Source organism: Lygodium microphyllum, chromosome 24, assembly GCF_053477565.2.
Source record: "Lygodium microphyllum isolate KBCC chromosome 24, Lygodium_microphyllum_v1.1.10, whole genome shotgun sequence".
In the NCBI taxonomy this organism is placed as follows: Eukaryota; Viridiplantae; Streptophyta; class Polypodiopsida; order Schizaeales; family Lygodiaceae; genus Lygodium; species Lygodium microphyllum.
In genome coordinates this window covers 80753984-81042341 of record NC_141158.1, presented here as the reverse complement: position 1 = coordinate 81042341, position 288358 = coordinate 80753984, and the positions used below count along the sequence as shown (strand labels likewise).

General features: G+C 41.7%; 3 protein-coding genes, 1 non-coding gene and 1 pseudogene across 9 annotated transcripts; 2 read left to right on the top strand and 3 right to left on the bottom strand.

Annotated features, from left to right (window-relative positions):
• Positions 1-86143: 86143 nt before the first annotated feature.
• On the top strand, positions 86144-178629 carry LOC148015290 (uncharacterized). 2 transcript variants are annotated; one of them, XM_087665480.1, is made up of 7 exons: positions 86144-86292; positions 102255-102361; positions 102561-102643; positions 102724-102845; positions 144390-144554; positions 144634-144727; positions 178114-178629. In XM_087665480.1, exons 1-7 carry the CDS (start codon positions 86277-86279, stop codon positions 178325-178327), a joined length of 801 nt encoding a protein of 266 aa, XP_087521606.1. In that variant the 5' UTR covers positions 86144-86276; the 3' UTR covers positions 178328-178629. The 2 variants fall into 2 exon arrangements, with proteins under 2 accessions (XP_087521606.1, XP_087521605.1); XM_087665479.1 differs by lacking the exon at positions 86144-86292 and having other exon boundaries at positions 102236-102361.
• Positions 178630-196362: 17733 nt separating this feature from the next.
• On the top strand, positions 196363-210735 carry LOC148015289 (uncharacterized). 5 transcript variants are annotated; one of them, XM_087665085.1, is made up of 13 exons: positions 196366-196610; positions 196701-196833; positions 196912-196974; positions 207994-208038; positions 208117-208179; positions 208411-208925; positions 209023-209073; positions 209162-209207; positions 209314-209427; positions 209609-209722; positions 209817-209908; positions 209990-210143; positions 210289-210735. In XM_087665085.1, exons 1-13 carry the CDS (start codon positions 196519-196521, stop codon positions 210595-210597), a joined length of 1791 nt encoding a protein of 596 aa, XP_087521211.1. In that variant the 5' UTR covers positions 196366-196518; the 3' UTR covers positions 210598-210735. The 5 variants fall into 5 exon arrangements, with proteins under 5 accessions (XP_087521214.1, XP_087521212.1, XP_087521211.1 ...); XM_087665083.1 differs by having other exon boundaries at positions 208411-209075; XM_087665088.1 differs by lacking the exon at positions 210289-210735 and having other exon boundaries at positions 196363-196610; positions 208411-209075; positions 209976-210132.
• A 34698-nt stretch (positions 210736-245433) lies between these two features.
• LOC148015288 (5.8S ribosomal RNA) lies at positions 245434-245586 on the bottom strand. Its single transcript, XR_015688547.1, has one exon. It is a non-coding gene; the product is annotated as a 5.8S ribosomal RNA (ribosomal RNA).
• A 334-nt stretch (positions 245587-245920) lies between these two features.
• Positions 245921-247634, bottom strand: LOC148015287 (18S ribosomal RNA; annotated as a pseudogene).
• A 764-nt stretch (positions 247635-248398) lies between these two features.
• LOC148015286 (heat shock cognate protein 80-like) lies at positions 248399-251334 on the bottom strand. The gene is made up of 4 exons (XM_087664905.1): positions 251024-251334; positions 250755-250896; positions 250380-250657; positions 248399-250172 (listed from the first exon to the last, which is right to left on the bottom strand). Exons 1-4 carry the CDS (start codon positions 251147-251149, stop codon positions 248613-248615), a joined length of 2106 nt encoding a protein of 701 aa, XP_087521031.1. The 5' UTR covers positions 251150-251334; the 3' UTR covers positions 248399-248612.
• Positions 251335-288358: the final 37024 nt, after the last annotated feature.

Here is a 288358-nt window from a genome sequence, read left to right as displayed (position 1 = left end):
CACCAACCAACTACAAGGGAGTTCAGTGCTTTCTCGACTGCATGAGGTACTATTGACGGTTTGTGTTGAATTACATACTCATTGCACAACCACTTACAAGTTGTTGATTGTATTTGAGTGGACTGAAGAGTGGCAATGCACTCATGAAGACTTGGAAAAGGCTCTCACAACAATTGCACCTATTATACAAGCTATAGATTGGTCCATTACCTTCCATGTGTATATTGGTGCATCAAAGTTCAAACAACTAAGAGGGAAGGGGTGGCTATGGTGTTGTTGTAAGAAATTTTGGCATTACCTTCTAGCTACACCTTTTACTTTCTTTGTTGATCATTAAGCATTGCTTTATCTTGTGAACAAACCCTGTGCAATGGGATGCATTGCTCAATGGCTACTTTTGCTACTAGAATTTGATTTCTCTGTGGTATTATGCAAGGGCAAATAACATTACATGGCAAACCATATGTCTTACATAATCACAAGAGAAGCAGACGGACAAGGCATTGTAGATTGCCTACCTGATGCACACCTATTTAGAATGTGCAATGAAAGAGATTTGTTTAAGAGTAGACCTTACACCTTATTGGATAGACGACATAGTCCACATCCTAGAACATGGTTTACCTGAACGTCCAATCCGAGAAGGCTAGGATAAAACGTTTCATTCTAAGGATTCAACCCTATCAACTGATTGTTGCTAGCCAGCTCTACTGATTATTAGGACGACAGGATGGGCTATTAAGGAGATGTGTTTGTGAGCATGAGATGCATGACATGCTTATAGAAGCTCATGGTGGAATTGCTAGAGGACACTTCAACAGGGACACTATAGCACATAAGGTGCTCTACTCTCAATTGTGGTGGTCTACACTATTTTGGGATACAACTAAGTTTGTGAAGCACCATGATGAGTGCCAACGAATCAAAGTCCCTATTCGTAATGCCAACCATTTGAAAGTAGGGGATTGATTTCATTGGTCCAATTAGCCCTGTAGCACAATACTCACAAGTGAGGTAAATAATTGTAGCCATAGGCTATCTCACCAAGTGGACTGAAGCTCAAGCAGCTTGAAAAAAATGATGCTAGGACCACTGCCAAATTTCTTTGGGGGCAAGTGATCTCACGGTTTGGATGTCCCATAGAATTACTCATTGATCAAGGCACACACTTCATCAATGAAGTGATTGCCCACTTGTTATCCACCTTCTTGATAATCCATAAAAAATCCTCACCATATTATAATCAAGAAATTGATCAAGCTAAAGCCACAGATAAAATGCTAGTGACTATCGTAACCAAGGTGGTCTCCGCCTCATGCACAAGACTAAGATAATAAGCTAATGGTGGCATTATGGGCTTATAAGACAGAACCCTAGGATAGACACCATTCAAGCTGACCTATAGAACTGTAGCAATCTTACTAGTAGAGTTCTTCATTCCAAGCTTGAGAATAGGAATCCAAGAGAGATGGGATGGCAAGGAAACATGGACAAATCGCCTAGGAGAACTAGAATGCCTATCTGAAACCCGGCTCATTGCAACCCATGCTCTAATATGTGAGAAGGCACAATGCAAGAGTTAGTTTGACTAGCACATCAAACAATGTGACTTTGGACAAGGAGACTTAGTGTTGTTGCTCTATAAAGGGTCACAAAAAAAAATGAAATTCAAGGAGTTGGGACCTTTCAAAGTCAGTAACATTAGTAGAACTGGAAATGTAAAGCTTGAAACCCTAGAAGGAGAGGGTGTAGGCTTTTTCAATGGCAATCGCATCAAGAAGTACCACCCTCCATCACACCCATTGCATGAGCCTCCAATGATAACACCACCCATGAACATTAGAGTGGCAACTATCACAAGCATAGAGGATGAGGACGAAGAAACAATAGCATCAACCTACTTGCACACAATGATAAACACCCAAAAGGCACATATCTTTGATGCATTAATCAATGAGGGAGCTAACAAAAACATCCTCACATATGATCATTGGACCCTCATTGGTCATGCCCCAAGTGCAACTGCCTGACTAATGCCAACTAAGCCCCTTTGGGGATAGTCCTATTCACTACTAGGGAAGTGCAAGGTAATGGTTTCTATCGAGATTGAAAGCCTCCCGATTATCTTTTGTGTACTACCTAACAAAAAAGGTGTTGGCTAGGAATCACTTTTGGATCGCACTTTTCCAGAAACAGACTCACTGCAACATTGACTACAACTATCAATGCATCCACCTTGCCATAGGCAATGTTAGGATAGTCATGGCTTTTAGCAAGGGTACCATGGCTTTGCCAAGGCCCACAGTGCCACTGATAGTTAAACTCAGTGCCAACCCTAAGAAGGGGATAGTGAATCCACACAAACATCTAGTGTGAAGAAATACTTGCAACACTTAGAAGTCTTGACCAAATCCATAGTCCAAATAACCAAGTGGGTTTCCAAACATAAATCGCAGCCTATCATGGGCATATCGGCAAGATTTCATGGCTCTCATATCCCATACACCAAACCTAAAAGAAAAATCTAGTGTTACTTGAATAGGAAAATGACCAAATCGTGCTAGGTTCCAAAGGCCCTATTGCGCACCCCAAGGCTTCTATGATAGCAACACCCTTGTGTGGTCGTCTAAATCCATGCAGGGCACACTTGCCTATCCAGCACAACCTTCCAATTAACATACACATACCAGCCCGTGAGCTAGAAGGAAGTATAAACCAAAGAAAGCAAAAAGATGCTCAACCCATGAACACTCAATGGGTCTATCACCCAAAATTCAAACCCAATATTGATAGGCCTTGACCTAATACCTCCAGTGCACCACCCACTACACAAACAAAGAACCACACATCCCCTAGACCACAAGCTCGTCAATCACAGTTGATAGATAACAATCACTCCAATGACCACCTCATAGCAGAGACAACCATAGCTAAGCAATCTAGTTGAGTCAACCCCAACCACCCATAGGCCTTAAACTATATTATCAATGCCAATCCATTCTCAAATTGGCACCCAGTATGGCCATAAATATGGGAGATGACTTAGCAACCTATATCAGATGATTGGACTCAACTTTCACACTATTTATTAGAAGTTATGAATGCTTGGATCTAGGCATGCACCACCCACTACACAAACATAGAACCACACATCCCTTGAACCATAAGCTCAATCACAGGTGATAGATAACAAACACTCCAATGACCTCCTAATAGCAAAGGCAACCATAGCTAAGTAGTCCAGTGGAGTCAACCGCAACCACCTGTAGGCCTTAAACTATCTTATCAATGCCAATCCATCTTGAATTGGCACCTCGGGTAAGTTACTCATGAATATATGTGTGCATCATGTGGGTTCAAAATAAAGTATTTTTAAAATACCATTTTTATACATTTTTTGCACACAAAAGGGTGTAATATAAGGGGGTTATTTACATATTGAATAGAAAAGGGTTATGTTTTCTTCATGAAAAATTCACAAATAAGGATATTTATAAATAGACCATGAATGCACGTGATGTAGAGAATATAAATATAGTACCTTCCCCAAGATTGGCACCCAATATGGACATGAACATGGGAGATTACTTAGTGACCTATATCAAACAATTGGACTCAACTTTCACACTATTTACTAGAAGCTATGAATGCTTAGACCTGGGCATACTTGACGAACAAATAGCAAATGATGTATGCTCTTTGCCTTGTTCTTGGGAGGACTTTGAATTTGTACTCACAAAAACTCCCATGATTGCTACATGATGAACTTGATGAGCTGAAAAAGCTAGTTGAATCTGAATCCAATTTCCTATGGAAATGGTACTCTCTTTGCATCCAATAGGAGCAAGAGGGTTGTCAAATCATGACCAATGCAAAGCAAAGATGCACCATCAAGCCTTCCAAATACAATCCCACTTATGTGGCCCCAACTTCATTTAGAGTATTGGCCATGACACAAAATGGACCATTAGATGACAATGTCATGTTGAATCCATACTTAAATATGATCCTAACAAAAGAAGAACTTCATGTTGCTAGTAGAATAAACTCAAGTGATCTCTCAATTGATGTCTTGATCTATATCACACATATGGGCATTTTCCCACAAGACATGGATTGCCATGCTACATTGGAGTATAACCCAAACTTATATGTTTGGCTCTTGAAACACTAGAGTACACCAAGAGTATACCAAATGCCCTTACCCTCCATTCTTCAATCCTAGGAAGGATTCTTACCACTTCAAGAGGGGAGGGAGTAAGGTGAAAGGTGAATATGAATTGAAATATGATTGAACTCCAAAAAGAAGGATGAATTGAATTTTCATTTAGTGAAAAACTCTTCATTAAGTTCTTGCATGGAATGTATGGATTGATTAATATGAAAAAATTTCATTCCTTGGCTTATACATTTCACTATTTGATAATGTTCCTTCTAAAACTACTTCATTTTTAAAGCAAAAATTGTCTCTCAAAGAGAACTCATAATGACCTGTTGTGTTATGATAGGAATCCAAATGGTAGGGCTACTGCTTTTGGAGGAAGAACATAACAAATATCACCTAACCACTAAGATTCAGGTGTTCAACCAGCTATGATACCGAAGCATACACAGCCTAGAAAAAATCATGTGGCAACTAAGGATGTGGCTAGGCAGATTGTCAAGCAATGCAATCTAGCCAAGTACCTCGAGAAGGTTGGACAACAAATAGATCATAATAGGTGCATATAATTTCTCAAATTATTCGATGCCAAGAAGAATAGTGGTACAATGACAATCAAACAAGGGGATACAACGATGAGTGTGGAAGTTGTGCTCAGCCCAAAGTTGGTTGAGAAAGCTCTAAGGTTAGTGGGTAAGCCAAAAAAGAGGCCAAAGATAGATGTGTATGGCATGTTGGGGATGAATAAGCAACAAGTGTACATGAATGATGAAATCAACCTAGCACGCATCCTTGAGTCCACTATCAAATTGCAAGTAGAGATGGTGCATGCTCTATTCTTGAGCCAGAGGTACAATGCACTCACCAATAGAATAGGGGTACCACTACTTGAGAGCATTGCAACCAACACACTAGACAAAGTAAACCTAAACTAGCATTAGCTCTAAGAGCCACGAGCAGAGAATCCCTAGCACAATGAAGGTTGAGTCAGAAAAGGAAAAACCCATATCCAAGGCATCAAACATAGGTTTTAGAAGAGTGAGAATGGCCCTAATCCAAGAGGCCATGGGATAGATAGATAGAAAAGAGGACAAGGAGGAAACACTAGAACAATTGCCAATCTAGGAGCATCGCTCACCCATTCCAGTGAGCCCTTCCATCTCTTTCTCCATAGGAACCTTGGGGAAGAAGAAGCTAGCAGAGTTCAACAAGAAGAAGCAGAACAAGTGGCTAAGAAGAGGGAAGTTGACTGCCAAACTCAACAACAAGGGACCTCAAGTGAGAGAACGATCAGTGAGCAGGGGGAGCAAGGCTTAGCACCATCCAACCAAGGAGAAAGGCAAAGAATTATGCTAAGGATTCGCATTAGGAAGACCAAATCCACTAATGAAGAAAGTAAAGATTTACAAAGGGCTAAAGAAGAGTCAAGGAAGCTCCAAGAGGAACATAAAAAGAGACAAGAGGAGAAGGAAGAAAGGTTAAGATGAGAGGAGGAGGATCATGTGGCCTGAGAGCTAATTTTTGTGCCCAAGATGTGCTTAAAATTACCCAAAAAATACAAATTTCAAGGGTTCCAAATTTTCTTTAAAGACCCACCGAGTGACAGTTGAGGAATTTTTCATAATTTCCCATGATGTCGGATGAGACTTTGGGAAGTGCCAGGCAGTGCAGGACCTCGAGATGGGCGTGCAAGATTTTTGGACCTCGAACTGCAAGTTGGATGCACGAATGGGAGTGCCTAGAGGCCAATGCCCAAAAAAGATCAAGTGTAAAAGGACTTGAGAGCCAAGGGGGGTGACCCTTGGGCTCTCCCAACCCCCAAAATTTCACGAGAGGGGGGGGGGGCATTTTTTCATAAACACGAAAAAAAAAAACATGGCAACGTCTTGCTACCTGACGATTTTGGAGGGGGGGCTATGGCACCTCCATATACCCATACCAACTAATCCTATCTGCCTAATGCTTGATGCCTATGCTCTCCATCACCATTCTCCGCTCGTCCAATGGCTGCTTGGTTGCTAAGATTAGAAAGTAATCTTTCTCTCTCCTCCCCCTCTCTCCCCTTTATGGGTTGTTCATGCGCACTATCTTGAAGAAGGAATTGGGAAGGAGATTGAAGAAAATCATGATGGAGATTAATGGCAGTGCTGAAGATTGATGTGCAGTATGGAATTGAGAGCAATGGAAGCTCTGTCTATTGGTCATGCAGTCATTCAATGAGTCTTAGGTTTCGTAGAAACACGATATGACTATTTTTTATGAAGCAAATGAAGGTTTTTTAACATTTTATGATGAAAATGATGTTCTTATGTGATGAAAAATTGTTTAAGTACTGGTTGCATCATGTTTAATTGTTGTCTATGAGAAAATTCTGATTTCATTATGATTGACATGTGCTATTTAAATCCTGCAAAACCCGAAATGCGGTTTTTAAGGAAAAAATGATGATTTTGTTGTTGCGACTGGGTGAAATGTGTTCTTATGGGGGGAAAATGGCAAATAAAATTGATTTTAAGTATGCTAAAATGATTGGCATGGAAAAAATCAAAAAATAATAGTGATTATTAACAAATAAATGCATAAAAATAAGGAAAATATAGAAATATGTTTCGTAAAAATAAAAATAAATATAATGAGTTTTTGTGAATGAATGGTAGTGGCAGACCATGAGGTTTAGCCTTAGTTTACCCTATCTCTTTGTCAAAGTCTGTGATTTATCGTTTTTCATATATCAAAACATGACAAAATGAACCCCTACACTTATGCTACGGAAGCACTACCTAAAAGTAGGGGGTGGAGTGTTTGAATGATGCGATTCGGGTGTTGTTTATTGCTAATTTTGCTGATTTATATATCATGATATAGGGTTCATTGTATTTTAATTAAGAGGATAGTAGCATGAGCATTGTCTCAGTGTTATCTTTACATCGCCGCAACAAGTTAATAAATGAGCATTGGAAAGCCTGGTTGTGCACGACACGTTTCTAATTGGAAATTATATTTGAGCACTTTAGGATAATCCACTTTTGCATGTGCATATCAACCATGGTATCAGAATACAAAGAACTAGATGCATAGCACGTGTTTTTCGTTATGATGACCTACACTTGAGTGTGGGAGATGACCTAAGTTGTAGGTTAGTCAATTGCTATCTTGGAGAATTGTTTGGTAAGGAAACATGGTATCTCCTAGAATACGTTCAAAATGAAAGAATGGAGCTTGTATTGTGTGTACTTTATGTTGGAGCAACGCATCTTGGGGGCCAATCCCCGAGGTGTAGGAGGAGAGTCGCAGTGGAGCCATGACAGTCAGCCGGAGAGGTGCTTCCCTATGTTTGTGCGATGAGGTATTATGCCTATATGTTATGGGATCTCCCTCTAAGGAGAAGGGATGGTAAAAGTTGGACTATGACCTAATACAAACGTAGAATCAACATTAGCATTTAGTGTAGAGTGAGTCTTAGACGCTCCTTGCCACGAGGCCGTGTGGTGGCATTGTCTATTATGTGCATAAGGTCTGACTAGTACCATAGCCAGTGCCGGCCCATTTTAGGTCCCATCATGGCCGTTGCCATTAGAAGATCAATAGAACAGATCTCTCAAGCCCAAGAACTAGCCATAATGAGCCTGACACGTGAATATGTGCATGCCACAAGTGCTGCCGTGCACAAGAGGCTGAACAAAGACCACTGGAGGGAAAGGCCCCCATGCATGCAATACTATTAGTCATGGCTACCACGACCATCCCAACACAAAGAGCCATAGAAGTAGTGGTCAATGAGAGTAACATGATCGCATGGATGTAGTACCTACTAGGAAAAGTGCATGAGATGGCACCAATAGCATAAGAAGGGGCCCCAATGGTAGGAGCCAATAGACCAGAGCAAGTAATGTAGAATCTCCCCAAGGTCGTAAGGTTCCATGCCTTGAGGTATCAACCACTTTGGTACCCTCGGCAATGTGCAACACCATAGAAGAGTATGATGAGCTAGTGAAAGAGCTCCAAAGCCAGTGTGAGAGAATGAATGAGAAGAGAAAAGCTACACTTGCCGAGCTTGAAGCAGAAAAGGATGCTTTTGCAGCCTTTCAACTAGAAAAGACAAGGAAATTGATGATATACACTAGGGAAGTGATGGTGTTGAAATAGGCCTTGAAGGCAAGATAGGGTGAAGAAAATTTAGAGGACCTATACGAGGAAGAAAAGGAAAGATCTATGGCTTTAGAGCAACTATGTGCCTTAAACTCCAAAGAAAACAAATGCCTAGAGTTAGAAAACAAGGAGTTGAAATGGAAAAGGGATAAATTGAGACAAGATCTACAGGAGATAAATACACAAAGAGATGAAGAGGCCATGAAAAAGATGACGAAGCTGCATAATCAACTCCAAGCAGCACTCCATGATCAAGGAATCCTAAAGGAGGAGGTGGAATATGAGGGCCAAGACAAAGAAAATATACTTGTGATATGGAAAGAGCAAGAGCAGTTGGTAGCCATCCTCTCAAGAGAGCAAAATCAAAGTCCTGAACAGATGAGAGAGAAAGCTAAGGATGGATAGAAAGAAACGAGACTAGAATCAAAGATTTAACAGAGTGTCTAATTCTATCAAAAATTGAGCACATAAATTTAAAAAATAGAAATATAATTTACAAGGTATGATATTAAGTTTCATCCCATTCTCTTACAGGGGCAAAGTTGGATGGGGGTTTAAGTGACCTACGTAGAAATGACCGACTTAGCATGTAGCCTTTTAAGTTAACCCTCATGTTTAGAGGTGTAGTGGACAAAAGTGGATGGTTACACCTCTTGAACCCCCTTGAGGAAGTGTGCAATAGATGGGCAAAGATATTTTTCAGTGAAGATCATGCACTCCTTAGGGGCCGCAACATTAACATTGTAAATTTGAGGAAAATCATACATTTCATACAACTCCGGATCAAAATCTACTCCGTATCTCCTTGGGTAGGGCATGTAGGTTGGATTATCCCTTTCATATGGCAATGTGTTACAATAGGCCATCCATGAATCCATAGTGCCATCCCATATGTTTCTTCTCCATTTCAATTGGGATTCATAGCCCTTGACTACTCTAGGCTCATCCATCACTTTATCCTCCCAATATCTAGTGAGTTTCCTTTACCACAACATTGGGTGCCTTGCCCTTTCCTCTAGCCACCTTTTTGCCCACCAGCCACATTGAAAGCTTGATCATCTTTTCCACCATCCTTGGTGACAGCACTCGAATAAGTGGTCGAGGGTAGGAGAAGGTGAATTCGAATGGGTTGCAACATCTTTTATACTACTCCCATAGGGACAATTCTTGTGCCCAGTTGACTAGTAAGCATTCTTCATGTTGAGGGATAGGGGCTTCAAGCACTAGAGCTAAGGCTTGGCACTAAGCTTTTTCTGTGATAATTCCACTAACTCCCTTCTTTTATGCCTCATTTCCATAGTTCTCTCTAGGGTAGTTTCATCATGTACTTTTGCTTACGATTATATTTGTGAGGATGGGCTTGGCATATTAGACTATTCTTTCGCATCATTCTCCCACTCAAAATCAATTTCTTCTTCAAGATTTGTCTCTAGTGGCTCCTGAGTGGGGGCTGTGCTTGTTTCTCTTGTTCCCTAATTCCCAGTAGGTCAAGCTCTTGCCTAGACAACCCTGCCTTGATCAAATATTCCCTTTGCTCTTCTATGCTTAGGGTAGTGCTAGGTCTGGATGTCTTTCCATGGAGGTTGTATATTAAATATTTCCTTGTGAGTTCTAACTTTCTTTTTATCCCTTTGATTGTCTCTTTTCCTTTTTCTTGAGTGATATGCAGCATTGTGTTCAAGAAAGCCTCCTATTGTGCCAACATCTCCGCCTTTATTGCGTTCGCTTTTCCTTCAGCCATACATTCTCATTTGTATGGATGAATGCCACGAACACTGCATCTAGGGACCATTAAATCCCTAGCTCCTCCCCACTTCATGTGCTAAGAGGAGGACATTATGATAGACCTCTCGTCTCCCTAAGTCATGCACAACACCTCTCCCCTTCCATGAACTAGGTTCTCAAGTGTGAGACAACACCTCAAGCTTGCATGTGATTCCTTGTCCGTGGTTCTCGACCCATCTCCTAGTTCCACTACCACTTGCACAATGTAGTACATGCTAAGGTAGACACTCCCCCTAGGTAGTGCACCTATTATTCCTTTACAGGTACATCAGCAATCTCTGATCATATGTCACAGGCTTATCCTACATGACTTGTTTCCCAAAAGCCGTAAGTACTATTTCTTAGACGACCCTCAACTCTCCAATCCATACCATACAATACCATGGGACTAGCACCTGCTAGGAGGGGGGTAATGTTAACCCTCAAAATGACACAAGATGCAAAGAAGGCTTAAGAAGGAGCATAAGAAGACAGCTTGATGGACAAAAAAAACCAAGAAGCACATGAAAATTTTTAAAATCAAGAATAGAGCACATAAGAGACAAAGTGCATTTTAGCCTTTGTAAAAGAGCGCCAGGATCCCTCGTGTGCAAGTTATAAATGAAAAGGTGCATGTAAAGGAGCCATGAGAATAGGAAAGAATAGGAAAATGATAGAAAAAAGAGTGAAAAATAGGACCAAGGCTGTGGATGGTGGCCAGTGATGGAAATGGGTTGGGTACCTAAGGGGAGAAATGCATGTATAAAAGCCAAAAAGTGAATGAATAAACTCATACTTGATGTGCTATAAACTAGCTCTCTTTTTGTTCTTGCTCTTGCTTCCTTCTTGTGCATGAGAGAGGGAGTTGTTGAGATGGCAAGCTCAACATGTGCAGACATTGATGATGGACCGCCTGGCTAGATGAGTCCTCACATCTACACTTAGCACGTTGGTGGTCATTATGATACTCACATGGTCACTGGCTTATCACTTATTATATTTAGTTTGTTACACCTACCTATAGCTGACAAAGATGACATTTTCTGCTAATTACAACAATCTGCAATTTTGTATTTTTGCTTTGATTTGGGATAGTTTGGCTGGTCATCTGAAAGACACATCTCTTTTTAACATTGCCAAGTTGGATGGTACCAAGTATGGGTATTGGAAGTCCCAGATATGGCAGGTTTTGGTGTAGAAGTTGCAGATTAAACCATTGCATCTCAAGGGTGTTAAACCCGAGAATATGGATGATGATGTTTGGATGGAAGTTGATGAGCTATGCAAGTCTACCATTATCTTGTCACTCTCAGAAGAGGTCCATCATAATGTTGTTGAAGATGAAAATTAGAGTGCATGGGACTTATGGGAGAATATTCAAGAGCTTTATGCATAGCGAAGTCCTGCTTTGCGTCAAGATGTATTGGCTAAAGCAGTTAATGGACCTTTGCATGAAGGAGGGGACATCCCTATCATCTCATTTTAGTCAATTTCATGCTATCATGAAGAATCTGTTGTGGCAGGGTATTGAGTTCAAAGACAACTTGCACTCGTTGTTTCTGCTTGGCACCTTGCTTGAATCATGGGATGTCTTTCGTACTGCCATATGCATAAACAAGCTTGATGGGCTGAAAATCAAAGATGTTGAGAGTGCTTTATTGACTGAGGAAATCAATAGGAGAAACAATGATGCTTCCCGCTCTTCACATGCATTGACAATTAGAGGTGGCAGACATGGTGGGTATGATAATGATCATAAGGGCAAGGACTCTCAGAAGTCCAGGTCAAAGTCACGTGGCCGCAGTAAGTCCTGTGGACGGAAGTCTAATCTCACTTGTCATTATTGTAAGAAAGCATGACATATTAGGCCGCAGTGCCATAAGATGCGCGATGATAAGTGCAAGGAAAAGGGAAAAGAGAAAGTGCAGGAAAAGTCTTCTGAGCGCAGTATTATACCTGCAAAGTCCAATGTGAAGATAGAAGAGGTTAATGTCATGCAGGCCACTGATTCAGATGAGGATTACATACTTGCAGCTTCTTCATGCAATGCCTTATAGGCTTCTGAGACATATTCTATGTATGTATAGTATTGGCTTTTGGATTCAGGTGCGTCATTTCATGTGACACCCTGTAGAGATTGGTTTCACACCCATCATACCATCTCTGGTTCTGTGCGTCTTGGTGATGACACATCTCTTGACATTATGGGCATTGGAGATGTTAGGCTACGGTTTCCTTCTAGTAGTTCTTTTATTTTTCATGATATTGTAAGAAGCTGGGAATAAGGATTTAGTGTAAATAACATTGATATTATGCCATGTCACACTGACATTGGTATAAAAGGAGAGGACATGTAGTTTTTCACATCTTTTTTTGACACATTAATACAATTACAGTCTTTCTCTCCCATCTTGCTCACAGCTTCTATAGCTTCTCCCTCTTTCCTGTCTTTCTCTCTCTAAATCTAGTCTTTCTCTCTCCTCATCACTCTTCTTCTCTCTCTTCCTGCAATCTTTCTCTCTCTTCTGTAGTCTTCTCTCTCCTCTTTCTCTCTTCCTAGTTCTCTCTTTGACAAGTGGTATCAAAGCATTGGTCTTTGATCCATTCTTTTCTTCTAGTTTTAGTCCTATTTTCCTCTATCAAAATCAATTTCAGACAAAAAAATTGTACAAGACAGTGACTAGTGGAGTGCTACAGATCATCTATAGTTAGTAAGAGACTACATCTGGAGATATCCAAGGTCAGACATGGCGGAGGATGGCTTAAATGGTAGGTCGTCATCAAACTTCATGCAAAAATGGAGGTAACTAGGGTAAAGGATGGTTAATCGGGCTTAGTTAGAGGTCAAACTCCAGTTAAAAGGGAGCTTCTCTTCTCTCTCTTTCAAGCTTTTGGCTGAAGCTTCCATGGTGGCTGCCAAGAAATCTTCAAAGAACTTTCTCTACGGATCATCTTTCACTGCCAAAGCATGGGGCAAAGATTCCTTGTCATCTAGCTTCAAGAGGAGTACCCTGGTCAAGAAGTGATGCAGGAAATGGAGCAAAAGACAACCCGAAAAATGCACCGAAAAATGTGTTGAATTCCCTGCTCTTCATCCCTGCTTGATCTGCTCTCCAGATCTTCCATTGATTGATCAATTGTTTTAAAGCACTTCATCAACACCTACTACAGCAACTCTCAGCTGGAGGAGAACTCTGATCATCAATTTCTTTGCTCAAAACCCTAAAACACAGCAGGGCAGCCATAGCCACAGATCTGGAAGCTCAAATTTCTTCAAATTTTGGACTTCCCCGACCTCCAAGGCTTCTCTACTGCTATGTACAAGTCGGATAGACTCCAAGATTGAAGACATTGAGGAGATTTCAGCCCGTGGAGGACATTGGAGCTCAAATGGAAGGATTATTTTGGGGCTTTTCTTCAAGAGGCTTGAATCATAAAGAGAGGTGACCCTCCCTCACTCTATCAAAGATCCGGAAGGGGTGCAACCAACCGACCCGGGGGGAACTTTGCCCACCTCCCAGTGATTCGGAGCCCGTATATGTAGCCTGTCATGCCATTTTATCCCTCACACAATTACAGTGAGTGGAGAATTGAAGATTGAAGATTTCCAAAAGGCTCAAGTACCTACAGGTCCAAAACAAGGTAAAACAGGGAATTTACAAGGTACTTACAGGTGGTTACAGGTACACCCTTCATTACTGAAGTACAGGTGCAAGTACTACAGGTACCCACAGGTCTTATACAGCCTTTTACAGGGTTTGGTAACCATTTGGGGTTACTATCTTGCATTACAGGGTCAAAACAGGGCACTTACAGGCTTAGACAGGGTGTAGGCCTGGACAGTTCAAACTCAGAAATCTAGCTTCAGAATTTTCTGTCCTAAATTTGTTATAGCATGCTATAGCTTACCTCAAAGAGGGCATTCTTAGCTTCGATTTGAACTAAAAAATTTTGAAATCGGAGTTCCCTAGAAAAAGTTATAGCCATTTTTTTGACAGGGGGTACTGCAAGACTATACTATTATGGCAGGGCATAAGGGTAAAAATAAGGTCCAAGAAGATTATGCTCAGCAAATCAGGGATTCCATGTTGGATAATACACCTCAAGAGAGCCCTAAAGAGCTTCAACAACAAGGAGAAGTCAGTATACTTAATAATACTTTGTGCGTCCATGAACAAAGACATAGGGAACGACATGAGGCCATCTTATCAAGAATGGAGCAAATGGTCTTGTCTACTGATCAAACAACGTCTTCCATTGAGAAGTTGGTGGATTCAACGACTCAAACAAAGGCTTCTATTGATAACTTAGTGGAATCTAATGCTCAAATTATGGCACAATTATCTCAATGGATGCAAATGTAAATGGGACCAAAAGAAACTAAGGAGAAAGCTTGTTCAAATAGTGACCCTTCAGTCCCACTTCAGCCATCTAACCAAAATGGTCATGGACAGGGGATTATTGGAAGAAGAGGCATCCCAAATAGCCAGTATGAAGTAGGAGAGGCTTCACAGCGGCATGATGACTATTTGGGCAGTTTGAATGGAGCTAATTCTCAAGCTTTTGGGCTGAATACTCAAATTTCTAGGGGTTCTCTGTCAACAGGAAGATTACATAGTAATTCTCAGCCACCTGTTGGAAGATCTCCGTCTCAATTTGGAGGTTCCATATATGGTAATCATGATCAGCCTATTTTGGGACACCAACCATTTCATGAAAGAGAGCTAAAGGACAAAATTGTTCTAGCCAAATTTAATGGTCAATCATCTTCACCATCTGATTTAGAGGAGTGGACCTCTAAGATGGAGTCCTACTTTGACATATTCCCTAAAACTGATGACATGAAGATTCATTTTGCTTCCTTGCATTTGGAGGGATATACCCATACCTGGTGGAGGTATATTAAAAAAGAAAACATACTTGTAGAGAATTGGGAAGCTTTCAAGGCACTTATGGCTGAAGTATTTGTTTCTCCCCTTGAGAAAGAGAAATTAGCACGGAGATGGTATGGTTTGGAACAAAGGGGCCTAAGTGTAAGAGAGTACACTAACCAATTCCTCAATCTGACCATATATGTGGAAAGCATCAGTGATGAGGCTAAGCTTCATAAGTTTATGTATGGTTTAGAGCCATCTTTATCAGCTGATGTTATGGCACAAAATCCTACTTCCCTCTTTAAGGCTATTGAGCTTGCGGAGCGCTATGGAAGAAAGTATAGAAGAGAATCTTCATTTCAGCCTAGTTTTGGACAGCCAAGGACAGTTTTTAAGCAGGGGCAAGTTGGTAACACGTATGGCAACAATCATGTGCCAAATGGGAGCTTACGGGTACCAGCTTATCCTCAATTTAATGCTTCTAGACCTCAAAGTAATTTCAGGACAGCAAATAGTCCAAGAGTTGATTTCAAACAAGGGGACAGCAAGCCTAAATCCATTTCAACCAATACAAATCCTAAATCTATTCCTATGGATCTTTATAAAGAAAGAAAGGAGAAAGGCTTATGTTTCAAGTGTGGGGAAAAGTATACACATGATCATGCCTCAAAGTGTGTATACAAAAATGTCAAACCCAAGCTTCAGAGTATGTTGGTTTTTGAGGATTTTGAGGATGACATGGATGAAGCTAATGTAATGGCACTTAATGCTGAAAATGAAGATCTTGAGGAGGAAGTTGGGCAAGAGTATTTTTATGATCCAGCCGACTCTTTTCCTTTTGATCTAGGGGTGTTCCGTTTGATCCAGGTGGGACTTGTGATGAGCCACTTGCTGCCACTAATTTTTCTATTTCTATGGATGCTTGGACAGGATCTAAGAGCCCTAATACACTCCGTATGCAGGGAAGCATATGTGGAAAGCCAGTGTTCATTCTGATAGACAGTGGCAGTACTCATAGTTTTGTGAATAATTCCATCATGGACAAGCTAAATTGTGTTCCCACAGATTTACAGCAGCCCATTAGAGTTCAAGTGGTTAATGGTGAAGAGGAAATTAGTACACAGATATGCCCACAAGTTTCTTTACAGTTGGCTGAAATTTTTGAAGCCAAGGTAAACCTGATCACTCTGAAAATGGGGCCTATAGATATTGTACTCAGTTGTGATTGGTTGATGACACTAGGCAGGATCACTATGGATTTCTCACAGTTGTAAATGGAGTTTATCTCCAATGGACAACTTATCCATTTACAGGGAATTCCTAGTATATCAAATTTTCAGCTTATTTCCATTCAACAACTTAAAAGAGAGTACAAGAGGCGCTCCTAAATATTTGTTTTGCATCTGAATAAAGAAACACAGGATCAGCCCAATAATTCAGTAAACCATCCAGCCTTGACAGCTCTTCTTGAGGAGTATAGAGATCTGTTTGAGGTACCTACTTCATTGCCTCCTAAGAGAGCAATAGATCACCCCTTGACTTGGAGCCCAACTCAAAGACAATCAATAAGTCACCTTACAGTTAAACAAAGCGTGAACGAGAGGAAGTAGCCAAGCAAATCAGGGAACTTCTTGAGATGGGATTCATTGAACCAAGTTCTTCACCTTATGCATCCCTAGTGTCTTGTTAGTCAAAAAGAAAGATGGATCTTTCAGAATGTGCATTGACTATAGGGATCTTAATAAGATCACAGTGAAGAACAGGTATCCTATACCCAGGATTGATGATTTACTTGATGAGCTTAAGGGGGCTCGATTTTTAACAAAGATTGACTTGAGGTCAGGGCATCATCAGATTCGCATACGAGAGAGTGATGAAGTCAAGACTGCTTTCAGGATTGATCGTGGGCTCTATCATTTCTTAGTGGTGCCATTTGGGCTTACAAATGCTCCAGCTACCTTCCAAAGCCTAATGAATAAGATTTTACAACCTTTCCTCTTTCAGTTTGTCTTGGTATTCTTTGATGACATTCTGATTTACAGCAAGACTTTACAGGATCACTTGGCACATATGAGGAGGGTTTTTGATATATTGAGACATCATAGGCTTTTTGCTAAGGAGAAGAAGTGTTCTTTCATGCAAACTGAAGTGGAATACTTGTGACATATTGTCTGTGAAAAAGGAATATAGGCTGATCCCAAGAAGGTGCAATGTATAAAAGATTGGCCACGCCTACTACTACTACCTCTATAAAAGGTTCTATTGGAAATAACTATGGAAATATGTCAAGGACTTTGTTATGAAGTGTATGCCTTGTCAGCAAAATAAGGACAGCACCCATAAGCCAAGAGGTTTGTTACAGCCATTACCGATTCCTACTGGTGAATGGACTCATATTACTATGGATTTCATTACTGGCTTACCTACTACCAAGAAGGGATGGAATAGTATTTATGTGGTGGTAGACAGACTCACCAAGGCAGCCCATTTTATTCCAACCAAGATTCAATTTACTGCTTCTCAAGTGGCCAGTCAGTTTATGGAGCAGATTTTTAGACAACATGGATTTCCGTAGGTGATTGTCCATGAAGGAGACTCAAAGTTTATGAGTAACTTTTGGCAGGCGGTATTTACATCTATGGGCACTAAATTGGCTCCATCTATGGCCTATCATCCTCAAGCTGATGGACAGACAGAAAGAGTTAATAAATGGTTGGAGACTTATCTTCACCATTTTTGCTATGATGTCCAAACCTCATGGGATTCTTGGTTAACTCGGCTGAGTTTGCTTATAACAATTCTACTCATGCTAGTATAGGAGTTTCACCCTTTGAGGCTTTGTATGGTTACAAGGTGCCCTTACCCACAGTCATCTTTAATGAAAAGATCAATCCTCATGGGAAGGAAGAGTTGGAAAGAATGCAGACCCTTCTTCAGCAATGTAAGGTGAATCTAAGGAAGGCTCAAGATCAAATGAAGATGTATGCTGATGAGAAGAGGAGGCCTTTAGAGTTCCAAGAAGAAGAGTTGGTTTTATTGAAGGTGCCCAAGTCCAAGTACTCTATATTAAAAGATGGATCTAGTAATAAGCTTGCCCACAGGTTTTATGGCCCTTATCGGATCCTTAAGCGAATTGGAGATTTGGCATATAGACTAGAGCTTCTCTCTTCCATAAAGATTCATAATGTCTTCCATGTTAGTCAGCTCAAGCCCTTTTATAGTGATCCAGTGGATATAGTTGATGAGCTGCCACCTATTGATAAAGACGGTCTTATTCAGTACATCCCAGAGGCTGTTATAGGTCAGCGTGAGAAGAAGCTTCGATCTCGTTCTATTGTGGAATATTTGATCAAATGGAGAGGTTTACCACCTGAAGAAGCTTCTTGGAGACCTGATTCTATATTGGATGAGTTTCCTTTCTTGAAGGATACATTGGTGGCTGAAGCCTATTGCTTATGGAGCTAGTGATGATGCAGACAGGTTCAGGACAGCATGCTGTTTTAGAACAGTTTTTATCGTGCCTAATTTTCAGAATTAAGCTATCTACATGGCCTTAAAGTACTCTTCAAGAGCTTCATTTTGATATATGGTACGTCTCATTTGGACACTTCTACTAGAAGTTATGGCAGATTTGGTCCAGCAGGGTCTGTTTACACAGCAAGCTATCGACTTTGTTTTGAGATTATTTGTTGAAGACTTTATGGCTCCATATGCTTTTGAAGTACTCCAAATCATGTATATAGCTGAGGCTTACTTCCGTTCTTCAATTTCAGTTCATGTAGTTGGTCATATTTCATTCATTTCCCATTTGTAAAACTGTAAAAACAGAGTAGTACTCTGTTCTATCCATCTTTTTCTAGCTTTTTCCAGGTTTGTCTTTTAGGGCAAAAACTTTTAGGAAGGGATGGATTGTAAGAAGCTGGGAATAAGGATTTAGTGTAAATAACATTGATATTATGCCATGTCACACTGACATTGGTATAAAAGGAGAGGACATGTAATTTTTCACATCTTTTTTTGACACATTAATACAATTACAGTCTCTCTCTCATATCTTGCTCACAGCTTCTATGGCTTCTCCCTCTTTCCTGTCTTTCTCTCTCTAAATCTAGTCTTTCTCTCTCCTCATCACTCTTCTTCTCTCTCTTCCTGTAGTCTTTCTCTCTCTTCTGCAGTCTTCTCTCTCCTCTTTCTCTCTTCCTAGTTCTCTCTCTGACAGATATACATCATGTACCTGCATTGACTTACAGCCTTATGCCATCTAGATAGCTTGATGATGCAAGGTATTTTGTGTCTTTTGGAGACTCTGCATGGAAGATTACTCGTGGTAGGCTTGTGCTTGCAAAAGGTGCCAAGTCTGGCAACCTTTATCCCTTACTTTGATTTGGAGCTACATTGAATCATGTTTTGTCTGTGGGTTCTATCCCCCATGTATCCCTATGGCATGCTCGTTTGGGGTATATGTCCCTTAAAGAAATGAAAATACTCCGTGCTTTGCAATATCTTCTGCCTTTTGACTCTTCGCATTTTGATTCTTATGATCATTGTTTGTATGGCAGGCATACTAGAAATATGCATAAAAAGTCTGGTAAGAAATGCATGGGTAAGCCCTTGGCTCTTGTGCACTCAGATATATGTGGGCCCATGCCCTATCAGTCACTCGATAGGGCAAATTATTTTGTTTATTTCATAGATGATTACTCACATAAGGTTAGGGCTTATCCATAAAGAGAAGATCCGATGTCTTATACACATTTCAGCGTTGGCTTGCATTAGCAGAGAACCAGTTTGGGAATAGGCTGAAATGCCTAAGGTCAGATAATGGGGATGAGTATGTGTCACATGCTTTTCAGCAGTTTTGTGATGGGGGGGGTATTAAGCTTCAGTTGACCACCCCTTACACCCCTCCCTAGAATGGTATGGCTGAATGCATGAATAGTACCATTCAGGAAAGTGTCTGTAGCATGCTTAGCCAGGCTGGCTTACCGCAGCACTTTTGGGATGAGGCAGTTACTACTGCAGTGCATCTCATTAACAGGTCGCCTAGCAGTGGCATTGACTTTCAGGTTGCAGAGGAGGTATGGGAAGGCAAGCCCCCCTCTTATATTCATTTGTGTGTCTTTAGATGTGAGGCATTCTGCCATGTGCCCAAAGACAAACGCAATAAGATGGATCCTAAAAGTGTCAAATGCATTTTCATTGGCTATGGAGATGTAGGAGAGATGGGTTACCGTCTATGGGATCCGTAGGTGTGGAAAGTGATCCACAGCCATGATGTCATCTTTCATGAGGAAAAAATGCATATGCAACCTAAGAAAGTGGTTGAGATATGCAGAGTTATCTTTCAGGAGGAGCCACCTACTCTCATTCATCCCACTCCACGGCCAGCTAGACAGCGTGCACATCACCTGATGCTCATGGCCCAGATATTAGACATGTTGATGTTAGACAGGATGTTGGTCAGGCAACAGAGCTTGGGTTGAGGCATTCTGCTAGAGAAAGATAACCTCCTGACCGTTTTGTGCCCTCTATGGATTATGTATTGGTTAAAGATGCAGGACAGCCTCTCACTTATGATGAGGTTATGCACAAGGGGTGATTTTCACTCTTGGGAGAGGGCTATGTAGTCTGAGCTTGACTTATTGCATAAAAATCAAACTTGGGATTTGGTTTCCTTGCCTCAGGGTAAGAAGGTTTTGCCATGCAAGTGGGTGTACAAGGTGAAAAGTACCCTTGGACACCCCAAGCCGGTATACGAGGCTCAATTGGTTGCTAAGGGCTTTAAGTAGAAGCATGGTGTTGACTTTGATGAATTATTTTCTTCTGTGGTCAAGATGACCACCCTACGCTTAGTCTTGGTCTTGGTTGCATAGCTTGACCTAGACTTGTACTAGATGGATGTCAAGACGACTTTTTTACATGGGGACTTGCATGATGAGATTTACATGGAGCAGCCTAAGGGCTTTGCAAACCCTGGCAGGGAACACCTAGTGCGCAAGCTAAAGAAGAGTCTATATGGCTTGAAGTAGGCACCTAGGGAATGGTACCATAAGTTCAATGCATTCATGCAGTCATAGGGCTACAGCCGCAGTGCTATGGATCTGTGCTTGTACATGAAGAACTCCTGTAACGATTCTTTACTGATTTTGGTACTCTATGTGGATGACATGCTTTTAGCAGGGACAACTCATGAGGAGCTAGATGCTCTTAAGGCTCAGCTCAAGAAGAGCTTTGAGATGAAAGATCTGGGACATGCCTCTCATATACTTGGTATGCCCATTATGTGCGACAGATCTCAGGTACTACTCTATCTGGTCATAGAGGTAGTACATTCATAAAGTCCTTGAGCGCTTCCGTATGCAAGATGTTAAGCCTATTGGCTATCCATTACCAACTCATGTGAAGATTTCACAGGCTGATTGTCCGTAGACAGATGAGGAGAGGGTCGAGATGGCCAAGATTCCCTATGCATTAGCCATGGGCAGTCTTATGTATGCCATGATAGCCATCCGTCCAGATATTACTTTTATAGTTGGGGTTGTGGCACCTTATATGGCTACACTTGGCAAGAAACAGTGGGATGCCGTGAAGGGTATCATGAGGTTCTTGAAGGGCACATCAAATATGTGTAATGTTTTTCATATGTCGGAGTCTTGCATGGTGGAGTCATGTGCAGTGAGTTATATAGAGATTGTGAGAATTGTATTTTAAAGTATTGTATTTCATTTGTTTTTGAAAATTTGTGTAGTTTTCCCTTTTTATAAATTTGCAACCTATTCCAATCCATCAAAACATCAAGTTTAACTATTACAATACCAGTGAGATAACTAATCCAAAAATTCGATCACTTCTTGCTATGGGATCCCTCAACTAGCCATGCAACATTTCTAAGTGTATTTGTCATCAATATTGAGTCTCCTATTTTGCTGCATGGTAAGAGACTATATGCATCAATGATCTATTCTATCTTGACACCAATAAAGGAATCAAAATGTTAAGCATTTTGCTCAACAAAGGGACTCAACAAAATTCTTATTGATTCAAGAGCTTCAATCATGTTGGTTACACTATCTCTCACCTAGCCATAAACATTCTTTTTCTATCCAACCAAGCACTCATCAATCGAAAACAAAGACAAAGGCATGATTAGATTCAAGTTGTAGAGAACTTTCCCACTTACATATCTCATTGAAGTCCTCATCACTCAATGTGCTTGCAAGTGGCTCCATAATCTGAGTATTGCTCCTTGATCTAATTGTGCTACTCCATTGTGACCAATCTACTCCACAAGCACTCCAATAAAAAGAGGAAACATAGAAAAGAAAGAGAGCTATCCCAACCTCAGGGAAGAATGCAAGGCAAGAGGGAAACTTCACCCTCAAAGTCCCTCATTTGCACTTTCACTCTCATACTCTCACTCTCCTCACTCTCAATGTGATGCACAAGAAGATAGGATGGAAGCAAGAAGGAGAGAGGCATAAAGTTTGGATACAAAAGAATAAGCACCTCTATTCATTTTTTAGTTTTTATATATAGGGTTTTGTAACGGTCCCGCCTGTTGGCTGTCCAGGCACGTTTTAGCGGTCCATCAAGAGAAAAATCTAAGCGGTGCTGCCCGACACTCCCATGGAATGTTACGAGGTTTTCCACCTAGGGTTTCTCGAATCTGCCTCACAATGGAATGTTCGTGGCCAAACCCACTGGGATCGACCTGAAATTTGAGTCCCTAGTGGTCAAGGTCTCCTGATAGCATTCTAGCGTCGGGTCTGGATATCCTACTTTACGCAGAGATGCCCAAGCCGAAGCAGATCCAAGCCGCACTTGGTTCAAAGAGAATGGGAAACGAGAGGGATGGACTGCTCAACCTCTCTACCCATAGGGCTATTAGACTTCAAGCTCATCCTTTTGTCTTTGGTATGACTGTACCTAACACTTGAGTTGTCTAGCTGTACTACATGATACAGACATTAAATAAGTCGGTGCTTTGGACTTAGTTGTTTGATGTGAATGGTCCTTGTGATCTTAGATTGTAAACAGTCTTTTGAGTTATAAAAGATATATACAATGGAATATACATGAGAGAGCAACAGGCTTCTCAACATGTGTTAGCTCCAACCTCTCTCTCTGACTTTTATCATGGTATCAGAGCCATGAATGGGCTCTTTGGAGGATGGCATTGGTGGAGCGAACCCTAAATCTTGAAGACAAAGTATGTTCCTTAGGCTGCCATTGTTTCTTGAAGATATGCATTGTAAGGTCTTGGTCTTCATTGGATGAAATACTAGCAATGGCTTGTTGGGGAGTTTTGTAAGACTTCATTAAGCTTATTAGAGTGCCTGGGCATCATCAGTATCTTCATCAAGTGCTACTAGAATAAGCGTGCAGATCTACGTGATTGTGCCTGATGCAAGCTGAAGCATCCCTGCTCTTGAATCAACACATTGGTTGAATTCTAAGTGATAGAATGCTTGGTTATGCTCTTGGGGAGGTGCTCAAAGATTGTAAGAGGCAAATGCACTGATGGGAGCTCATGTGTGAGCTATAACAGTGATACACAGATCTGAATACAGTGAAGACCTGCTGGTCACAGTGACAGGGCAACATATACTTGACCTTGGTTGGTGCATTGAAGTCTTTGACATGTACTCTGGCTACAACTGAAGCTTGGCCATACACTAGAAGTCATATGTATTAGTTTGAATGTCTTGGAGCTGAAGATTACTAATTAAAAGCACTTAGATCTAAAGCATTTTACTTGGCTGAAAACTGTCAAATTTGTGGGCTGCATGTATCTCTTGACTCTTGAAGAGAACTGGATGACTCTAGTTAGCTCCTGGAACCTAATGACTTGAGTTTTGTCTGTCAAATGCATTGAGCAATGAGAAGGGAGTTGATGCAAATGTCTGGAGCTGAAGCAAATGGTTTGACATGGTCTTAAATGTCAATGAATAGTGAATGAACAGTAAATGCTTTATATGTCATTGCATTTCGGAACACAGGACAATCTTGGATACTGTCAGGTTCATGTCTTGACTCCCATGTATGGTGGCATATGCATGTGACACTATCAGGGGTTTTGTGGAGTGAAATACATTGTGATTGGCTGGTCTTAGCTCATTGAAATTTGCAAGTAGAATATTCTGCACTTGTACTTGCAGTACATGATGTACTCATTGTCAGATTGACATGTCTGGGATCCCATATGCAAAAATAGATCTATGAACTGCTGTAAGTGTTCTTGGGGCATGTACCCTCAGTGTTGATCTCAAAGAGGAGTTGTTGTTTACTATTATTTTTCAGCCTACAGACTACTTGTTTGTACATGAACAGGTTGCCCAAATACATGTTGGTTTTGCATTGAATGCAGTCCTTACATGCAAGCTGCAATACCTAGGTGATTGCCAAGTGTCAAGAGGTGTATATATCATTGTTTTTTAGGTTGAAATACTGACTGTCTGAGCACATAGAGTGCTGAAAATTGTCATAAATAGTTGTAGGGGCAAAAACTGAATTGTCAAGAAGATTTTTGGCTTGTAGGTAGTTAGGCAGAACATACGACATGGCAAATGCTGACAGGACAGACAATATTACCCAGATTGTGGGGGAGAAATTGGACAGCCATAATTATGCCATATGGAAGTTCCGCATGGAGAACTTCTTAATCAAGAAAGGATATTGGGAGTTGGTGACTGGAGTAGAAGTCGAACCTGAGCTCCCAGAGAGACCTACAGCTGATCAAATACGATTATACCGAGCTTGGACAGAAAGAGCTCACAGGGTGTTGCATTGGCTGTCTCTATGTATATCAGATACCATGGTAATGCAGATAATGAATTGCAGCTCTCCTAAGGATGCGTGGGACATTTTGATCAGGTACTATGGCACCACTACAAGTGCCAGGAAAATACAGTTAAAGCAGAAATTTAACAAGTTGGAGAGAAAGAGTAGGTCTATACAAGACTATGTGACAGAGATCAAGACCATTGCGGATCAGCTGGAATCTGTTGGTACCCAGGTTGAAGATAAATATATGATTGATGTGACTCTGAATGGCTTGGATCTAGAGTACAAGTTTTTTTATACTTCTGTGTCTGTGCAGGCTGAAATGCTTGATTTCAATGAACGGGTTGCATTGCTTATCCATGAGGAAGTTAACTTGGCTTGGCTACATGGTCAAGCAGTTCCAAAAGCAAGGATGCAAAATTTTATTACAATCAATGTAGCCGTGGCAACCGTGGTAGAGGCTATGGTTCTGGTAGAGGAGGCCATCAAAATGCATCCTATGGCAATAACAACCAGCACGTATTCAATGCAAGAGGTGGTGGAACCTTTAGAGGTAGGGAGAGATCTAGCCCTAGAGGCAAAGGCTCCTGGTAGCAGCAGCATCCATCTGACAATCTGAATAAGGATAAGGATTGTCATTACTGTGGGAAGTATGGTCATATTGCAAAGGACTACTGGAAGAAGCAAGGCAATCAGAAGGGCAAATAGCATGGACATTTTGCGACATCCAGTCAGGCATATGATGCTTTAGGAGATAGATTGTTTGCCATGCACTATGTGAAAGATAGGGCTGCTGAAAAATCCACTGATGATGTAGTATGGTACATTGATTCAAGGGCATTGAATCACATGACCCCTCACGGTGATTGGTTCACTAACATGGTAGCTGAAAGGAATGGCTATGTATGCACAGGTGATGACACGCAGAATAGCATTGAGCATAAAGGAAAAGTGCCTCTTGTGGTTCATGATGGCAAACAAAAAAAATTTCATGATGTACTGCATGTCCCATCGATAACGAAGAACTTACTGTCTATAAGACAGATGACAGAGCAGAACTTGCAGGTTAGGTTCAATAGGCATGGATGCTTTATTGAAGAGTTTGGAAATGGTTGCAAGTTGATTGCTCGCGGTCACAGGAATGGCAGAATGTTTACTCTTGATGCCACTTTTCCAAAGCTGAATTTAGCTATGTTTGTCCATGGTTCTAGCACTGTCGGAGATTTGGAAATTTGGCATAAGAGAGTGGGACATGTGAATTTGCAGCGGTTGCAAATTATGCAAAAAAAATAGCTTGTTACATGTCTACCCAAGTTCCAATACATAGACATTGGTCATGTATGTGATGCTTGCCAGTTTGGTAAGCAATCGAGGTTGCCATTTGTCAAGCATGTAAGGCAGAGTGCACGTCCATTGCAGTTAGTGCACTCTGATGTCTGGGGACCAACCCATAATGCATCTATGGGAGGCTTGAAGTACTATGTGACATTTATTGATGATTATAGTCGTTATACTTGGGTGTATGTTCTACAGACAAAGGATGAGATGTTTGCTATTTTTCAATAGTTTAAAAAGCAAGTTGAAAAGGAATTTGACTACTATATCTCTTTCTTGAGATCAGATAGCAGTGGGGAGTATATGTCAAATGAGTTTGACAATTTTCTGGCTAAAAATGGCATACGTAGGCAACTAACCTGCAGCTATACTCCACATCAGAATTGAGTGGCTGAGCATAAAAACAGGATATTGATGGAAGCTGCACGTGCCATGATGAACGAGAAAAGGATGCCACTCTATTATTGGGCTGAAGCTGTTATGACAACCATGTATATCTTGAATCGGACTCTTGGTATGTATCACCAGCTGCAATGCCATCGAATACACCTTCTACTCATGTATCTACATCTGATTTGCAGCAAAGTACTGCTATGACAGGTCCCACTGGTCAAACGATATCTCCATGGACATGGAGGTTGCGGAGCTCTGGCTCACTGTCCACTGACACCACTATGTCAATGAGGGGGAGACATGATGTAGTGGACAGCAAAGGAAAAGGAAAAGTCATTGATGATATATCTAATGTGATGACACCTGGCAAGATGACTTCAGGCTATGACTCAATTGACAGACTAGACAGTGAACTTGGTATTCCGACTATGTATACGCCTGGTATTAGGCAGAACAAGTACATTCCGCCTCATGAGAGAGGGGAATCGAGCAGTGCACCACAGCCGAGACACTCGCAGAGGGTCAGATATCCTATTGACAGGTTGACGTACAATGGCTACTCTTTAAAGCATTATGTTTAGATGACAAAAGTGATGGAGATCAAAGAACCAGGTACATATGCTGAAGCAGTAAAAGATGAGAACTGGTGTGCAACTATGGATGAAGAAATGAATGCCTTGGCCAAAAATAAAACATGGGATCTTGTGCCACTGCCTGAAGGGAAAAATATCATTGGCTGCAAATGGGTTTACAAAATCGAATGCAAGTCAGATGGCAGTGTGGAAAGGTACAAAGCCAGGCTAGTTGCTAAGGGGTATGCTCAATAGTATGGACTTGATTATGAGGAAACATTCAGCCCTGTTGCCAAGATAGCAACCATACGCACTGTGATTTCTTTGGCTGCTGCTAGAGGCTGGAAATTGCAGCAGATGGACGTGAAGAATGCATTCCTCAATGGTGTCTTGGCAGAGGATGTCTATATGGGTCAGTTGAAAGGGTGTGTACACCCTGATTTTCAACACTATGTACGCAAGCTAAAAAAAGCATTGTACGGGCTAAAGCAAGCTCCGAGATCTTGGCATGCAAGGATCAGTAACTACATGCAGAGCTTGGGATTTGCTGTTAGTAGGGCTGATCACAGCCTATTTATGAAAAATACTAACAGTGGCTTGGTAGTGCTGGTCATATATGTTGGTGATTTGATCATCACTGGTGATGATGACTTGGGCATATAGCATATAATGCAGATGCTGAAAACTGAATTTGAAAGACTTAGGTGATTTGAAGTATTTCTTGAGCATTAAGGTGGTTACAACTGAAAATGGTTTATGGTTGATGCAAAAGCACTATGCCATGGAAATGCTGAAGAAGTATGGCATGGTTGAATGCAAACCACTGGATACACCTCTTGATCAAAATGTAAAGTTAGACATGAGAACTGGGGCTAAATTTGAGGATGTGACTATGTAGAGGCAGATGGTTGGCAGTCTAATTTACTTGACCATCACTAGGCCTGATTTGAGCTATGTTGTAGGGCTCATAAGCCAATTTATGCAAAAGCCTCAGAAGCCCCACTTGGATGCAGTTAGATGCATTATGAGATATGTTAAATCCACTATAGATTATGGGCTATTCTATATGAGAGATAAGCCCTTGAAACTGGTTGGATACACGGATGTAGATTGGGCTCGTAGATCTACGAGTGGCTATGCTTTTGGGTTTGGAAGCGGAATGATCAGCTGGAGCAGCAAGAAGCAGCCTACGGTTGCTTTATCAAATACTGAGGCAAAGTACAGGGTTGCTGCATTGGCAGCATGTGAGATTACATGGCTGCTCAAGCTTATGGTTGATTTGGATATATAAGTAGATGCTCCAGTGACTCTGCTATGTGACAATCTTAGTAGTGTACTCTTGTCCATGAATCCAATATACCATGCCATGACAAAACACATTGAGGTACACTACCACTTCATCAGAGAGATGGTTCTTGCAAGAAGAGTTGATCTCATGCATGTGAAGACTGATGAACAGGTTGTGGATATCTTTACCAAGTCTCTGGGTAAAGATAAGTTCAGTGTTTTCAGACAGCTGCTTGGTGTATAGATGTTGTCTTGAGCTTGAGGGGGAGTGTTAGATTTCAAGCTCATCCTTTTGTCTTTGGTATGACTGTACCCGATACTTGAGTTGTCCAGATGTACTACATGATGCAGACATTAAATAAGTCGGTGCTTAGGACTTAGTTTTTTTGTGTGAATGGTCCTTGTGACCTTAGGTTGTAAACAGTCTTTTGAGTTATAAAAGATATATACAATGGAATATACGTGAGAGAGCAATAGGCTTCTCACCCTGTGTTATCTCCAACCTCTCTCTCTGACTTTTATCAAGGGCATAATCCCATTCTGGTTTCCTAAAATGACATAAATCAAGGTTCTAACCTAACACTTACTAAGGGTCGGTAAAACCTTGTGAGAAGCCTCCCAGTTCTCTGGGACCACCCTGTCGTCGGGGGTTCCACCCACCCACTTCCCTCAAAAGGAATTCTTTAGTTATGTAATTAGGTCCTACCACAATTATGTATGACATTTAAAATTAGCTTTCTTAATTTGGCCTTTTAGTGAATAGGGTTCGTTCATGTAATTTATAGCACAAACATGAATACAGAGCAAGCACTCCTTTTGACAAACAAGTTCAAAAAATTTCCTTAACTTATCTTCAAGTTAATCTTTGTCTCATGCCCATATAGGAGAAATTATATATCCCTTCTACCCTGCAAAAGTAACTGGTCCAAATCACATGGCATCAAAAATTCCATCATTTATCTAGAATAGGATCTTCAACGCCACCAACATTGGGGCCACAAAGATCTTCAACTCCATTTCGGACTTACCAAGGGGTGTCTAGAGCTCCACCTGACCCACAAGCTATCTAGGAGTGAAACATCATTCTCGTGGATTGGCCTTTTTACCACTCGACCTTCAATCCATGAATCAAGCAGTGCTCTTTTTGGTTTTATTCGTTGTGCTATCCGCGGTGCGATCATGGAGGTGATCCACCCGTGCAACATATCCTTCCTTAATTAATCTAATCAAGAATTAAGCACAATCAAGGCAGTCAGCCCTAACATCATTTTCCAAGAGAACATTCCTTTATTCTCGTGGCAATTTTCCTTCACATACCTCTGCCATGACTTTACCATCAATCACAAGCATTTGGAATAATCATCCAAACCACAATCCAACAATCAGTTGAATGTAAAAGCATTTTGGGTGTTGTTCGATCAACCAACAAAACCAATTGCATTTTTTCAACCAATGCAAGAATAGATGCAATAACATTTTCCATCTGCCACTTAGGTGTAGATGCATTTATCATACATGGATGAGTGCAATTTTCTTTTTCATAGTTTTAACTCTTGCACTTGAATATGCATCCTACAATTATAAATATGGAATTTATCCCTTTCAATGACCTATTCTCAAGTGGCATAGTACGGGACCTAATGTATCTTATGTGAGAATCAAAGCAATCATATAATAATTTGGAAATGTATTACTTGTATCCGCTATTGTAGTTGTATTGACAGTGATACCCTCTCCCAAAGCTTCATTGCTGGTTGTAGGATTGCCATCCGCATGCGACATTCTTCGCTTGGGGGCATCATCTACAAGTAGATTTGAGAGATAAAGAAGGAGGAATGAATTTGAGATGGGAGAGCGCAAGAGAAGATGGCTTACTCGAAGACCAAGATAGGGGGAATTGAGCTAACTCTCTCCCCTATAGCCTCTCGGGGTAACTCCCCTCCCTCCCTCCCTCCCTCCCTCTCTCTCTTTTTTTCGTAAAAGGTAATTATATTAATTACGAAAAAAAGGTACAAGATTACATGATTACATGATTACAAGAGACACGAGGGTCCTAGGCCAACGTGTGGGAAATCCCCATACTAATGCACGAAAAATGTTACACCAATCATGGCAACGACCCAAAGGCAATTGCCATATGCCAGGGAAGCAAATCCTCCCAAGGGAGCAAGTCGGAGTGCCGGATGAGATCTATCTGCCAATGCAAGAGCCCTTTAAGCCTGGCAATATGTCTCGGTACATTAGAGGTCGAATCAAAGAGAAAAGCATTGCGCGTGGTCCAAATGTGCCAGCATCCCCAGTATCTGAAAAAGTGAAATAAGATCTTCATATGTAACTGTGGCGGTGTGGGGTACTTTGGGCGCACAAAAACCCAATCAAAAGGAGTTAGTGAGGACCCCACCACTACGCGCCAGATTTGCGACAAGAGTGACCAGATATTCTTGGCGAGCGGGCAAGAAAGAAATCGATGTCGAGCTGATTCCGCAGTAGTGGTACAGAAGAAACAATTGCCATTTGAGATTCTACGCTTGGAAAGGGCCGAGGCAAGAGGAAGACCACCAATCATTACCCGTCAAAGAAAGACCTTGCATTTGAAAGGTACCCTATTCAGCCAGCCCTCCATCACCATTGCCTGCCACCACCATGACTTCGATTTCCGCACTCCCCAAACAGTATTAGCTTTCACACCCAGCCATTGGTGATCTTGAATGAGAAGATGATACACCTGATTAGTAGAGGCCTTTTCCAGACTCAACCGGCCTGCAAGGTCCCAGTCCTGCCAAGGACGATCCACAGCCAAGGCAGGAAAGGGTTTCCTACCCTGAAGCTCCGACAAAAGCTGTTCCCATAAACCACGGTATCCGTGCGGGATCCTGAAAAGTCTCCTAGTAGTCCGAAACGATGCGAGGACATTGCGAGTGGCAAGGGTAGCATCCGCAATTGAAGTCACACCTAAACTGGCCATGCGGTTAAATCTCAATCTGAGCTGATGTTGTCTTCCCATGAAAGTAATCTCGATACTGCCAACAATTCCAGCTGAAAGGAGTTAGTCTACAAAAGCGGTCCCCCACTAGATGCCAACGGGCCTTTTGGAGCACCACTTTCCAAGAGCCGACCAAGTGCAGTAACAGAGAGGAAGAGGGACTAGAAAATCGAGAGTCATCATTAAGGACATGCCACCAGGAGGCCGGAAGTCGTGTATTACCATGGCGTAGCCCGCTGTCCTCAAGAAAATAACGGGCTATAATGGTCCACGGGTGATGATCCACACACATGGCACGAAAAAGAGACCAACGAAGAGCCAGCATATGAGTTTCTGCATCCAAAATAGCTCCACCACCCATGCGTTTAGGGGTACATGTATGTGACCATGAAATCCACGAAATACCTGCCTGCAGTGAATCCTTCTTCCATAGCATGAAACGAATGGGATGAGTGAGAGCCTTCAAAGTAGTAGGCGTCCACGGCAGCAATGGCAGGAAATACGTTAGCATTGGTAGCATAATTGTCTGAGCCACTTTGAGGCGGACATAGAATGGCCACGCAACTTCCAATACATAAACTTCGCTACCAGTTTTTGTGAAATCCACTCCAGTAGTTCCTTTGGCCGTACATCCACCCCCAATGGGTATCCAAGATGCCTGACAATGGAGCCACGGGAAACCACCTGGCCCTGCCAGCCTAATGACTGTAAATCAGGCTCCGTGCAACTGAGTATGGCTGATTTAAAGGCATTGATGTGAAGATCAGAGACCTGACCAAAGAGCATCCAAACATCTAATGCCTTTCAAATGTTGTCCCTGTCCGCCCATAAAATCATAAAGGTGTCATCAGCCAAAGATTGGCTAATGAAGTGCTGCCCCAAAGGAAGAGACAATCCTGCCAGCTAAGCAGAAGCCGCCATTGAGGATAACATTGAAAGGACCGGGTGAGTCACCAGGGCAAAGAAGAGAGGACTCAAAGGGCAACCCTGTCTGACCGAGCGTGCAAGGAAAAATGGCTCTGTAACCCCACCATTGAGCATAACTCTTGAAGAAGCCACAGCACTAATGGTGTAGATCAATCGGGACATCCGAGTACCAAAACCCATAGCAGACATTAGATATGCAATGAAAGACCAGTCCACATAGTCAAAAGCCTTTTCCAAGTCCAATTGAATCAATACCACTTCCTGACTGGAGTGCTGCGCATAGTCAATAGCCATTTGCACATTTAAGATATTATGCAGAATGTTGCAGCCCTTAATGAAACCATATTGGAGAGGATGCACAATAGCTGAAAGGTGCTTATGAAGTCGATTCGCTAGCACTTTGGAGAAGATTTTATACATCGAGCCCATCAAAGAAATTGGTCTCCAGTGTTGCAGCATTGACGGCCGGCGAAGGGACCTTTGGAATCAGTTTGATAAGGCCTTCTTTCCATGAGGAATGCATGACCCTTGTTTCCCAAACCTGCTGAAACATAACTGCCAATGGCTTCACCAGCTGCGTGGCCAAGTTCTCAAAGAATTCATTAGTGAGACCATCCCAACTAGGAATTTTATCCTTAGGTAGGTGTAACAAAACATCCATAACCTCCTCCTCGCAAATATCCACCTCCAAAGTGGCTTGCATATCAAGTGGAACCTGCTGGCGGACCAGATGTTAGAAGACCGAGCGGGCATGCATAACCTGGCTAGAAGGCGAGGGAGAAGAACCAAGAAGTTCCATAAAATAATTTCTGCACATATCGACAATGGTCTGCGGATTAGTGATGACCATGCGACCTTTCGAATCCTGGAGTCTAGTCATATTTTCGCGAGCAGGAGAAGCATGCAAGGCGCGAAAGAACTTATGAGACTGGCAGGCACTATCTTGCAATGTGTTAGTCAAGTTATACAGCTTGGCCTGCTGATAAGATTTCAACTGAAACACTTGAATAAGATGGGCCAAACGCATCTCCAGTGACAGCAGAAAATCATCATCTGGGGTATCCACGAGCAATAAACGGACCAAAGCCAGTAAGTCCTCTACTGCATGTCGACGTCGCTGACAAAGAGAGGCATGATGGATCCCATATTGCCGAGCAACCCGCTGCACATTAGAGAGCAGCCGTGCAAATGAAGCCAAGCCCTCAGAGGCAAAGTTCAATAAGAACCTCTCAATCAATTGTTGCATATAGCCCTGAAAAATTGGATGCTTCAAATAAGAGGAGTTGAAACGTAAAGGGAGCCTATCCAGCAACTGCATAAAAGGTGCAATAGGTCATGCTGGCATCTCAAGCTAGAGGGGGAAATGGTCCGACAATGCATATTGCTGCAAGATCTTCATTTCCAGCATCTCGGGAAGAAAATCATCCCCCTGCATGATATGCATTCGGTCCAATCGCGACCAAGTAGTTGCATATTGTGCGGAATGAAAAGTAAACCTTGAAAAAGAAGGGTGAAGCCATGACCAAAGATCTTGCTTAAGTACGCGCAAAGCAAAGGAATTCCACACCCGGCTTTCCGGCGCATCCATTACCGAATGCCCTGAAGTGGACTGAGAAGAATCAACACACATATTGAAATCTCCCATCAAAAACCCCCTTCGGCCAAGTGACATCGAGCCCTGCAAAGTCGACCAAAGATCCCGTCGGGATGCGGGATCATTCGGAGCATAGAGGCCCAACAACCATAAAATATCTCCTTCAAATAAGACTTCGATTACCAGAAAGCGGCCCTGCACATCATTTTTAACAAGAACAGGCTGGTATTTCTCATGGACAATCATCAGCATGTCCGAATAGTGCGTAGCATGTGTCCCTGCATAAAACAGATGGAATCCATGACAATCCACAACTTTTCCTGCTTCACCGTGACTTTTGTGCTCAACTGCACACAATACATCCCACTGGTTCTCATGCAAGACAGTCCACATGGCATGTTGCTTATGGCGAGAGAAAATGCCTCCCAGATTCCACGTGGCTATCTTCATATATCTTCAAAAAAAGGAAGTCAGGAACGAGGCGCCTGTTGCCTCGATTTCACCTTTTCCGCGAGAGCATCCAGGACACAATCATCCAGAAAATCTGCCAATACTGCAAACGAATTCTTGCGACCTGCTTTAGAGGTAGAAGGAAAATCCACTGCCTTGAGAGTGAGGCGGGGATAACGCCGATCCCAGGGTGTAATCACATTACCTTTTGTATCAAACGCCAGCTTAGCAGGTGGGCCCTTGGGACCGTCTGTATAGACTTTCCTTGTAGACTGATTACGGGGGGCAGACGGGGCCATAGTACGCGCAGCATACTGTGAAGTGAACATTTCTTTCCTGCGCATATATGTGCGCACGGAATCCTGTGAACCATTAGGCCCAGGATCCGCCAGGCCTGCATCCAACTTTTTACCTTTTTTTGACATACCTCAATCCAATCAATGCTACAAGAATTGCCTTTATCCACGACATTAGGTGGCTGAAGGGCCTCCTGTGCCGGGGCATCAAGCACCATGTCATCCTTAGGCAGCACAACATGTGCATCCTCGGAAGACGGTTGTCTTTCGGGGCATTCAGCCATAAAATGCCCCAATTTACCACATGAAAAGCAGTGTCCTGCAAAGTTGCCCCATTTCAAGCAAAAATGCAAAGGATGCATGCCAGAACAATTGAGGCGAAGCCACGCAGGCCTTTTCCTGGCCATGTTCCATAACATGCATAAACGGTTTCAATTCATAGCCCTGAGGCTTGGGGGAACCAGCATTGTTCCCACAACTGCCATCGCATCCTTCAACAATGGCCAATAGACCGCCGGACAATTTTCCACTTCCACCCACACCGGGCATTCTCGTTGAAGCAGACGCTGGAAGTCTCCCATAGGGCGCCATGGTACAACATGGACCAAGCGGCGATCAAAGAATAATGGCAACTTGGACAGGAGCTCAGCTCGATGTGTTTCCGATTTCAACAGCACCTCATAAAAGCCGCGAGGTCCAAGGAAGATCTCCTCGACACACTCCCCTTGCAATAAATGGTGCATCCACTGGCGAATATGTGAAAGCACTGGGATCCTGCCAATGAAGAAAAGTATAACAGCACGGTCATAAAACACCGAAAAAGACCGCAAGACTGATTTCGGGTCCACCGTGGCTTCCAGCACGTCATCAGTTTCCGCGTCAAAAAAAGTTTCATTATTATGCTGGACATAATCGCCAAGCAGAGTATTGGCAAAGTCCAACAAATGCTCCCAGTCAATCTCCTGCGAATCCACAGGATCAGAGGCAACTTGCGCATAGGAACATTCCTGAGGACCCATTGGCTCGTCAGAAGTATGCTTGGAGCGTTTGCCCGCAGGCGCCAGTTCAGAACCTGAAGGCATCTCCTCCGTGCATGGCACCATATCCTCCGACTCCTCTGTATCAGAATCAGGGCCAAGGGCTGCCACCGTCCGGTCTAGAAAATCCATATCCAGGCCAGCCATACTGCTGTCTTCTCTCTCTGTCAGGGGGCACAGCCAAGAGCAACGCTCTCTCTTTCTCTCTCTCTCTCTCTCTCTCTCTCTCTCTCTCTCTCTCTCTCTCTCTCTCTCTCTCTCTCTCTCTCTCTGTGTGTGCCTGCTGCCTGCGAGTTGCCTGCAAGTCTCACCTGACATGACCTGTCCTTGCAATCAGATTTCTCTATCCTTGCAGATGCCTATATGCAAGCCTTTTGACCGCAGGTCTAAGCCTGTAAGTCTGGGGGCCTGCAGAAGGGCGCACAGGGACTGTGCTTAAGTCTGGGCTGCTCGCACAACAGGTCTGTACCTGACTGGCAGTGAGAAGGCTGTTCATACAGGGGCAGGGCAGAACTGCACTGGCATAAGGTTGTCTGCTGCAATCGATTTGTCTCTCCTCAGCAAAGTCATCCCTGCAGATTCACAGTAGGGTTGCAACAGATCTGGAGGTCTCGTAACAGCAAAAGCCAGATACCCAGAACGGCAGGCAGTTCATGTAGGGATGCAGGGCCCACGAACAGGGAAGAAACGCTGAAATCGTGCCCTAAATCAGGGCAATTAGGCAGCGCTCATCTCCACACATGCTACACGCAGAGCACGACAGCACACGGGTCGCCATCATCGCGTCGTTTTTTCTCTCTACTCTCTCTCTCTCTCTCTCTCTCTCTCTCTCTCTCTCTCTCTCTCTCTCTCTCTCTCTCTCTCTCTCTCTCTCTCTCTCTCTCTCTCTCTCTCTCTCTCTCTCTCTCAACCAACTCTCTCTCTCTCTCTCTGAGCCTCTCGAGGTCTCCTTGTGCCTCCTAAATTGCTCCCCATGCGTCTTATTTTTCTCCAAGACACTTGATTAGAAATCTTTTAGATCATTCATTTTTCTCCATGTTGTTCGAAGTGTTGTTTATTGCTTGTAAACTGTGATCGCGACACGTGCGATTTCACCAATCCTTCTTTTTTTGTATTAACTCTCCAAAACTAGCTTTAAAATCACTTTCTTTTTTTTTTTACATAACATCCAGTTCTAGAAATTTTCATATCTTTTTAGGATATTTACAATAAGTAATATCTAAAATATCTAAAATATGCTAGTTTTGTCCAAAAATCTAATATTTTTCGACTATCCATACTATATACATTAACACTAGTGATTAATATGGCTCATAACTCTCGTTCACATTGTAATTTTTGTGAAGGGTGGCTATGGTCCTTGTCAATCTGAGAAAAATATTAGATTACGAATTTCATTTTTTAATATATTTTTAATTAAATAAAAATTATCATTTATTAACATTAGTTAGTTTTTACTTTAATTAGTCTTTACTTAGTAATCCTACTAACTTATTAATTGATTAACTAACTTTTGAACTAACCAACTAACTTTTAATTACGTGGAAATATTACAGGTTTTGAGTTTAGGGTCACTACCTATCTTTTTGGTGTTTGATCAGTCCTCTTTTGAATTATGCATACATCTTAAGTCAATTGGACCAATCCTATAAAAAGTGAATAGAAGCTTAGTGTAACGTGCCTGTCTATTGGCTATCTAAGCACATTTTAGCCATCCATCGAGAAATAAAGCTAAGTGTCGCTGCCCGACACTCCCATGGAATGTTTCGGGGTTTTTTGCCTAGGGTTTCCCGAGTCTGCCTCGCAATGGAATGTTCACAGCCGAAACCCACTAGGATCGACTTGAAATCTAGGTTTCTAGTTGTCAAGGTCTCCAGACAACATTCTAGCATCGGGTTTTGGACATCCTACTTTACGCAGAGTTACCCAATCCGAAGCAGATCCATTCTGCACTTGGCTCAAAGAGAATGGAAAATGAGAGGGATGCGCCGCTCAACCTCTCTACCCATAGGGCATAATCCCATTCCGGTCCCCTAAAACGGCATGAACCGGGTTCTAACTTAACAATTCCTAAAGTCAACCCGGCGATAAATCCTTATGAGAAGCCTCCCAGTTTTCTAGAACCACCCTGCTGTAGGACGGAGACCCATCGGGGATTCCGTCCACCCACTTCCCTCAATGGGCATTCTTTAGTTACCTAATTAGGTCCTATCACATTTATGTAGGACATTTAAGAACAGCTTCCTTAATTAAGCCTTTTAAGAAATAGGGTTCATTTGCGCAACTTATGGCACTAACACAAAAATAGTTCAGACAAGTTCTTGGAAGTAAACTTTATATTATCATTTTAACTAAAATACAAGTCTTGTCCAAAAGGGATGGATTCTGCGATCCGTGAGGATGTGTCTTATTTCCTCCAAGTATCCGCCCTTGCACTAGTAACAAGGCCTTGAGATTCTATCCCGATTCATGTAGATTGTTTGAGTAGGACCCAGAGGCAAGGAGTTTCGGCTAGAGTCCCCCCCGGCATCCAAGCGTCCTCCTACGTTCATGTAGATTGTTTGAGTAGGACCCGGAGGCAAGGAGTTTATGGCTAGAGCCCCTCCTAGCATCCAAGCATCCTCCTACATTCAAACTAACCTACGGAGAGACCTCTCGTGGTGGCAGGTTCAGTCCACGTTCCCGTTACGGTTATTTGGAAACCCCTTGGCTAGGGTTGGCGGTTGACTGGGGGTAGCTTGGCCCGCCCTCCTTGAATTCAACCTGATTTATTATTCAATTTTCCGTTGTGAGCTTGGGTCATTCATTCCTTTCACAGACATTGAACCTAGATTTACAAGCACAAACAAACAGTGAAGGCGAGTGCTCTCTAGACATCTGCTAAGGTGGAGTCCTCATCTTTGACGCTAACGTCGCCTTTCTTGATCATACCTGCCTTGGCGTCATTTTCCATTATTTCTTAGGGAATGGGGAATACCCTCTACTTGACCTCAATACTGTGTATTCGGGTAGGGCAATTTCACAATAGTTTTAAATGAGGGCTTCCCTAGGTTACTATCCTTTGATTCCCCCTTATCTTAAGATTTTAGTCTAGGGTGTTGTTGGGTTAATTGGTACTCATCTTTCCTACCTTAGAACTCTATCGGGTTCTAGGCTCACCCTAGGGTCTCCTCGTCTTCAAGATAATGGATAGTTATATTTACTCTCTTTTTTTTTGGACAACGTAGACCAAGTCTACTTGCCATTCCGAGATAGCTACGAGCATCGAATGTAGCTTGGCAAGTAGTCAATCTCCTTGTGGGTACTACATTCGAGCTTCCTTGTGTTAGTTTCGAGGTGTTTCATATTCCAGAAATGATATACCTAAGCATGTTTTGGGTTCATCGTGGTTGGCTATTGGGGTAGAGGCCAATGAGCATGTTGGCTTCAAGTCAAAATATGGTTGTAAGGACGAGCCGATTCATCTTGCGACTAGGGTCCTAGTGGGTCGGCTTCGCTTACCGGTCAGGACCTTATTTACCAAAATATTCCTTTCAGATGAGCTCAACCATTCATGTGCACATCCTAATCTACCTTTTTAGATGCATACCTCATTATGTGGTGCAATTGAAGCTATTTATGATGCCATTCAAGTCCCAATGCAAGTCTCCCCTACGTTTTCAATGCGATGTGAGGTCCCTATTCGTAGAAATCCCTTCCAGTACATTTATGCAACTCAAAAGGCATGGCTTAATTACTCAAATATGAGTGTACATGCATCCATTGAAAATGCAAGTTAATTCTCTACGATGGTCTATGGAGTATAATTGACCTAGACGGAATATTCATGTACCTTGACCATCTATAATGCATCTGCGAAAGTTAGATCTTATTTCTTGACTTGTTTTCGCTACACCCGTAGATACCCATTTTATTTTTGCCATTCCATGATTATTAAACCCCTTTTCAACTACCTTTCAAAATATGCAAACTACCCGATGCAAGGCATGACTTTATTTCTAATAATGCTTATGCTTAAATATTCGATTTCAGTTTCTAACATGGTAGCGGTACGTGGTTTTGAAGAGTTGAGTCAGCGTTTCCACCTGATAAACCATTCATGTTGATAGTGGTGTCTTTTCCCGACCCTTCCCTCATAGTCACTGCTTTTCTAGTCTCTTGGGAGAGCTTACACTTTGGGGCCATTGTGGAGTTGGAGGCTGCCTTCCCTTCCTTCGAAGGACTCATTAGTGCTAGAGTTACTATGCCTTGTCTTGCCTTTCGTGGACTCCTTGTCAATTTGAGGCAATCGATGGAGAGGTTACGAGGCTCACGATGGGGGAAAGATGGTACTCGAGCCTTTGCCCAAGGAAGGGTTTGGTTCTTGAGCCTCTTCTCTCTCTCTCTCTCTCTCTCTCTCTCTTACTCTCTCCCTCTCTCTCTCTTACTCTCCTTCACTATCTCTCCCTCTATTCTCTTTTTCACAGGATGGCCGCAAGGGAAGGGGACGATTAGTGTATAGGTGGTAGGGAAGGGGGGGATTTACAAGGAAGGAAGGGCAATAGGTAGGGAGGAAAGGAAGAGAGGAAAATTTTTTCCATCTGCCCTCTCAGGGGGGGGTTTATAAGGGTCAGGTGGGTAAAGATGGGGCGGTTCTTGTTAATATCGTTGGCCTCTTCTGCTGCTGCATCATCGATCGTGATCTCCTCCTTTACCCCTGTCGACTACAATTCACATTTGCTTTCCCCTTCGTTATTTCCGAATTCATCCCCTCCCCTCCATTATCATCAATATGGCCCTCTCAACCTCAGATTGACTCCCCTTTCTCTTGTAGTTTAACTCCCCCTCCCACACCCACTGACGGTGTGACAGGGGGGAGGAAGGATTAGAAAAAAAAACAACTATTTGTTTTTATTTAGTGAATAAATTGGGAAGGGGGGGGATGACGTCGATGACGGCGGAAACCGAAAAGGGGGGTGACATCATTTTTTGCGGCGAGACAGCGGCGTGTTACACTTAATATCTACAACCTCACCTAGTTCTGAGCCTTTCTATCTAAGTTCAAGAGATATTACAATTTGTATAGGAGAGAGCTCAACTCTGGAATGTATACTACAAATTAGTACAAGCACTTTGTTGCAAATCACAAATGATGGTCCTTAAATTGTCATGGCACAATACAAAAAATATAATCCATCCCAGATAATGTATGGACATTGCTCTTTTTATTGACTTGCACTCAATCACCATCTATGGTTAACACAAAGATTCATTGGGTAGTTTGAATCCAATCTACATTTGGTTTAGTTCACTCAAGAAGAAAGAATTGATTTAAGGACTTTAGGGCTAATGACTTGGTATAATTCTTTCTAACATGTGTATCTTGGAAAACCATCTATTGTTGCATCTTGTACTTTGAACTATGTGATGGCTAAGAAGAGTATATGAATACTCACCTAATCATAGCAAGGGGAATTAGAAGTGAGAATGAGGATAAAGCAACAAAAGAAATTTTGAACAAGACAACATTGAGGAAGTAAATGATCCTACTCCTATACTTACTTAAGAACAAATCATTTGAATATTGAAGTGTGGCTTTGCCTATTTTTTCAACTTCTTTCACTTTCTTGAAGGCTTGCTCTATCAAAAGACATTGAAAGAATTGCGAGAAGCATTCAAAGCACATAATTTATGATCATAAAATACACAATAATTAAATAGGAAATCCATGAACTTTTGTATTCATGAAAATAATGTAATGTGCCTGCCTATCGGCCATGTAGGCACGTTTTTAGCGTCCATCGAGAGAGAGTCTAAGCGATGTTGTTCGGCACTCCCATGGAATGTCATGGGGTTTGTCGCCCAGGGTTTCTCGATTCCGCCTCGCAACGGAACGTTCCCATTGGGATCGACCTGAGATCGAGGTTCTTATTGGGCAAGGCCTCCTGACAGCATTCTAGCTTTGGGTCTTGGATATCCTACTTTATGCAGAGATACCCAAGCCAAAGCAGACCCATGCCGCACTTGGTTCAAATAGAATGAGAAACGAGAGGGATATGCCACTCAACCTCTTTGCCCATAGGGCATAGTCCCATTTTGGTCCCCTAAAACGACATGAGTCAGGTTCTAACCTAACAATTCCTAAAGGTCGTACAACTATAGAACCTTGTGAGAAACCTCCCAGTCCTCTGGGACCACCCTTCCATAGGATGGACCCATCAGGGGTTCTGCCCACCCGCTTCCCTCAATAGGCATTCTTTAGTTATCTAATTAAGCCCTATCACATTTATGTGTGATATTTAAAATCAACTTCCTTAATTAAGCCTTCTAAGGAACAGAGTTTATTTGCATAACTTATGGCACTGACACGAAAACAATTTAGATAGATTCCTTGGAAGTAAACTTTATATTATCATTTTAACTAAGATACAAGTCTTGTTCAAAAAGGACGATTTTTGCAATTCATGAGGATGTGCCTTATTTCTTCCAAGTTTCTACCCTTGCACTAGTAACAGGGCCTTGAGAACCCATCTTGAGTCATGTATATTGTTTAAGTAGGACCCAGAGGCAGGGAATTTATAGCCAGAGTCCCCCCTTGGCATCCAACCATCCTCCTCTGTACAAACTAATCCACAGAGAGACCTCTCATGGCGGGTTTGATCCACGTTCCCATCACAGTTATTTGGAAACCCCTTGGCTAGGGTTGGCAGCCAACTAGGGGTAGCTTGGCACACCCTCCATGAATTCAACTTGATTCACTATTCAAATTTCTTTTGTGAGCTTGGGTCATACGTTCCTTTCATAGACAATGATTCTAGATTTATAAGCACAAACAACAATGAACGCGAGTGCTCAGGACATCTGCTAAGGTGGAGTTCCTATTTTTGAATGCTTAGCGATCACCCCTTTTTGGTTTTTTCTTGCCTTGATATCAACTTCCATAACCTTCCGAGGGATAGAGAATACCCTCATTCCGACCTCAATCCTATGTGATAGGAGCGAGAAATTTCGCTATTAGATTTATATCTGATAGTTTTCAATGGTAGTTCCCCTAATTTGCTAGCCTTTAATTTAGGGTTCTTATCTTAAGGTCACAGGTCTTAGATGACTCAAGCTAGGATTTCAGTTGGTTAGTTGGTGACCATTTTCCCACCCTAGAATTTAATCGGGGTTTCTAAGTTTACCCTAGGGTTTCTTCTCCTCATAGGGCTTCGAGAGTATCATACTTTGAAAATGATATCTCCAAGGGTGTTTTGGACTCATTGCGGCTAGTTGTTAGGATAGAGACCAAAGAGCGTGTTTACTTGACTCTAAGTCAACATATGGTCGTAACAATAATTTGACCTATTTACAATTAAATCCTAACTAAGTCGAATTAAACCCTGGCCTTGCTTAGCATATAGGATTTCATTTACCGAACTGCCTTTTGCAATTAAGTTTAGCAATTCACATGCACCTCTTAAATCTATCTTTTAAGATGCATCCCTATTATGTAGTGCAACCGAAACTGTCCATGATGCTTGCGAATCTAGATGCAAGTCTTTCTTGAGTTGATGATATGATGCGGGATTCCCATTCATGAAAATTGCTTCTAGTGAATTTATGCGAATCATAAAGCGTGACCTAATTATTTAAGTGCGAGTGTACATGAGTTTATCATGCCTAACGTAAATGCGAGTTAATTCACTCTAATGGTCTACAGGTTGCAATCGACCTACACGGAACATTTATATACATTGGCAATCTAAGATACACTTGCAAAAATTTAAACCTAATACTTGGCTTAGTATTGCAACAACCCATAGGATGCTTAATCGATTTGTGGCAAATCATGGTCATTAAGCATTTACAACTACCTTTCCAGTCAAGCAACTTACGGAATGCAAAAGTATGATTTCTTTTTACGATGATTATGCTTTACTGTTCTGTTCATTAGACACCATAACAGTACATGGTTTTGGAGTGTCGAATTAGTGTTTAAACCCAAAAATCCATTGGTGTTAGCGATGACATCCTTACCTAATCCTCCTTCCGTGGTTGCGGCCTTTCTGGTTACTTGGGAGAGTTTGCACTTTGGGGCCATTTCAGATCTTGGAATGCCGCTCTCCCTTTCTCCTAGAGCACTCCTTTGTGCTGGAGTTTCCTACGCTTGCTTGACTTCCGCAACCTTCTACCACATAGAGGGATAGCTGTGGAGAGGTTACGAGAATCGCGAGGGAGGGTAGTCGTATCTTCTTCTCAAGAGAGGGAAGGAAGGGGATTTCCTTAAGCCCTCCTCTCTCTCTCTCTCTCTCTCTCTCTCTCTCTCTCTCTCTCTCTCTCTCTCTCTCTCTCATGAGTTTAGCAGTGGGGGGGCAAGAAGAATAGTGTGTCCTTGTTGAAAGGAAGGGGGGGATTTATAAGGGGAAGATGGGTAATAGTTGGGGGGGAAAAGAAGAGAATTATCATCCTTCCTTAAGGAGGGGGGATTTATAGGGAGGGAAAGAAGGGTATTATGGGGGTGTTGACATGAGGTCCCCTCCCTTTGCCTTCACCTAGGTGGCCAGAATGGCCCTCCCACCCTGTAGTCTATGATTCTTGGGGGAGAAAGAGAGATAGTGGGGGGGGTTGGAGGTGGTACACATGTGCCCCTCCCCCCCATCATCGTTATCATCTACAACTAGTTCGTCTTCTTCGTCATTATCTTTAGCTTCGCTATCGTCACCTCCAACTCCCCGTCGACTCATAGTTCATCTCTTCCCTCACCTCCGTCGACTCTAAGTTCCACTCCCCCTCCCTTTGCCAACCGACGACGTTGACAGGGGGAAAATGTAATTAATTTTTTTTGTTTTTAATTTGATTTTTAAGGGGGGGTCTCATAGCAGCTCTTTGGGATATTACAAATAAGTACAATTTTGCAATTGCATTACAAGAAGACATTGTAAGTACATGATTACAAAAACGTTTCTTCTTGCTTTATCTGTTGAATTAGAGAGCACATCCCTATCATTTTGATTAGTTCACTCTCTAAAGGAAATTGGGGGTCCTCGTTTGCTTTTTATCTCTTTATCATTTCACTTGAACTCAACAACTATGCACTATTTGTCTTTCCTTGTCTCTTTTCTTGTACAGACGTAAATAAGTTTCTTTTTTATCTCTTCATTCTTTTCTTCAATTGATACATTTCATTTTTTAAATGCATTGTGTTAGCATCATATCATTGTAATGTGTGTTGTATGTGTGAGTGGTTCTTCCTTTCCACAAAGGCCCTCATAGTACCCTCCCCAAGCATGTCCTTGTATTGGAAGGCTTGTTCTTCTAGTTAACCTTCTTATTGAGGATATCAAGTATATACACTTGTTAAGCGATGTGTATGACAATTGTTTTCTTTTGTTATGTTTACAAGATGTTTCAATAACACCAAATTCTCTCCAACATGTTGGTAGTGGTTGGAGGAACTTTAAGAGAGCCACATTCTTGCAAATTTTGGACTTTTGAAAAGTAATGTCTTTCTCACAAACCTCTTAGGACATAGCTTGTTGATCTCCTTTACAGAGTGCAAGGTGGTAGGTTTTGCAGGAGTTATCTTGGGGACAAGGATCAAGTTGAGGGGCTCCACATACACTAGCATCATGAAGAGGTTCTCTATGATCCTTAGTTGCTACTAATATCTAGAACATGGCCTTACATTTGAATGTATCTTGGTTGGTTGATATGCATTTGTCTTAGTTTTGGGCGCTAATGTTATTTCAGCCCACTATTTGGATTTCTAGGGTGCTCAAATTGCATTTGGTTAGTCTATGACTTTTGATTGATCATATTGGTTACTTTAGTGTGCTAAACATATTATTGTCATTGTGGCTTCCTTATCGAGTTCAGAGAACATGTTTCTTAATATTGAAAATTTTGATGGAAAAAACTTTTCATACTACAAAGAGAAAATCTACAATGTATTGGTCTAGTAGATGAAACCAATCAAATGTAATGGCATAAAGCTTGAGACATGAATCCATATGTATGGGAGGAATTGAATGCTCCGCTATTATGATGACACGAGAAATTTTTGTGTATTTTAATGTGAAAGAAACAGTAAGTGCATACAGTATATGGGAAGATCTTGGACACATAAAAAATGATTTCTTCAAGTGGAAAACCAAGCAAAATGGCAAATGAGGATGATGGAAAAAGGAAGAGAAAACAAGGCAAACATAGAGGAGATTAAAGCATGCAACTCATGATGGTGATGTTTTGTATGTATTCTCTTTGGGTGATGCATTATTGGTTGCCATGGATAATGGAATATCTTAGAATGGGCTTTTGGATTATGAAGTATCATTTTATATTACTTCACATAGAGAATGGTTCTTTACTTATGATGCTAGAAAGAGGGGATGAGTCCATCTTGAAAATAACTATGCTTGTAGCATTGTTGGCATTAGGGATATACACTTATCACTACCAAATGGATATTCTTTTGTCTCATGTAATGTATGCCATGTTCTAGATGACTAAAAGTATTATTATTACAATATGTGTTAATGATTGTGGTTACAAGGTGATCTTTGGTGATCATTTCTAGAAAATTTGCAAGGGATATTTTGTTGTGGCCAATGGACCTAAATCTTGTACTTCGTATCCTTTGCATGTTTCTAGAGTTAAAGACAATGTTGTATTATTGAACAACTATCCATTTCTTTGTTGCATCACCATTTGGGACATGCCAACCAATGGAATGAAAGCTTTGTGCCATTTACATTATCTTCCATCTCTAATTTTTTTTATCTTTTTTTTTTGCATTGAAAGCAAACAAAAATGTCTCACAAGAGAGATAATATAGTAGAAGATTAAAAATGTCTTGATTTTATTCATAGTGATTTTTGTGGGCCAATATCCATAGTTTCATTGGGAGGAGTTTTGTATTTTGTCACTTTCATAGATGATGCCACTAGGAAGGTTTGGGTTTACCCTCTTCATAAAAGAAGAGTGATGCACTAGATGCACAAAAGTTCTTAGCATTTGCACAAAATTAGCATAGTAAAAAGATTAAGTGCGTAAGGATTGGTAATGGTGGTGAGTACACGTATCATGCCTTTATGGATTTTTTGCAAGTCTTGGTATCAAGAGAGAGTTGATACCTCTTGGGAATCTTACAAAAAAGGATGCAGTTGAGAATATCAATATGACCATTTAGGAAAGGGTTAGTAGTATACTCTCTAATGCTAGTCTTACTAATGGCTTTTGGGCTAAATCTATAAAAATATCAATACCATTGATTAGTAGGTATCCTAGCTAGCCATTAGATGGCAAGATATTAGAGGAGTTATGTTCTAGCGAGAGACCTAGTTATGATCAATTGCATGCCTTTGACTATGAGGCATTTATGGATACACTTAGAGACAAGCGAAGGAGGCTTAATCCTAAGTCCAAGAATACAGAGAGTTAAGTGAAATGGGCTATCCTTCGTGGAATCCTCAATCAAAGAAGGTAGTACTAGCTATAATATCATTATCAATGAGGATAAAATGCATAAGAAACCCATTAAATGGCTAAGATCTATAGGGTATGGGTAGTCAGCACATCAGCATAATGTACAACATGTTCATATGGTGTAGGGCTTGGATAACTAACAAATTCTAAGATATGAGTGCTATGGATGGTGGATAGCCTAGAGGCTCCTATTGACCCATCTTTATGCCAGTCTGCAAGGGTTTGTAGACCACCAGATAGACACAATACATCTCTAGATTATATCATGTTATGGATTGAGGTGAGCCTTCTTGTTATGCTGATGCTATGACTAGGGATGAGAGCCGTAAATGGTAAAGGGTTATGTATTTAAAGATGGATTCTTTGGAAAATAATGCTACTTGGGTATTAGTTCCTTTGCCTAAGGACCAACATACATTCTACAAGTTGAAGGTATCTCCATCTGATGCACTATGTAAGTACGAGGCAACATTGGTGGCCAAAGGATTTAAGTATGAGAAGGGGATTGAATTTGATGAGATCTTCTCACAAAGTAGTCAAGATAACCACCCTTTGCACGGTCCTTAATTTGGTTCTAGGAGAAGATATGGAGTGGGTTTAGATGTATATAAATACCACTTTCTTATATGGGTACTTACATGATGACATTTACATAGAATGTACTGAGAGATTTGTTGTGAAAAACAAAGAGAAGTTGTTTTTGTAAGTTGGATAAAATCTTATATGATTTTAACTAGGCTTCGAAGGAATAGTATCATAATTTTGATACCTTCTCAAGGGTACACAAGGAATGAGACTAATTATTTCCAATACACTAGAAATGCTAGGCATGATAGCCATACAATCTTGATTTTGTATGCAATGCATATTGATTGTTAGACAGTCTGTTATGGATGTGGATACTTTAAAGACAAGGTTGCATGAAACCTTTCACATGAAGGACTTAGGGAATGCTGGTCACATTATTGGTATGCGCATTTTGCAAGATTGAGATAAATGATACTATATTTGTCTCAAAAGGAATACATTGGGAAGGTATTGCATCATTTCAATATGAGAGGAAAAAAGCTATCAATTTTCTATTGTTTCCATTTTTAAAACTTAGCAAAGGGGAGTAGAAGGCTGAAATGTCCAAGTTTTTTTATGCACCCATAGTTGGTAGCTTGATGTATGCCATGGTTGCTACATGAGTCAGAAAGAGGACAAGAGAAAGAGAAGAAGAGGAGAGAGAGTGTGTAGAAGAGAGAGAAATAGAGTGACGAGGAGAGAGAAAGACAGAGAGAGTGAAAGAAGCCATGAAGAGAGAGAGGTGAAGATGAAAGGAGACTTGTATTATAATCCGATGGTGCAAAGATCAAGTCCCTAACATGTTATATACCAGCTAAGTGTAGCTAGTATTTCCCCATTATTAAATCCCCCTCTCTTACATTCCATCCCCACCTGAAGGTTTTTGCCCTCAAAAACAATTTGGGCACTTATGATAACTGTGCAAGAGCAGATCAGAGTACTACTCTACTGCATTATTATAGGGGTATACAAATGAATGAAGAGGTATTATTGCGTATGATGGGTCATTGGGGTATGTACGATACATGGCCTAATTGGGGAATTATAAAAATGAATTTTGACCCAAGTATCTTGACTAAATGCGAGCTATAGACAGTGGACAGCAAATTGTCTACTACAAGGCCCTGTTGTAGTAAATCTGTCATAACTTTCTGTAGGAGATTCCAATCGGGGTGTGTCATATATCAAAATGGAGCTCTCAAGGAGTGCTTTCAGCCCATGTATGATGTCCATTGTTGTCCATAGTATAGAATAAAATCTTCTTTGAAACACAGAGCTGTCTACAGTCAATCTGAGAGAAAACAGGGCCATAGTTAGCTAGATTTTAGCCAAATATGCTTCTAATAGGTATGGAAACTCTTCTAAAACTAAAGCTGGCCTCCAAGAAGCTTCCTCAAGTGGTAAACCTTGCCACTTAATCAAGTATTCCATGATGGAGCGAGAGCGAAGCTTCTTTTCCCTTTGTCCTATGACTCGCTCGGGTATGTATTGAATGATGCCTTCTTCATCTATCGGTGGTAGCTCCTCAACATAATCCACTGATGATCCAATGAAGGGCTTCAATTGACTTACATGGAAGACATTATGAATCTTCGTGGATGGGGGAAATGCCAACCGATATGCCAAGTCTTCCACTCTTTTGACAATCTGGTATGGTCCATAGAACCTGTGAGTTAACTTATTGCTCGACCCATCCTTAAGGGTGGCATATCTAGACTTGGGCACCTTCAAAAGCACCAAATCCCCTTCTTGGAACTTAACATCCCTTCTTTTGTCATCAGCATAAAGCTTCATTTGATCCTGAGTTTTCTTCAAGTTGACTTTACACTACTGAAGTAAGGTCTGCATTCTATCCAACTCCTCCTTGCTTTGTGGGTTTATTTTATCATTGAAGATAACCATGGGAAGGGGCACCTTATAGCCATACAATGCCTCAAAAGGTGAAACTCCAATGCTAGAGTGTGTAGAGTTATTGTAGGCAAACTCAGCCAAATGCAACCATGAGTCCCAAGCATTCTACACATCATCATAGAAATGCCTCAAGTAAGTTTCCAGCCACTTGTTAACCCTCTCTGTCTGGCCATCGGTCTATGGATGGTAAGCAGTGGAAGGGGCAAACTGAGTTCCCATAGAGTTGAAAACTGCCTACCAAAAGTTGTTCATGAACTTAGCATCCCGGTCATGCACAATGACCTATGGTAAGCCATGTAATTTGAAAACATGTTCCATGAATTGGCTGGCTACTTGAGAAGCATTATATTGAGTCTTTGTAGGAATGAAATGGGCTACCTTGGTGAGTTTGTCCACAACTACATAGATGATGTTCCATCCCTTCTTGGTCACCGATAGGCCAATTATGAAGTCCATAGTAATGTGTGTCCATTTGCCTTTGGGCATAGGCAATGGCTGTAGTAAACTAGCTGGTTATAAGGTGATGTCCTTGTTTTGCTGGCATGGCACGTAGCTCAAGACAATCTTTTACATCCTTCCATAGGCCCTTCCAATGAAAGCTTTTAGTAATCTTGTCATAGGTTTTAAATATGCCCCAATGACCAACTGTAGGTGAGGAATGCATCTCTTGCATGATCTTTTGCTTGAATGGAGAAGTGTATGGGATGGCAATCCTACCCTGAAACCATAAGAGACTGTTCTTAAGCTAATATGGGGAGTTTTCTTCCATATGCCTTGTTGCAATTTCTGGAAAATGTGACTGAAATCAGCATCTAACAAATAGGCCTCTTGAAGCTCTTCTATCCAATCATTATGAAGTTCCATGATGGCCGAAACTTTACAAGCCCACATTCTAGATAATGAATCAGCAACTACATAATGTCAAAGTCATAGTTCTGTAATGTAGCTACCCATCTACGTTGTTTGGGGGTAAGATTAGACTGAGAGAGGAAATACTTGAGGACCCTATGGTCGCTCTTGACCCTAAATCTGTTGCCATACAAGTAGTGGTGCCATTTCTTAATGGCATGAAGGATGGCCGACATTTCTTGGTCATATACATTCATGGTCATCTCATTTTCAGCAAGTTTGTAGCTCTCAAACGTTATAACCCCATGCTCCTATAACAATACAGCCCCTATGCCTCTGCCACTGGCATCACACTGAATGGTAAATTCTTTCAAAAAATCTGGGCAAACCAAAATGGGAGCTGAGGTAAGCAATTCCTTGAGCTAATTAAAGCTCTTATCAGCTATGGCATCTAAGAAAATAATCTCTTTCTTAAGCCTATCCGTCAAGGGAGCTACAATAGTGGCATAATGCCTAATGAATCTACGATAGAATGATGAGAGACCAAGAAATCCTATAAGTGAAGTGGTATTTGCAGGTGTGGGTTGGTCTTTTATACACTGCACTTTCTTAGGATCAGCCCTAATTCCATCTTCACTAACAATGTGCCCCAAGTATTCCACTTATGTCTGTATGAAAGAACATTTTGTCTCCTTGGCAAAGAGTCTATGTTGCCTCAATACATCAAACACCTGCCTCATATGCCAAAGCTGATCCTTTAGTGATCTACTATAGATGAGGATGTCATCAAAGAAAACCAACACAAATCTGAAAAGATATGGCTGAAGTATTTTGTTCATTAAGCTATGAAAGGTGGCCGGTGCATTAGTTAACCCAAAAGGCATAACCAAGAAATGATAAAGCCCCCGATCAGTCTGAAATGTTGTTTTGACCTCATCCCCTGCCCTCATGCAGATCTAGTGATAGCCTGACCTCAAATCTAGCTTTGTAAAGTACTTAGTCCCCCTTAAGCTCATCTAGCAAGTCATCTATGCGTGGAATAGGGCACCTATTCTTCACAGTGATCTTATTAAGATCCTTGTAGTTTATACACATCCTGAAAGATCCATCCTTCTTTTTGACCAATAACACAGGGGAAGCATATGATGAAGAACTAGGGTCAATAGATCCCATGTCCAATAATTCTTTGACTTGTTTGGCAACTTTTTCTGTTTCACACCTAGACAATCTGTAAGATGGCTTGTTCACAAGCTTTGACTGAGGCTCCAGATCTATGGGATCATCAACTGCCCCATTAGGGGGTAGTGCTATAGGTACCTGGAAGAGGTCCTTGTACTCTTCTAAGAGAGCTCCCAACCCTGAATTCTTTACTGTTTTAGTGGACTGATCTAAATTTTCTTTATTTAACTACAAAACAAAGATTTGGGACCATTTTTTGAACTCTTTCTTGAGTTGTTTGCTGATAATGAGATGAAATTTTGTAATGGGCATCGGATCCCTCCCCTAAAGATTTTTAAGAAAATTAAAATTTTTATTATCCCTAGTTCAAATTTTTTTACTCCCCCCTCTCTCCCCGCCGACAGTAGTCGAGGGAGGGGGGGAGAGAGTGGGAATGGTGGATTGGGAGGGGAGGCATGCAACCTCCAGGTGGAGGGGTAGCAATGCCACCTATCTCCTCCCCTAGGGGAGGGCTTCTCCCCTCCCTTGGAAAAAAAAGATAGGAGGCTAGATACGTCGCCACCCTCCCCCGTCAGTTGCTGCACAAGGCCCTGGGCCCTTGTCCGTAGCCACACTGCCACCAGCTGCTGTACTACCCCAGATGTCCGAATGGTGTTCTCCTCCTCACTATGACCTTCCACATCGTCACCTCCCCCCTGGTCCAATGTGCTAATTGCTCTGCCACCCAGCTTCCCACATGTCACCTCCCCCCCCCCGTTAGCACTTCGCAGGGCCATCTTGGGCCTTTGACCCAAGTTTTCCCCCCAACTTCGAGATGCTGCGGGACCTCCCGGGCCCTCCCAAACACACCACCTCCATTCCTAGTTGCCACCCTAACCGGCCATGAGGAGAAAAGGAGAAGGAGAGGATAAGAAGGAAGGAGGGAGAGAAGAGAAGGGAAGAAGAGGGGAAGAAGGAGAAGGAGGGAAGAGAAAGAAGGAGGGAGAGAGAGAAGAGGAGGAGGGAGAGAGAAGGAGAAGGAGAGGAAAAGGAGTGAGGAGAGGAAAAGAAGGAGTGAGGAGAAAAAAAGAAAAGAAAAGAAGAGGGAGAGAAGGAGAAGGAGAGAGGAAAAGAAGGTGTGGGAGAGGGAAGTAGAGGGAGAATGGTAGAAGAAGAGAAGGAGTAGTTAATTTTTTTATGTTAGCTACCTTCTTGCTAGATGAAGCATCATCCATGGATGTCATGTATTTTTGGAGCTCTCATCATTAATACATGGAAGATGTCTTGGTGCAATAGATCTTTTGTTATTTCATGTCCATTTCAATTTTAGTTAGATTTCTTTTCCTGGTTGAATGCTTTATTACAACTACCTGGTTTAGACCTTGGTAATCAATACGAAGGCGGAGAGTTCCGTCCTTTTTCTTTTGAAACGGTATTAGGGCTCCCCATGGTGAATTATTGGGTGTGATGTATCCTTGATCCAGTAATTGCTTGAGTTGCTCTTTCAACTCAATTGCTTTAGGGGAAGTAGAGGAAGAGGAAGTAGAGGGAGAGAAGTAGGAGAAGAGGAGGAGGAAGAGAGGTAGAGAAAGAGGAAGAAGAGTTAGAGGGAGAGAGGAGTGAGGTAGTAGAAGAAGAGAAGAGGAAGAGAAAGAGAGGGAAGGAGGAGAAAAGAGGTGGGAAAGAAGAGAAGGAGAGAGAGAGAGTAGAGAAATAAGAGAGAAGGAAAAGAAGAGAGGGAGAGAGAGAGAGAAAGGAGGAGAGGAGAAAAAAAGAAGAGAGAGAAAGAGAGTAACCACCACAAGTCACCCAAACCACTCTCTCGGCAATGAACCCCATCCAGCGGTCTTTCCCAACTGAACATCTCAAACTGAAACCGTTAAGGTCCGGACTGCCCAATCTCCACGAGGTGAATGGCTCCTAAGAAGAAAGTCGCGAGAAGCGTAGGTGTCCAAGCCACCAGTAATGCTAGAGGGGCGAGCGGAACGACCAACATAGCACACACGAATCAAGCCCAAGTTCTAAGCATTAAAAAATTAATTTAGAAATTATTTCTCGTGGAAGGGATGAAAGGATTAATATCATGCATAAGGTTTTGTTTATTCTAAGAACCAAGTTGCATGCGCGAAATGGTAGAGGTTGAATTCGCATAAGATTTTATGCACGTAAAATGATAAGGTTAACGCCTTACCTCACATAAAATGATAGCTTTTACTCACGTAAAATGATAAGGTTAATGCGTTACCTCACATAAAATGATAGCTTTTACTCACATAAAATGATAAGGTTATCGCCTTACCTCACATGAAATGATAGCTTCTACACACATAAAATGATAAGGTTATCGCCTTACTTCACATAAAATGATAGCTTTTTAACCAGTTCAATGTATGAATAGTCATTTAGAATTCACGTTTCGCAATCATGGTTAAAAGAAACACATGAAATGTTAATTTCTATTCATAAGATACACTTGCATCATCAAACAAAACCCTAGACTTTCATAGATGCAAGTCACATGTGATCCGGGGCATTAGAATAAGTACTCATTGCCATGAATAAAGAGAGATAAAAGTTATTTAGGGGTACAACTATATTAAATGCACAACGTGCATGATGGTTGGGAAATCTTGTGTAGAACCGCACTAAGAGAATTGGAAGAATCGCATGCATCTAGACTACATCTTGAAAGTTTAAATGAAGAATCATATGTTGTCATGTGTGTTAACTGAGCTTGTTGGAATTAGTGATTAAAAGACTCTTGGTTGGGTTGTGAATAAGGCATGTTTGTTGCCTTGACTGACCAGCTAATGCTTGAGTTTGGGACTAAGATACCCTAAGGTAAAACCCAAGGAAAAGGGGCAAGTGTAAGTCAACTTACCAAGACCATTCGCTCTTGTTGAAATTATCCAAGTCACGAAAAGACCCAAGATCGGGTGTTGGGAGCATCCAGGAAAAAAGAAGTCACACCTTAGCAGTCGGAAGCACAAATGACCTCCGAAATGTTCGTGCTTATACTTAGGTGCATTATTTTATCTCTTTTCTCAAGGAACTAATTCAAGGAAAACACTTAATGCTTTAGGTTGAAAGCCTGGAGGGAGAGGCAGGAACAATTACCTCCGACTGTCTACCTGGCCCTATCCAAGGGGGTTGTTAGCCGCACCGGGTATATGGACCTAACCTACTACGAGAGGTCTCCTCGTGGGTACTGCTTGGAGCGGGAGGACGCTTGGGTGCCAAGGGAGGCTCTGGCTGTAAATCCCTTAACTTCGGATCCCATACAAGAGGCCGACATGACTCGAGATGGGATCTCAAGGCCCGTGTACTAGTCTATGGGTGGAACTTGGAACAGCGATCCTGTAGATTGCTGGGATGGCCTTCGGGACATACTTCCGAATTATGATAAATAAAGAACAGATACTTGAGAAAAAGGAACTTGCTTGACATTGTTTTTGTGTCAGTACCTAAGTTACGTGAAGGAACCCGTGATTAATTTATTTAATTAAGGAAGCTGATTTTGCATGTCAAAACGTAATGTGTTAGGTAATTAGATAACTAAAGCAAACTGAGGAAAGTGCGGTGGATGTGACATAGGTCTCCTACAGAAGGGTGGTCCCGATTAGCTGGAAACTTTTCTCAAATGATGAAATAATAAGACAAAGAAGACCTAGTATCAGTAGATGTAGAATTTCCTGTTTATTCTGTTTTAAGGGAAAGGAATGGGACTATGCTGTTCGGCAGAGAGGTTGAGCTTCGCATCCCATTCTCCATGAACCAAGTGCAGCATGAATCCGCATCATCTATATTGTCCCTACAAAAGGTGATACAACTGGAGCTCGACGCTAGCTCCTTCTTAGAGATTTTGCTGACAGGAAAGGAACCTTGACCTCAAGTCAAACCCAAGTGGGAACGGCTAGACACTTCTGCTCGGGGAAGCCTCGGGAAGACCTAGATATCAAACCATGTACCATTCCCTGTGAGTGCCAGGCGGAGCCTTATAGACCCTCCTCTCGATGGGCTGCTAAGACGTGTCCCGCAAGCAGACAAGCGGGCATGTTACAAATTTACTGTTATTTTGAATTCCCTGCAGGTGAATGAGTTGTCCTGCACTGACAAACTCCATATATAGCGAGGAAAAATCTATAGTTATAGTGCCCAAAGGTTTCAGCCAATCACAACCCAAGACAACATCTATAGGCCCCATTTCCAATGCAATTAAATCCATTTGTTGTCCAAAATATTCAGCACGCTGAATATGAACAGCAGGGCATACTTGTGTGCTAATTTCTTCATCCCCATTGGCAACTTGCATCTTCAATGGCTGCTGTAAATCAGTGGGAAAACACTTCAGCCTGTCCATGACTGCTCTATTAATGAAATTATGAGTGCTATAACTATCTACAAGTATAAACACATCCTTCCCATGAATTTTGCCCTTAATGTGTAATGTATTAGTGCTTTTAGATCCTATCAAGGCATCCATATATATGGTATAAATAGTGGCAGCATGTATTTCAGCATGTGGTTCATTATTTCTACCCATATCCCATGGTACATGACCACGCCGGGGTCAAAAGGAAAAGAGTCAGCATGGTCAAAGAACTCTTCTTGACCAAACTCTTCATCAACATCATACATTTCAGCGGCCATCATAAAAGCATGTGCATCCTTGGGGTCCTCCTTTCTGAGTCCTGAAATACCAACATGCTGTGAACCCATGCCTTAGCATTTCTAAAAGCACATTTTGAGGCATGATTAGCTGTATACTTCTCGCCACACTTGAAACAAAGTCATTTTTCCTTTCTTTCTTTATACAAATCCATGGGAATGGACTTTGGACTGCCAAAGGCTGAAGCATTTTTATTTTTGTTGTCCCCTTGCCTATTATCCATTCTCGGACTGTTTGCTGTACATTTTAATAGGAAGGATATGTATGTTCTTGGATATGTAATTACTAAGTTTATAGAGAGTGTAGACTCTAGGAGATGTACCATAGGTTTGGTCTTTACTTTCACACGTGGTGCAATATATTGGGATATCTCAATTACAGCCATGTATGGTTTTATCTACCACTAAGGCTAAGTATATTGTAGCCACCAAGGTTTTTTCCTTTACTTTCACGTGTGGTGCAATCTCTTGGGTATCTCTATTGTAGCCATGTATAGTTTTATGTGCCACTAAGGCTAAGTATATTGTAGCCACTAAAGCTTTGCAAGCTATACAGATTACTTGTCTAGTAGAAGTATTGGGTATTGCAAAGAGAGGTGCCTACATTGATACTCAATGTAGCATTGATTTGACACAAAACCATGTATTTCATGCAAATAGAAAGCACATTGAGTTGAAGTATCACTTCATCAATGAGGTGCTTGGGGACAAGCATATTGAGCTTGTCGAGATCTATACAAATGATAACCCTATAGATCTTCTCACAAATATTTTATCTTCTGAGCACTTTGTACACTACAAAGTGTTAATGGGAATTGGATAGTATCTTCACTTCCTTCTTACACTCCCACAAAGGCACATTAGCCCTTAAGTGGGAGGTTGTTGGGGTAAAGGCCAATGCCCCATTGCCAGTATAGGTAGATACCCCTTGTATAAGTACACATTGTATGATCATATATAAGTGAAAGTAATAAATAATACCCACAAAATTCTCTTATCTGCTTCTCTCTCTCAACCCTCTTGCATTCCATATCTCCTTACTTGCATCCCACAATTGCTTTCTCTCATATTAAAGGTCTCAACAACCTATTGTTAATGCTATCAAGGTTATGGAGGTTAAAGATGTATCTTTGAATGGTACAACTGCTATCATGGATGTTGATTTACTTTCATTTTTGCCTATAATATCCCCACCCCCACATAGGAACCCCCCCTTTTCATCAAATTAATCGAAATTTTTTTAACATACCCTTGTCGATGCCACCAATTGGTGGAGGGAGGACGAGCTACAGCAATAGTCGTCGAAGGTGAAGGCTAAGATGACGATGGCAGTGCTGGAGATAAAGCACAAAATGAGGAACAAGATGGCAAAGATGACGAAGTTGACGACATGACCAATGATGGGGGGAAGGGGCACATGTGTGCCACCTCTCTCCCCCCCAGCATCAATTGCATGGCGGCAAGCCAAACTTGGCCGCCGAGGTGGAGGGGAGGGCCTCCATCACACCTCCCAATAATACCCACCCCTCCCCTATAAACCCCCCCTCCTTTAGCAAACAAGACCACCTTATTTTTCCCCTGTTGTGGGGAGAGAGAGAGAGAGAGAGAAGGTGAGGGGGCGAGAGAGAGAGGGGGAGAGAGAGGGTGAGAGAGAGAGAATGAATACTCCTAGGTTCTCCTTCTTTTTCCCTCCTTAGAGAGTGGCCACACGCTCCTCCCCTTCCCCGCAAAGTTAATATCTATTCCGCAATTTTCCCCCCTTTCTTGCCATCCACTTGAGCAAGATGCTATTGAAATTCTAGCATGGAATTATGCCTAGAAGCAAGGAAGGTTGACAAGGGCCCCCAGGTGAAGAATGTCGGGTGTGGGTGGAAATCCCACAATCCGCAACGAAGCCTTGAGCGAGGGCATCACTACCAACCCAACTACGGTATCGATCGTAAGTAGTGTATATTCCAAATTGATGGATGCTTGCTTTGACTCCTGCATGAGATACATTAGACCTGTATTATGTTGCATGAGAATGGGTTATTGAAAATGATAAATTTATCCAAATATTCAAAAGATGGAGTTTGCAAAGTGCATGTATCAAGGGAAGTGTGGGAGCTTTCGCTCAACCACCAAGACCCACGGACCGCTTATTGCTTCAAGCGTTCCAAGCCGAGCACTAATGGCTACCTCTCACATAGCCGGCGCGCCATCCATATCTACGGGTGTAGTGAGCTTACCTCCGTGCCGTTCAAGTTACCTCCTCTCCCGCGCACTCCGGTGGCTCCATGATCCAAGTGCAAGCTTCAAGCAAGCTCCATCCTCAAGCTCCACGCCCCAAGCTCCATCGCCGCGAGCAAGACGAGAGAAGAGAAGAGAAGAGAAGAAGAGAGGAGAAGATGGAGAGCTTCTCCTCCTCGGTCCCTCACCCTCACACACTCACTCCCTCACACTCTCACACTCCCTCTCTCAAGCACAAGCTCAAGCAAGCAAGAACAAGAAGAAGAAGAAGAAGAGGAGAGCTACTTTTGGCCACACACAAGAATGAGCTTCTCATTCACTTTTCAACTTTATATACAAAACCCTAAATCCCTTTTGGGCGGTCATCCCCTTTTCCCCTTTTTTACATGACCGGCCATAGGCCCTTTTTCCCATTGTTCTTCTATCTTCCTAGCTTCCTGTCCACCGCCTGTCTACATTTACAAATTGCACGGGTGAGAGCCCGGCGCTCTTTTACAAAATTTCAGGGTGCGCCTTTTTATTTTAAAATGCGCCTTTCCCCTTTTGCCTTTGCCTTGGACTTTTAAGGTTGCCCTTGCGCTTTTTGCCTTTTCTCCTTTTCTTTCTTCAGTCGGGCTATCTTTTTTCCGCCTTTGCCCTGCGTCTTTTCCACTTCCTTTTGCTTTCTTCGTGTTGGGGTTAACATTACCCCCCTCCTAGACGAGTGCCAGTCCCATGGCACTCACCGTCGTAGGTAGCAGGCTGTAGCATGTATCGAAGACGTGTGTGACAAGGACGCCTGTGGTTTCCGTGGAGGAGTGTTGGTGGTGGTGTGGCAGAAGGTCCTGGGGCCTATTGGTGGCCAAGGTGGCTGGTGGAAGGTTGTTGGAGTTGGTGGTAGGGCTATGCTGTGTTGGGAATTGCATTGATGGCCAGCACAAGTGTTGGTTTGTCGGGGATTCTGCACATGACACTTCTTTGCGGGCTTGTCGGATGGTAAGGGACAAGCCTTCAAAGTTGAGTGTTGATGAAGAGCGAACAACACCTTATACCTGCAATTGGAAAACCTCACATGTGGTCTCTCCTTAAGGGGTAGTGCTAGGCTTCTCATCATGCACAAGACATATTTGATTAGTTTGGGAGACAGGTCAAACTCTAAGCAAGCCTAGAGTATTGTCCTGCACTTGAGGACCCAAACTGTGGATATACTTCGGTGCAGATATTATGTGAGTGCTCGTGCATACCTAGATATTACATAGTTAGAAGACCGTGGGCTAGTACAATGCGTGGGTGAAGCAAAGTTGTCCATGCGGAGAAGGAGTACACGTGAAGGTATATGAGACATCCTTTGCATTGTGACTACACGATGTAGCATAATTGAATACAAGGATACCGCACTTTCAATAGCTGGAAACTATTGGACTTGCTTGATGAGTACGGTGTGCTTTTCATGGCCAATCGTGCGGTGCTTATCACCACTGATTGCAATGGTACTAAGGTGGAGTGCAAAAGAAAATTGTGCAAGTGGGTCAGGGTGACAGGTCTAACACTAGGCGAGACAAGCTCCCCAGGTATGTCCTGCCCTTGATGTGCCCTGAACAATTGTGGGTGATTGTAAGGGGCTAGGGGATTAGGGACGAAGCCGGTCGACCAAGGTCACCAGACGTACCTAATTTGAGGACCCCTAGGTGTTGTGCTGTGATCGTGGGTGCTTCTTATCTTTCCATTCATTTCTTTTTCTTTTCTTTTCTTCTTTTCTTTTCTTTTCTCTCTGTTTTTTTTTTTGCCTGAGTACAACCATTACAATATGTTAAGGCTATCATCCTTTCAATGTGTTGGAAAATGTCAAGCTTCGAAGGCTCAGAAAATGGATAGTACAATGATGATCGTGCCCTAGCCTCGTTGTTAGAGAAGCAGTTGGCGAAAGGGGGAGATACACTTGAGATATTGCAACTCTCCTTGCGGCACATGCGATGTGGGTACAATTGAGGTAACGACTACCGTGAGCCAATTATAGAGCTTGACCCAGAAAGGGGGCGTGGCCCAGGAATGTGTTTTGGGCTATGCAATGTGGGCGGTTGGCAAGGGTGCTTTCGGCAACGTGGCTTTGCCGCGGCTCATTGTGGGGTTGTTGGTGTTGCGGTGATTGGGCGTTTGAACATTTTTGCACAAGGACCTGTATTATCCTACATCCACTTGTCGCTTCATGAGAGTACATGCATTGTGTATGCCGCAACTATAATAACCCAGTGCAATGCAAGGAGACATCACTTATCGGAATTCTATGGTGTTGACTTAGATATTTATCACCTGCGCTTGATTAGCTTTTTCTTTTGCTAAAGACGTGAAATATATTAAGCGCAGATATGAAAAGTTTGTACAATTCGGGAACACGTCAACACTTAACAAGTCGGGAATACTTAACCATTTAAAAACAAAAAGTTATGGCCAGTTATCATTTGATAAGCCCTTTATGCATCATGGGCTACTCGATTTGTACGAAGCGGGGCGAGTCTGGGTGGCCGGGTGATTGGGGCTCTGTTGGTGTGGGGCTCCCGTGGGGGTGAGCAGGGAACATGTCGGCCGGGACATGAATGGTGTAATCCCAGCCCGCTACCGTCTCCAGAATGTCTTTAAATAATTCATTAAATTCTTCTCTTTCCCGACTGCCCTTTTTGCCTTTGAGCATCTGGGGCCCGAGCGGGGGCTGGGAGTGCGTACCACTAGTGCTGCCACCTGTTGCACGTTTCAAGTCTCGACTTTCTTGACTCGAGGATTCTTCGGTCTTCGCCCTAGGCAACGTCGCTTAGGGCCTCGCTTCTTGGCATACCTCTTGATGGTGAGCACATAGCGCTCCGGTGGAGAGGCGCGTGCCACATGCTCCTGTCTTTTGCAAAGAGCGTCTTTGCATGCTAGCTCTCCATGATTCTCCATGCGTTCCGCCACAAAGGGAAGCCTGCAAGATGCAATCCAAGGGTCAGACCTAGATATAGGATACAACTGTTTGCATGGAAGGGATTTTAGTGTGGTTCATGAAGCGCATAAGACAAGGAGGGAAGGGGTGAGGCATGCGGTGTTTGTTGTAGAGGAATGGCCCCCATGCTGATGTTCGCGTTGCCTCCAGTCATTAGCGGATATTAGTTTATGCTAAGTTGCATGGATTGGTTGTCGTGGAGTGGGACAGGGTACATCCTCGGAAGGATAGACAAAAAAGGGAAGAAGGTGTATAGGAAGGGACTACACCCTGTCTACGCCATCAGAGTTGTTAGTCAAGGCCTCCTATGGCGGCAATACGGGTTGCATGCCCTTCACTTGGAGGTGGGGCTGGTCATACGGTTTTTGAATGTGTGATGAGATGAGGACTTGAGGAGCTTAGTTTATCTGACCCCACTCTTCTGCCTGCACTTGACTATCATTGCTTGTGTGTGTTGATATTGTTTATACAAGGTGACACAAGAATCAGTGTTTATTTATATACATATTTATGAATCCATGTCACTTCACGAGGATAAGAACCAAGTGTAGAACTCAGGGTTGTACCGGAGCATGGCACATGCATCCAGTATTCGCGGCAGCTTACTTAATACTGATAGAAATTTTTCCACGTCGAGTAGCATGGAACCTTGACCGAGTCTACTGGCAATATGTAACTCCTCCTCAGTGAGAACCTTATCAATTAAAGGGCCCTGTAGCCTAGTTCCAACTAAGTCCGTACCCCGAATGTCAGTCAGCACTCGAAGGGAAGTCGGTGCCACATAGATTGGGTCTCTTTGAGACCACCATTTGGCCAATCGCTCTTCTAAGACCGTCATGATCTGAGCCCCTAGTTCGGCTTAGAACGCGGCTTTCGCACCAACGCTGCTCAAATTGACTCTGGCCTGCTGACAGTCGTTTTAGTAGCTCTATGTCTACAAGATTCGGTCGGCAGAGCACTTCATTGAACGTGACGGTTAAGCGTAGTTCGTCAGCCTCCTCGTCAGGGATGAGTCGCATCTGTTCATGCAGGAGCTTGTCGTAGTGCCCGTTAAGATGTTCTTGTTCTTCCCATGATAGAGGAAAGGTCAAGTAATCTCCAAGCTGCTCCTTGGGGATCGTGCCCATGTCCGCAAGGACATAGACATGCACGACCACTTTGAGCTTAGCCTCCAACTCAGTTGAGCATTCTGTGACACTTCTATGTTCAACGAGGGCTTGCTCGGTTGCTATCTCATGCAAAGTTCTAAGAGTTTCCTTAGGCTTTAGCATGGCTGGGGGCTCAGGCCTAGATGAGCAAGATTGGTCAATGCTAGGATTTCTTATGCTCTTGGGGTTCTCATGTTTCTCTTGAGGTTTTGCTGCTATTTTGTCATGGTTCTTCTCGGATGTGACTAATATAGATTTGTCACCCTGTTGTGACGACGTTGTATCCACCCTTGATTGGTCAATGCGAGTTCTATTCTCAGTGGATAGAGTGCTGCAAGCAACTATTGATGGTAACAGCTGCTTTGATTTTTCAGAACACATGGATGTGTCTGAGGTTTCACCGCTATTAGGAGAGGCATTAATGGGTTCATTGGTGGATGGACTCGATGCGTTATTCATCGGCTCTCCGACGCTCTTCGTCTCATTGTTCTTGGGGTCCACAACCACCTGTGATTGTTGTTGTCTTTGTTGCTTTATCCTCTTTTTCTTGGTCAGCGCAGGTGCATCTAATGGCTCAGGACCTTGGGCTAGGTCGACCGTTGATGTGCTTGGTTGGGCCTCAGTATTTCCCTTCTCTAGTGTGTCCTCATGGGACACAGTCATGGCCTGCTAAATTGCTTTACCAAGCTGTGAGGGCACAACTGCCTCCCTTTTCAGGGAGTCTAGCTCTTCAGCCAACTCCCTTGCGTGTAACTCCTCCAGCCTAGGCTTTACGCACTTTGAAAGTGCTGGAGTTGTCGAGGAAGTTGGTTGTGACACCTCCTCTACAGGTAAATTTCTAAGGACACATTCCACAAGGGGCATTGTCACAGCCAAGGGTTGTGACTGCTGTGATCCCTGATTGGAAGTAGTAGCAACTAGTTCAATGGGCTGGCTACCCTTGGTGGATTGCGGTGTCAAGTCCCTAGGGCGATCAGAAGTGGTTGTGTCTTTTGTTGGCCTTTGAGCACTCATTTGTGTAGATCGAACATGAGCTGATCTAGTCGCATTAGGTGGCTCAGGCATATCCTTGGGTCGAGAGCTACAAATGGCATCATGTCCCACCTTTTTGACGATTGGAAGCTTAGATGGAGATAGAGATTGGAATTGAGTAGTCGCCCTTGACAACTGCTGTAGTGCTTCCTGTGTCTGTTTGGGAGAAGAGGGCGTAGGAGATCTAGGACTCCTAGGTGGATGTGGCACTAGCTGAATGATTTTCTCAAGGCTATTAGATGATTGTGCCATTTGCTTTGTTGAGCGAGTAGCCTTGCCATGAGCAATGTTGTGCCTATGATGTTTGTTCTCCCCTTGGGAAATCAAGGGCTCATTGGGCACTAATGGCTTTTGTGCATGCTCAATGGTTACATATGACATCTGCTTATTAAGCATGCTAGGTTGAGGCTCTTTCTTTCGAACACTCATGTCTGGTTTCTTGCCTCGAGACCTAGAGTTTCTCTTAGATTTCCTCATGTGCTTCATTGCTTTTGATGCACTCTGGCCTTCAGTCGACCAGGGAGGTTTAGCAAGGGGTTTTGGCACCCAAATCCATCAGTTGCCTGCATAATACCCTTGAGCCCGAAGCAACGCCTTGGATATCCATCGTGGCGTTGTGCTGGCTCTCCATCGACGCCTCCGTCTATAAGGCTTGGGCTTCTTTTGGGGTCTTCTACGATATTTGTAAGTCCAAAGCCCGTCCTTGGCATTGTCTCTTGACCTGTTTGTTTCAAGCATGGCCTCACTCACTAGTCCTCGTTGTTCGATCTGTGCTTGTATCAACTCTTCCAATAAGTCCTTGCCCTCGTTAGTAGGCTTGACTGTTACGTCAGCACCTTCCTTGCCTTTCCGTCGAGGTTTGATGAGGTCACCCTTGCTAAAGGTGGTGACTATCCTCACACCCGGTAGTGTCAGGTGTATCCTCTGTGCTACATAGTCAGCCTCACATTTGGTTGCCCTTTTGAAGGGTCTTCCTAGGAGGGTTTCTTTCCTGCAGCTAGCACTTTTTGGAGGAACATGAAATAGGATAGGCAAGCTTTCCGTTTCAATTGTCGCAAGGATTTTGCACTTCCCTATGAGTGCTTGTGGTTGGGTGTCTCCCATAAGGGCTAAGAGTTGCACTAGTCGGTGTGAGCTCTGGTTGGCCTAGTAGGGTCCATGATTCATAGGTTAAGATGTTAAAATCTGCTCCTTCATCAATCAGAGCATCGATAGTAAGCTCTCTTTTCGCGGTGAGTTTGACCCTAAGGTAAGCATGTGGTACTATGTCTTCATCTTCCGGGTCCTGGCTTGTAAATTTAAGCCTTCTGACAGATGCCCTTGAGTTCTCGACTGCATGACCAGATGTGGATTCTCCACTGCTGTCTTGGATCATCAGTGCAGTGCTATTCAAGGTACATCTCTCGTCAAGAGTGTCATGTCTAGTCATCTTCGCATTTGTAGCTTGGTGAAGTTGCATTTTTCTCTGACTAGTCACTGTTTGAACACAATGTCTTTGTGTTCTCGTGGTGTGGCCTTTTTGCCCTTGATGGCTAGATTGGCCCATTGATGTTCTAGGGTCTCTGTTTCTCTCTGTTCGGGTATGGGCTTTCGGCTACTCTTTTGCAAGTGAGAATCCATGCTCGTGTAGAGCCATTGCTTCACTAGGGTCCAATTTGGAAGACCTATCACGGCACGCATTTTCTCTCCAACCTACTCGGGGGAGGTGCAGAGGGGGCAGAGCCCCCTCTGCGGGGGTCCGGGGGAGGGGGGGCCGTCCCCCTCGGCCCGCAGGGCCGTTACGGTAGACGCCATATGCAATTTGGAGGACCGTTTATAGCCAAATTTTGAACTACGTGCTCTAAATTTTAGCCCAGTGATGGGTCTGTGATGTGCCTTTAGTTGTATTATCCTTTGGGGTCAATTTCGGGGTTTATATGCGTCAGAATTTGTGTTCTGGATACCTATCCGATTTTGACAATTTTTGGTCCGATTCTAAGATGTCCGATTTTCAGGAGTCCGATTATCAGAATCGGACTTCCGATTTTGGGTTGGTCTAATCGGCCCAGTGGTTCGATTTTGGTCACATCCGATTCTGGGAGTCGGATTGAAAAAGTGGTCCGATTCTGGGAATCGGATCGGACAGGGTAGTCCGATTCTGACTGATCCGATTCTGACTGGATTCTGACTGGTCCGATTCTGGACTAGTCCGATTCTGACTGGTCCGATTCTGGGTGGTCCGAGTGTCCGAGTGTCCGAGTGGTCCGAGCGTCCGATTCTCAAAATCGGACGGGTTGGTCCGATCGGTTCGGACGGTTGTCCGAACGTCCGATTCTCAAAATCGGACGTCCGATTCTGGGACTCGGACGGCCTGGTCCGACGGCGTGGACGACGGCCTGCGAGTTGCACGCGATAGATCAAATTTGTGCATCATTCACTTGATTGCTAGAGGCATTATGGAAAATCAACTAGTCCAAATGATTAGAATTTGATTGAAAGCACATGAATACTGCATATGATATCATTGTGGTTTAACTATCTAGTGGCAGTGTCCTCTATTACTCTCCTCAAAGTGAAACTTGGCCCTAAAGATGCAATCCCCAAGTAAACATATATTTAGACCATCTCCATTATGTCCTCTCTCTATATGAAATGGGGTATTGATCATCGAATTCATTAGGAGGAAGTGTTAAGCACCATAACCTTGGTTTTTCCATTCATTGTGAGATCACTATCTTGATAGAAGGCATGTACTACATCTAGGGGGCATTGCAATCCCCCTGATGTGTTGGAGGTGAGGTCTATGCCATTGGCACATGTTAATAAGGGTATTTATGCCCCCCCAAGTCCATCAATGTAGCCTGATATCTCATTGATATAAAGGTCGAATAGAGTAGTCTAATATATCATTGATATAAAGGTCAAATAGAGTAGGTGAGATGAGGCATCTGTGTTTTACTCTAATGGTATTCATGATCTCCTTCAATAACTCTCCTAGTGCTCATATGCATCCTATAACCAATGCATACAATGCTAGTATCCTCCATCTCATATCCATCTAGACCTCCAACTCCTATAGCCTTTGCATCTCATATCCATCTAGTATCCCCCATCTCATATCCATCTAGACCTCCAACTCCTATAGCCTTTGCATGAGCCTAGCATGTGATACTGTGTTAAAGGCCTTACAAAAATCCACAAAGTGGCAATATACCCACCTCCCGTATGCGTTGCTCTCATCATTGATGGCTCACATGCGTTGACATGATCAAGAGCGAAGTAGCATCTCCTAAACCCTGCCTATCCACATGTGCAATGTTGGTGCTTCTCTGCCCATTTGCTTGACTCATGCTCTAGTATCAATCCATAAAGCTTAGTTAACATGTGGCCAACCATGACTATCCTATAGTTTGTAGGAACCATGGGGTCTCCAACTTTAAGGATTGATAATATAGTATTAGCTAAGCAAGTAGCAAGGAAGCCTTCACACAAGGCCTTGTTGAATATGTGGGCTGGAACGAGTGCTAGGATATCTCTGGCATGTGATAGGTGCTTAGCTACTACTAGTCTATCATGGTCTTGGGCATGGCCATTTTGGAGTCTATCAATGGTGTCGAGAACCCTCATTGTGCTGAAAAATGTAGATGGCATGGGTCCTAGAGGGCAAACCAAGCACTAGAGGGTTGCCCATTTACATGATATAGTGAGGTAGAATATGCATGCCACATGTTTGGGGAGGTGATGGATGTATGGGCTTGGGGATCTTGAAATGCCTTCCATGCCTCCTTGATATACTCTCGCAAGAATAGCTAGTAAAACTCATGCTCCAATGGATAGAAATACCCTCTTCTTCTACCATGGTTGATGGCAAAAGATTAAGCATCGGGCCGTTTGTGTAGGTCCACTTGCCTTGCTAGAGATAAAGATGGGCTTTCATGCACTCCTCATCATATCGACTATTCTGTAAGACATTCTTGCTTAGAGGGGTGGAATGGGTGTGCGTGTGCGGGGAAAGTACATGGCAACTCAAGTGTGAAGTGTTCTGGTAAGTTGTGTGGTAAAATCCTCAAGAGGTATGTGGGGATCCATCTCCTACAAGCTCAAATCCAATTTGGATAGAAATGCCCTCTTCTTTTACCATGGTAGGTGGCAAAATATATGTGGGTGTGTGTGTAGGTCCCTCGTGCTTCGCCTTGCTAAGACAACGACAAGTTTTCTTGCGGTCCTCATTATACTAGCTATTCTGTGGGGCATTCTTACTTGGAGGAGTGGAATGGGTGCATGTGTGGGGAAAGTAGATGGAAACTAAGGTGTGAAAGTGCTCCATCAAGTTGTGTTGTAAAATCCTCTAGAGGTATGTGGGGATCTATCTTCTGCAAGCTCCAATAGAAATTATCCAAGGATCGATGGTGCAATCCACATCTTCGATAACAATGAGTGACTTGCACATCATTTGCATCAATAGAGCGACTTGAGCTCGGAGTTGTCCATTACCTTTGTGAGCTCTAGGTTACAGATGTCATAGCGAAGGACGTTGGATATGGCAGCAATCGTGTTGGGCTTCCCCATCCCGGGTGAGCTGTAGAGCAGGTAGCACCTCTCCTAGGTGCACCTGATTTTTTGGTAGTATTCCTCGCTCTCCAAGAAGGCCTTGAGATCCACCTGCATACACTACACCAAATTGGCCTCAGGCACCAATGTGGCAAAGGCGAAGGGGTGGTTGAAGCATACCTCATCCTAGTTGCCATCTCATCGAGACCCTCCTAAGCTTCAAGCACAACTTGACCTAGCCTCAATACCTTGTAATATGAGAGAGAGAGAGAGAGAGAGAGAGAGAGTCTTCATTTGCCCAAAAAAGAAAATTGAAGAAAAGGCTCTTATGGAGGGTGCCATTAATGGGACTCCCAAAAGTTGTGATACATGGCAAGCATTGGCAACCTTGCCCATGTGCAAGAGAGAGATAATCCACCTTGCAAATATTGAGAAAAACTTAATAGAGAAAGAAATAATGGATGTAAAAGGTTTGGGAGTATTCCTTGTATGCCACGTTACCCCATGATGAGGTCTACTAGATCCATCAATTATAGGTTAAATAGATTATACTAGCATTCCTTGCGCAGAAGCGCACAAGGAACCCTATCCCGCTTCGCAGCAGCGAAGCAAGGTGCAAGGGAAGATCGCACAATGGGTAGCACTATCACAAAAACATCACATGCTTTACTCTCCTCTACTCACAACCCCTCTATCTCTCACCCCTTTTACACCTTCCCCCTCTATATCCACACTCACTCACTCAATCACTCTCTCCCTCTCTCTCTTGCCCTCTCTATCTCTCTCTTACACACATGTATAAAAGGCCAGAAATGCATTTGCATGAAGGAGTACATAGACTCATATATCCATGCAATGACCATGCACCAAACTTGTAAACTTGTATCCATACTTGCTATGCACAACAATTAGAAGTAGCTCTAGATGATCTTTTGATGCTACAATGAGAAATAACTTTGCTACGGTGAAACAAACGACAAATGAAAGATGTATGAACCACTTCACAAATTTTAAGTTTGTCTAAGCATTGCATGCAAACTCTCAGTATTAATAACCCACATAGGTGAAGCAAAGCCTGAAACCAAAGTTTTTTAGAGACTGTGCCATTAACCTTGCACCACAAATTCAAGTATCAACAAACCACAAAGTGTCACTCCTTGATTGTGCCTATGCATCTACATTCAAATGTTACAAAATTTTTGAAACTTCCAATAGGGTCTAACCAAATTGAAGCTTTCTTTTCTTTGACTGGGAAATTTTTCACTTTCCAATATAGCATGGCTAGGCGAAGCAAGTCCCATCGCCACTCTCATCTTGTTGATGGTATAGGGGACATGATAGTATTTCCTCTCTTTCTTGCACCTAAAATTTTAGAAGCCCACAACGTAAATGTAAGCACATCTAACAACCAACAAAGACTACTTAACATTAAAACAACAATACCTGGCCCAACATCCACAAACCACTCGGTAGGCTTTGTCATAGCTTGATGCAGCGTCAGAAAACAATCGAGGTCTTTAGATTCATACATCGCCCATCCTCTTGGTACTCTATCAGTGTGAGATCGTCAAAACCTCTTATCCTATTCAGCTTCACCCATATGCACTTGAAAATGCTAAGTATATCCACAATGTATTCCTCCCTCCCCTCGTCTATGCCTCTCCTTTGTTTGCAACCCCTCTCCCACACAATTTCTACATCTCTCCCTATCTTTTCACACACACACACACACACTCTCTCTCTCTCTCTCTCTCTCTCTCTCTCTCTCTCTCTCTCTCTCTCTCTCTCTCTCTCTCTCTCTCTCTCTCTCTCTCATGTACACGTGCGTAAAAGGATAGATATGAATTTGCATCTAGGTGTATAGAGACTCACATATGTATGCAATGCCTTTTATGCACCAAACTTATAAACTTTACCTATACGTACTTTACGCGATATCTAGAAATAGCTCTATACAATCCTCGGATGTTGCAATTGGAAATAACATTGCACCGAACCATAAACAAAAGACATACAAAATGCATATTTTGTATCCTCGAGTGTAAGAAACCATATGCTTGCTTACTATGTTCTCTCTATCACGAATCTCTCTCACTATTTTTTGCCTCTTCCTCCCTCTCCCTACCCGTCTTCACCCCCTCTCCATTTGCGACTCTTCTCACATTTATCATCTTCGTTCCCTCCCTCCTCCCTTGTTATCTTTATTCTCCCTCCACAACCTCTATCTCTTCCTCCCTCCCCTCTTTTATCCCTTTCCTCTACTCTATCTCTCACCCCTTTTGCACCTCTCCCCTCTCTATTCACACTCACTCACTCACGCTCTCCCTCCCTGTCTCCCTGTCTCCTCTCTCTCTCTCTTACCCATATGTACAAAAGGCCAAACATGCATCTAGGAGTACATAGACTTATATATACATGCAATGACCATGTACCAATATTGTAGTCGCATCCATACTTGCTTTACGCAACAGTTAGAAGTAGCTCTACATGATCCTTGGATGTTACAATGAGAAATAACATTGCTATGCTGAAATGAACCACAAACTCTAAGCATATCCAAGCATCAAATATAGACTCTCAGCAGTATATTAGCAATCCACACAGGTGAAGCAAAGCCCAAAACCAAAGCTTGCTCCAGAGCCGATAACTTTGTACCATAAATCCAAGTATCAACAAACCACAAAGTGTCACTTCTTGATTACAACTATGCATCTACATCCAAATGCTACAAAAATGTTGAAACTTCCCATGGGGCCTAACCAAAATAAAGCTTTCTTTTCTTTGAGGAATCACTGGGAAATTTTTCATTCTCCAACACAGCATGCTTAGGTGAACCAAGTCCCATTACCACTCTTCGTCCCGGTGATGGTACAGGGGACATGATAGTCTTTCCTCTCTTTCTTGCACCTAAATTTTTAAAATCCCACAATGTAAACATGAACACATCTAACAATCGACAAAGATTACTTAACATTAGAATAATAATACCTGGCTTAACATTTGCAAACCAATCAGTAGGCATTGTCACAGCTTGATGTAGCATCACAAAACAATCGAGGTCCTTAAATTCATACACCGGCCACCCCCTCGGTATTCTATCAATGTGAGATCGTCGAAACCTCTTTTCTACTTAGCTTCACCCATATGCACTCGAAAACACTGAGTATACCCACAATGCACCACCTCAATAAAGACTAGAAGTAAAATCTCTATATTGGCATCATCATATTAACGCTCAATGACCCTTGCAAGCATTCTTCTTATAATATCATGTGTTGTCACTGCGCGCAAGATACACTACACTTCCTTCTGATACTCAAAAGCTAGATAATAGCCCCAGCTTGGAGTAGGCATCTGCAAAAGTCAAGAAAACACTTATATACACTGCAGTAAATATATGCCACAGAGTATATGCCAATCAAATACAACACAAAGGCCATTTCACATATATGCCAAGCAAGGACTACAAAACCATCAAAATTCAACAGATACATCTCTACAAAAATGCAAGCATATCAATCCACCCTCCAAAAAATACATCTCTCTATGCATCTCTACAAAAAAGTAATGCACCTTATTGCATCTTTTGAAGTATATCCTTGTACACAATGTTCACAATGCTTCCATCCTCATCCAGTAAGACCCCCACACCGCATGAGGATTTCACCCTTGAAAATGCAACATTCAACTGTCCATGTGTAAATACTGGTGTCTTTAAGTAAAGACCAACAACAAACAACGTTTGGCCTTGCGACTTATTGATCATCATAGCAAACGCTAGTTGAACAGGAAATTGCCTCTACCTCATAGTAAACGGAAATTACAAGGTGCTAGGAATAAAAGTGATCCTAGGAATGAAAACTCGTTCCCTTGCATTTGTCCATGCTATTATCTCAGCATCTACCACCTTTTTATTGAATTCCTTACATATCAACCGTGTACCATTACACAAACCTTTTGCTGGATTTAAGTTCCTAAGCAAAATAATAGGTGCATTCATCTTTAGCAGCAATAGATGGGGAGAAAATCCACCTCCAAGCTCTAGTGTATTTAAATACTCTACAGAGTATAAAAATGAGCTATCACCCGTCCCTACAATTGAATCCGCACTATAGTATTGTATAACTTCTCCTTGCATCGATTGCAATGCACAATGATTCAAAGAAGCCACCTTTGTATTCCGCGCTCCAAGTATAGCACGCTCGTTGAAATATGCTCCAAAGTTTCTCACCATGGACACTTCACCATACACACTATTAACCAAGGTTTCGATAGAGTGCCCTTTCAATACCATGCTAGATGGAATATGTAACTTATCACAATTCTCTGTAATACCCACTCCATCCCCTATCCCTTGAATCCAACTAATAAATCCATTATCCATTATACCACCAGCGGTTAATATCCTCATGTTCCCAAACAACCTTAGCACCTTAACATACTGCCATAAATGAGAGTAACATAGTGCCACATTAACAATATCTTCACGGGAGCCCTTCATCACGACGGGTAGGATCTGCCTAAAATCACCTCCAAACAACGTGACCTTTCCATCAAATGGTTTATCACAACTACATATCTTAAAGTTCTATCAACAGCTTCGAATGCAAACATGTGCATCATGGGAGCCTCATCCCACAAAATGAGGCTCGACTATTTGAACAGTTGAGCAAGATCGCTCTGAACATGAATATTACAGGTGGATCGATTACATAGATCTAATGGAAATTTAAACCTCGAGTGAGCAGTACGACCGCCCTATAGAAGCAAAGCAGCAATGCCAAATGATGATGTTGCTAATGCTATATGACAATCACTGTGCAACCTAGCAAGCAAACACTTGTAAAGAAATGTCTTTCCAGACCCATCGAGACCATCCAAAAAAAAAATCCCTAGAGTTTCCACCAATAGCACCTATAATTCCATCATATGCAACTCTCTGTCTGTCATTCAACATTGCCTCCATAGAAACACAAACTCTACATTTCTCTAGTATATCATATGCATATTCAACTTCTAAAAGAGGGTTAGCACACAACTGAGAATCTATTCGATGAGGTTATGGCAATCCATCAAAGTCAGACAATCTTCGCCCATGCTGTCATAAAAGATCCTGAATATGAAATAAAGCCATGTTTGATGCCTCTTGTTGTAGAACTACAAAAGATATATGCACATGCTCTAATTGTAACTTATACAAAATATCCTCTACCATTGGTGACATAAACCTATCCCAAAGCTGACCAAGCTGCGTAGGCTCACAGAAGACCAAAATTGCAGTAAACAAAGCATGCAATTGGGCACCAATTTGTACAAATGCAACTTCTTCCAAGCACACAACGCACTCATCATCACCCTCTAACATGCCCTTTGCAATGCAGGCTTCCTTAAAAATGTTGTACACCACGTTGCCAACAGTATGCAAATCATCAAAATACATACATCCTCAAGACACTGTCAAGAGCATTCTCAAGTAATAACACTCACCAGATGTGGGCGACACAAAGTATATTTGACAACATGTATTTTCACGCTTTCTCTTTGTCCATATCTTTTGTTGTGCATTCCACACCCAATACACCAGGAAGTCTTGATAGCGAATAGCTTGAGCCTCTGGATGAATACGATTGCACACAAACCATTCCGTAAGAGTAGTTTTCTTGATATCTTCATTCTGCATAACATCTGATATATTGTCTGTATCTTGATACACCACATAATTCTCATCAGGCAATTGCACCTGCAACTGATGTATATCAAGCTTCTCATTGTGCAATGCAAAGTCATATATTTGCAAACACGCTTCTGAAGCAGAAACATAACGTGCATCTAAATAACTCTCAATCTCATCCACTTCACGAAAGGTCGTACCATTTAACCCTGAGTTTCCAACAGAAAATTTAATGGTTGCACGATCATGTCCCTTGTATATATACTTATGCAAATACTTAACAACTGCCACCATTGAGCATACCTCAACATTTATATGTGCATTGTATTTTTTACTCAAGTAAGGATTGTATGGAACAATCCATTGATTATCAATAGTATTATCCTTTACTGTGACCGTCTTTCCATCATCTCATCTTCTATAAACAGGATAGCCAGAGATATCAATAGTTGCTACATTTACAAACCTCCGAGGGAATTTTTTAGTGCATCAACCATTGCGCATGCAAGGGCCCTTGGGATTCATTGCACCACAAGGACCATGGACATTGCATTTTGAGATAGTTTCAAACAAAGCTAAAAACTTTGCTTTATCAGGAAACTCAGCACAAACAAATCTATAATAATGGCATGCTTCAGAGGGTTTAAAAGGGTGCTCTAAAATTAGCAAAGTATGAGAATGCAGTAGCCCTTGCTTTTGAAACTCAATCACACTAACATAGCATGCAGCATTCCCAAACAAATTCCTTTTCAACAATGTATGCATCATATCAACATGTTTTTTATGAAAGACTCGAGCAGTCAAATTAGGACGATCATAAGCAGTCTGTCCAGGCAACAAAGCATTAGTTATCTCTAACCACTTTGGATTACATGTCATCGTTATAAAGAGATCAGGTTTTTCCTTACTCTGCACTATAGCCATGGGATCCTGATACAACTGATACGTGTGCCTTGGCCCACCAGTAAAAGAAGATGGTAAAACCACCCTTTTACCAACAGAGGCACCAATAATTCCCATTGGCCCATCATCCATCACTCCCATCATATCTGCTAAGCCCTTATAAACTTTCGAGCGTAAAACTAATTGATTTTGACGACACCAAGCCAACCTACATTGCTCTATACTACAGTAAGCATCAATAATAAATTGTTGCAACAATCGACCACCCCGCAACATGCACACCTCAGTGTCCTCACGTACTTGTCTAAATGCATAAAATTGCATATGAGTAACACAATCCTTATTAGACAATCCATGTATATTAATTGGAACATCAACACCACTATAAGGTACCTTTACATGCCAACCATCATCACCCATAGGAAAAAGAAGAACGTATGGCATTGGCATATATGCCCTTTGCAAGTTTGAAATAGCAATACATCGTCCATCTTGACTATAAACATGTATGCCTCAATGATCAAGAGTATTCTCATCGCCTTGTCCTGGCATGATAGCCACAACCTCTGTTGCCACTAGAGCTGAGTATTGTCTATTAGCATGTTGAACCTAAAAAATAGTCATTCTGAAAGCATGCAAGGGACTGTTTTGCAATTGCATACCCACAGATCTAAAAGCTTGTGCATATGCATTGTGTTGATACATCATAAACTGAAGCTCCCCAAGCAAATTTGGCAATAAATTAGGCATAACATCCAACCGATTAGATACCTCATGCTCAGTATCATAAGCATAAAGTTGTGCAAATCTTGGCCTTTCCTGTTGTTGCACATTAGGAATAAAAAGTGCCTATACGATGATAAATGGAGCAATGCACTCTAAAGGTATAAGAATTTCCCACAACAGACAAAAGCTCATCAACATTGGCGCCAAGTGACACAAATGCAAGAGCACTATTATATGCTCGTATATTAATTTTAAATACTCCACTTTGAGGATGCATACCATGCAACAAATCATGCAATAGTTGTGGTGGATATTGCAACGATGGTAACACTACTTTTCCATTTTGACAACAATGTTTACCAAACAAAACTTACCCCTGCACTTGAGTCTCACATCTCCACGATCTTGCCAAACATCTCTCACACATCTCAGAAAGACTCCCCATGGAATGCACAATCGGGTCTTGAAATAGCAATATTGTGGTCACAGGATAAATATCCATTGCAGGCAAAGCATGTAAAATTGAGCAAAAACCTCCATTTGGAGCATTATCGACATGTGACTCATTAATCATTGGATTTCCTAGATTTTGGTGATTTTCAGCATCATAATTATAATCATTAGCAAATTGCTGTTCAATCAAACTATGAAGTCCCCTAGAATCACATAATCCAAAATACTACATCAATTTAAATCAGCACAATCCTCCTATATGCAAGGAATAATAGTAGCCAAAATTAGAATCATCATATATTTTTATATGTTCTATACAATTAGATATCTAATCCAAAGACAGATAAAAAAAAACTATATCTAATTGTCAAGTGATCCCCCAAAGCCTATAACTCAAACCCAAACATCACTCTTCAACATGAATGTGCAATATACCTAAAACGTTAGGATTCTTAGATCAATAAACTCTTCTCTGTAGATTGCAATACATAATAAGTCTTTCTATAGATCAAACCTCAAGAAAGAGGCAATATACTTAAAAATAAAAATGTATTAAATATTTGCAAACTCTTCAAAAGAGAAAGAATGCGCATTATTCCAATCCATAGCAAGTTCCTAGACATTGAAACTAATATTGGAGAGAGAGAGAGACATGTCCATATCCAAGTATTTTACAGAGAATATTACTCTTTGATACATACTACATTGCAAAAATCAATGTTTTCTCTCTAGATTGCAAGACATAATAAGTCTATCTATAGATCAAACCTCAACAAAGAGACAATGGACACATACATAGAATTATAAATGCGATCAATGTTTACAAACTCTTTAAAAGAGAGAAAAATGCATCATAGACTGAAGCTCCCCAATAAATTGAGCCAAACGTTCGGAGAGAGAGAGAGAGAGAGAATATATATATATATATATATATATATATATATATATATATATATATATATATATATATGAATATTCAAACATTACAATTAGACCATACAATTAGAGAATATTACTCATGCATTACACCACAAAAATGAATAAAGTTATTTCCACATTGTTTGATACCACATTGTAGGCACCCATTACATTTTACTCAATTTAGTCTCGTTACAAAGAAAGAAGGCACACATTATCACAAAAAAAGCAGTGGCCCAAGACTTCAAAATAACATAAGCGAGACAACAATACATCATAACCTTCATCCAAATGTTGAAGAGAGAGAGAGTGAGAGAGAGAGAGACAGACAGAGAGAGATATGAATATTCAAACATTACATTTAGACCATACAATTAGAGAATATTACTCTCGCATGCATTACAGTGCAAAAATAAATAAAGTTGTATCCACATTGCAAGACATGATAATTCTTTATATAGATCAAACCTCAAGAAAGAGGTCTCATATCCTTACATTAAAACCAATATAAGCTTTACAAAAAGGAAGCACACATCATCATAAAAAAAGCATTGGCCCAAGCACTTTAAAATAAGATATAAGCAAGACAATAATAGATCATAAGCCTCATCTAAGCAAGTCCTCCTCAATTGTGACCGTTCATTTGACGACTCAATTGTTGTAGCAAGGCATTAAACCTATTAACATTCATTTGAAACTGTAAGAACGGTAGTCGACAACCCCTCTGGCAAATCACAAGCTCATGGTCATCTCCAAGCCCCCAAAACAATGCCCACATATCATTCAGCAACAAATTCATCAACTTCCTTGTCTCAGAGACAATTGTCGAAAGTTCCCTCACTTCACCACCCAAACCACTCAAGACTTGTTAATGATGCCAGGAGGCATATTTCACGGTGGATTCCATGCCACGGTGGATTCCATGAGGTTTTACGGTGGATTCCGTAAACTTTGATGACCGGGGCTCATACACAAAGTGGATTCTTTGTGCGAGAAGTTGATGGGGACGCCTGTCCTTTTCGGGAGTTTCATTAATTTAGTGTGTACATGGGTGATTCCATAGCGGGTGATTCCGCAAAATGCATATTAAATTAATAAATGTTTATGAGTTTAGAGTGCGCACTCGTAATAAATTAAGGTTAGGATTTATTTCTAACCAGTTGATTTATTTATGTAGCTAAAGACTGCTAGGTATTCACTTTTGTCGATTTAATTGTATTATTTTATTAACGATTGTGAATGCTTCAGTTGATGTGTAGAGATAGCAGCAGTGGCGGAGGAAAGCATTGGAGGATAGCGAGTATTCGATTTACTGATTATATTTTGATGGGCGCACACCTTTGGCATGGCGCCTATATTTTGTCGCGCCTATTTATTGAGGCGTTGGATATTTATTATTATTTTGTATGCGCATGGGCGCACGATTATGTTATTTCTACTTGGACATTATATTGGGCATGCCAGAATCTTTGGGCACCGTCCGTTAGCTTTATTCCTATTTTGTGCTAAAGCAAATTCAAAAGCTAAAAGCTTGCTATTTTGTAATTTGGGCTATTATTTGAGCTTGAAGATGATTAATACATAAAATACATGCTTTGTGGAGTGCTCACACAAGGCGTGGGGGGAGATTGCACCCAATTGGTCTCTTGTTCATGTCGTTCATGCTTTTTACATTGAATTTTGTGCAAAAAGTAGAGTTCTTTTGTTCTTGGGGACCTTCCGGTATTCACTACGCGAGCGTACAGCATCCGATCTGCGCACCAGTTAAAGAACACTCTAGGTGTGCTTTGTCACACACACAACACTGGACAAACCTTTAGCTCGTTCATGCAACTCTGTAGAGTAAATGGTAAGCGCATGATCGACATGTGTGGATAAACTCATATGCAATTCCATCAACTCATTCATCTTGGTCTTGAGACGTTTAAAATCCAAAGAACTTGAAGAAGCCTTTGTGTTTCTTCAAATCGTTGATGTCCTTGTGGATTTAGTAACATGCTCTCCCTGTTGCCTTGCCACTTCTTTCATCTGTCAAACATTAACTTTATTCACTCTATTAAACTCCACATTTTGCCTGCAACAAAATACACAAATGACTATCTCCCCAAAAAGTACACAATACCTTGATGCAAATACAATTAGAATAACTATCTCCCATACCCATGCAAACAATTCCAAGCAGGCAAGCATCGAAGAGACGATGTTGTGGTTGTTTTCTTTAATTCAACCGACTCAATTGCATTCAATGGAGTTGAATGCACTATGTCTAGAACATTGTCCATTGCTTTGCTTTGTTTCATGATAACTACACGAAACTTTCAATAGAGTATAAGAGTCCCAATAGAGAAATCTCAAAGCCATTGAAGCCACAATCGATAAACACATTTGTAACTGAAAACCCTAAATCAAAAGTGTCTTGGACTCAAAGACAAAAAAATAGTCATACATGAACACATGCGTAAACAACCATGCATGAGCACATACATACACAGTGCTTGCCAAAAGCCAATTAATGATTCCCCTCTCCAATGGATGTCCATTCATCCACATGTGCACATGACACTCATCAAGCATCACTCAAACTTGAAGATATGTTAGTCTTGAGGATATCTTAGACTTGAAAGTGAAAGAATGCACATGTATTAGGCCCAACACGCATAACCAAATGCATATATAGCCATGCCTTAGCACATGCACACATCGCTCAACAAAGGCCGGCTAAGTGTTGTCTATCCCCCATGCCTTCTCACTCTCTCTCTCTCTCTCTCTCTCTCTCTCTCTCTCTCTCTCTCTAGGCCCTACAAGGTGTTCAATGCTCAAAGATGAATGAATACCAATGTGAAAATATGAGAAAATAAACTATTAAAATGAGTTCAACAAATTTTAATAATTTGGAAGAGATAGACAATGTTTTTCAAAATGGAGATTTTTATCAACCGAATCAAATACAACAAACTCATTTAAAAAGTCTTGCAGAGGTTATATATATCAAGTATGTGGCGATTTTCAATTTGGAAGACATAGGCAATGTTTTTCAAAATTGAGATTTTCAAGGATGTGCTTATGCGGTGACTCATCCAAGTTAACATTGCCAAAAACCTATCTAGATAAATTTTAAAAGAACATCAAGGGCAATGTTCTCAAGTGTAAGGGGATGACCCCACAAGGCGATTCATCTAGGTTAACATTGCCGATAATCTATTAAGACAAACTTTCAAAGAAGTAAGTTGCACATCAGGGGAAACGTTCTCATTCTTGTGAGCAATTAACTCACATATGCCATCCTCTATACGACCAGCACTGTCAGTAAGATCTTTCATCTTCTCATCATGATCATCCAAGGATCCAATACGTGGCCAATATTTTCATACACGGTCATATATCTCCCCTATGTAACCCTTGATTTCTTTTAACTCATCCTGTATCCTCACCCCATCATAAAGGTTCCCTTCGTATTTCTCCTCCAAAATTCTCTCAATCCTCTACAAACGACTATCAATGCTCTCACCCAGAGAAATCGAAGCCCTTTGACGTCGAAATAGTGCCTTCACTTGCTTCTCAAGCCCATCCAAACGATGAATGACTCTCAAGAAACTAACATAACATTCATACCCTCCAACATGCCTGAGTGCACGACAAACTGCCTTCTTTCTTATAACATCTTTCCCTTTGCACATATTCATTTGCACGCTGGGAGCCCACTACACAACATTTGCTACATACATATTTTTGTCCTCCATGCTGCGCAAAACACATGCGTCAACATTGAGGTGCATATCAACTATTCTTATCTTATATTAAAATTTAGAAATAGTGAAAAATCCTAGATGGCACTAGATTAACTTCCAAAGCATTAAATTTAAAACACATGTGCATTAGACCATATGATTGGTTACAATAGGATTTGCTATAGTAAGTAGCATCTGGAGTGAGGTTTCAATTTATTTATCCCACACATAGGACTCAAGTGGATCTTCAAGGTGCATTTGGATTATTTCAAGCAAATTCCCATGGCTCCCCAGGTGAGAGATTAGAGTTTTTGTCACAATGGATGTATCCATTTCACGATGCAAAACCCCCCTCGCGTGAACAAATTCAAAGATCGTTATAGTTACACCCACTCATGAATTGCAATGAGCAAAGTTAAGGATCAAACCCAATGTCATAATGACCAGTGAATTGGTATTTTAATTGGTGTACCTAATGTTGCATGGTGCACACCATACAATATCCTTTCTTAGAAAATAATGCCCTTCTAGGACGATGCAACATTCCCCACTCCTGCCAATAAAACTATTGTTCACACACCAAACAACCTCCTAAGTTTAAAAATGTTAATAATAGATTTTTAATTTAATGCCATGAAGTGTTATTATATCCATGCCAACCCCATGAATCGCAATGAGCGAGGCAAAGGATAGTTGTACCTCTCAATAATGAAAGTCATGATCATGAATAAATAAACAATAATATAATATAATATAGCTCCACTTTGGCACCTTTAGGGGTTGACAATATAATACATATATCTTATAAAGTTACTACAGAACCTTCCACTCTATAAAAGACACGTGCATTAGACTAGTAAGTTGGCTTTTTGATTGGTGTACCTAAGTTTGCATGGTGCACACAATACAATATCCATTCTTAGAAAATCATGCCCTAGGACGATGCAACACCCCCCATTCCTGCCAATAAAATTATAGCTCACACACTAAACAACTTCCTAAGTTTAAAAGTGCCAATATAGGCTTTTAATAATGCCCCACGAATCGCAATCAGTGAGGCAAATGATACTTCTATCTCTCAATAATGAAAGTTATGAGCACCTTTAAGGATCGACAATATAATACATGTCTTAAAGTTACTATAGAATTTTCCACTCCATGTATAACTATGATATAACAATAATAACTAATTAACTAACTATTTGACTATTAATTATTATACAATAATAATATAATATAATATAATACAATAATAATAATTATACAATATAATAACTAATTAACTAACTATTTAACTATTAACTATAATTATATCTATCTATATTCTATAATCCTATATATATATTAACATTAATTTACTGCGCACGCACGCGCACACACACACACACACACACATTAATAATTTGTATCTATTTCTATATCTTATCTTATTCTTATAAACTATAAATATAAATATAATATAATACAATAAATGAAACTGATTCATTTATAATTAAAATCAAAATCAATGATCAATGACAATGATACATTAATAATAATAATAATATATAAGCCACCATTAACTATTAACTAAACTATTAATTAACATTAACATCAACACTAACATTAATGTTAATACTAGCATTAGCATCGACACTAACATTAATATTAATGTTGAGAGAGAGAGAGAGAGAGAGAGAGAGAGAGAGAGAGAGAGAGAGAGAGAGAGAGAGAGAGAGAGAGAGAGAGAGAGAGAGAGAGAGAGAGAGAGAGAGAGAGAGAGAGCTGCACCTTAGTCAACGTGCTCCTCCCGAAGCGAAAAATTGCGTGCCCCAAGCTTCCACGAGTGCTCCTTCTCCGAGCGAAAACCTACTCCAAGCTTCCACCTGCATGCCCCAAGCTCCGCTCGATAAAAAATGAGATCAAAAGTCAAAAGATTGATGAAGAATAGAATCTCTAATCATGAGAGAGAGAGGACATGGGGCATTAATGCCACCTCAACCCCTCAACCATGCATGCAATTCGAATTCAGATGGAGGTTTGGAAAGAACAATAGGCTTGGGGAAAAACTAGAGGTTTTGGGAGATAACCGAACCTCCAGTCAAAATAAGAAAGAAAGATATAAACTATAAATATAAATTAATTAATTTGGATAATACTAAAAATATAATATAATAATGCATACAATACAACTAAATATATATCTAACTATAACTAATTATTAGTTATAATTTTATAATAATAAATAATAACCATAACTAATGATTTCTTAATTTGAATAACTAACTGTAACATTAATAATTTGAATATGAATAACAACCTAATAATAATAATAATAAAATAACAATAATAATAAATTAATAATACATATAAACATACAACTAATAATATAACTAATTATTATATCATAATATTAATCAATATCATATATATATTTATCATGTTAATTATAATTATAATATAATATAATATCATATTAATTACTAATATATCTATCATATTTAATTATTGATAAAATAAAACAAACTAATAATACATACAACTAATAACAGTAACAATAAACTAATATCTATATCTATATTCATAATAAACTAACTAAATATATATAAAACTACACATAATTATTATTATAATAACAAATAATAATAATAATAATAATAGTTATAAATATACTAATTATACTAATATGTAAAATTATTATTAATTTGAATAATAAAATAATACTAAAAATAAAATATAATTATATGTACAATACAACTAAATATATATATAACTATAACTAATTATTAGTTATAGTTTTATAATAACAAATAATAACCATAACTAAAATAATAAACTAATATCTATATCTATATTCTATCTAATCTAAAACAAACCAAATCTTCTTCTTCCAAATCTAATCTTTTAAATATAATATAATAATACTAATACTAATATTATACTATACTAACCATACTAATATATAAAATTATTATTAATCTAAACAACAAAATAATACTAATAATAAAATATAATAATATGTACAATACAATTATATATATATATATATATATATATAACTATAACTAATTATTAGTTATAGTTTTATAATAACAAATAATAACCATAACTAAATTAATAATAACAATAAACTAATATCTATATCTATATTCTATTTAATTTAAATCTAGTCCAAATCTAATCTAAATATAATATAATATATGATAATAATACAAACAGTAATAACAATAATAATAATAACTAATTAAAATAACATCATATTATCTTTATATATATCTATACTAATATAACAATAAGAATAAAATAAAATAACCAATAACTAATAGTTATCTTTATATTATCTTATATATATATATATATATACTAATAAAATAATAATAAACTGAATAACAACTAAAGAAATTAAATTAATAAAATAACATCATATTATCTTTATATATATATATATATATATATATACACACACACACACACACACACACTAATAAAATAATAATAAATTGAATAACAACTAAAGAAATTAAATTAATAAAATAACAATAAACTTAAGAAATTAAATCAATAAAATAATAAGAAATAACTAATGGAATAATAGTATAAACTAATAAAACAACCAACTAATAACAATAGCAAAAAATAAAAACTAATTAAAATAACAAAAATAATTATTCATATAATAATAACTAATCTAATCTAAATAACAAAAACATGATAATAATAATAACTAATTAAAATAACATCATATTATCTTTATATATATATATATATATATATATATATATATATATATATACACTAACTATACTAATACTAATATAATATAATAATAAGAATAAAATAACCAATAACTAAGAACTAATAATTATCTTTATGTTATCTTCTATATATATCTATACTAATAAAATAATAATAAATTGAATAACAACTAAACCAATTAAAATAACAAAACAACAATAAACTGAATAATAACTAAACTAAAAACTAATAACAATAACAACTCATCTAATTTAATAATAATAATAATAATAAATATAAGATAATATATAACTAATAAAAAATAATACATACAACTAATAATATCTAAATAAAATAATACCATAATAAATAAATAAACTAAATCGCAACTAAACTAATAACAATAAACTAAATAACAATAACAACTAAAGTAATTAAAGTAATAAAGTAATAATAAACTGAAACTGAATAACAACTAAACTAATTAAAATAATAATTGTATAATATAATATAAATATAATTAATAGTTAATAGTTATTATTTTATTAGTATTAGTATATTAATTAGCTATATACATTAATGAATATATCTATACTAATAACTATATTTATATCTATTTTAATAATAACTATAACTAAAATTAAAACTAATTAATAATAATAATAATAATAATAACTATATAATAATATAACTATAATAACTATAAATAATATTATTATAATCACTATAATAACTATAAGAATAACTATATGGGAGGCACGAGGCTGTGGGAGGGGGGGGGAGGGGCATGGACTCAACTCGGGACATTGGGGACCATTAGGCAGCAGGGCGAGGCCAATCGCGGCACAACAGTGTGGAAGGCGGGGCGAGGCAGGCTGGAGTCGCGAGGGGGGGGCAAGTGTCGAACCGTGTCGGGGGGGTCACGAGACAAGGCGGGCGTTGGACTGTGTTGGGGGGGGAAGGCCACGAGGCTGTGTCGGGGGCCATGAGGCCCGGGGGGGGGGGAGGCAGACATGACGACCAAGGGGTGGGGGAGGCAATGCACGAGAGAGAGAGAGAGAGAGAGAGAGAGAGAGAGAGAGAGAGAGAGAGAGAGAGAGAGAGAGAGAGAGAGAGAGAGAGAGAGAGAGAGAGAGAGAGAGAGAGAGAGAGAGAGCCTGCCGACATGACAACCAGGGGCATGACGGCCCGCCACCTAGGGTGGTGGGGGAGGCAACACGCGGCGGGGGGAGAGAGAGAGAGAGAGAGAGAGAGAGAGAGAGAGAGAGAGAGAGAGAGATTGCCCAGCTTAAAGGTCTCTTGCATTGGCAGATAGATGATCTCATTCGACACTTGGACTTGCTTTCTCGGGAGGACTAGCTTCCCTGGCATATGGCAATTTCCTCTGGGTCTTTGCCATGACTTGTGTAACTTTTTTGTGGCTTAGTACTGGGATTTTACACACGTTGGCTTAGAGCCCTCGTGTATCTTGTAATCATGTAAACTTGTACCTTTTTTTCGTAATTAATACAATTACCTTTTACAAAAGAGAGAGAGAGAGAGAGAGAGAGAGAGAGAGAGAGAGAGAGAGCACCTGCGACTTGCGAAAACCTGGTCCAAGCTCCCCTCGATAAAAAATGGTCAAAAGATTGATGAAGAATAGAATCTCTAATCATGAGAGAGAGAGAGGACGTGGGACATTAAAGCCACCTCAACCCCTCAACCATGCATGCAATTCGAATTCAAATGGAGGTTTGAGAAGAACAATAGGCTTGGGGGAAAAATGGAGGTTCGGAAAATAACTGAACTTCCAGCCAAAATAAGAAAGAAAATAGATTGACCATGCCCAGGTCAATTGACCTATGAGTGGTCTGGCTCTAATTTCCATCTAGAGAAACATGAATTTCGATGGTTTTTTGGAAATCTAGCCGGTAAAAATACAATAAAGGGTGTTTTCTATGCCTGGCCATCCTCTCCAGTTCCGCCCACGTAGGCTTATTATAAGCATGTACCTCTTTATTGGACCCCGAATGAGGGGAACGCGGCAGGCGGCAAAACAGTAGCTGCTTACTGATCTTTACTGGAGCGATGGCTGCCGCTCAAGGTCAGTGCTCTACTTCCACGTTATTGATCCGTGCTGCCTACACGTGATAGAATTCAGAAATCCACGTTTAGTTGGAAGCCAGAAATCGAAGTCCAAGCCTTCACAAGAAGTTTCAGACAAATTCCCTCCGTTATTCTCACATTGTGAATTAGGACATTATCACGAGCTTCCCTCCTCATACCCAGCTACTTGCAGTTGGGCGTCCCCCCACCCTCTCATCATGAGTTTCTGCAAGGAGGGACAACACACACCTAGGTGAGGAGAGGCATCATACATAGCTAGGTGTCGTTGGGGGCAGAGGCTACCTGCTGGCAGTCCTCTGCCTCACTCCAGGCCTGCAGCCCCTTCCACAACCGCACCTAGCTAGCTGTGTGATACTTCTTTCCGAGCAGAAGCTCATGATGTTGGACATCTCAGTCAACAAGCATCGCCAGAACGAGTGGAATGTGCTGTCATTAGCTAGACCCTTGTAATCGAAGGAGGTACCCAAAGGGAAGCTTGCTAGCTAAGCTTTCTATGTTGCTCATTGAAGCAAGTTCCCAAATCAACTAGTATCTTGTTTCTGGTTTAATTCTCAAATTTAGGCACTTAGGCTGGTTATACACTGCCCTGCTGGCCGTCCGGAGCAGTGCAAAAATAGCAGGAGCGTAAGATCAACATATGAACGATCTTGCTCCATGCCTCAAGTCACATGCTGATTCTAGCTAAATCTCTTCTGAAAGAGAGAGATAGTAATAAATGCTGAAGGAAATGCACCGAATGCTGCCTAGCTGCTTGAAAATGTCCTGTCCAAGCCAATGGATATCTGCCCAAAAATGGGAGAAATAGGCTTCCTAGACTGAAATGTAGGTGTGGACCTCCACCTAAGATGTGTAGGACAAATAAAATGATGCACAACTACATTGTCATAGCTCCAAATGTCCTCAGACTTAGATTGAGGCTCATAGGTAGGAGACAATCATACACAATACACGATTGTTAAAATGCCTTTTAGATTGTGGATGTGGTGGAAGGCCAAGGGAGGAGGAGTGCTACTATCGATGAAGTCCATCGATAAAGAATGCCAATCAAGAAGTAAGAACTCCCTCTATGAAATCCTAATCCAATGGGATCATCTAGCTCCTACACACTCTTGTGGGGTAGGCACTACTCCTGCCTACTAAGTATCTAGGACCTGCAATGGAATTGGTTGAGGTATATTTTAGGGATCATTGTCTTCTGAGGGGCTACCTTTGGCTCTTGGGGGCCTAGTACAATGTTTGTAGATGTGGTGCATGGTTGAGGTATGTTGAGCTAAAAAATTCATTACAAACCTAAAACCTTTAATAAGCTCTTTAAAACAGCTACAAAACATGCAATTACCAAACTTTACATTAACTTATCAAACTTTCCAAGAGTGTGTTTGTGTCCCATAAGCCCAACCCAAAGTTTGGGAGGATTGACATCTTTAAATAGAAGGCTGCCCACCACTATGCCTGAACCTTGTCTTGTAGATTGTTGGTGCCTTGTCTACTGCTATCTACACCCCTCTATAGGTGGATACTTCAGTTTGTGCTGTTGTCTACCAACTAGGTGCTTGCATTCAGCCTTCTCCATTGCTGCATTTGCTGCAGTGCCACCTTCACAAGCCAGTCTACTGCAAGGCAACCCCTATTCAAGCTGCATTTTGTAGTCAGATTGTCCATACAGCTGCCATGTCATCAATGCTGCTGGCTTTGTCAAATCAGTCATCTTTAGTCCCACCCTTGCATTTTTGGGATATTGCAGCCTACACTATTGTTTATAGCAGCACTGTTTGGAGGCTTCCTACTGCAATTTGGGATCTGCCCAGAGTACCACATACTCTCCATCTCATCTTTGGCCTGTTTTTTTCAAAGTCACAGGAGTTCGAGGTTTTTGTATTCATTTTGCATAGTGTATTTATTGCATTGAGCATTGTATCTTCGATCTTCATTATCTCTAAGTTATTCTTCACCTCTAAGTTCTATGTGGAGATATAGCAAGGTTTGCAAAAGAAAACATTGAGTATATGACCATGACTGAAACATGGAGAACTTAAACACTGACGCAAAATGCAAAAACACAAAACAAAAAAATGCGAAAATATAAAGAGAGAAGAAAGAAAGCTTTGAAGTGAATGAATGAATGTTTTAATGAAGGAAAGAGTGTACAAGATACTCAAGGACAGAATTGTCCGATAATTGATGGCTCTCATGGGAGTGGGTTGTGGGAGTGGTCAGAGTGTGATGTCCAATGGAGATGGATCTTGAGTGTTGTAACCCATGAGTTGGAGCTAAGATGATGGTGAAAGTGGAAGGGCAGTAAGCTGGAAACCAAAAGTCAAGTTTTGGGGGCTGGAATTGGTAAATATAGCAATGTAACCGCTTGGAAGAGTGTGCAATTGGTTACATGCAATAGCAGGAGATTGGGCGATAGGTGAAAAAGGTGAATTTGATGTAGACTGATCCTGCATTGCAGGAAATGCAAGTTGTATGATGCTCAGGAAGAGGCTGAACAGCAAGGTGGCAACAATGGACATGGCACTAGGGGTTGGTGATGACATGGTAGCAGTCGCTATGGGTTAGACAATCAATGGAAGGAGAGCTAATGATTGAAAACCTGCAAAACAAGGGATAAGGCTGAGTGGTGGATAGCTTGTCTATGTATGGATGAGTGGATTCTCCCAAATTAGGGTTTGGCTTATGGGACACAGACACTCTCTAGGATCGTGCATTGTTTAATGAAAATTTGAATAATTTATATGTTTGGGGCTGTTTCAAAGAGCTAATTAGTTTATAATGCATTTTTAAGCTCAACGCCCCTTCTCAAGCCCAAAATTGAAACCAGAAAGAGACTATGAGCATAGCTCAACCCCATAACACCTCGACACATCCCACCCCAAAGCAGCTAGGGTATCGAATAAAGTGTGCACATTGGTTGCCTAGTGGCCTACCAAGACTAAAAAGGTGATTGGTCATCTTACATCGGGAGCCCAAAGGGTCATCTGAGAGAGGCCAAGGTATCGGACAAAGGGTGCTTGTTGGCTGCACTGGCCTACCAAAGCTTGCAAAGGCGGGTAAAACCATTTTGAACTTTTTTTTTTTGGTTTGTTGCCTAATAAGTATTATGCCCCAAGGGGAGAATGAAAAGGGATGGTTAGATCTAATACATCACAAAATTGACAATATATTCCAACCCTTGGATGTTGGTGATAAAGAAATAGGGTGAATAAGTATGGAGGTGTGGTGGTAAGGTAGTAAAAGAACTGCTAGTGGAGGCGTCTCAAGATTCACTTAGGGGTGCTTTGCATAATGAGATGGAAAGAGTGATGCTACATGATGAGAAAGCTCATGCAGCTGTTGAGAGTCATTAGTCATCTCCTGTGCCACGTCAGCAGTGCCACGTGGCAGCAGTCGTATTGTTGAGGCATTCTTTTTAGCCTTTATAAGGCTGAGTTTCCAGCAATCTTGGACACTTGTATTTAATAGATTTTAGCCTGCTGGTGACGGAGATTGCACTCCGGGCTGACGGAGATCGAGGTCCTCGAGGTGGAGACATACGCAGATATTTTCTTTGCACCCATGTATAATTCTGCATCCTTATACAACATTCTTCACTGCAGATTTTTTGCGTTTCACTGTTTCTTTCTCTCTCTTCTCTCTCTGTTCACTCTTTGTCATGGTCATTCGCTTTTGTATTGCTTCACTTTGACATGGTATTAGAACATTGAAGGATTGACCTAGGTAAACCTATCTGAAGAGGAGTTTTCAGTGAGACACAAGGTTGCGTTTTTAGCGTTCAAGTGCGAGCAGGTGGGCTGCGCATCAGAACAAGGCTGAGGCGAGCGTGGGCGTGCGAGAGAGAAGATTTGTTGAAGTTGTTGCTGTTTTTTTGTTGTTAGAGAAGGAAGAAGACTGTGTTTTTGGCCTTCAAGTGCAGATTTCACCTTGTCATCGCCTCCATCGGGTGAAGAAGGAATGGGACAAGTGAATCTTAGCTCTAGTAGGCTGTATTTTCACAATCAGAGGGGACTGCTTTTTGTGTTTTGTGCAGGCATTGTAGGTGGAGATGTCTTTTGAGGCCGCGACAGAGTTTCAGGCGATGGATCGGAAGGTGTCGTCCTACCGGCTCTTCCTTTAGATCAAAAGCTCGATGGTGAGAACTACCGCATTTGGCAGGACATGATGCTTGCCATATTGGAGTCCTATGATTTGGCGGAGCTTGTTACGGAGGCTATCAACCGTCCTTCGCGAGACGAGTCCAGACTCTCTTCCAGTGAGAAGGTGCACTCAATGCACGCATTTGCTCGTTTTTATCTCTCATGTACTATAGCTGTTATCTCTCACACAGAGCATTTGACGGTGGCTAGGGAGATATGGCTGGAGTTGGATTAGATGTATAATTGGATGACCATCATGAAGCGTGTGTCTTTGGAAGTGCAAATGAGGACTACGAGTATCAACAAGTCATCATCCATGCGGGAGATATCAACAAGCTAAGGTAGCTTCAGATGTAAGTTCAAAACGCAAGGAAGGTGATTACTTTTGAAGACATGGCGATAACTCTTCTCTCACAGTTACCGCCTCACTTCAGTGGTTTTTATTCCGCCTTGATTGCTTCAAAGCGGTTTGAGACTCTTCGGTGGGAAGAGTTGGTTCCTATGGTCTTGGACCAAGAGGAGCAACTGAAAGGAACCAATGCTTCAAAGTTTGAAGCTTTGGTTGGTCAATCCTCTCAAAACAAGGGGAAGGACGAAAAGAAGAAGGAAGACAAATCTAAGAAGGACAAAGAGTCTACTCGTCACATTTGTGGTAAAACAGATCACTGGAAGAAGGATTGCCTCGACAAGGAGAAGAAGGAGAAGGAGAAATCTTCAAAGGATTCTGGAGCGGTGGCTGCTCCCTCATGAGCTGCTTTCCTCCATTTGGAGGTGGTTGAGGATTCGACTATCCTTTTTTGATGCTGCATTGATTGCCCCATTTACTCGAGAGTAGATCGTTGACAGTGGCGCCTCTTGGGTATCATCTTCTCTCGGTGCACAAGATTTGTGCCCTCGGCCTTTTGGTTGAGTTTGATGTGGATTCTTTTCGGATTCTTGATCGAGGATCGAGAGTGGTTTTGTCTTCAGGCTATGAAGAGAATGAAGTCTAGAAGTTGCGGTCTTCTTCTGCCTCGACTTCTCTTCTGCGTACCTCTCAAACAGAGTCCGAGCTTTGGCATGCTCAGTTTGGTCACCTCAATTATGAATACCTTCAGAAGGTGTATAAGGACCAGTTTGTTCCAGGTTTGCGAGATATTGTGGTGAGTCAGCAGCCTTGTGTATCCTTCATCCATGGGAATCAAACTTGTGATGTTTCCAGTAAGACTTCGAGGTGGTCTTCACAGCACCATTGGAGCTTGTTTCCACTAATCTTTGTGGACCGATGAGGATGGAATCCCTTTGAGGGAGTTTGTATTTCATGCTCATTGTAGATGATTACAGCAGGATGACATGGGCATATTTCTTGAAGCTGAAGTCGGAGGCTTTCTCCAACTTCAAGGATTGGTTACTCTTTGAGGAGAAGCGATCAGGGCGGAAGCTGAAGACCTTACGATCGGATAAGGGAGGGGAATTTGTTTCTAATGAGTTTACTTGGTTTTGTGTAGATCATGGCATACACCAGGAGTTTGCCAATACAAACACCCCTTAGGAGAATAGCATTTTGGAGTGAAAGAATCGCAATGTGATTGAGATGGCCCGTACTATGATGGACCATCATTAGACACCTCAGTGTCTATGGGCCGAGGTTGTGGCTACTTCAGTTCACATCCTTAATCGTTCTCCTACTTCTGTTGTTGCTGGTATGACACCTTTTGAGGCGTACTTTGGATCCAAGCCTGATGTTTCTTATTTTAGGGTTTTTGGGTGTGATGCTTATGTTCACATCCCAAAGACCCAGTGTGACAAATTTGAAGTGGCTTCCAGAAGATAGGTGTTTGTGGGCTATAGCTCGTAATCTCAAGGCTACTGATTGTATGATCCCGTTAAGCGGGATGTCTACACGAGCCGTGATGTTTGGTTCGTGGAGGTTCCACCCCCAGAGGGGGTTGAGGATCACTGTGTACTTGGAGATCCCGGTGATAGCTGGACCCTAGCGATTGTTCCTCTCGAGCTTGTGTCTCTTGAGGATTCTTCTTCGGATGAGGAGCCTACTTCCTAGCCAGTGGATTCATCGATTGGTCCTCCATTGCCGGTGGACCTTCCAGAGTCTAGACACTTCAACAGATGGAGAGCATCGAGGCGAGATTCGGTCTCCTTCTTGTTGGGCGTGACACACTCTTCGAGATTCAGGGATCGAGGAGGTCCCTGAGGAGTGGGAACCGCAGGATGGACCGCGGAGGTCACGGAGGTACTAGGCACATTGGACAGAGCTTGTTTGCTCTAACTACTGTTTGATGTCCCGTGTTATGAAGGATAGAGAGCCTGTATCAGTGAAGGAGGCTTTACTGTCTGATCACTGGCGGAAAGTGATGGAAGCCGAGTTGGAGACTATTGAGCAGAATGGCACTTGGTTCCTTGTGCCTTGTCCCTCTCATAAGAAGGTGATTAGTATCAAATGGGTTTTCAAGACCAAGTATCATAGTGATGGCTCTTTGGACAAGCACAAGGCTCACCTTGTTGCTAAAGGTTTCGCACAACGCCGATGTGTTGATTTCCACGATACTTTTGCCCCCACTGCTGGCATGGCAACTATTTGTGTTGTTCTTGCCTTGGCTGGTCATAGGAGATGGCTTGTTTTTTAGTTGGGTGTGAAGTTGGCCTTCTTGAATGGTGATTTGAAGGAGGAGATCTATGTAGAGCAGCCTCCTGGCTTTGGTTCCTCAGATGGGCAGGTTTACAGGTTAAAGAAGGCCTTGTATGGCCTGAAGCAGGTTTCGTGCGCTTGGAACGAGAAGATTGATTCGTTTCTCCAGGCCAAGTTGGGATATCGGCGCTCTAGGGCCAATCCACAGCTTTATGTGCATACTTCCGAGGGTGGTGGTGTGTTATTTGTTTTGTATGTTGATGACTATGTTACAGGTGATTATACCCAGAAGGTCGAAGAGACGAAGACAGCCCTACGTCAGAAGTTCGAGATGACGGATTTAGGACTTCTCCATTTCTTTTTGGGCCACGAGATTTATAAGTCTCAGAGGGGGATTTTCATCTCTCAGCAGAGATATGTATAGGAGCTCTTGGTGACTTTTGAGATGGAGGATTGTTGGTCCATTTCTACTCCTATGGATCCGAACTGGAAAGCCCCTTTCACAAGCAGATTCTCCTTTGGCGGATGCTACTCGCTACCATTAGCTGATTGGATCATTGATTTGGCTCCTCAACACACGGGTTGATCTATGTTTTGCTGTAGGTCTCTTGGCTGGATTCATGAGTCCCCCTCAGCAGGTGCATTGGCAGGCTGCTCAGAGGATACTTTTGTTTTTGAGGGGGACTTCCGACCTCGGGATTTCCTATCCAGTAGGTACAGGTGCTTCTGATCTTGTTCTTGTAGGTTGAAGTGATTCAGATTGGGCTGGCGATGTGGATCAAAGGCGGTCTACTACAGGTTATTGTTTTACGTTTAGGTACTGGTGCTATCTCTTGGAGTAGCAAGAAGCAGCCCATGGTAGCTCTATCTTCGATTGAGGTAGAGTATTGGGCTGCGTCTTCTACCACATGTGAGACTGTGTGGCTTTGGCTGTTGTTGGAGGAGCTTGGCTACCCCTAGACTCGTCCTACTATCTTGCGGTGCGACAATGAGAGTTGCATTGCCTTGGCAAGGAATCCCGTATTCCATGCCCGAACGAAGCACATAGAGATCCAGTATCACTTCATCGGGGAGAAGCTTTTGGATGCGACCATTGATGTGGAATACTGTAAGACTGAAGACAATCTTGTAGATTTGTTTACAAAGGCACTTCCCCCGGCTTTGCTTCACCGACATTCCAGATCCTTCCGTCTGCTACCTTGTCCAGGATCTGAGAGGGGATGCTGAGAGTCATTAGTCATCTCCTACGCCACATGGCAGTTTGCCATGTGGCAGGAGTCGGACTGTTTGCCGACTGCAGTCCAATTGCAGTCGGCTGCATTTAACGACCTGATTATTTTGGGTTATTTTGAGGCATTCTTTTCAGCCTTTATAAGGCTGAGTTTCCAGCAGTCTTGGACACTTGTATCTGATAGATTTTAGCTTGTTGGTGACGGAGATTGCACTCGGGGCTGACAGAGATCGAGTTCCTCGAGGTGGAGACATATGCAGATATCTTCTTTGCACCCGTGTATAATTCTGCATCCTTATACAGCATTCTTCACTGCAGATTTTTTGCGTTTCACTGTCTCTTTCTCTCTCTCTCTTCTCTCTCTGTTCACTATTTGTCATGGTCAATCGCTTCTGCATTGCTTCACTCTGACAGCAGCAAGATGCCACATTGATAGTGTTCCTTGTGGCAGAATTTGTTCACTTGGCCCAAGCGTCCTTTTACAAAGATGGTGATGATTATGCAATGCAAAGGGCAGATACAACAGGGAAAGGATGTGGATGTCGAAGTCAAATGCCAAAACATGTAGATACTAAGGGAAGGGTAGGAACCCCCTCTTAACCATGGATGTTGATGTCAAAGGAGGAGGATTTGATCTTAGTGTTCATGTGGTGCCGAGAACCATGATGAAGAATGAAATTGATGACGAAGGTAGATTTGACACCCCTTAGTTGGAATAGCCAAAGGAGAATCGGCCATCTAGGTACATGGAACATGCCTATGCTCTATCTCGAATTAAGGGTTCCTATGCTAACCAAGTGGTGTAAGCAAGCCCGAATCTCAACCTTGGGAGATGGCTCCAATGTCAGATGAGAATTGCCAAAATAGTAGTCCACAATGCAAATGGATCTAATGGATGAAGGAAGACCGAACAAGAAGAGGGGGGAAAGAGTTAGCCACTAAGGTAGTCGATCTACATGACCAAGTTTTTGTCAAAATGTACAAAAACTATTCTTTTTAGGTAAGTAATGCAAGGAGGGTCTTTGTGAGGTTTGGACTTTACCACTTTCCTTTTTCCTTTAAAGAGTTCGGAACCTAGTCCGTGTTTAGGATCAATTGGGGAGGATGGGTTTAGGTCTAAAAGGATAGGTGATTCCTGTCCATACTTTGAGTCATCAAAGAAAGAGGTGACTCATCTGTAGAAGAAAAGGGTTCATGCATTTGAGCGAGATGAGGTTGAAGGTGGAAGGGTAGCAGGTTGGAAACTAAAACGCAGTAGTCTTTGGGACTGGATCTGGTAAGGGCATCAATGTAATTGCCTGAAGGAGTGCATAGCCAATCACATGCAGTAGTATGAGGTTGGGTGACAACATTTGAAGAAGGTGAATTTGATGTAGAGTCTAGACTGAGTTTGCATTGTAGTAAATGCAAGTTGTATTATGCTTGAGAAGAGGCTGGACAACAGGGTAGCAATAGTAGATAGGGCACCAAGGGCTGGTGATGATGTGGCAGCATTCTCTATGGCCTTGATAGCTAGCGGAAGGAGAGTTGATGGTTGAAAACTTGCAAGACAAGGGATGAGGTTGAGTGGTGGGCGGTTTGTTTATTTATAGAGGATTGGACCCTCTCAAATTAGGGTTTAGCTTATGGGACACAGACACTCTCTAGGACTATGCACCGTTTAATGAAACTTTGGGTATTTTACACGTTTTGGGGATGTTTTAAAGAGCTAATTTGTTTATAATGCTTTTTTAAGTTGAACATTGTATTGTTACCACTTTGTGCTTCATTGTACATTTGTGTTTATCTTCTATGTTGGAGTATTTCTTTACAAGGTGGTCCCTCTTGAGCAGCTAGTCTAAGGTCTCTAACTATTGTCCATTGCCCCTCAACTTGTTTTTGTTGCTTTGGGTCTCTCTACCTTTGTTTCTTTTTGACACTTGGGTGCTATTAGTCTTTGGCATTGCCTCCTTCCCTACCTGGTGACATGTTGTCTTTGGTGCTGTGCCTTGTTCCTACGAGACTGAGGCATGCCACCTCCCTCATCTCAAAAGGAGGTCATTTATGTATCCTCTTAACATTTTGCTGCAAGATGGTCAATCCTTCTACAAGTGAAACATTAGTGAATCAGGCCTAGGTAAGACACCAATGACTAAACAAGAAATCCTCTATGAATGAGTGAGAGTACGCAATGGAAGTAGATTATGAAGATAAGAGAGAGAAAGGCGCGCGTGCACACACACACACACACACAGAGTGCATGTGTGTGTGTGTGCAAAGAGAGAAGGAACACAACTTCACTCATCAAATAGTTAGTCCTTCTCAACTATGTCAGTGAGGGTGCAATAATGTGGCAGAAGAATGCTGATGTTGCAAACAATGAATTAGAGAATGGAGCAACAAATTTGGTGAATGATAAGCCTTGAATGTGGCAGCAAATCAAATAGGTAGTAGCTGAAAAACTGGTTGACTGCTGCAAATGAATGGCACATAAAATTTGGCCAATCCAAAATGCAAAATGCTTCTAAACTAGCCCTCCAAGACTGCCACGTTGCAAAAGTGATTGAAATACACACAAAGATGACTAGAAACAAACATGTTCATTCTAGAGTGAAATGTTAAATTTGTGAGAGTGCGTAATAGAAAAGAAAGTGAACATGAAGAGAAGGAGATAGAAAGAGAACGAAGGTGAGAAAATGAACAATTTGATAGCAATGGTTGAAGGATACAAGGCTGCAATGGTCAGCCCCAAGACATGGCCACTTCTACGCGTTTGTGTGGGCGTTAGACAATCATAGGGGGATGAGAGAATGAGGAGGGCTGGCTGATCATGATGGATCAACGATGGATGATGAGAGTGAGAGGGCAGGCCATCTATAAATAGGAAAATTGGGGTCAACTCCTTTCTTCTACTTGGCGTATCCTATACTTGTAATAAAGCCGCAAAAGCATGGCTATGTGCATGTGCTCTACTAGAATCTCTCCCTGTGACATGCATCCTACTCGAGCACCAATGGGACTAGCTCCTCCCAAGTGATAGTCTCTCGTATATGAGAGGTGAGAAGATTGGTGATAGTCTCCCATATAAGAGAGTTGAGAACACATCATATTCCGTTGATGGAAGATGTGAGAGAGGTGTCATAGCTAGATCAAGGGATGTGAGAGAAATGTCTTAACCAAGGGATGCAAGCTCATCTCGAATCTCCTCTATCTTGTGGATGCGACCCCTCATCATAGGGGAATTTGCGACATAGAGTTGTTGTAGCTTCAACTCAGGAGATAGACGATGACCAAATATGGATTTGGTGGAGAGTTGCCAATCCCTTCCAAAGCTTTGCAGCTGTGTGGATACGTCTTACATGCACAAGCATAGAATCTGCACAACTCAAAAAGAGAAACGAGCGAGATTTGGCATTAAACCAATTCCATAAAGGTGTTGAGTTTGAAGTCATAGCATCATGGGGATCCATGGTAGGTTGGGGTATAGAGATTGTAACAAAATCCCAAAGGTCATATTTGTCGAGGATGCACTTGACTCTGTAGGACTATAGAGGGTAGTTTGTCCCATCCAGCTTCTGGGATGCGGATAGAGAGGGTAGGACAAGCACTTGCTCAAGGGGTGCCATCACTGTCAATCAAGGACTAGAAGCTTCAGAAGAATATGAAGGGAGAGAATGATAGGATGGTCGTTGGTTTGCATGATCTCGATTCACGTGATCCCCCAAAGCATACACATTAGCAATAGATGTCCTTCAAGAAGTACCTACAAGAAAACAAAAGAGGATGCTGCAACTGGGATGAAAAGGCAACCAATAAGAGGTATCCTTGGAGTAATCGGGGTCCATTGGGCTGCTGTTCTGCAAAGGATGATGTCAGCAAGGTAGATGGGGAGTATCTGATGCCAAAGGGAGCACAAAATGCTAGGCAAGGAGTGCTGGTCTGCTAAACATAGATATTCAGAGGTAAAAAATAGTTGATGCAGTTTGTTTGAGACTACAAGACTAATTAGAGAGCCCGCTGATGTAATAATCTGCAGAAAATGCAGGTGTCCAGCCAGTGAATCTGTCACTTGGGTCAGAAAATCTGCCTATGAATAAATGGTTGCCTAGTTGCAAGTATGACTCCTAGACTGCAAACACAGATCTGAAATGGGTCGAAGTGCCGCTTGTCAGAAGTGGATGTAGTGATGGAAGCATGGAAAACTGTTGTAATAGACTGCTGAACACAAGAGACAAAGATAAGAGAAACACTGCAAAAGAAAAGAACGTTGCACAAAAACTCAGAAGCAAAGAGATGCTCGAGAAATGGAATCCATATACCAAGATATGAGACAGTACGAGGTCAAAGCAGTAAAGAAAGCACATAGAGAAAAGATCAACAATAACCAGAGTGTTGTGATAAGAACAGGACAACTAGATGCACATGAACCCTCTTTAAAGCTGAGCAGTGTATCACAAAGTGAAAAAACGGACCAAACACAGCTAGAACCAGCCTGAAATACTGTTGTCCAGCCTTGCACGAAAGCAAAAGAGCAAAATGCAGAGGCTGATTAGTAAAATGCAGTTAGGAACTGCATTAGATGTAGTCTATCTGCATAAACACAGGTCGCCTGGCCTGCTATCTCCAATGCACAGAAAAGTAAGGGTCATAAACAGGTCCCAGCCGTGAAACAGCCCAAAAAACTATAAATGTAGAGGGCAAACAGCAAAAGGCTGATGGAAACAGGCCGAAAATTAGTAGAGAATGGTCATCGAGGTTGGAGAGCAGTCGCAGTAGCCAAGAACAGGTCCAATCAGCAGCAGAAAAGTCAAAACTCAGACATGAAACGGTAGAAAAAAGTAGCAAGAACCTTGATCTTGAAATCTGATACTATGTCAGAAGTGGATGCAGTGATGGAAGTGTAGAAAATGGCTGTAATAGATTGTTGAACACAAGAGACGAAGAAAAGAGAAACACTGCAAAAGAAAAGAACACTACACAAAGAACTCAGGAGCAAAGAGATGCTTTGGGAATGGAATCCATATACCAAGATATGAGACAATACAAATCCAACGTGAGTCATTAGTTGTCAAGGTACCGACATCGGCTCCCTCTCTCTACTAGAGGTGAATGACCTTGATTGAGAAGGAGCCCCAATATATAGGCATAAAATAGGCCTCAAACAAATGCTGGTTGGCCAGCATTAATGCTGACCGATTGGCATAATAAATACCAAAACTAACATAAAATGACCACAACAAAAATGCCTAAAATAAGTACAATGTGCCCAACCCTAAATGGCATGCATCGACTCACCCATGAACTGACATATCTACTAACACCGCCGAGGCTAATTCGGTGTTGCCCAGGTTTGTTGGAGGGTTCGAGTTTGTGAAACATAGCAGGTAATGTGAGGACCTACACAAAATGCAAGTTTGAAAGTGGCTGTCCTGCAAAAAAGGCAATAGGAAGGGGCTAAGAAACAAGCCACCTTACACTGATCAATGACCAAACATAGATCTTCCTGCCTATAGAATATCACCTAGCTAGGTGCAACACAGATAGCACTCTCCTCTTCAAAGACTCTTAACTCCCACACATGGCTCTACCATGTGAGAGTGCGCGATGGAAAGGAAAGCAAACACAGAGAGAATGAGATAGAAAGAGAATGCAGGTGAGAAAAGGAACAATGTGACATCAATGGATGAAGGATACAAGGTTGCAATAGTCATTGGTAACACATAGCTCTATGCGTCAATGTGGGTGCTAGACGGTAGCAGATGGATTAGAGAATGAGGAGGGCTGGCTGATTACGAAGGGTCAATGATGGATGATGAGAGTAAGAGACCAAGCCGCCTATAAATAGGCAAATTGGGGCCACAATTGATAACAAAGTGGCCAAGCCCATAATGTGGGCACCAAGGATAGCCTGCAGTGCCCAAAAAAGAAATACACTAATGTGCCTTCCATCTAAAGTGCCTAAATCACATAAAATGATAGACAAAAACAATGTTAGAGCTCCTAATGTTCTTGTCTAACAAAGATTGAGACTCATAGGTAGGAGATGATGGAACAAGATGCACATGTTTGCTAAAAAAAATTCACATGAATGATGGGTTGAACAAATGCACACAACTATGGATAGTCGGAGCTCTTGTGTTTATGTTAGACTTTGATAGAGTTAACAACAAGGAGATGACATGCATGAAATAGTGAATGCTAACACCCCTCTTAGATCTTGAGAGTTGCTGCAAGCCAAGGAGGTGCATGTGATGAGGAGAAGCTTTGTAAAGTTTTGTGTTGCATTGTCCACATAGGACAATGGACCATCTCTAGCTTTGAATCTAGGATGCGTTTTTGAGCAAATGGTATTGATGCTCTATGTGCTTCATGTGGGCATGGAAACATAGGGTTCTTTGCAAGAGCTAGAGCGCTTTGATTATCGACTGTTTTACCTGTGCGAATGCAATCAGCCTCATCACAAAACCTTGGATAAATTCTTTGATCAATCCTATTATTGACATGTGGTACATCCATATCCACATTAAATGGGTGTTCAAACAAACACATGAAATCAATCATTTGCTTCAAAGGCGCTAACACCGTGGAAGCTTCGAATTTCCTACATGAAATGTGCTCTTTTATTTGCCTTGGGCTATTAGAGTAAACTAATTGAGAGCTCCATCCATGATTGACGAATTGGAGTGGATTAAGTCTACTTGAATTGCACATTGATGATACAAACAACAAACACACAGATTTTAGGAGTGATTTACTATTCTTGGTCATTTGCAACACCAGCTTGGCAAATAAATGCTGCTATTGAGGAGGTATTTATTTTATATGTATGTTGGTAAACCATAAGTACTAGTTCTAGGTGTGGGCATTCGTTTAGAGGTTTAGAATTGAAATTTTAGTTCATTCTTTTTTTAAATTGGTGAATAAGTGTATATTAACGTATGGAGATAGGCCTTTAAGCCAACCAAACAAAAGGTGACACGTCACATGAAATAGGCCATTTGGCTAGCCAAGAAATCCTAGCAGAGTGAAGTGGCAAGACAAATTCATTCAATTGTGGAGGTCCAAGTTTCTTGATCAAGGAAAAGTTTTTACGTGGAGACTGCATATCGGTGGACTTCCCACTGGGGATGTGCTATGTGCTCGCAAGATCTCACGTGGCAGGTGTATCTTTTGTACTATATGTGATGAGACTATACTTCATCTTGTCATCTCCTGCCCTCTAGCTAGATAGATTTGGAGCTTTGTTTCCTGTGTGTGGACCTCGGTGACTCACCAGCAGCAAACGCCCATTTGGTCTTGGGTCTTGGCAAGATCCCTTCTTTCTCCACTTTGCAATTGGATAATCTCTGCCTCTTCCATTTCTCAGATGGACAGCTTTTTGGCACATTCGGTGCACCCGCAATGCCTTCATTTTTGAATTGGCCTTGGGCATCCCTGGTCATGTGGCTCGTATTCAAGGATTACTGTTATGGCAGATCTCTTCCATGGTTTCAGCAGACATGGTCCTCCCTGATGTGGCTGCTCCTTGGCTGGATATTGTTTGCTCTACTTCTATTGTGTTGCTAGCATGATGTTTGTGTGCTAGGTTTTGGTAGTTCATTCATTTTTGGCACAGTACACTGATCTCTCTAACAAGCTTACTCTATCAGACTGTTTTTGTGCTTGAGTCTGTTTCAGCATTTATACTGCACTAGCTATTGCAAACCTTCAACTAGTCCTCACCCTTATGTTCTGTCCTAGTCACTAAGTTTTCCAAACACTCACTTGAAGTCATACAGGAGCAAAATAAGTACTTATGTTGCTTGAATCATAGACCTAATTTGTTGCAGATTAGCTACTAGTAGCTAGTTCCTGTCATGAGGAACAGATAACAAGATGGTACTAGTTTAAGTGTTTTTAGTGGTTAAAATAATGAAGAGAAAGCAAAAGTGCAACTTTCTACTATCACATGTTTTCTGTTGTTATAGAAAGGATGACTATCGTAAATTCTCATGGAGAAAAGCTGGCGGGAATTTTGCATGAGACTGGCAGACAAGAACTTGTTATCCTTTGCCATGGTCTAAATTCCTCAAAGGTATTTGAATTTGTGGTTTTATTTGTCATGGTTACCATGGGTCGAACATAGGAGACTGCAGCTATCTTCTTATCATTGTCGTTCTAGATAAATTGTTGCATCTTTAGTTTTTTGTTGTGGCTCTTATCACTTGGTTTTTCATTTCCGGGAGGATGGGTTATGCTTTTGGTCAGATTCTTGATTGTAAGTTCCTTTTCAGGATTGTGAACTCCATGCCAATATCACATCCATGCTAGTTGAAGCAGGCCTAACAGTTTTCAGATTCGACTTCTCAGGCAACGGGTACCAAAAGCTTCTCTTGTGACCCTATTTTGTATTGTCTATAATGTTACTGGGATTTTAAAACTACTTTTGCTTGTCAGAGAAAGTGAGGGTGAATTTCAATTTGGCAACTATTCTAAAGAAGTGGAGGACCTTCGTTCTGTGGTAGCTCATTGGATGCAGCGGGGGCGTATTGTGAAAGCTATAATTGGGCACAGCAAAGGTTAGCAAAAGTTGAGATCGCAGCCAAATATGTTTTCTTGGTTAATTGATGTTTCACTTGAAATTTGTTGAGGGACATATCGTTCTGGTTATCATTTCTTGTCATTCCATTCATTGAAAGTTCCATTGTTAGATGAACATTGAGACCATATTCTTTGCAATCTTGAAGTGTCACTCACTGTTTGCCCCTTACTGTACGCTGTTTTCAGTGAGTAAAAACCTTGCTGTAATTAATTTATAGCAAACTAAAATGCATGTGTTCGCTCTTGCAGATGACCACAACCTCACCTCTTTCAAAAAGATGGTGATGTTCCGTTAGGGGAACCATGAAACCAGCCTTTGGGAAGTGAAAGGGCAGTAAACCAATTTTAGCAAACACTTAATTCAGCATAACAGTAAACTTGGCAAAATAGATCCATACACAACTAGAGCTAGATTGCTCATGCACAACTAATGACACTTGTTGGCCCCAAAGCTTGGCACCCCTTTTGGTATTTCTTTAGATTATTGATGAATGCTCCAAATTAATTACAAATGGCTTGAGTATCAAGCGATATCCACGATACAACTGATCCATAGGTGCTCGTGACTTTGTCACCTTCAATATTGGTCTCTAACCAACAGTGGAATATTCAAATGTTCACATGAATAGTTCATGTCACCAATTGCTGGCAATGACAACCAACATTTGAGCCCAAATTCATGGAGCATTTACTTTGACAACTATCTTGCATAGTCTACATACTTGCTGATAATGGAGTCATGGAGCTACCCAATTGATTTCTTAAGTTGAGAGAAGAAGAAAGGTTGTTGTTTTGACCTCCACACATATTGTACATGTGTTTTCCATAGCCAAGAAATAACAAAACTCTAGCAAACGGATCAACACAATTAAGAAGATGGGTGCATGAAGATATGCTAGGGTTTGCATTGAGGAATTGCTGTGAGAGTGGATGGTTGCAAACAAGGTTCTTCTTGCGACCATGTAGTTATCACTTCCTGTTGGAATTTTATAGGTCATGCATTGGCTAGATGAAGTCTCTTATGAGGACTTTTGTTAGCTAGTTGTGAACAAGGTTCTTTTTGTGACCATGCGGTATATCACTTCTTGTGGCATTTTCCAGGTCATGCATTAGTGAGGTGAAGTCTCTAATTAGGTCTTTGGTTAGTTGAGAGAGGTGATTTTGAACAAGATTATTCTTGCAACCATGTAGTATATTACTTCCTATTAGCATTTTGTAGGTCATGCATTGGCCAAGTGAAGTCTTTCATCAAGAACTTTTTTTGGTCAGGAGGACATGAAAGTCTAGCTAGGGTGAAGGTGGCTTGGAATGTTATCATTCAGCCTAAATCTAGAGGTGGTTTGGGGAATTTTGACCAAAATAGTCAAACCAGAGCCCTATTCTGGTGCATAGATTGGTCGCCGTATGCGCGCGTAGTGAGCGTCAGAAGGTCTCCAAGAATAAAAGAACTCTACTTTTTACATAAAAACCAATGAAGAAAGCTTGCACGATATGAACAAGAGACCAATTGGGTGCAATTTTCCCCCATGCCTTGTGTGAGCCCTCCACAAAGTATGTATTTTATATACTATTTATCTTCAAGCTCAAATAATAGCCCAATTTACAAATAGCACGCTTTAGCTTTTGTATTTGCTTTTGTGCCACTAAATAAGTAAAGCTATTGGGCGCCCAAGAAGTCAGGCGGTACCCAAATATAATGTCCAATACAAATATTTAAATCGTGCGTCCAAGCGCATACAAAAATAATAAATAAATATCAAGCACTTTCATAAATAAGCGCGACAAAATATAGGCGCCATGTCTAAGATACACGCCCATCAAAATTTAATGATAATTTGAATACACGCTATCCTCCAATGCTTTCCAATGCCACCGCTGCTCGCTCTACACATCAACTGAAGCATTCACAATTGTTAGAAAAATAATACAATTAAACCGATAAAAGTGAATACCTATCAGTCTTCAGCTACATAAATAAATTGGTTAGAAATCAATCCTAACCTTAATTTATTACGAGTGCGTATTTTAAACTCATAAACGTTTATTAATTTAAATATGTATTTTACGGAATCACCCGCTATGGAATCACCCACTTACATATTAAATTAACAAAACGCCCAAAAAGGATAGGCGTCCCCATCGACTTCTCGCACAAAGAATCCACTTTGTGTATGAGCCCCGGTAATAATAAAATTTTACGGAATCCACCGCAAAACCTCACGGAATCCATCGTGGAATATGCCTCCTGGCATCACCTATTGGTTAAGCTCATTAAGGGTCTTTTTCCTAGTGATAAGCCTTGGAAGGAACTGTAAAGAAATACTTAAGCAGAGACCATAAAAACAAGTGTATGATAAAACACAAAATAGTAATAGTAGGACTTCAGAGGTGAAGAGTAACTCAAAGATAATGAATCATGAATGTAAATATGCATAGATGCATCTTCACAAAAACACAATGCTAATGCATGGGGTAATGCAAGAGGTGATGCCAAGTGTCATGCTTAAGAAAAATACAATGCAATGGTGCCACTTGGATAGTTGTGAGAAGAAGGCAAGATCGAAGCTCAACATAGAAACTTAGTAGACAGTGTGAGAGTGAAGCACGACACCCAATACGATAGATTGAAAGAGTAAGCTGAAAGTACAAGATACAACCCTTAAACCTTAGGGTTGTAGGGGGTGTTTACACCCGAACATGGTAAGTGCTCGTAAGTGTGTACCATAAGTACGTACGAAATAATACCATAAGTCTGGGGAAAAAAATCTATCCTACCGAGAGTAAAAAGTGCCCTAGTATCCTACTGATCGCCGACACTCCTATCTGAGCATAAGCGTAAGTGAGGCGTGAGTGAAATACCCAACAATCCCCCCTGGAGTGGGTGATCAAGAGTACAAGGATCATCCGGCACCAAAGGAGATCAAATTTAAAGCATTGCGAAATGCTTCAAATTTGTCACGAGGAAGAGCTTTGGTGAAGATGTCAGCGACATTACTGGTGGTAGGACAATAGACAAGGTTGATATCACCTGCATGTAGCCTCTCTCTGACAAAGTGATAATGTATCTCAACGTGTTTCGTGCGTGCATGAAACACTGAGTTCCGTGCCACTGCAATGGCACTTTGACTGTCAGTGAACAAAGGAGTAGGCTCCGTAACAGACACATCCAGATCAACTAGCAAGCGTCTAATCCATATGCATTCAAATATTATAGTGAAAGCTGCCTTGTATTCAGCTTCACATGACGATGTGGCAACAGTGGACTGTTTCTTGCTAAGCCAAGATATGCAGGATGAGCCAAGAAAGAAACAATTGCTACTAGTGGAGTGATGTGAATCATAATCACCAGCCCAATCAGAATCACTGTAAGCATGTAACTACATTGGTCCCCCCTTGGCATAAAGCAATCCAAGATATCTAGTACCTTGTAAGTAACGGAAGATACACTTTACAGCTTGTCAATGTGACATGCGTGGCTGATGCATATATCTGCTCAGGGCTGAAATTGCAAATTGTATGTCCGGCCTAGTGTTGCATAAGTAAATAAGACATCCAACAGTTGGAGCATATGTGTGTATATCAAACAAATCACTGTCATCATGTAATGACAGCTTAAGTTCAGGTTCCATTGGTGTACAGACTGGCTTGAATCCTGTAAGCCAAACTTCTCAAGAAGTTTACTGATGTATCTTGACTGTGATAACCCAATACCTCTAGCTTCATGTATGAACTGAATGCCCAAGTAATAATGCAAAGACCCCAAGTTTGACACATGTCAAAAGTTTATTGCAAATTTTGTTTAAATGCTGAAATTTGATCAACATGTGTCCCTGTAAGCAAGAGATCATCAACATAAAGACAAATGATCAGTATGGATCCCCCCTCTTTACATACATAAAGGGTAGACTCAGATGAACTGCTTATGAACCCTTGGCTAAGCAAGAAAGCATCTATCTTTGCATACCAAGCTCTAGGAGCTTGTTTTAGACCATATAAAGCTTTTTTCAGCTTGCAAACCAAGTGTTCTGATCTCTCAATTGCAAAACCAATGGGCTACTGTACATATACTTCCTCATGAAGTTCCCCATGTAAAAATGCAGTTTTAATGTCCAATTGATGTATAGTCCATCCACGTCATGCGGGAAAGAGCAAATGTCTCCTCATAGTCAATGCCTTTCTTTTGTGCATAGCCTTTAGCTACAAGCATTGCCTTGTATTTGTCAATGGATCCATCTGTATTCCGTTTCAGCTTGTAGACCCATTTTGTTCCAATGGCTTTCTTCCTAAATGGCAGACACTAAATCCCATGTTTGATTCTTAGTGATAGAATCTAATTCAGCTTTCATTGTTGCCATCCAATGCACACTCTGTTATACATCCTCAAAACATTCAGGCTCCTCATCATTAAGGGTGCTTGCTGCCATAACGAACTCCATGGTATGTGCAATATCATGCATAGGAGCTTGCCTTCTAGTATGACCAGCGATGACTATCTTTCATAGTCTGTAAATACCATCTAGGTATTTGTTTTGCTTCCTGACTGTGCATAAGCTCTTGCTGAATTTCATTTTCAGCACTTTGCTGAATATTCAGATCAGCCAATGGCTGACTTTCTGTATTTTCCAAAGGAGTAGTTGGCTGAACATTGAGTTTACTTGCTGAAACTTCAGCTGAATCACCAAATGTAATGGGCAGCAGCCCTTCAAATACATCACGGGCAGTCTGATATGTGTCTAAACCAGCTAGGGATAATTCTGATTTTTCATCAAATAGTACATTCCTATTGACAAACACCTTTTTAGAAATAGGATCATAGAGTCTGTAGCCTTTGCTTTCACTGCTATAACCCACAAAAATGCATTTAACAGCCTTGTTATCCAACTTTTTTCTGAGTACCTTTGGAATATGTGCATATGCAAGGCATCCAAAGGTATGAAAGTGTCCAACGGAAGGTTTTCGGCTGTTCCAAGCCTCAAAAGGTGTAATTTTCTTCAAAGCTTTGGTGGGGCATCTGTTCAGAACATGGCAAGCACACATGACGGCTTCCATCCAAAAACTGTGTGGCAAGCTCTTTGCTTTCAGCATGCATTTGGCCATCTCCATGAGTGACCGATTCTTCCTCTTTGCAACCCCATTCTGCTATGGAGTATAAGCAGTAGTGTACTGATGGACAATGCCCTTTTGCTTTAAAAAAGAATTCAGCATAGAGGACATGTATTTCCTCCCTCCCTTGGTCCGAACGGAGGGTTTTAATTTTACAACCAAACTGGTTTTCAATAAGTGTAATAAAAGCCAAAAATGCATTATACACTTTTGAATTTTTGACCAAAGAGTAGACCCAACAAAATCGAGTAAAATCATCAATAAAAGTCATAAAATAGTAATATCCTCCCAATGACTTTGTCTGCATAGGCCCACATACATCTGAATGCACTAAGTGCAACTTGGTTGTTGCTCTAAAAGCAACATCACGGGGAAATGAAAAACGATGCATATTTCCCAAAATACATCCTTCGCACAAGTGCCTAAGAGGTCTCTCCAGCAGAGGTAATCCATCTAGCATCTGCGTACGTTGCAAGAGCATCAAGCTGCTAAAGTTTACATGCCTCATCCTAGCATGTCATAACTCTGCCTGTATCATAGCAGGAGTAAGAGTGGATGCCAAGTACACTGACTGATCAATTGAAAGAGCATCCAACTCGTATAACCCATGACATAAAGTGTCTGTCAAGACCAAAGTCATGTGTTCTTTGTCTCTCACTATGCATCTGTCATCATCAAATGTGACATGCAATCCACAATGTGCCAAAGAAGAAATAGAGAGCAAATTCTTCTTTATGCATGGCACAAATAAAGCATCCTGTAGGCGGAGAATAGAGCCATCAATGGCTGTGAGCACAATCTCCCCAATACCTCAAACAATGTATGATGCATTGTTGGCACACTGTATAGACTTGCCTATTGGAGCTGCACCAACAGAAGCAAATAAATCTTTGCGAGATGTAATATGCCTCGAAGCACCACTGTAAAATGCTCCTCCTCTAGAAGCAAACAGACTAATCGAAGAAAAGTATTGGCTATGTGGCAATCCTCATGGTGAGGTTTAAGGCCGTATGAAAAGCCAAGTATGAAGGAGGTAATGAGTTCAAAGTAGTAGATATCATTTGTACATCTGAATAGTACTCATCAATATTCATGAGTTGCTCATGCAAGTCCTGAATTTTGTTAAAGTGATCCTGAATAGAATCACCTTCATCCATTTTCAATGTCTCTTAACTTTTTCTTTAAGAAAGAGATGCGATTCTTATTCTTGCCTGTAAACATCTGCTCCAAAGTAAGCCAAGCTTCTCGTGAAGAAGTTGCTAAACGAATGTGGGGGATGATTGACCGCTGAACTGTCAATGCAATCAACGACAAAGCCTGTGCATCCCGTGTATCTCATGCTTTTTGAGCTGTTGTTCTTTGGGGAAGTGGCTGAAGTGGAGTAGGCTGAGGTGCTTGTTGTGTACGTTCTTCTGGAGGAGAAGTAGCTGGAGCCACAACTCCAGGTCTTGCTTCTTCTCCACTGGCATAGTCCTAAAGATTTTTGGCCATGAGTATATTCTTCATCATGAAGGACCAAAGTGAATAGTTATTTCCATTCAATCTGTCCTCATTGGATACATAGGTGAAGACATCTCCTCCCTGATTTTCCATGATTATCAATTACCAAAAAATGCAAAAGAGCAATGTCGAAGCGGGACCAAATTGGAAATCTGAAAATTCCCAGAAATTGTAGGAAATAACTTTCTGCAATTAGTGTACAGAGGTGCACTCTGTCAACTCTGTCTGTAATGCACGCAATTCAATATGCAATCAGTGTTCAGCAACACTGCATCAACAAAATTCCCCAAAATTTCTTGCCTCAAGTTTGGTCAAATCAGTCTTTTTGTGACTGTAACTGCAGTGCGTATGCCAATGTCCTCAGAAAACATGAAAGCCTCAAAATATTTGATGAATGTGCCAAAAAATTTTGCATTCAATGTGTCCCAGATACGTTTCTGAATGCTGTGCCTGCTGTGTAGTAGGAAACCCTGTTTCCAGAAATTTATGTTGGAATTAAAAAGTTAAAAAAAAGGTTTACCAGAGAAATTACGAGTCGACTGGCGTAAATTCGTCAAGCAGGTGTCAGGCAGGTACAGGTGGCGTTTTAGGCGGGTTGAGCTGGCGGGACGTACGTTAAGCAAGTGGACGTCTGGCGGGGCATGACAGGTGACGAACGGCACAACAAACGTCTAGTGAGTACTTGCGAGGCGCACAGCAGCTGGTGGGCGACGTGGCGGTTGCAGGTTGACATGGCGTTTGGCAGGGCATGGCAGGCACAGGGGCGCAGTCGATGGGGGAAGGGAAGGCGTCAGGTGGGCCAAAAGCGGCAAGCGCCTGATGTTAGACGGATGGGCTCACGTTGGTGGCGGCTCCAGCAAACTGGCGGAAAGTACTAAAAACGTGACACAATACGAACAAAAGGGGTCAAACGCCTGAGGGCCTGGCGGCAGGAACTGGAGGAGCTGACGAGCAGAGCGCTAGCCATTGCTACAGGTCGTGCTGAACCTGAGGCAAGGTTAAGCTGAGGAGAACCATGAAGCTGAGCTGAACAGAGCTGAGTTAAGCAGAGCCATTGTTGCTCTGATACCAAATGTGAGAAGAAGGCAAGATCGAAGCTCAACACAAAAACTTAGTAGATAGTGTAAGAGTGAAGCACAACACCCAATGCAATAGACTGAAAGAGTGTAAGCTGAAAGTACGAGGTACAATCCTTAAACCTCAGGTTGTAGGGGGTGCTCACACCCGAACATGGTAAGTGCCCATAAGTGTGTGTCATAAGCACATACGAAATAATACCATAAGTTTGGGGGAAAAAACCTCTCCTACTGAGAGTAAAAAGTGCCCCAGTGTCGTACTGATCACCGACACTCCTATGTGAGTGTAGGCGTAAGTGAGGCGTGAGTGAAATACCCAACAACAGTGACCTCATCGGGGAATTGTTGACTTATCTCAACCGCCCTTTTATAATCATGATTGTTAAGATGCAATCGCATCAGCAAATCTCTTTATTGAATTGGCAAAGTATCCTCTTTTGAATACTCCGAAGAAGGACAAGGGCAAGAAGAAGTCATCTTCCACATCTTCAGGAGAGTAAGGTGCCCCGAAGGTAATGCCAAAGTCTTCACTTGAAGCTCTCAAAGTTGCTAATGAAGGAAAACAATTGGTACTTATGGGGCAAGGAATGCAAATGCAAGGCCATCATCATGGGAGTGTCAGCCCAATGGATTTTGGATAGCTAGGCATGCATGCTATGATGGGGCAGTTAGGATACTTTCATGGTAGCACGAATTTTCATGCTATGGTTGCACAAGGACGGCATATGGGAATGTATGGCATAAATCCCTATGGTATGCAGTAGCCAATGCATAGTGTGCAAGGTCCAACGTGTTCAGGTATGATTAGAAATGTGCAAAACTCAATGTATGGTAGCATTGGTTTGATGCGTGGGGTACAAAGTAGTATGTTTAGTACTGCATCTGTGTGAGGAGGTGAGGATCGAAGCTCAGTTGAGAGTACACAGTTGACAGTAAAGAGTGAAGGCACGGCATTGTTACGAAGACTGCTAGGGTTTGCACTGAGGACACACAGAGTGTACGACCACGACAGAAACACAAAGACACAGACACAGACACAGAGGGCAAAACTCAAACTCTAAACGCAAAACTCAAAACTCAAACACAAACAGAAGAAGGGAGAGAGAGAACACAACTCTGAATGAATGCTGTAAATGAATGTATAGAGTGTACAGTGTGCTCAAGGGCAGAGCAATGTCGGAGTGTGACGCCCACCAAAGACGGATCCCAAGTCTGTGACCACCAGTCGGAGTGTAGGAGTGCTGAATAGTGAATGGCAGCAGGCTGGTCACCAAAACGCAGCAGTCTGGAGGCTGAAAACTGGTAAACGCAGCAGTGTACCACCGATTGGGGGCTGGAAACTGTGAACATTCTGTTGTAAACAGCAGGCTGAAACAGTGTCTGAGAGTGTCAGGGCCTACAATGCTGAAAACGCAGGCTGGCTGACCCTGGAGATGATGGACAGCAGGCTGAACAGTAGTTTGGGACAATTTAGAGCAGTCGCCAGCAGCTAAGAGCTGTCGCCTACAGCAATGGACAGGCTGAAGATGATGTGGCTGCAGTCGATGATGGCTGGACAGCAGATGGAGGCGGGCTGCAGGCTGGAAATTGGGCGCCAACAGTAGCAGAGGGTGTGCGGGCTGGTGTAACCTGCAAACAAGGATGATGGTTGAATGGGGGAAGCTTGTCTATTTATAGATGTGGAAGGGCGTCCCAAAAATTAGGGTTTCCACTAAACTTTCTCGTACTGCTCCCCGTTTTAGGGTTTTACTCTAAAAGAGCATTTTTAGTGTGTTTTGGGGCTGTTTAAGAGGCTAATCAGCAAGTAATGCATATTTTAGCTCAACAAACATGACTCCCAATACAATTACCTCACAAAAATCTATTGCAATTTCCTTGTCTTGACATTGAGTCAAGTTGTAAAGCTAAATACGGGGTAACCTTTATAGCTATGAGGGACTATATTCGGTTTTGCTAGTTGCTACTAGATCTTCATGTATTAAATGTTTCGATTTGCAAATGACAAATTTTTTATGCAGTTATTTATTTGTAATAAGACTTGGTTATATCAAGGGAATATCTCTCAGGCAACGATGGCTCGTACACGCTCCAAAAAGAGATAAAATGAGGTTGTCTTCAAGGATGAGCTCGAATCCTTAGGAGCATTGACAACAGACCATGTTGATATCAGAGCATTTGATGATGTTGATGTGGGTTGCGACGGGACTGCTACAAATACATGCACCGTAAGTTTATTGATTGACATTTAATTGCATTTTTTTCATTGTAGACATGAAATAGTTATTATGCTTAACATTTTGCTTGCCTTTCTGTTCTTTTCATTTCAGGAGCCTCTATATGAGGAGATTGTGTGTCCAAATGGTAGAGTGGCACGGTAGTGTCGTGCTTGTCCTGTCTATCCGAGGAGACGTGTAAATGAGTTCAAAAAAGATTAAGGATGATACAACACTTGAAGAAAGAGCATGGCTTGGACATAGACATTTCTCTATGCAAGGTCGATAGCCCTAGTACAGATGACACTGTCCATGCCAACGTCGCAAAGTCATCTACCGATACCTCTATGCGGCAGAGTCAGAAGCGCTTTTTCCAAAAGGAGAGAAAGTTTGAAATGGCAAGGAAGAAGTTTTAGCCTGCTACCCTTAAGAGGGCTCAATTGGCAAGGGACTTCATCCCTGAAGATATAAAGACTTGTATGGATGTAACTAGCTATATTTCACAATTTTTGGAGAAAGCCATGAGCAAATACATGGCTGAGAAGTCCATCAAGTTAAAAAGAATTGAAGACAGAATAGATGAGGGATACGAGAAGCATGTAAGCCATATTTCTTATTTTAATAGTTATCTTCATTTTGTATTTTTTATATATATACAATGAGTTTGTTTTATTCGATGCTTCTCAATATAGGCACGGAAAAAGGTATCTCATGGAGACCTAGAACTTGCAACTGAGGGATAAAGATGGTGATGATTTGCAACAGAGGGATGAAGATAGTGATGATGGTGTAGTCGGTGATGATGATATAGTTGGATCTCATGTCAGAGATGTTACTAGCGATGGAAATGCATATGATGGAGACTATGACCCAAAATGGGCTCCTCAAGTACTCGGTCTCATAACTGAAAAGTGCATTATTCCACAGTTTTGAAGTGCTTTGTTGGCCTGCCTGTCAATATTCAAAGGTTTGAATCTTGAGTTTCAGCCCCCATCACCCCACTGGTGAGTCTTAAGATGGTTTTAATATTGTAGTTCTTTCCTAATCAAAGCTCATTCTATCTGTTGAAAGTTATGTATTGATTTATGCCTAGCAGAGATAGCGTACCCCTCGACAGAGGAGATTGAGGTCCAAAGGTCCATGTGCTGGGGATGATACGACCACTATTGGCATCTTTTCACCGTCATTGTCTGAAGGGGCTGTATGTGCTTATATATTTGTGATCTTCAGTGGCACTATTGAGCCACACTGCATAGGAGGAAGTCTTGCGAACGAGGGATCAGATAGCTTATTGTAGGTTTAGGGTTGATAGTATCTATTTTTTATCTTTTATGTAATATTGTGTGATTCATAGTGTTCTTAGTACCATGGTTTTGTGTACATGCTAGAAACATGTGTATATATTGAGTTCAAATTCTCGAGATCATCCCTAGTGGCTGAGGTTGATACTACACTGATATAGTCCATTGTTGGCTCAGAGGCGTCCACTCGGACTCTCGATCTATTTGGTTTGTAAGTAAATTTTTTGTATATCATAGTACATTGTTATGTATATATTTGGGTTTGTTGGTTTGGTAATGGAAGCTTCTTTTCCAAGTGGATGGAGCAGCTCTTATCATTGGAGATTCTTGAGAGGATGTGCTTCATTGATAACTTATGGTACTTTGTTGTGAGTGGGGCAGGTTCAAAATCACGAGTGTTGCTAAATTTTTTTTTTACGTGGATGCATCAAGATTGACATTTGTTTTTTTGCCAATTATCTTTAGGTAAACATTTGTATGGTTAAATTAGGGTTTTATCAATGTCATTATTATTGAATATACTCTTTGACTTAGACATTTAAATATCATTTTTGTTAATGTAAAAATCATTGGGCTTTGTATGTCCTTTACAACTCTAAATTTAAGAGGGTTTTACATTTAGAAGACAAAGGCATAAGCCTTTTGTATTTTGACTCCCTTGGGCTAATCGAGGCTCGCGAGTGTTTACCGACTGTACATCGTGCGCTAGAGACTCTTACGCGCTTTGCAACGGATATAGAGCTCAGTGATGTCTCGAAGAGGTCGGATGAGTTAGATCTAGTTGTACCTACTTGCCCTCAACATCCCAATCGCATTGATTGCGGGTCCTATGTTATGGTCTACATGAAGTTTTTGATTGAGGGGGCATTGCAAGACAAGTTGTCAAGGCATTGGATAAGTGGTTGAAAAACTTTTATTATGTAATTATAGTACATTTGTTGATGTGCTAATTTGATAAGTGATCTTTTTATCATGAAGCTTTCAAAATCTTGGTTCACTTATTCGGTCGTAGAAGATCTAAAGAGAGGATTACAGGATTAGTGCAATAGTGTGTTGTAGATGGAGTAATATAGCAAATACTAGTTATGATTGGTAGAAGAGTTTAATTTCTATAGTGGATTTTCATCCCATTTTGTATGATCGTACTAATGCTCATATGCCTTCAGGGATCCCTTGCTATTTTCTCATGTTCATGCCACATACCTTGTATATACGAGCTGTTTTGACAAGTATTAAAATGACAATATTTCTTTTGCGTTTGCGTGGGCTGTTTTGATCTAGTGTTAGCATAGGAGTTGTTTTGGCTAGTATTAAAATGACAATATTTCTTTTGCAATTGCATGGGCTGTTTTGATTTAGTTTTAGCATACATGATATTCAATATTTAATTCATTTGTACTTTAAAGCACTTTTTGTTATGTGTAGAGTTTGTATACGTCTTGCATGTACATTTTGTTGCATGATATTTGGTCAATCTAGATTGAGGGTTGCAACATCTTAGAGAGGTAAGGATGTTTGTATATTATTGTTGTTATATCCGCTAATTATGGTCGTGTTCATATTGAAGCTTGACTAGCATTCGTATCGTTCATGCATGCTAAATTCCGGTTGTGGATACTACTGCTTGTAGGTGATTGTATTGCTTCCTTGTAGAAGCATAGCTAGTGTTTGACAGTATAGTGATTTGAAATGCGGTCACATGGAATGCAATGCTTGTTGGGTATGTCAAACGTGGACCTTGTGAGGAAGCATTGAGATGTTGCAAAATGATACAGCTGCAAAGCATACTATAAATATTATTACTTTTGCTATGTACTTGAAAGCTTATGGCACCTTGGGGGCATTAAGAAATGATTAGGAAATATATATTGAGATCGGGAACTCGGGCTTAGGCCTTTAACAGAGTAGTCCATGATACAAAATCTTGTGTCAACATGCTGTTCCATCCATGTCTATCAATACATTTGCTATTGTAGGATCATTTTCTAAGCCCGAGTTTCCAATCTCAGTATGTCTTTCCTGGTTTGCTCTTAATGCTCCCAAGGTGCCACAAGCTTTTAAGTACATGGCAAAGATAACAACATTTGTAGTATGCTTTGCAGTTGTATCATTTTGTAATATCTCAATGCTTTCTCACAAGGTCCACGTTTGACATACCCATCAAGCATTGCATTCCATGTGTCCGCATTTTAAATCAGTATACTGTCAAACACTAGCTATGCTTTTGCAAGGAAGCAACACGATCACCTACAAGCAGTAGTATCCACAACCGGAATTTAGCTTTTATAAACAATACGAATGTTAGTCAAGCTTCAATATGAACACAACCATAATTAGTGGATATAACAACAACAATGTACAAATATCCTCATCTCTCTAAGATGTTGCAATCGTCAATCTAGATTGACTGAATATCATGCAACAAAATGTACCTGCAAGACCTATACATACTCTACACATAACAAAAAAGTACTTTAAAGTACAAATGAATTAAATATTGAATATCATGTATGCTAAAACTAGATCAAAACAACCCATGCAAATGCAAAATAAATATTGTCATTTTAATACTAGCCAAAACAACTCCTATGCTAACGCTAGATCAAAACAACCCACGCAAAGGCAAAAGAGATATTGCTATTTTAATACTAGCCAAAACAACGCGTATGTACAAGATATGTGGCATGGACATGAGAAAATAGGAAGGGATTATTGAATGCACATGAGCATTAGCACAATCATACAAAATGGGATGAAAATCCACTATAGAAATTAACTAGTATTTGCTACACTACTCCATTTACAACACACTATTACACCAATTTTGTAATCCTCTCTTTAGATATTCTACAGCCGAATAAGTGAACTAAGATTTTAAAAACTTCATGATAAAAAGATCACTTATCAAATTAACACATCAACAAATGTGCTATAATTACATAGTAAAAGTTTTTCAGCCACTTACCCAACGCCTTGGCACCTTGTCTTGCAATGCCCCCTCAATCAAAAACTTCATGTAGGCCATAACATAGAACTCGCAATCGATGCGATTGGGATGCTGAGGGCAAGTAGGTACAACTAGATCTAACTCATTCGACCTCTTCGAGACATCACTGAGCTCTATATTAGTTGCAAAGCGCGCAAGAGTCTCTAGCGCACGATGCACAGTTGGTAAACACTCGCGAGTCTCGATTAGCCCAAAGGAGTCAAAATACAAAAGACTTATGCCTTTGTTTTCTAAATGTGAAACCCTCTTAAAATTTAGGATTGTAAAAGGCATACAAAGCCCAATGATTTTTGCATTAACAAAAATGGTATTTAAATGTCTAAGTCAAAGAGTATATTCAATAACAATGGTATTGATAAAACTGTAATTTAACCATGCAAATGTTTACCTCAAGATAATTGGCAAAAAAACTAATGTCAATCTTGATGCATCCATGCTAGAAAAGAAATTTAGCAACACGTGATTTTAAACGTGCTCTACTCACAACAGAGTACCATAAGCTATCAATGAAGCAAACCCTCTCAAGAATCTCCGATGATAAGGTCTGCTCCATCCACTTGGAAAAGAAGCTTCGATTACCAAACGAACAAACCCAAATGCATACATAACAATGTACTATGATATGCAAAAAATTTATTTACAATCCAAATAGATTGAGAGTCCAAGTGGACACCTCTGAGCCAACAATGGATTGTATCAGTGTAGTATCAACCAAGTACTTTATCAAGCATGATCGCATGACAAGCATGAAAGATTTCCATTACTGAACAAGCTGATTACAATACAAGTAGGAGGTTGAAAACTCTTCCATACCGTCAACGTACTACAATATGCAACAACATTATGAGTGGAGAGTCTCATAAAAAATATTATGTGCATCTTCCGTGTCCCAATATTTTGCATACATGTCAATCAAGGTACCAATTTGCCATGTGTCAAGTTTGCCATTTGCATTTTCAGCATGTGTCAAGTCCGCTATTTGCATTTTCATTACTTCGAGGTGGATCCTTGCTTCCTTGCTAAGCCCATGGCCAGCGCACCTAGATATAAATATACCAAAACACCACTATCCCTCAAATATACCAAAACAGCACTCTCCCTAAGCAACATACCGACACAACGTTGAACAAAAGGTCCCAAAAGAGCCTTTACCAACCTCCCATAGGTGAGAGAGGTACTAGTAGGTAGACCTACATCCAAATTCCTATGTGGAAAATAGGGCCGGTTTTGAGTAGATGTATGTGTTCTAGCAGTGATTGAAATCTCCTCTTTTCAACAATTTCTTCTTGGTCACACTGATCTGTTCACAGTGATTAGTCAGAGCTTTATCAGCGACCAGTCTCAGCTGCAATGAGAAATTCTTCCTGGATTATTGCCTCTGCATTTGTGAGTTAAGCATTGGAAACCGGGAACCTCTGGGTGATTAGTCTGAGCTGCAAAGAGAAATTCTTCTTGGATCATTGCCTTTGCATTTCTTAATGAAGCACTAGAGACATGGGATATCTCAGTTATCAGTCTTGCATGAGTTGCAAGGAGAAATTCTTCTTGGATTATTGTCTCTACATTTCTGAGTGAAGCATTGTAAACAGGGGACTTGAAACAGGAGACCTCCCCTTTCGAAGAAATTCTTCCCATTCACACTGATTATTACCTTGGACTTCTTAGCCTTCATCTTGTAATACAAGCTCAAGCTTAAAAGAGAATTTTTTTCTTGGGATTACTGCCTTTATCTTTTTGGGTGAAGCACTCAACACAGGAAAAACGATCTAACTGAGAATCAGAGTATTGCTTTGAAATTTGTGCCAGGATGTAATCTGATTGCAGGCTTTTGTTGGTGGCAATTGATCACAAAATCAATTTCTGGGAGATGGTTCAAAAGGAGCTGATGTAGCATGTGATTTCAGCTAAAAGCTTTGCTGCATACACAATGCAGAAGGGGAAAAAGCCATGTCTTTGAAGTTGTCCTAATTACACTATTGTTAAGAATATGCAAGTCTGTAATGATTGCCATAGAGCTACAAGGCTCATATCTCAAATAGAGAAGCAAGAAATTAGGGTGAGATCCATGCCTACGTGGACGTCCCTGTTGAGGAAGGTGCTCGATGTCCCAGCTATGGCGATGGTGAGAGAAAGAAGCGCAGGGATTTTTGAAAATTTTCATGCACTTCTGTAGCACAGCGCCAGCCTCACCGCGAGAGAGAGGGAGACAAGGACAGAGTAAGACAAGGGAGAGAATGTTCATGGGAAAGAAAAACAATGCGCCAGTTTTCCAACCAATCCGCGCTTCCCAGGTTGTTCTAGTTTACTAGTCTAGCCGAATTTACCAATTTGACCTGGTTTACTTATTTGGCCACGTTGTCGTGCCGCTACGCGGACACAATGTAAAAAACTCTAGAGTGCATCGTCATTCGGCTTTCTTATTGATCTAGAGAGCCAATGCCATATTAGTCATTAGTATCAGTGTCCGTAGTGTGGATGGTTCAAAAATACTAGATTTTTGGACAAGTTTAGCCTATTTTTGATATTTTAGATATTATTTTTTGTAAATATAAAAAAAGTGTAGACAACTTCTAGAATAGGATGACATGTAAAAGAAAGCAAGTAGCTTTTAGCCATTTTTGGGGGGAGATTTTATGCAAAAAGAAGGATTGGCGAAATTACGCGACGTGCGATTGTAGTTTACAGGTAACAAACAACACTTCGAACTGGGAGATTTCTGGGCAAGTGTCTTGCTATTTTACCCCCCTTTCGGAGCCAATGGAAGCATTAGATTGGTGGTATGAGCAGCAGAGAGAAAGCTATTGTTTTATGTATGTTTTTTTTGTCTAGAAGAGATTTATCTTCTCAAGATGCAGAAATAAATTGATAGGCTTCACTTCTATGAGTATTCTTTTACATCTTCTATTTCTTTAAACCCCTTCTCTTTCGTCTACTCCTCTTTCTAAATCTCCCTTCACCCTGCTGTCTCTTACCCTTGTGGTAGACTTTCGACCCCAAATGCTCCAATTGTGGTGAACTCGACGTGAAAGTTTGCAGCAGGCGTGCAAAGATGGGGGATTCTGTAGGTTCAAGTGGTGGTGATGCTTTACAATAGATGATTGCTTTGTTGCAGCAACAACAGCAACAATTGTTACAATAGTAGATGCAAACTCGGCAGGAAGCAGAAAGAATTGATTCCTTAGCTGTGAATGTATTGCAGACAGTGCGATAGGAATTAAAGCAGTTTAAGGGTAAAAATTTTTCGGCCTTATCCGGTTGTATGAAGACAAGATGTTGTTTCATGGGATACCGCAGTATGTATGGAGTCAGTATTTCTCCCGTTTGATCATGCATGTATTGCATGATCGGATTGATGAGTTACATAGAAGAGATGTTAATTGGATAGCTTTTAAGAAAGCTTTGAGAGAAGAGTTTTTCTTGGAAGATGTAGGATTGGTAACTAAAAAGACATTGCATCATGGATGCAAGGGGGGCACATTTGGCTGATTTTATGGAAGTAGACGATTGTGATGAGCATGTACTTATGAGCTCACTGCTAGGTGATGGTGAGTCTACTTCCTTGATCGAAGCCTAGCAAGATGTACATTGGATACAGGCCATGCAGGAAGCGTTAGACTCTATTGCCACTAACTCTAAATGGGATCTTATGGATTTACCGCCTAGTTAGAAGGCCATTGGCACAAAATGGGTTTTTAAACTCAAATGCAAGGCTTACGGCACTATTAATGAGTACAAAGCACGGTTGGTAGCAAAAGGCCATGCACAAAAGAAGGGCATAGATAATGAGGAAACCTTTGCTTCTACATCCCATATGAGTATAGTGAGATATGTGATTGCTATGACTGGAAATTACAACTGGAAAGAACATCAATTGGACATTAAGACTGCATTTTTGAATAGGGATCTACTTGACGATGTTTATGAGTGACAATCTCCGAGCTTATGATTAAGGGAAAAGTGAATATGATTTGCAAGTTGTATAAGGCTCTTTATGGTCTCAAACAGGCTCCTCGTGCATGATACTCTAAAATTGATGCATATTTGGCCAGCAAAGGTTACCGAAATAGTCCAACTCCTCCCACTCTCTACATTAAGAATAAAGGGGGGACTTGCTAATTATAATTCTTTATGTGGATGACATGCTGCTCACTGGACCTAAAGAGGATAAAATTATAGATTTAAAGGCTCGATCGAAACATGCATTTGCTATGTTAGATATGGGCTGTCTACACTACTATTTGGGGATTCAGTTTACCCAAAATTACCATGGCATCATCATGTCACAGTCACAGTATGTGGACAAGCTTTTACATAGTTTATCATGCAAGATTGCAAACCTCTCTGCACTCCCATGGAGCCAAACTTAAAGTTGTCCATGCATGATGGTGAAGAGATGATGCTACAATTTACAGCCAAGCTGTTGGCTATCTTATTTATCTTTACAACACACGCCTTGACATTCAATATACGGTATCTTAGGTAAGCAAGTATATGCACAACCCATGGACCATACATTGATAAGTTGTTAAGCAAATCTTTAGATATTTGCAAGGTACTCAGTCATATGCCTTATCATTTCCCAAGGGGAGAGACTTGCACTTACAAGGTCACATTGATTCAAATTGGGTTGGTGGTTCACACACTAGGGAGTCTATTAGTGTGACATTGTTTCTTTTTGGGTTGTTCATGTATTTCATGGCTAAGTAAGAAACAACCTATAGTGGCTACCTTGTCTTGTGAGGCTGAGTACGGGGCAACCTTCACCGCAACAGTTGATTATTGGTTGCGATCTACAGATTTCTTTGGAGGGTCCTACACCCATTCTTTCTAACAGTCAGAGTGCTATCGCAGTGGTACAAAATCCTATGTTTTATGCTTACACGAAACACATCAAGGTACATTACTATTATGTTAGAGAGAGATGCTATGCAGAAGAGATCATTTTGATATATGTCCCTACACACGAGAATGTTGAAGATATTTTCACCAAAGCACTTCCTCATGGGGAGTTTGAGGCTTTTCAAAAGTCCTTGAACTTGCCACCCTTTGGTGATTGATTTTCCTATACTTCTATCACATTGGCACTCTAGGGAAATGTTAGAAATTGCCAATTCTATATGCAATGCCCAATGTTTAAGTTAGTTGGTTTGTATTGTGAACACAACTATATTAATAAGTTATGCCACCACTTCTAGAGTTAGTTCTAGAGTTAAATTAACTCTAGTTGAGTTAGGGATAGATTTAACTTACTTAAAGACCTATTGTACTTTCATTCTATCGTTCTAGTAGTTGCATCTTTTAGGTGTGGAAAGGCTCCCCCTCTTGCTCACTGTATTGTGTTCACTCTCTCTTTCTCTCTTCCTCCATTTCCATCAAGACTGCGGCGATCTCTCAGAAGACCCAGTATGTACTACAAGGCATTTTTAAACTCTAGTCTTGTAGTCTTCCACATTAGAGTTTTTGGATGTCGTGTGTATACGCACATGCCTGGTAATAAGATAGAAAAGCTCACTCCCTCAGTTGATCTCTTAATTTGATCAAACATTCCTTCTAGGCAAAAGCCTATCGCTTACTTGATCCTTGAACGAATAGGGTGATTGTTCGGAGAGATGTCATTTTTATGAGAGGGCTATTATACAATCCTTTGCACCGCACTTTGTGCTGATTCCTTAGGATACTCCATCGGAGATAGTACCATCTAAGCTTGATCTAGTACCTACTTTTGATCCACTCGTAGTTTCTTCTGCTTCCAAGTTCCCTTCGTAACCTATTACCTTGTTGATACTAGCAAACTATGTGGGATTCGAGGATCCTTTCACCAAATTCCACTCCAGATGGCCTTAGAGGATCTGTCGAGCTTGCCCTCATGCTTTATTTGTGTTTGTCTCTGAGCTGAAAAGTTAGCAAGAGGCTCTTCAACATCTCTAGTGGCGTGAGGCCACGAAAAGAAAGCTTAAGAGTGTTGACCGAAATGGAAAGATCTTGGTGGATTGTCGAGTCATAAGAAAGTCATCAAGACCAAGAGGATTTTTAGGACCAAATTAAAAGCTTATGGAACTTTGAACTAATATAAGTCTCACCTTGTAGTACAAGGGTTTTGACTAAAGCAAGGCATTCACTATGAAGAGACCTTTGTATCCACTATGTGGTTGACATCTTTCTGTCTATTACTTGTACTATTGGGTAGTGTATATAAAACAATAGATAGCCAATGGATGCATAGTTTATGTGTACAAAAAGTGTCCACCACCACCCAATGTGTAAAGGGGTGGCGGACAAATGGACAAGCACCAAGCAATGGTGCTATGTAACCAAGCTAAGTCCCTAGGGAAAGATGGGCTACCTATCAAATTCTTCCAAGATTCAAAGTTACCATGTGGTTCGATTATTTGACCTCACATTAAGCTTATATCTAATCTCTACAACATAAGAATTTATATAATTGCTTTGAATGGCTTTAAAAAAGGAATTGGTTGTGCAAAAAATATCATTAATTTAGGATGGAGTGCTCACCTTATTGACTTATTTAGGTTACCTCAAGAGAGGGAAACATGCACACACGCACACACTGAAGAGAGAGAGTGTGTGTGTGAGGGAAGCATACTTATCAAATGACTTAACAAAAAATCCACACTTTGAACTCCATTAGAAGAGCTACAAGTTGATGTAGATTGCACTCCTTGCTAGGGCACATTTCTTAAAAAATAGGTTCATATCAAAGAGAAGGGTGTTGAAGCAAAGAAGAAGAGAAAAAAGTAAATGAAGCTAAAATACTTTTCGTCAAAAGGAGCTACCACAGGAGTCTTTAAAAAGATGAGTATGCAATCATGTTTACAAGATCGATTGGAAAGAGAGTTTACATCTTGATAAAGTAAACTCGTGATCTTACTCCATATCACAATGCTTTCTCTTGAAAGCAGGATTAAAGGCATTTCTTGGAGGTTTCAAACATGATGGGGGCTATAGAGAAGGCTTGAAAGTGATAAAGACACAGATGAGGAGAGACTATAGCATTGCCAGCATGGCATCATGCAAATTATGAATTTAGTAAGTTTCTACAAAGCATATAATTAAAAGCCATTTTACACATAGGTATTCTATATAGGAGAATCATATCGCTGAAAGTAAGAATAGCCACATTATAGAAATTGCACAATCCTAGATGGCTCAAAAGAATATACTCATTATTATTGGGTTGAGGCTATCTCTACAACTATGTATATTATGAATATGACTCCCTCTACCGCAATGGGTGATGCGACACCAAAGGAGAGGTTTACCTACAAGAAACAGGACTTGTCATATGTACATATTCCAAAGGAGCTAAGAAAGAAGTTTGATCTAAAATTTGAACAGTGTGTATTTGTTAGCTATTCCATTGGGCAGAAGGGTTACATGTGTCATAATCTAGTTACACACATTTTACAGATGAGTAGAGATGTGTTTGATGAGATGAGCAATTGGTATACTATTGAAAAACCAATTGCTGCAGATGATGTAAAAGAAAAGTTCCATGCCTTCTAGTGCGTTGAGGTAAGAAAGCATCCATTTTACTCTCCTCTTGGAGAGTGTGTAACAACCATCTAGGGACTGTTTTGGCTGCATTTACAGCAACCCTCATTCTGTACTGCATCTTTCATTGCATAAGTAAACCATCATCATAACCCTGCTATTCGGGAGCATGTGGTGCAGCAACGGCTTGCTGTATTATGTCTGTCCGGCCATTTACAGCAAGTAGGAACTCCAAAGAAAGTAGTAAAAGACCCTCAAAGACATCACCAATGTTATGGGTGGTTGGCATTTGAAATTGATCATGCGAAAATGCAGCATTTTCAGCAAATGTGACATCCCTACTGGAAAAACTTTCTTCATGCATGGGTTATATAGGCGATAGCCTTTACTTCTTGAACTGTAGCCAATATATATGCATTTTATAGCCTTATCATCGAGCTTTTCCCAAAGCTCTTTGGGAACATGTGCATAGGCTATGCATCCAAACACCTAAAAGTAATTAACTTTGAGTTTCTTGCCATGCCAAGCTTCAAACAATGTGATCGTCTTCAATGCTTTAGTGGATGCACGATTTAATAAATGATTCACACACTGAAGGCCTTCTAGCCAAAATTTATGTGGCAACCCGTTGCATTTCAGCATACAGTAAGTCATCTCCATCAGTGTCTGATTTTTCCTTTTAGCAACAGCGTTTTGCTGAGGTATCATCCTTACTATGTCTCGATACGTAATGCCACTTTCAAGCAAATATATCTCAAAAGCAAGAGACATACATTTTCCAGACAGCATGCACTGCACCATCCTTCTTGAAAGCAAACTTGTGCATTTGGTTCAAAATACATCCCTCACATGTATGCAGAGGTGGGTCCTCCACTGAAGGCAATGCATCTACCTTTTGACACCTTTGAAGGGTCACCAGACTACCAAAGCTTATATGTCCATAGTAGGTATACCATAGCTCCACATTCTACATTACAGGCAAAAGAGTACTAATTGGCAAAGCATCAAGAGACTGTCTATCACATATATCCAACAAAAAGAGACCCTTATATAGGATGCCGGATAGCTTGAGTACATAATCCATCTCTGTGTCTCTGACAATGCATTTATCATCCTCAAAGATAACCTGAAAGCCATGCTTAATAAAAGAAAATATAAACAATAAATTATTTGTAATCCCAAGCACAATCAAATAATCCAGAAGCATGAAATTAGAACCATTTGTAGCAGTAATCATTAGTGAACCAATGCCATATACACCATAACTGCCACTGTTCACACATGTAACATGCTTCCCAACAAGGGTTGAATGCAAAGAGATAAAGAGAGAGTTCCTGAAAGTGATATGCTTTGATGTCCCATTGTCAAAATACCATGTGTGTTATGTTTTAGCAGCATGGAATGCCATCGAAGAAAACAAAGTTAGTTGAAGCATTACCATTAGTAGATCTGCTGGCTGATGTCTCCTAGACAACCAAATTGGAGTCCTTTTTTTGGGCCAATTGCTTCCTACATTCATCAATATAATGATCGGGCTTCTTGCAATAATGACATTTCCCCTTTTTCTTGAACATTTCTATGTCTTGGGAAGCCTTATTTGATGGCTGTCCAGCATTAGCCTTTTGCTGGCTTTTCGCATTTTGCTCGGCTTTCCCTTTGCCATTGTACTTTGAGAGCATACCCACATCATTTGAATGCAGTGTAAGATTCATGTGAGTCTGTTCCTCTTGTAGCAAGAGGCTTTCCAACTCCACAAATGTAAGGGGCTGCTGCCCCCTCTCAAAGACAACATCAAAGTGTGAGAATAGGAATGGATCAAAGCTCAGTTGAGAGTGAAGTAGACAGTGTGTGAAACACGATAAGTGCCCAAAAATGTGTAACATAGGCACATAAAATAAAGGGAATAAATTTGGGGGAAAAAGCCTCTTGTATGGAGAGTAAAAAGTGCCCCAGTGTCCTACTGAAGATCACTGACACTCCTCTGTGAGCATAGGCGTGAGTGAAACCCATCAACCCCCCCTGGAGTGAAGAGTGATCAAAATACAAAGGTCATCCGCTACCAAAGGATGTCAAATTTAAAGCATTGCGAAATGCTTCAAATTTGTCACGAGGAAGAGCTTTGGTAAAGATGTCTGCCACATTACTGGTGGTAGGATAGTAGACAAGGCTGACATCTTCGGCTTGTAGCCTCTTTCTTACAAAGTGATAATGGATCTCAATGTGTTTCGTGCGTGCATGAAACATTGGGTTTCGTGCCAGTACAATGGCACTCTGATTGCTAGTGAACAAAGGAGTAGGCTCCATGAGAGATACATCCAGATCAACTAGCAAGCATCTAAGCCATACGCATTCAACTGTGGTAGCGAAAGCTGCCTTGTATTCAGCTTCACATGACGATGTGGTAACAGTGGATTGTTTCTTGCTAAGCCAAGAAATGCAAGATGAGCCAAGAAAGAAACAATTGCCACTAGTGGAGTGACGAGAATCATAATCACCAGCCCAATTAGAATCACTGTAAGCATGTAACTGCACTAGTCCCCCCTTGGCATAAAGTAATCCAAGAGTCCTACTACCATGCAAGTAATGGAAAACACGCTTGACAGCTTGCCAATGTCACATGTGTGGCTGATGCATATATCTGCTCAGGACTGAAATTGCAAATTGTATATCCGGCCTAGTGTTGCATAGGTAGATAAGGCATCCGACTGCTGTAGCATATGTGTGTATATCAAACAAGTCATTGTCATCATGCAATCACAACTTCAGTCCAGGTCCCATTGGTGTACAGACTAGCTTGCAATCCTGTAAGCCAAACCTCTCAAGAAGTTTACCAATGTATCTTGACTATGATAAACCAATGCCTCTAGCATCGTGAATGAATTGAATGCCCAAGTAATAGTGCAAAGACCCCAAATTTGACATCTCAAAAGTTTGCTATAAATTTCGTTTGAATGTTGAAATTTGATTAGCATGTGTCCCTATAAGCAAAAGGTCATCAACATATAGTGATCAGCATGGATTCCCCCTCTTTACATTCGTAAAGAGTAGACTTTGATGAGCTGTTTATGAACCCTTGGCTGAGTAAAAAGGCATCAATCCTTGCATACCAAGCTCGAGGAGCTTGTTTCAAGCCATATGAAGCCTTTTTCAGCTTACAAACCAAGTGTTAGATCCCTCAACCGCAAAACCAATGGGTTACTGTACATACACTTCTTCATGAAGTTCCCTATGTAAAAATGCAGTCTTTATATCTAGCTGATGCACAGTCCATCCATAATGGGCAGCTAAAGCAACCATAGACCTAATGGTGGTTATGCGGGAGGTACCAACAAATGTCTCCTCATAGTCAATGCCTTTCTTCTGTGCATAACCCTTAGCTACAAGCCTGGCTTTATATTTGTCAATGGATCCATCTGCATTTCTTTTCAGCTTATATACCCATTTTGTTCCAATGGCTTTCTTCCCAATAGGCAAAGACACTAAATCCCATGTTTGATTCTTTATGATGGAATCAAACTCAGCTTGCATTTTTGCCATCCAATGCACACTATGTTGTGCATCCTCAAAACATTCAGGCTCCTTATCATCAACTGTATGCACTACCATAATAAACTCCATGGTATGTGCACCATCATGGCTACGAGCTTGCCTTCTAGTACGACCAGCCATGGGAGCATCCAAATGACTATCTTTCATAGTCTGTAAATACCATCTAGGCATTTGTCTAGCCTCCTGACTGTGTACAAGCTCTTACTGAATTTCAGATTCAGCACCTTGCTGAATATGTAGATCAGCCATGGGCTGATTTTCTGCATTCTCCAATGGAGCAGCTGGCTGAACATTATGTTCACTTGCTGAAACTCTAGCTGTATCACCAAATGAAATGGGCAGCAGCCCTTCAAATACATCACTGGCAGCCTGATATGTGTCAAAACCAGCAAGGGATAATTTTGATTTTTCATCGAGAACCACATCCCTATTGACAAGTACCTTTTTAGAGACAGGATCATATAATCTATATCCCTTGGTCTCGCTGCTATATCCCACAAAAATGCATTTGACAGCCTTATTATCCAACTTTTTTCTAAGTACCTTGAAAATGTGTACATATGCAAGACACCCAAAAGTACAAAGTGCCCAATAGAAGATTTCCGACTGTTCCAAGCCCCAAAAGGCGTGATATTCTTTAATGCTTTGGTGGGGCATCTATTCAAAACATGGCAAGCACACATAACTGCTTCCATCCAAAAACTGTGTGGCAAGCTCTTTGCTTTCAGCATACATCTGGCCATCTCCATGAGTGATTTATTCTTCCTCTTTGCAACCCCATTCTGTTGTGGAGTATAAGCAATAGTGTACCGATGAACAATGCCCTTTTGCTTTAAAAAAGAATTCAGCATAGAGGACATGTATTCCCCCCCCTCGGTTCGAACGGAGAGTCTTCACCCTGCATGCATATTAGTTTTCAACAAGCGCTAGAAAAGCCAAAAATGCATCATACACTTTTGACTTTTTCACTAAAGAGTATACCTAGCAAAAGCAAGTAAAGTCACCAATAAAAGTGACAAGATAGTAACAGCCACCTAATGACATTGTCTACATAGGGCCACATACATCTGAGTGCACTATCTATAACCTGGCAGTGGCTCTAAAACCAACATCATAGGGAAACAAAAACCGATGCATTTTTCCCAGAATACATCCGTCGCATAAGTGCTCAGGAGGTCTCTTCAAGAGAGATAATCCATCAAGCATTTGTGTATGTTGCAAAAGCATCAAGCTACCATAGTTTACATACCCCATGCGAGCATGCCATAGCTCCGCCTATAATATAGCAGGAGTAAGAGTGGATGCTAAATAGGCTGACTGATTAACTAAAAGAGCATCCAACTTATATAGCCCATGACATAGAGTGCCAGTCAAGACTAAAGTCATGTGTTCCTTATCTCTCACCATTCATCTATCATTATCAAAGATGACCTACAAACCATACCGTGCCAAAGAAGAAATAGATAACAAATTGTTCTTTATACCTGGCACAAACAAGGTATCTTGTAGGCGAAGAATAGAGCCATCAATGGATGTGAGCAAGATCTCCCCAATATCTCTAACAGGGTATGATGCATTGTTGGCACACTGTACGGACTTGCTAACCGGGGTTGCAACAATAGAAGTAAACAAATCTCTGCGAGATGTGATATACCTAGATGCACCACTATCAAAAAACCATGGGCTTGCATCCTCAGTAGAGCTAAATGCTCTATTAGCCCAAGAAGAGTCATAATTGCATGTGTAAAAGCAATAGTCCCTTTCTGCAACAAAGGATGTTGACTCAGTAGCAGTGGAAGGAGCATCAGAAACAGACATCCCTGATTCCTTCTTCTTCTTGGCAATGCGCTTCCTACATTAAGTGATGTAGTGGCTTGGCTTTTTGCAATAGTGGCACTTACCCTTCTTGGTTTGCGTGCTGCCTTGTTTCTTATTGCCTTGTGGAGAAGTGCCTGAAGTCCCAGAGCTCTGCGGAGCATTCTTTGCTTGGCTGCCCTTACCCTTCTGTCGTGCCATGAAGGCCTACTTAGAGGCTATAATATCCACACCACTGTTCTTTCATGTTTGCTCCTCCTTTAGAAGCAAACTAACCAGCTGAAGGAAAGTAAGTGGTTGTGGGGCAATCCTCATGGTGAGGTTCAAGGCCGTATGAAAGGCCAAGTACGAGGGCGGAAATGAATTTAAGGTAGTAGATATCAACTGTGCATCTCAGTAATACTCATCAACACTCATAAGCTGCTCACGCAAGTCACGCAAGTCCTGAATTTTATTTAGGTGATCTTACACAGAATCACCCTCATCCATCTTCACTTTTTCAAGCTTTTTCTTCAAGAAAGAGATACGGGTCTCATTCTTTCCAGCAAACATCTACTCCAAGGTCAGCCAAGCTTCTCGTGAAGAAGCTGCAATTCGAATGTGAGGGATAATAGACCATTGAACTGCCAATGCAATCAACAACAAAGCCTGTGGATCTGTATTATTGATCTCTAGGGAAGTGGTTGAGCTGGAGTAGGCTGAATAGGCTGAGTTGCCCGTTGTCCACATCCTCCTGGAGGAGGAGTAGCTGGAGCCACAACTCTGGGTGTCACTTCTTCACCATTGACATAATCCCAAAGATTCTTTGCTATCAACACATTTATCATCATGAAGTACCAGAGTGAATAGTTGTTACCATCCGACCAATCCTCCTTGGATACGTAAATAAATACATCACCTCCCTGATTTGCCATGATAAACAATGCTGATCAGAGAGCAAAAGAGCAATGTCCCAAGCTGGACCAATCTGGAAATCTCAGAATTTCTAGAAATTGCTGCAATTAATTTGCTATAATTAGCGAATTGAAGCACACTCTGTCAAAACTGTCTATAATGCACGTAGTCCAAGGTGCAATAAATGCTCAGCAACACTATAGAAGCAAAAGCCCCAAAATTTCTTTCTCCAAAATGCTCAAAATCAGTCTATTTCAGACTGAAATTGTACTACATGTACCAAATTTTGCTTGACACTCAAAAGCCCCAAAATTCTTGACTAATTTGCCAAGAAATTTCTGCAATAATCGTGTCCCAGACACCTATTGAAGTTGGTAGTACTTGCCCGGGCAAAAGCCCCTTCCCCAAAAATAAATCTAAATTAAAAGTTATTATTTTTTTCTTAAAAAAATTTGTACCTCCGATTCAGGGCTGCTGCCCTGGCAGGTGTAGTTGGAGGTCAATATGGAGGCCTGTGCTTATGGAGACGGCCTGTTTTGGAGGCACGCTGGAAACTGGAGGTTGTGTGGCAAACGAGTGCAGGTTTCAGGCGGCGCCGTGGTCACAGGGGGAGCAGTTGAGCGCAAGAGATCAGGCGTGTGCAAGAACTGGAAGAGGCGAGGCAGCTAGCGCAAGGCACAACTGCGGGCGTTGGCTCACAGGCAGCGCAGACTATAGCAAGAACTGGACGAGGCGGGGCAACTGGCGCAGGGCATAGCTGCGAGCGTTGGCTCATAGATGGGAGGCAGGGGCTGCGTCCTGGGCGTAGCATTTCAGGCACAGGCGAGCGATTGGTTGGCGGTTCCAGCTAAAGGGGCGCTGGGTAGCACTAACTGAAGGTAGCTGGTACAGGGCGGTTCTAGTTGACGGGGACTCCTGGAGCAGGTGGCAGCCTCCGATGCAAGCTGCTGAGCTACTGGTTGCAAAGCAAAAGGAGAGTAGATTGAGTTATACTCAGCTCTAATACCAATTGCTAGAATAGGAATGGATCGAAGCTCAATTGAGAGTGAAGTAGACAATGTTTGCAACACAATAAGTGCCCAAAATTGTGTAACATAGGCACATAAAATAAAGGGAAAAAATTTGGGGGAAAAAACCTCTCGTACAGAGAGTAAAAAGTGCCCTGGTGTCCTTACTAAAGGTCACCGACACTGAGTGTAGGCATAAGTGAAACCCAACACAAAGAGATATGGAAACCAAGATATGACTTAGGAAGAGAGTTCAATGTGATGTTTACCAATTTTGCATCGTGAATGACCTCATCAACATTAAGTAGCTACTCATGCAAATCTTGTATGTGTAAGTGATATGTCATACATTACCCTCATCCATGTTCAAATTAGCTAGGTCTCTGTAGAGATAAGATATCTTTGCCTCATTACGTGCTGCAAACATGTGCTCAAGTAGATCCCAAGCGGCTTTTGAGGTCTTGCACGACCGAATGTGTGGAATAATACCCCTTTTCATTGACAAGGCAATCAAAGATAGCGCATGTGCATCCTTGAAGTCCCACCTCTACCAATCCTCGATAGGAGGGGTAGCGGTAGTAGCACCAGCAATTTGTCCTTGAGCATTACACTGAGGTGTCTAATGTGCAAGACCTCTTGGTCATTGCAGATTACTAGTGACATAGCCCCACAAGTACTTGGTCACTAGAAGGTTGTGCACCATGAAACTCCACAATGGGTAGTTTGTGCCATCAAGCTTGTTCACCTAAGTGAGGACACCAAAGATGCTGCTTTGATTATTACCCCCCTGATGTGCCATGCTGTTAATGATGCACAAAAATCAGCAGCCAAATACTTTAATGTTAAAATATAGAATGTACTCACAGGATTCAAGTACCAAATTGTCACAAATCAGCATTTAGCCTACAATAACAACAATGCATTGATGTACCACACTTGCCTTGTAATGTGTGCCCAAAAATATAGTTTACAACAATTTAATGCCGAGTTTCATAAAATTTTATTGAATTTCCCCAAATTTTACTACAAAATCTGATTGTCATAGCACATTAATGTTGTTGTACCACTTGTTATTTGCCTTATGTGTGTTGGACAAAAGCTCCAAATTTCTTTGCAAAATTTCAAAGAAATTGAAGAGATTTATACCTTACAGTCCAAATTTCTGCAAAAATGTTGCCTTAAGACACGAGCCAACAGTAACCAGTAGGATGAATCTACCTCGTGATGTGTGTCAGAGCAAAAAAAAGTGAAAAATTCCAAATTTCTCGTACCAATGTTGAAGAAATTACGCAATGTTGTTAATTTTAGTGGAGATTTATGCACGGGAACTTTCATTGAGCAAAAGGCCCAAATTTTCTCAAAGAAATTTTAAAAATTGGAAAATTTGATAAAAAATCCCAATATTTTTTGATAGAGAAATTTTTGTGAAATTGGGTATGAAATGAGCAAGATGGATGAGAAATTGCAAAAATTTTTGAAAATTTTTAAATTTAAAAAATTAGGGTTTTTGCATTTTTTCTCAAATTTGTAGAAAATGGTGGGTAGGGCTGAGAAAATGGCGAGCAAGGTTACGAAAATCATGAGCAAGGCTGAGAAAAGGGTTACAAATATCAGGAGTAGGGCTCAGAGAGGCTAGATGTGTAGGGCCATAGCAGCTACGAAACACATTCTTTTGAAATCGAAACTTACGAAACGTTTCTTAAAGTGTGAAACGTTTCTAAGAGTAAAAAAGTGGGTGTTTTTATTATTTTTTATTTTTTAGGTGAGTTGGAATCCAAAACATGGTTTTTTTTTACAAAAACTATGGGGCAATGTTAAACAGGATGATGGTGATGTGTAATGACTTGTGAGGGCGCAAGATTTTTGATGAGAGACTGATTTTTTTGTGATTTTGTTTAGTTATTGTACTTTGTTAATCTAGTATTTATTCTTGTCTTGAGATTTGAATATTATACAACTTTAGTCTCATTTATGAGTTATTTATGATATATTACGATTCATTCTCGATTTTGACATTTTATCAATTGTTTTGAAATGAGAATCATGATGTTGCAACTTGACTTAGTCCATATTATAGATAGACTATTTACATGTTAATTTCAATTTTCTTTGTATGATATGTATGAATCATAGCGTTTCAGTTCTAAACTGGAGTATAGCTTGTCCAAAGACTAACTTTGACATAAGTGACAAGTCAATAATGGATCATGGATATGTAACGTATAATGTATTATTCTTAATTGACTCTTATCACTCAAGATGAATTAGCCATTCTTTGTTTAAGAGAGTTCCATAGAGGTTTAAAACCTCTTTCCCCAGTCAAAACTATTAAAAATCCCTATATAAAAAAACCCGCGTTTCTTACTTTACCCCCTCTTGAAAAAAACTTATAAAACACGTTTCTGACATTTCATTTCTAAACGTTTTTGACGTTTCTGGCTGCTATGTGTAGGGCTGTATGCAAGATTGCGTGCAAGCTGAAAACAGTAGCAGCATCTTCTTCAAAACAACTTACTTTTTCAAAAGAGTAGTTCCTTTATGCAAAACAATAGCTTCTCTTTCTTTGTCGGTGGAGTGGACTTTGTGTGGTAGCACTAGTTGAGTGGTGGAGAGAGAGAATCCATGTGTCTAGCTCTGATACCAAATGTTGTAAATGGAGAGAGAGAGAGAGCACAAGATAGTGAGCAAGAGCGGGGCAATCGTTCACACTCAAAAGATGTAAGTGCTAGAATAATAGAATGAAAGTACAATAGGGCTCAAGTAAGTTAGACCTATTCCTAACGCAACCAGAGTTAATTTAACTCTAGAAGAAGTGACACAACTTATTAATATAGCTGTGTTCATACTATAAACCAACTAACTAAAACATTGAGCATTGCCCATAGAATTAGCAAATTCTAACAAGTCGAGCACTAGTTGAGGATATGCAACAATGTTAATAGCTTGGACCTAAAGGTGCTAAGGGATTTTAACTATGAATAGTATAGAGCATGTCATATTTATCACAATCTGATTTCTATGCTCTATGACTCCATTTTGAGGAGAGTTGGTAGAGGTGAGCTAGCACGTAATGCCATGTGCCTATAGAAACTTGGTGAACTCATGGGAGGTAAACTCACCACTACTGTCTCTCGCTGAGAAGTAGGTGAATGCCTGAGATTTATGCTTTAAAAAATATACCCACATGTATCTCGAGAAATTGTTCACCATAAAAAAAGAAGCACAATGCGCCATTCAAGGTGGTAGCGGATGTCAGCCTGCAAAGATCAACATGAATCAATCACAAGGGCATCTTAGCTCTCTATGTCGTCTACTGAGGGAATGGGGTGGGGTGCTATTTCCCTAGCTGAGAGGCTTTGCAGATGTCTCTGGACGGTTTCAGGTGGGGGAGATTCTTAACCATTTGACAATCTGACAACTCATAACAACCCCTCGTTAAGAATTTAGCCTCATGATTCTGTTAATTCTGCTACTAGCTAGGGTTTAGATCTTGGTACGTTGGACGATGTGTACTATGTTTCCTAGCTAGGGGTAAACCTTTTATCCATTTAGAAACTTTGCCACTTGGGGCAAGTAGTTTTCTTCATAGCAACCACAGCCACGGTCCTAGACTCTCAGGCTAGTTCAGTGATTGCTCATGGCAAAGTACAACCTAGTAGTCTTTACATGATGACTCACCTGTTTTCTCAACTGAGAGCCCTTGTTCATAATCCAAGCAAGGAAAGAGGATCTAGGTTGAGAAGAGTGGGCCTCTATAGTCACCTTGTCGGGAGGTAACTCATAGATATGGATGAGATTAATATCCTTAGATGACTCTGAAGAGACCAAGTGGGCCTCAACAGACTAGTCAGATATGACCTTTGGAGTTGAGAACGATATTGATTGTGATGGTTGATGGGTGATAGTGTGCGTCTAGCCTCACCATTGTCTCTAAGACTTGGTTGCCACCACCCTATCTTCCTTGCTGAGGATTACTCGATTGAGGGTGTGGGGATTTGGTTCTTTGGTTTTGGCTGTGTATCTCTTGCCTTTTATCAATACTCCTCTTCAAAATGGCCAACCTTTTTACAATCTTGATAATATATATTTTTCTTAAGTACATTTTGCCACTCGGGTTTTAGGGTTGACAAGGAGTTCCCTTGCGATTCACTAGCTTGATTTTGAGTTTGATTTGACTGTTGAGTGGAATTTTTAGTTCCCTTGTGGCCCCTTCTGAGAAAAAGCAACAAGAGCCGCCACTACGAAGTACATGCTATGAAATTGATCAAAGGGCCGAGCATAACACAATAGCTAACACTAAAATTCATAGAACATGGGCATAGTAGGTTGTGAGATCACTTGTTGCACAAAATGAAAGGATTTTCTTGGCAGATTATTCAAGAACAAAGTGACTTGATCATCAAAGGATTAGGAGCCCTTATGGCGGAGAATTCAGTGAGAAGTGGCTAATATTCAGCCAACTTAACCTTAAGGTCATCCCGATTGGTGATTTTGAAATTTTGAAGCTCATGTTTGAAGTTTATATGATGGGTCCTATCGCGAGCCTCATAGCAGTTAGTCAAGTGTGCCTATCACCCCGATGCCAAGTCAAATTGGAGTAGTTGTGAATGCAATTCAGGGAGAAGACCTTGCATCACCTCGACTATGGCGGAGGCATTCTTAGCCTTCCATGAGTGGATAATCTTGAGTGGAACGAGTCAGGGATCAGGTTGAGGCTTCAACCCTTGGACAAGGTTCCACAAGTTTTGTAAGTCAAAAACATGGCTCATTAAATTTGGCCAAGTGGTATAATTAGACTCATTAAAACGAGTCTTGGTAATAAAAGCATGCTTGGTAGATGAGGAAGATGAACCATGAGGTGTCGGATAAGAAGGTTAAGAAGGATAGAAAGGAGGGGGAAAAGAAGGAGAAGTTTGAGATGGGCAGGCAGAAATGGACAGTGAGTGTCCATATTGTGCCGAGAAGGGTGGCATTGGAACATGCTTGTTTCCATAAGGTGCTAATGGAGGAGGCATTGGAACATGGTAACCTTGTCGTACAACAAGATGACTAGTAGGTCCAAGTGGGGGAAAGGGAGGGTGAGCCTCTATCGTAGGTGTATATATACCACCTAGCTAAGGAAAAGAAGAGGTCCTAACGGCTATGCCTAAGTGTGAGAAACCACCCATTGTAGTGTGAGAAGACACATGAGATGCATGAAATGGAAATGTGAATGATGATGCAATGGAAGAAGAGGGAGGGAAGGGTGGGTTTTGAGATGAATTTGTGGATGCAATGTGGTTAGATTTCTTTTGATCATTAAATGGATGGAATTGAAATGAAGAATGAGATGATTCACCAACTTCAAATTGACTTTGAAAAGGGAAAACTCAAGGAAAGAAAGATGAAGTAAAACTTATAACTTGTGGTGGTAACCTTTTTGTTTCCTCACCTTTTTTTGTGTTCATGAAAAGATATCTATCTTCTTTAGGATTGATGAGCCAATATTTGCTTTGAAAAGTTCCTTCTCATAAGAGCCACCCATATCTTACCCAAAGGAGTAAGTATTTGCAGAAGATTGAGAAATAAATGACCTCGTATCTCGCACTGGAGTAGTTCAGAGGTGAAGACATGCTAGGTTCATACTCCGTGCTAGTTTCCACCATAGGTTGACTAGTCCCAAGTGGAGTTTTTGTCCTTCTTGCAAAATCAATAGACTAGTGCATCGAATCTAAAGGAGAAAACTCAGATTTACCTTCAATTTGTTATTGAACTTGATACATAAGAATGAGTTCATACCCAGCTCATGTGATCTCATTAGGTTTGTGGACTCCATTGTAGTCCGATGTCTCTACGTCCATGTTGGATCCTTGCAGAGCAAGTTGTGATGCCCACTCTTACTTGTTTCTCGATGCCTTTGGCTCTAAAGCAGTGAAGAAGTGTTCAAATTCATCTTCTCTTTTGTAGTCCCTATTTTCGAGAAGAGCTTTATGATTGAGGGTCTAGGTTTCTTTTGAGACTACCTAGTTGTGATGCCATGTAAAGAAATGCTCTAACACAAAAAGCACAACACAATCATACGACAAATGCATAGACTAATAAAGAAATGCAGTTACGGTTAGGGTAACTCAAAGACAATGAACATAGTGAATGATAATGAATGAGTACTAAATATAGTACAGTGCTCAATGCAGCAAACACAGTATGTAGTGAAGATATTGAACCTTGATCTCATGTCTCAAGGACTGGGGCAAAGATGATGAGCTAGAGATTGTTTCTACTTTGATCAGTGTTAGACGGGCAGTAAACTGAGCAGAAACTGCAAATGCAGCAATAGGATGATGACATGGCAGCTGGCTATGACTCCTAGCAGCAAAATACAGCTTCAGTAGGTGAAGATGAGGAAGGGTGGCAGCTAATAGGGCAAAACACAGTAGTAAGAGGGGTTGTGAACTGTAGGTGACAACAGTGGAGGTCAAAATGCAAGCTGTTGGGTGATGTGCAGCAGTAAATGCAACCTTTGGAGCTGGCAGACAGTGGATGGCAGCTGGAATAGATGTGGACAGCAGTTGCCTTGCCAGACAGCAGTGAGAAGAGGGCTGGAAACAGTTGAAATTTGCATTCGAAGTTTGGGCATCAGGCGCTTGATGGTTGACAGCAATGATGGACAGCTCCAGCTGAGATAGCCTCCACGAATAGGGTGTGGACACCAAAGCTCCAGCACCTACAAATTGTAAAAATGAGATTAGGGCTGGATGGAAGGCAACATGTTTATTTATAGAACGTTTGGGTATTCCCAACATGATTTGTGCCTATGGGACATAGACACTCTCTAAGAACGCATTTCTTTTTAAGAAAAAGGTTTAATTCATTAATTAAGCATGCTTTGGGGCTGTTGTAAAGAAGCTAGTGTAATTTTATCTCAACATTGGGATCAATCTTTGGTGGACGACACACACAAACACCTCTCTCAGCCTACTTTCACAAGAGCCATTGGATGTTGAGTTGGTCAGCTCTCACCTTGAGCATCTTGTACACTCTTTCCTTCATTTATAGCATTAATTCATTCACTTCAAAGTTCTCTTTCTTCTTTGTTTCAGCATTTTGTGTCTTGTGTTTTTGCATTTGTGTTTGAGTTCTCTGTGCTTTAGCTGTGGTCGTACACTCAATGTTTTCTCAATGCCACATCCATTCATGCAGCTTGCAATGAAGAGCCATCGTGTCATGGAGATGCTTTTCATACTGAGACTAGCAACTACGCTATCAAAATTGGATTCAAATGGCAGTACTGATTTGCTATCGCACCTAACAATGCAATGACGATCATCATATGTTCCATCCTTTCACAGCACAACATGATTGGCAAGTGCATTTGGTTGGATGTAAAGCAATGCTCTTGATTTGTGATTTGCATGACAAAAGATGTGTAACTCAAGTGCTTGAGTTGAAGTCAAAGGGGATGACAACAAATTTTCTTGTTTGGAAAGCGCTTTATGAATAAAAGCAAACACCTCATTTTCTTATATGACAAGAGACATGCATATTGAATTTTGTTTTGGTTTCACAAATAGTTAAAGTAAGATTATCCTATTCTAAGCAAATTAAAGTAAAGATTTACTGGTCTTTCTTCCAAATATGGATGCCATGATCATCATCGGACCATTTGAGTTGAAAATTGCATTCTGAAAGGATGAGGTATGGCAAGATTCTGACATATAAATCTTGGTCAGTACAACATTTAGTCTGCTCAAAAGTTCTCTGTTAGACAACTTTTGCAAAGTAGGTGAAAAATTGCAAGCCAAGAATCACTCAAACGGGAACAAGCTTTAGGTTTTCCGTTGCAAATGAAAGAGAATCATGTTATGCCAATGCATACGAGCAAGTTGTGAAATGATTGATATATTTGTTTGTAAGACTACATCTATAGTATGCATTGCAACGCTTGACCAAATTTTTGCATATGCTCTCCAAAAAGCATTGGCAAGTGGCCAAATGTGCCTTGGATATCTCAAAGATACTCAAGCATGTGACTTTTCTATCCTCGGGGTCTTGTCCACAATTGTATGTTTTCATAGATAACGATTGGGCAGGTCGTTGTTACATCAAAGTGTCTACCTACACCCATTTACACTAACAACCAAAGTTATGCTGATTGCAACCCCTCTCACACATGGAGGTGCATTATCACCATGTCGAAGAACGGCTTCACGCTGTTGAGATTGACTTGGCTTATGCGCCTATAAAGGCTTTCCCAAGAGAGAAGTGCAAGGTCTTATGCAAGGCTTTGGACTTATTATTTTTTGTGCTTGCTCGGCTGACTATGTCCATGTTCACATCCCTAGAGTAGTCACACAGAGTTGGATTGACCTATTATTACTTGGATTTAGTAAATCTTAGTTATTCCAATGATAGAGTTTCTTTTCTTTATTTTTTCGAGTTTTTCTATCTATAGTGAGAATTTGAATTTTTCTGCAAAGAAGAGAAGCACACTTTTGCAATGAACAATGTTGAGTTTTGGATCCATTACTATCAGGGAATATTTTTTCTCATTTGCGCCTTCTTTCGGCCTTTTTCTCCAAGCTTGCCTGATCTAATTCATGGTCACTCAAGTCCTTGGTTTTGGGGCGATAGGAGAGATTCACCATTCAAAGTTCAATGAGATAGGGATGTCCGTTTGCTCCCTTCCTATCTTTACTTGTAGCAGAAAGTACGAGTTCCTTCTTGACAAACAGATCCACAAATGTATTTAAGGAGCTCCTTGATGTGGAGTTTTAGATGGGTATGAGAGCAACTTTAGTGTCTTTGTTACATCTATGGAGATTTCAGCAGAGCTGCTCAACAATTGGCACAAGTCCTATGGTTTTTGGGTAAGTGAGACTAGACCGTTGGATTGGGGACCACATGAGGATTTCACTTGGGTTCCTCATGGGACTGCAATTTGATATCTTGGATGCCATGTTAGGACTGACATTACCTTAGAGCAAAAAATGACAACTATTCTTTTGAGCATTAGGTAGAAGCTCTTTTACCAGTCCATCATCTAGTTGGGAAAGTTGTGATTGCCAATTAGGTTATCCTTGTGACCATGTGGTACATCTCTTCTTGTTGGCCATTCTCCAAAGTGCCTCATTAGGAATTTTATTTGGTCAGGATGAGACAAGAGCTCAACCAAGGCGAAGTTGGCTTGGGATGTTATCATCCAACCTAGATTTAGAGGTAGTTTTAAGATCATTGGTGCAAATAACAAGAGTAGAGCCATATCATTTAAGCTCATTGTTAGCCCTGAAAGAAGCTATTGCTAGGGATGTTATATACCATTACACCTACACTTGGAGGCATGGCAACCTAGCATCCTTGAGATTTGTCAAGAGATTAGGATTAGATATATAGGAAAGAGTTTTATGGTCAAATTTGCAGCTGCCATCATCGAAGCCTTGAGATTTGTTTCATCTGGCCTTCATTTGCTAGCCCCAACCATAGTTGAAGAGAAGATGAAGCATCTTCCCTTCAACCTTCGCTTGAGATTAAAGTCTAGCCACAACCTTGGACAAAAGACCCTTCTTGGGGAGATTCTCCACATAGGTTCACTTTTCAAGATTTACCACAAGAGATGTAGAGACAAAGGCTGAAGGGCTTTAGTGGCACTAGAGCTATGGTAGGGACAATGAGAGAGGGAGTTCATCCTAAGTGGACACATACATGCACCTCTAAGACTTGGATAGGCCTCTTCTCTAGAGGTGACATTCTACTTGGGGTGATTGCGACTACGACTAACATTGGCGTGGTTTTCACTTTCATGATGGGGATGGCACAACTGGCTTTAGAGAGAGGACTAGGATCAGACAAAGTTCATAGGTTGTTCTCGATAGAGGATCAAAGTAATGTCAGTGTGTGATAGGAGATGGCAAATTAGTCGGGACCCAATTACTTGGTTGATAAAGGGATGAAGACAATGGGCCTATCAGAAGAGGCCCTTATACAGATTATATGGTAGAACTGTGATGTGGCTTCTTTGGCTACACAACGGGTTGGGAAAGAGGAGAGATTTTTTAAAGTGATTGGATGATAGCTTTAGGCCTAGGAATATCTCTCTTTCTATGGCTTGTAGCCTGTAGGAGTTTAACGGTTGATTCTGGGCTTGGTTATGGCATGGCTTTCATAGCATGTGCGAGATGCAGAGAGCTAGAGGAAATAAGAGGCATTGTCTAAGGGATTGTCCCATAACTTAGGGGATGTGGAGGAGAGCCCTAAGGATGGTCTTCTGTGGCACAATTGAGACTATGGTATCAATTTGGGGAGTAGTAGCTTGGGTCATGGACAAAGGCCCAATATGTGGACATGACAATTATCAAGGGAGCCACTCATTTTCTATCATTCACTAGCACTTGACAAGGTCTTACAAACATAGTTGGCTCATGGGCATTGCCATGAATAGGAGCTGATTATTAGCATCATTGCTAGGTGCTGAGCATGTGGATATGAGGATTTTGGGGAGCTACTCATCTCTTACACTTGGCCAGGATTTGAACATGATTTCCACACCTAATTGACTTGGGGGCATTGCTACAAATAGAGGTTGATTGCTATCATCATTGGTTAGTTCATTTGGGCTATGAGGTGTAGTCATGCTATTGAGCTTCAAGATGTCTCCACTTTAGAGACTCTTTATAGGATTTGGGCCAAGACTATTTATACTCTTCATGGACAATGGTAGACATTGCAGGGCAATTCTAAGCAAATGAGGAGGAATATGATTTTATGAGAGCACTTTCTTTCACATAGCTCCATACATGGTATGGCATTGTAGCACTCAATCATTGCATTTAAGATGTACTTAGCATCCCCTTACAAGGCTTTTTTGGACGTTGTGGTTGAGCTAAAGGGGGTTCTCTGCTAAGGTGTCAATATTATAGCTTTCTTTTTTCCCCACAAAGAAGTGCATCGATTTTAAGTATTCATGGTTTTTGCTTTCCTTGTGTGCTGCTTCTTTTTTGTTGTCTACTCTTCTTTTTCTTTGTTTCCATGAAAGAGAAACCCTACTTTTCATATTATTGGTTTTGCACTTTCTTAATCATGATTCATATTCTTTAAATACCAAGGTACGATTGATATACTTTCTGGTGGCTTTGAGGGAGGAATGGGAGGGCTGAGGATTTGACCCAATGTTGTGTCCTGGTCATCTCTTTGTTTTATTTCAGTCTTTCCTTCTCTCACTCCTGTTCAAGTTTATGTGAATTGTAAACGTCTTGCATTCTAATGGTGATCCGTTGGATAGCCTTGTACAGGAATCACTGTATCTAAACATCGACATGTTCCATTGTATTTGAAGTCTTCCAAAACGACAATTTGTAATTGCTATCATGAGAGTAGAGACATGGGGGCTGAGTGAGTCTCTCATGAAACTTACCAAGAGTACTGGAAAAAATCAAAATCTTTTGGTAGGTGGATACAAAGGAGGATGAAACTCTCCAACTGCTAAGTGATTGGCTCCCCACAGAAATGTTGCATTTGCCACTGTTTGATGAGCTTTTAAGGCTAGTTACACACCAAATGGCGGATGCCCACTCTGCAAGTGTTAACCAATCAAAGTATTTCTTTAGGGGTTGGGCATCCGTAGTTCTTTACACACCACAGAGGACACACCTGTTGTTTACCTACTAAATAGGTAAACTCTCCACCCACTTTTGCAGGAGTCTCCCTTGCCCAGTTTCTAAAGTGACGGACAAGTGCACTTTTTGCATTTGCAACCAATTTTTTTAAAAAATAATTATTTTTTACTTAAAAAAAAAAGCATCCTTTTGGTGTGTAAAACTTTGAACCTATGTTCATGGCCAATTTCCAAAATTGCATGCCCACACTCTAGACAAAGGTTAGGCATCCATCATTTGGTGTAAGACACTAAGTCCTAATTGGACAAATTATGAAAATATTAACATAACTAAAAGGTGACATAGGAATATGGGATGGCCATTTTCACCATCCCATCCCCATATTGTCCTAGTCCCATCCCCAAGTTAGAGCCCCCTCTTATGGTGACAGGGGATGGCAAATCTTGGCCCCATTCCCATTCCCATTCCCATCCCCAAAACCCATCCTTGTCACTATCAAAGACGGAAACGATTCTCAAATCTTATACTACAGCAGTACAAAAGGTTTTCCATGTCATCAACCACACGATCAAAGTGCCGACACAGTCTGACGTGCGTTTTAAGGTATGCCAATGGAAGATATAATGAGGATTTTGGACAGAGTCTAGCGTTTGTGAAGCTTTTCTGCTATCAGCATCTGTAAATAGGTTGCATATATTTTACATTCTTACATTCGGAGCGGTTATGCAGCCTGCCGCATTTCATGTGCTGAAAACTATTTTATTTGTCACTTTGGGCATTAAGCAGGGTTTCTAGTTTCTGTAACCCCACTCAATAATGGGTAGTGTGATACATGTTCGTGCTTTGCAGTCAACGTTTTCTTTTCTTGTGCGGCACAATCTGTAGTTTGGTTTTCCTAAAACACATGCACTTGTTGATTTTTTTCCCCGATAAGAATTGACTGTGCAAAGCTGACAGGTGGGAGTACTGTGCTACTGTATGCATCCAAGTACCATGATGTACATAAAATAGTAAATGCTAGCGGCCGGTTAAATACAAAGGAGGGACTGCAACAGTTCCTTGGGGACAATTTTATGCATGAGATTGACAAAGCAGGGTTTTTGGATTTCAAAGATAAAACTGGTAATTTTTTCCCCTTGCGATAAACCATTGTGGCTTTTATTTGGCCAAATTGTAATTTTCTGGACATCCTTTTGTACAGGGAAAGTTATATTTCGTATAACTAGGGACAGCTTGATGGAGCGCCTTAATACAGATATTAAACAAGCAGTCTTACAGATATCCAAGGATTGCAGGTATTTGCTTGCTATATAACGTGAAACATGAGGTGAAACTTTCAACGGTTTCTTTTGTCATTTGGTTATAGAAGTACATTGGATGGTTTGATAGTACAAAGTCTTTAGATGATTAGTGTTTGGGTTTAAGGAGTGGTATCCAAGCCAGGCTAGAGCGTTGAATCTGTCATGATTGAAGGTGCATCATACAACCCTTGAATTTGCATAGAGTCTGATGTCCCTAGCGCTACTGCTGCTGTGTGTGGAGAAAAGTTGAGAGAGTAGCAGGCATAACAGTAGATTTTTAGCAGTATATAAAAAGAGGGTAGATGCGCCGACATTAAACAGCCTTCATTGTGGCACCCTTCAAGAAAAAAGATTCTCTTTTATGCCTGAACACTATTGGAGACAGATTTTTGCGAACAAACTCTGGTGCTGAATATCTTGATTCTGTCATGTGTGGCATCACAGCAGAGTCCTGTGACAAACAAAACCAGGTTCTTCCCAAGCTTGGCCAGATGCTGTAAGTCATTGGGACCCACTTCGGCATGCATCTCACAGCTAACAGGACTGGCATAAGGATGCCTTGCACCATAGTGGCAGGCCTAGCAGGGAAGGATTTTCTACCTTTGTGGGGCTACAATTATCATCTGGAGGTGGCAAGCAACAGAGTCAACTGGGTTAGAAAAATAAACTGTTGGGTATTGGGCACTAGCAAGGTTGAGTGTCTGTTCACAAAAAAGGGCAACCTTATCTTGTAATGTAAGAAAGACTGAGAGAGAGCTCGTGTAGAGCTTCCATGGAGAAGAGAAGAGAAAAAGTTGTCTCCAACCTTGTTGTCTTCCTGCGATTTATATTTCATATCAAAGCTGTGTAACTTGGTCCTTACGGCGTTTTGATTGAATCTTGAGGCAGCATTGTACCACAAACAGAGTGAGAGCTGTATACTGCATCAGCAGCAGTAGCCAAATTGTCACCATTAGCAGCAGTTAAGTGGAATTATTCCTGAAAGTGATTTCAGTCTCACAGCATATTCAGATGGAACAGTGTACTCAGCCAGGAAAGAACACCATCAGCATCTGTTGTGGTGGCAGTTGATGTCACAATTGGTGACAAAGTAGTGGGCTACAGCTGGAAAATGGTGCAACAATGAGCAAGACCATCCACAATTGTAAGACATACCAGCCTTAGCAGGCATGGACATAAGTGGTGGCCTACAAGCAGTTCTGTACATTTTGAGACAATAGTGAACAGCAAAGATACGAAGCAATAGAGTCCAAAATGTGCTTTGTGACTGACTGTAAATGTGGTGTTGTAGATGCAGTAAAATTTAGCATTGATTGGTGCAGAGAATTTGGCAAGAATACGTTAGGGTGGAACAATGTCTTTCCTGCAAAATCATTAGACCAGTGTACCGAATCTAAAGGGGAAAACTCAAATAAACCTTTAATCTGTTGTTGAGTCCGATACATGAAGATGAGGTCATATCCAGTTCTTGAAATCTTGTGTAGTCTATGGACTCCATGGTAGCCCACAGTGTCTCCGGCCACGTCGAAAGTTGGAGGAGCAAGCTGTGAGGCCCACTCCATCTCATTTCTCATTGGATTTAGCTCAGGAAAATGAAGCGGTGATATCGTCTTCGAAGTCATCTTGCCCTCCTGTTGTTTCTACTTCTTGCAAAGGGCTTTTAGATCAAAGGCCAAGGTTTCTTCAAGAGATCCTAGTTGTGATTCCTTGTAAAGAAATACCCTAATGTAGAAGCATAAATGAAAGCGTACCACAAAGCATAAACTCAACAGAACACCACTAGGATTAGGGTAATTCAAAGACAATGAATATAGTGAAGATCATAAATGAATGAATTTGAATTATACAATGCCCATGTAGCAAACACACTATGCAATGAAGGAATATTGTATCCCAAGCTCTCGTGTCTCGAGGACCAAGGCAAAGGTAACGAGCTGGAGAGAGTGTCATATTCCTAACAGATTTTGAAATGCAGCAATGCAGCTGCCAAGATGTCAAACAGTAGCAAATGTAGCAAAGGGTGATGCAGGATAAGTGTCAGACGCAAAGGAGAGAGAAAACTGCATTCATATACACATATATTCACCAAGCTATCATTGAGGTAATCCTTTTTTGGTTTATGATTCAATGATTCGTTACTCATTTTATGTTTCAATATTCATAAATTATAGTTCATTTTATCTCTTCGTAAACCCCTAGCTCCTCATTCTCCATCGTGATTCATAAATCTCTATCTCCATGATCCATGATTCCATCATAACTCAAACCTATCCCCTCTTTCATTTGTGCCATGTAGGTTGGTGTGACCAAAGTGGTACAAGTGGTCACCTCCAATGCTTCCAATTATCAAAGGATGGGCTGCATGCTTGAAGCAGAGTTCTTGTTCATTGTAAGGACCCCATGTGCCACCCATTGCATTAATCTCCGCATGGAAGACATAGGGTCATTGAAATGGGTGAGGAAGATTGTTGGAGATGTTTGTCTCATAGCAGATTTCATCATCAAGAAAGTAAAGGTCTTGGCTATCTACCGCGTCTACAATGATATAATGTTAAAAAAGCCCTCCAACACCTATTTTGTTGCCATATGGTTGCTTTTAGAGTGACTATATGATGTACAAAACAAAATTTAGCATGCCATGATCTCAGAGGAGTTCAAGGCATGACTACAGGAGGAGCCACTCTCAAGTGTGGAGGGAAAAGCCATTCAGAGGCTTTGCTTGAGAGAGGCATTTTAGAATGATGTACAAGCGCTAGTCATCGCTATTACTCCCTTATATAGGGTTCTACACATGACTTTTGATATGGACGGTGCTACCTTGGGACTTTTGACATGGACGGCGCTACCTTGGGGCTTCTTGTGCACTTCATGAGGAAGGCCATCAAAGAGATGTTCTGCCTTGACGACCTGTTAGCTACCATCCTTCTCACAGTGACTGCAACAACTGTCCCATTTTGATCTGTTGGCTGCCGTACAACTTGTCATATCGTCACCAGCTTTTGCCCTGCATCCACAGCACGCAAGAAGAATGTGCCAAGAGGTGAATAAACAAGGATGTTGATGTTGCCTTGTTTCTTCCGATTGTTCCATCTATCGGAAAGTATGGTGCAACCATACTTTGCCCATCCAGCATGTACGGGCTTGAGAGATTTATTGATTCTCTCTTTCTCTCTCTCTCTCTCTCTCTCTCCCTCCCCCCTCATCGAGCTTCTTGGTCCGCATGTCATTGTAGCTAACACCATACCACCCCTCGCATGGACCAACCGCGGCAATGGCTTTGAACATTCTCTTCCACCTATCCACTCGAAGCAAGTGGAATGGGAGATTGCACTCAATGATAGTGCATGCAATCTCTTATCTCCGTATTCCTTTGCCTCTCTTTGAGGAAAGACTAAGAACTAGAAACACGGTGTGTAGCTTCTTGTAGTGAGGCTTGCCTACACCGCCTTTTGCTTCCAATGGGGGGACTAGGGCTCGAGGCCATTGAGGTGCATGGGCTAAGAGAAGGTATAGGAGAGCATTTCGGAAGCATACACTTCCATGTCAGGGGGAACCACCTCCTCTTGATCTTTTGCTATGCTCAATGATACATGGTCACTTTAACGGGAGAGGGGAGAGTACTTCATGATCTAATTTGCTACAGATTGAGGGATGGAAGGAGATGGGCCACATTGACCATTCACCTTGGTCAATTGGATGATTAGCCTCATCATGCTGCTAGTCATTGTCTTTCCACAAAACTTGCAAGTCCAATGGTAGTAATTTGCATTGTCCGAGGCCTTCACAAGATTTGTGGTGTAGAGACAAAAAGCTTCATGAAGAGGCTTCAGCATTGTGGATAGGGATAGGGAGAGAAAGAGGAAGGTGGATGAAAGGAAGAGAGAGTGAGAGATAGGGAGAGAAGGGGAAGAAGTGAGGGAAAGGGATAGGGAAAGGGGAGCAAGAGAAAGAGGGATAGGGATAGGAGAGGGAGAGAAGTGGAAGAGAAGGAGAGGGAGAGGGGAGGAAGAGAAGGCATTGGAGGTGCTTCAAGCTTGAGCCCAAGATGGGAAGATTAAAGGAGGAGGCTGATTTTTGGATGAAGAGGTAAGAAGGGGAAGGGCTTCCCTTTATAGTGGGCTGCAATGGTTGGATCCAGTCGGCACCTACTTGAAGGCATGGAACACTACACGAGATCATATGGAACGTCCATATAGTATAGTACCGCAGAGAATGCAACCTTGACATACACATTTTAAAATACACATTATAATGTGAAAACTTAATAAAATTTGAACCATATATGATGTCATTAGGACATGTATTTTTGAAACCTCACTTAACATATGGATTAATTTTTTATCACACGATTAAGTAAATGATGCACATGTGAGGTGCAACTGGGATTAAAGTAAATTTACAAGCCTAGGATCCGAAGAAATCACGGGATGTCAAAGGCAAAAGTTGCTATAAGTTATGCCGCACAGGTACTTGATGGTATCTGGTGCCAGTTGTTGGCCTATATCATCCATTTGGTCATAAGTGTCAGTTGGTGACACTAGAGAAGTGGCGTTTAATGGTATCTAATGCCAATCTCATGGTCAAAGATGGTGTAGAGACACTCGGGAATGGAAGGTGCCTAGCCAATTTAATTATTGGCCAGTCATATTATTTTTCAAGGCACCGAAATAATTATTAGATTAATTTTTAGTATTTAAAGGTTGAAAATTAATATTTAATTATGGAAAATGCTGGAAAAACCATTTGGAAAGGTTGCCACTTGTCAAAAAATGCCCATGCAAAACTGAAATATATCTTTAGAGGCTAGGAAGAGGCATTTTTATAAATTCAACAGAGGGAGGGGAGGCTGTTGGTTTGATTTGCAGCCATTGGAGGACCTTCTGAGGCAGCTAGGGGCAAAAGAAGACCAATCAAGAGCAGAAGACAGCATCTATAGGCTGTTGAGGCAAGGCAGTAGTAGTAAATGACTGCTTTTCTTTAGTTCTTTGCATCTACATGCTGTTGTGGCAGGGCAACAACTGCACTCGATTCATTTTCAGTCATTCTTCGCGACAAAACTCTGAATTTTCTCTCTCTATAGCTTTCCCTCTCATTTCCCAGCCATTTCATAGCCTAGCTTCTATAGGCTGTTGAGGCAAGGCAGTAGTAGTAAATGACTGATTTTCTTCAGTTCTTTGCATCTACATGCTGTTGTGGCAGGGCAGCAACTGCACTCGATTCATTCTCAGTCATTCTTGGCGACAAAACTCTGAATTTTCTCTCTCTACAGCTTTCCCTCTCACTTCCCAGCCATTTCATAGCCTAGCTCTGAAGATCTCAGCATTTGGACCCTTGGAGGCTGAGAGAAATTGCAAATTTCTTAGCTGTAAACCCTAATTTACAGCAGAAATTAGGATTTAGCAGCAGCCTTGGGAAGCATGCCAGAAATTGAATGGACTAGCTAGCCATTGAATTTGGGGCATTTCTATCGTGTATGAAGTGGGTGAAGACCAATTGAGTGCCCGAATCAAGGGGCAAAATAGATTGAAGACTTGCTGGTCACTTTGGACAGCAAGGGGAGTTGAAATACTGAAAGGGACTGGGAGAATGCCATTGTAAATCAACTTTTTATTCAATAAAGCTACATAAATATTGAAAGGGGTGCCAATTTTGGGGCCAATCGGGTGTGCACTGTTCAAGATCAGTAGGTAAATTTGTATTTTCAGATTTGCATGTATTGTTTGCTACTATAATTGAGTTGTAATTAGGGATTTAGTACCCTATCTGAGGAGGAAGGCTGGTTATACGTGACCTAAAAATTTAACATTCTTTTCTACTAGTATACATTTAATCGACCACATTTTCCCACGACACATATATATTTTAAAACACACATTACAATGTGAAAACTTGACATACCTGAGTCACATTGTGTAGACATTGTGTATACCTACAGACTCATTGTAGACATCAGATCCAAAGAACAGAGAAAAAATTAATCTAAAATAGTCCAAAACAGTATGCTCATCCAGAGAAGTGGGTTGAAGTACTCAATAGAGTCTTAAGTACACAAAAAGGGTTGCTAAAAAATGCCAATTGCATAGTGCACAATAGTACAGTACCAATGCATCATCATTATATCATAGATCATAGACAATAGTATATACATAGATGATAGAACTTAGAAGAAGCTTCAAGCCTCAAGTTTCAAAACTCGGGGATCAAAGCTCTACATCTTCCTCTTGCCCTTCTTCCTGAGAAGACTCTGAAACCTCATTATCATCATCATCATCGGCAACAACATCATCATCACTACCACCATCAGGAGCTTGTAAACTAGTGCTTGTGTAACCTGCACCATCAGCCACTGTGCATATCTCCTCATCTTCATCTTGTTGCTCTTGCAAAGCAATCAGCCTATTATCATCTTTTTCCTTGTTGATCATTTCCAATGTCACCTCCATCTTCTCATAAACCCTCTCCTTTATATTTGTCACAAGTCTGAAGTTAGTATGTATGTAGACCAACTTCTCTGTATGCAAGGGCCTCAGCTTAATCCTTCTCTTTGTGTGTATAAGTGAAAAAGTTCTTGCAATTTGGGAGTGCTATCACCAAAAGCTTCCCACCATTTTACGGGATAATGCATACCCTTTTCATCCTTTGCAATTGCATGTGAAAAGGAACCATCCTCAGACCTATATACATCAAGCTCATCCATGATCACACCTTGTAGGTCCAAATCATACTCTGTATACCGCTGCACTACCTCCATCCATCCATTATTCACCTCTTCATCACTCTTTTGGTTTTTTCCTCGCCATAGAGGATGCAAAAGAAAACCTATTGCATGCAATGGTGAATGCATTGTGTTCCATCGTTCAATGTAAAGACTCTTAATTTCAATAAGTCTTGGAGAATCTACACAAGCATTCTTTCTTGCTTGTAAAGCCCGTGCTTGTGTAAGATTGCAACTAGTGCTACCGCTAGGTCTTTGTTTTTTGGTAGAAGAGCCCACCTATGAATGTGGCATGCCTCGTTCATCATTTGCAATTGTTTAGTAACCTCAGCATCAATATTTGCACTTGGTGCACTTGCACCAAGTCCAACATGCAATCGCTGCACAATTTCTTTTACATCAGCAGGAGGACATTTGCATCTCTCAACCCCAAAACTTTTGAAGTCCAAAATATGTGCTCTTATGCAAGTTGGACCACCATCCCATTCATGGGCACAAAAATTGCACCTCATCGTGCACATGCCATGCTAGAGTCTATTGACTACGGTCACCTACTCCCACTCACATCTCTTTCTTCTTCCCATTGCTGTAACCTGTAGTCACCAATGAAGTGGACTTCGAAAAAGTGTGTTCAAAGTAACCTTCAAACCTGGAGCAAAAAGTGATTGAAATTTGAGACTGGAGAAGCAATAGTTTTTACTTGCACTTCACAGTGAAAAATTGCAGCAATTCAGCTTGTAGGCAGTAGCAATTCAACAGCCGTTTTTGAGGAATCAGGAGTCCGGAAGACAGTAGTCAGTTTTTCTTAGGACGCCAGTTGTTTTTGCCAAGACAATAGTTGTCAGTTTACTGTGGAGGAATCAACAGCTACTTTTCACAAAGGCTTCAAGACAACAGTCATTTTTCCCTATAGGAGTTGATTTTGCCAAATAACAAGTCATCTGGGTTCTATTGAGTTAAATCGCAGCAATTTTGGGGATGCCAGAATATAATTGTTAAATTGTGGGCACTTGGGACTTTTAAAAATTAAATTTGATAGGACAAGTATGTTATGATCAACCTACTTTCATACTTTTCATACGTTTGAAAAGTATGTTATTCGAAACATACTTGGCCAATGGGACAAGTATGTTATGGATAACCATTTTTGTCAGATGTTTGCAAATGTTTGTTTGCTCAAACATATGAGTACAAAAAAATTTAGGCTCGCAAGAGTTCTCTGTGTGTGTGTGTGTGTGTGTGTGTCTCTTTTCGTGAAGATAATTGAATTAAGTAGTAAATATTTACATCAGACCATCAGATCAGCATTAAATATAACAGACATGAAGGAAAGTCTACACAGACTCTAACATAGAAATGTCACACTGAAAGAACAGATGGTGTGGAGTGAACAATATCCAGCCAGGGAGGAGCAATGTCAGGAAGAACCAGATCAGCAGACACCATAGACGAGATTTGCCACAACACTAAACCCTGAATTCAGGCCACATGACCATGAATGCCAGATACCGAATCAAAAATGAAGGCATTCTGAGTACGCCAAATATGCCACAAGGCTGTCCATCTAAGGAAATGGAAAAGGCAGGGATAATTTGAACTCAAAGAGGTCATGGAGGTCATCTTTCCCATAATCCACGAAGGAGACGATGTCCGTTTGCTGAGTCAATGAGAGCCACACACAGGAAACAAAACTCCAAATCTGTCTTGCGATAGGGTAGGAAACAAAAAGATGAAGCAGTGTCTCATCATATGTGGTACAGAAGATACATCGCCCAACAAAGATTTTACGAGCACGTAACACATTCCTAGTAGGAAGAGCCTCAATAAGTAGCCTCCACATAAACACTTTTCCCTGATACGGAACCTTAGATTTCCAGAGCTGGATGAATCTATCCTGGCATTTCTTTTTGTTGTCTTGAATATGCCATACTTTATTAGCCTTATCTGTGATCCATCTCTTGGCCTCCACCATCTGATGATATATCCGGTTAACTGACCTTTTCTCAAAATCATTAGGAATCACAAACATCTAATCATGCCAGGGAGACAAAAGCTGTAATGCAGGCAAAGGATAGTAGCTCCCAAGTCTGTCTTGTATGGCCATCCAAATATTATGATATCCTCTAGGCACCCGAAAGTGCTGATGAATACGCCAAAAGGAATAAAGACGGGCATGCCCAAGAATGACACCATCCAGGACTGTCTGTAACCCCAAATGAGCCATCTGGTTAAACTTGTTACTCTGCAGATCTTTATTAGGCCAATCCAACAACCTGGAGGAAGCTAGTACTTCACCTAGCAAGGAATTCTCCTCCTTTCGAAAATCCGGGGGGCGCCAAACTGTACAACGTAACATCGCCTGCCAAGAGGTGATCATATGGAAAGGATAAAAGATTGGGAGACCTTAATAGATCTTGTGGAGTTAAGCACATGCCACCAAGAAGCATGAATAACCGTACTACCATGAGAAATGCCAATCCTTTCTATATAAAAATTTGCTATATTTGTCCAGGGATGACTCTCTACACAAAGTGCTTGCAGAAGAGCTAACTTGAAAGCAGCCATATGAAAATTAACATCCAAAAGAGCTGCTCCCCCATCGTTTTAGGAGTAGTCAGATGCTGCCATGAAATCCACACCTAGTCCTGACGATTTCCTTTCTTTTTTGTAGCATGAATCGGATAGGCTGAATCAATTCCAATAGGGGTTTCTTGGTCCAAGGAAGCAATGGCAAGAAAAACGAAATCATACTGATCATAATGCATTGAGCGACTTTAAGTCTCACATGGAGAGGCCAGCCTTGAGAGTTCCAGTACATAAATTGATCATGAATACGGGATGCCATCCAATCCAACAAGGCCCGAGGAGCAGCCTCCACATCGATAGGATAACCCAAATGTTTGGTTATATTTCCCTCGGAAATCACAATACCATTCCAACCCAAAGCTTGCAAATCATTTCTGTACAAGAGAGCAGTGTGGATTTCTGAGCATTTGTATGAAGTCCCGATGCCATAGCAAAAAGTTTCCACACAACCATTGCCCGATTAACATTGGAGCGATCAGCCTTAAGAAACATCTCTCTCTCTCTCTTAGCAATACAGATTGCTGTATGCCAAGGAGCTAAACTCTCCCTAGGGAGAAAATCAGCATGCTGCTGCACAAGATGTAATTGCCAATATAGAAGACCCTTGAGTTTGGCTATCTGTCCCTAGACACCCGTGGTAGGGTAAAAGACAAAAGCATTCCAAGTGGTCCATTTATGATAACAGCCCCAAAATCTTAAAAAATGAAACAAGATCTTTATATGTGATTGCATCAGGGTGGGATATTTGACCCTAGTTAAAACCCAATAAAAAGGGTGCAACGATAGACCAACGACCGCTTGCCAAATATCTATTAAAAGAGCCCAAATTTTCCTAGCCACAAGACATGAAATAAATCTATGATGCAAAGATTCCACGTTGGTTGTACAAAAAAAGCAATTGCCATTTGAGATTCATTGGCACTTAGGACCGAAGCAAGGGGAAGCCCATTTGAACGGGGTCTTGTTCAACCATCCTTTCGTCACTCTCATTTTCCACCAATTTATGCATGCCCCAAATCGCATTGGCTTTAGTAACCAGCCAATGCTTGTCCTTAATCAAGAGATGATACTCTTGGTTAGCTTAAGCTGTTTGGAGAAAAAGATGACTAGCAAGATCCCAATCTTGCCAAGGGAAATCGAAGTCAAGTGCAGGAAAAGGCTACATAGGCTTCATCAACCTTTCAATCTGGCCCCATAAGTTGTTGTGCCCACGAAGAATCTGGAAAAAGTCTCCTTGTCGTACAAAAAGACATCAATCCCCCATAGTTCATCAAAGTAGCATCTACAACAAAATATAAACCCAAACATGACATGATTTGTCCTCCTATTTCCCATTCCAAGAGAGCAGACGCGACACTACCAACAATTCATACTAAAAGCAAATTGTCTCCAGACAATCCTCTGCAGGATGCTATCGGGCCTTTTGCAAAACGAGCCTCCAAGAATAAACCAAATGATTTACCAAAATGGAGGAGGGTGTGGAAGAGTGAGCATCTGAATTAAGAACGTGCCACCATGATGATGCTTGTATGCCAGTGTTACAATGTACAATACCTCAGTCTTCCAAAAAAAATTGGACTATAAAGGCCATAGTTTTCTTCATACTCATATGTTTGGGCAAACAAACGTTTGAAAAAAATGAAGTATGTTATCCAACATACTTGTTCCGTCGGCCAACTATGTTTTGGATAACATACTTTTCAAATGTATGAAAGTATGTTGTTCATAGCATACTTTTCCTGTCAATTTAAAAAAAAAAAAGAGTCCCAAGCGCCCAAAATTTAACAATTATATTCTGGCATTCCCAAAACTGTTGTGATTTAACTCCATTGGGCCCAAGCAACTTGTTATTTGGAAAAATCGATTCCTCTGGGGAAAAATGACTAATGATTTGAAGTCTTTATGAAAAGCGACTACTGATCCCTCCAGAGTAAACTGACGACGGTTGTCTTGGAAAAAATGATTGCTATCATAGAACAAAATGATTGATGTCTTGACTCCTAACTCCTCAAAAATGACTCTTGAATTGCTATTTCCTACATGCTATATTGTTATAATTTTTCATTGTGAAGTGGAGGTAAAAACTACTGCTTCTCTAGTCTCAAATTGCAATCACTTTTTACCCTAGGTTTAAAGTTACTTGAAGCCAACCTTCCTTCTTGGATAGGGTGGTAAATAACCTAATTAAGCACTTAATTACAACAATTAACAAATTCACAAATTGAAATGCATACTTTACCATACAATCTTGGACATTGGATAGCCTGTTGGCCCCAAAACTGGTGCCCCTTGCGGTATTTCCCTGGGGAGCGCTGCTCCCTGGCGTGCCCCCCTCCCCAAGTGTTGTCTATGCATCTCCCACGCCCACCTGCTTTCCCACCTTTTGCCAGCTCTCTCCCCCTTCCCCCCCCTCCCCCGCCTAAAACCGCCCCTCTTATTCCGCCTGTTGGCCTAATCCCCCTGCCTTGCTGTCATAGGCTGAAAAATGAAAAAAGAAAATTGAGTGGTGCTTAACTAAACTACACACCATCAGGACGGACAAATAGATGTGAGCTGGACTGCGGGGGTGTCCAACACTCCCCCCCACCATGTAAACAAGCATCTCCCCCCCCCCCGCCATCGGCCCTCTTCCCCTCCTGGTCAGACGTCGGTGCATTCCAGGAGTGCCTCCCAGTCAAACACCTTGTACATCATCCTTTTTGAGGAACAACTCTTGGCTGTCCGAGCCAGAGAGTTGGAGCTGAAAGAAACAGTATTCTTTGGTCGGGTTGTTGGACACTTCCCATTGAGGGCCCAGTTGTGGGATTGACTCCACTCCACGCTGCGCATTGGCACAGCGCAGATCAGGGAGGCAGTCCGACTGCGGCGGTGTCCAACACTCCCCCCACCATGTAAACAAGCATCTCCCCCCCCCCCCCCCGCCATCGGCCCTCTTCCCCTCCTGGTCAGACGTCGGTGCATTCCAGGAGTGCCTCCCAGTCAAACACCTTGTACATCATCCTTTTTGAGGAACAACTCTTGGCTGTCCGAGCCAGAGAGTTGGAGCTGAAAGAAACAGTATTCTTTGGACGGGTTGTTGGACACTTCCCATTGAGGGCCCAGTTGTGGGATTGACTCCACTCCACGCTGCGCATTGGCACAGCGCAGATCAGGGAGGCAGTCCCCATGGGCCGAGGGATCTTCATGGTTCGTCGACTCACATCTACGAACGCAGCCTGTGACTTAGTGGAGAGCTCGCCCTATGCCTCCACAAAGGGGGTCATCTACATGGTTCCCTGGTATAGTGGCTTCACAGTGGAGTCTTTTGCACTCCACAACAGTTTTCTCAGACACCTAGTTACCCTTCTTTTTCCCGTACTGGCAATAGAGTACCACCAGTTAGTGGAAGGCTTTGGTCGGCTCTTTGGCACAGTTTTTCTTTCTTCCTTTGCGCATGCAGTGACAGCTGCAGGTGTCCCAAATGTACGAGTGGCCGCGAAAGACACTAAAAGCATACCAAAGTTCTTGGAGATTGAGCTTGGATGTCACTCCTTTAGGTAGCAAGTCATTGTGACTGGGCGACCATGGCAATGCCTACGCTACCACAACTTTGGGCATTAGGCAGCAAATTGCACACGTTTTGGGGCCAAGGCAGCTCCGTCGACAAGCCCATAGGTGGACGCTGACGGCTTTACACGGGTCCAGAGACGGCAGGAGGGGCCGCAAACAGCCCCTCAGACCCAGCCTCGGCAGCAAGGGCAAGAGGGCGTGGGATGCCGCCTCGGTAGAGCACTCCACAGCCCCCTTGCTCGGCCCACTCGACAGGACCGCAGTCCCCCATATCCATCACCTGCACCACAAACTACCTCACTTAAGATCCCAGAATCCCCACACCCCCCCCCCCCCCCCCCCGTTTCCCATGCACTCCCCAGCCCCCCCCCCCTTGACCCTAGTCCACAGCCCCCCTACACCCGACACATACCTCCGGCCATCCCCCGATCCTCCTCTTCCCCCCCACCATCCCCTTTGCCGAGCACCCCCCTTGATCCGCACCCGTCCCAGGAGATCCCCCCCAGACCCATCTCCCCTCCTCCCACAGGTGGCGATGAGCCACACACGCCCATATCCTCCTCGCACCAGCAGTATTTCCCCTCCCACATAGCCACCGGCTCTCATCTGCTCCTGTCGACCGTCACACTTTCCCGAGACAGGCACAGTTGTTGCCACAAGAGTTCTTCTGCAGTGGCCCATGGTTCTACCTGAGAGTTGTGGAGTGTGGAGAGTTCCCACTACCTCTAGAGGTGGGGATCTTCGTGGTTCGTAAGTCAAGGAGGGGCAAGGTCCATCTACTAGCACCACCGCATGGACCTAACTACGCTTTCTTCTTTCAGTCCTCTCACTCAGGGGATTGGACGATGACACAGATTGAGGAGTTGAAGAGTCAGGTGGCAGACCACATCTCCCAGTGGATGGGAGACCAAGGATTAGCACTGTTTGCACGGCAATGGCCTAGTTGCATGATGGACAGTAACTGGTGGGTTGGAGCCGAGGTACCACACTTGAGCATGATCTTTCGAGCCCCCCTACAGTGGAGAGCTCTGAGGGATGTGATCGAGTGGCCCCTAGCACAGGCGGCCCGTTTCTACCAGTGTACAGAGTCACGACTCTCAGCTTGGCTGATAGATGCATTGATAGTACCACGTGGTGCATCTATCACCCCTCTAGTTCAGCCGAGGGTCACCATGGGAGACTGGAGTTCACCGTCCAGACCTGTGGCAAAGCGTACTTGCATGTCCCATAGTTTCTTCTCCGCATCAGCAGCCTCCACACCGAATAGATGTCTGTTCGGTCAGTTGCAGGTTTTCCCATGAGCTTACACCTTGCAGTCTGGAATGTGAATAGCCTCTACTATAGTGGGGCACGGGGCTCCAGGAAGTTGATTATTCGCCAGGAGTTGTAGCTTGCCCTTGCTGGACGGATCGACATCTTACTTCTACAGGAGCACAAGTTCACACCCACCTAGGCCCAGCAGGTAGGGAAGGTATTCTCGGGCAATGGCAGGAGTGGAGGCGTATGCACCTCTATTGGCCCGAGTCTCACAATCTGTGTACGAGACCACGGGATAATAGTAGCAGGGAGGGTTCTATGGATCGGATTGGATGATGGGGACTCGTGCCCGCAGGAGGTATGGGAGGTCTTTCTACTGGCAGTAGGAGCACATGATGCCTGGAGAGACCCTGCCTTCCGCAGGAGGAAGAGATCACTAGACTTCTCTTGGGGATACAGGTAGCTAGGTGGAGTCCTGCTGGAGCGATTAGACAGGTTTTATGTGGGAGAATGGGGTGGCTCTCGGCGGGGCCAGATTGGGCAATTCGCAGGCACCACATTGTCCGATCATTGCCCGGATCTCCTGATACTAGACCCCCCAGTCTCTGCCCTAGACTCACAAGCCTGTGTCGTATCCCTGACTTGATCTATAGGAGGGAGGAGGTGAGGAGACAAATAGAGCAAGTTTGGACCAAGGAGTGGTACAGAGGGACTGGATAGCAGAGGAGGTCATAGAGGCCCTAGCCGAGTCGAGTCGAGCAGAATCTGCCAAGAGGCAGTCATACAGGCCAGGCAACAGAGTTGGGAGGAGGAGAGAGCACTCCGGTGGGACCTTGCAAAACGCAGAGATTATTACAGGAGGTACCAGGGGATCCCACCCTCTACGCCCAGCAGGTGCGCGCGCGAGCAGCCATTGCTAGCCTAGAGGACAAGCACTCAAAGTTCTCTTTCTGCACCTCAGCAGCCTTCAAGGCGCGGAAAGGAGATACGATGTGCAGGGAGTTTTTCCAGGTGCATTAGCCTCGCTCCTCAGGAGACCAAATATACAGCCTTCGAGATCAGTATGGGAGGATTCATTCTAGCCCAGACGAGCTGATGGAGATTGCCACCAATTACTACAGTCGCCTGTTCCAGCAGGAGATAGCCTCAGCTAGAGGGCAGCAATGTAGACAGCAGGTCTGGAATCACATCCCTCCCTCGTCTCAAAGGAGATGGAACGCTCCCTCCTAGCCCCCTTCACAGAGAAGGAACTAGAGGAGGCTTTCCATACACAAGACGGGCGAAAATCCCTGGGAGAGAATGGCCTCTCTAAGGCCTTCTTCACTACCTACTGGGAAGTGGTGAGACCCCTACTGATGGCCTTCCAGGAGAGCTTCACTTCAGGACAAATGCCAGGGAGTCTTTCAGCAGGCCTTATCAGTCTTCTCCCCAAAGGAGGAGACCGATTGGAGCTTTCCCAGTGGAGACCGATCACACTTTTGTTAGTGGCCTATAAGGCACTGGCAAAGATGATTGGTAGGCGACTATGCCCCGTGCTTCCAGACATCATCCATGACACATAGATATGCTTTGTCCAGGATAGGATCATCGTGGACAATGTATTCACCTTCTTTGAGGTGACAGAGTGGGCTCAACATAGTGGTCAAAGACTGGCCGTATTACTCTTGGATTTTGAGAAAGCTTATAACAAGGTGGACTGGGGCTTCCTAGAGGGCACCATGGTGAGGTTGGGTTTCCCTCAGCAGGCTTGGATTCGCGAGGTCTCCGCACTTTATAGATCGGCCACCAGCACTGTTCTCATTGGTGGTAGGCGTGGGGAGGAGTTTCGGTTGGAGAGATCAATATGGCAAGGCTGCTCCGAGGCCCCGTACTTGTTCCTTCTCCTTGCAGAGGCGATGTCCCATTTCCTCAGGTCACAGGTGAGCGGACTACACAGCCTTGGACTATCAGTGAGAGAGGAGACTGAGTTGTTAGACTCAGAGGATGGCGGACGAGGAGATGCTGCAGCGAGTATCAGGCTGCCAGAGAGGAGTGGAGTTGAGGAGAAGGGAGATAGACGCAGCAATACCTCTAGAGTGGCTTGCTCCCCCAATACGAGAGCTGATAGAGCCCGTGGAGGTTTGGACCACTAGGTTTTTACCAGTAGGCATTCCCCTACATGTGGTAGGTAGAGTGGGCAGCGCCCCAACAGGGAACTTTCTTCACCATTCAGGAAGGGGGGCATCTGGCCCTTGACAGAGGGCAGTAAGATGAGGGGATAGCTGCCCTGTTGTGGAGGAGGATTCAGGTGGTGGGCCTTCAGGGGAAGACATGGCGACTGGATCCCTATGTTTTCTGGAAGGAGCTCATGGAGTGGCACCTTTGGATCTGGGAGGGCAGACCACTTGATGAGCTAGAGTGGGATCCAGGAGAGTGGCTACGGCCGGCCACTGCAGTCGCCAAGAAGCCACCGCAGTTCCTAGAGTACACTGCCAGGATTGGCAGACACTTACTGATGCAGGAGGATATGGATTGGGTGCTGTCATGAAGTAGGTACTTGGCGGAGCACAGCATCACGAAGCCGTTCCGACGGACCTTTTGGCGCTGCCTATGGGACAGCTGGAGGCCGAGGAGGGTATCATATTTCTTATGGCTAGTGGCACACGGAGGCTTGGCGGTGGGAAGTTGGCTTGCCCAAATGCAGGAGGGAGGTTGTAAGCGCTGCACACAGCTGCCCCTGGAAACCCCAAAGCACTGCCTTTGGTCTTGCGAGGTGGCGCAGCTCATGTGGAGAGGAGCATGCCGCATCCTTCGCTGTATAGCACCCAGCCTTGGATGTATCTCATGGGGAGCTTTTTGCTGGCAGGCAATTAGCCAGGGCCGTCACCTTCTGTATGAGGCGGGGATGGAGGACACGATATTCATCATCGAGGTAGGGTTGTGCGTAGTGGTCGGTTTGGAGGCTCTATCCATCCGCCAGGTACTCGAGCCCACAGTAGACCGCTCTGAGGTATGGGAGATCATAGGGAGTCTTACTGGATGGCATATCTTGAAGGTGCGGTGTTAGGAGGTTTTTGGCGGAGAGACTTTCAGCACAAGCGACATTAGCAGAGCTCTGGATATCCATCATCCACTCCCTCCACAGCCGATGGGATCAGGTGGAGGGCGAGTCCAGGGCTTGCCAGGAGCTCCGTTGTCATTTTATGCGCACTTGGGGCAGCTAGGACCTATTTTTCGTGATGCAGGCAAGCAGCCCGAGTTGGCGACGTATATCCCCCCATCCCTCCCAGACCGCCTTGAGAGGCTTGTACACATGATGTATTTGTGATTTTGCATCATGCCTTGAGAGGCTTGTACACATGATGTATTTGTGATTTTGCATCAGCTCCAGCTAGTCTGTCGAGCATGAGCACTCTGTTGTAATCAGTTTTTTGAGTAATATAATCAACCACATTTTACTTGCAAAAAAAAAGGCATAACATATTATGACGTTTGCCTTTGATACCCATTGCATCCTCGGGGTCCTTGGCATGTTACCATGGTAAAATAACTGCCATGTACATCACATGTGCTAAATAACCTTGCACATTTGATTAATATCTTAATCAAATGTTATCGACAAGATTAGAGCATCTCAAAATTTCACATCCCCATGAAAGACCTCCCCCTTGAAATCCATGCAATCATCCTCGATTACATTGCATTGTACCAAAGAAAAAGTATACTGCATTGAAATTTTCATAAGGCATCACAATCACAACATTGGCCACTGTTTTCTAGCCATGCCACATGCCCCAAACCTTGCAAAAAATTTCCAGCCAGCATAAACATGACATAAATCTGAAAAACAATCAAGAAATGTTGCTAGAAACCCATTTGATACATCCATAACTGATGTTTATGAACTATTCTAACTTCAAAACCATAATAAAGTAATTTTCAGCATAAACCATGACTGAAACTCTTAATGGCATTTATTCACATGCTGCTATCCATGGAGCCAACTGTAAACCATTGAAAACTGAGCATAATCTATCATAAACCGATCACTTGCTGATCTGAGAACTGATCACAAACTACTGCAAATGTGATCCTAAACTGATTACAAAAACTAATCAACAATTGACGCAAAAAACTCATGCAAAACTGATCCCAAAAGTGACCATAAACGCTTCTCAATCTGATAAAAAACTGAGCTGAAACTAATTAGAAATTGGTCTCAAAACTGAGGCAAAAGCTGATCCCCAACTGATCATTTTAACTAATCCCAAACTGATGCAAAAGTATAGTTTCAGAGCCGTGGAAACAACCATACTCATCTATATACATCTCATAGTGACTAGTACACTAAGTAGTGACCCCATGGCAGACATACTATCAGCACAGTACCTTGGATGTATGTTGAATACATTCGAGATCCACAACATATGAGAGCTGTCCAAAATTGGTGGAGTGGAAGTGCTACCTCCCCCTTGAACATCAGGCAATTCTCCGGATCCCACTTTACTAAACCTGTGTGAGCCCGAACTAAAGTCGGCTCTAGTTGAAAGGTATCTTGGTAAAGTTGCAACAACTGAGGATGGCCTCTTCCATCCACTTTGCATTCTATTGGTGAAACAATGCTAAAGCTTCACCAAGAAGCATATGGAAACTTTACCTCTAACTTTACTTGCCTCAAACCTCCACTAGGTTGTAGGTTTTTTTTTTCCTTAAGCATTGCAATGCTTTATACTTTCATATCGTTGCCATTTCACTTAACTAATATTCAGCAGTGCATTCAATTTACTAGCCTCTCATGTGTACCGTACCTAACATGCTAGGAGCACTGGATGGAATGTGACTATGCATGGAAATTTGCATACTACTGGCCATACCAAGATACATTTTCCTATACATTGCATTACTAGCAGTATTTTTTCTCATGACCAACACTATACGGAGCATTTGCATGACCAGCATTAATACCATGAGTCCCAAACACAATGGGCTGTATATATGCATTGCCAAACTTGCCACTTTGTGTCCCAGCATCATGCCAACATTGTTATACATGGGTTTATGCATATTACCAACCATACTCGGATATATTGGGCCTTGCACACCACGCATTGGTTGCTACATGTGATAAGGAGTTGTATCATATATCCCCATATGTGGTCCCTAACCCACCATAGCATGGGAACTAGTGCCACCACAAAGTATCATTGCTCCCCCATCATTGCATGCATGCCCTGTTGTCCAAAAAGCATTGGATCGGCACTTCCAAGTTGGCCTTGTATATGCATTAATTACCCCACTGGCATCATTTGCTTATGGTCATTACCCACATTTGGAACATCATGCTATTGTATTGGCTCTTCTTTTGGTGCATCTTGTTGACTCAAAGCTCTCGAAAACAATTTCCTCTTTTTGCCTTTGCTGCCCTCCTTTTAAGGGGTTAAAAAAGTGTATGAACTGAGGATCATTTGCCAATTGCATTAACATTTCAGCTACTGTCCTCAACTGATCTTTACATTGGTCATCAAATTCTTCTTCCTCTTGCTAATCATCAGCTTCAAGAGACCTAGACGGACCCAACTCTTGTCCAATTCTCTTATTCTCAACTTGCTACCCATGCTCCATGAGTTGTCTAAGATCAGGCATTTCATTTTCCCCAACACTTTGTGAATTTTCAGATTGAGAAGCATCATCCTTGCTTGATCCCATCTCATTATTTGAAGACACTCTTGCTATAATGCTCAGTTGAATACAATTTTAGCACTAGAGTAAAGCTTGTCACCTTCAATCCGGTGCCTTAGGCCCACCAATTCAAGGGGATTGATAGTATCCTGATAATGGAACCTTAAAACCATTCTTCCTTCTTAGATAGGATGTTAAATAACCTAATTAAGCACTTAATTACAATTTCAAGTACTAGAATTCAAGTCCTAGATTTCAATTCTGAGCGTGCATCTTGAGGCAATTGTCAAAATCCTAATTTCTGCTATAAATTAGGGTTTACATGAGAGATTTACTGTCAATCTCTTTCTCTGATGGCTCACTCCCTTTCAAGTAGCAGGCTGTGGCATGCACCAAAGACATGGGTGGAAGAGACATCTATGGTTTGCCATGGAGGAGTTTTAGTGGTGGTGCAGATGAAGGTAGTTGGGGGCACGTTGTTGGTGATAGGGCGGGGAATTGCACTCATGGGTTGGCACATGTGTTGATGTTCTAGGGATTCTATGGCCAACGATTCTTGGTGGGCTTACATGATGATAAAGAATAAGAATTTAGAGTTGAGTGTTGATAAAGAGCAACAAGAGGAAAATGAGGAGATATGCACAATGGCTGATGGTATATGTCATGCAAGCACTAGTTCACAAGCTCCTAATGGTGGTGGTGGTGATGATGATGATGATAATGATCTTTCAAAGTCTTCTTAGGAAGAAGGGCAAGAGGAAGATGTAGAGCTTTGATCCCCGACTTTTGACTCTTGAAGCTTGAAGCTTCTTCTAAGTTCTATCATCTATGTATTTACTATTGTCTATGATCTATGATATGATCATGATGCATTGGTACTGTACTACTGTGCATTATGCAGTTTGCATTTTCTAGCAGCCCTTTTTTGTGTACTTAAGACTCTGTTGAGTACTTCACCCCACTTCTCTGGATCAGCATGGACTGTTTTAGATTAATTTTTCCTTTTTTCTTTGGATCCGATGTCTATAGTGAGTCTACAAGCTTACACAATGTGGCTCAGGTATGTCAAGTTTTCACATTGTAATGTGTGTTTTAAAATGTGTTTTGTGTCATGGGAAAATGTGAATGTATACTAATAGAAAAGTATGTTAAATTTTCAGGTCACGTATGGTTCAAATTTTGTCAAGTTTTCACATTATAATGTGTGTTTTAAAATGTGTATGTGTCATGGAAAAATGTGATTCATTAAATCTATACTAGTAGAAAAGTATGTTAAAATTTCAGGTCACATATGGTTTAAAACTAACGGTGAAACATACTTTTTTGATACTTTCATACCCATATGTGTATGCATATGAAAAAACTATGAGAAAGACCCAAGGTTGACCTTCAATACTTATTTTTTTGAAGAGTGACCAATGAAGGGCCACCATATGGGTCTGTACATCCAAAATCACCCCACCACCCATGCTTTTCGGGGTGCAGACATGGTTCGAGGAAATCCAAGAGATACGTGGATGCAAGGAGTTCTTTTTCCACAACGTAAAACAGTCATGTTAGGTGAGTGCATTCAAAGAGGCGGTGTTCCAAGATAGAAGTGGTAAAAGTAGATAACCGTCGATAGCATGATGGTGTGGGCTATTTTGAGGTGTACACGAAAGAGCCATGGCTGTGTTTTCCAATAGATAAATTTTGTCTCCATCTTTCAGGAGTTCCATTCCAGCAAGTATTTTGACTGAGCATCAAGACCCAAAGGATATCCCAAGTGTCCAACAACATTGTTGTGGGGCACCACCACCCCTTGCCATCTCAAGGACTAGATGTTAGATCTAGTGGAGTTGATGAGGGATGATTTTGCAACATTAACATGGAGACCAGAAGAATGCCCCAAACCCTTGGAATATGGCATCCCTTTGAGGGAACCCGCCAGGATCAGCGGTTTTAGCTGGTGAGAGTCCAGCACTACCTAGACCCCTGCATCGGGGTGCTAGGTGCCTACCCACGCTCCACTCATTGGGAGGAGTCTTCCAAGGACCTTGGTTCTGAAGGAAGTAGCGAAATCATAAGCTAGTGGCATAGGGTTCCGCCTTTGAGTTTGTTTAGGCACCCAGCTCAAAAAACAAAAACAAATGCCCCAAACATCCACTGCCTTGTGAAGATTGTCCTTCTCTGCATGCAAGATCATGAAGGTGTCATCTGCTAGAGACTATACAACAAAATGTTGTCCAAAAGAAAGAGATGAACGTGCCAATTGCCCAGTGCTCACCATATGGGATAACATGATGAGCATAGGATGCATTGTCAAGGAAAAAAACAAAGGGCTCAATGGACAGCCCTATCAAATTGAGCGTGCAAGGGGGAAGGGGTCAATAACACCATTTAACATAACCTTGGAAGAAGCATCAACACTAATGGTATAGATCAACTAGGACATACGCAGCTGATATCCCATAGTATGCATTAGTTTTGCAAGCAAGGACCAGCCCAAATAATCAAAAGCTTTCTCCAAATCCAATTGTACTGATACCACCTCTTGGTTAGAGTGCTTATCATAGTCAATTCCCATCTGCACATTCAGCACATTATGCAAAATGTTTCTACCCTTAATGAAGCCATACTGATTGGGGTGCACAATGGCAAGGAGATGTCTATGGGGGTGGGTAGCTAGCACTTTAGAGAAAATTTTATACATTGAGCCCATTAAGGAGATGGGTCTTCAATGTTTCAACAAGGATGGAGATGATACTTTCAGAATCAATTTAATAACTACTTCCATGATGTTGGCACAGCTCCCGTCTCCCAAACTTATTGACACATCATAGCCAAAGGTTTTACCAAGTGAGTGGCATAGATCTCAAAAATTTCATTAGTGAGGCCATCCCAATTGAGGCTTTTATCCATGGGTCAGTGCATTAAGACATCCATGACCTCATCCTCATGAATGTCACTTTCGAGTCCAGTCGATATATCAAATGAAACGTGGTCCCGAACCAAATCATAAAAGGCTGAGCCAGCTATAGAAATATTCTCAGAGGGGTATTGGGCCGTTCCAAGAGGCTCCAAAAAATAGTTGCGACACATGCAAACAATGGATTGTGCATTTGTAACCATGTTTCTATTTGTATGCTATAGTCTAATCATATTCTCATGGGTAGGGGAAAGATGCAGACCATGAAAGAATTTATGAGATTGACTGGAGGCACCTTGCAAGTTGTCAAAAAAAAAAAAAAAAAAAAAACCTTGCTTAGCTTGTTTTTTGGAGCTCCGTCTGACATGTCGCTGCCCACGCCTCTGTCATCGCAATTGTCGAACCCTCCCTCCCTTGCTGACTGACATCACGTCCCTCCCCCCCCGCCTGACGCCGCCGCCATCGCACTATTCCCCCTTCCTCTCGGCACCTCGCTTTCCCCATCCTCCGCGCCACCACTCTATGCATGCGCTTCCCCATCCTCTGCGCCACCACTCTATGCATGCGCTTCCCCATCCTCGCCTACACGCCCTGTGGCTCCACGCCTACCTGCCTGCACCCTTGCCTACACGTTGCATCCCCCCCCCCCCCCCCACATCCTATTTGCAAGGTGACCCCTGCCTGCTTGCATCCATCCACGCTGCTCCCCTTTCCCCCTCCACCCTGGGTTTCTTCTCCCCCGCCACCCCAGGCAGACGTCCCAGCCCCTCTACATTCAGCGACACTACTCTGACCCCCAAGCACGCATTGGCCTTTACCTTGTGGCGCCAGGTCCCCCAACCATGCGGCTCCAACCTAACGCAATCACTCGTGGTGCCCAGTTTCTCCACCGCCGGCATTCCCATCCTTGCCATTACACCTTCCCATCCCCCCTCCGTTGCTCCCTCCACTTCTAGCAACAACACCCCCTCCTCTGGCAGTATAGCAGTGTGCTTGGTAGGTTCTCAAAAGGGACGCGCAATGGAGACTTCTGGTCAGACGCTGGCGCATTCTGTGAGTGCCCCCTAGTCAAACACCTTGCGCGTAGTCCTCTCTAAGGAAGAGCTCTTAGTAGTTCGTGCCACAAAGCTGGAGCTAAAAGAACCAGCGATCTTTGGTCAAGTCGTAGAACACTCCCCCTCCAGGGCTCAGCTTCGAGACTGGCTTCACTCCATGCTACACATCGGCATGGCGCAGATCGTGGAGGCGATTTTCATGGAGCATGGTACGACTCACCTCAGCAGACGCAGCCCAGGAATTAGTGGTCAGTTCACCCTTTGCCTCCACGAAGGGGGTCATTTACATGGTCCCTTGGTACAACGGTTTTACAGTGGAGGCATTCACACTCCACAACAGTTTCCTTAGACACCTGGTCACCCTGCTCTTCCTCGGACTAGCAATAGAGTATCGTCAGCTTGTGGAAGACTTTGGACGGCTCTTCAGCACTGTCCTTCCCGCCTCTTTTGCAGACGCAGTGACAGCCGCAGAAGTCCTAAAGATACAGGTGGCAGTGAAAGAGACAAAGAACATACCATAGTTTTTAGAGATTGAGGCAAGCGCACACTCCTTTAGGCAGCAGGTTATTGTGACAGGGCAGCCCGGGCAATGTCTGCATTGCCATGATTTTGGGCATCTGGTAGCAGAGTGCATGCGCTTTGGAGCTAAGGCAGCTTCGCCAATAGGCCCATAGGTGGACATGGACGGCTTCACACGCGTCTAGAGATGGTAGACAGGGAGACAGCAAGGGGAGCCGTAGCTAGCCCCTCAGACACAGCCATAGCAGCAGGGAGCAGAAGGGCGAGCGTCGTCCCCCCAGCAAAACACCACGCGGCCCTCCCTCTCTCCACCCGGCAAGACCACAGGCCTACACATCCCCCCCCTCACAGAGGTGTCACAGGCGACCTCACCCGAGGGCCCACATTCCCCACCCTCTCACCCCTCCCCTTCCCACAACCCCCCCCCCTCGACCCTAGTTCATAGCCCCCACCCTCCAGAGCTACCGGCCCTTCCCCACACCTGCGATGTGCCTCCGACCATCCCACCACCCCTCGATCCTCCCCCTCTCCGCCACCACCCCCATCGACCAATACCCCTGATCCCCATCCAGCACAAGCAACCCCTCCCCTCACCCATCCCTCCCCTCCCCACATGAGGTGAGGACCCCCCATACATCGAGATCCTCCATCCACCAGCAGTCTAACCCCCCCTTCCTCCCCACACAGCCACCAGCTCCTCCGTCCATACCGCGCATCACACTTTTCCGAGACAGGCACAGCTGCTACCACAGGAGTTCTTTCACAGTGGGCCGTGGTCTTACCTGAGAGTTGCGGAGCGCGGAGAGTTCCCGCTACCCCTAGAGGTGGGAATCTTCGTGGTATGCAAGTCAAGGAGCAGCAAAGTCCATCTACTGGCACCCACCGGATGGACCAAACTACGCTTTTTTCCTTCAGACGTCCCACACAGGAGATTGGACGTCGACCCAGATTGAGGAGAAGGTGAAGAGCCAGGTGTGGCAGATCACATCTCCTAGTGGATGGAAGAAGGACAATTGGTACTCTTCTCCCAGCAGTGGCCAGGCTGCATGATGGACATTAACTGGTGGGCTGGGGCTAATGTCCCACATCTGAGCATTATCTTTCGAGCCCTGATGGATGTGATCGAGTTGCCCCTCGCACAGGTGCCCGTTTCTACCAGTGCACAGAGTCTCGCCTCTTAGATTGACTGATAGATACCCTGGTGGTACCTCCAAACGCATCCATCACCCCCATGGTCTACTCGAGGGCTACCATGCGGGAATGGAGCTCACCGTCCAGGCCGGCAGTGAAGTGTATCTGCATGCCTCATAGCTCCTCTTCCTCGTTAGTAGCTTCCACACCGAACAGATGTCTGTTCAGTTAGTCACAGGTATTCCCATGAGTATACATCTTGCATCCTGGAATGTGAACAGCCTCCACTATAGTGGAGCACGTGGTTCTAGGAAGTTGATTGTTCGGCAGGAGCTGCAACCTGCCCTTGCTGGTCCGACATCTTACTTATACAGGAGAACATGCTTACTCGCGCCCAGGCCCAGCGGGTAGGGAAGGTACTCCTGGGCAGTTCACACACTTACTGGGAGTACGCCATTGGTGCCCATGGCAAGAGTGGATGCATATGCACCTCTAGTGGCCTAAGCCTCACCGCTTGTGTACGAGACCACGGGACGATCGTGTTAGGGAGGGTTCTATGGATTAGATTGGATATTGGGAACTCGTGCCTTGGAGTCCTCAATGTCTATGTCCGTACTGAGGTTAGGGCACGCAACAAGTTCTGGGTAGAGATCGCAGTAGGACTCCCAGAGATGGACTCCTAGATCGTTGGAGAAGACTTCAACAATCTGGAGGCATTAGAGGACCAGCAGGGTAGAGGCAGAAACTACGAGGGCATGGCTGGGGAGGAGCAGGAGGCATGGGAGGTCTTCCTACTAGCAATAGGAGCACGCGATGCTTGGAGAGACCCAGCTTTCCATAGGAGGGAGAGATCGTTGGATTTCTCTTGGGGATATAGGCGGCTAGGCGGAGTCCTATTGGAGCGGCTGGACAGGTTCTATGTGGGAGAGTGGGGATGCTCTGGCAGAGGCCAGTTGGCAGGTATCACTTTATCCTATCATTGCTCGGTTCTCCTGACACTTGGCCCTCCACCATCTGCCCTAGACACGTGATCCTGTCAGATCCTCGCTGACTCAATCTATAGGAGAGAGGAGCTAACGAGACAGATAGAGCAAGTTTGGACCAAGGAGTAGGGTAGGAGGAACCGGATTGCGGAGAAGGTTGCAGAGGCCCTAGCCGAGTCGAGCAAAATCTGCCAAGAGGCAGCCATACAAGCAAGGCAACAGAGCTGGGAGGAGAAGAGAGCACTCTAGCGGGACCTTGCAGCCACGCAGGGATTATTACAGGAGGCACCAGGGGATCCCACCCTCCACACACAGGAGGTGCACGCGCGAGTAGCCATTGCTGGCATAGAGGACAAGTGCTCAGAGTTCTCTTTCCGCACCTCAGCAGCTTTTTGGGCGCGGAAGGGAGATACAATGTGCAAGGAGTTCTTCTAGGTACACCGGCCTCACTCCTCAAGAGAGCAGATATGCAGCCTTCGAGATCAGTATGGGAAGACTTGTTCTGGCCAAGACGAGGTGATGGAGATCACCACAAACTGCTACAGTCGCCTATTCCAGCAGGAAACAGCCTTAGCAAGAGGGCAGCGATGTAGACAGCAGGTTTGGGATCACATCCTGTCCCTCGTCTTAGAGGAGATGGGATACTCCCTCCTAGCCCCCTTCATAGAGAAGGAACTAGAGGAGGCTTTCCAAGTGCAAAGGATACCCCCAAGTGTCCACACTGTGGGAAGACTTGCATCCTAAGGAGAAGTGGTGGAAGAAATACCCTCACCTTCGTCCAAGAGCGAAGAAAGGAGTGACAATAGAGCCTCCATCTATGTCAACCTCTACTTGTGCTATTATCATAGAGTAGGTGTTCCTTCACATCCATCAATTGGAGGAGTCTTCTTCAGCTCTCTCGTCTTTTGAGAGGTCTTGGCTCATCTAAAATACTATTGCAGATCATATGACTTCTTGAGGAGATTTGTTGTAGAATCTCCGTACTTGGGAGGGTATCATTGTTGGTAACAACTTATCAATGCCTATTTTATGGCATTGGCACATTGCCTCTTTTTTTGATTGTCCACCTTCGAGCTTTGTATTAGAAGTCCTACATGTTTTGGACTTGGGCTTCCATCTCCTCTTTTTCCATGGCCTTATGCAACTCAGTACATGGGTTGTCTTCACTGAGGAGGCCATATTTATTGAGGATTCTACTTTAGGAGCCATCCTTGCCTACAAGTCGATATGAAAGGGGATCTATGTCAGCTTCATTCCCCTTTCCATCCCATACGTTCTACCCCATTTTCCACCATCTCCTTTGGTGGTTCCCTTGTACCCCCCATCCCTCTCAAAGGGGCATGATCTTGGAGATGCAATTGTGGATTCCCTAGTCCTTGTTTCCGATGGTGATCCCCAAAATTATGAGGACCTTCTTTAGGGATTACGGTCTTCTATGGACCTTTCTTTCATGTAGTGGCCTCTTTTCTTCATCATTGAGCCACTATTCCTTGCCACTTGCATGCCCATCCCATGGCCTTTGGTCCCTATTGCTCATTTTTGGTAGGTTACAATGCCTTCAATAGTCCCCCCGCTATTGTCTCTTAGTTGGATCAAAGGCATCTCTCACCGATTCCCAATTGGATGACCCTAGAGCAATCGTTTGAGGGCCTCATTGGCATATGGTGGCCTCACATTGGATCAAGTTTTCATATGGAGAGGGATCTCATTCCTTGGTTTGCATTCTTCATCAATGAACTTCATCAGCAGTGGTACTCTTCTTGCCACCCTCGGATCAGTTCCATCTTCTTTTTGCTACATCAAAAATCTGAGAGGGTGTGTTAGGAATCACATGACTCGTATGGTCATCTCTTGCATGTGAGCCTTAGTATGAGCCAGATAAGGACATTAGGAGCTCTAACAGTGCATTTGTTTGGCAGTTTATTTGCCCCAAACATTTTAGGTATAGATTTGTCCCTGGCTTTGCCACTTGGCAGCCTGTTTCTCTCATTTCCAGGCTAGTATTTATTGCTAGAGGTGGAATGCATTTTATTCGGCATTTTTTGGCATTTATGCCAGTCCAACTTGCATGAAATGCAGGTCGACAAGTTTCATGATCGCACCCTATTTATGGATGTCCTCTCTCTCCATCAATCATTCGTTCACTCACTCTCATTCCCAGTGCCAGCCCTCTTCATCATCTTCTTCATCTCCTACCTTCGTCTGGTGCATGAAGGGGCTAATTGAGACCAGCCTTCTATCATTCAGATTTTTGTCAGTTTTCTTCCTTCACTTCATTGTGTTCTTGTTGTCTCCTCTTTCGTTCTATGTTTATTGTTCCTTTTTGCAGCGCACTCTCAGGGGATCTGCTCTACAAACACGAAGTGTGGGACTGTGTTGCCCAAGCAGAATGGATTGGGCTCCCAGAGCCATATACCTTGTATATTCTCATATTTAACTATTGTAAATATAAGATTTGGGGATTTTTTTTTCCTTTGGGTTCTCTTTCTTTCTACGAGTTATCATTTAGACCTAGTATCTTACGATCTAGCATTTGCCACCTCCCTTAGAGGCAAGGTCAAGTCGTAGTGAGAATCAGGGAAAAAATCTAAAGGCAATGCAGCCCCATCCTTGAACTCTTGTGTTGTAAGGGATAAGGGGAAGAAAAATAAGAGATACAACTTTTGTAGGAAAACCGGTGCACTCGGCAATGAGAGGAAGAAATAAATGGGCATAGAGAGCACATCAGCAGCAAAGGATGAAGAAATGAAGATTATGGATTTTGTGGTAACATGCTCTTATAATCCTTCATTACATAGAGTGCTTGTCAGTGGCTGGGGCCAAGGATGCATGGTACTTTGGTAACGCGGCTTTTGAGCATATTGTTCTTATTGTGGGTTGCCCATCTCCATGTACACCAATAATGTATCATATGTTGTTAAAGGCACGCGAGGGGGGATTACAATGGTGTTGAAGTATGTCTCCGATGTGCCAACAATGAGGAAAAATATTTTATTGGTCTCCACCAATTCTATGTATTTGTTTTTTAGTCTGCCATATGGACAGATGTAGTATGCATGATTCTAGGAATGGTGATAGTGATCGTTGTTACTAGGATGTTGTACAATGGACTATATAGGTTGGATATAGATGGGACTGGTGCCTTTTTGAGGATGCTATGACAGTTGATGCCTCAGTTGTTGATGACACCAAATTGTGGCATGCTCAATTTGGTAATTTGAACCTTGGAAATCTTATACGCTTTGCAACTCCATTTTGGGGTGGATTATAAGGGGCAGTGAGCTCTCTCTTTATCCCTTTGCTGTCACAAAATGCCTGAAAGGCTTTGGATACATATTCCCCACCATTGTCAGAGCGAAGACACTTAAGTGTCTTATCTGTCTGATTTTCAGCCAATGCTAAGAATTTTTTAAACTTGTCAAGCACTTCATCCTTGCTACGAATAGGGTAAACCCATACTTTCAGTATAGCATCATCGACAAAGGTGACAAAATATTTATTTTCCCCTAAAGATAATCCTTGCATTTGACATATATCCGAATGTACTAACTCTAGAGGAGAAGATTTCAAAGAAAGAGACTTTTGGTGAGACGTTTATGCATGTTTGCCATAAATACAATGATCACAATGCTCAAAATCGGCATAACGAAGACAAGGCAAGTAACCCAAACGAGAAAGCACTTTCATTCCTATTTGACTCATGTGTCCCAACCGGCCATGCCACAAAGAAACACTTGGTTGCTTGGTCACGACAGCAACATGGTCACGCACACTAGATACATGAAGTGGATACAACGTATCACTCTTGCAACCTTTGGCAATAACCCTAGATCCCTTACAGATCTTCCATTTTCCATCACCAAAGGTGGTATAAAAACCATCATCATCTAGCTGCCCTGTGCTAATCAAGCTCTTCTTGAGCTGAGGTACATGCTGAAGTGTAAAGACAAAGCCATGCTGAAATTATAACTACACACTGCCAATACCTACAATCTCACATGCATAGTTGTCCCCAAGATGGACAACACCATGTTGACCCCCTGTATAGGTGGAAAACCACTCACGATGAGGGGTGACATGAAAGGAAGCACCTGAATCAAGAATCCAGGTACACATGTCATCATCTGTATCTGCAAGTAAAACATGTGAACCAAAATGTGAAGAGACAAAGAGTACATCACTCCCACTGTCACTGTCATGAGTGACTACATTCACCTCTTCAATTTTTACACTGCTCTTCTTAGGCTGACTATCCTTCTTCTCTTCCTTGCAATCATTTGTCTTCTTGCCTTTTCCTTTCTCTTTCTTCCATTTGTAGCAGTCACGTGTAAAGTGACCCTTCTTGCCACAATGATGGCATTCAACATCTTTGCCATGTGATTTATTGCGTTCCTTGCCATCATATTTGCCCTTTTGCTGTGATTTGCCCCTAGTATGCAAAGCACTGGAAGACTTACTGGATGCATTGTTCTACCGATTCATCTCTTTCATAAGGAGAAAACTCTCTACATCAGCATACAAAAGGATCACATTAGAATTGCTCATAGCAGTCCTGAATGTATCCCAACTCTTTGGTAGAGTGCAAAGCAAGAAAGTAGCCTTAAATTCCTCATCAATCATGAACTTCAAGGCAACCAGCTGGCTGAAAATGGAGTTAAACTCACTCAAGTGAGTAGACATTGTTGTACCTTCTTTCATACGCAAATCCATAAGCTTTTTCAGCCAATACACTTTACTTGCAGCGCTCTTCTGTGTATACAGTTCTTCCAGTCTAGTCCATATAGCATATGGAGAATCCAAACCTTCAATGTTGAAGAGCAAGGCATAGAAATTGATAGCTCTATGGTTGAGCGTGCAAGCTCATTCAACTCATCCCAATCGTCCTGATCCATGTCCGCAAGCTTTACCCCTTTAGTTTTGATCGGCTTTGCCTGCTTCTTTTGTAATAGGATATTGTAGCACTGTTTTTGCCACACTGCAAAATTATGTGCGCCTTCAAGCTTCTTTATATGCATCAAATTACTGCTGTCAGTGCTGCCAGCCATGGTTTTCAACTCAAAAGTGACCAAAAAACATGCAGGTCCAAAATTGTCACCCAAGTGACCAAGGTACAAACAAGTACCAATCAACAATAAATGACCACGCAGAAGTACAGATTTTAGATCTGTAATTCAGTTTTCAGAAGCACCAAACCAAGTGCTACAGCATTATCCAACTGATTACAGCTGTTCCAAAGGGCATGTGCATCACATTACATGAGAAATCCCAAATTTTCAGCTGCAATTTCTGTTGTACGTGTACCCACGGGCATAAAATTTAACACGAATGGTCAAAAGCCCCAAAATTTTGTGCTCAAAAGCATCAAACACACATCTGCATTTTCTCTGTCATGCATAGGACTGTCCAATTTTGCCAAAATAAAGTAATTTCAGCAAAACCCCCAAATTTTACCAAGTGTTGATGTCCAAATTATGCGGAATTCAACCTACATGTACATAAAATGACCAAATGCTACACAAATTTTGCCCAAATTGCAAAAGCCCCAAATTGCACGGGGTCCAATGTGCCTCAATGTCGAGAAATTGGGTCAATTTCAGCCCAATTTGTGCATGTACATGAAAAGCCCCAAATGTCGGGGACAAAATGTCACAAATTCCTGCAATTTCTGAGACAAATATCACTGTTGCATCTTGTGCGCATGAAATATAGACAAATCCCCAAATTTTCCCAGTCCTGCGTGCACTAATTTCAGTGAAATTGAAAGAATTTCACTAAACATGTGAAAAGCCCCAAAATTTCCGGACAAATGTGCACCGACTTTGCAATTTCTGAGTCACATTGTCCAATTCTGTGTTGAAATCCCCAGATTCGAGAAAAGCCCCAAATTTCTGAGCCGATTTTGCACAGATTTGAAGTGTAGTCCTTACGCACGCAAAACCCTATCAGTGGGTGAAGCAATTTTCAAAAAAAAAGATTGAATTTTGGAAAAATCTGATGGGGACAGGTGGTTGACCCGCGAGGCATCGCCTAACCTTCACGCCCGCCGGCTGGTCGCACTCATCGGCGCCTGATGCAGTCCCGTCGCGTGCAGCTGCCGCCTGTTACGTGTCGCGCAACAGTCGCTTGCTGAAGCATGTTACGTCTCTTGCTGAAGCCGTCAGCACCCGCTGAAGCCAACGACTGCTGTCCTCGTCGGACTCCTGCAACACACGAGCCTGCCTGCAACTGCTACTCGTCGACTGCCTCAGCCTGACGATCGTCTGTAGCACCTTACACTCTGATACCAGTTTGAAGGAATTGATTAGGCATAGAGATCGAGGTAGACAGACCTTACTCATAGTGAGAGAGACAGAGAGAGTGCGAGAGAGCAGAGTACAGAGTGAACACGTTTTTTCGGTACAATGACAAGAGTGTACCACTTTAGGTTTTAGATAGATATATGTATGAAAGTACAATGTGCTAATGGTGTGTTCACACCCATGCACATATAAAAGGCACGATGGCCCTTTATTCCCAACACCCTGCAACTTCGGATAGTAAACCAAATTCATCTGAAAAATAGATCTCCATAATTGCCTGCATAAATAACCTAAGCTGTTTCTTTGTAGGACAGTGTTTGTCTCTACCAGCAGCAATGGCCTTACAGGCAACTTTTTGCTATCCAAGTTTCTTCCCCATAAGCTGTTCCAAAACCATTTCACCTCCATTGATGACTCGAGTAAAAAATGATGGATGATTTCATTTGGTTGCAGTTGAGTAGCCTGCATGGCTCCATTAGCTTGCTAATTCCCCTTACTGTTTTGTAAAAGAGAGGTGAATAACATATGCCTAGCCATAAGACCACTGATTATTCATGATGGCTTGCCAACAAAGCTGCATCTACAGTTGTTTTTCATGTTTTCCCCGTACTGTTAGTTGTTTTTACGTACGGAATACATTGTCTTGCCTTGCCTAGGGTTTTATGTCATCTATGTGATTTATCAGTGTGCTTGTTTGATGGGGTACATTTTCCACTGCAGGATTTTGACTGTGCATGGGTCTGAAGATGAAATGGTACCTGTGAAAGAGGCATTTGAATGCGACAAGGTGATAGCTAATCACACCCTTCGAGTCATAGATGGTGCTGATCACATGTATAGTCACCATCGGAAGGACTTGGTGGACGAACTGATAACATTTATTTATCCTGATCTGGGGTGCTGCCTACAGTCAACTAACATATCTGGGGCATGATAATAAGCTTGAAAGACATGTGCCCAAACGGTTGCTAGATGTGTGATTTGTGAAACAACCATTCTGTACAGATAAACAGCTGGAGTTGAAACATGAGAGTAATTTTACTTCAAATTTGGAGCTTTGTACTCCACATCTTTATTGTATTAATTCAGCAGCCCCTGAGAAGGAAATGGCAGGCACTGAGCAGCACTACCAGCAGGTTGTGTTGCTGTATCTCCATATGATATAAATCATTTGATCATTAAATAATATTTATGAAACTCACTTGAAAAAAAAAATTATAGTGGAGGATTGTTAGATGACACTCTATTGGCCCCTTTACCCTAGTTTAGTCTCAATAGACATACGTACTCATGGAGAGAGAGAGAGAGAGAGAGAGAGAGAGATTGTGTGTATTTTGTGTGTGCATGTGCCTTGCGATTTTGGAAGGATGTTCATTCATGTTTGAGAGCCAAGCCACACTTATGCATCATCAATTCAAAAGACACCTAATGCAAAGTACATCAAAGGTACGTTGGTTGGTACAACCACATTAACTACAAGCCACCAAGTAGGAGTGCTGCCTAAAAGGTTCATGCATTTCTACCAAGTGATAGTCATGGCCTTATACCGTATAGAGAAGCAGTCATCAGTCAAGTCTTCTTCACAATCACTTTGAAACACACATATGTCTTTATAGCAAACTGTCAACACTCATAATCATTTCACAACTCTTCATATCATATTTGTAACCAATTTCACCCATGCATGATGACTTTGAAATATACGAAATGATGCCAAGGGACTAAATCATATGACAAGGGGCATGCAATGGGAGCATCAAAAACTTCATTATCCAAAACTTGTGAGTGGAAAACTTCACTAAAAGCTTGCAACTTGACAACTAGTGCACATCATACAGGCAAAATAATGCATACAATGAGGAACAAACATCTTGAGTTCATCATGGCCCAACATAATATCCAAAAGCACTCATCATTGAAGTCTACCAAGACTACAAAGGCAATGGTTGTCTTGCCAAGGGAGCCCAAGTGATCACCCTAGAGAGGCCTAGGCATTGGACCGAGTTAGAAAATGTTGCAACCATTTGCTTGCAAAGAGGCTCTTTGGTTAGGTCATTTGGTGTGGCAAACCTTACTGTTATTGATGTGGTCCCTACCTTGCCTTTGGATTTTGAGTGCCATTTAGTTTAGCCAAGAATCTAGTCTTTCATATGAAGACAAAGCGCATTGATATGTGGTACCACTTTATTAGAGAGGTCATTGAGGATAAGTCCATTGGGCCTGGCAAAATCTCAACTAACCAAAATCTTGTAGATCTGCTCACGTAAAGTGTCTTAGTAGAGCGTTCTGCCTTCCTCCTCAAGAATTTGATAGGTGTTGAATGAGATGACGTCTTTTCTCATCCTATTGTACTTTATGTACATTTGTACTTTGTCACAAATTGCTAGAATGTGGGTTGATAAAAACTTGAATTTGATTGTGTATGCTTTGAGGCTTGCATGAGCATTGTTATCCAAATGAAATAGACTACTATAAATATGAATTATATTTCCAAGTCATTATGAAGAAGCTCTACATGGTTAATGCACGTGGATATTGTGTTATGCCATCATGAATTCGAAACACTTATTCATATTTCTTGTAGCTTATGAGTATTTCAACTTATTTGAGCTTTGTTTGATTGTCATACTGGAAGCTTTGAAGGAATAGTCCCTTCGTTTGTTTTGATTTAAGGTTCTCTGGTTTCTTGAGTAGTGGAAGATGTTTCGCCACTAGTGGACCCAAAATCATGATGTTGTTAATAGTCCCTTCGTATTAGCCTTGTCGTGTAATGCAGACGGTCATGATCTACATGATGAATGCTTATGGATATAATGTTAGGCCATGATGGGCCCGAGATGATTTTTTGTCACTACGTGTATTGTTTTACTCGTGTGAGCATCATTTGGTTATCAAGTTGCATGCTTTTGATGGTTCTTGCCAATTGTGAGTCCTAATTGTCACGGTTTGCATGTCCCTTGCTATATAAATTACATGGTTTGCTATGCATGCATCGCTTTTGGTAGAAATGCATGAACATTTTTAGTCAACACTTGTACTTGGTGGCATATGATCCGATTGATTATGAATATGATGTAAATGATTTTTTATATGATAATGAGTATCGACGGTCTACTTTAAGATGTATGTGTATTTCAAAGGGATTGTGAATAAGACCTAAATGATAAAAGCTTTTGTATATTATAGTAGGCCATGATGGATCGGAGATGTTTATTCCTCATTTTGCCTATGTGACCATCATTTGATTGTCAAGTTGCAAGCTTTTATGATGAGGTTTTCAATGGTCCCTTTGCATGCTCCTTGTCATATGATTTAGATGGTATACTATGCGTTCTTCACTTGGTAGAAATGCACAAACTTTATAGTCAACACTCCTACTTGGTGGCTCATAGTTCATATGCTTAGACTATCAATCAACGGAGCTCATATGTACTATGCTTTTGGTATATTTTAAAGTGATTATGCATATAATCCAATTGATTATGAATGTGGTGTAAATGATTATTTACATGATTATGAGTATTGATGGTTTGCTTTAACAATGTATGTGTATTTCAAATGGATTGGGAATAAGACCTTATTGATGAAAGCTTGTGGATATTATGGTGGATCATGTTGGTCTCAAGATTGTTGTTCCTCATTATATGCATCATTCTGTGTGGTACCATCATTTGATTGTTAGGTTTGCTACTTCTGGGTCCTAAATGATAAAGTTCTCAATGCTCCCTTTGCATGTCCCTTGTCATATAATTTAGTCCCTTGATATCATTTAGTATATTTCAAAGTTATTAAGTACATGACACAATTGCCTATGACTATGATGTGAAGGATTATGAACATGATATTGAGTATTGAAGGTTTGTTATAAAAATGTGTGTGTGTGTATTAAATTGATTGTGAATAACATTTTTACACCTTGGACATCCAAGAAACAATACCTCTAGCAAATGTAAAGACATAGCTAAAGGTAGACTTTCTACTATTTGCATGTCGTGTATAATTAGAGTCATTTTATCCCATGACTCTTATATCTTGGCCACCATAATATGTGCATATATATGCAATGCTCTTAAGGTATCTCATGATACCCTTTACGGCATTCCAATGCTTCTTGCAAGTGTAGTCATATAACATGCCACAACTCCCATTGCAAATGCTAAGTCGGGATGAGTGGCTAACATGGCATACATCAAACTACCCACTACTAATGCATAAGAGATCTTGGCCATCTTGGCCTTCTACTCATCAACTACGGACAATCAGCTTAACTAACCTTCACATAAAAAGGTGGACAACCAATAGGCTTAACATCTTGCATATGAAACTACCCAAGGACGTTCTGAATATACTCATGTGACAAGTAAAGGAGTCCCTTAGATTGATCGGGCGTGATGCGCATCCCTAGAATATGCAATGCATGTCCCATATCCTTCATCTCAAAGCTCTCTTTGAGCTGACTTTTCATGGCATCCATCTCATCGTGAGTACTCCCAACAATCATATCATTCACATAGAGTACCAAAATCATAAGTCTGTCATTACATGCATTCTTTATATATAAACACGGATCCATATCACTGTGGGTATATCCCTGTGAGTGCCATCACGGGGCTTCTTTGTGTATAACATGGATCTATATCCCTATGGGTATATCCCTATGAGTGCATGAAGGTATCAAACTTGTGGCACCATTTAACGAGTTATCATTTAGACCTAGTGTCTTATGATCTAGCATCTGCCACTCCCATATAGGCAAGGGCATGTCGTAGTGGGAATTGGGGCAAATGTCTAAAGGCAAGGTAGCCCCATCCTCGAACTCTTATATTGCAAAGAATAAAGGGAATAAAAATAAGATATACAACTTCTGTAGGAAAACCAGTGTACTCTGCAATGAGAAGAAGAAATAAACATGCATTCATTTCTAAAGAGTGTATCAGTAGCGAAGGATGAAGTGACAAATGTAGCTTGGTTGGATATATGCACAGATTTTGCATTTTGTGGTCCCATGCTCTTATAATCCTTCATTGTTAGAAGTATGACATGTGAACCTTATGTAAGCAAGGGTGCATGAGAGAAGGTGAGGTGTGAATGGACTAGAGGACAAGGGAAACCCTAAGCCTAGCTTCTAGTGGCTATATAAGTAGCCCAAAGGTCACTCTCAATGTAGGTGAGATAGTGTACTCTAGTTGTACTTGAGAAACTTACTAAGCTAGATCTCTTTCTTGTACTTCAGCTATCTTCTCCTTCTTATGCACACATTTACATGTTGCCACTCTAATATTTTAACATGGTGTCAAAGCCACCTCTAATCCATTGAGCTTCCCACAATCACATCTTGACCTAAGTGCACAAGTGACCTTTACTCCATCTTAACCTCTCAACCTCCATAGCCAAAACTGGACCACTAGTCAGTGGAGGACCTAGTGAGGGCAAAGGAGGCCATTTCAACTCATGGTCTCTTTTAGAGATTTCTTCCCTAGCTCAGGCCACGACATCCTAGCACATCAAATCCTAACAGTGCATAGGTTCGGTTCCTCTAGATTGGAAAGAGCTCTAGAGTCTTATGTGGGTCATAAAAAGAGATGAGGAGATCCGTATACACAGGCTGATCTTCCCCAAGAGTTCACATCGACGGGAAGGTAGATCGCCCATGTGGCACACATTTATTGCCCTCACTCTATGAGATAACTAGATAACCTCCGCTCCCTTGAACCTAGAGAGTAGACCCACCCCCTCCACCTTCACCATAGCCATCCTTTAGGATGCCTTCAATAGATGATAAGATGGTCAAGCATAGGATCTAGTGGCAAAGCACCTCTCCCACGAGCTTAACATGTTGTCACCACTCCTAGCCCTAGCCTTGGGGAAGTATTGATACCTTTACTACTATATCTTGATGATAGTGCGCATCTCAAACACTCTAAAGAGGTTGGAGTCACACTTATATGCATTGCATGTTCTTTGCAAAGTCAAAGGCCTTACAATGAATTTGGAAAGACCAAAGTTTTACTATTTAATGCCTTCATCAAGTGGATTGGATTATCAATACCTTAGTCTACAAATTGTGGAAATAGTGGAGCATGTCCAAAAAAATATGTTCATTCAAGGGAGCCTTTATAATGTCAAGGCCCAACATGAGGAGAGAAATAGAGGAGAGCTTGGCTGAAGGCTATGCTGCAATAGAAGCCAAGGAGAACTAGTCACCTACCATTTTAGGACTCTGGATAAAGCTCTAGCTCTTTGACACATTTATTGTGCTAGCACTCTTATGTGGAGCTCCAATTTGGGGATCGAGCCTCTAAAACAAAGGGAGGCCTGCAACATAGTTGTTGCTACAAGACAAAGGGATTGATAGTGGGTGTGGTAGGAAATAGAGAGGCCCAAAATGATGATGGTCTCCTAAATGATCGAGAGTAAGTGATTAGTGCTATATGAGATTGTCAAAGTGAATTAGACCACCACGACCTATCATGGTGGTGACCCTATTCTAGATAGTTTCATGCACATAATTTGGATCTTCCCTTGATAAACTCTAGACTTGCTCTAGTGTCATCCAAAGAACTAGCATTATAGAGTGACATTGAGTGCCAGTACACTCAAACAAGCATATGGCTGCAACTATAAGGGCTACACACAAATCAATTCTCTTATCTCTACAATATAAACATGGATTCCATGTTCCTTGAGTTTTGTTGAGAGGATCTCAATAAGATCCTTTGAATGAGTACCACTCAAAGGTTCTGGACATGTGTCACACCTATCCCAGCTACTAAAGATGAACATAGCTTTCACTTTCTATTAGGACAATCTTCTCCATCTATCCCCTTGTGGTTTTGTGATTTTCCTAAGAGGTGCATGGACACACACCTTGTGGTTTTGTGATTTTCCTTGTGGTGCATGGACACACACCTCTCTCATGGAGTACAATGTGCCATTAATTAGCTTCACAAAACCTCATACCAAGTAAGGATAGAGACCAATTCCTATGAGATAGATTCTCTTCCCTTGAGGATTAAATTTTCCTATTGTTCCAACTTTGATGAAGAGGGAGGAGCACCACATGTGCATGTGTCTACTATTTAGGTAGATGGAGTTTCCATATCGTCATTACCTAAGACTTTTTTTCTTGAAGTTGCATTGGCTTAAAGAGCATCTCTTGTAGTTTAGAGGGAGGTAGCTTGGGGATTTAGGGCAATTCACTCACTCTATTTTAGATTGTAGCTACATCCATTATTTTAGATCCCACCTTTGATAGACGTGTTGATCAACCACTAGGAGTTTCCTTAGACCTAGCCATTAGAGATGTAGATTATACCCCCACTTCTCGTTGGACTATGTCCCCACTTGAGGTATCACAAGAGGATACAAAGGATACTTGAACATCATCAAGCAACTAAGTCTTGATGCTTTAGTTTTTTTATGTTGGATAAACCATGAGAGACATTATCAAAGGACTTTGGTCCTTTCTTAACTTTATAGTTTGTCATATAAATTATATGTTGATTTACTATTGCCATATAGACATATGTATCAAATTTCTAGTTTTAATGTCTTCCAACTATTTGTTATTTCCTAGCTAAATGGTTCTTTTTCAATTACATATTTTGTGCTTTATTGGAGAACATGATAGTTCATTGAGACTCAAATGAGTTTATTTTTGTCTCATACACCCCTTCGCCCTCTTGTATACATGTGTGCGCATACGCACATGCATGCCAATGTTTTTGGAAGTTAGGTGTAGTAAAAAATTCTTGAAGAACTCGCCCATCAAAGTTGGGCGTTGTAAAAAAAATCATGAAGAATTCACCCATCAAAGTACATGCATGGTTGGCTAAAATAGACAAAATTTTGGTTGTGTAGGCTAAAGGTGAAGTCAAGAGAATGACAAAAAGAGTGCAAGAGGAGGTACAAAAGGAAATCAAAATGAGGAAAGGTATGATATACACTATTGTCTCAGTAGTCCATGAAGGAGCGTTTTTAAAACAAGATTGAATCCCATGCACATCTAGAGGGCTTTGATGGCATAAAGAAACACAATAGAAATTAGATGATGAATGTTAATAATTTTTGGAGTCATGTAGATATATCAAACTAAGGCTATTATTCAAAAAACCCTTAGGGGTTCAATTGGATGGCCCCATGGTGCATTACTAAGCAAGGGAATAATCAAACAACTTTGGAGTTGGAAGAACATAACGTCAACCACTTAAGAAATCAAAGTATTCAAGGGAACTAAAATTTTGATCACATAAACTCATATCACCACAACTCAAAGCATGACTAGATGAGTTCACTAAGATGAAGGTAGCTAAGAAAGAGGGAAAATGGGAAATTTATTGGGGTGGTAAACCCATCCTAAAAGAGTCTAAAGAAGCTAATGACTATTATCTAAGTCTCTTGAAGTTTTAGTGGTTGTTTTATATTTGTGCAAATGTCACCACAAATTGAATTCTAACTAAAATCTTGAGTTTTGCCATTTTAGTCCAAGTTAAGCCCTCTTCTATGTAAACTATGTGCACTTCCACATTAGAGATATCCTAGCTTTCTCTCATGGGTCATGATATTAACTAGGACCACATGGGGATACACATTGTTTGTATACACATATGAGCACCTCATTTGGGATACATGGCCTATAGATAGATGTAGTCCATTACACATCTATCTAACGGTCATCTTAATTCAAAGAGAAGGAAACTAGAGCCCTTATCTCATTCCCCTCTTGGGTCCCATCACTAAAACCATGGATGCATAAGGAGTCAAAGCAAAAAACTCAATCCATTAGCCCCTTCTTGAGAGAGTGGTATAAATATAGGATAGAAATCACTTATATAGTTTTCCATCTTATGACTAATATCGAGCAACACAAAGCCATAAAAAGCCCTACAAACTATACATCCACATCTCTCAGGGCCATTATTTTGGCGAGAATATTAATTCACCCTTAGAGCGATAACACCATCCTCTATAATCACTTGTTTAACCGATTTTGTATTGCTTAGCAAAATGTAGCTATACACAATGGGTATTCTTGTAATGCTCAATAATGTACAAATGACTTGTTCAATATCTTGGTTGACATTGGCTTTTGTGGTGGGAGGTCTACCATTGGATTTTGTTCATTATGTTGGGAGGTCTACCATTGGCTTTTGTGGTGGAAACATGATGGGTCTTGGAAGAGGATCTTGATAACCAACTCTCCAAGTAATACAAGTAAGAAAGAAGAGATCTGTCAATTGAGGAGGATGGAGTGCTAGATTGTATAGAAAGGGGTCAGCTAGAGTAGATGCATTTTCGAGTGGTAGGGCTCTTTTACTTTTCATGTATTCCTATGCACTATTGGCAAAGCCTTAGCATGCCAATTGGATTAGATGAAATAAAGAATTTATTGAGGTAGTTGGAATGTTAAAGTATTTTGTATTTGCATTTGCACTTGCATTAATTTAAGAAGTCACTTGTAACCATGTCTATCAATGTTGCAAATGTTTCACTCTCTTTTGCTTTCGAGAAACATGGATGAAGCTCTCATAAAAAAGAGGAGTCATATCCTCCAACTCATTCTTGGGGCAAACATATTTGGGATATGGAATGTACTGGTATCATACTCAATGATGTTAAAGATTGGTATCTTTGCTTTCATGACACAAGAAGTGCAAGGCAATGGCATCCTAATCCTCTACATTTGTGAAACTCTAGGCAGTTTGAAAATGGAAATGCCTCCAAATACTCAAATGATATCTCTAACTTTGACACAAAGAATCCATGCTAAGTGTGACCATTTAGTCTTTATCCCTCAAAGAAATTAAACTCCAAATGAAATTGATAAGAATGAAAGGAAAGGTCCATGCAATGGGACCGCCTTTTGTACAAAGAGGCAAGCCATTGCAAGTAGCTTGTCTAAAGAAAATTGAGTCAAGCTTGAAATAATTTGTCTAAGGCAAAGAAACCATGACAAGATTTGATCAAGAGAGCCCTAAGAGAGGTGCCATGCACCAAGACCGCATCGTCTAGTGAAGAGAGAAGTTCCCTCGATTAATTTTTCTAATCTCAAGAAAAGCAAGAAGGATCTAGCCAAAGACGCATAGTCCAAGTACTTAACTTGCCAATTCAATAAAAATGTCATGGACAATGAACCATGAGACCCAAGTCCCCTAAGTCCTAAGGTAGGAAACACAGGTAAGGTAGGATACTCGAGAGCACATCATTAACCCTACAAGGAAACAATGGGTCCTCCCCTGAGGCATCTCATAATGTGTTTGAGATTAAGCCTTGGTCCTTGTCATCACATTTGAAACAAAAATTGAGTGCTAGATCATATACAATTTTTAACATTTAGTTCCGCTTAGGTCACATGAGAGTGGAAAGTATGGCCTTATTATGGTAGATTTTGAAAATCATGAGGCCACTCCACCAGTAGAAATATTGGATCTTGATGAGCCACTATGATAGGTAGTTGTTAGTCCAATCAAACATCCAAGGTCTTCCAGATCTAAAAGCCCTTTATCACTCAAGTCAAAACAAGAGACCAAATAGTAGCAACCCTATGCCATAACCTAAGAAAACGGATCCCAAGAGGATAAAACTGAAAGTCCAACAACATAATACTTTCAATCAACCCAAGGATCAGTGTGAATAATCATCCTTGATTACTAAATTGGCCAAGCCCATAAAATCTGTAGCTATGACTTCCAAGTCATGAATGGAATCAAAATAACAACATCCCCTAGTTGTTGTTTAGAAGATGCATTACAAACTCAAAATTCAACCTCCTATTGATGCTAAACCCTTAGCCCTACTTCGAACCAATCCTAAGATCCTCTTCAACAATTTCCTACAAGTGTCATGCCACCAAATCCAATGACTGCATAGCTATTACTTCCCAATTCAAAGTGGAATCCCACTAGTTGCGCCCCTTGGTTGTGACTAAAATAATAAACTCTATGTAGGAACAAACCCCTAATTCCTCAAACCCCTAATGCATCAACAAAATGGGTTATGAGTGCTAATATCAAAAGTACCATCAACCTAGGTTGTGACTAAAATAATAAACTGTACATAGGAACAAACCCCTAATGCCTCAACAAAATGGGTTAAGAGTGCTAATATCAAAAGTACCATCAACCTAGGCTCTTGCTAAGATGCTCTCCTCTTAACCAAAACCTCTAATTGACCTAAAACCTCAATTGGTCACAAGATCCGTCATGGAGATTATAGAAAAAATAGCTTAGGAAGGAGATAAAACTGTGTCATGGAGCTTATGGAAGTAATAGCTCAACAAGGAGATAAAATTGTGATTCAACTCTCTCTTCGGCTTGATATTATGATAAAATCCCTTGCTTGATCGTATTTAAGCTAGCATATGCATTCTTCTAGAGAAGCATGAGTCGCATTTGGCATTTCTACTACGTGGAAAATGCACAAACACATTTACATAGAATATCCAATGATCATGAGCAAATATTTTCAAATTTTCCCAATGCACAAATCCGAGCCGAGCATCTTTAGTTTACCACATCCTTCCATATTGAGCTTTGTTAAAAGAGCTTCAATGAGGTAGAACAATTGAAATGCATCATGGAATTTGAATTGAAATGTTACTCCATTTGTGCTTCCATTACAAAAATTGATTATCAGAAAATGACCACTTTTGACTAAAGAAGAGCCATTAAAACCCTCACATGTCATGAAATCTATGTACTCTGTGTTTCCTCTATGTACTCACAATTTTACAAGATTTCAAGTTGATATAACAATCCAATAACACCATTAAAACCTCCACACATGACCAAATATATGTACCACTTCCCTCTGAGTGCTTATAACTATACAAGGTGTTGAACTAATAGAACCAATCCAACAACACCTCCTTCTAGACAAACATCTTATAAAGGAAGAGTTGCATGTTGCTAGTAGAATGGGCTAAGGAAACGTGCTATGGGATATCATCAACAAGTATCTCACAATGCCACAACTTCTCAACACATATGTTGCACTCCAACATAATTCCAATTTTTATAAGTAGCTTTATCCTACGTCAAGCAACATTATCCTATAGCCAGGCACTTATACATAAATAAACTATTCATTGTATTGTTGCATATAAATAGTAGCCCAAATAGAAAATCCATGCACATGACAAGAACTCATTTCAAGGATTACATCATTCTTGTGTAGGAAAAAGAATGAGCTATGAATCAAGTTACATGTAATGTGGCGAAACTTTAATTCATAGTTAAGATTTTCTACTTTTTTGAACTAAAATCAACTATGTATACTCTCAAATTTTATCAAGTGAATGAAATACAAAATAGCACGTAGTACATTGAGGCAATGAAGCAACAATGCAAACAATTCTTAAAAGATCTTGAAAGTTTGGAAACACTAAAGACAGTTAAATGCTTAGAAGCCCTTCTATCCTTAGGGCATAACTCTCCTAGCACCCAATGATTAGAGAACAATTACACCTAGGGCAACAAACATTAATCCGACATGTATATTATGTAAAGTGATGCTCTCATATACTATGTTGAGGATCCATTAGAAGAAAAACCATATCTGAACCCACCCTTACATCTCATATCATGAAGAGGGCAACCCAATTCTCATGGACTAGATACCAATTCTAGTGATAGCCAATTATGATTGCTAATACCTCCAAGTCCTCACCTATAACTAGCTCTCAAAGCCAATATCCATCCAAGGAGCAGCCATCAACTAGCAACAACAACACCTCCACAACCATGACCAATCTTGAAGAGCTAGCACTTACAAGGTATGTGGTACTATACTTGAACCAACTCCAAGATTGTGTCCAATCTTATCACACAACATCAATAGTAGATCTTACTACACATATGGCTACTCATATGGGTGAAAGCATAGTCAATAGCATTCGACACATAGATAATACTTCCACCTTGTGTGCTCATCAAATTTTGATCTAGGCCTCTTAGACGATGACATAATTGCCATTGTGCAAAGCCTTTCATGTTCATGGAATGAGTTTGAACTCATTTTCACCAAGCACCCTTCCATTGTAGAGGAACTGATAGCTACACAATTGATCAAAGAGCGAGTGCATAGAGACCATGCGAGAGACTACTTTAGAGTTGAAAGAAATACCAAACATACATCTTGTCCTACATGGTAATCATAAGATGATTCCAAACCTCCTAAATTTTGAGGTGTTTGAAAAAAAAAATTCTAAACCCTTATCATGCCCATCTCTTTCCTAAATGTAGGGATGGCTACTTGGTAGATTGATTCTGTGTGTGTGCACGCGCGTGCGTGCATGCATGTGTGTGTGTGTGTGTGTGTGTGTGTGTGTGTGTGTGTGTGTGTGTGTGTGTGTGTGTGTGTGTGTGTGTGTGTGTGTGTGTGTGTGTGTGTGTGTGTGTGTGTGTGTGTGTGTGTGAAGTTGGCATCTCATAAAGATGTTCAAAGAGAGAAAAAAAGATGACTATTTTAAAAAAGCTTATCTCCCTCCCCCATGCTCCACATGGGCCTCATCCAAGCTTAGTGACTTCTTGTGTGCATGCGTGCGTGCGTGCATGCGTGTGTCTTTCTCTCTCTCTCTCTCCCCTCCCCCCCACAAAGGGATCCATCTAATGAAAGTTGCAGTCTCAACAAGGCTAATGTTGTTGTAATGTTAAAATTGTGTTTTCACACCCATAGAGAGAGTGCTTCTAATGATGCAACACCATTACTTGAAAGGCCTACTCCATGCATGATGTACTAGAGAGACAAAGGGATCTACTCTAATCAAAGTTGCAGCCTCATCAACGTCAATGTTTTGTAATGTCAAAATTGTGTTTTCATAGCCATAGAGAGAGTGTGCTTATAATGATACCCACCATTACCTAAAAGGGCTACTCCATGTATAATGAGAGAGAGAGAGAGAGAGAGAGAGAGAGAGAGAGAGAGAGAGAGAGAGAGAGGGGCAAAAACGGCTACAAAAAAAAACTATTTCATGTACTTTGCACTTTGAGAGAAAGAAACACAGATTGCATGATTGTTGGTTTGGTGGGGAGGCTCGAGTACTCATTGGGGATCCCATGCCATGGTAGCCATATCTTTATTGACACCATCCAAAGGTTGACCCATCCCCAAAGAAGCAAGCTTTAGTGCTACCTTTCGTGGATGTCAACATTCCCAAATACCCTTGCAAGTCTTGATATTGAAATGCTCTCTCTCTCTCTCTCTCTCTCTCTCTCTCTCTCTCTCTCTCTCTCTCTCTCTCTCTCTCTCTCTCTCTCTCTCTCTCTCTCTCTCTCTCTCATGTTGTGCCCTCTCTCCCTCTATCTCCATGCTAGAGGTGAGCAAAGGGGCTAGTGCTACACACTAGCTTACGCTCGGTGCTTCATGCCAAACTTTGAAGTACCATTGTTACTATTGGTTACCACATTTCAAGTCTTGATGCATGTCTTGTGGCAATATGATTCATGGCTAGTTGAGACCCCAAAACCATGACATAAACTACTAATTAAAGGTTGTTAAAACACAAAAGCTTTCTTAATAAATCAAACATTCTAATCTTGCTTTGCTTCTAGTCCCCTCCTTGAAATATTGTATGAAAAATCTAAAACCTTTGCTTGCATCTATTTTTTATTCTTCCCTAAAGTGTAGGTTCCCCAAGAACTAAACACGAGAGAGAGAGAGAGAGAGAGAGAGAGAGAGAGAGAGAGAGAGAGAGAGAGAGAGAGAGAGAGAGAGAGAGAGAGAGAGAGAGAGAGAGAGAGAGAGAGAGAGAGAGAGAGAGAGAGATTGATTGATTTACATGTTGTTAGCCTATTAACATGCTTGATTTCCTTGCCAACATTTGTTAATTGATGAAAATCTCCTACTCTATAAATCAAAACAAGGGGGTTGGGCACAAGAGGCACATATTATGCCAATACAGGGATTTGGGAATCCCTACTATTAATATTATTACATTTTTACTCTTTAGATTTGGTGGGAATGCTGGCTAACGCCATGTGCAATCGCCCCAAACCTTCTGTATAATAGATAGTGAAGTTGTAGATGGTGCATCTCGATCTACATTTCCATTGAACTAAATAGCTCATGGCTTAGTTTAAAATTTTAGTTGATTCCACAGTGCCCCTTATTTTAGTTTTGACAAGTCATATGTTGTATGTATGCAACTAGGCACAATATTCTTGTCACCCTTTGTATGGGCTATAGAATAAAGTACTAGTTCTCAAAGACTCAAAGTTTTAGAACAATATAGTCTCTTTACGTATACATAGTACAATTGGTTGCTTTCAATGCTATGAGGTTTTGGAAGACACTTTAGGGCACTTGTCTATGTAACTCTTATTCCTCACTTGTACCAAGTCCCTTCTTACCCTTCTAAGTACATCTTTGTTTAGTCACAACCACATTTTCAAATTGAACTTTTTGGCATTCTAATATCTTTAATTTAAGCTTTAAATGATTTATTTGTTGCAACATGCTCAATAAAGAATTCATGTCATTTTGTCTTCCTCCACTTACAACACACATATACATACACATATGAATCTATCACAAACCAGTTAGTAATAAATATTTTTGAATCTCTTTGCCATGTCCACATGGATTTTGTGTGTGTGTGTGTGTGTGTACACACACATATACATGCATACACACACATACATATGTATATGGGGGATTTGTTTGTTGGACGGTGCATATCTTTCCCATATACATACATATGTATATGGGAAAGGTCCAACATTAAACACCATGTCTTGATTTGTTTGTTGGAGGGTACATACATTTGATTTAAGAGCTTGTGAATAACATCATTGTCTCATTCATAGGGCATTTTTGTGAGGCAATGGGCGGGGGCCACATTTCACGCGGGTCACCATGATCTTTGTGAGGGGGCAGGTGGTTGTGCCACATGGCACTCGCCCCCTTTTTTCTCGTATTATTTTGGGGGGGGAGCGAGGGCTACCACTTGTTTATACATATATATGTATATAAAATACATTAATATGTGTGTGCTGTGCATGCGTGTGTGCATATAAATTTACATATAAATATGTTTCATGTATATATAATATAAATATATTATATATAAATGAATCATATTAATATATTAATATATGTAGTAAATATTTGAATATGTGTTATATATATATATATATATATATATATATTATAAGAATGTATTAATATATGTACTAAATATATTACATTATATATATACATAGTAAATATTTTGATATATATTTTTTTATAATTAATGTAATATATATGATATACATATTTATAATAAATAAATATGTGTATCAACATATGTTTTATACATATGCTATTACACACACGCACACACACACAAAAGTGTTATCATGTGTTTAATGAATATATATTTAAATATATTAACATACTATATATTATATAAATCATAAAAAATATATGTATTATCATATCGTTTGTTTTATAATGGTGTAATTATATAAAGCTATATATACATAAGTCTATGTATCGACATTAAGCAATGTTGTCGACATTGGGGTAATGTCCCTGCTTCAACTTAAATTATGGATAGCCTCCACACTTGGATGGAGTTAGAGGGCAAAGAGAAGTATCAAAATTTCCGCTCTCCTACCCTTCATTTTATAATGAACCCCCCTTCAAAGCTACGACTATTATTATGCCTACGAGATAACTTTCACCTTCTTTCTCTTTTCGGCTGGGCATTCCTACAGAAATATGACACATGGCCATTGGGTATACATTCGGGGAAGAGGCCTCGAGTTGATATGTCCTCCCCTCCCTCCCTCCCCCCCCCCCCCCCCCCAGTCACCCCCCATGCACATCCTCTTTCTTTTCTTAGTATTAAGGGATTAAGGGAAGCTTGGTGCTTTTGGGGGGGGGGGGGGGGTTATCTTATCTTTGAAAAAAATATGTATACAAATGTGTGTGGGCGTCACGTGAGGGTGGTGGTTAATTATCTTTTTTAATTTAAAAGATAAATTGCACATAGGCGTTGTGAAGGGAGGATTATCTTTTTTAAAATAAAAACTCGACTTAAAAAAAATAAATCAGGCATGGAAGGCAACAGGTGGTGAGGGGATTATAAGAAAAAAAAAACTCAACTTTAATGAAAAAGGTTGCGACGCTTGAGACTCATGCCACTTGGCTTCATAGACGCCTAGTGCGAGAGAGGGTCTACACATGCCACATGGCCCCCTTGCCCCTTTCCTAGCTCTTAACAAAATAATATAGACTAGCGTTCCACGCGCGCTTTGTGCGCACAGAACACTAGGCTGCTTCGCTGCGTCGAAGCGATAAGTGAAGTATCACACGGCAACTTCGTTCAACAGTCCATTTCTCATCTTTCTCTCTCCTCTTTTTCCTCTCTCTCTCTCCCCCAAATTCTCTATGTCTAGTTCTCTCTCTCTCTCTCTCTTTCTTTGCCTTCTATTTTAGTTTATTTTTTCTTCTCTCCTAGTTCTCTCTCTCTCTCTCTCTCTCCTTATATTCTCCCCCCTCTCTCCTCTCTTTTCCTTCTCTCTCCCTCTCCTCTTTTTTTCTTTTTTTTTCTTCTTCTCTCTCTCTTCATTCTCTTTTTAAATTTTTTCCTCTCTCTCTCTCTCTCCTCTCTTCCTTCTCTATTTTTTATTCTCTTTTTAAATTTTATCTTTTCTCTCTCTATAATTCTCTCTACATATTCTCTTTCTCTCTTCTTCTTCTTTCACTTTCTTTCTTCCCTCCCCCCCCCCCCCCCCCCCTTGTTGTCTCTCTTAAAGTATGCAAATTTTATCTTTTTCCTATATATAATTCTCTCTTTATGTTTATATTCTCTCTCTTCTTCTCCCCTCTCTCTTTCTCTCTCTCTCTCTCTCTCTCTCTCTCCGCTCCCTTTTCTTATTCTCTTCTTTCTCCTAATTTTCCTTTTTTTCTTCTCTCCCTCTCTCCCTTTTAAATTTTATCTTTTTTTCTCACATTCTCTCTCTTTTAAATTTTATCTTCTCTCTCTCTCTCTCTCTTCCCCCCTCTCTTCTTCTCTCTCTCTCTCTAAAAAAATATTTAAATTTTAAAAAGAATTTTCTCTTTTCTCTTTTTTCCCATCTCTCTTCCTCTTTTCTTATTTCTTCTTATTTTTCTTCTCTCTCTCTCTCTCCTCTCCTTTCCTTCTCTCTCCTTTTTTCTTCTCTTTAATTTTTTTTCTTTTCTCTTTCGTTTAAATTTTATCTTTCCTCTATCTATAATTCTCTCTGTGTTCAAATTCTCTCTCTTATTCTTCTTCTTTTCTCTCTCTCTCCCTCTCTCTTATCTTCTTTTGTTTTTGCTCTTTGCATATATATATATATATATCTCTCTCTCTCTCTTTATTTTATTTAAAAAGATTCTCTTTTTTTTCTTTTCTCTTTCTTTTAAATTTTATCTTTTCTTTCTCTATAAATCTTTTTTTGATTTTCTCTCTATGTTTGATTTAATTAAAGGAGAGAGAGAGAGAGAGAGAGAGAACCTAGGCCCTACACATGAGAGAGAGGGGGAGGAGGGGAGAATAATTTAATTAAAAATGGAATGGGAAAAAGAAAGAGAGAGATTATAAGTGAGAGAGAGGGGATGAGGTTTTAATTTAAAAAAGGGAGATGCGGATGAGGGAAAGATTTTAATGAAAAAAAGTAAGGGGAAGAGAAAATGAGATATTGCAGGTGAGAAAGAGAGGAGAGGAGGGGGTTTTGATTGAAAAATGGAGGTTTGAAAAAGGTGATAGGTTCGGGAATCCCTTTGGAGATTCGGGGCTTTTCGAACCTATAGCTAAAATAATATAGTAATAAAAAGTAAGATATAAAAAATATACAAATGTTTGACTTATATAATAAAACTTATAGTCAGCATCTAAACATTTGTATATAGTTTCAATAGCTTTAAAAAATACATCTTTATATGCGGAACACACTATCTATTATTTAGGAAACATATTATTTAATTTTTGTAAGGAAAGAGAAGCAGCTACAAAAATGTAAAGCGAACTAACCATGGCCTTATTAGCTTTGCAACCGCGCCAAGGTGGCTTGCCAGTCAGTTTGTTTAACGATTCTTGTGGATGGGGTCTAAACTGCATACATTTACCACTTCTATAAGAAGTGAGAGCCTCTACTTTACAGGGAGAAGCCAAAGTCCATGGCAGCTGATGGTTGTGCTTTGGAGCCTGTCAGGGACCAATGCCAGAAGCTGTGGCAGGAATGGGAGGGGTTGATGCTCAATGCGCAGAGGTAATCTCTCCTTAATCTAGGTTAGAGCCAGTCTCGTCCAGGCTCCCAAGCTATTATTAGGTCTAATTCAAACACTTTTGCGGGTTGCAGTGCCACCAGCACCATGTTTTCCTCTCTTCGATCCCGAGAAGAAGCTCTCGCTGTGGAGAGAGCAGGGGTCCACGCCCTCCGACAGGATGTCGACACCCTGCGCAGTTCCTTTATACATCAAATGCAGGAACAGGTTTTGGCACCCTATCCATGCCTTCTTCGACATTCTTTCTGTTTGTTTCAGTTGCTCAGAAGGGCTTCCATCTTTCAGGAAAAGAAGGTCCTCAGCGAGAAAGATTTCGCTATCAGAGTCAGCAAGACATGGGAAAACCAGGTGCATTTCTCTATAAAAGAGGACTTAGATTGGCCAAACCTAGGTTAAAGAGGAAAGAAAGAGAAAGAAAGAAAAACAGCCATGTGATACAATGTCAATTGCATGGATATAGAGCGGAGATTGGCCCAGCTGCTGATGCACTCCCTTATGAGCGTATAGGGCTTTGTGGAGTACATGCAGTTGCTAGTAGTTTGTCTGCCCAGAATGATGGGCCATTGTTATTTCGCGTCGAAGGGGTACTTAAAAGGTCACTCTTGATTCTATGGGGTTTGATATTCAGCATTAGAATGTGTATATAGTGGATAAGCAACAAGTCATTTAATGCTGGTCGGCCAGCATAAAATGCCCAAATAATAATCATAATGGCCACAATTAAATGCCTAAATATCTTAGTAATGTTCGGCATAACTCACATGAGTTGATTAGACTGCTAACAGGAAGGGAACATTGTGTTAGAATGACCCAAACAATGTGAGCAAAAAAAATATTGTGTTAAAAGAACACAAATCAATGAGAGAGAGAAAAAGCGAGGGATCAAGCTACCAATAGCTGATGCATAAGGTATCTTGGCCGTTTCACCCTTTCCGTCATCAGATGTAGGGCTGTCATCTGTACTAAGTTTCACATATGGAGGCAATGGCATACCAATGGCTTTCCTTGTAACCAACCTTCCTTCAGTGGATGGGTGGTAAATCCTTGATTACAACTTAATTACAGCAGCAAACAATAAATGCAAATCTGAAAATACAAATTTACCTATTGATCTTGGACAATGTACACCCGATTGGCCCTAAAATTGGCGCCACTTTGGTATTTTTTTAGCTTTATTGAGAAAAAAGTTGATTTACAATGGGATTCTCTCGATCCCCTTTGCAATCCAAACTCTCCTTACTGTCCAAAGTGACCAACAAGTTTTCAATCTGATTTGTCTTTTGATTCGGGCACAGAATTTACCTTTATCCACTTCATAGACGATGGAAATGCCCCAAATTCAATGGTTGGCTAGTCCTCCACTAGAATTTAGCTAAAATTCACCTTTAGCCATGAAAAATCCAAGTCTTGGAGCTTTCAATTTTTGTTACGCTTCCCGTTTCTGCTACTAAATTTTTTAATTTTTGTTGTAAATTAGAGTTTACAACAGAGAAATTTGTAATTTCTCAGCCTCCAAGGGTCCAAATGTTGAGATCTTTGGAGCAAGGTTGTGAAATGCTTGGGAGATGAGAGAGAAAGCTGTAGAGAGAGAAAATTCAGAGTTTTGTCACAAAAGGAATGACTGAAAATCAGTCAAATGCAGCTGTTGCCCTGCCATAACAGCATGCAGATGCAAAGAACTGAAGAAAATCAGTCATTTATTGTTGTTGCCCTGTCTCAACAGCTTGTAGATGCTGTCACCTCTGCTGTTGATTGGTCTTCTTCAGCCCTTAGCTATCTTAAAAGGTTCTCCAAAGTAGATTATCTACTTAAGTGTTTAGACTTTAGACTTTAGTACTCAATATTTAGGGGTTGAGTAGCTAGCTATATCCTGCTAGCACTTTATTTATATGTTTAAGTTTTGTAGTTATCCATTGAAAATTGATTATGAGTGTTAACTTGTCACATGAGTCACGATACATGTACTTAGTATTGTTCACAACTTATTTGGACTTTGTTATTAAAATTTAATCGCCTTGCTATGGAGCATGGTCCCTTGGGCTATTTATATCATGTTATTAGTATAAACTACATGTTACTTTGATGATGTAGATTCTAAATTTCAAAGTTAAGGCAAAATTTTGTTCATTTCTAAGTATATATTGAAATTCTTAATGTTGTTTAGTCCCCTGTTCCTTATGTCTTTTTTTTGTTGTCTTGGTCCCTATCTCTGTCATGTCCTTGCCCTCATCTCTTATAACTTGTGACTATGGCAGACTACCTATAAATAGGTAAAATGAGATCACAATTGGTACGCAAGTGGTTAGGTCCAAAATGTGGGTATCTAAGAAAACTTGCCCAACCGATCAAACTAGTCACAGTTTCCAAAATGAAATGCATTGATGTACCCTTCATCTTAAGTGTGTAAAACACATAAAATGACAAACAATCATAATGTTAGAGCTTCTAATGTCCTTGTTTGACTTAGACTGAGGCTTATAGGTAGAAGGTGACTATTCAAGAGACATATGTTTGTTAACAAATTGAACTGAGAACATTTGCATGTGGGTCAGTTTCCATGTGGATGTGCAATCTTCCCTTTAGATCAGCTGTAATTTCTAAAATTGTAAAAGCTGCTTTGATCATTGAGCATCCAATTGAGGCTAGGAAATCCTAAATTCAACAAAAATTAGGGTTTATGAGAACACGTTCAATTATGTCCTCTTCAATTCTGTTGAGAGGAATTGAGAACCAAATAGAGGAGAGAGGAAATTAGCTTGAGAGAGAATTTTTCAAACAGTAACTTTGGTGGCAATTCTGATGGCGTTAACAACTTCGAAAGAGGGTAAAACTCTAGTGCGGCAGAAAATGAAGGTGGCATGCCCACCTCTTTTATGGATCCTTATAGTCTAGTGATAATAGAAATTGTTTGATCATGTTGTAAATGATATAGATAACCCCATGACTAGATCAATCTTGAAGGATTATAATCAACCATTATAACCAACCTAGATGGTACTATGTGTGCTTATAAATTATAGTAAGCTCATTCTCTTAGAAAGACACAATGAGGTTAGTCATCTTGGTATCATCAATGTAAATCGTGTTGGTCTATTCTCTTGATAAAGGAGCTTTGCATGAGCTTATGTATTATGAACAAAAGAATAGTTCTAAAAGTTAGAGTAAGCCAGAGACCAAGTCCTAGGGTTATCTTCAAACAAGAAATGAGTATAAGAAATTGCTTAGGGCCAAACATCAATATGAATTTGTATTTGAACAACTTTTAAGTGTTGACGATAACTGTGTTCATTTCTAAGAAGGCTATATCCTTGGAAAAGTGAATGTTGTACAGTGTACTTTCCTCACAAGACATTCAAAGGAAACTGTTTTGGTATTGATCGACATGTTTTAAGATACATTTTGTTGTGTGGAAAATAAATTATTTTCTTAGATAGCTATAACTTTTCCCAATGTCACCCACTGCATAGGTATCAAGTCATCACTGTGACTTAATTGACTTGTGCTTCATATGTGCACAACTTAATAATACCAAGGCTAAGCATTAAAAAATGCATGTCCTTGTGATAGTCCACTATCCTTGTTCATGCTCGCATAAATTGCATTGAGATCTAGTATTAGTGTGCTTAGGAGTCTATCCAGTATTGAAGCTTGGAGTTGATGTATTATCCTATGAAAGACGAGCCATTACCTTTATTTCTTTCTCATTTGTGCTTGTTGGGATTTCATGTATGCATAGGATCTGAGATAAGGTGTTAGGGGTTGTGAAGAAAACTGCTAGGGTTTGCACCGAGGACACAGAGTGTATGATCACGATAGAAACACAAAGAGACAGACGCAGACATGGAGGGCAAAACTCAAATCCTAAATGCAAAACTCAAAAACTCAAATCCTAAACGCAAAACTCAAAACTCAAATAAAGAAACTCAAATACAAACAGAAGAAGGAAGAGAGAGAACACAACTTTGAAGTGAATGAATGCTGTAAATAAATGTAAGAGTGTACATTGTGCTCAAGGGCAAAGCAACGTCGGAGTCTAACGTCCACCGGGGACGGATCCCAAATGTGTGACCACCGATCGGAGTGTAGGAATGCTGAATAGTGAATGACAGCAGGCTGGTCACCAAAACGCAGTAATCTGGAGGCTGGAAACTGGTAAACGCAACAGTGTACCACCGATCAAAGGATGGAAACTGTGCACAGCCTGCTGTAACAAGCAGGCTGAAACAGTGTCTGATATGGCTAGCGATGAAGGGATAATCAGATCGCAGCAAATGATGATGTCGCCAGCAGTTGACGTTAGCATGGATGAAGCGGTAGGAGCAAACACGGATGGAGTGGCAGTAGTCTCGAGGGCTGTACAACCATGTGAGAGGAGGCTGATAGCTGAAATGTGCACATGGAGTGAGAAACCTGCACAGAGGGAATGAGGTTGAATGGTGGCAGCTTGTCTATTTATAGATATGGAAGGGCGCCCCAAAAATTAGGGCTTCTACTAAACTCTCTCGAACCGCTATCCGTTTTAGGGTTTCCACTGAACTCTCTCGAACCGCTCCTTGTTTTAGGGTTTTACTCTAAAAGAGCATTTTTTTGTGTGTTTTGGGTCTGTTTAAGAGGCTAATCAGCAAGTAATGTATGTTTTAGCTCAACACCTCCTCTCAGGCCCAAAACTGAGCCGAAAGGTTAGGTTAGCCATTGCGATGTTTATTGACCCCAAGGCATTCCACCCCAAAGCAGCCAGGGCATCGGACAAAGGGTGCACGTCAGTTGTCGAGTGACCTACTAAGACTACAGAGGCGATGGTTATCTTACCAAGGAAATCCAAGTAGTCACCCCAAAGAGGACAGGGCATCGGACAAAGGGTGCCCCAAGGCGTCCCACCCCAAAGCAACCAGGGCATGGACAAAGGGTGCACGTCGGTTGTCGAGTGGCCTACCAAGACTACAGAGGCGATGGTTATCTTACCAAGGAAATTCAAGTAGTCATCCCAGAGAGGACAGGGCATGGGACAAAGGGTGCACGTCGGCTGCCAAATGGCCTACCAAGCCCTATAAAGGCGGATGGAACTATATGGAGTTTTTTTTTGTTTTTTGTTTTTTTTTGAGTAAGTGAGGTAAATTTTATGGGATGCGGCCGATTGAGTAAAAGTGACCCAGAAGACGGGAGTTAGGAGGGTACACCCAACACATCACATAACAACACAAGCTAACCCATTCACTCAGGGTGTCGATGACAAGGGAACATAGGTGATGAGGTATCCATGTGATGAAGGAGGATGGTGGTGTGGTAACAACAGCCGTTGGTGGAAACAACTTAGGATTTGCTCAAGTGGTGCTCTGGGCAAAGTATGCTACATGCCGAAGAATGCTCAGGCAGCAGGTGCCACTTGGACAATGTCCCTTGTGGGGAAATCGTTTACTTGCCCAAGCGCCCTAGTACAAAGATGATGAAATCATGCAATGCAAAGGGTAAGGTACAACAGGGGGGAGAAGCCGATGTCGAAGACAAAGTGTTGAAGCCTGTAGAATACCAAGAAGGGTAGGAACCCCCTCTCAACCTGCATGTAGAGGCTGAAGAAGAAAGAGGAGCTTGATGTCGGTCTTCATATGGTGCCGAGAACCATAAGGAATAAAAGAAGATGAAGTGGATGAAGCACCCCGCTAAAAGAGCAAGGTAGAAGTCACCGCCATGATAGCATCAAGAGAGATGTTGCATGATCTGCCTCGGGAGGAGAAAGTGCCATGTTGGAAGAAGAGCAAGCACTCCTAGGATGATGAAACCATGAAAGGAACGATCCGCATCTCCATGTCTCTAGCCCAGATAGGACCAAAGCAATTTGCAAAGTTGCCCTGCAATAAAAGACAAAACCCTGCAAAAGAGATGAGAATTTGCAAACACAGAGGTTAGTCGTGAGATGCTCCAAAGCAAAACATAACAGAAAGAAAATCTAACTCAAAAGAAATGCAATGAATGTGTATGTTTGTGAGTAAATGCAACGGAAGACAAAAGAATGGAAAAGCTAAGGACAATGAATCCTAGGGGCCCGACTCTAAGAGTGAGAAAAATGAATGCTAGATTGACCTAGGGTATCCAAAAGGACCTAGACACATGCTAGTCTAAGAAGGTGGCAACCATCGCGTACATCCAGTAGCAGGGCGCTGCCAAGGGAATGCCTGACGAGGTGGGGAGGAAGGTGAGATAGATGCATGAAGTGCAACGGAATCAAAACCTGCAGACCAATCAACCAATCCCTCAGGGGTAGTGAAGGAGATGGGCTGCTGAGGCTGTACTCGAGCCACATGTCCAGCAACAACAACGGGTGCTGAAGGAGCAGATGAAGCAGGAGCGGAAGGCATAGCCCCACTGGATTGTGCAGTCGCAGCGGTCTGTTGAGGCTTTTTAGGTGGAAGACCTTGGAACTTGGAGCGACACTCCTCGTCCACATGGCGTGCTCTCTGGCAATGTGTGCAAAACCGGTTTTTCTTAGGGAGTTGCTACCAGATAGGTCTAGATTCTTTGGTTCCATCTGAGGAAGAGGAGCCACCCTTTGATTGGCTTGCCTTCACATCTTGCGAGTTCTTGCCACTGGTGGTTTTCCCTCTCTCGAAGAGGCAACCAACCCCCTCTGCTCGGAATAAGGCTGGAATGAGGATTTCTTGTGGACTCGATCATGTAGCCTCGCGTAACACAAGAACTAGCACTCAAACTCGTAGAAGGTTGGCAATCTAGGTTGGGAGATGATGTGTTGAATGAAATTGAAGTACTTTCTGGGCAACTTATTCAAGAAGAATGTAACCTGATCATCATGTGGCTTTGGAGAGCCAATAGTGGTGAACTCGGTAGGTAACCGCCTATATTCAGCCAGCTTGACTTTCAGATCATCCCCTTTCCTAATAGGGAACTCTTGAAGCTCAAAGTCGAGATTGATGCGCCGAGTATGATCACGAGCCGCATACGTGTTGAGAAGGTGAAACCAGCCTTCCTTCTTGGAATGGGTGGTGATAACTTGATTTAAGAGTTAATTACAGCAATAAATAAATGCACATAAAATGAAATACACACTTTACCATGACATTCTTGGACAGTAGACTCCCTGTTGGCCCCAAAACTGGCGCCCCTTGTGGTAATTGCTCTTGCTGTCATACATGACCAACAAGCCTTTTGGGTCATTTGCCCCTTGATTCACCCAGGACTTCTCCTCCAATTTGACCCTTGGCTGGCCAAATGTTGCCCCAAATCAATTCAAGATGGGTTGGCTCCTGAAATCCCTTGATAATCTTCAATTATCAGTTGTTGATTTCAATCTCTTGAGCCTTCAATCTTTGGCACGGATCCCAAGGTGGCTGCTAAACCCTAATTTCTGCTTTAAATTAGGGTTTACTGCAGAAATTACAGATCAGCCCACCAAAAATGGCTAAGATCTCCTCCGAACGGCTAAGAATTGCTGAGAATGGTTGAGCATAGGCTGAAGGAGATGAGAGAATGCTGTAGAGAGAAAATTCTGAGATTTGTCGCGAAGAACTGATCAAAATCTGTTGCTGCCCTGCTGTACCTGCCCCAAACAGATGCACCAACAACAATAGGAGCATCAGAGACTGTGATCTTCAGGAGAAATTGCATCAGCAGCAATTGCCAACTTCCCAAGGTCAAGAATATGCAATCTCCATCACCAAAATGGTCTCCAATGGCTGGGAAATGGCCCCAAAAGTTGGCAGCAACAGTCCAACAGCTCTTTCCAACAGGTCCAAAATGAAAAAACAAGATTTCTCTCTCCCTTTTGCCTTTGATACCCATCTTTTTCACTGGGTCCTTCGGGCTTCAATTGTGAAAAAGTAGCTTGCACCTCACATATGCAACACATGTGGATCTTTTAATTGCACATTTGATTAATCCTTTAATCAAATGTCAATTAAACATAAGCAAAGCATCAAATTTTCACGTCCTCATGACAGAAGGTGACTCCAACACTCTGACGCTAGCGGGAAGTGTTGCAATTGAGAGTGAAACTCAGGAAGCAATCCCTGCATCAGCTCAACATTGGTTGTAGTATTGCGGGCTCTCCATTGACGGATGTAATCAGGGTGAGCTAGTCAAGGGTCCGGCATAGGCTTGAGACCAATGACGAGGTCCCAAAGACCCTGAGACTCAAGCACGTGTTGCATGAATTTAGACCAAGTGGTGAAATTTGACCCGTTAAAACGTATCTTATCCATGAAGGCATTCTTGGCTGTTGCAACAGGAGTGGTAGTGCTCGGAGATGGTTAGTGTGAAAAAGTGTAGTGGGGGTAGGATGGGGGAGTGGAGTACACTTGGGAATGGGCCCCAGAGTGCCCACCAGACATGCAGGTAGTGTGCAAGGTGGATCCATAGGTAGGGATGGGCTGGCTAGGCAATGAGGCATGGACATGGTAGCCACATGAGAAACCCAAGGAGGTGGGATAGGAACACGGGGAGCAGAAGATGGGAATCCTTGCGTAGGTGTGACCCAAGGAGAGTGTAAAGACGCACCATAAGCTGAGGATGGAAACCCCTGCGTATGAGTGGTCATGTGAGATGTGAAGCTGGGGATAGTGAGGGGGATGCCCATCACAGTTGATCCAGGAGTTATGGGTGTGCTCATTTGCTGAAAGGTGAGAGGCACTGTGTTAAAGGGTGGCATTTCCCCTAATGAAGTACTATGGTGCAAGGAGGTAGAGAATGGGGTGGAGAAGGAAAAGGTGCTAGGAGCGGAGATAGAAGATCCAACCCCTAGGGTGTGTGATGCAAATGTGGAGTGTAATCCAAGGTTTTGGAAAGATGATGAGAGGTGACCAGGTGTGATATAGAAGAGGGTGGGATGGGAGGGAAGTGAGAAGTGTGTGTGATATGCTCAAATGAAACAGAAGCTGTAGATGTACTTGAATTCCGTCTGCTTCGTGAGCCCCCTCTATTGAAGTTCACATGTGCAAAGCCATCTGGATCCTGTGCCTCAAAAGAATAAACAGGCAAGGGCTTTGATTCATGCAACACAAAAGAATTGTACAAACCTGACATTGGACCTGGTTGAGATGATGAAGATGGATCGCTAGACGTTTCGAATGCCGTATGTCCTCCATGATCGGAGAGGTGGCCAGCCTCACTAACCGATCCAAATGTGGTAGCAAAACTGGTAGGAGTGTAAACATCACCGTACTTGTTGTGATAGTACTCCTCAAAGTCTTCCTCTGTCGCGTTAGTGAAATCTGGAATAGGAGTAGAAGAAGGTGAAGGTAAAAGTGGAGTGTCGTCCTCATCCAGTCCATAATGCTATCTCAGGGCCTCCGATGATGGAGAAGCTTGATAAGACATCATAGGAACTAGAGAAGAAGGTGTTTGGGACATTGTGATTCGGTTACGAGTTGTATTGTGTGTCTCGCACAAAGACTGGCTCTCCACAATATCTGCAAGATACTCTTTACAAGAGCACCGGCTCTGATACCATGTGAAGAAAACTGCTAGGATTTGCATTGAGGACACACAGAGTGCACGACCACGACAGAAACACAAAGAGATAGATGCAGACATAGAGCGCAAAACTCAAACCCTAAACGCAAAACTCAAAACTCAAATACAGAAACTCAAACACAAACAAAAGAAGGGAGAGAGAGAACGCAACTCTAAAGTGAATGAATGCTGTAAATAAATGTAAGAGTGTACAGTGTGCTCAAGGGCAAAGCAATGTCGGAGTGTGACGTCTACCGGAGACGGATCCCAAGTCTGTGACCACGAGTGTAGGAGTGTTGAATAGTGAATGGCAGCAGGCTGGTCACCAAAACGCAGCAGTTTGGAGGTTGGAAATTGGTAAATGCAATAGTGTACCACCGATCAGAAGCTGGAAACTGTGCACAGTCTGCTGTAAACAGCAGGCTGAAACAGTGTCTGATGTGGCTGGCGATGATTGGATGATCAAATCGCAGCAGATGATGATGTCGCCAGCATTTGACGTCAGCATGGATGAGGGCTCCAGCATTAGGAGCAAACACGGACGGAGTGGCAGCAGTCTCAAGGGCTGGACAGCCATGTGGGAGGAGGCTGATGGCTGAAATCTGCACATGCAGTGAGAAACCTGCATAGACGGAATGAGGCTGAATGGGGGCAGCCTGTCTATTTATAGATGTGGAAGGGCGCCCCAAAAATTAGGGTTTCCACTAAACTCTCTCGAACCGCTCCCTATTTTAGGGTTTCCACTGAATTCTCTCGAACCGCTCCCCGTTTTAGGGTTTTACTCTAAAAGAGCATTTTCTGGTGTGTTTTGGGGCTGGTTAAGAGGCTAATCAGCAAGTAATGCATGTTTTAGCTCAATAGGGGTCAAGGTCCTAGTTGTGAGCCCAACATTGCATTAGTGAGGGACATGTGGAGCTTTGTCCAATGTTAAGTCACATTGGTTCATTAGGTCTTTTGTATCCCTATTCGGTCAGTGTTCTTATTTTTCGGTGCGCCCATTCTTTTGGATCCTACACACTTGTTGAGCAGTTTTAGGTTAGTTTGTCTATGTAGGTACTTCCTGTGAGTTGTTGACTCCCCATTAGTCACATGACTATTGTCACACGACTTCTTGTCTCCGACTCACTTCTGCACCCTCATCTCTAGCTGTACACTTTGTCACACGACTTCTTCTGTCTCTTTCCATTGTTTATCACCATCACCATTTTTAAAGGTGTCCTTCAGAGAATGGAAGTTGAAGCAGTTCGGTGTTTAGGAAGATCAGGGTTGGGACAGCTGATTAGCATGTGTACCAGCTTCCAGGGAGTGCAGAATCGTGATTTTGTTGGTGCTCTCTCATGGCTGTCTATAGAGAGTTTGAGGGCAGTTTTGGTTTTGTCCTTTTTTATTCTTTTCTTAGTTGTGCATTAAGGTGGTAGCACCTTAAATCCAGCCACTTAACTTGAGGGTGTTTTGATGGAGATACAGAAACTACCTGTTCAGATATGGTCGAAACAGTCCATAGAGCCCAAAAACTAACCTCACATTCATTCAGAAACTACCTGTTCAGATATGGTGGAAACAGTCCATAGAGCCCAAAAACTAACCTCACATTGAGGGTTCTATCATTTGTATTATAGAAAGAGGAGTGGCACTGTTTAGCATGTGTATGTGTAGCATATGTTCCATAACACATGAGATTGCAAGTTTAGTTATGTTATGCAATAACATTGGTAAACGTATCAGTTTTCTTGTTGGATTGGGAATTTATAATAAACCTCTTTGGTGTATGAACATACAAACAGAGAAAAATAAGCTCCTCTTTGCCTAGTCTAATTGTTTGAGTTTGCATATCCATAAAATAACCTTGTTGGAAGTCTTTGCTTGGTTGCATAGAAATTAACTATATTTATCGGTGGGTGATTGCAGCTTGCAGAAGTGAAACATATACAGTGTCAATTAGCAGACCAGTTGGTACTACTTTAGCGCTGTGAAAACTGGTTTGATTGTCATGCTATAGAGCACATGTAACACTATTTTCGATTAATGCAGGCAAACTTGAGATCACTAATTACGTCCATAAAAGGAAAGGTGGATGAGGATGCACTTGAAAATGTAAGATCAGAGCTGCAATTTTAGTTTTGTTTTGGTCATTGCTGCAAGCGAATGTGCTTTTTACTTTTTTATTTTCATTTCTTCAGTTCTAGCAGCAGTAAAGAGTTAGCAGTTACTGAAAGCTTTTTCGAAGCCGGAAAAGTCATTTGCTACACAGCTACCCTGAATTAAAAGGGAAATGGCCGAGGATGTACTGTCTTTATCGTGCTTATAAGTTGTTGTGGTATGCAGGTTAGCCCCAGCAAGGAAGCAGCTGCCAGTCATAATTCATACCATCAACCTGGAAGAGTGATAGTTTCTGCAACAAATGTTTTCAGCTCACCTTTTTTGAATTCAGCCAGTGCCCTTTTGAGTGAACCTACTTTGGGCCATCACAGGAAAGAAGCAGATGCTTCTAGATTGAGCAAAGAAAACACCAAGGATGTTTCTGAACCTGCATGTATAACAAAGCGAAGAGATGCCAAAGGAAATACAAAGAACCATGATGAGAAGGGTGAATGTGAAGGTCATATGCAAAACTCAAGTTCTAGAAGGAAACTTCCTTTTGCTGATACATGTCATGGCCTGCTGCCAGGCCAGAAACGACCGGCTGATTTTTCTACCAACAGTACAAGAGCAATAAAGACTGTATTTGTGAAGTCAGAGCCACAGGAGATGCTTGCCGCCGAAAAAGAGATTCAGAATGATTGTAAATTTAGAAGTACTGAGCTTGAAGATGAGTTGGATCACATTCTACTTTCTACGAGGTTGGAACTTCTGATAAAGAACAGGAATCTCAAGAAGGGTGACACTGCATTTGATCAAATGAGTATGCCTAAGCCATGTAATGAAAATGTTTTACAGAGGAAGGTGTTACCAGGTGGACAGCGAAGTTCTGGTTACTGCAAAAAGATGGTGTAAGCCCCAAACCTAATTTCTTGCTGTTGCCTTTTAAATGTGAGCGCTGTCTTTTAAATTAGTTTTTCTTTTGTCTAAAGCACAGGCCTATTGAGATAGCTTTGCAGGAAGATGCTCCTGGTTTGCTCGAGGTGTGACCTTTGTTTCTGATCATCTTGCCTTATGATTTGAGGATCCTTACAAAGACAATCTGTATTTTTGATTTCGATGACCTACTTCCTGAATTGGCTGAAACAGAAGCTTCAAGAGAAGGGGCTTATGGAAGATTTGGTTGTCTACAGTATTTTGAGTGAGGAAGATAGTGGGTTTTCTCATGATCATTTTATTGATCTTGAATCTATCATGAGTAAGGTATCACTTTTAATTAGCATATGATTATCTCTGTTCAATTCAACTCATATCATCCCCATGTAATTGTGTTATTGCCAGCTCAGAAGCATACATTAGTCATAGGCAATTTGGTTGGTGTTACCAGTTAGTATTGATCTGTGTTTCAGAAAGCTAAAATGTTACTGAGCACATCTACTTGCAGGTTTGGGGTACTCCCACAGGGCTTTTCAAATTTCCACAAGCCATCAAGCAGCACTTGGGTTTCAACAAAGGGCCTAGTTATTGCTTGTCATGCTTAGTCTCTTTGGTTGAACAGGCAAGCAGGAGTCAACGAGACGGTTATTTGTGATGTGACACATTTTTTAAATCACAAAGCTTAAGTTTAAGCTCTTTTTTCCCCTTTTTCTCAGACCAGGTCATTGAAACAGCGACATTGGCCAGTGGAATGGGGCTGGTGTCGGGAGCTGCAGGCATTCCTGTTTGTATTTGAGAAGCACAACCGGTAAGTTATGCTCATTAATATTCAAGACCCTTAGCTGATTGAGTACCCTTCTTATGTTTCTGAGCAGTTTGTGGATTTCAGGATTGTTTTAGAACGGCCTGAATATGGAAATGCAACTTATTTTTTCGAAATAGTACAACCTTTACCTGTCAATTGGCAAGTTAGGCGTTTGATCACGGTTTTAAGTGTCACAGCTTTAGGTAAAACAGCCCTCTTAGAGAATCGAGCTTTGCAGGTGAGTTCTAGCTTTCATTTTATGCTTATTTACCTTGAAAACAGCCCCACACATTTGAGTGCTGATGTAGACTTCTTGGCTAACTCATAAGCATTAGGCGACATCCCCTGTATATTCTGTTGACATTTTTGCCACTATTAATCAGGTGGGTGCTGACGTGACAGTGGATGAAGCTCTACTTTTGGAGGGTTATGGCTGGACTCAGAACATGGGCCTTGGTGCCTTTCTCAATTTTTGTGACCGTGTTGTGCATGACCATAAAGACGAGGATAATGCAGAGTGGCGACAAAAGATTGGTAAGTGCCTCATGGATGGCTATGATAGAGGTCGGATCACGATTGAGAAGATTCCCAAGAGACTCCAGGCACAGCTTGAATTGGTTGGGGAAGGTTGCAGCATTGTTGAGCATGAAGAAGATAAGAAACCAGACCTTGTCAACGAGTTGAACAAGTGATACTGTAATCTATTGTATATAGTGGACCTTGTATATCTGTAATTTTACCGGGTACAGGCAAATTGGGCACTCATACACTTTTATCCATCATTTCAACCACATTGATAGTGATTATCATACACATTTACCTGCTCTCAATTTTGGTATCATGTTGACCTGACAAGACTCTGACTTCGAACTCAAAGGTTATTCCACTCGACTAGTCCTTGTAAACCTGATCTAATGGACCACTCTTTCTTTCTAAAGGAATTCCTCTGATCAATCCTTCTGGATTAATTCCTCACCCTTCAATTGCAGATCACCGTTGAGTTTCCCAACGGATCTGGTCTGGCCTGTCTGCTCGAGTTTGGATGAATCAAATCATGTCCTTGTTGTAGGCACTCACCGTTTGATTGCGGATCATGCAAATAATCTCCATGAAGGGCACACACTACATGGGAACAAAGATTCAGGACAATAAAGTTCCTCAAAAGAGCAAGTTGAAGTAGTACCTTTGTCTCTGTGGATATGCTGGTTGAAGTAGTACCTGTTTTGAGATTTATGTTGGGAAAAGAGCTTCCGGTCACTTGCCTTACATGTTCTGACCGTTTGGACCAAGTCTATAACAGAAGCCCTACTGAAGCCCAAAATAGAAGACTTTCTCATTAGTCCAGTTTGTGAAGGATCATGAAGAGGAATAATGTTTGTAAGGATATAGTTGACCCAGGACATTCATAGAAAGTTAAGACCCAAATTTCCCTGAAAGGTTGACATGCCCTCTGGAATCATTTTTTACAAAAACACGTTTTTAATCAATAGGTTCAGTAGGGATGGGCATAAGGGGGACTATCTAAGTTGTCTTATAGGGGATCCACCTCTAGCTCGGCCTAAAGTGTGTTGTATGGACAGGCCATGATTGGATTTTGTGGTCAATGCCTTTTTTGAATAACTTTCGAGTGCTATCCAAGTTTGTTTATTGTTTAAAGTTGTTTTCTTAAAGGGGATTTACCTTTGTATTGGCCTAAAAGTTTTTCATAGGGATGTGGCATGATCGGATTTTGTTGTCAATGCCTCTTTTGAATAACATCTAGAGTCCTATCGTAGTTTGTTGATTGTTTAAAGCCCCTTAAGGTAGAGTAAAACTAGTTTGTCTTTTATTCCCTCTTTGTTTGCATAAAAAGGTGTGGCTGATTGTGTTACCCAAAAGAATGTGACGAACTACAAGTGCTCAAGCTAAATGTAAATCAAATCAAATACATACAAGGCCTCTCAAGCTTGTCTAGGGAGGATGGGAGAAAGAAGCCATGGTGGAGTGTAGTATTATTGACCTTTACCATTTGAGGCTAGACTCGTAACAGACTATGAAAAGGACAGATTTTGAGAAGGATGTTGGATATAGTGGTGAAGCTCCACCTCAGAGATGGTTTCCAATCTCCTTTGACATGGGATTAGCATTCATGGAAGTTCCCTTGAAGAAGTTTCCAAGTTTGCCCACGTATTGTGACCCCTCCAACCACTAGCTTGCCTAGAAGAGCCTTCCTATGGTATTTTGGATCAATAATACCTAAGCATTTCTTTGTTGTAAGTTTGAATTTAAGATAAGCAAGTGGTATAGTTTTTTCACCATTGTGGTTAAGCTTAGTGATCTTCATAGCTCATATAGCTATCAATGGTAACATCATTGGTGGTTTGTATAACAAGTAGCTTGGTGGATAGTACTTTTTGGTATGGCTAACATTGAAAATTTTGATGCACTCTCCATCGAGAGTCTTGAGCTCTACATTACTAGTTCTGCTAATCTGGTGCACATAAAAAGGGGTGGGATCATTGAACTTTATCTTCTATTTGTGGCCTTTTATGGAGTAGAGTAACATCACATTGCCCTTCATGAAATCTCATTGCTTGACATGTTTGTCAAACCAAGCTTAGTATTTGGCCATTTTACAAATTAATGCATGTGTCACCAATAGCATTGTTTTTGCTAAGTGTTCAAGTTCCAACAAACGATCCAAGCTTCTCTATCATCCCATCATTCTTTCAATACTACTCTTAAGCAAGGGACAAAGAACTCAACTAGCAATATGGCATCGGTATTAAGGCTTGTTGAAGCTAGACCATGAGATGTTTTGAATGGAGAAAGGTAGTTGCGAAACACCAATATGAATTTATGTACCAAGCTGTAGCCAATAGGACTTGGCTAACTATTGGAGCTTGGCTTATTAGAGAAATAAAAACTATGCTCCAATAGCTTAGCTTTTGCTACATAGAATCTAACATAGACACAAACTATTTGAGAGTTGTGATGTTGAGTCCCTCATGGAACCCAAGGTATCCAATTGTTTGTCCTTTACTTACCCATTTTAAAACCCATGAACTTCCTAATTGATATTGGAGTTGGGATCTTTAAGAAAGCTAATTGACTTATACCAAATGATTTTTGCACCTACTGCTATGCAATACAACTCTCCTGTCAATCTCACTCTCTCTAGCACCAACTCATCATCCTCAATATATAAGGCATCGTCATCCATATACTTACAATTTAGTGGTTCCACCTTTGTCCACAAAATCAGCTTGAGACCTAATGACTCAAGAGAAGAAAATAAGACACCACCTTTGTTAAAGAGCAATAAGAGGTATGGAGTCAAAGGCCAATCTTATTTGAACAACCACTTTTAGAGAAAATTTTGCTTCTTTCTACCCTCTTATGATCACCATGCCACTAGTTGGCTTATAAAGTGTTAATACTCTACTAATCCGCTATCGAGGAAAGCCCAACCATGGTATCCTCCAAAAGCTCCTAGTCAACTTTATCATAGGCTCTCTTCAAAGTCTAGGAGCATTGCAATCTTCTATTTGTGCTAGGCTCTCTATAGCATCAAAGAAGGCGAAGATGCCCATGATGTTTTGATCTTGAATGAGACTTGTTTGTCTATCATGAATAATATTAGAGAGGATGGAACAAAGTCTGCCACTAATCATCTTTGCCAATGCCTTACAAGCCAATGATAATAGGGTGATCAAATGCAATTGAGCAAGCTTTAGTTAGTCTCCTCACTTGGGAGGTGGACTAGGCTAATAAATAGGATATTGGAGATCTGTTAAGTGTTGAATATCTTATAAAAAGCTCGCAATGGAGTGTCATTTTGCTCCTCCCAAAAATTGAAGGATGCCTTATGGACGCAAGTAAATGGTTTACTCACATTGGATTCGTGGTCTTAAAGGAATGCATAAGTACATACCTACCTATAGTAATTGAAGTGAAGGAACCATGTGAAGCTTGTATCATAGACAAGCAATAAATAAATGTATTTTCACAAGAAAGCAAGAATAGAACAAAGGCTCCTCTAGAGTTCGTGCATGTCAACTCGCATGGTAAGATGCCTACATAAGCCTTGGGGGGATTGTCTTATTTCATTTTGATTATTGATGACTACAGCAGGAAGATGTGAGTGCACTTTCTTTGTGATAAGGCTCAAGTTTTTTGTAAGTCTAAAGAATGGCTAAAGATGAAATAGGGAAAAGTGGAAAGAAATTCACAACAGATGGTGGTGAGTTCAACTAAAAGAAGTTTGAAGGCTTTGCAAGAGCAAAGGGATCAAGTCTTAGTTTTGATGATGCCAGAACAAGGGATCACCCAATAAGTTTTGGGTCAAAGAGAATAATGTAGTCTACTTCTCAACTAGACCTATACAAAGGCTCTCAAGGGAAAAACACCCCATGAGGTCTACATTGGTAAGAAATCATATATCTTGCATTTCAAAACTTCTAGACATGAATGCTATGCACATGTTCCAAAGGATAATTAGAACAAGTTAAAATCAAAAAGCAACAAATGTATCTTCTTGGGTTATAGTGATGAGCAAAAGACTTATAAATTATATGACCAAGAGGCCAAGAAGATTATAGTGAGTTGTGATGTGGTGTTCAAGGAACAACCACATACAATGAAGGAAAATGCAATTTCTTCCATCTTATCATCAAGCAACAAAGTCGTTCACTATGAACTTATCCCAAGAGCTATCCTTGTCCTCAAGGAGGAGGAAGCATCATTTTTAGAGAGCCCATTCTCTCTTGGGCACTTATGCCCATCCTATGACTAGAAGGCTTGGAGCATTTCCTTCTGCTTCAATGAAGGATGTAAGGAGGGCTTACCCCATCTTGTTTGTGATTGGAGATAGGATGCAATCCCATACCAAATCCTTGCAATGAAGTACTTGAGACAACACCATCTCTTGTTGAAAAAGCTTTTTATAAAAGTCAATGGCTAGCTCCATCACATTGAAGGTTGAAAATCTAGTCCATGAACATATTGAGTCACTACTGAGCTAGGGATAGGTGCCACCTAGCTATCCAACTTCCATGCTGAATGTTGTCATCCTATCCCAGAGGACATCACTAGCTTGAGGAGGTAGTTGCAACTATTGCTACCTATTGTCCTTCATGATATCATTAACTATAGACTATATATTCATAATTATTGTGTATGTTTTGTTGCCTTGGTAGATTGGTTTTTTCTACTCCTACTTATCATGGTGTTGTGTTTCAATAGTAGAACTTGCATTTTACTCCTTGGAGTCATCTTTGACATCTTGTTAATAAAAAAGATTGCATCTTCCATTGTACATTGTTTCTTTTACTATTTGATGAAGGACTATATTCCACTCCCTCCAAACTCCTTCCATAGGTGTTGTTGCCCTTCATCAATCAAGAGAGTGTAATCATCTTGAGCCACTTTGGTCTCATTGACTCCTTTGCTCTTCCCGATTCCAATTGTAGACAAAGGCATGAGCCCTTTGTATCATTATTACATTTCATTCACCACTCATTTCATTATTTGAGTTTTTGGGTTCATTCACTACTAATGTTTGCCATATCCACTATTGTCTCTATTGTAAACAACATTGTTTCTTTGCATGTCCATGGTGCATCTAGGCCATTGATCCTTATGATTGGGAATTCTCATTTGTGATAAAGTTCCACAATGGTAGAACTCTTGTTGAAGGAGTTGGGTATGATGGGAACATACCTAGGCTACCAATGAAGGCTCGAAGCCTCCTATGGGTAGGAAGGGACACTCTATTGTTTTCAAGAGAAGGTGATTGGGGTATGGAACTCATCATCTCTTAGAGGGGGGGCAAGGGGTGAGGACTAATAGGGGGTGAAAAGGGGGGGATGGTTTAGGATGTAGGACGTGAGGAGGTGGTTTGTGGCTATGGGGAAGAAGGGGGAAGGGATAGGGGAGGGGTTAGGGATGACAACATGCTAGGAGGGGACTTGAAATTGTAGGGGTTATGGTAACAAGGTGCCATCCCTCATGATGTGCTCGGTCTTGGTTGTGGGACTATGAGGGGACTGCCTATCTCTCGCCTAGCTCTTGTTGTAATGATACTAGACTTAAGAATCTGTCATCATCTATTAGAAGGTCTAACTCCTTTTTGGCAATTAGTCTCCTGTTTGCAAAACTTACGCCCAAATCAAGTGCATCTAAGAAATTATTCACGTTGTATTATGAGATGACCTACTGACTAGCTAATGATTTACTACCTACATTTCACATATCTTTAGGTATTTTATTGACATGCGCAAATAGCATAGTACCTTTGGTACCTCTACCCTTATCACCACATTTATGGAGGCAATACATCCTCCACCAACTGATGGTGATACTCTGCCACAAGGCTTGGGATAAGGAGAGTGACAAGGTATTAGCGAATTTGTGTTGAGACCCAGAATTGGAGACTATAAAGCCGATATACCAAGGGACCATGTAGATAGCCCCCTTCATGGGCATTATAGAAGAGCTATCAACTAGTGCATGTGCTACATCCATTGAGGTGAGACAAACCATGAAGATACCCTATCCCATTAATAGAGCCTCCACTATATGTAGAAAGTGTTGATGCATAAGGTAGGGTAGAGATAATCTCAAAGCTACAGCCAAAAAGGTGAATGATCCATAGCCTATCCCATCAACCATGATATCCGACTCCTCCATGGCATGAGTTTTGTGAAGGTATTCCTTAGAGAGAAATGCATGCAAGATGTTTGACTAAAGTGCGACTACGGGTTGCATTGATGTTGGGACTAGGGTTTTCCATTGCATATGCTTCTCTTGGGCCCACCGATGAGTGAGATGTTTGTTGATTGAAAGATTGGGGGAAAGCTACTACAAAGGGGCTAGTGAGAGAATAAGAAGGAAGAGTTGGTAGGGTGTGGGAAGGATGAGGAGTTGTGACATCAGCACACAAAGTTGGGTTGTATAGATAGGCAATGACAACAAGGTGACCCAAATATGAGGTTGACAAGGTACAAGTCATCAATGATTTTTGGATTCGAAGATTAGCTGAATGATTTAAGTTATGAGCTTATAGTGCAAAACAAATAGCCTTAATGCTTCTTAACTTAGCAAAAAAATGAAATGCAACAAGAGACTTGGTTATAACACATGTTTTTAGATGTCATCTACCAATCCTAGTTGTAAAAAATCCATTGTACTTTTGGGATTAAATTTTCTCATTTGAAAATGAACTTTATTATTGATTTGTACATCTTAAAGCATTTATGATGATGATAAGGGGGCCATATATTAAATTTTCAAAGTAAGAAGCAATTCTAAAGTTCAAAAGATGGAACAGGAATGGACCAATTTCTAAAACTAGTAGATACTAGAAATAAAAAAGGCTAAAAGTAGTAGATTCGAGCGGGGGGGAGTAAAATAACCACAAGACACCAAAACAAAAGCTAAAAATTACCAATATAATTTTTAGATTTATTTTAGGTTCTAACACTACTAAAAATAACAAATAGTATTAAATTACAACATTGCAATACAAAGGAGAATATAATTGATATCTTCACCAAGCCCTTAGGTGGAGAACTCTTCATGAAAATAGAGCTCATCTTGGGATGAAGGAGCTTCCCTTAAGGGAAGAATGAATTAGGAGTAAGGGAAGGCTCCTTGTATCAAAGAATGTGTTAACTAGTAGACATAGAACTACTTTATTAGCATAGTCGTTTATATTAACTAGCACTATTAATAGTAAATTGAGTACTGTTAACTAATATTGGTAGCTAGCATATAGAAAACTATTGATTAACATGCAAGAGCAAAGGGATCACATTTAGATGTTGAACTTGAGGTAAGGTGTTGAAATATGCAAGTTCAATATTACTAACTAGCACATTGCTAATTAGCATACATGCAAAATACCACTAATTAGCATGCAAGAAGATAACTGCTAATTAGCATACAACACATTGCTAATTAGCATACAAAAAATTTCAAAAATCAACCATATGTCATGGAGTTCATTACCTGTCAAAGTAACCTAGTCACTTAGCATACTCATTTTCGCATCTCATAGGTTACTCACAAGAATATTAAGGGTATTCTGGTAAGTGATTTTACAAGATTGTCGATTCAAGGGTCGAGCTACATTACAATTCGAGTTTATGAATTCTTTTTACATTGAACTCTTTAGATCGGTATATTCGTAAATCATACATTTCCTTCAGGTATGGTAAACAACATATATCTTGGGTACTTCTCATTACCCCTAACATCTAGTTCCAAAGAGAGGGTTCATAAAAATAATAGCAACTCTTTCTTTTGGTACTACATGTATTACTTGCTAATAAACCCACAATGTCTCAAGCACTAGTTCATTGGCAATGCAAGGCAACCGATCCTCATATGAAGCACACAAAGAATAGAGACTAATTATCTTCAACATATAGAGGACTCTCCATAGGTTGTACTGGAGATGGTAGGTCTAGCCTATATAGATTTCTAAATGTGTCCAACTGCATGTCTATGACTCAAGAATATACCATCCATTTGACTATTTGTATCGAGCCCTAGGCCACTTGGTACAATAAAGGAAAAATATTTCTCAACTAGATTGTCTTCTCCTCTACAATTTTATTATGTTCACCAAGAAAAAAATGGAAATAAATTTTGAGGATTCAATTCACAAATTTTTTATTATCTTCATTATGTTTTTTTAAATAATTTATTTATTTATCTTTAGCATTTTCTTTAATATCATGTGTAAAGTACCTCTTTTATAACCCTAGATGAGTCCTCTATTAGTCAGCATAAAACCTTTATATCTATACGCAACACCATCTAGTCTCCCCTTAGAAAATGGTGTGCTCTATTGGGCATGAGAGTTTTGGTTTTACTTCACAAGGGAAGAGTGGGACAGTCAGACCTAAGAAGGGTTACTTAGTAACCAATCAAAGGTGAAAGTGGTTTGACATTGTACTTAGACCACACCTAATATTGGTCTAGCACCTACCTAAGAAGGATCACTTAGTAACCAATCAAAGGTAAGAGTGGTCTAACAATGTATTTGGCTCATAGAAAGTGGACCTGTCTTTTAAACTTGCACATCCATTGGGATCAATATGTAGCCACCAACTTTATTTCCCTAAAATTGTGTTAAGGTGATTCTATCCAACCAAAAAGGGGTTCACTTTCTATCAACTCTTTCTAGTGTAGGAAAGCTATGTGACTTATTGAGTCTACCTAGTCTTGTAAACACTTAGTCAGCATGACAACAATCTCCCATTTTTCGTGATGGGTTTGTTTTAGATATCAATCAAAACATACTTCCACATTGTGAGGACTTATAAAACAAGATTTGTTTTATTATTCCATTGCACAAGGTTCCATAACATATCCTTTAGGCACAATATCAACACTTCAAATATATTAATCAAATAGTTTGTTTACAAAACCATCACTCCTACAGGAGTGGAAAAAGTTGTCCTGACTAGGATGAGACCATACTTCGCAAGGTTAGGTTGTATACAATTACAATCCCTCCACTATCATAGGAGATTTATGAGCTCAAAGTCCCACTATGCTCTCCTGCACCTCTAAAGTCATCCTACCTCACACGAGTACTAGTACTCTATTTTTGTTCTAACATGTACTTAAGGAGCCACAAAAAAAGTAAACACATCACCCCAGAAGGTGTAGTATCCTAATCCTACAAGATGGGTTTTTCTTACATCCCACAAGATGTTTAAGACTCATTGGTGTGGGGCTTCCCCAACAGTCCTTACCATAATGTTATATTTTTTGTATTTGCAAATTTAGGGTAAGTTTCTAGGGTCTTATTTTTATCAATTCTTGATCATTACTATTCTTCAAAGACTAAACTCTATTTTTAGTGAATTTTCCTAGCACGCTCAAAATCACTTTTCTAGCCGTTTTTGTGCATTCAAAATCATTAATTCAAGTGGGAAATTTAAGAAAATAACAAGGATTTCAATTCAAGTGTAAAAATCGAGGAAATTCAAGTGGATTGAGGAGGATATAAGAATAATTGTGATGATTTGAACCAAGACCACCAATGAGCTATAGACAATAGTGAAGGCATGGATTGACTCAATCTCCAGCAAATTTTGCCTAATGATGTATGTTTATATAGAGAAGAGGAACGAGAGTCTATGATATCCTTTTGTCAAAAATAACTTTATTTGCAACAAAAAAAAAATCTAGTTTAAATATAGTCTTTTTATGTCATGCACCCAAAAAGCTATTGTATTTTTCACCTCTCCTTATTTTCCCAGAATAAATAATAACTTAACTATTCCTATTGTTTTTCTAAAAATCTCACAAGATTTAACTCTACGAAAAAAGTGTTTCTATATGTTTCCCCCATAATATTAGTTTAAGATGCTCTTGGTATCAAATTCACATATCATCAAATCATAGAGTCACATGTCCTATAATTGTAGAGTGATTTATTGATCATGAACATGTCTACATAAACATCTCTTCTTGTCTCAATACTAAGCATTTTGAACACATAAGAATGAGAGTGTCTATTCATTTTGAACTTTAAATACATGGTATTTTAGAGTGGGTGGCCTCAACCATTTTTATCTATCAAGTCTAGCCATGTTGCCTATTATAGTACCCTTGGGCACTTATGGTTTGCCATGATAGTGTAGTAGCTTAGCAAGGACTTTTATAAGAACTAAATGTCATGAGGGTGACAAGAACTTGGCAAGGACAAGGATTGTTACCTCATAAATTACAAGATAATAGCTTGAAGAAGAATAACTTATTTCTTTATTACAAGAAAATGATGTGCAACAATACATTTCTTGATACAAGATTGGTATAAGACAAGGCAAGAGAAGATAAGAACCATAAACACATGGGTTGACCTAAAACTTGAGAGGACTTACCTCTCAAGAGCCTCATCATTGGTGTTGACACAACTGAGAGGCTTGTAGCTCAAAACCCATGTTTATTTCATAGTTGAGGAGCGTTAAGAGGAAGCCTCTAGATGATGGTATCATTGATTACATAAACGTCATTGACATAAGTAGTGCTAATGTAAGCACTGATGCAAACACTTCCCTAGGACCTTCCAAAGAATCTTTTAAAATGTTCTTTAAATCTTCTAGAAGTTCCAAGAAAAATAATAGGTCTCTTAGTGTCCACCACCCTCTCACCTCGCAAGAGCCTCAGAATTGGTGATGGTAAGACTGAAGGGCTTGTAGTCCAAGAGTATTGTTTATGCTAGAGTTCAGGAGGTTAAGGGGAAGCTTCTAGATGATGACATTAGCATCATTGAAATAAGCAATGACACAAGCAATGTTGATGTAAGTCTGAATCTTCTAAAACCTTCTTGGAATCTTTTGGAACTTTTTCGAATCCTCTAGAACGTTGTAACGTGCCATCTATCAGTTGTCCAAGCACGTTTTTAGCGGTCCATTAAGAGACGAATCTAAGCAACGCCGCCTAGCACTCCCATGGAATGTTACGAGGTTTGCTGTCTAGGTTTCTCGAGTCTGCCTCGCAACAGGATGTTCATGGTCGGAACCCACTGGGATCAACCATAAATCCAGGTTCCTAGTGGTCAAGGTCTCCAAATAGCATTCTAGTGTCGGGTCCTAGACATTCTACTTTACGCAGAGATACCCAAGCCAAAGCAGATCCATGCCACACTTGGTTCAAAGAGAATGGGAAACGAGAGGGATGTGCCACTCAACCTCTCTACCCGTAGGGCATAGACCAATTTCGGTCCCCTAAAATGGCATAGACCCACAAGTAGCCTAGGAGTGAGATACAATTTCCGTGGTTGGCCTTTTCACCGCTCGACCTTCTGCCCGTGAATCGAGCAGTGCCCTCTCAAGTTAATCTGCAGTGCGATCTTGGAGATTATCCACCCGTGCAAAATACCCTTTCCTTAATTAATTCATTTAAGAATCAAGAACAACCAAAGCATTCAGCCCTAATATTATCTTTCAAAAAACATTCATTTATCCCCATGGCAACTTGTCATCACAGACCTCTGTCATGCATTTACCATCAATCACAAGCACTTAGAATAATCATCCAAACCACAATCCAACAATTAGTTGAATGTAAAAGCATTTAGGTTATTATTTGATCAACCAACAAAACAATGGTACTATTTTCCAAACATTGCAAGAATAGTCGCGATAACCCTTCCATTGCATATTTGCTCTACCCCTTGGGATCAAGGAGCGATACCATGCAAAATTTTACTTAGCACTTGGCTAAGGCATATGTTAAGGTTTCAAACATTGTACAAGATGTAAGTCCTATCATTTCAATGCAAGATAACCAATCTGGCAAGAGCATTTATGCATCTTCTCTAAGTGACATTTATCTTTTAGCCTTTCCCTAGCGCAATACTATGTGGAGCTTTTAACTTGACCTTATCTTCCTTTCTCCCAAGGCAAGGAATGTGAGACAAATTTGTAACTCCTATACGATGCAAGACCATCTTTCAATGTAAAATAATTCCCGAATTTATTGTGCAAGTTGTACTCAATTCATGGTTTGGCAGCACAAGGTGAACTTTTTTAACAGTTATTTAATTGCGAAACCTTCATAGGAATGGATGCAAGAATTTAATGCAATATCATTTCATGTACCATTTTGATGTATGATTCATATAATCTTTCCCCATGCATGTACCATCTATGCGCATTTGCGAACCTTAAACAATATTGTCCTAGGTAAAGACTAACCGAAAACTTATCGACGCTTAATGCCTTAGAATCTTATATGCTACTTATGCTATGCATGGAATTTAATGCATAGCAACGTGGAGCAATCTACTTCTCTTGATACATGCACTTCGCAAACTCCATCTTTGAATACTTAAGATGAAATTTATCATTTTCAATGTCCTATTCTCGTGCGGCATAGTATGGCCCTAGCGTATCTCATGCGGAAATCAAGCAAGCATCCATCAATTTAGAAATACATTACTTACGACCGGTACCGCAGTTGGATTGGCAGTGATGCCCTCGCCCAAGGCTCTGTTGCTTGTTGAGGGATTGCTATCTAGGTGTGACATTTTTTGCTTGGGGGCCATTCTCGATCTTCATCTCCCTTAGATGCAATTCGCACGAGACTTCGGTAGCCACTTGCGCGAGAAGAGGGGCAATCAGCTTGCGGGTTAGGGGATGATCTCAGGGAAAAGGAAAAGAGAAAATGTGTGTGGCCACCCTCTAAGGAGGGGAAGAGCATCTCTCTCTCTCTCTCTCTCTCTCTCTCTCTCTCTCTCTCTCTCTCTCTCTCTCTCCCCCTTTGTCCAGCATGCCGTTCATCCAAGCCCCCCCTTCTACATTGCGATTGGGATGGGGGGGACGTGGAGTGGTGGTGGTGGTCTTCCCCACCCACCACCGATCGCACCGCATGGTGGCGCTAATGTGGACTGGTGGTGGTAGGCCTATGGCCTTGGCTTCATCAACATTTTCTTCATTAGATCCGTCGTTGTCACCCACTCCATCCATGTCGTCGTCGTCACACTTTCTCACCTTCATTCTTTCCCTTTCCCCCCTCGCCACCTTTTGTCGGCGACAGCAAGGGGGAAATTTTTTCAACTATTTTTAATTACTAAGGCGGGGTTCCCATACGAATGGGTGGGATGGATTATTACAAACTTCCTAGAAGATACTAGGTTTCTTAGTGTCCATGAACTAATTGACTTGCCCATGCTTCACATTCCTTTACAAGACATCTTATACATACATGAATTGAAATTTGAATTTGTGAGGTAAATGCAATGTGCATGGAAGTAAGTTTAACTCTCAACTTTTCAAAACTATTATAGTATGATATGAAACTTTAAGCAAGCTATCCTATCTAAAGGATTTCGATACCTAAGATCATTTCCAAGAAATTCTAAATTGTATATCTTCAAGATTGCTCTCTTCTTTGACTAGTTGGTCTTTGTTGACTCCTTGTATATATTCTTTGACCACCTTTAACAAACTTCTTCTTCTTTTTTAATTTGCATAATTTATCATCTTTGGTTAACATTATGTCCCTTGTTATAGTCCCATGGCACTTTCTATTGGAGGTATCATGTTTGAGCAAGCACCAAAGATAGAAAATTCATAAGACTTGTGTTGATGGAGAGATAATGGATATTGAAAGGAGTCTTAGAATTCACAAAGATGTACATAAAATTTATGCTCTCCCTCGCACTTGTGCCTAACTAACTATCCCAGGTGATGGTGACAAGTGATGTGTGATTGGGAAATGTATTTTATGGTAAGAGAGCTAAGACTTGTTATCCCAAATTCGTATAAGGGGTTTGGGCCTCAATGCTCAACAACAAGGCATTGTGCATAACTCCTATTCTTTTAAGGCTTCAACATCCTTAAATCAACTATCTCTTACCTAGTTCTCTCACATCCACCTCCAAACCAACCATGCATCATTCCTCTCTATCCCAAGAAAGCAAAGAACATAAGACTCGCTATAAGGTTTAGTGATCTCACCAAGTTACCTTTATGTGTTTTACTCAAATTCTTGGGGGTAAGATTGTTCCACAATCCTTCACATCCACATCAAGCATGCCCACCATTGAGAGAAGTAGTAGTAGTAGTAAATATTCACCTCATTGGATCATCACTCTCTTATAGACACTCCCTCACATACAACTCCAAACTCAACATGTTGGAGCTTACATCATAGATCTAGAATGTTGGGGATGGTGATGATGAATAAAGTGATCCTATTAGAGGAGTGGAAGTTGTCCTCGATAAAGAAGTTGGAAACTACTATAGTACTTTGATAGATGGTAGCTGAAGGTAGAGTTGATAGCTTAGCTTGGAAAGGATGGTGATATTGATTATTGTACTCTCAAACATTGGCCCCTTGGTGGGTAAAGGTATAGTTGGTGATTTAGCTTGGAAAGGATGGTGGTATTGATTATGCTCTCAAAGGTTGGTCCCTTGTTGCTGGACAAAGCCTACATGGCCATGGAAAATAGGATAAAGGTTGTAGAAGATAGGAGATTAGTTAGCGAAATAAGGGTGATGGCTCATGATTCTCCATAAACTTATGTACTATCTATAAAGTAAAACTTCACATGTGTTCACTTCCAAGGGGAAGTGCTAGAATTATTTTTGGGTATACAAGATAGATATTATTGGATTGGGAGATTATTCAAACTCTAGGAAAGTCTAGAGTATTGTGCCACACTTAAGGACCAAAACCATGTATAAGTTATGGTTTAATCACTACATGCATAAGCATGCTAGCATAGGTTAGTGACAAGAATGCACCATGGGTTCTCCTTTGTTGATGGGGCGATGAAGCAAGAAAACTTGAATCGACGATGAAGATGGAAAATTATCCTTGCTAAGGAAAAGGGGTAGGTGAAGAATGTCAAGGGAAGATATCAACATGTGGATGGACAAAAGATAAAGTCCAATCCAAGTAGCTCTTGAGGGACATGGTCCTCCAATGGCTCTCGACTATGAGTAGTCGTTGATGGAATGATTCAATTTCTAGTTGTAGTGCCTTCTCCACCTTGTTTTGAGGTTGATTTTTAGGCATTGGTATGAATGAGGTAAAGAGGAGGGCAAGCGACTCAGGAAGACGTCTAATCATAGGTGAGTTGAGACTCCCTATATGGGTGCTACCCTTGATGGGCCCTAAGTCAATGTGAGGAAAGTTGGAAAAAGGAGCTAGGTGGTTAGAAATGGAACCAACTAACAAAGGTTATTGGATGTACCTAACTTGAGGAACCCTAGGTATTGTGCAATTCCTATGTGTGCACATTTTTTTCCTTGGTTGAATAAATACTGCCAAACATTTAGGCTTATAATCTTTCATAGTATGAGTAGGTAGCATTAAAGATTAGAAGTTCAATTAAGGATAGTAAACTTAGCTCTAAGAATGGTTGGTGTACTCAAGCACATGATAAATATTGAACAATTAAAGCACAATGCCTTGCACTTGATGAAGTTAAAGAAGAACCATAATTGTTGTTGAAGACTTGTGTTGTTGATTAAGCAAATTGCAAATTCTAGTGTCATGGAGGATCATTGAGACTCTTGGGTGGTCTTGCATCATGATGTTTCTACAAATTAGGGTATTTATAAAAAAACTTCTACTTGTTGGTGATGCTATTTTCAAGCTTAATCTTATAGTGATTGTCACATGTTATCTTGCATTCACTTGGTGAAAGTTTTGAGAGTCATACAATTGGTTCTTGTTCAAAAGTTTCAAAAACTTGATGACAACTTGAGATGCTTTACCATCGTACCTATATTACTCCTCTCCCATATATCCATTGCACAATAACTTATGTGATGCTAGTTAGTAGACTCTTATGTATATGGGAGATTCTTCTTGTTTGAAAATACAACCACATTGGGCTATTTCTTTATATATAAGGTGGGTTATTTGGGTTATGGTACAATGTCACTCTACCTTGGAATAAGCCATCCAAAGAAGTTTAGATTGTGTTGAAGAGTTGCAAGTCCATCCAATGGGGTGCACCTGAAAAGATATACGTGTATTACGTGGATCAACAAAAGGTAAATTTTAATCAATAAAATTTAAACAATTTTTAGGACCGCATTTACAAAATGAGAGTTTTATTGTTATTTTGATTTTAAAAACCTATAAGCTTCTTAGGTCATTTCATTGCCTTCAAATATATAAGTAATTTGTAATATCCTTTGAATGCATGTGATATGGATGATTTTATATAGGTGCATTCATCAAGAAGACCATCAACAAGGTGTGGTGATTTGGCTAGTAATGAGTAACAGTCAAACGTGTCTTTGATCACATTATCATGGCCTCATTGACTAGCAACATACAACTCTTCCTCACTAAGGAGTTTGTCCAACAAAGGGTGTTGTAGTTATATGGTGAATGGGAAGCCTCATAAAGTTTCCAACAATCCCAAGGATGTGGGATCCTCATGTACATCCTCAGAAATATGCATCATGAGTCTATTTATGATCTATAGGTTATGCGCATAAATGAGTTATTGCTTTTACCATGACAACATCTATTCTAGGAACTATTCATGCTATGTAGTAGCAAGATATCCAATGTTGGCATGAATAGATACGTAAGTAAGAAATCTCATCCTATTATCAAGTTTCTTATGGCACTCAATTACTAGTCGATTCTCTTTTTGTGCCATTTCATTTGCCATCTCCATGATAGATATCTTAATCACCTTAGATTGTAAGCTTGCTAGAGGCTTTGGTCGAGAAGTGCACATTTTATAAATTGTCAAGTTGATTATGCTCTTTATTGTAGAGCTTGCATTCCTTTTTGTTGAAGAATTGGGGACTTGTTTCTTACCTAAGGTGACATATTTGGCTACACTAAGGTGTGTGCTTATGTCGTTCCTGGCTGGGCTAGGCCTGCTTGCTCAAGATCTATGGCCCCTACGTGTTCCAACCAAGCATGATCACATTCCACGCGCATGACTCCTCGCTCTATCCTGAAGATACTCTTTTTCTGCGGCTTGGAATCTGCTCATATTTGCTCTATTTCTTGCCCCTCTGTGTCGTACTCCACGGTGTCTACCTCACCCTCACTCTCGTCACTAAAGGATTGGCAGTCTTTGTATTCGTCGTTAGAGTCCTCTTTGTCAGACTACTCCTCGTCTCCTAGGGCTTGGTATATCTCTTGTCGTTGGTCAGGAATTAGAGCCCAATTATACATGAGGTTTTAAGTCATGCACTCTGGTCCATTGCCACTTGGATTCATCTAGGAGATCCTAGAATGGTTTGAAGTTTGCAGCTGGATTGCCAGCTAGCTTGTCCGTTAAGTATTCCAGTATCTCTTGGAGTTCCCTTTTGTTGGTTGGGACTTGGAAGTTGATAGGTTTAGGTTTCCCACGAAGGTTTCCTGCCATCATGCAGATTGGTGTGGAGGGTGTGTCATTAGACTTGCCGATTGTTTTGATGGCTTGCTCATATGCCTCGTGATCAGAGAACGGCAGGTCGATTGTAGCGAAAACGTGCATCCAATCCCGCTCATCATCTGGGCATGGGATATACTTGGTCAAGGGCCCATAGGCCTTCTTGACCTGGGCGTTACCCTTGAGCATGGCAGAGATGGCATCTAAGTCGACTGGTGAGGTCTTCCAAGTGTCCATCTCTATTCTCACAGCATCCGTTCTATTGCCAAGGAAGATCAAGCCGTTACCCCAATCTTCAATGACTCTAGCGTTGCGCATCCAAGGTCATCCTAATAGGATATCATAGTCCACTCCCTTCATGACTATGAAGTCCACAGAGAATTGGACACCTGTGATCTTCACTGGCCAATTCTTAAGCACCCTGAATGGCTTGACTCTCATGCGTTTTCTAATGTGACATTAAACCTAGCAGTTTCGACAAGCGGGTTTTCCCAAGTCTGAAGCACCACATGGTTAAGCACACTAACCCCAACTCCCACGTCCATGATTCTCTTTCTCGTTGTCTCGCCTAGGGCTAGAACCGGTAAGACTGCATGCATCTCGGAACCTTCCTAGAAGGCATTAACGTGTAAGGATTTAGGCATAGAGTACAGCGTCAAACTCGGTATTTGCGTCTCTGCATCATGGTCATGAGGGTCTACCGTGACCTGCTCTCGTGACCCTTCAACCCACTAGTTAAGATCTTGCCATAGGATGGAATGCTGCCTAAGCAGATCTCCCAGGCTAAGTGTTATAGGGGTAGTCACCAACGTGGTCAGGAGATCGTTGGGTGCTCGTCTCTCTCCTATCCTGGATTGTCCTGACCAATGGCCGTGACTGACTTTGCGGCCCCGTAGCGTCAAGGCTTAGCCCTAGCGGCACTGCGTGTGGTGCAATTGCTTCCCCCGACCGTGGTTGAGGAGGTGAGGTTGGCGTGCTTATGCTGGAGAGGTCATCGATTTCATCCTCTATAATGGGCTCAGCGTCTGTTAGATACTCTTGAGCCTCTTTCACCCATTCCTTCACTTTTTCTATGGCCTCTAACTGTTGCTTCGGATGTCTTGGTTCGTCTCGGTGACCTTCCCCTTATCTTGGGATGCTGGGACTGATCGCTCACTAGAGGTTGACGCTCTCTCTGAGCTTCGCGAGTTGGTCTCTTCTAGGTTCGAGCTCCTGGAGCTCCGCTCCTTCAGCTGATCATCGATTCTGATGGCTTCCTCAAATACTCTAGCTAGCGCATCTCGCTGCAAGCTCGAATTGCCTGCCAAAGCCTTATATAACTCCTCGTCTCGAATTCCGCTTATGAATACAGTCGAAACTGCTCTTTCAGTCGGTCGCTCGCCCATAGGGATTCTCTTGAAGAGACTCCTCACGTGGATTACGTAGTCGCAAATGTCCTCCTTCTCTTTCTGCTTAACATTCATCAAGCGTACTAGCAGATTATCGGAGTATCCAGGCTCGGCAAATCTCTTAATGAAGAGATCCTTGAGGCCACTGAAGTTGGCTCATTCTACGGCATCTAGGCTTGTATACCAAGTCCTTCCCTTGTCACCTAAGCAGAGCTCGAACGCTTGAGAGCATTGAGTCAGGTCGTTGAGACCGTTGGCTTCGTAGACTTGCTTAAACTGCTCTACAAAGCTGTATGGATCGTCGTGGGGTTGGTATTTGTCGAGTTTCTTGGCAACAATAGGGATTTTAGACTCGCTCTTTGAGCCTTAGTTTGCTCCTAATTCTGCAAGCAGAGATGTCCCTAATGCCGCAACACTTTGCTTTGCTGCCGTGTTATCTAGTAGCCGCTTCATGAGAAGCTCGCTCAACATCAAGTCTCCTTCTAGGGCTCTCTCGTGATCTGTTTGGTTTCTTCCTGCTAAGTTCAGCACTCGCTATACCTCACGCAACTCTGTGCTTTGCCTTTGGCTCCTAGCCTGCTGGTCCCTATTGTATTCGACTATGCTTTGCAAAGCCTTGCGGGCTAGTTTCCTCTCTTCTTCTAGGTCTGCGATGATAGCGTCAGTCGTCCTGCCGCGGTGCTTGTACCAGACGAGTGCATCGTAGCCACTGACCAACTACTAAATAGCCTCCGAGAAGACGTTTAAGTCGAGTTCCTCATTAGACTTATGGTCTGAGCCTTCTTCTGCCATAGTCGTGTTGTCGTGCTCTGCCAAGCTGTCGATCAAGTTGAGTAGATTTGTCAAATCCACGTCATTGACGCCACCTGCTTGGTCCTACTTCGTGTGTTGCTGGTTTGTCTACGTCTTGGATTGTCTCCTACTGGTGGGTTCCTTGAGTTGTTTATCTGAGTGAGTTCCTTCAGTTATTGAATACAATCCTCAATTTATGGTCACTCAGCGTTCGTGTCGCTCCTCGTGCACTTGTGCTCAATCAAGCTTTCAATTTTTTTAAGTGCATTCAAGTGCAAAAATTCAAGGTGAGTGCAGCAAACAATCTCGAAGCGTCTTATACAATCTCGAAGCATCTTATACACTCTCCCTTTGTTTCAGTCCTGATAGGCTTGTTGGTCAATTTTCTGGCTGCCTTGACAGGGTTTAGAGTCTTTCTAGTATGTTGCCTCATTTGTTCTTGGCCGATCAGATTTTAACTGCTCAGTGCTTTGCATCTAGGTCTCTGGGTCTCGCTATTACCTACTTCAAGCTGCCAAGCAGCTACTCCCTACGATTCTATCTATTCCATGTGCCAGAATCAAGTTCTGAGCGTCAGAATGACTTTTGAAAGTTTGCGCTTTGCTGAGTTCCAGCCGGGTCAGGTCGAATTTCTGAGAATTTTGATAAAAAATTTTCACTCAGCCCAGCTGGTCCGCATCGCAGGGTCCGAGAGAGTGGGTCACTCGAACGGGCCGAGGGCCGAATTCGGGACTCAGACAGGGTAGACTCGAAGGGCTGAGGTGCAGACTCGGACAAAGTCACTCGGACAGGTTGGCTCAGACGGACCGAGTGGTCAATTCGAACGAGGTCACTCGGACGGGCCGAGGTACTTGGGTCAAGGGCCGAATATGATATGTGGCCGAGGGCCGAATTGGTCGATGGTCCAAATGGTCGACTCGGACGGGCCGAGGGCCGATTAGGGTTTCGGGCCGAGTGGGCCGAGGGCCGATTCTGGGACTCGGCCCAGAAGCGACCGCTCGAACAGGCCGAACGCGGCGCAACGTTGACAGCAAGAGTTTGATTTCTCTCGGTTCTTGCAATTTAATCAATTGTGGCAAGCATAAATCTCCAGATCCTATCTAGGGGGATAGGGGAAGGGATTCGTATACCTGAATAGAGCGGTGGGCTCGTCGATGGTGCGATCGGATCGAATCGTACAATCTCTCTCTCTCTCTCTCTCTCTCTCTCTCTCTCTCTCTCTCTCTCTCTCTCTCTCTCTCTCTCTCTCTCTCTCTCTCTCTCTCTCTCTCTCTCTCTCTCTCTCTCTCTCTCTCTCTCTCTCTCTCTCTCTCTCTTTGTGAAATGGTCACAAATGAGCTCTCCCTTGGCCTCTTGGCTCTTATGCCCCTCCCCGGGTATGGTGTTGATGCCCCCAATCTCTCACTTGTCGATCTTAGGCATCACAAGCGAGCTTTTTACCATTTTTTGCACGATTTTTTCCTTGTTTTTCCCTGCTTTGCAACAATAAACCCTACCCTTCTCCGGTGCGATTTCCTAATCCTAACCTACTCTAAGTGCAATAAGAATCGAAAGCAAAAAATTGAAATAATTTCTCCATGTTTCCCAATCATCAAACAAACAAAATATCCCAAAATACTTACTTGTTTTGAAGATAAAAAACACCCAACTTCCTACCTATCTCAAGCTCCGTTTCGGGGATGAATCCCTTACTTCGATGCTCGATATGAGGCGCGCAAGTGCTCAAGCTTGAATCCGTGTTCCTGGCAATGGAACCAAATGTGGGAGCTTTCGCTCAACTGCTAAGACCCACATACCGCTTATTGTTTCAAGCATTCCAAGCGAGCTCTAATGGCTATCTCTCACCTAGCCGACGCGCGGTTGATCCTATAAGTGTAGTGAGCTTACCTTGATGCCGATACGAGTTACCTCCTCTCTCACACACCCCAGTAGCTCCACGATCCTAAATGCGAGCTCAAGCATCCTCAAGCCTCCTCCATCTCCAAGCTCCATCCTCCATAGCCGCACGCGCGAGAGAAGAGAAGAGAAGAGAAGAAGAGAAGAGGAGATGGTGAGGAGCTTCACCCTCTTGATTCCTCACTCTCACACACTCACTCCCTCACACTCTCACACTCCCTCTCTCAAGAGCACACACAAGCAAGAAGATGAGGGGAAGAGAAGAAGAAGAGAGCTCTTGTTAGCCATACACCAAAGAATGAGCTCTCATTCACTTTTTGAACTTTATATATACAAACCCTAAAATCCCATGGGCACCCATCTCTTTTTTACATGACCGGCCCTTGTGGCAAGGTCTTTTTCCATTTCCCTCTTCTAGCCTTATGCCTCTAGCCTACACCCGTCTAGTATTTTACAATTGACACATGAGGGAGTCTGGCGCTCTTTTACAAGAGTTTTCCAAGTTTTTTGAGGCACTCTTCATTTAAAACTGCGCTTTTTGCCTCGGCTTAGCTTTGGAGGTCGCCTGCGTGTCTTTGCTCTTTTTCCATGTTTTTTCTGCTTTTCCCTTCCTTTTTCCGCAACTCGACTTGGGGTTAACACTGCCTCTGTCAACTAAAGGCCAGGATGTATCAAGAGCGAAGAGGTACATGAGAAAATCTAAACAAAAAAACAAGTCTCAAGTCGAAAACATTGGAGTGACCGAGCCCCACACGATTGAAATCAAGAAACCAAACGGGACTATTCGAAGGGTAGATTTTCAGCCTAGAATGCTTAACAAGAAAATATCATATGTAACTGTCGAGTGTGCACAAAAGCCACTAGTGCCCAAGGAGCCTTTGACTTCCCAAGAGGATAATGAGCACCAAAGGCACAATGTTGCTCATCATAAGGCTGATTGCTCAACAAAGCAAATGGCAAAATCATCTAACAGCCACGAGCAAGTCTTCCAACCAGTGCCAAGTCCACCTATTAGGAGTCCCAAATCACCTACATCCTCTTCCCCTAAACGAACATAGGAAGCACAACAGCAGTCGCCAAGTGCAGCTACTCAATCCCGATCACTATCTCCATCTAAGCTTCCAAATGTCCAAGAGGTGGGACATGACATTGCCCTTAGCTCTCAGCCTAAGGATATGCATGTGACTAACTCAACTAATGCTCGATCTGCACAAGTGAATGCCCAAAGGGCAACAAAAGACACAACCACTTCCGATCTACCTATGGACTTGACACCGCAATCTACCAATAGTAGTCAGTCCACTGAACTAGTCGATACTCCTTCCAATCAGGAATCACAGCAGTTATTTACAGCCTTTGGTCGTGACGATGCCTCTTGCGGAACGTGTCTTTAGCAATTCACTTGTGGAAGAGGTGTCACAACCAACATCCTTGACACCTCCAGCACTGCCAAAGCACCTAAATCCTAGGCTTGAGGAGAAATCTCTCAAAGATTTGGCCAAGGAGATGGCTCATCTGACCAATGAACCAAAGATGAAGTGCCTAATGAAGCTTGATTATAAGCTGATAGCCATCACACGTACATATGTCCATGGGGACATTGGAAGGCCAACACCAGAGCACACAAAGCTCATAGTCAAGCCCCTAACTTGGAACAAGCAACAACATGTTTACTCCCGCTATGTAGATGTTACTGAGAAAGTCATGGAGGACATCCCAAAGACCATGGCTAGTGAATTACACTTGATACCCTCACATTGTACTGCTCAATGTGAGACAAACAAGGAAGAGATCGAAGCAATCAAACGAAAAGGGAAAGGACAAGGCAACTTTGTACAGAATGGTACTCCAATCAGAGTTTGGTAGCCAAAATTGGCCACCGACTAATGACACTTGTTGAGCAAAGGAAAGCCCTTTGGACATCAATACATGATCCCACGTACATTGCCCCAACCTCATTAAGAGTGTTGGCAATGGTCCATGAGATCCAGCTTTCTACCATTGTCCAAAAACATCCCTTGTACAATAAACTGCTTCTAGAAGAAGATCTACATGTGGCTAGCAGGCTAGGAGTAGGGAGCATGATACTTGATGTTAGTGCATATGTCTTTTGTCTCACTCAAGACCCTGCAATCCTAGATCTCTATGCTTCCCATCAATACAACCCTAACTCCTTCAGTTGGTTCCGTCCACACCTACATGACAAGAACCCTAAACCGTCTCTTGGTTCTCCACTAGAGTCACCCAAACCTCTAGAGCAAGAGAAAAAAAGCTCTAAACACAACACTTGCTCTAATAAGAAGCAATGGAGGCATGTTCCAATGGTAAAGGACAAGGGTCTAGAGCAAATTCCCAACCAAGAGCAAGTGCCAATGCAATCAAATGAAGAGCTAAATGGAGGGGAATTAGCTAAAGAGCTAGACTCTCCAAAAAGAGAGGCAGTTGTACCCTCACAACCTGGCGAGGCTATTCAGCAGGCTGCAGTTGTGTCCCATGAGGACACACTAGAGAAAAAAAAATGTTGAGGCCCACCCAGACACATCAATGGGTAATCTAGTTCAGGGTCCCGAGCCTTCAAGGGATACACCTCAATTGCCTAAGAAAAAGAGGAGAAAAGAACGAAAACAACAATGGCAGTTGCAAGTGGTTGTAGACACCAAGAAGATTGAGACTAAGGGTGTTGAAGAGCTAAGGAATAAAGCATCGAGTCCACCCACCAAGGAACCCATTGCCATCTCTCCTAACAGCGGTGAAACCTCAAATGCATTCATGTGTTCTAATAAGTCAAAGCAACCATTACCAGCAACAGTTGCTCGCAACATTCAATCCACTGACAACAGAACTTGCATTGACCAATCAACAGTGGATACAAAAGTGTCACAACATGGTGACAAAACTATAACCAGTCACATACGAGGAGAACCATGACGCAATAGCAACAAAGCCTCAGGAGAAACATGAAAACCCCGAGGACATACGTAATCCTAGCATTGACCAATCCTGCTCATCTAGGCCTGAGCCCCCAACTACGCTAAAGCCTAGGGAAACCCCCAGAACCTTGCATGAGATAGCAACCGAGCAAGCCTTCATAGAACATAGAAGTGTCACAGAGTGCTTAGCTAAGTTGGATGCTAAACTCAAAATATTCGCACGTGTCTACGTTCTTGTAGACATAGGCACATTCCCTAGGGAGTGGCTTGAGGAATACTTGACGTATCCTCTATTCTAGGAAAAGCAAGAATATCTTGACAAGCACTATGACAAGCTCCTACATAAACACATGCAACTCATCTCTAACGAGAAAGACGACGACTTAGGCTTAACTATGACATTCAACGATGTGCTTTGCCAACGAAATCTCTTAGAGATAGAGCAACTAAAGCGACAATCAGAAGGTCAAAGTTAGTTTGAAAAATGTTGGTTTGAAAACCGTGCTACAATGGCTGAACTTGGAGCCTAGATTATGACAGTCTCAAAGGAGCGACTAGCCAAATGGCAATCTCAAAGAGACCCAACCTATGTGGCTCCAACTTCCTTTTGAGTACTGACTGTCATTCGGGGTATGGACTTAGCCGGAACTAGCCAAGAAAACTCTCTGCTTGATAAGATTCTCACTGAGGGGGAGCTACATGTTGCAAGTAGACTCGGACAAGGTACCATGCTACTCAATGTTGCAAAATATATGTTGTTATTGAGTAAGCTGCTACAAATATTGGATGCATGTGCCACACTCCAGAACAATCCTGAGTTCTACAATTGGTTTTTATTGTCAGGAAGTGATATGGATGCATAAATTGTACATAAATAAACAATGTGTTTTGTGACTGTGTATAGATAATACCAACACACACAAGTAATGATAGTCAAGCACAGGAAGAAAAGTTTGGGTTTGATAGGCTAAGCGCCTCATGTCCTCCTCTCACCACGTGTCTATAAGTCATATGACCATTCTCGCATCCAGGTGGAGGGCATGCAATCCTCATTGCCACCATGGAAAGCCCTGGCCAACACCTCTAAGGGTGTAGACGGGGCATCGTCCCCTCCTTTTGGGGACGAGCCTTGCTCCATTCCATCACAGCCATTCCACGCAACTTGACATAAGCAAAGATCTGCTACTGGCCAGAATCTGCCCCACATTTGAAGCAAGACGAATGTCATCACAAGGGTCGTCCCTCTATAGCAACTACTACATGCCTCACCTCACCCCTCCTCATCATATCCGCTTGATAATCCACGGTTTAATCCCTTTCATGTGAATAGAACTAACCTGCCTCAAGGCCTAACCCTTGGTTCACATTTTGCAGGTTCCTCCACAGTAACCCGACATGGAGCACCCCGTGCAGCTGGCCTACAAAGAAGCTCTCCTCTGTAGAAGGGAGCATACGGCACAAGCTCCGCCACCAGAATGCTACATGCCCACCCTAAAGATGTATGCGCCGAGATAGGGCCCAAAGCGACATCGCCCAAGGATGCAGGCTGAACACTCCCCCCAAGCCCAAGAGGAAGACTCAAGGGAACACCCAGGGGATCGTGACCCCGGCCGTGCAAGCCCTCCCCAAACGCTCGGGCACCAAGTGCTCAAAAGAAGAAAAGGAAGCTAAAATCAAGAATGAATTTGTTGAATTGTTTCAGAGCATTCTTGATACAGCAGCGGCCAGGGACTACACCATTTGGGTCCGAGCCGATATCTCCCCTGCCCGGCCTGATAGAAGCCCCCCATCGGCAACAACCTAGTCGCGTAGTCACCCGAACTCACCCCGCCTCATACAAATAGAATAGCCCCTATTTTGCATAAGATGCTTACCAAATGCTATCTGGCCATGCCTTTTTGTTATTAGATGGTTAAAAGGGATAGATTCTCCAATTGTGCAAACTTTCCATTTTCTACTTTTAATATATTTCAATCCTTAAACAAAAAAAAGATAATCAAGCACGGGTGATATGCATCTAAGTCAACACCATGGGATTCAGATAAGTGATAACTCTTTGCATTGCACCTGTTCATTATAGTTGAAACGTATGACTTGCATGTACCCTCACAAGTTGTCAAGTGGATACAGGACGACACAGGTCTCTATGCAAAAGCGTTCAATGCCCAAGGTACCACAAGACCACCAACCCCACAAAGAGCCATGATGAAAGCCTCACTACCGAAAGTGAAAATCACCCTTGCAGCAACCCGCCGCCCACTTCGCATGTCCCAAAGCATAGTCGTTGGCTACTCTCTCCTTCTGGGTCAAACTCTACATTTGGCTTACGGCAGTTGTTACCTCAATTGTACCGACATCGACGTTACAAAGAGGTTTTGCAAAATCTCAAGTGTATCTCCCCATCTCAACAATTGTTCCTCTAGTATCCAGTTTCATAGCCTTTGAATCTCAACATTTCCCAATCCAAATGAAAGGCTGATAGCCTCAACGTATTGCAATGGTTGTATTCATATTATTTTTAAAAAAAAGAGAAAATAAAAGACAATAAAAGAAAAGAAACAAAGAAAAAAGAATAAGAAAAAGCACTCACAATCACAGCACAACACCTAGGGGTCCTCAAATTAGGTATGTCCAGTGACCTTGGTCAACTGGCTCCATCCCTAGTCCCCTAGCCCTTTACACATCCCCCATAATTGTTCAGGGCACATCAAGGGCAGGACATACCTAGGGAGCTTGTCTCGCCAATGGTTTGACCTGTCACCCTAACCCATTTGCAGGATTCCTTTTTTGCACTCCACTTCAATACCATTGCAATCGCTCGTGGTAAGCAACGCACGAAAGACCATGGAAAGTACATCGTACTCACGTCGAGCAATACAAGTAGCCACTAGCTACCAAAAGTTAAGGTGTCGATGAGCTCAATTATACTACATTGTATTATCAAAGCATGCATGATGTCTCATACACCTTCGTGTGTACTTCTCCTCAAAATTGACAACTTGTTCCACCCCACCAAACCCTTACTTCATCCACACGTTGCTACGAGGCACCAGACCAGCAGTCTTCTATCTATGTAATATTTACGTATACACATGCACTCACATATCATCTAAACCATACTCTATACACAGTTTGGGTCCTCAAGTGTAGGACATTCCTCTCAGCTCGATGGGAGTTCGACCTATCTCCCAAACTAATCAAGCTACGTCTTGTGCATGATAAAAAGACTAGCACTACCCCCAAGGAGAGACCACATCTGCAAGGTTTTCAATTGCAGGTATTGAAGACTCCAACGAAAGTGTCACCGGCTCTTCATCAACACTCAACTTTGAACTCTTGTCCATTCCCATCATGCAAGCCCACCAAAGAATCATCCTGTGAAAAATTCCCACAAACCACCACCTGTTCCAGCCCCACCAGTGCAATTCTCAACATCAAACAGCCCTATCCCCAACTCCGACAACCCTACCACCAGCCACCCACACCAATAAAGTGGCCCCAACGACCTTCATCTGCCCCACCACCAAAACTCCTCCAAGGAAACCACAGGCATCCCTTCCACCCACGTCCTTCGGTGCATGCCACAACCTACTACCTACGATGGTGAGTGCCATGGGACTGGCACTTGTCTAGGAGGGGGTAATGTTAACCCTCAAACAAACAAGGTGGAAAATCCGAAAAATCTAAAGTAGAAGACAAGGCCAAGGCAAAGGTGAAATAGAAGACGAACTCACACCAAAGAAGAATCTAGAAACATAAGAAGTGCAGGAAAGTCCTAAATCAAGGAGAAAGGTGCACAAGAAAAGCGCAAGTCAATACTTTTGTAAAAGAGCGCAAGCGCACCATGAGTTATTTTAAGAGCGTCCGGGCTCTCACCCGTGTAAATTGTAAAGGTAGATGGGCAATAGAAAGGAGACTAGGAAGATTGGACAATGGGAAAAATGGCCTAGGCCATGTAAAAAAGGGGAAAAGGGGATGACCGCCCAAAAAGGATTTAGGGTTTTGTATATAAAGTTGAAAAGTGAATGAGAAGCTCATTCTTGTGTGTGGCCAAAAGTGGCTCTCCTCTTCTTCTTCTTCTTCTTCTTCTTGCTTGTTTGCTTGATTGCTTGAGCTTGTGCTTGAGAGAGGGAGTGTGAGAGTGTGAGGGAGTGAGTGTGTGAGGGTGAGTGACTGTGGTAGAGAAGCTCTCCATCTTCTCCTCTCTTCTTCTCTTCTCTTCTCTTGCTCGCGGCAATGGAGCTTCAAGCGTAGAGCTTGAGGATGGAGCTCGCTTGAAGCTTGCACTTGGATCATGGAGCTACCGGAGTGCTCAGGAGAGGAGGTAACTCTATCGGGCATGGAGATAAGCTCGCTACACTCCTAGAGATGGATAGCGCATCGGCTATGTGAGAGGTAGCCATTAGTGCTCGGCTTGGAACGCTTGAAACAATAAGCGGTCCATGGGTCTTGGCAGTTGACCGCCTCTACAGCTCCCCATTGAAACTTCGCTCGTAGGTGTGATCATTGTCAAGATGCTGCTCATATATATATATATATATATATATATATATGTACTGCCCATAACCATAATCAAAATCATGGATGATTGTCCATAAGATCTATCACCATTTGAATATTGTCTTAGAGAAAATTGGTCATTAGCATTATACGCATGTGGATGGTGATCATAATGATGTTGATAATTAGATTGATGGCCTTTCCCATGAGTTAGAGAAATACATTTTTCCAACTAAGAAAGTCATCTACAAATTTTATTCGTGCTTGGTTATCTAGATCTCTAGTCCTTTGCCATACATGCTAATGTGTTATCCACTTGATTAGTATCAGTATTTTAACAAGATAGCTTGATCTATGTATCCAAATGATGAGATTTCTAATTCAAAAATGGAGGGGATGAATTTCTCTTCCATCCAATAACCAAAAATTTCTATTAGAATCACATTGCATAATCCTAGAATCAATTTCCTAAAACTATCCAGAATAAGAAAGCACCTTGTTTAACCTTGTTTCTAACCTATAACCCCTATGTAACTATTGTAAACACTTGAGTAATGATGTGGGAGTCGATAAGGCATGTTGGTGTATTTGTGAGGACTCTTAGGAACTCATAGGGATCCAAAAGAGGTTGGAAATACCCTATAGTAATGTCTACAACTCCTGTAAACACATGTAAACACCTATGGGTACATGTAGGCCTATTGAAACCCCTATATACCACTTCAAAGTCCTCGTTTAAATAGGTGTTCACTAAGGTATCTATACTTTTAATATTTTCTTGGACTTTGGATCATTGAGGGTGGGCAAAGTACCTCTCAAGATAGGATTTTGCACCCCTTGAGGCTCCTAAACAACAAGGGAATGGTCAACTCTCTATTGTCTTGCTATCTCGCCTAGCATCCACTTTTCCTTGTAGGTATTGAACGTGGCAATTCCAATGCTAGGCTAATCAAATAGTTATGAAATGCATGGATTGAAAATAGCCTTTCATTGCTCCATGAGATGCAATAAGGATGAAATTGAAGAGATTAAATGCTTGGGAATATGAGGGATTTATTGACATAATCAATGACTCACTGATTTATCTCTTACCTCTTTTACAATTGATTATATCTCTTCAATGTTCAAGCCAATCAATAAAGGTTAGGGGTAAAACAAATGGCTCAATGATTAAAAAACTTCAAACAAACTAGCACTCAAATGGACCTTAGGAAAGCCATTTTAGCTAAATCCTTGAACCTCCAAACAAGTGGAAATAGGCTCAATAATTTTGGTGAGTACATATGAGTATAATGAAAGTAGAGCAAGGATGTACCTTTTGCTAGCATTGGGAATGTACATTTAGCTAATGGGCTTGTAGAAGGAGATTTTGATATCATGTTTAGTTCAATGATAGTTACTCTAGGATGAAGAGACTCTAAAATATAAAATACCTCTCTACTAAATCTAGAAACATAAAACTTAATCAATAGGAGCAAGCTAAGCTAAATGCAAGTCAAATAATTAGGAAAACCTCCTTGGTTAGGGAGTTGGAGAAAATCAATATGTTATTTTACAAGAGAATCATACTAGTGGATATACAATGCATATCCCTTGAATTTATCAAGATCTTGTGGAAAAGGAAACAAAGAAAAGCTTGGTGGCCTTAAAGTAAAATGATGGCTCTTAGATCATTGGTCAAATCACTTACCAGTCATGAACAATTAGCCTTAACCTTGAATAATTATGTAGAAAGTTACCCAACTAACTAGGTCCACTTATCCTTATGATAGGGTCATTGAGACTACCATCCACCCAGCATATCTATCATCTTTACTTTTCTAATTAAGAGTATTGCCACATTTTGAGCACAAATAAAGGGAGCCTTCTTAATTAGCTCATTAGACAATGTTCATTGAATGTCCTTTAGACACGTATACAAAAATAATTGACAATGGTCCTTTCAAAAACAGTTACTTGAAGTCAACGTTGTGTAACTTGTAAAATTTGTTCTCTCCAAAGGTAGATATTCAACACTAAACACATTAATCTTTCTTGGATTCCACAACTTGTTCTCTCAGGGACAAATATCCACCAGTAGATCCCTCAAACCTTCTTGAGTACCACAAGTTGTCCCTTTGGAACAAATATCCACCACTAAGATACAACCCTTCTCAAGTTCCACTCTGAGTTTATCTAGAATCAAGCTTTTCAATACTCATACATCAAGATTACGAAATGTTTCATCTCTATGAAATCCCCACTAGTTCCTAAGCCACCGTAGAAGGGAACCTTCCTTTTGTGGATAACCTCTTACCTTAGTTGCCAATCTCAAAGCTCTAAATAGCTATACTTTTGGGGGTCAAGGTGATGAAGCCCCAACAAAGGCCTAAGGGAGGTGCAATGTCGGATCATTCCTATTTGGCTGAAGTGCACACACTCTATAACAACTCTTTCAATCACAATGAGCAAACCAAAAACAATGTGCCAAGGTATAATACAATCATTTCGAGACATACAATCTATTTCAAGATAATACAATCACATAATTCCTACAATTGCATAACATTAGATCCATATGCGAGCACCAACAAGTGCAATCCAACCAAGTAACATTCACGTCATATAGGTTCTTTAATCTCAACTAACAATTCTTTCAAGACATGCAATCTATTTCAAGATAATACAATTGCATAATTCCAATAATTGCATAACATTGTATCTATACAACAAGCATTAATACTATCCATCCAAGCAACATCCACATCAAATATGTTCTTTAATCTAAAGTGCTCCTTCTCAAAAAGACAAACAACATTTAAAATGCCCATTAATGCAATCATGTGATTGGTCCTTATTGATTTTCCTTTTCTAACAATAGTAAGTATTTTTCCATCAAGGCTTAAGCTATGTGAGAGTTCCTCAATTCCACAATTCTTGGTCCATGAAGCCATTTCTTCTTTATGTCAAGTTTTTTTTGGGTAATACTAAGGCTTGGCCAAATGACTTTATTTAATAACAACTTACTACCTTCTAAGGTCCTTAGTAGATATATTTGATCAATAGTTAGTATTACTTGTTGCTTTAAGATTATAACTTCTAATCATCTAGTTGTACCTTTTGTCTCATTTTTGTCCTATCAAGAAGGGGGAATACATCATTGTAAGTTGCTTTAATTCTCTATCAAGCAAGGTAATGATTGAGCCTTGTACTTGATTCTAGAGATTGTGTTTAAAATCCTTAGGTATTGATTGAGTTAAGGTTCTAAGATTTGGGCCTTGCCATGGTTATTTCCCTTGATCTCCCCATCACATTTCATTTTTGTTACCCAATACTTGCAACAACTTACGACTTTTTTAACTAAATGCACTTACATCACCATGGCTTTCTGAGGGCTAGCTACCTAGCCAATTGGGCACTTGCCCAAGAGGTACTCTAAGTAGATAGATGAATTTTATAGACTTCTAAGATAGTTTTTATGAGATATTTATCCTTGTCTCCTAAGATTGCTACAGTTAATGGCCCTTAAACTTATCAAGATATCATTTAGCAATATTAATTTTTATAGGACATAGAGGCAACATTTGCCTCCCTAAGAGTTTCTCCTAGCAAGATCTAAGATCATGTTTCTTCTTAGATGTAATTTTAGAAGGTTTGGAAGTTATATAAGGTTGCTATGGCAACTTTCTCTTGCCCATCTACAGCATAGGTATTCTACCCTAGCTGATCATAGTACTGATCTTATAAATTAACAAGGCATATAAGTTTCCTAGAATCTTGTTAATGATGATTTACTTTATTTGTAAAATCTCGATAACTTTGGTATCCACTACCATTACTTATTGAATATGGTACCAAATAATGCAACAAGAACCTCGAGTACTTTGGTAGAGTCAACACCTTCAGTGATGGCATTATGGTCAATGCCTATACAATGGTCATTGGGTGCTTTTAAATCAACATATTTTTATTTGGCCTAGTTTTGGCTTACCTTCAACTTACCCCAGATTGCCTTTATGTGTATGGAGTCATAGGTGGGAAATCATAGGGGTAGTGTGATGATATATGGTTAACAAAATGATATGATGCTTAGGGTATCAACAATAGATGTCTTAGTAATATTGGAGTGTAGTAACCAAGCAATTGGTAATGTGATAATAACTTGATGAATGTAGGACAAAGTAATAATAATGTAGGGATAATATCTAAGGGTGTGATTATATACTTAATGGGCTAAGATAGGAGATCACAATGAGGTAACAATGCAAGAGGATGAGATGAAGATGATGCACAATATTAGACAAAGATGATGACATTCAAGGGTGATGGAGGGGTTAATCGATAGGTGTGGAATCATGCATGCTCTATAAAATGAAGAGGTTGTGGATATGCGATGGAGACATTGAGCTAAAGGTAGTTGCAACATAGAGGAGGGTGGCCTAGTTGATGCTTGCAACTCTGGTTACAATTAGATGTTAAGAAGGTTACTCACGAAGTTGAATGGGAATACATGTGGCATATTATAATGAAAATGGGTTTCAAAGAAAAATTTATCATTCTCCCCTTCTTTCTAGCATGTCACTTTCAATCCTACATATTCACATAGGTAATTCATTCACCCTATCGAGGAACATCATGGAGTTAAGCAAGGATATCTAGTAAGCTTTTCTCTTTGCAATTACAACATCCCCTATTTTACATAATGAAGAAGATTGATGATCGCCAACAAGTAGAAGGTATATTCTACAATTGCAAGATATTAGTTGGCCAAAGTTTTGCTAATGATTTATTTATAATGTTAAAAGAAAAAAGTAAAACTTAAAGAGCACTCTAAAATTGTCAAAAATATATGGAGCTACAAGATTTAGGATCAATTACAATAATTTTATATCAATCAATGCCACTCAAGATGACTTGGCAAGGTTGGGTTGCAAAGGAAGGATATTGAATAGGGATTAGGTGAAAGGAAGGATATTGAATAGGAACTAGGTGAGTGTGGGCATTGATGTAAGGGAAACCAAAAGAGCAAAAAGATTAAAGGAAATTTAGATACTGTAATACCAAACATTGGCATTTGCTTGTGAAGTTGAAAGCATTGAAAGATCTTATTTATCCACTATTTTGTTGTATCTTTCCAATAATAGCTTTAGGTCCAACCTTGCAAAAGGAATGGGAGACTCTTATAAGGAAGGCATGATAAGAATTAAGTATTTGACTCCTATTTTTGAGGGCCAAACTAATCAAAAGGTGCCATTGTTAGTGGACTTGATTTATTCTAGGAACAAGCAACTATGTAAGTTTTTTTTGTAATGCATATTATATTCAAGACAAAAAGGGTAAGTAATTACATACATACAACATCAATTAGATGCCACATGGCACTAGGCCATATCTCTCAACTCCTTATAAGAGAGCTTAAAGATCCAATGCTCGACTTTCAAGACAAGGAGAAACTCAATCTTCGATACATGAATGGCACTATCAAGTTTTAGTCCTACCATGAGACCTAAACAAGTTATATCTATGACACCAAATGAAATTAATGGTTAAAGCAACTAGGAGTGCAACCAGCTTTTCCAAAGGAGGCAGACATGAATACAATCCCAAAAGTGATGTTTCTCCATCTCATCAAAAGCAATTAGGAGTGCAACCACAATCCACATGCTCTCATCCAACGAAGCTCTGTCTACAAAAAAAGCCACTCACATGCCAAAATTGTCAACCAAGTTTGCTTCCTGACCATTTGACCTTTTTCTAAAGGAGGAAAACTTAAATACAATCCCAAAATAGATGTTTCTCCATCTCATGAGATCTTCCACAAAATGTACAAAGATAGAAGATTTGGAATCTACTTGCTAGTGGCGCTTGTAGTAATGAGAGCTTTTTGTGCAAGAACCGCCAACTCATAACATTGTATTTGTGTAGATGGTGTCACTCTCCTAACTTTACCATTACACCTCTTCCATGTAACCACTATTGCCAAGGTTGATGCCTTTTTCCATTTAGCTTGTAGATTCACGTAGATACTGGGAGACACAAAACAAAGCTCTAGATGATTTGTAATGGCACAACCACTTGTAGAAGTAAGGTCATCTTTCTAAATGTTGTAATCTTACCAAAACAGAATTAATCAACTCATGCATTCCACCCTCCCCCGAAGGAGAGAGGGTGTGGGGGAGTTGGGGACGCTCAAGCACGCATGCCCTTGGATGAGCCGCGGGCGCAAGTTGCGTTCAAAGACTCCATGATTCGCGAAATTCTGCAATCCACACTATGTATCACATTTCGCTGCATTCTTCATTGTTGCAAGAGCCAAGATATATGTTGCTGAGAGTCGTTGCATTTTGTTTTTCAATCCTCCCCTCAGGAGGAATCTCGAACAAGGCAAGGTTTATTAAGTTCCTCGTGCCACCCCCGCGTGCAGGGAGGGGCAAAAGATTTATCAAGGCGGCGACGTGCCCGTACAGGCATGACGAAGGGGGATCACCCCAAGCAAGAGAGAGAGGTCGAAGCCATCCCTCCTTCCTCCTCCACCCACACGGTCGCGGGACAACCCCGAAGCATAGCCGCCCCCACTATAGCCCGACTCCGACAAGGGGAGAGATGATGCTGACCGCATCTCCAAGCGCAATCCCTCATGGCCATTCCACAATTCACATTGTTCTAACGGAAATGATCCTTCCGCAAGTTCACCTACGAAAACCTTGTTACGACTTTTCCTTCCTCTAAATGATAAGGCTTGATGAACTTCTAACAATGTCACCGATGGCGAACCACCACGGTTGCCGCAATCCGAAAACTTCATCGGACCATTCAATCGGTAGAAGCAACAGGCAATGTGTACAAAGGGCAAGGACGTAGTCAACGTGAGCTGATGACTCACCCTTACTAGGAATTCCTCATTGAAGATCAATAATTGCAATGATCTATCCCTATCACAATGAAATTTCAAAAGATTACCCTGATCTCTCGGCCCGAGTGGTAAATTCATTGAGTTCATTAGTATAACGCACATGCCGCCCAGAACATCTAAGGGCATCACAAACCTGTTATTGCCTCAAACTTCCATGCCCTAGACAAACATAGTCCCTCTAAGAAGTTAGCCACGAAGAGGATCCTTTGTGTAACTAGTTAGCATGTTTAGGCCTCGTTCATTACTCCACCTACTAAGAACGGCAATGCACCACCACCCATAGAATCAAGAAAGAGCTCTCAATCTCTCAATCCTTACTATGTTTGGACCTACTAAGTTTCCCTATGTTGAGTCAAATAAAGCTACGGGCTCCACTCTTGGTGGTGCCCTTCCTTTAAGTTTCAACCTTGCGACCATACTCCCCCCGAAATCCAAAAACTTTGATTTATCATAAGGTGATGGCGAAGTCATCAAAATAACATCCACCAATCCCTAGTCGGCTAGGACGATATCTAATCATCTTTGAGCCCCCAACTTTCGTTCTTGATTAATGAAAACATCGTTGGCAATTGCTATCGCAATAGTTCGTCTTTCATAAATCTAAGAATTTCACCTCTGACAAAATACAATGTTTCCATCTATCCCTATTACTCATTACTCCAATCTCAAAGACCAACACACTAAGACCGGAGTCCTATCGTGTTATTTCATGCTAATGTATTCATAGCATAGGCTTGCTTTGAGCACTTTAGTTTTTACAAAGTAATATCACTAAATCCACATCTCTGTTCAAGGGCACATCTCCAACAAAAAGGGCAAAGTGATTAATGCACACCAAAGGAGGCGGACCGCACTTCCCACCCCAAGATCCAACCACGAGCTTTTTATTTGCAACAGCTTTGATATACACCATTGGAGTTAGAATTACTACGCTTACTAGCACCACACTTACCCTCCAATGGATCCTAATTAGGAAATTTGGACTGTACTTGTTCCAATTACCAAACTTGTAAAAGCTCAACAATGTTATTTATTGTCACTACCTCCCCGTGTCGAGATTGGGTAATTTGTGCACCCACTACCTTCCTTAGATGTGGTAGCCACTTCTCAGTCGCCCTCTCCGAAATCAAACTCTAATTCTCCATCACTCGTCACCACCATGGTAAGTTTGTATCCTACCATTGAAAGTTAATAGGGCAAAATTTTGAATGAAGCATTGCCAATGCTAAGGCCATGCAATTTGGGAAGTTATGATGATTCATTGCATTACCGAGCGATTCAATTTAAGGTTAAAGCATAGTGTGAATCTTAGTTTCGGAGGTCTTAACCCACCCTTAGAGAATAGGTAGGGCCATGCAATCTGAGAAGTTATGATGATTCATTGCAGAGCGATTCAATTTAAGGTTAAAAGCATAGTGTGAATCTTAGTTTTGGGGGTCTTAACCCACCCTTAGAGAATAGGTAGTGAGTTCAAAGAAGCTTCGCACTAGTACAAAGTCCAAGCGGGTAATATTATGATTAATGATACTATAAACACTGAAATTCCGTCCATGGCTTGAAATCGCGTGGGAAATAGTCAGTCGCAAGAAGCTGTGAAATGTCTCTCAAATCATCAACAAACCAAGATGCTAGTCAACTGACATTTCAATGGACTTATTCAAGGTAGTGATGTAAACTCAAACTTAAAAGTCGCTTCCGACAATCTTTAAACCAATAATGCCAAGGAAATAATAGAGGGAGGCCTTTGAGTCAATAGCCTGTGGCGTATGGCCCTTCGATATTTCAAAATAAGTGTTAGGGGAGGTCTTTAGAGAGCACAGTTCTTTTTCCCATCTTTTGGCTATAAGCTCGCTTTCTTTCTTCCGTCTTTTGCCTGTAAACCTAAGTTTCTTAAGGCTATGACCTTCGCGCTTACAAGGCAAGCGCACTCTTATGTATACTACAATTAAATCCTCGGCGATGACAGAGACAAACGTATGACCCGTCTCACGGTTTTCGACAGGAGAGAAAACACGGGAAACATTATTACGTACCTATGGAATAACTCAAGCACTTGATCAACAAAACCACTAAGTGAACCTATGAAACAAACCAAAGACACTGCTCTTTCTCGACAGAGAATGAGGCCCTGATAAATGGATGCGACAAAGCTAGGTTAAATTCCGCTCTAGGTACTTATCTGTCCACTTAGTGCCTGTCATGCATATCAAGAGCGCAAAATTTCTGAGCTTTCAATTGTGAGAATTTCACTGATATTCAACTGCCAGTACAAAACGATACGAAAAGACACCCAGAGCGATCGTTAGCACCACCAGAGAAATTCCTGTATAAATCATGAATTGGGAGATTGTAGTAGGAGACCCATACAGTTGGAAGACTAAATTGAACGTAAGACTATCTGGATCCACAATCATCTTGCCAAGTTTCGCACCACCTGTTCTATTACTACTTAGTCGACCTCCTCCATTTTGCTGCCCTCGGCATCAGCTTCCTCGACACCACCCGTATCCTCATCGGCATCAGGGATGCCTGCATCGTCATCGATGCTGAGGCCAAGCTTCAGCATGCGGTGGATTCGGTTGCCAAACATGTTGGGATCATCCAAGCTGAAACCAGATGTGAGCAAGGCAGTCTCAAACAGGAGCAGCACCAGGTCTTTGACAGACTTGTCATTTTTATCCACCTCTGCCCTCTTCCTGAGCTCGTCCATGATGGCGTTTTCTGGGTTAATCTCCATGGTCTTCTTGCTAGACATATAACTGGACATGCTACTGTCGCGGAGGGCCTGCGCCTTCATGATCCTTTCCATGTTGGCGGTCCAGCCATACTCGCCAGTGACCAGGCAGCAAGGGGAGTCGACCACACGGTCAGACACCACAACCTTCTCTACCTTGTCCCCTAGAATGTCTTTAACTACCTTGCACAGAGGCTCAAACTGACCCTTCAGCTCCTCCTTCCTCTTCTTCTCCTCCTCCGAATCCTCAAGCTTGAGACCTTCCTTGGTTGCAGATACCAGTTTCTTGCCGTCAAATTCCTTTAACTGCCCTACCGCATATTCGTCTATAGCATCCACCATGAACAGAACCTCATATCCTTTCTTCTTCAGCTTCTCCAGGAAAGGAGAATTCTCCACAGCCTTCTTGCTCTCTCCAGTTATGTAGTAAATATCACTCTGCCCTTCCTTCATGCGGGTCACATAATCCTTCAGACTGGTCATTTCATCACCGCTCTTGGTAGAGTGATACCTCAGGAGCTCTGCAAGCTTGGCTCTGTTCTGGCTGTCTTCATGAATGCCTAACTTTATGTTCTTTGAAAAAGCCTCGTAGAACTTGGTGTAATCCTCCTTGTTTTCGGCAATTTCGAAGAAGAGCTCGACACATTTCTTGACAAGGTTCTTCCTTATAACCTTAAGAATCTTGTTTTGCTGCAGCATCTCACGGGAGATGTTCAGGGGCAGGTCCTCGGAATCTACCACCCCCTTAACGAAGCTCAGATGCTCAGGAATCAGCTCCTCACAGTTATCCATGATGAAAACTCTGCGCACGTAGAGCTTAATGTTGTTGAGCTTTTTCCTTGTGTCGAACAGATCAAATGGAGCTCTCTTAGGTACAAATAGCACTGCCTTGAATTCTAGCTGGCCTTCCACCGAGAAGTGCTTTACAGCAAGATGCTCTTCCCAGTCATTGGTCAAGCTCTTGTAGAAGGCAGCATACTCATCCTTGGTGATCTCTTCCGGTTTCCTCATCCAGATAGGCTTTTGCTTGTTTACTAGAGACCATTCATGGGACACTTCCTGCACCTTCTTTTTCTTCTTCTCCTTCTCTTTTTCCTCGGTGATTTCCTCGACCTTGCCTTCGTCTTCCTCTTTTTCCTCCATATCTTCTTCATCCTCATCGTCGGAAACCTCCTTGGTGGTGGTCTTCTCCGTCCAGAGAGAGATAGGATAGCTGATAAACTCAGAGTGCTTCTTGATCAAATCCTTTAATCTTCTCTCCTCCAAGTATTCGTGCTGCAACGTGATAAAAAGTTTAGCGCTACCACACAGACCAGGAATAAGCCTATTCCACGATAAATGTTCTTATTTTTAAGACATCCAGACTCATAGTAAACGGCTGTTAGATTCCTACTGGCTATTCCACGATAAATGTTTCTTTTCTTATTATTGCAAGCTCATAGTAAGCAGATGTTAAATGCAAGAAGATGGAATATATAGTACCTGGTCTTCCTTCAAATACAGAGTGATCTTTGTACCCCTTCCAAGCGGTTCACCTGTGTCACGGGTAACGGTGAAAGATCCACCTGCCTGCGACTCCCAAATATACTGCTCATCGTCATTGTGCTTCGTTGTAACCACCACCTTCTCCGCAACCAAATAGGCGGAGTAGAAACCGACACCGAACTGTCCAATCATGCTCACGTCCGCACCAGCGGCTAAAGCTTCCATAAACTCCTTGGTGCCAGAGCGGGCAATAGTACCAAGATTGTTCACCAGATCTATGCATGAGACTCAGTAGTATTAGGACCATGAACACAGAAGACGCCTTACAGGAACCATTTCCTAAATGCCAGAAAAAATGCAAGTTCTACACACCTGCTTTAGTCATGCCGATACCACTGTCTATGATCGTTAGCGAGTTAGTTGCCTTATCAGGAACTATGTGGATAAAAAGCTCCGGCTGGGACTCGAGCTTGCTTTTATCCGTCAAACTCTCGAAACGGATTTTATCGAGGGCCTGCATTCAGAACGCAAGGGCGCCATTTTAGCGACGGCAGATCAAATGAGAACGAGCAACATGTTCGCATCAAACACGAACAGAGGGATCATGAAAGCGAACAAACGGAGGAGACTGTGAATCTTACATCTGAAGCGTTGCTGATGAGTTCTCGAAGGAAAATCTCCTTGTTACTGTAGAAGGTGTTGATGATGAGGCTGAGGAGTTGATTGATTTCCGCCTGGAAGGCGAATGTTTCAGTCTCGGCCGCCATAAAGAAGCACCAAGGGATCACAGACGATGCAGGAGAGAGAGGTTAAGCGCGAGAACTGTAGAGGGAGGAGGTCAGAGAAACCGTGCAGGCCAGCGACTCGATCACGCAGATTTCAATGAGGGTATTGAACAGGGAGTGGGAGAGAGGTCGTTTAAGAATAGTGGTCCGTGAAATAGGGCAAAAGTTCTAGAACGTTCTACCAGCTTCTTTGAAATCGCATTTCTTGCGCCTCAGCCGAACTTCTTTCCCGGATATTTTTCCAAAAACGTTCATTTCGTTTCGTTTCGTTTCATCGCATTAGCATTATCATGATCGTGGTGCATGTGATACCAACAATTAGACTATGTTTCATTACTGAAGTTACACATAGTAGAGGCATGGTCATAAGAGGAGAACAAGACCTTTTACTCTAATATGCATGTCGCAATGTATTGTTGTAATGTATCGGTATACTATATCTCTTGATTGCAAGTTACATTCATGCACCTTGAGACAACATCTGAAGATCAAAAACATAATGTATAACTAGACAATAGATATAGAGGTAAAAAGTTAGAGAATGTTTCTTAGGTTTACTTGAGGTAAAAATTTACCTTTGATATGAGAGGGTATGAGTAGTCACTTACATAGGCAATGACTTAATCATGAAATCACTTACCTAGATGTTGGATTAATGAAACTCTAAGTACATTGATTCATTTTTTCAGACTTAAGTAAGATCTATTTTTAATTATCATGAAATATGCAGGACCATATTCCAACCTAGACATCCTCTTGAGCTAGCCGAGCGAGCAATGCACCATCAACCACCATCATCGAGGACCCTAGGGTGTGGACTCACCCTTGCAAAGCCATTGCAAGTCCTTGTGCTTTGATGATCTTGATTTGCAAGTGGACCTTCTTACTTATGATCTCCTCTTTGATCATATATCGTGATGATCCATGATGATGAGCAAATGAGACAAAGAGTGGCAAGGTTGTAGCTTTTGATTGGTCAAGGGGACAGTCATGTTGTTGAAGGGGCGATCTACCAAAATCGTGTGTGTGTGTGTGTTTGCGCACGTGCACATACATACATATACATCTACACACACGCACACATGTATCTACATATACATCTATATATACACATACACACACGCACACACATATACACATATACATGTGTGTGTGTGTGTGTGTGTGTGTGTGCGTGCGTGCGTGCGTGCGTGCGTGCGTGCGTGCGTGCGTGTGTGTGTGTGTGTGTGTGTGTGCGTGCGCGCGCGCGCGTGTGTGTGGGGTATTCCTATGGGGTAGGACACCTCCCCTCCACCCCCAAAACGGTAAATTCTGATTCACCCATTAAGTTCCCCTAAAAGAATATAGATTCATACATACATATATATTGATGTATCAAATTCATAACTTTTGAGTTTCCTAAAGTGGAGAATTGAAGCAACGAGCTAAATGGATGGAGATGAATATCAGGTCTAAAGTGGAGAATTGGAGAGGAAAGCAAATCTCCTTTTTGGGTAAGTTGCTGGTCATTAAGACCATGTTGACCTCCACTGTTACCTTTTTAGCAATGGTTTTCAACTTCAGCAATAGTGCATGGGCCAAATTGGAGAGGATATTTGCTTGCATGTTATGGGCCAAAGAAAGTGGGCAAGGTGGGTGGAGATCAATCTCATGGTCTCTCATTATTGCAAGGGAAGAGGAAGGTGTTTGGCCATCCCCCAACTTGCGCAGAAGGACCAGGTGCTCCTTTTCAATTTGTTCAAGAGAATGGAGATTCCTCAGCCCTGGTCCTTGTTAGTTAAGCATTGGCTAGCTTCCAATGGTGTGAAGAAATTGGGGCTCCCTAATCTGAATTGGACTGGTCCATTGCTTGTTGGCCCTGGAGTTAAAATCCCACAATCACAGTTGGCTCATAGGCTGACACAAGTTTGGCAAAAGATACTTGAAGACTCCAAATGGTTGGGGGCCCAAGATAGGAGGGGAGACACATCATTGAAGCAGCTAATATGGACTTTCAAAGAGGCTTATGACCCCCCATATAGGCCCATGAAGGAGAAGCCTAGGGTGGTTAAGAAGCTTGCTGGAAAAGGTCTCTGCAGGTGGGAAGCCTCTTCAATGGAGTTTATGAAGTTGGACAAAATCACGAAGCACTTCCTCTTAACTCCTGCCGAAGAAACCCTTGTCCATGAAGTCTTGAGGAAGGTGAAACCTACATGGCCAACCTTAAAGGTAGTTTGTGAGGTGATATTGACCAGGTTGATGACCAGCCCAATAGGGAAACCACTCTGGAAATGTAGGAAGTCAAAGGATTATTCAAGGAAAGATCTATCTCACATACATCGAGCTGCAAACTACTGGCATAGATGGCACCCAAGGTCAAGAAATAGAACCTGGGTAAGGAGGTGCTACAATGTTTGGAGGGCTACCCCTTCAAGGAAACTTAATTTTATGCTATGGCGTGTTGTCATTAACAAATTGCCTACTAGGGAAAGATTAAGTAAGTTGATGTTGGTTCCCCCATGGTGTATATTCTGCAAGATAGAGAAGGAGTCTACAAGACATCTGTTCTAGGACTGCAGAGAAGTTCGGGGCTTCTGGAAGCAACTCCAGTCATGGGTGTGAAGTGTTGGCTTCTTTGACAGGATTGACAGTAAATTGATACTTTTTGGTGAGCAAGGCAAGATGGATGAACTATCTCTGAAGCTGTGGAATGTGATTAGAGTGGTTTCAATGCAAAAGATCTGGAGGCTAAGAAATGACAGGCTTTTTTGTAGGGTTAAAGTTTCCTTGGTCCCAAAGGATCGATGGCCTAGGGTCAAAGGTGAAATTCTGGTGGCCCTTAAGGGCTGTAAACTAGCTGATAGAATTTTTAAGGTTTTTTTAATTGCCTTAGCAAAGGCCTAAGACAATTATGTCTTGAAGAAGCCTCTTAGTAGGCTATGTAAATACCTTTTATTCATAATATTTATATTATTTGCGCATTATTTAAAAAAAAATTGAGTTTCCTATGACTCCCCTTGTAATGAGGTTTAGAAAAGTCTTTATGTAGGAGAGTACATTGTAAGACTTCCAACCAACTTCAATAATTTTTTAAGCTTACACCTTGTAACATACCCAAGTTTCACTTTTCTATATTATAATTCAAAAAGTGTATTGAGATTTTTTTAATTTGATTTTTTACTTATAGCCTATCATAAGCATTAATTGAACATTTCAAAACCCTACAATGTATTATAAGGTCAAGAAATAGCCACGTTAGAAATATTTGGCCTATAAACCAAGGTTAATATGGTTAGGTTATTATTAAATTCAATAGGGTTAGTAAGGTTAGTTAGAGAGAATTTATTTACTAAGGTTAGGGTAGAATTAGTATTAACATTAGTAATAAGAGTAGTTACTTAATAGCTAATGGAGAATAGTCAAGTCTCACACAACTTGTGAAGTTCACATTGGCAAAATTTATATCCCTTAGTATGTATGTATAGTAGTCCCTTAAATTTGAACATCCATTCATAGATTAGGTCAAATAAGATGACATTGAACTAGGGTAAATGATAGTCATAAAAGTTAAAAAGTTGATGATTTAGGCTGAACATCTTAAAGACTAATGGCATTAAACCCAGTGAAGGGAGTAGCATGTAGGAAAATAAGGGTTATTTATTAAAGTGAACCCCTAAACTCCACTGGAGTAGACTAGAAATTAAAGAGACCTTAGAAACTAAATAAGAAATGATCATATAAGCTAATCCTAACCATGATGACTATGAAAATTTAAACCAACACAAAAAGGAGAGAAACTTAGTTATAAAACTAAGTAACTATGATAGAAAAATTGAGACCTATAAACCCTTTCAACTTATATTTTCATTCCTTTTAAGGGCATAATTTACCGAGGCAAGGACAAACCAATGTAGGTACATGAGTCTTTAAGTTAATATGACACCTCAAAACCATTGAATTGGAGAAAAGTTGTGATCTCTCAACAATGGGACTTTAAAAGGACTCTTATTCTACCAGGAGTTCCTTGTCATGTTTAAGAAAGTGAAGAAATAAGGAAAAATCAAAGTTCGTAGTTGACTCATCTATACTCACCTTCTTCATTATAGTCTGCTATGGAGGAAGAAATAGATGGTTGTAGAATCTATGTGTACCTCTCTTGCATAACAAGCTCTTGATTTGCCACTAATTTGCTCCACTCCACACCATCAAGAAGAGTGAGAAGAGCAACAAAGGAAAAGAAGACTTCTTCTTCCCAATCTCTCACAATCTTTCTCACTCTCTCTCTTTCAAAAGGACTATGGTGATAGGAATGTCCACATGGCATGTAAGAGAGGAAGAAGAAGAGAATAAGATGTATAGAAGCAAGAGAGGGCTTCACTTTCCAAGTCTCTCTCTCTCTCTCTCTAACACTATCTATGGTGGAAGCAACAAGGTCATGAGAAAGCTTGAGATCCAAAAATATATGCACAAGAGTGAGACTCTCCATTCATTTTACACATCATATACATAGTGTTTCCCAAGAAGGTAGCATCAATTGTTGTCTACTTTTGAGTTTGATGATCTTTCTTTTACTTAGATTTGTGGCATGAATTTCTCATGACAGGTAAACTTGTCCACAACTCTTCACAACTTGTGTGTGTTTTGCACATTAAAAATAAACATGTATATGACTCTTGGACATATTACAAATGATCTATTATTATTTATGGAATTGTTATTTATAATAGCTTGTGAAAAAGGATGCTCCTAGTAACTCCTTATGCCCTTGGCAACTTTCTTCAATCTTTGACTACATTAGTAGCTTTTATTTTTATCAGTTAGTGAATGTGATTGACATTCACCCCCTCCCAGTCCCTTGGCACTTGTTGTCAAAGACTGCATGTTGCAGCGTGCATCGTAAACATGGAATTCAAGGACTTGAGTAGTGTAATTAGATGGAGGAATGGTTATTCTTGATAGATGTGCAGCTTATGATGGTGAAGGTGAGGAATGCATTTGGTCTCCTTGAGTACAAGTGGTTTTAACTCATCATGGATGACAAGGTTTTAAAATATTATTATGTTGTTGGTGGTGGTATGCTTGATGGATGGATCTTGACGTATTGATCATGATTTGAGTTGCTAGGAGGAGGAACTATTCAATATAAAAGAATGAAGAATCAATATAGAAGAATGAAGAATAGGATTTGGATACAAAGATGAAGATTTAATGTCCTCCATGAGCTTTAATACTTGCAATGAGAAACCTCATGTGTGGTCGCTTCCTAAGGCCTATGCTAGTCTTTTGGCACATGACATATATTGTCAGATTGAGAGAGGGGTCTAACACTACGCAAGTTGTAACTTCCTAGCATGTCTCTCACACTTGAGGACCTAACCCATGCATAGATTATGGTGCAATTAGTATGTAAGTATATGTGTTTATATTGACTAATACATAAGCAAAAGACAACTACTATGGTTTCTTTTTGTTGAAGGTCATCATAGTATAACAAGGTGCTTATATAGGCTAATGCATAAGTAGAATAGAATGACTCTAAGTTCTTATTGTTAAAGGTCATCGCAGTACCAAGGGTGATCGTTGTTATTTAACAAGATTGTAAGGGGACTAAGGTTAGATAAGTGAGCCTGTGAGTTCAAGTTGACATGTAAGTCTCTAATATAATCAAACCACCAAGCAAAATGGTAGTTGATACAAAATGGATAATCTTTGATCAAAATGTAAATTTTAACTTGCCTAGCAACGACAAGCTCTTTATTTGGCACTAGGATAGTGAACAAAGTTAGGGAAGAAAGATGCATGTGCCTTAGGAAGTGAAGCTTAATGCTAGAGAAGCAAGAGCTCTCTAAGTATATCATACCCTCATTAGGGAAAATATGGACTTCAAAAGGGTCTCCTATGGAACATTTTATCATAGAGAAAATGAAAGTGTTGGGGGACTAGCAAATGACTTGGCATTGGATATCATTAGCATTGGGATGTACGGCTGGCTACAATTTACATTATGTAGTACTTTTGTCTTGCATGATATCATGTTCCAACTTTGACCAAAATCCTACTCTCTACTGGACAGTCGGATGATACATGCTATCATGTATCTTTTGGTGATTTCATGTGGAAGATTGCCCATGTGAATCTTGTCTTTACTCGAGGTGCCAAGGTTGGCAATTTCTATACCTTGCTTATATATGGGTATATAGACTATATTTTGGTTGTGCCTAACATACCACACGTATGTTTATGCAACCGTCACCTTGGGGACATGTCCTTAAAAGAAACGAAAATGCATACTCATTCACAATATCTTTTGACTCTTAATTACAAATGTTTTTATTCTTATGACCATTATTTTTATGGTAGGTAGACATGTAGTTCTCATAAGATGTCAGGCATTACACGCATGGGTGAGCCTCTAGCTCTTGTTCATTCTCATGTATGTGGTCACATGCCCTGTCAGTCTCACTAGGTGGCATGAAGTATTTTGTGTCTTTCATTGATGATTATTCGCATAAGGTCTGGGCATATCCTATCAAGCAAAAATCAAAAGTCTTATCTATCTTTCAACCTTGGTTTGCTCTTGTTGAGAACTAGTCTAAGTATAGGCTAAAATGCCTAATGTTTGATAATGGGGGTAAATATGCCTCTAAGACATTTGAGCATTTTTGCGATTAGAGAGATATTATGCATCAAATGATTGCCTCCTACACCCCACCCCAAAATGGTATCGTAGAGCACATGAGCAGGATGATTCAAGAGAGAGTTCATAGCATGCTTAGTCAACCAAGCTTACTATAGTATTTTTGGGTTGATGCCATTACTATTATCTTACACTTGATAAACAAATCCCCATACACTACTATTGGTTGTCAAGTTGTAGAGGAGATATGGTCTAGAAAACCTTTATCATATGCTCATTTGTGTATTTTTGGATGCGAGGCTTTTTGTCTGGTTTCTAAGGACAAACGAAATAAGATGGATCTTGAGTCCATAAAATGCATTTTTCTTAGTTATGGGGATGTAGGTGAGATGGGCTACCACTTGTGGGATCATTAGGCTCAGAGGTCATCCATAGCCATGATGTTGCTTTCCATGAGGAGAATATGTATAAGCAACCTAAGCAGGCAGTTGAGGTTTGTAGGGTGATCTTTCAAGAGGATCCTCCCATTATTATACAACTAGCTAGACAATTCATAGTTGATACTCCAATGGCCCATGACCATGATATTAGATAAGATGTACAAGCTTCACATCCTGCTTTGTGATGGTCTACTAGAGATAGACGTCAATATGATCGATTTACACCCTCCATGGACTATATTATGGTGACAGGTCTTGGTGAGCTTCTTACTTATAAGGAGGCTATGTATAGAGGTGATAGTCACTCTTGGAAGAGGGCCATGCACTCAAAGTTTGATTCACTATAGAAAAAGCATGCATGGGATTTAGTTCCATTGCCCAATAGAAAATATCCATTTCTATGTAAGTGGGTGTACAAGTTGAAGTGTATCCCTAGATGCCCCAAGCCAATGTATAAGGCCAAATTGGTTGCTAAGAATTTTATATAGGAGAGTGGTATTGACTTTGATGAAGTCTTCTTTCCTATAGTCAAGATGACTACCTTATGATTGGTTTTGACCTTGGTTGCACATTTAGATCTAGATATTTATCATATGGATGTAAAGATGGCTTTTTTGTATGGGGACTTGCATGAGGATATCTATGTGTATCAACCTAAGGGCTTTATGAAAAAGGGTAGGGAACACCTAGTGCGCAAGTTGATAAAAAGCCTTCATGGCCTTAAACAAGCACCTAGGGAATGGTACCATAAGTTTGATGCTTTCATGCATTCACAGGGATATACTTGTAGTGATATGGATCCATGTTTATATAGGAAGAAGGCTCATGATGGTAGCCTTATTATATTAGTACTTTATATCAATGATATGTTGATTATTGGGAAAGCTCATGATAAGCTGGATGCTTTGAAGACTCATCTTAAGAAGAGCTTTGAGATGAAGGACATGGGGTAGGCTTCACATATTCTTGGTATACACATCACACACGATTGCTCCAAGGGACTCTTTTACCTATCATAATAGGCATACATACAGAAGGTGCTTATGCAATTCCATACGCAGGACGTTAAGCCTATTGGCTATCCTTTACCTTTCCATGTGAGGGTCAGTCAAGTCAATTATCCCCAGTTAGATGAGTAGAAGGTCAAGATGGCTAAGGTTCCCAATGCATCCACAATGGGCTGTTTAATGTATGCCACCATGATAGTTGCTCATCTTGACATAGCATTTGTAGTGAGAGTTGTGGTACACTATATGGTTACACTTGGTTCTGATGACATTAGGATGATGTGAAGGGTATCGTGAGGTACTTGAAAAGGCACTACACATATGTGAAATTGCTATGGTGACCAAGATACTACAATTGTGGATTGTACTAACTTTGACTATACAGGACATGCAGATAGTAGGAAGTCCATCTCTGATTATGTCTTCACTTTTATTGGTGGTGCTATTTCTAAGATGTTCAAGTTGTAGAAATGCATGGCCTTATCTACTACTGAGGTAGAGCATGTTGTAGCCACTACCATTGAGGCTCGCAAGGAGACCTTGTGGTTAGGCCATTTGGTGGCAGAGACCTTAGTATTATTGTCACTCTTACATTGCATTCAAATTCTATGAGTGCTATTCAATTGATCAAGAGTCCCCGATCTTCCATGTGAAGAAAAAGCACATTGAGCTACGCTATCACTTCATTAGGAAGGTGGGAGAGGACAAGTCTATTGATCTTATCAAGATCTCAACTGATAAGAATCCTATAGATCTACTCACTAAAAGTCTCTCAGCAAAACGCTTTGCCTTCCTTAGGAAGATGGTGGGTGTCGGATGAGATGATGTCTTTTCTCATATTGTTGTACTTTATGTACATTTGTACTTTGTCACTGTTTTCTTATTCTCTCCTCACTAGAGGTACATTCATCTTTAAGTGGGAGGTTGTTGGGGGTAAAGGTGCCTATGTCTATACTACCCTATATTTACTTCACACACCGTGACCGCACACTTGTACACTACAGGGGATGGACACCCATCACTATCACTTTATTCTTTATTCTTTCAACAACTATTGAATAAGGGAAGGAAGAGTGCACATTGTGACACTTGGAATTCCAACATCTTGTTCTCTCTCTCTCTCTCTCTCTCATATATATATATATATATATATATATATATATATATATATATATATATATATATATATATATATATATATATATATATATATATATATATATATATATAGTTTGCACCTCTCTTGCTTCCACTGGCTCATGCTTCCACTCGGGCTTCTCCCTTTAAAAAGTAAAGAGAAGTAAAGTTAGAAAGATAAATTCTTATGAATATGATGAGTTCAATAATATATTTGTTGACTTGATTAAGTTAAATGCACCATGGATCGTTTCTACAAGGTGTAATGCTCAAAATATATCGACTTGTTATAATATATGTGAGGATTTAATATGATATAATTATTTCTAGTAAGTTTGTGCCAACTATACTTGCTAGGTGTTATTTTAACTTTAGAGTTTGTTATCAAGCTTAATGGATTCCAAGTCATGAAGGAACACAAGTTGGAGAGAGTGGATCTTCCATGAACTACACAATGGCCTATGCAAAAGATATCACACTTGTCCCTCTTTTTAGTGTGTAGTTGGAAAAGAATTTTGGTGGCCAATAGCAACTAAAGTGCCCAAGGTGACCCACATTATTCTGTCTTGGATCTTCCAACAAACTCTATATTTGGATATAATTTCCAAGCAAGTAGGGAGCAAGAAGCTCTATGTGAAAGGAGTTCGAGAATTCAATGTTAATTGGCAATTGGGTGGCAATCTTAAGACACTAAATTGTATGCTAAATTGTGACACTAAGGCATTAGCATCACTACATTATCCATGTTGGATGAAAGCAAACAATTCTTCTAAGGCCTTAGAAGAAGTCACAATGAATAGAGAAGCACTAGCCAGTAATAGAAAGGCACCACTGAATAGGTCACGTGTTGACAAGAATTTTCAATGCCATATTTCCAATTGACATTGATTGACAGCAACTTTGGTACTTTGCATTGCATCATGTGCATATTTGACAAGCTATTGAAGTTGTATGTCAATTAGATATATGCAATAATGAAGCCTCCTTGTAGACATAAATCCTCTATAAGAAATTTGAGGAGCTATAAAATTCATCAGATGTGCATGGAGGAAGGGTTAAATTCAAAAGGAGTAAAAAAATATTATGCATAACTTATGATGTAGCACATAAAATATCAATGACTAGAAGATGGGGAAGTGATTCTTGAGCTACATGATAGGCAAGTCATCAAAGTTAAAGTGGGGGTTGTGGAAAGATTTGTCCAAATGGAGTTTAGACTTGGAGAGAGATTCCAATCTTAAAATTGCTCATGCTAAAGTTTGGCATTATTTTGATAAGTTGGTATATATAGTGCTAAAACCATCAACAAATCGCTCCACTCAAGCTAAATTTCATAAAGTAGTCGATAATTTTACAAAATTAATTATCAATGCATGGGGAGAAACCAACATCATCCACCACTAGATGGCATATCTTCAACTTTAGTACTTACATATTCTTTTGTATATGTATAATTTAGCATTCCAAATCTAATGTCAATGGCCTATACTTTTGCAACACATGATCATATTTTTGGAAGAAGTATGGGTCTTTGGAAATGTGGAGTACCCAATGTATGGAGAAGTCTCATTACCATGCTTATGGTGCACATTTTAAGAACACAGTGGAGGTGATCATATCAAGAGAAGTACCTCATAGAAATATTCAATTGATTTAACAGATGCACCTCTGGCCGCTCTATCACATTGGAGAATGCAAATGTTATCACATTGGCTAAATCTCTTAGGTAGAATATATGTAATAAAGAAAGTCAGTGAAGCACATCTGTAGTGGATACATGTATAGCATGGCACATGACAAGGCAAAGGGAAGGGTCAAAATAGGCACACATTTGAAACCATGTGCAAATAGACTCCCTTAGCCCCTTTTAAGTAAGTATAGAGCTTCTTTTTTTGTGCATTATTTATTTTACACTTTCATTGCTCTATCTCTCCATCTCCTCATTTAATCTATTAATGGCCCATACCAAGCAAAATGTGGGACAACGTCCATTACCAGGCTAAAACTCAAGGCAAGTATTCACCATTACACAATGGCTATGCAAGGAGATCCCCAAATTTACCCAACAAACTAACTCCAACACCACAAGTTTTTCATCTAGCCATCCTCCATTTCCTTGTTGATCCACAAGCCCAAAGACCCTCTCTTAATCAACCTTGGAGACTTTGAAAATAGCTCACAAGTAATAAGAATCTTTTGAAGATGAAGAAGCAAACCATGATAAGGAGGGTGACAATAACGACAACAACTACGTGGATACTAACAAAGACAACACCTCTAACGATGAGAAAGGAAATAATAATAATGGTGAGGGCAATAATAGTGGTGACAATTGTAGTCACTATCATAGCAATCACAGAGATACTATGGACCGCTTATCAAGTCAAGCGTTTCAAGTAAGTGGCAATGGCTACCTCTCACATAGCCATGCACACTCTCACATAAGAATGTAGTGAGCTTACTATTGAATTTGATCATTGTAGTCCTCTTCCTCAAATCCTTTGATGGCTCCCTAATTCAAGGTGTTTGCTCAAGCAAGCTCCATCTCCATGCTCTAAGCTCCAACCTCCATAGCTGCGCACACGAGAAAAGAGAAGAGAAGAAGAGGAGAAGAAGAGCTTCTCCATGGTCCCTCACTCTCACATACTCACATTCTCCCTCTCTTATACACCGTCTCTCCCTTTCTCATGCACAAGCAAGAAGCAAGAACAAGAACAAGAAGAGAGCTAGTTTACACACACACCAATAATGAGCTTATCCATTCACTTTTTGGCTTTTATACATGTCCTTCTCCCCTTGGGCACCCAACCCATTTCCATGACTAGCCATTCAGCCTTGGTCCTCTTTTCCACTCTTTTCCTATTCTTCCCTATTCTCATGGCTCCTTTACATGCACCTTTTCATTTACAACTTGCATAGGAGGGAGCTTAGTGCTCTTTTACAAAGGGGTAAAATGCGCATTATCTCTTGTGTGCCATGTTCTTGATTTTAAATTTTTTCTTGTACTTTTTGGTCTTCCTTTTCCATTGAGATGTACTTCTTATGCTCCTTCTTAAGCCTTCTTTGCGACTTGTGTCATTCCGAGGGTTAACATTACCCCTCTCCTAGAGCTAGAGCAACCAATGCTAGTACCGACCCTAGAGTCGTCATTTTGACCATAGGAGAAAAGACTTCATCAAAGTCAACACCATATTCTTGCGTGAAATCCTTAACCACCAATCTAACCTTATCAGTAGACTTCGACATCTAGGGATACTTTTCAACTTGTATACCCACTTGCATGGCAATGCTTTCTTTCCACCAGACAAAGGGACCCAATTCCACGTATAGTTAGTCTATAAGGAGTTAAACTCCAACTATTCCATGAGTGACTATCATCTCTATACATGGCCTCATTATAAGAGAGATGCTCACCTACATCTCTCACCATAACATAATCCGTGAGGGTGTAAATAGCTCAAGGTAATGTCTAGCTTTGGTAGAGCATCTCAAAGTAGATTGATCCTGCACAATAGGTGGGCCTTGGGCCACTGAGCATCAACTACTGCAGGTTGTCTAGCTGGTTGCATGAGAACAGGAGGCTCCTCCTGAAAGATCACCTTGCATATCTCTCAGGAAACTTATGTATATTTTTCTCATGGAAAATGACATCATGGTTGCGGATAACCTTGCAAGCCTGCGAATCCCATAAGTGATAGCCCATCTCACCTACATCCCCATAACCAAGAAAGATGCATTTCACAGACTTAGGATCCAACTTATTGTGCTTCTCCTTGGGAACATGGCGAAATGCCTCACAAACTAAAGATGTGCAAATGAGCATATAATGGAGGTTTTCTAATCCATACCTCCTCTACAACCTGGCAATCAAAAGTAGTGCAAAGGGACCTTTTAAAACACTATATGGCAATAGTAACTGTCTCAGTCCAAAAGTGCTCAGATAAACCTGCTTAGCTAAGCATAATTCAGACTCTCTCTTGAACCACCATGTTCATGCATTTGGAAATACCATTCTGGGGAGGGGTATAGGGGGTGATCAATTAAAGCTTAATCTCTTGCTCATCGTAAAGGTACTCAAAAACTTTTGAGACATACTCACCCTCATTATCTGACCTTAAGCATTTCAGTCTATACCCAAACTGATTCTCAACAAGAGCAAGCCAATGCTGAAAGGTAGATAAGACATCCAACTTCTACTTAATAGGAAAAGCCCAGATCTTATGTGAGTAATCATCATCAATCAATGTCACAAAGTACATCCCACCACCTAGTGACTAATAGGACATGGGAGTATATACATCCAAATGAACAAGAGCCAAAGGCTCATCCATGTACTTCATACCCGACTTTTTATGCATACTATTGTTTGCTAGTCATATAGACAATGATCACAAAACTCAAGACACTTATAGTCTAGGGGCGAAAGATACTAAAAACTAATATTCATTTTCATTTCTTTCAAATGCATGTGCCCAAGGCAATGATGCCAAAGAGATACATGTGAAACTGCAGCCACATCCAAAACGTGGTCAACTGACCCATATTCAAGCAAAGGATAGAGGGTACTAGATGCTAACCTCGATACAAAGAAAATGCATAGAAAGCAAAGAAAATTAAAAGGATGTAGAGGATAGAGTGGAAAAAGGTAGCCCAATGGAAAAAAATTGGAGAAAAAGAGCCAAAAGTACCAGCAGCAAACTCCAAAGTCCAAGGCAAGTGCAAAAAGGGAAAGGTGCAATTTAAATATAAAAGCATATACCCTAAAACCTTGTAAAAGAGCGCTAGTCTCCCTCCTATGTAATTTGTAAATGTAGACATGTATGGGTGAAGGAATCATGTAAAAAGGAAGGGAATAGGGAAAGAAGACCTAGGCTAAAATGGCCGGTCATGTAAAAAAGAGATGGGCACCCAAAGAGGAGTAGGGCATGTATAAAAAGGCAAAAAGTGAATGAATAAGATCATTCTTGTGTGTGGCCAAAACTAGCTCTCTTCTTCTTCCTCTTCTTGTTCTTTCTTGTGCTTGAGAGCAGAAGTGTGAGGGAGTGTGTGTGTGAGGGTGAGGGGCCGTGGTGGAGAAGCTCTCCATCTTCTCCTCTCCTCTCCTTCTCTTCTTTTCTCTTCTCTTGTCTTGCACACGACAATGGAGCTTGGAGATGGAAGCTTGAGGATTGAGCTTGCACCATAAATCATGGAGCTACCAGAGAGCTTGAAGGAGGAGGCAACTCGATCGGGCGCATAAAGGTAAGCTCACTACACTCATAGGTGTGAGAGCATGCATGACTATGTGAGAGGTAGCCATTGCACTTAGCTTGAAATACTTGAAATAATAAGCAGTGCATGGGTCTTGGGAGTTGAGTGAGAAGCTCCCACATTTTGGTTCTGTTTTGTTGGGACCAAGGGATTCAAGCTTTGAGTGCTTGCACGCTCCGAATCAAGCATTAGAGTAGGGTTTATCAAAAACTAGTGCTTGAGATAAGTTGGAAGCGATTCGGAAGGCCGCAAGTAAGTTTTTTAGTTTTTAAGGTTTAGGCAATTAGGTTGGACTTTCTTAGGTGTTTGTTTGTGATTTGGATGCATTTAGGTAAGGAAAAATTAGGAAAAATAGAGAAACAAATAGTAGGGTTGCTATTGTAAGCAAGGAAGAATAGGGAGAAAAAGGGGCTTTAGTGCACTAAGAGAGGAGAGAGAAAGAAGAAGGGGAGTGGAAGACTAAATAATAAGGGGTTTAAGGGGAAAAGAGAGCAAAGGGGAGCTCATTTTTGCATTCAGAGTTGAGAGAGAGAGAAAGCCAGACAAGTTTGTTGCAAGACAACAATTAGGCAACAAAGGAGAGCTTCGATTCATGCGATCGGATGCATTCACGGGCTATCGGTGAGTTGGTTTTATTGCTAACTTCTTATTTCTGGGTCCTCGAGCTTGCCAGAGGTTGGAGGGGAGCATAGCAAGCATCGACCGGTTTTTTGTTGAGTTTGCACCCATTTTCACCACCACATTCGAATTGTTCGATTCCCAAAATTGGATTGTGTGACTACCCCAAAGTTGACCAATTTTGAAAATCTAATGCAATAAAATCGTCGGATTAGGACAACTGGACTATTTGATTTGGACACATTGGAGTTGAACAGTCCAAAATCGGACAGCCCAAAATTAGACATCCGATTATAGGAATCAGACCAAAAACCTGCAAATCGGACAAGAAAACCGAACATCAAATTCTAACAAACTTTGATCTTCCTAGATATGTAGGGGCCAAGGCCTAGTTGTAGGACATCCCAGTAGATCCCCAAGTGAGTGAATGGGGCAATAGAGCTAATTGACCCGAGAGTTGAGATCCAATAGTCCAAGAGTGATTGCAGTCACTAACCATACCCCACCAGATAGACAACCTAAACCCACTACATTCCAAACCATGCTTCAAAAGTATAGTAGGGACCTAGAGTGGACCACCGCAAGTGGCTACCACTTGGATGGAAGAACTAGCCCTAGCCGAAATTGATTAAAGGGAGTGTAATCTGTGTTGATTATGATTGAACTTACAAACTTTGTCACATAAACACTTGAAGTGCATAAGGAAAGATAGAAAGCCTAATTTGGCACAAGTCCACTCCACCACTCATGTGTTTAGTCCATGTAATGTTGCAAACTATTGTGTATAACAAGGAACACACTAATGATGGGGTCTAAGTAAGGAATGAACCCACTAATAGAAGTAAACCTTGAGAAGATAGATATGACGTGAGAACTAGGAGCAAGCAACTGTGAATTGTCAAGCGATAAAGAAGGGAGGGAGAACCGACATGATTAGCGACACACCTCTGCCCGATCTAATCAATCTAATCGACACACTAGTGGCTCAAGAAACCACTGACATGTCGGGAATTAGCACCAACCCTATATATAATGAGCTCGACTTGGGAGAATTCCTAGTCGACATTCAGTAAATGGTAAATCAATATGACGTGCAAACCAAAATGGTGCATCATGGTAGATTAGCAGAGGACATCATAGTCGATCTCGAGGAAGAGAGAAGGTTGGCAAGGAAAGCGTTTCAAAGCATAGCTGCTTACAACCAAGATTAGCGAGCTAAAAAATGTGCAAGGTCCAGCGCGTCTTAGCTCTCACAAAAACTAGAACTAGGACAGGACTAAATGCTAAGAGGGAGAGAGCATTAGAGGTTGATCTTATGCATGGCAAAGTGAAGCAATCCTAGCAACTATGTTACTAGTAGGACTAGGAATCACGCCAAACTCTAAGAGCTAGATCAAAATACACGAGATTGCTAAGCAACTCGATAAATATCATCTCGGCTGCACAACTTTGTGGAGTAGTTCAAGAAAGTATGCGAGGCAAATGGCCTCACAGACCTTTCTCAATAAGCAAAGCTTTTAGACTTTGCCTAGGAGACAAAGGGTGGATGTGGTCTACTAGCCTAGATAATGAAGAACATAATGATTTTAATAACCTTAAGGCCCTCTTCATCAAGAGGTTCTCCGAAGCAAGATACTTCGACAATCTCATCATCAGATTGATGAATGTCAACCAGAAGGATAAGGAGGATATCTGAGACTATGTTACCCACGTATGGAGTCTCTTTAAGAAGGATACCACATATTATTATTGCTAATGTTGCCACAGGATACCACATATTATTATTGCTAATGTTGCCTCTTGACCTGTAGCTCTCTATCTCAATAACTCTCTCTCTCTCAATCTCTTAGTGTGCAAATGAGCTCTATGTTTCCCCTCTTTCACCTTTTGTTTCACTCTTCCTTCCCTTACTCTCTATTTTTCTTCCGAGGCATTAAAAAACTTTTTTCTCTCTTCCTCTTCCCTTGTTTCCTAGTTATATAGAGACTTATCTTTTTCTTATTTTCTCCTTATTTCCCAAACCTTAATGTCTCAAACCTGACCAAAAGACACTTATCCTACTCTAACCAATGCACACAAAGCTTCGTAAACTTGAACTAATCCACAAGAGAGATTGAATGGCCTTTGACTTCCTTGCTTCCTTCCCAAAACCGAAACACCATTTCGAACTCCTACTCCATCACTTGATTTGGAGTGTGCAAGCACTCAAGATTGAATATATTGGTCTCAACACAATGGAACACTTTCATAAGCACACCGCCAAGATCCATGGATTGCTTATTGCTTCAAGCATTTCAAGTCAAGAGCTATGGCTACCTCTCACATAGTCACACACACTCTCTTACACACAATGTAGTGAGCTTATCTTTGAATCTGATTGAGTTGCCTCCTCCCATGCATCCATTGGTAACTCCATGATTCAAGATGCACTTTCAAACAAGCTCCATCTCCAAGCTCCAAGCTCCAAGATTTAACCTCCATAGCCATATGCACAAGAAAGGAGAAGAGAAGATGATGATGATGAAGAGAGGAGAATGTTGGGGGTAAAGGTGCCTTTGCCTAGCTGCTAGTGTATACTACACTGACAGTACCTACCACTGCACATTGCAGGTGGTGAGCGCCCATCACTATCACTTTATTCTTTATTCTTTTAGTGAAAGTTTGAATAAAGGAAGGCTCGGTCACACATTCTGATTGTTGGAGTTCCCATTTGGTCTCTCTTTCTTTCTTGCTCTTGCTCTCCCACCATAGCTCTTCCACGTAAGCTTCGATCCTTCTCACCTTTTAACCGGTATCAAAGCATGGTTGTTCGACCATTTTGACTTGGTTTGTGACTCCTTCAGCTTCTTATCAATTATCTACACTCATTGGGTCTCCTTCTCGATAGCCATAACCGACTCTCCCGTGCTCGCGTCACTCCCAGGCTTCCTGAGCACCTACCTGGCCCATTTGGGCATCCTTGTGAAGTAGGGAAACCATGTCCTCTTGCTTCTTGTGATGCTCAATGATTACGAGGATTGGGATTCCTTAGTCCAGAGGTTAGTCATATTTGTTCATGATCTCCTTCTGGAGGCGGTGGATTGTATTCGCCGTGCTAGTCTTTGTCCTTTTGTGGCCCTAAAGTTTCCGCCAGTGGATAACAAGCTTTGCTACTCCTTCTTGGTGTCATACAAGAACCAGTCTGGCTTGGTTTATAACCAACGCTTTTGCTTATCCATAGCCAACATCAGTGATGCGTTGTGTTTGCCTCTTTCAACTTCTTTTGTCCCTAGTAGAAACCAATTATTGACAGCTAAAGAGATCCTTTCCGTTCTTCAAGAGACGTCTACCCCTTTGGTGTCTAGAAAGGTTATTACTAGTTCAGGGGTTTCTATTGCTCATATCACCTTGCCGATATGGAAGCAACTTTGCTAGTTTCTGCGGGCAAGCCTGCATCTAAATGTCTCTCCAAGGAGCTTTTCACTGCTTCTGTTTGGATCCTAGAAGGGGCTAAATTTAATTGGTCAACCTTCATGTTAGCCAAGATGGATCAACATTTTCAGAGCATCAGAAAAGGTTAGGGCAGTAATGTGTCTTATGGTGCTTTCCTTTAGAAGATTATCACTCTTGCCCCTCCTCCTGGTGGTGGACTAGTGGCTGATCTTGCTCCTCTTTTGACCTCGTGTCCCATCCCCTCCCCCATTATAGGCAAACTCAGATTCAAAGGATGAGCCCCCTCTAAGATTTTCCCAAAGTAAGCGCCGACATACTAAAGGGCCACCTAGTCCCTCTGCAGTATCAGCTATAGATCTTCTGGTCAAGGATACTACTCCTTCTATTTCTAGCAGTTCCCTTATTGCGTTCCTCTCATGTCCTAACCTATTTGCAGCTCAAAGGGATGGACAGCTACATTAGCAGATTCTTGCTTCTTTACAAATATTGATAGCTGGATCATTGCTCTCTCAGATCGTTTCTGGTGTTAAGTCTATGTTGGAGACCTCCCTTACATCATGTCTTCAGTATGCTTACACGGGAGTGTATACTTCCTTGCAAGACAAGGTAGATTCATTGACAAGCCAACTGGATAAAGCCTTGGAGGATTTAGCATCAGGAAAAGCTATCCTAAGTGACATTGATAAGCAGATGACTGAGGCGACTATTTTGATGGCTAACCAGAAAGCTAAAATTCAGGAGAGCTGGAAGCTAAAGTAAATATATTAGAAGCTGAGAATCTATCCTTAACGATTGAAAAAAATGCAGCTATTGAGGACATGATAAAGTCAGCTCGTAAATTCGGAACTTGAGAGGGTGAACACTGTAGCATTCCCAAGAAACTATTGAGGTAAAAAAGAAGATTATTGAGGAGCTTAATCGAAAAGTTTCCACTCTTTCTATTCCTCCTCCAGCCACTATAGTTTCTTCTATTGTATCTTCTAGGGAGGAGCTTGACCAATTGTAGCATAAAGCTTAGCTATGTGATGCATTTGCTGCTAAAGTAGAACACCTCCAACAACGCATGAATTGTGTGCAGGAAGATTTTATTTGCTATACTGACTTGGTGTGACCACCTCCTTCCTTTTGGGTTAAATATCATCAGCACAGATTTGCCTTATACATATCCTTAAGCAATGTGGATTTGGAACCTCGAGAGGATGGATGGTGAAATCTCTGGTCTGCAGATTTGTTGAGAGCTGTTTTTGATAGATTCATGCATGAGCTGGTTTCCCACGAAGTTCAATTATTATCTCTTATGTATCTTACAGGCCATTTGCAGATCCCTAATGAGGAAGATCTAAATGTTTACGTGGGGGATGTGATCTTGCAAGCTGTTATGTATGTGCCCTTAGTGGAGCTTTTGCTAGCAGAGAGTTTGAAGACTTATCATGAGCAAACATCTTGGTGTAAAGGACATGCCTGGCATCCACCTTTGGAGATTGCTACTTTGGAACCTCGTCGTCTTAATAGAGTATTCCATAAATTTGATATCCAGCCTTTTTAATCTCAGTTATTGAGCTATCTTGTTGATCATCCATTATTTACTGATTCCTTTTTCCAAGATCTTCATTTTCATTGTTTCTTTCTATCCAGTGGATCTTGCAAATCTTTTGTCTTATTCTCTCATATCTTATTGTTTTTCTTTATACATTTCTCTTCTTTCATCTAAACCTGATACCATTTCTCTTTTATCTTTTATCCCTTCTGGGTCACCTCACATTCTTATGTTTATTGTTAACCCCAAGTCAGGATGGCGAAGTCAAGATGGCGAAAGATGGAGAAAAAGCAAAGGATGATGAAAAAAGAGCAAAGACACGCAAGCGGCCCCTAAAGATGGACCGGGGCAAAAAGCGCAGCCTTAAAAGAAAAGGCGCCTTAAAAAACTCGAAAAATTCTTGTAAAAGAGCGCCAGGCTCCCTCCTGTACCCATTGTAAAATATTAGACGGGTGTAGGCTAGAGGCACGGGGCTAAAAGAGGAAAATGGAAAAATGACCTCACCACAATGGCCGGTCATGTAAAAAGGGGATGGGTGCCCATGGGATTTTAGGGTTTGTGTATATAAAGTTCAAAAAGTGAATAAGAGATCATTCATTGGTGTGTGGCAAAAGCAGTCTTCTTCTTCGTCTCTCCTTCTCACCTTCTTGCTTGTGTGTGCTCTTGAGAGAGGGAGTGTGAGAGTGCGAGGGAGTGAGTGTGTGAGAGAGTAAGGGATCAAAGGCTGAAGCTTTTCACCATCTCCTCTTCTTCTTCTTCTCTTCCCTTCTCTCTTCTTGCGCACGCGGCTATGGAGGATGGAGCTTGGAGGTGGAGGAGGCTTGAGGATGGTTGAGCTAGCATCTAGGATCGTGGAGCTACCGGTGTGTGGAAGAGAGGAGGTAACTCATATTGGCACTAAGGTAAGCTCACTACACTCGTAGGATCGACGGCTCATCGGCTAGGTGAGAGATAGCCATTAGAGCTCTCTTGGAATGCTTGAAACAATAAGCAGTCCGTGGGTCTTGGCCGTTGAGCGAGAGCTCCCACATTTTGGTTTTGTTTGCTGGGATCAACAGATTCAAGCTTGAGCACTAGTGCGCCTCATATCGAGCATCGAAGTAAGGGATTCATCCCCGAAACGGAGCTTGAGATAGGTAGGAAGTTTGGGTGTTTTTGATCTTCAAAACAAGTAAGTATTTTGGGTTATTTTGGTTGTTTAATGACTAGGAAACATGGAGAAACCAATTCAGTGTTTTGCTTTCGATTTGTGTTGCATTTAGAGTAGGGTAGGATTAGGAAATCGACCGGAGGAGGGTAGGGCTTACTGTTGCAAAACAGGGCAAATAGGGCAAAAAATTGTGCAAAAAAGGCAAAAAAGCTCGCTTGCGATGCTTGAGAATGGTAAGTGAGTGATTGGGGCCGTCAACACCATACCCAGGAAGGGGTATAAGAGCCAAAAGGCCAAGGAAACACTCATTTGCAACAGTTCAGTGTGAAAGAGGGGGAGAGAGAGAGTGAGAGAGAGAGAGAGAGAGAGAGAGAGAGAGAGAGAGAGAGAGAGAGAGAGAGAGAGAGAGAGAGAGAGAGAGAGAGAGCGCTACCGGCCGACGATTCGATCGCACCAACGACGAGCCCGTCACTCCATCCAGGTATATGAATCCCTTCTCTTACTCCCTTAGGTTGGATCTGGAAGATTATGCCCGGTATGATTGAGTGAAGCACGAGAAACAATCGAAATCGAGTTTTCGCTGTTTATGTGCGCCGCGCTCGGCTTGTCCAAGTGGCCACTCCTGGGCCGAGTTCCAGAATTGGCCCTCGGCCACGTGTCAAATTTGGCCCACCCGACCAAAACCCTAATCGGCCCGTCCGAGTCTATAATTCGGCCACGTATCAAATTCGGCCCTCGGCCCGTCCAAGTGACCACGTCCGAGTGACTCCGTCCGAGTCCACCTTGTCCAAGTTCTCGGATTCGGCCCTCGGCCCATGTGCCTTGGCCCGTCCGAGTAACCCACTCGGACCCTGCAATTCGGACCAGTTGGGCCGAGTGTAGATTTTCACCAAATTTTCAGAAAATTGACCTGACCCGGCTAGGACTCAGCAGCTCAAAACTGTCGAAAGCCCGTAGGGTGCCCAGAACTTGATCTGGCATGCGGAATAGGCAAAATCGTAGGGCACCGCTACTTAGTGGCTAGATGTGGGCAGTTGCGAGACCTAGAGGCTTAGACGTGACCCGCTAAGCTGTAAGGCCTGATCGGACCAAAAATGAACAAGGTGACAACTTAAGGAAACCCTAAACCCTGACAAGACGGCTAGGAAGTTGACCAACAAGCCTATTCGGCCCAAGACAACGCGAGAGTGTGTAAGAGGACTAGGAGGTGGTTGCTGCACTCACCTTGAATTTTTGCACTTGAAGTACACTTAAGGAAACTGAAAGCCTGATTGAGCACAAGTGCACGAGAAAAGACACATTGAGTGGCCATAAATTGAGGATTCTATTAAATAACTGAAGGAACCCACCCAGATAGACCACTCAAGGAACTCACCAACAGGAGAGAACCCAATGCAGAGACAAACCATCAACGCTCAGAGGTAGAACCAAGCAAGGGACGCCGACGAAGTGAATCTGCCAAGCCTACTGAACCTAATCGATAGCTTGGTGGAGCTTGACAACTTGACAATGGCAGAGGAAAGTTCAGACCACAGATACAACGATGAATTTGAATTAGGAGCCTTTCCAGATTCAGTTCAGCAAGCTGGTCAGTAGCTACGACGCTCATGTTCGGTACAAGCACCGTGATAGGACGGCGGACGTTATCATTGCAGTCCGGATACTCTAATAATCTACTCGTACGCTTGATGAACGTCAAGCAGAAAGAGAAGGAGGACATTCGCAATTATGTGACCCATGTATGGAGTCTCTTTAAGAGAATCCCTACTGGAGAGCAACTGACTGAGAGAGCAGTGTCAGCTGTATTCATCAGCGGGATTCAGAACGAGGAGCTATACAAGGCTTTGGCAGGCAACTCGAGCTTGTAGCGGGATGCGCTAGCCAGGGTCTTTGAGGAGGCCATCCGAGTGGATGATTAGTTGAAGGAGCGGAACTCCAGAAGCGCGAATGTAGAAGAGACCACTTCACGAAGCTCAGAGAGGCTGTCAGCCTCGAGTGAGCGATCAGCACCATCAGCCTAGGATAAGGGAAAAACCACTAAAATGAATCAAGACTTGGCTGATGTTAGAATGGAACTAGCCAAGTTGCAAGATATGTTGAGACGACCAATGCGCCCACACATCCAATGCGTGTACTGTGGCGGAAACCACTTGCCAGTCGAGTGTCAAGACCCTAGGTCACGACCTTGCGCTAACTGCAGTAGGTTCAGTCATGACGTCGTGCATTGTAGACTGCCAAGGAGACTTGCATACTCACAACCATACGGCCAGCCTTACCTAGTGAGCAGGCCGTAGCCATTCTTCGGAAGGGGAGGCCCATTGGCCCTTCCCGTGCCCAATGACATTAAGCCGGCCGTTCCTAGGATGGAGATAAATCCTACATGCATTCCTAGGCCACTTGGTCCTTACGTAACCCACCCACCAAGTGACGCTCCTGTCCACTATGTGGAAGAACCAAACGAGGAGGAAGCTTACATATGCCCTTATGTTTCGCATGACGACGAGGGCAACACTGTCCTCATGGACTATCGCCTAGTCCCAGTGATGGCGTTGGGAAGAGGACGAGGTAAGGGCCTAGGAGGGTAGGCACAGGACCCAATCACCTGTTGGACTTGTAGCCACCCAGGCCATGTCTCGTCGTGCTGCCCTGAGAGGGAGCAACAAAACAGAGATAAGGCTGACCAAAGGTGCGCTGAGTGCCGAATCACCCATATTTTTGTCGATTGCCCAAGGAGAAAACCATCACCTAGTTTAGCCAATGAGCTGTCTGTCCCATTGGGGCTGTTCGGTGTCGAGAACCACGACGGGGAGGCCACGCCTATCCCATTACCGTACCCAAATGAAGCAAGCTGGCATCTCTTTGCTAGGACCTATCAATCTGGATGCAGTCTCGATAGGGAAGAAGAGCCGTAGACGGCGGAAGAGGAAGTTAGAAGCTAAAATCGCACTAAAGACGGAGAGTGTTACAACTCTGTCTGTTGGAAAGAAGGTCTCTGATGCAGAAGCAGAGACGTCGGCCCCTAAGATGGCCGAAGAGGGAAGCGCTAAGGTAGGGGAATACCCGCAATCGAAGTGACAATTAGAGGCCATAGAGAAGGTGAGAGAATGTGTGAAGGAAGCCCAAGAACACCTAAAGGACGCTAAGCCCATCATCGAGGATGGAATCGATGACCTCTCTAGCATAAGTACTCCGACCTCACTCCCACAACCAAAGTTAAGAGAGGCAACTACACCACAAGCGGTACCACTAAGGCCAAGCCTCGGCGCTGTTACATGGCCACGGTTCAGTCGGCCACTGGATAGGACAATCCAAGTTAGGAGAGAGACGAACACCCAATGATCTCCTGACCATGCTAGTGACTACCCTTGTAACACTCAGTCTGGGAGATCTGCTTAGGCACCACCCCACCCTATGGCAGGACCTTAAGCAGTGGGTCGAAGGCACACAAGAGCAGGTCATGACAGACCCTCATGACCGTGAGGCGGAAACACAAATACCAAGTTTAACGCTGTACTCTACGCCTAAGTCCTTGCACGTCAATGCCTTTTGGGAAGGCTCCTAGATGCATGCAGTCTTACCGGCCTAGGCGATACAACGAGGAAGGGAATCGTAGACACGGGGGCCGGGGTTAGTGTGCTTAGCCACACAGTGCTTCAGACTTGGGGAAACCCACTGGTTGAGACTGCTAGGTTTAATGTCACACTAGTGAACGGTATGAGAGTTAAGCCATTCAGGGTGCTTAAGAATTGGCCAATGAAGATCACAGGTGTCCAGTTCTCCGTTGACTTTATAGTCATGAAGAGAGTGGACTACGACATCCTATTAGGCCACCCCTGGATGCACAATGCTAGGGTCATCGAAGATTGGGGTAACGGCTTAATCTTCCTTGGCAATAGGGCGGATGCCGTAAGAGTAGAGATGGACACCTGGAAGACCTCATCCGTCGACTTAGATGCCATCTCTGTTATGCTCAAGGGTAATGCTCAGGCCAAGAAGTCCTACGGGCCCTTGACCAGGTATATCCCATGCCCAGAGGACGAGCGGGATTGGATGCATGTCCTTGCTACAATTGACCTACCGTTCTCTGATAACGAAGCATACGAGCAAGCCATCAAGACAATCGGCAAGGCTGACGACACACCCTCCGTGCTAGTCTGCATGATGACAGGAAGCCTTCAAAGGAAGCCAAAGCCCGTCAACTCCCAAGTTCCAACCAACAAAAGGGAACTCCAGGAGATACTGGAATATCTATTGGACAAGCTAGCTGGCAATCCAGCTATAAATCTCAAACCACTCCAGGATCTTTTAGATGAATCCAAGTGGCAATGGACCAGAGTGCATGACTTAAACCTCATGTATAACTGGGCCCTGGTGCCTGACCAACGACCGGGGATAGACCAAGTCCTAGGAGATGACGAGCAGTCTCATGAAGAAAATTCGAACGACGAATACGAAGACTGCCAGTCCTTCAGTGATGGAAGTGACAGTGAGATGGATACCATGGAATACGACACTGAAGGACAAGAAATAAAGCAAATACTGTTGAGTTATCGAGCTCCACTCATGATATGCCAGGGTGACCGTTGTGCATTTATGTCACCGACTTGTCAGTTGCAGATGCGGTTGGTACACCGCCCATGAATAATAGCTAGATGACAGCTATCCTTATCTACTCTAGTTCGTGGCTCAGCTAGTATGCTACCTTAGTTAGTCGAGTTTGGTTTGAGACCCATATATAGGGTTCTTCTATTTCTTTGTACTTGAGTTCTTTTGGCTTACACAACTAAGAAGAGGAAAACTGTTTTTCAGCCTTCACCCTTATGTGTATTCCCCCATTGTGCAAGCAAGAAAGCTACAAGTGAGACTCCTTCCTTCTCCCCCACAATCTTGACATGGTATCAGAGCCTTGTTCGTGGTAAGGAGCTCAAGAAAGCAAGCCAAGTTCGCGGTGTTTTGGTAAGAGGACCAGTGTTGCTTTCATTTTTCTATTTTGGGAGCAAGTCTCTGCAGGTAGCACAGCCGGGAAGTGCAAGACTGCATTGTCTCAGGTTGAGACACCCTTCGCGGTGAAGCAAGAGGGCAGTATATGCTGCAGGAATGGGCTTTAGCCCTTGGTGACCCTGTTTTTTTGATTTGAGGCCATTTCGGGGCCTGTTTTGGAGGTGGAACTTTTCTGCAAGCACTCAGGAAAAGGCCCAGTTTTATGTTGTGCGACCACTGTTCTACAGGTCGGTGAAAAGTTACTGTAGAAATTGCATCGTATGCTTGTCTGCAGAGACATTGGGAGTTACAGAATCATCCTTGTTGCCTGTTGATGCAAAATCGTCACTAGGAAGTGACTGTGTGGTCAAATACCACTTTCGTCAGTTTTGCAGATTAGCCCTTGTGAGGCTGAAGTTGTGTTCTTTGCAGTGAGAGAATTTTTTTGCAGTGTTCTGTAATGGCGTCTGATTCGCTCTCACAGATTATCACTGAAAAGCTTGACAAGAACAACTTCCAAGCATGGAAGTTTAGAATGACGAATTTCCTTATGGGAAAAGGAGATTGGGAATTTGTTGCAGGAAATGAAGAAGAACCAGTTCTTCGTGATGTTCCCAATCAACAGCAAATGCAGGCATTTAAAGCATGGCATGAGAGAGCCAGGAAAGTTATGTACTGGCTGTCTATCAGCATTTCAGACTCTATGATTGTGCATATTCGAGATGCAAGTACGCCAAAGGAGGCATGGGATACTTTGTCAAAAATGTATAGCACAAATACGCAAGCTAGGAAAATGCAGCTCAAGCAAAAGTTGCATAATGTGCAAAGAGAAAATATGAGCATCAATGACTACCACATGAAGGTGAAGAAGATTGCAGATGCACTTGCTTCCATTGGGTCGCCAGTGGAAGATGATGATTTAGTTTCTGTGACCTTGAATGGTCTAGGAAAGGATTATGCACAGTTTCGAACATCCATTTCCGTCCGTGAAAGATTTCGTGATTTTGAGGAGTTGATTGCTCTTCTAATTTTTGAGGAGCAGAGAAATGGTGGTGCATCTTCTTCAGGAGGAACTTCAAAAGAAGCTGTCTTCTACTCAAATGCTGGAAGAGGTAGAGGCAGAGGTAGAGGAGGCCGATCTGGAGGCCGTGGTAGAAATTAGAATATGCAGCAAACTCAAGAAAACCAGTCCTATGGAGGAGGACGTGGTAACTCTAGAGGCAGGGGGAGCCAAAGAGGTCGTGGTGGATGGCAAAGAGGCCAAAATGCAAACAGTAATGTTGAATGCTACTACTGTGGTAAAATGGGTCATATGGCTAAAGACTGCTATAAAAAACAGAATGACATCATGAATGGAAAACTGCAATAAGAAAATTATGCATCTTCTAGTAGACAGGGTGATGACAGAAATGAGCATTTGTTTATGGTGCAGCACATGAACAATTCTCTGACAAGTGCAAAAGAAAGCAATGATGTATGGTATGTTGACTCAGGTGCATCAAACCACATGACAGGTCATGCAGAATGAATGGAGGATGCAAGAAAAATGGAAAAACCAGGATTTGTGGAGACTGGTGATGATACTGCACATCCTATTGTGTAGATTGGAAAATTTTCTTTGTCTATGCAGGATGGGAAAAAGAAATACCTGTCCGATGTATTTCATGTCCTGAATATCACCAAGAATCTAGTTTCTGTGGTCAAATGGTTGAGCAGGGCTTGCAGGTCAGATTTAATCCTCATGGATGCTTTGTTGAGGATATGAAAAATAAAGGTTGCTTGATAGCAAAAGGAAAGAAGAAGGGTAGAATGTTTACGTTGGATACAGACATGCTTGAATTGAGTACAGCAATGTTTGCATATGGGACCGGTGTAGTTGCAGATATTGATATCTGGCATAAACGCATTGGTCATGTTAATGTACAGCGACTTAAATCAATGCAGGCCCAAAATATTGTTGTAGGATTGCCTAAATTCAAGGTTGCAGAAATACATAAGGTATGTGAAGCCTGTCAATTTGGAAAACAGGCAAGGAAACTATTTCCTAGACATGTTCAAGAGAGTAAGAAGCCATTGGAATTAATCCACTCTGATGTGTGGACTACTAAAGCTGCATCTCTTGGAGGCTGTCATTATTTTGTCACTTTTATTGATGACTATAGCAAAAAAGTTTGAGTGTATTTTATGAAAAAGAAAAGTGAAGTTTTTGGGCATTTCAAAACTCTTAAAGCTATGGTTGAAAAAGAAACAAACCTGCAAATAAAATGCCTAAGGTCAGATGGAGGGGGAGAGTACCTCTCAAATGAGTTTGCAAGGTTCCTGTAGGAGCATGGCATAAAGCAGCAATATTCATGCAGTCATATCCCACAACAAAATGGAATTGCAGAAAGGAAAAACAGGCATATTGGAGAGGTATCTCGTGCCATGCTCAATGAAAAAGACTTGCCAGATTTTTATTGGGCTGAGGCAGTTGCTACAACAGTCTACATAATAAACATGACTCCCACTGCAGCAATACATGGGATGACTCCAGAGGAGAGGTATACTCGTAGGAAACCAGATATTTCTCATTTGAAGATTTTTGGTTGCATTGCCTATGTTCATGTGCTAGATGAGTTGAGATCCAAGTTGGATCCAAAAGCTGAGAAGTGCATCTTTATTGGTTACTCTATGCAGCAGAAAGGGTATAGATGCTATAACCCTTCTACTTGTAAGTTTACAGTGAGCAGAGATATTGTTTTTGATGAGATGAGTAGCTGGTATAAACCAGTAAATGTGATTGATGATGTAGATGCACAAAATGGTAATGCTGCACAGAATTCACAGCAGCAGTCACAAAATATTAGTGGACATGGAGCGTCCTCTAGCAGTGGTTCACATTCTTCACCATGGACAGGCAGATTGAGATCAGGAGAATCTTCTCAAAGCAATGCAGATAGTGGTATGCAGGTATCACGAAAAGGAAAAGAGAAGGTAGATCAGCCCATGTTTGATGTGAATGCAGGTCACTCTTATGTGGATGGTGAATCCAGTGGCTCAGAACAGAGCATTGATGATGAATTGGGTATTCCTTCTATTGTTACACCTGGAGTAAGGAAGACCAGGGATGTTTTGAGAGCACCTGGGAGTGAACCTACTTTGCGCAGGTCTACTAGAGTTAGGTATCCTGTGGATAGGCTGAAATATGATGGATTTACAGCCATTCAATATGCATATATGGTCAAAGTGATACAGGAACCAGAACCCACTTCTTTTGAGCAAGCCATGGGAAAAGAAAAATGGGAGAAAGCCATGGATGAAGAAATGGATGCCTTGGAAGCAAATGCTACATGGGAATTGGTACCTTTGTCTAAAGGTAAGAATGCAATTGCTTGTAAGTGGGTTTATAAGGTGAAGCACAATATAGATGGTTCTGTGAACAGATACAAGGCAAGATTAGTAGTCAAGGGGTATGCACAAACATATGGCATTGACTATGAAGAAACATTCAGTCCGGTTGCAAGGATGGCAACTGTAAGAGTAGTCATTGCTATGGCTGCATCAAAGGAATGGTCTTTACATCAAATGGATGTAAAGAATGCCTTCTTGCATGGTGACTTGTAAGAAGAGATCTATATGGAGCAGCCACCAGGTTATGTGCATGTTGTTCATCCTGAGTTTGTTTGCAGGTTGAAGAAAGCCTTGTATGGCTTGAAGCAAGCACCTAGAGCATGGTCTGACAAGATAGGACAGTATCTTGTCACTATTGGCTTTCAGATTTCCAAGGCAGATTTCTCACTTTATGTGAGAAAAATAGAGAAAGGTATTATGCTACTTGTCATTTATGTTGATGATTTGATTATGACAGGTGACAGTGATGAAGATATCCTTCATGTGAAAATGCTATTGAAGCAGAAGTTTGAGATGAAGGATTTGGGAGAACTGCGTTATTTCTTGGGCATTGAGGTGATTAGATCACCAAGTGGGATACGGCTCTTGCAGAGGCAGTATGGATTGGACATGCTGTCCAAATATGGGATGACAGGCTGTAAGCCTATTTCAGTTCCTTTGGAGCAGAATGTGAAGCTGAGCGCAGATGCAGGTGAGCTTCTGGAAGACCCTACTATGTACAGACGCATAGTAGGAAGTTTGATTTATATGACTATTACCAGGCCAGATTTGAGCTATGCTGTTGGATTGGTAAGTCAGTTTATGCAGGCTTTAAGGAAACCACATTTGGATGCGGCTAGACGCATACTCAGGTATGTGAAGTTCACATTACAGTATGGACTATTTTATGAGACTGGGGTTCAGATACAGTTGCATGGATACACTAATGCTGATTGGGTTGGTAGTATTTCGGATAGACGATCTACCAGTGGATATGTGTTCTCTTTTGGGAGTGCTACAGTCACTTGGAGCAGCAAGAAACAACCTACCGTTGCCTTGTCGAGCACAGAGGCTGAGTACAGGGGTGCAGCAATGGCTACATGTGAGGTAGCTTGGTTGCATAAGCTACTTTATGATATGCATCGTCTACAGATGGGTCAGTTGTCATTTATTGTGACAACATGAGTAGTATACACTTGGCAAATAACCCAGTCTATCATGCTAGAACAAAGCACATTGAGGTGCATTATCACTATGTGCGGGAGAGGGTTTTACTAGGTCTTATTGATCTAGTTTATGTCAGCATAGAGGATCAGGTAGCTGACATATTCACGAAGGCATTGGGCATAGAGAAGTTGCGCAAGTTCAGAGACCTGCTTGGTGTGCAGGAATTGGGATTGAGCTCGAGGGGGAGTGTTGAGATATCGAGCTCCACTCGTGATATGCTAGGGTGACCGTTGTGCATTTATGTCACCGACTTGTCAGTTGGTACACCGCCCATGAATAATAGCTAGATGACATCTATCCTTATCTACTCTAGTTCGTGGCTCAGTTAGTATGCCACCTTAGTTAGTTGAGTTTGGTTTGAGACCCATATATAGGGTTCTTCTATTTCTTTGTACTTGAGTTCTTTTGGCTTACACAACTAAGAAGAGGAAAACTGTTTTTCAGCCTCCACCCTTGTGTGTATTCCCCCATTGTGCAAGCAAGAAAGCTACAAGTGAGACTCCTTCCTTCTCTCCCACAATCTTGACAAATACGAGCGGACTCCAACCCGCAAAGAAAGAGTATCTCCTGGAGGGAGCGAGGAGTCATGAGCGTGGAATGTGACCGCGCCTGGTTGGAACATATAGGAGCCATAGACCTCGAGCAAGCGGGACTAGCCCAGCCAAGAATGACGTCGGTTTTTAGAACTGAATCACCATCTGAACTATGCCCACCAGGAGAGACCACCTCTTCTAGCGAAGGAGGGGGATTCGACTCTGGATCAGAGGTTAGCACGGACAATGATCCAGAGATCCCTAGGCCACCCACAACCAAACGCACCAAGGGGGACCTACCGGTCCACCTGAGGCGTAGGCGATTGAGATAGGAAAAGGCAAAGCAACCTAGGGAGGCCCGAACGGAAGAACAGCGGAAACCGCAGGACCTCCCTAAACGATTCACAAAATTCAAAAAGGGGGATAGGGTGGTAGTGCTGTTAGGTGCCAAATGTTAAGCACAAACAAGCGAACCAATTGGGGGACCAGCCAGGGTCAAGGAGGTGGACTAGCCCAAGAGGGGGAACCACCCCGACCAGTCTTCATTGTTGATGATTTGACTAATGAAGAAGAAACGAGTCTTGTCGCTCTCTTGCGAGAGTACATAGACGTGTTTGCCTGGTCCTTAGGAGAGCTTAAGGGAGTAGACCCAAGTGTCGTGACCCACAACATACCCATGATGCCGGACACAATACCGGTCAAGCAACGACCGTACCCTATGAATCCTAAACATGCTCATGCCGTCAAGGATGAGATTGATAAGCTGATGAGAGCAGGATTCATTATGAAATTGAGCACATGGACTGGGTATCACCCATAGTCATCGTGATGAAGAAAAATGGAAAAATTCGAGTGTGCGTCAATTACAAGAAGGTGAACACTACCACCAAGAGGGACAACTATCCGTTGCCATACACCGAGCACATGCTGGAGAGAGTGGCAGGCAAGGAAGCCTACAGTTTCCTAGATGGCTTCTCAGGGTACAACCAGGTGCAAGTGCATCCTACGGACATGCATAAGACTGCCTTCGCCACTGAGTGGGGTGTCTTTGCTTACATAGTCATGCCCTTCGGGTTGACTAATGCCCCTGCCACTTTCCAACGCCTCATGTGCACCATCTTTAAGGACATGCTTCGCAAGGAGTTAGAAGTCTTTGTCGACAACCTCTGTGTCCACTCGATGTGGGTTGAACACTTAGACAAACTCCGAGCAGTCTTTAAGCAGTGTCGTTTATACCGCCTCTCCTTGAACCCCTTAAAATGCCAGTTTTGGGTGAAGCATGGATGCATTCTAGGGCACGTGGTGTCAAAGAACGGCATTGCCACTGACTTCTCGAAGGTCAGGGTCATTGTTGACCTTCCATCCCCGAGCAACTACAAAGGAGTTCAATGCTTCCTAGGCCATACCGGGTACTATCGACGGTTTGTACTCAATTATGCGTTGATTGCCAAACCATTGTACAAGTTGCTTATAGTCTTCGAATGGACTAAAGCGTGCCAAAGGGCATACGAAGAGTTGAAGAAGGCTCTAACCATAGCACCAATCCTATGAGCCCCAGATTGGACCATCACCTTCCACGTGCATATCGACGCTTCTAAGTTTGCCGTGGGGGCAGTGTTGTGCCAGCCTGGCGAACACAATTTAGACTATCCAGTGAGCTTTGCTAGCAGACAACTCATTGAGACAGAAATGAATTACTCAATGACGGAAAGAGAAGGACTAGCCATGGTATTTGCAGTGAAAAAATTATGGCATTACCTCTTGGCCACGCCCTTCACCTTTTTTGTGGACCATCAAGCCTTGCTATACCTAGTAAACAAACCTTGTGCTACAGGATGCATAACTTGATGGCTCCTTCTGCTTTTAGAGTTTGACTTCTCCGTAGTGGTACGGAAGGGAAAGTACCATTACATGGCTGATCACATGTCGCGCGTTCCCACCGGAGAAGCCGCTGGACAGGGTGTTATTGATGAATTCCTCGACGCCCATCTGTTTAACCTCTCTAGTGAGAGAGACCTGTTTAAGGCTGATCTAACACCGTATTGGGCAGATGACATCGTCCAAGTGCTTGAGCACGGATTGCCTGACCAACCAATAGAAAAAGCCCGGCTTAGGCGATTAATCCTTAAGATCCAGCCCTATCAGCTGATTACAGGCCAACTCTACAGGCTGGGGCAAGACGGATTGTTGCGTAGATGTGTGTGTGAATATGAGATGCACAAAGTGCTCTCAGAAGTGCACGGCGGCATTGCCGAGGGGCACTTTAGTGGAGACACGACACCACGAAAAGTGTTGCAGACTCAATTGTGGTGGCCCACGCTTTTCCGTGATGCAGCACGATTCGTCAAGCACTGTGACGAGTGCCAGCAGATGAAGGTCCCAATTCGCGAAGATCGAATGGAATTAACCCCGGTTATTGCTTGACAACCCTTCGAAAAATGGGGAATTGATTTCATCGGGCCCATCAGTCTTGCAGCACAGTATTCGCAGGCTAAGTACATCATTATGGCCACGGATTACCTCACTAAGTGGGCAGAAGCACGAGCCACATGAAAAAATGATGCTAGAACGACGGCTAAGTTCTTATGGGAGCAAGTAATCTCACGATTCGGTTGCCCCATCGAACTGGTCAGTGACTAAGGAATGCACTTCATCAATGAAGTGATCCCGCACCTCCTGTCCACCTTCCTCATCTTCCATCGCAAATCCTTGCCATACTACCCTCATGCAAACGGCCATGCCGAATCAACAAATAAGGTTCTCATCAATGTCCTAACCAAGGTCTTCTCTGCTTCACGCAGCGACTGGGACAACAAGTTGATGGTAGCTCTGTGGGCTTACTGAACCGCTTATAAAACGGTTGTTGGTCAAATCCCCTTTAGGCTGACATATGGGACAGAAGCGATTCTACCGGTAGAGTTCTTCGTCTCTAGCTTGAGAATAGCGCTGCAAGAGCGATGGGAAGGGAAGGAGGCATGGACGTAGCGACTAGTTGAGCTTGAACATCTCTCAAAGACTCGTCTTCTTGCCACCCATGCACTGATCTGCGAAAAGCCCGACGCAAGGGCTGGTTTGACAAGCACGTCAAGCAACGCGAGTTCGAACAGGGTGACTTAGTGCTCCTCTACTCAGTGAGAGGGCATAAGCAAAAGATGAAATTTAGAGGTCTTGGACCATTCAAGGTTCGTGCAATTAGCCGAACAGGCAACGTCGAACTCAAGACCCTAAACGGTGAAGGAATAGGCTTCTTTAATGGTAGCCGTGTCAAGAAGTACTACCCTTCTATGCATCCTTTGTATGAACCACCGATGTTAGAACTGCCTGTCAAGGTTCGAGTAGCCACAATCACTGAAATCAACGACAAGGATAAGGAAGTTGTGGAACCCGCATACCTTCGTATCATGATCACAGCCAAACAAACATGTGCTTTCACCGCCTTGATCGACAAGGGAGCAGACTTCAACATCTTGACCTACGATCATTGGACTCAACTTGGCCAGCCACAACTTCAACCCACCACTGCAAAATTAAGCCCATATGGGGCTCATTCCTATGCACTACTCAACAAGTGCAAGGCAGCCGTTTCTATCAAGTCTGAGACTGTTCCAATGCTTTTCTACGTGCTGCCAAATACTAAAAACGCAGGCACAGAGTCACTGCTGGGGCACACCTTCAAAAAGAAGACCCACTGCAATGTCGACTACGCGTCGCAGCGCATCCACCTAGCAATAGGCAACGTTCGCATTGTTACAGCTTTCAGCAAGGGCTGCGTGACCTCATCCCGGGCCACCCAGCCACCGATAGAAACACCCGTACGCAATCCTAGGGAGGGGGTAGGGTACGGCCGCCACTCCCTGAGTCTCATCGCCCGCAACCCATACCAGCCAAAGCTAAGGCTCCACAATCTTGCCTCCAATGGGTGCCTAAACAACCGCAACAGCCGCCTAGGAGTTGATGCTTCTACCCTCAGAAGACCAGAAACTCTAAACCTAGGAGGCCCAAACGCAGCCACAGGAATAGACGTGTAATTAGTCAGAGATGGGTCCCCAAGGCTCTCTTGCGCGCACAAGGTTACTATGAGGGCAATGCTTGGCTATGGATACCTAAGGCCCACGCGGCCAGAGGCACCACTCGTACGCCAACATCAAGCTCGATCATCCCAAAAACCGTAAGACCTCAAAACCACGAGCCACAAAGCTCCCCCAACATGCAACCATCGAGTCCATCCACGCGCGAACCTACGCGAATCACCCAAGCCTGTCAGACGAATCAACAACCGCCAACTCGAGCATCATTACAAGCAGGAAATGATCCGGGTTTCCAACTCCATCGCGAAAGCAATAGGCCATCACTCGAGGTCCCTGCTGACCTAGCCTCCATCCCAGCGACCCAATCGCAAGCTCCTGAAGTCCTACCACAGCAACTCTCCATAGTCAAAGGCTCAAGTCCTACCAAACCCCAACCACCCGCAAGCCTTCGGCCCTCTTACGAGAGGAAATACTTTCTCTCACTAGCAGCTGATTTAGCTGAGGAAACAGGGGATGATGTGGTGGATTGCATTAAGTTATTGGACGCTACTTTTGTGTCGCTAGCTTTGAGCTACGATCGCCTCGACTTAGGCCTATTGGATGAATCCTTCGCAGCCGAAGTTCACACGATGCCTTGTTCTTGGGAAATGTTTGAATTTGCATTTGCAAAAGCCCCTACCTCCACTGTTAAATTGTTCAGTAGTGAGATCTCAAAAGAGCATGCAATCAAACAACGCCTCATCACGTCGTATGATCAGCAAATCACCTCTGCCATCACTGACCAAGAAGTGGCAGAGTTGTCAAAACTGGCTGAGACGAAATCCCAGTTCTTAAGGCATTGGTACGATCTTAGATTGCAATGGGAAGTTGAAGGATGTCGAGTAATGACCAACGTCGAGCAGTGACGCGCTATCAAAACGGTAGAGTACGACCCCACATACGTCACGCTAACATCATATCGAGTGTTAACCATGCTGCAAGGCCGTCCTATAGAAGACCACATCAAGGGACACCCCTACCTCGACCGCCTGTTGATTGAAGAAGAGTTACACATCGCTAGCCGAGTCAACTCGGGCGACTTCCTAACTGATGTTCTCACATACATCACCCAAGTGGGGATTAAACCCTCCAACCTGGACCGTGAAGCCCATTTGGAATACAACCCCAATTTCTATACTTGGCTCCTTCACAAGTAGCCATCCATGTTGAAAGACCTACACCTTATAACCCTCATCCTAGGAAGGATTCTTCTCAGACTAAAAGGGGAAGGGGTAAGGTGAATCAGATCAGAAGTGATAAATGGAGCCCCAAGAGGAACACCAAAGAAAAGGGAATTCTCTTGCAAGAAAATCTATCTTGTAACATCAACAAGCTTGTTTATCATGTTTCATATGACCACAATGAAGAAAAGAACACCAGGCACAACAAATCTTCATGCAGCACCATGTAGACCTCCCACGGATTTGATAGAATCAACCATATTCTTCAATATCTTCACAAAATCCATCAATAGAACAAAGAAAGCAAAGGAATACACCATCTTGAAATGGAAATACATCACATAGTATTCAACTTCAATATCTTCATAGTCTTCTCTCTCAATCTCTCTTATACAGTCACTCTGTTTGAGTAGAATTGGCTATCTCTGACTCTCTCTCTATCTCACTCCATCAATAATACATCATATCCTCACTACAATCTCTCAAAAATTACTCTCAATAATCACTCTTAGGTCGTGGATACCCCTCCCAAGAGGTATGTCTGATATGAAGGGTCACCAGAGCCACTACAGTGTCTCTTCACAGCTCACTACTGTCACTTCACTCTAGTCTTCTCTTGAGTCTTCAGCAGCTACTTCTTCCACTTC

Bases quoted from the DNA above. Each gene is read 5' to 3' on its own strand.
- LOC148015290 (XM_087665479.1), top strand. From the start codon at position 102,236: ATGTTTTCTGTTGTTATAGAAAGGATGACTATCGTAAATTCTCATGGA. The intron at 102,644-102,723 runs GTACCAAAAGCT...TTTGCTTGTCAG, and splicing joins TTCGACTTCTCAGGCAACGG to AGAAAGTGAGGGTGAATTTC. The intron at 144,728-178,113 runs GTATTTGCTTGC...TTTCCACTGCAG, and splicing joins CAGATATCCAAGGATTGCAG to GATTTTGACTGTGCATGGGT.
- LOC148015289 (XM_087665083.1), top strand. From the start codon at position 196,519: ATGGCAGCTGATGGTTGTGCTTTGGAGCCTGTCAGGGACCAATGCCAG. The intron at 208,180-208,410 runs GTAAGATCAGAG...TGTGGTATGCAG, and splicing joins ATGAGGATGCACTTGAAAAT to GTTAGCCCCAGCAAGGAAGC. The intron at 209,208-209,313 runs GTGTGACCTTTG...TGGCTGAAACAG, and splicing joins ATGCTCCTGGTTTGCTCGAG to AAGCTTCAAGAGAAGGGGCT.
- LOC148015286 (XM_087664905.1), bottom strand. From the start codon at position 251,149: ATGGCGGCCGAGACTGAAACATTCGCCTTCCAGGCGGAAATCAATCAA. The intron at 250,897-251,023 runs GTAAGATTCACA...TTCTGAATGCAG, and splicing joins TCATCAGCAACGCTTCAGAT to GCCCTCGATAAAATCCGTTT. The intron at 250,173-250,379 runs GTACTATATATT...ATCACGTTGCAG, and splicing joins TGTATTTGAAGGAAGACCAG to CACGAATACTTGGAGGAGAG.